This window comes from Macrotis lagotis, chromosome X (assembly GCF_037893015.1).
Source record: "Macrotis lagotis isolate mMagLag1 chromosome X, bilby.v1.9.chrom.fasta, whole genome shotgun sequence".
Classification (NCBI taxonomy): Eukaryota; Metazoa; Chordata; class Mammalia; order Peramelemorphia; family Peramelidae; genus Macrotis; species Macrotis lagotis.
In genome coordinates, this window is record NC_133666.1 from 566,882,125 (window position 1) to 567,125,887 (window position 243,763).

General features: G+C 34.4%; 1 protein-coding gene and 1 pseudogene across 1 annotated transcript; both read left to right on the forward strand.

Moving 5' to 3' along the window:
- Positions 1–9,710: 9,710 nt before the first annotated feature.
- Positions 9,711–204,661, forward strand: PKHD1L1 (PKHD1 like 1). The gene is made up of 78 exons (XM_074201203.1): positions 9,711–9,928; positions 12,497–12,586; positions 29,126–29,270; positions 30,862–30,970; positions 34,974–35,031; positions 35,349–35,442; positions 39,238–39,291; positions 39,955–40,028; positions 40,593–40,635; positions 42,677–42,747; positions 43,519–43,629; positions 45,965–46,054; positions 51,105–51,373; positions 53,748–53,839; positions 55,078–55,237; positions 55,773–55,908; positions 58,570–58,713; positions 59,390–59,547; positions 63,336–63,449; positions 66,641–66,790; positions 68,144–68,271; positions 70,215–70,378; positions 72,403–72,575; positions 74,043–74,190; positions 75,635–75,789; positions 78,241–78,363; positions 78,645–78,750; positions 80,625–80,735; positions 82,886–83,050; positions 84,710–84,831; positions 87,168–87,300; positions 87,857–88,049; positions 88,758–88,900; positions 94,589–94,693; positions 96,842–97,030; positions 106,715–106,885; positions 108,995–109,221; positions 109,584–110,571; positions 113,851–114,099; positions 115,039–115,188; positions 118,019–118,193; positions 119,327–119,483; positions 119,946–120,102; positions 121,568–121,647; positions 122,262–122,391; positions 124,175–124,304; positions 125,904–126,145; positions 127,241–127,377; positions 129,574–130,603; positions 133,207–133,398; positions 137,937–138,088; positions 138,935–139,094; positions 140,028–140,199; positions 143,909–143,997; positions 145,712–145,863; positions 148,146–148,275; positions 149,969–150,087; positions 151,601–151,730; positions 154,808–154,981; positions 160,549–160,652; positions 161,662–161,791; positions 162,520–162,641; positions 164,993–165,083; positions 166,682–166,830; positions 166,913–167,035; positions 167,257–167,368; positions 167,453–167,569; positions 168,706–168,871; positions 176,459–176,691; positions 176,994–177,161; positions 180,824–180,981; positions 186,597–186,732; positions 189,417–189,761; positions 193,743–193,894; positions 195,270–195,416; positions 195,499–195,652; positions 199,898–200,116; positions 202,211–204,661. The coding sequence occupies exons 1-78, from the start codon at positions 9,856–9,858 to the stop codon at positions 202,234–202,236; spliced, it is 12,738 nt and encodes a 4,245-aa protein (XP_074057304.1). The 5' UTR covers positions 9,711–9,855; the 3' UTR covers positions 202,237–204,661.
- Positions 97,039–105,301, forward strand: LOC141498203 (large ribosomal subunit protein eL43-like; annotated as a pseudogene).
- Positions 204,662–243,763: the final 39,102 nt, after the last annotated feature.

A 243,763-nucleotide genomic window follows, 5' to 3' on the forward strand; every position in this document is an offset into this window, starting at 1 on the left:
TTATTCCTTCAGCCCCAGGAATTGAATAGTCATCCAAACTTCAACAGATAAGACAGGGTCAGTTGACTCTTCAATATCCCAGAAGTTGCTTGTCAAGGGAGGAGGGGCACATAGTTCAACTATTTTCTTTTTTTTTTTTAATTTAGGGTTTTTTTGTTCGTTTGTTTTTCAAGGCAATGTGGTTAAGTGGCTTACCCAAGGCCACACAGCTAGGTAATTATTAAGTGTCTGAGGCTGGATTTGAACTCAGGTACTCCTGATTCCAGTGCCAGTATTCTATCCACTGTGCCACCTAGCCGCCCTTCAACTATTTTCTAATCTATAATATTCTACTGAAGAAATCTCAGACTTTATCCCACTCATCAGAGTGTTCTCTCTTTCTCTTGCTAATTCACAAATTCTTCTAAACATGTCCTTTAGGTAATATACTCCCTGGTTTCTAATTTTCTTATGCAGTCTCCTTTTATAGCTAGGTCCTTTATCCATTTGATCTTATCTTGATAAATGGTGTAAGATATTGGTTCATATCTACTTGCTAACAAATGTTGGAGAAGAGGTGGAAAAATTGGGACATTAATACACTGCTGGCAGAACTGTGAACTTATCCATTTTGGAAACATTCTGGAATTATACCCAGAGTTATAAAATTGAATATACCCTTTCAACCAGCAATACCACTATTAGGCCTGCTTCCCAAGGTGATCAGGAAAAAAGGAAAAGAACCTATATGTTCTAAAACATATATAACAGCTTTCTTTGTGATGGCAAAGAACTGGAAATTGGAAGAATACCCATCAATTGAGGAATGACTAAGCAAAGTGTGGTATATGATTGTGAAGGAATACTTCTATGCTGTAAAAAATAATGAGCTGGTTGATTTTAGAATAATATGGAAAGACTTACATAAATTAATCAAGACTGAAGTAAGCAGAACCAAGAAAATACTGGCTACAATAATGGCAATACTATTTAAGGAATAACTGTGAATGACTAAGGTATTATGGGTATTTTAAATATTCAAATCAACTACAAAGGACCTATGAAGAAAGATGCTATCCAACTCCTGAAAAAGAACTGCTAAATAGAAGTATGCAAATTTGTTTTTTTTTCTCAAAGAAGATCAAAATGACATCATTATGGAGTCAAGTTACAGTATGTCTGACTAGAACTAATCAAACCAATATGTGTTCAAAATGCTCTGCCACCTTTTAGGCACAAAGAGTCCCATGAATATATGATATGTGGTAGAACTGTCTCTAAATTTGTATCTTTCATATTGCTTTTAAGCAACTGCAATTCTGCTTTGGTCATAGTGATGCAGAGAAAACTGGGCATGGGAGTGATGAGATCAGTTGGAGATAAACTTTGTAAATCTTTTGTTCGAATTGTAAAGGGAATCTTCCTCTGACCTTCCACACCTGAGGGCCTGACCTTCAACCTGACTTTATTTTTGGTGGGGCAGCCAGGGAGCACAAGTCCCCGAAGACCACCAGAAAGAGACCCCTCCCCCCAAAAGCAAAATCTCCAATGAGGGACTTGGTTCATTCCCAGGTCACCAGCCCCCTACCAGCGAGTCTGGGAGAGAATTTAAGGAGGAGAGAGGGGCTTGAGCTTTTGGAGCTTCCAGTCTCCTGCTGAACACCCCACCACCACCCTTGGCCTGGCCAATTCAATTAGTAATCTATGTGGTCTTCTCTTAAAACTCTTTCTAATTTTTCTATCCCTTTCTTGATATGCTGTAACTTCCCTTAATAAATCTCTATTTTCTTTCCAAAACCTGCAGTCTGAGTTGTGGCTTCATGGGGCAGAATGGAATCCAAGAAACAAATCAGCAGCTACAATAGAATGCAACTTTTTTTTGATGCAGATATGCCATGCTCAAAAGCATAAGCTGTATCTTCTAGGAGTCTGAGCTACTCAGCAGTCACTTTCAGTATTCTCTTGGAGAAATAAAGGCTAATAGATCCAAGATCTTAAAAAAACCCACATACAAACACAAGTACTATTACAAGAATTTAGACTCAGGAATAAAGAATTGGAAAAAGTGCCAGCAGCTGGGGGGGGAGGGGACACCTCTCTGGATTTAGAGGTTCTTTAGGAATCCACTCACCCTATTATTATTCAGAGTAATGCTCTGATAAGAATTTCCCTGTAAAATGAAAACAGCATTTGAAATAACAAAGCTAGTCTTGTATTATTTATGGAATTTTTGTACCAGTGAAAAGGGTTTATCAGAAGGACAACACTGCCTAGCAACATTTCAGAATTATAGCTAGCACCTGAGGCTTCTACCAGCTCCTTAAGTTTTAATAAATCAATAAAATGGGCAGCATCAGTGCTATGAGAAACACTTCTTTAAAAAAAATTGTTAATCATAGAATTCACATCTCTTAGCTTGTGACATCTAACATAAACATGGGAAACATAAAATCTGGAAAACCATCAAATTGGTTCTTGACAGCTGATATATCATTCAGTGTGAAACCTTAGAATCAGAGGGTACCTTGCAGTTCATCTAATCCAGGTGCTACTACAAGCATGCATCCCCCCTGTAGAATACTTGACAAGCTATCATCAAACCTCAAAGGCTTCTAGAAGAAATTTTTAAATCATTACTACTAATAAACACTGTTTCATTTTCAGTCAGCATGTTTAAATTTCCCTAGGCCTAGGATGATTCATATTCGAAGCAGAGTGTACAAATTCTGACATTCTATGGTGGGGAATTCTCTCTTCACCAACTATAGCTCTATCAATCCCTTTGTCATAAGAGCATGGTTGGAGCCAGAGCCATGACACCAGATTGAGGGAAGTTGTCTGTGTTTTCTGTGGCTTTTTTTTTCTTTCTATTCTGATTTCCAGAGGTGACATGGCTGTACTTCCCACTGAGAGTCCAGCATCTGTGACCAGAGCAATGTGTGTAGTATGAGGCACTGAAGCAGAGAGATCTAATTTGGGATGCAGGGAGAATTTATCCACCTTAAATCAGCAAGCTATATAAACTGGTGAGCCAAAGGAAGAGGCAAGCCCATCTTTTTCATTCATTCATGTTCTCCAGCATTTCTTTATCATTAAGTAAAGGAAATGAAAGTGCTCTTCTTTCTGTTCCTATATTGTTGTGTCTTCATTCTTGAAGAAGACCATAACATCAGGGAAGTGATGCCAGGACAAGAATGTGAATTGGATTTAAATGAGGGGGAAATTGTGCTAAGTCACCAGCCTCACTTTTTCCTCCAGAGCCATCTGGGTCCAGTGGCCAGATATGAATCAGGATGACTGGAGATGGCCCTAGATGCGAGGCAACCAGGGTTAAGTGACTTGCCCAAGGTCACAGAGCTAGTAAATATCAAATGTCTGAGGCTGGCTTTGAATCCAGATTCTCCAGACTCAGGGCTCATGCTCTATCCATTGCACTATCAATATGATTCTTTGGTATATATGCTAGGGAACTTCAATCTTTCTGAACTGAATATCTGAAAGGAAGGAAGACTGGGAGGAAATAGTGATACTTATCTCTACAAAAAGTTGAAAGTTTAAAGTCTCTTTTGAATTTTAATTCTATATTATTGAAGTTATAGGAATTTTTACTGTGTCTAAGTCTATGGGTGCTGAGGAAATAGAATGTAGAAAACAAACTGTCATTATGAGGATGGGGCAAAGAATAAATTATTACATCACATATTGTAATATTTTATCAACATTTCTTCTCCTAGACAAGATTGGGATCTGAAGAAAGGAGAAATGATCATTCATTAAAAGCCAAAATTTGAGGTGTGAACAGTGAGATAATGTCACCAGACTTATTCAGGTTACAAGACTGACTGAAGTTTTAAACTCTAGAAGACATGGGAAAATAGCACAAGTAGAGCACTGTCATGACTCTTAAATGATGAAGAGTTCATGAAAACAAAAATAAAAGTTTGCACTATAATTTTATTATATATTTAAAAGAAATAGCAAGTTGTACATAATAGATATGTAGCTCCATGTACAGTCATCTTTTTTTAGTTATAAAAATGCTTATATTATTTAATAAATTAAAAATCAAATAAATAAATGAATGAAATCAAGCAAACAACAGAATTCCAAAGAAACACTATACAAGGGGCAGTTTGGTGGCACAGTGGATAAAGCACCAGCCCTGGAGTCAGGAGTACCTGGGTTCAAATCAGGTCTCAGACACTTAATAATTACCTAGGTGTGTGGCCTTGGGCAAGCCACTTAACCCCATTTGCCTTGCAAAAAAAAAAACCTAAAAAAGAAAAGAAAAGAAACACCATATAAGTGATTGCTATATGTGTTATAGTCAAATGTAGGAATTTACTATTACATGTAATAGGTGAGTCAATCAAAAGGCATTTATTAAATATATACTAAATACCATCAGAAGTATTTGATATGATCAGATCTCACCTTAAACCTACTGGGAAAGATTATAACTTGCCAAGTTCTCCTTGGTTTTCAAGACAAGATAAGGAAATTGCAAAATTGATGAAAATTATAGGGAAATACTGAAGCAGCTAAATGAAAAAAACAAGAACTCCACAAGATTTATCAGCAGAATAGTTTGTCCATTTTTAAGAAGGAAACATTTAATTCTATCAAAAGTAAAGTAAAAGTGAAACAGATAGATGCAGGACTCTTGACTCAGTAAGAAGGCAGATGAAATTCAGTTTTATGCAGATAGTACAGATCAAAATGCTTTTATGACTTGCTGAAGGCTACTTATGGGTCAAAAAAAATATAAGGTGTAATTCCAGCTACTGTGCTAGTGGAGCCACATTGGTTAGTGATAGGGACACAATCCTAGAGAGATGGGCTGAACACTTCCATAGTATTTGTAAAGACCATCATCCACCAGTGCAGAAGCAGTTGACTGTTTAATTCAAGTTGGAGTCATGATATTCCTACCTGAAGTTCCAATTGAAGAAGTTTTGAATGCCATTAGGCATCTTTCGAGTGGCAAAGCACCTGGTGCTGATTCTATTCCAGTAGAGATTTACAAGGTCGGGGGTCCATTGCTCATCCAAGAGTTGACTGAAATTTTCCAGGTTATATGGCAGGAAGACATCATCCCCCAAGAATTCAAGGATGCCCCCATCTCTATAAAGGAAATAGATTGTCCTATGACAATCTCAGAGGTGTTTCTATCTTTGTCATTGCTGGCAAGCTTTTTGGTTTTTGTAAGGCAAAAAGGGGTTAAGTGATTTTCCCAAGGTAAGTAGTAGTAAGTGTCTGAGATCTGAACTGAACTCAGGTCCTCCCGATTCCAGGGCTGTGCTCTATCTATTGTGCCACCTAGGTGCTACTGCTGGTAAGATTATTGCCAGAATACTTCTCAATAGGCCAGTCCTTCACCTGGGAGATGGTCACCTCCCTGAGAGCCAGTGTGGCTTCAGAAAGGGTTGAGGAGCAATGGACATGGTTTTTGTGGACTGTCAACTCTAGAAAAAATACCAGGAACAGAACAAAGGTCTATATACAACATTTGTAGATATGACCAGGGCCTTTGATACTGTCAGTCATGAGGGTTTATGAAAAATTATGTCAAAATTTGGTTGACAGAAGATCATCAGTATTGTACATCAGTTTCATGAAGGCATGCACACCTGGGTTCTGAATAAGGGATGATGCTCTTGAGATTTCCCAGTCACTAATGGCATGAAACAAGGCTGTGTCCTTGCTCTCATGTTTTTTCGCATGATGTTTTCAGGCATGTTATCAAATGCCTTCAATGAGGATGAACACAGCATCAAGGTCAGCTGCTACACTGCCAATAAATTCTTCAACTTGAAAAGGCCACAAGCCAAGACCAGATGATTGAGTACTCATTGCAGTCTCTGAAGCTGAGATGCAACAAAGTATGGATCAATTCTCTCTGCTGCTTGTGCTAATTTAGGAGTTCCATCAGCTAACCCCACATCATCCATATGTGGAACCATCAATTACAGCAAACTCAGGTTTGAATATTGCTGATAAGCTCACTTACCTAGGCAGTATATTTTCTAGGGAAGTACACATTGGTAATGAGGTTGACACGCACATTGACAGAGGTATTTGGGAGACTCCAAAAGAAAGCGTAGGAAAGAAATATTAGACTGAACCTCATTGTTATATTTCCGTGAAACCTAGATAGTATCCCAGTGCCCAGGAAACTGAATTGCTTCAATTTAAATTTTCTTAGGAAAAGTTCTGAAGATCACCCGATAGGATAAGATACTACACCCTGAGTTCCTTTCTCTAGCCAAACTGCCAAGCATTCAAACATTACCTCAGAGAGTGCAACTTCAATGGGCTGGTCAAATTGTTTGAATACCAAATTTATGCTTTCCAAAAAAGACTATTTTATGGAGAACTTACCCAGGGCAAACACTCACAATGGGTCAGAAGATAGACACATGGACATCTGAAGGTCTTTTTTAAGAATTTTGGAATAGATAGTGCAGCATAGGAGACACTGGCATAGACCTCCCATCATAGTGTGCCCTCATTATAAAGGGTGCTGTGGTCTATGAGCAAGGCAGAATTGAAGCAGCTCAAAGGAAAGGTGAGATACTTAAGTTTAGAGGAACCAATCCAGGTGTTCCCATGGGCTATTTGTGCCTGACCCATGGATACCTGTGGCATTCCAAGCTCATAATGATCTCATCAGTCACAGTGAGAAATGCTGTAACGTGTCTGTAACATAGTGATGTCATTTTGACCTTCTTCAATAACTAAGGACAAGAGCCAACCAACCAGCCAACCAAGAAGTAAGTCAGTATAAGAGGAAGGCTAATATCAAATTAAAAGAAAATATAAAGATACAAAAAGAATGTTGTGTATCCAATGACCTTAAGCTATTTCCTGATGCAGAAACCCATTTTAAAAACAATATTCCTCAGCGCCTCCCTAAAGTGCTGCTCTGGTGCCTCATTGTACCATAGTGATGACCCTTCATTCATGAATAGAATGCCAGCAGAGCATAAATTCTAGCAGATACTTAACAGATAAAAAGAAAATTCAAAATGGTCCTCACTTATAAATAGCCATTTACTGTTTCTATAATAGTGACAAAGTGCCAGGAAGGGATAGTGGATCTTGGATTAGAACAGAAAAGGTTTATTGAGTCCAATCCCTTCATTTTGCAGAAGAGGAATTTGAGATCTAGGAAGATTAAGGGATGGACCCAAGAGCAAACAGGAAGGAGACAGAGTCCGGATTTATTTCCAAATTCTTAATCTTTTCTCACTGTAACACTTTTTAGGTGAAAGTTGCAGAGTCGTCATATAAGAAAAATGATTGGGCTGCCATGGAGGAAAAAACTTGCTTATTTCCCCAAGGTCTTTGAAAAGAGGCTCCATCAGCCCTTTAGGGATATAATGGAAAGAATTCCTGTTCATTTATACAGGTTCAATTGAAGGGACCATAAGGTCCCTTCAAAATGGGAGTCTGCAGTTTTTACCATAGAGGGATTAGAGCGGACCATTATCTAATCCATGTCAGGATAAATTGTGAATTTTCAGAATTTCATTATTGAAAAGTCTTCTTCACTTATGAGCCTATTTCCCCTTAAGATTCTTAAGTCAAGAAATGATACCAGTTACCACAATGAAGAGCATGAGGCAGTTGATCTGTGGACAGGAAGGTTGGAGTTCTAAAGAGGGAACCACCCCCTTCCTCCCTTTAAAAACAAACATGTAATAGCAGGGAGAGCCAGGATCTCTGTGGTAGTGTTTTGTTGTTTTTAGGATGGACTTGCAGAGGAGTAGGTAGCCAAGTCATATAGTTCCTTTCATTTCCTTTCATATTCTTTTATTTATCTCCTTTCATTTCCTTTATTCAGTTGTAAATATCCCATTCTTTTTGTGGACCTCCCCACATTTATATATATTATAGGATAATTAAAACACCACTAATATAAAGACAAAATGTATTAATTCATCCTTTTTAAGACCTGTTAATTCATTGGTATATCTGAAACTCCCTCAACAAATTCGATCTCTACCTCCTCTGAAGATTCTAGTATGAAAAAGTTACCTGGAGCAATGCTATCAAACTCAAATAGAAAGAAGGATTCCTGCAAGCTGCATATCAACTTGGAAAACCATATACATATGTTTTTGTATGACTTCACATGAATAAGGATGTCATACTGCTTGTATTCTCAAGGCAGGAAGAAGAGAATTTAGAACTCAAAAAAATTTAATGAATATTAATTTTTTCACATAATTGGGAAATATTTAATGAAATAAAAACATTTAAAAATAAAACCTCATATTAACAGCATCTATGTTTTATTGTATTTTTATTTATTTGATTAAATATTTCCCAATTATATTTTTATTTTGTTCAGTTTGTCCTCTGATGTGTTGGGGACGATGTCTGAGCCCTTTGTCATAGATATATTTAAGGTTTAAGATACTTGTCCATATTTTTAAAAGGATAGCAAAAAAAATTTTTAAGAAGAGGCATAGCATGTTGTACATAATGTACAGTTTCATGTACAATCATCTTTTTTAAAAAATACTATGTTATGGAAATGTGTGTTTTATTTATTTCATAAATAAAAATAATAATGATGTCCTCCATTTTCGGAGAAGATCAGGACATCAAAGAGATGATGCTATGGCAAGCATGTGAATTGGATTTAAGTGAAGGAGTGCTGTGCTAAGTCACTAGTCTCACTTTCTCCTCCAGAGCCATTTGGGTCCAGTGGCCAGATATGAATTAGTACAATTGGAGAGCCATCTGGCTCCCTAAAGTGTTGCTCTGGTGCCTCATTGTACCATAGTGATGACCCTTCATTCATGAATAGAATGCCAGCAGAGCATAAATTCTAGCAGATACTTAACAGATAAAAAGAAAATTCAAAATGGTCCTCACTTATAAATAGCCACTTACTGTTTCTATAATAGTGACAAAAAATTAAGATATATATATATATATATACATACATATATATGTATATATGTATGAGAGAGAGAAACAGAGAGAGAGAGACAGAGACAGAGAGAGAGAGAGACAGAGACAGAGACAGAGACAGAGAAAGAGACAGAGAGACAGAGAGTTGCCCAGGACCACATAAGCACTATAATGTGAGAGGAAGAGTCAAAAGTCAGGTCAGCTCTACACATCGCGGCCATCTCCAGCTGAGCTGATCTATACTTTGCAGAGGACCCAGATGACTCAGGAGGAAAGCGTGAGGCTGGTGACTTTGCACAGCTCTTCCTCACTTTATCCAACTCACTCGCACGTCCTGGCATCACCTTCTTGTCATGGTCCTCTTTGAGAACGAAGAACAAACAACCACATAGTTCTCTAATCACTACACTACAGATTCTATCAGTCTCTTACATTGCTACCAAAAAACCAAACAGTTATCTGAGCCAAATAGGTGCAGACAGTGTCTTTGATGTGTCCGGGAAGATTACTAACAGTTTGTTTAATCAGCAGAGGTAAAAATTAAAGCTTGCGGTCCCGGGACCTTAAAACAAAATGACCAGAGAACTGCACAGAAATGAAGAGCACCAGTTGATTCACCGCTGGGTAGGCCAGGACTAGCCTGATAGTGGGTTGCGGGCTGGGCTCGGTTTCCCCGGGGACCTGCAACGCTTTGTTATCAGCTTTGCAAGCTGTTTGCTGGTGGTTGGGTTAGCGGATGGACCGGGAGCCTAAATGGGGCGGGGCGGGCGGTTTGCGAGGGTGCCAGTGCCTGGGAGGGTGTGAGAACATCCCAGTTGGTCCTTTAGGTCCCGGGTGTGGAACTCGTTCCAGAACCGCTACTCCGGCTGCCAGAGGGTGTCGGGTGTCAGGGCCCGGGGCCCGGGGCCCGGGGTGCAGACCCGGCCAGCGGCTCGTGTCTGCGCACAGATCATGGGGCGCCAGAGCGTGGGCATCACACTGCACCTGTGGGCGCTGCTCCTCAGCGCCCCGAAGCACGGCACAGGTAACTCCGAGAGCGTGGGGGTGGGAGCTGCCGCGCGGACCTGCTATGGGCACGACTCCTCCTCACCTTCTCCCCCTCCCCAACCCTGCCCCCCAAAGCTCCAGCGCCCCATACCCCAACGAGCAGTGGAAACTCAAGCACCCACACTGTCAGGAAGATAGCGCAGAATCCTAAGAAAACTCCGGGAGAAGCCGGGAAAGGATAGGAGAGAAAGATTTGGCTGGCTAACACCTTTGTAGGCGTTGGAGGGTTGTCAGGAAATGTGGGGATAAAGCACAAAGAGGGGCTTACAGATGTTGAACTGGAAAAGACTTGTACAGATGAACTCAGACTTGCCCGAGGTCACACAGAGAGGCAGAATTTAAACCCATGCCCCCTGACTCCACAGTCAATGCTTTTCCCAATAGACTTCAAGCTCAAGACATAGTTTATGTTAGGTTTTTAATTATTTCATTTTAATAATTGATTTATTTATATTTTCCCCTCATGTTTCACCAGAGAAGAGAGTAACCAGGGGAATGTAGGTTTCGGCTGAAATATTTTACCCTTCACACTTCTACATCCCCAATAAAGGTAAACTGATAAAAAGCACTGGAATGTGTCAGTTTACCTCCAGGGCAGATTGCCTAGTGTCCTTAGACTGTTACCAGGGAGAAGTCTGGGAAGAGACTGATGAGATAAGAAACTGGAGTGAAGAGCAGCGCCAGATAACTGTAAAAGAATGAACTTGAGATACATTATGGGACTCGATAAGGTTTAGGAACAAGTACTCGGTTTCCTATCCTTGACTGTACATTGTCTGGAGATAGAAATATATTTTAAGCAGCTTTAGAGTTCTAAAGCCAAGGAGGTATAAGTTTAGGGCTCGAAAAAGGAACTGGGGAGAGGGCTTTCTGAAAGGAATAAAGACCTTGGGCTATTTTTATTGAATACTTGAATATTATATATTAAATTATATATAAATATATATTATATATACATATGTATTTGTAGTCAACATAACTTTCTCCTAATCTTAAACTTAATTATGATTCCTTCACTCTTAAGTCCCATTTTCCAACTATTTAACAATTTAATACATTTTCTTTCAGCCTTTTGTAAAATTATCCCTATCTCTAAACTATGAGTATGGCATAGTATTACAATAAGGACATAGTAGTGGTGACATTTTCACCTGATTCTCATGTATTATCTTCCTATCTGCAATTCAAAAAAAAGTATCCTGCTTACTTTCCGGAGACTAAGCTTTAAAAAAGCTGCTTTAAAAAATGACGTTTCTTCTAGATTTCTAATTCCTGTGACAATGTCCTTTATGTTTTTCAGATCTGCTACCTATCACTAATCTAGTATTAGCAAAACTTGGTGGATATACAGCTTTATATTCAGACAGATCTGTATTCAAATCCTACTTCTGAAGCATATTGTAAATGTGATACTATACATGTCACTTAAATTCTCAATGAACTCTGCAACAATGAAGGACCAGAAATTTTCAATACACATGATGACCTATAATGGTAGAAGTGATTCTTCCCATACCATTGAAATTTCAGATCCAATACCAAAAACAAATTTAAAATTAAAGTATATTCTTCTCCTATGAACACCTCAGCTAAGATTTTTAACTAGAAAAAGTTTCACAGAGGCTAGATGATTATTTATTTTTTGAAGCTCTGATTTTATATGTATATGTATATGTATAGATATTAAACCTGTTTGTGTCTTTCTTCTACAGTGGACAAACACTTTACAGATGTTTGTCCAGATTTATCTTCATTGTACTATAAATTTTGTGAGGGTGAGATTGATCTTTAATTCTACCCTGACTTGACTTTGAAATTTCATAGTTACTCTTTCCCTATTGCCCACTCCAATACATAGTCATCCTTTTTTTTTTTTTTTTTTTGCTAGGCAATGGGGTTAAATGGCTTGCCCAAGGCCACACAGCTAGGTAATTATTAAGTGTCTGAGGCCGGATTTGAACCTAGGTACTCCTAACTCCAGGGCTGGTGCTCTATCCACTATGCCACCTAGCTGTCCTAATTACATAGTTATCCTCAAACTTTTCATTATTTCTGTATTATGTCACAAGGTTGTAAAACACTTTAACAATATCATATGAAATTAAATATTATTTAATAATTGTTTTTATTGGTTAAGAATAATGATGAAGAATTGTGTACAATAAAATGTGAGAGCAAGGACTATTTTGTTTGTCCTTACATTCTCAATGTCTATCACAGTGCCTGGCATTCAGAAGAAACAATAATTTCTTGCTTGCTTCACTATCCCTCATTGTAGCTATTAAAAATGCTTCATGTGTAGTGTTAACTGAGTGAGTAATTCTGAGCCAAAAAACATATTTTTCCGTGATCATTAGGTGCTATTATTTATTAAGTCACAATAAATGTCTCTCAGATGCACAATAAATGCTAATAAAACTGGAAATAATATTTAGGTGTCTTTCCTGCTAGTTCTATAATCTCAACACAAGTACCTGACTTTTTGATTAATGATATGAATTAATGCTTGATAGTTTTACATTCTTATCATCTGACTACTTTTCAGATGGCCATAAGACTATTTCTAAAGTCACAGAAATATTACCTAAATATGGAAGCATAAATGGAGCAACACGACTGACTATCAAAGGAGAAGGTATGTTTCTTTCTTGTTTGTTAGTTTCTAATTTTATGGTAGCATATTTATGAATGTAATCCTTAAACATGGTTATTGCCACGAATGCAAATGAACATATAAATATACATATATATTCATGCAGACATGCCTTTTTCTGGATTCATCTGCATGATATGTATTTCTATATATTTAAAGTATTTAAGATTTATCCAGTGTATCATTTTTTTGGTTTATTAAGAATGTAAAATCCTTGAGGGCTAGGAGTGTTTATATCCCTAGTGCCTATTATAGCATGTGGCCATGGTAACCACTTAATTAATACTTCTTGATTAATTGATTGATTGATTGTTCTCTCTCTACCTGGCTAGCAAAGTAAAATTCCGTTCCTTATCTTGCTGGTCAGCCCCACCTTCCAAGAATTCCTGGGAACCTGCCCAACTAAGTTCTTGTTTTTTAATTACTTTGCTTGTATCTTAGGCCTGGATATGGATAAGTAAAGGGTCATGCTTGTCAATTTATTTATTAAGTGGGATTTTTTTTCATGCCAAATAAAAGCAGTAGACTGTGAGCTGAGAGAGGTAAAAGGAAAAGAAAGTTTCTGAAACTGCTCATCCTTTCTCTGTCACATCACCTTCACTATCTAACCTCTTGAACACTATTTTTTGTTGTTGTTTTTGCAAGGTAATGGGGTTAAGTAACTTGCCTGAGGTCACATAGTTAGGTAATTATTAGGTGTCTGAGGTCGAATTTGAATTCAGGTCCTCCTGACTCCAGGACTGGTACTCTTTCCACTGACCACCTAGCTGCCCCTTGAACATTATTTTTAACAAGAATAAAACCTTTTTGGCCTTTTTTTGGTATCCATATTGTTCTATACATTACAAGCACAAAGTAGGCTTCTAGTAAAAATTTGTTGAATAAATTAATGTTTCTAAAAGTAGGTAGAAATGTGCTTTATTTTTCTAATCTTCCTCCTCATTCTTTCAATACTGTACTCTCTGAAAGCTAAAAGTTAGTATTGTTGTGATCTGTAAAGGTGTTTTAGATGATGGAAAAGAAACAATTAAAAATTCAATAAAATATCCTACTTTTTCTTTCTTTAAAGAATTGTGAGAAGTATTGTAAATTTTATCTCCACTTGCAAGATATTGTTAGTTATTCAGTTACAAACACCACATATCAAAAACGAAATTCCTTGTCTGTCCCTGAAAACTCTCCTCTTTCTAACTTTTCTAGTACTATCACCACACTACCAGTCTCTCAATTTAGATTTTGTCCTTTCCTGTCCCTGTATTTAATCAATTGCCAAGTTGAATCTATGTTCCTAACATCTCTTATATTTTCCCCCGTCTCTTTTCTGAAAATGTCATCATTCTGTAGTCTCTCATCACTTCAATCTCTGCCTTATTTTCCCCATTCCATTCCTCTACTCAGTTATCATAAATGATCTTAATTCCCTAGACTGACTATGGCATTCTCCTAGTCAATAAACTCCAGTCACTACTTATTACCTCCAGGACTAAATGTAACATGCTTAATTTTAAGGGTCTTCATAACCTAGTTCACTCCTACCTTATGGAGTCTTCTTACATCTTACTCCTTTCTACACACTACATGATTCAGTAAAACGGGCCTCTGCTCTTCCTCAAACAAGATGTTGATCTCCTAATTCAGTAAATTTTGCTGGCAGTTCCCTCTTAGAATTTTCTCCCTCCTCTTCCCTGACATGCTTCAGAACTCAAATAAACCATTTTGCAAGAAGTCTTTCTATATTCCCCTTAATACTAGTACCTACCCTTCCTTGTTTATCTCCAATTTATTTTGTATAAATCTTGTTTGTATGTAGTTATTTACATGTTGTCTCTATTATACTGTGAGCTCCTTGAGAGTAGGAATTTTTTAAATTTTTTGTCTTTGTGTCCTTATAGAGACAGAGACAAAAAGAGAATGATTGAGGGAATCTCAGGAGCTCTTTTTCAACTTCTTTCACACACTTTCTTGCACACTTAACACTGTGCCTGATACATGGTAGTCACTTAATAAATTCCTTTTATGAATTGATAACAAACATACTTCAGTGGATTCACTGACTCATGGGTGTAAGTGATCCTCCCCCAAAATATATTACAACCTATCCATGACTTTTTAACTTCGTAATTTTGTTTCAGTCCTCCACAGAGGATCTTTCTCAATGCCAGAGGGTTTACTCCAGTATTTAATATTTCATGAATATAAATGTAATAGAGCCTGTCCATCTACAATCCCTCACTCTCACCAAGAAATAAATGTAGACTAGGTTATAATGATTTTCAATGATTTAAGTTAGTGATTCTGGAAAGGTCTAAAGCAGTATGAGAATATTTCCAGTTTCTTTGCTCCAATTCTTGTTTAGTTTTCCCTTCCCCATTCATTGACCACTGTAAATTATTACTTTCCTTTTATTTGTAGTTTGTAACTGGAGAAAGTCATATTTGTTAAAGATAAATTTTTAAACTTTACCAGCCCTTAAATTCTTTTAGAATTTCTTTTAGCTACTCCAAAGCTTTTCTTTTCTCCTCAAGTCTTAAAGACTTTCCTCTCCCCGATTTGCTTTCAGCTCAAGACCTCATCTCTACTGAGAAAATTAAGATCATTTAACTTGAGCTCTCCTTCCTTTCATCTCAAAATACATTGGCAATACTCCCTACTACCTTGTCCTTTCTCCCAGTCTCTGACAATGAGGTGGCTCTTTTCATCAAATCAAATCTTTCTTTTTGTGCCCTTGATCCTACCATCTCCAACAACAGCAGCAGCTACAATATGCATTTATTGACTATTTTACATCCAGCAGTTAGTCTCTCTTCTCTCTCTGACTCTCTGTGTCTTTGTCTGTTTGTCTGTCTGTCTCTCCTCTCCCTCCCCACCCCACCCCACCCCCACCTGTGTCTGTCTCTATCTTTCTACTTCTAAATCTCTCTGTATATCTGTCTGTCTGTCTCTCTCTCTCTCTTTGAATGTCTGGCTCTATTTCTTAGTCACTATCTCTGACTCTATTTCTCTTTCTTATTTGCTGGTTTTTACCCTTCTGTCTTCAAACATGCCTGAGTCTCCCTCATCCTTAAAAATCAAACAAACAAAAACCCACTAACTCTACTCTTCTCTCCAATTGCCCTTTGCAATCTGACTTTTGACCTCATTACTAAACTGAAATCTCCAAAGTTATCAATAATCTCTTTGTTTTAATAGTAATTTGTCATTTAACAAAGTATTGAACATTATGAAACTAATGACCTGGCAAAAATTACTCAATCAATCCTTGGCTCTAAATGTCAAACTATCTCTGGCCTACCCCAAGAGTCTGGGAGCAAGATATATCTAAATTGAACTATTCTACCTTTGGGAAAATACTTTTTAAAATAGCTGTAATGGATGTCACTGTCATCTTTGCTCCCACTAACATTTTGCCATGATAAAAGCATAGGAATGAAACACCAATCATACAACTATCAAAAAGTTGTGATTTTCGGTATCTGGTTCCAAAGCACCTTATACCTCAGAAGCCTCAAAATAAAACTTCATCTGTTTTTGTCCCTGGAGAGCAATATAATTCTTCCTCTAATCCTTGACTTTTGATCTTGATCTTTAGCCACTTTAATTTTTAAAAATTAAATTTAAATTAATTTTAATTCCATTTTTAGAATTTTAAATCTTAATTAAAATTATTTTTGAAGAGTAGAGCCTTCTATATTTCAATCAATGCTTTGAGATAAGCTATGTGAATAAAACAACTTGAAGAGTTGTTTTTAATTATCATCATCAACAACATCATCAACAATAGCAGTAGCTAATATTTATATGTGTGGGGCATTGTGCTAAAGGCTTTATATTTATTATAATCATTAAATCCTGGTCACTGCTAATATGAGTGAAAAGATTTAAATGCAGAATAAGAGAAGAGAGAGTCCAGAAAATCTGAACTTTTTCTCTTCCAGTCCTGGGAGAGCGATATTACCATTATCCCTATTTTACAATTAAGGAAAGTGCAGCAGATAGAGATATTAAGTGACTTGCCTAGGGTCACAGAGTTGTCTCTGTATGTCTAAGGCTAGATTTAAACTCTGATCTTCTTAACTCCAGGTCTAGGACTATCCAATGTTCCACCTTATTACACTAAATTAGTGACTAAATTAACAAAAGACATTAAACATTTTATTGATTGTGATGCTAGCTCTACCTAATGGGCTTTCTTCATTTTTTTCTATATGATATAGGCAAATTCATCTTTGACTTTATGAAAAACTTCAAGTCATTGCTATTATGACAAAATCCAAAGCATTAACTGTTTCCTATGAAATTTAGAGTTTTTACGGTTTGGAATAATTCCATTCATTGAAGGTTAGATTCCATGTTACTAAGTCATTGTTGAGATGGGCATTCTCATAGGAAAATAAATGAAAAAGTGTTTCCTTAGTAACAGCAGAAATAAAAGTTTCCATGCCCTAGTGAATTACCAGAAATCTTTTCACTTTTTTTCAAACCCATTGTGAATGTTAAAGATAAGCAAAAATTGGCAAAAAGACAGCATTAGTCTGTATAAGGCTTTTAAAAATTGTTTTATTATGAAGTCAAATAATTTCACTGCAGAGATATCTATGTTCAAAATTATCAACTGAAACTGAATATAATGAATCAAATAGACTTTTTAAGTATTAAGATTTAGACAAAAGACATAATATAGCATAAAAATTCCTCTTTAGTAGATCAAATTATTCTTCTCTTCAGGGAAGAGAAAAAGTTCAGATTTTCTGTACTCTCTCTTCTCTTATTCTGCATTTAAATCTTTTCACTCATATTAGCAGTGACCAGGAGCACTCAGGAGTTACATTGAGTTACAAAATAAAAAGAAAACAGTCGTAGAATATGGATGAACAAATCCTGAGCTCCAAGATTCCTATGCTTGAAATAGACATCAGTTTCTTACTGTAGGAATTTTGCAGTAAGCAAATAATTTCAATTCTATTTAACAAGCATTAATTACATCCCATCTCTATTCTGTCTGAGGTTTGATGGACAGAACAATGGAATATAATGGAAACAGCAGTGAAATTAGATATAAACAATATCAGGTTAAAATCCCCACCTCCAACACTTAGTGTGATTCCTCAAAAAGAATGCTGAGTGGAGTCAAAATACTTGGAATCAAATCCTCCCTCTGATATTTACTATTTGGGTGTCCTTGGGCAAGTCACTTAGCCTCTTAGTTTCCTTTTATGTAAGATGAGGGGCTAGGACTAGAGGGTCTCTGAGGTCCAGTCTGTCCTAGATCTATTATTAACTTCCCCTGTATGATCTTAACATAAAAGTTCACAACTTCAGTTTCTTCATATCGCAAGCAAGAAAAATAGTATTTATGAAAACTATCCCTCACAGGATTGCTTCGATCAAGTGAGATCCTGCAACTAAGGTCTTTTTAAAGCATAAAGTTCTATACAAACATCAGTTGTTCTTACCTTAGTTACAACATTTGAATATAAAATGGGAATACAACATTAACTAAGTGTCTATCATATGCCAGGAATTCTGAAAAGCAATGGGGATAGAAAGTCAGAAACAAATATAGTCCCTGTTCTTAAAGAGCATACATTCTAATAATGTGTACTGTGGTTCCTATGGAGCCATCAGGATTATTTTATTCAGATTTTCCAGAATCTAGAATCAGGGACATTATAAACATTAGGAAGAACCACTGTTTGATGACTTAGTAAAATGAGATGTTTATGTATCCTTGGGCAACTGGATATATGTGTGTATAGAGAGGAATGCTCACATGTGTAAAATATTGACCAACCTCAATTAAGCATTATCAAAGCTTTCAACACTTTTACAATAATAGTGATTTGCTTTATTCAAATATTTTAAAAGCTATCATTTATATAAACCATATTTAACGTATGTAATAAAAAATAGATCAGAACTTAAGAGTCAAAAGACCCATATCTTATACCAAGTCTTACTCAATTTACTTACTCTTTGAATTTGGATAAGACAATTCAGTTTTAGTCCTCATATGTAAAATGAAAATAGCAAGATTTGCATAAAATGCAATGCAGAGTGATGAGAAACAAATGAGAGATTATATATATATGTATACATGCAAATATATATAAAGTGCTTTCTGTGATATATAAATGAGAAGTTATTATAGTTCTTTGTTATATTTCCTTATCATAACACTATAAATAAGAATAAATAAGAATATGAATAGTAACACTATGATAGTAATAGTAATAATATGCTATTATCAGCTCAGTTGCAAGCATGACATAGCAACTATCCCCAATTTTTTATGCTATTCTTTTCCTATGTTCCCTTTGATGGTTACTGATTGCTGGCTCTTATTTAGTGCATTTCTCTAAGCTGCTTACCCCTTGATGGTGGTAGCTGTGGTGGCTGTGGTTGCTGCTGCTGCTGATCAACCAACTGTTCTAACCTTCTCTCTTAGCTATATCTATATTACTGTTTAGCATCTTTACCTCATTACTTTAGAGAGAATAAATCTTTACTTCAATACTACTCCTTTATTGTTAAAAAAAAAAAAACAAATCTGAAACAATTAGCTCTTTTCTTCCATGTAGTTTCCCTTATAATTTCTTGAAATAGAGCTCTCAAAAACCAGTCCATTGGTATTCTAAAAGAATTATTTGACCATGCCTTTAACTCAAATCACTCTGGCTCTCACTGATTGGCCAATAATAGGTCTCAGCCAGAGCCTCACTTGGTCATTATTTGGATTTTGATGGTTCAAAGTGAGTATAAATAGCAATTGTTTCTATTCTGACCAGAAACCCAGAGAGTCTTTACCTCCCAGATCTAGGCGGGTTATTATTATCTTTTTTAAGTTGGTAGCCTAGACCATCTTTTACCTCATTTCTTACCTAGCCTTAAATCACTTAAATCACTGGATAGGCATTGTCTCAGTCAGACTGAGGCCTGGGAATGCCCTTAGGCAAGGTCTCCAATGCATTTGGGATACTCTCCAGTTGTCCCAAGCTAAGGTTTGCTACTGGATTCAGATGATTCTAGAGAAGAATGAGGCTGATGATTTTGCATAGCCTACCTCACTTAAATCCAGTTCACTTGCTAGACAATATAGCACCTTCCTAAAGTCATAGGTCCTCTGAAAATGAAGGTGGAACAATACTAACAGTCTATTCCCAGTGATTTAGAATTATCTGGGCAAATTGCTGTCTTCTTCTAGCTACCTTTCCTTGTTCTAATAATCCCTCTCTAGCTTTGCCTGTCCCCTCCAAAATCCTCTTCTTTCCCAGTTTGTTCCTTTCACTGTGTGACATTGAATCCCTAGAGAGTGGGCAGGAAGATTAAAAAGCTTACCACATACTCAAACATTTCCTCTTACACTATCTCCATGTCCTAACTAAAACTTGAGAGTTCGGTAGTTATATACTCACTGAAGTCAGATTCCAGAGGTAGGCTGGGGTGGGGAGATCCTAGAGACAACTGTGATTCTTTTAAGTGAGGAAATCACAAAACTCTGACTCAGAGTGGGGAAGAAAAATAAAGAAATTTTTTTTACAAAGGTTACCACAAGTAAATAAGCAAAACTGAGAATTGGCTAGCTAAATTTTTCTATGGAGATTAAGAGAATAAGAAAAGTAACCAGGCAAAGGAAGTATGACAGTTGCTATAGCAATTGGGCTGAAACAGCCAGGGTTAAAAGCTTTCCAGTTGATCAGTGCCTATAGAAAGGGAAAGGAGGCTTTTTCAAAGAACCCTTGGGATCAAGTGGAGTTAGGGGCAGGACTGGGAGATACAGGGAAAGACTAAGGAGAGTCTATATGCATGCATGACATCTGAAGGAACTAAAATTATAGATTATCTTAAATTCTTAAATTAAGGTTAAGAATTTATAATATCTTAGTTAATTTCTTTAACTGGAAGTTAGGGTCTTAAATTTATATTATGTAATTAGGAGAGTCTGATAAGACAACTTGTAGACATTAGTGTAGTCAGGATTATAAAGCAGATTAATATAAAGTCAATATAGAAATAGGATAGACAACAGTTTTAAAAGATGAACTATTTTGAGTGTCTATTTACTTAGGTACTTTGCTTTTAAGGGGTTTGTAAGGAATAATACAGAAAAAGGAAAAGATTATATTTGCCTCTTAATACAATTTTTTTTTTCTAATTACAGTATTTCTTTCTGCTTAAAGTTCCCTGCTTCATTACTGTCTTCTGAAATAGTGGCTACTTCTGTTAGGGGTAAGGAAAGGAATAGTTGTCATCCTTCCATGCTGATGCTTTTAAGCTGTAACCCCTTCAATATCCTTCTAATACCCTGCCCAACCAATTCATCAAACTTCTCTATCTCCAATTTATCTTGGCTACTCCCAGAGTGTTTACACCTTAGATCTCACAAGTATCCCTAACACTGCTATCACTAAGATCTCAAACTCTGGAATGTTCTTTTGTGTTCACTATATCCATTCTTTCAAATTTCCCAGTTTCATTCTTTGAAGCATATTGATACTTTTCTAAATATATCCTTCTCTCTTCCTTGTCTGGTGAAAAATCTCCTGTCACAATGATTTAAAAATAAAGGAAAAATGGTTCAGCCAGATAAACATTAATTCGAACAGTATGTGCAATATTCTACACCCATAGTTTGCCACTTCTCTGTTGCAGTTTTTTCTGAATCTTTGCTTCAGCCTTACTGTGGCTCCAAGTCCCTTGATCATTCAATTCTCCCCATTTCATCCATGCTAGAATCTCATTTCCTTCCCTTCACAGTCATGATCCCATAGTTAGCCAGTTTAATAAGGAGCTGCCATATCTTTTGAGTTCTTTTTCCTTTCTTGTCATTTTGCTATTTCTGCTTTTGTCATTCAATTTCAGTTAAATATTGATTTATTAAACTTTTATATTTACATTAATTTATTAATATTTTATATTTATATTGATTTTTTAAACTTTTATTAAATTATTAGTTTATGCCCAGGACTATGCTAAGTTTGGGGATACAAAGAAATGTTAAAAGATAGTTTCTATCTTCAAGGATCTCACATTCTAATGGATGATACTACAAGAAAATAACCCAAGATTACATACAAGATGTATGCAGATTAGTTAGAAGGTAATCTCAGAGGGAAGGCACTGGGAGCAGTGAAGGAACTAGGAAAAGCCTCCAGAGAAAATGGGATAAGACCTGAGACTTAAAGAAAGCAAGGGCAACTAAGAAGCAGCAGCAACATGGAAGCCCATTTCAAGTATGGAATACAGTTTTCAAAGGTCAATCAAAGGGAGATGGAACATCATCTGCAAGAAACAATAAGTAGGCTGATAAAGCTGGTTTATAATAGGGAGAAGACTAAAGAAAGAACAAAAAGCTTGTCAAGATAGGAAGGGACCAGGTGATAGTTTTATATTTGATTCTGGAAATAATAGGGAATTTATTCAGTAAGGGGGAGAGGAGTAAAATGGTCAGACCTGCACTTTAGGAAAATCATTTTGGCAGCTGGAAGATGGATTGGAGTGGGGAGAGACTTGAGGCAGGGAGACTAATATGAAGTGTATGTTATTCTTTTGCAATAGAATAAGAGAAATGATGAGTACCTTTCCTAGGGCAATAGCTATGTGAGTGTAAACAAGGGGTTATATATGAGAGAGGTTGTAAAAGTAGAAATGACTCTATTTGGTAATATTTTGGGTCTGGAATGAGTGAAAATAGAAATTCAAGGTTGATTAAGGTTGAGATTCTGAGTAACTGAGAGGATAATAAGAAGAATGCAAAGAAGAAAAGATTTCATTGGAGGAGATATGGGAAAACTGAGACACTGATGCACTATTGGTGGAGTTGTGAATTGATCCAACCATTCTGGAGAGCAATTTAGAACTCTACCCAAAGGGCCATAATACTGTTCATTCTTTTGGATCCAGAAATATTGAAGCAGGGAAACTCTGGGCAGAGAGAGTTATTATAATCTCTTTTCTTTGATGTATTAGAAACAAAGATTATAATTCAAACAAATGTTATAATCCTTTTCTTTTTTCTGTATTGTTATAATAGTGTCCTTATAAAGTAAACTCCTATAAGCAAGGAATATATCTAGCAAACACTGTATTAAAATAGTTAATCTTTAAACACTGTTAAACTTTATTATTTATATTGACTCTGTATTGGACTGGCAGGTAATTCTTTGTAAACTAGAATCTCCAAGTTATTTCACCAGGCTCTCCTGGTTATACATCACTAATTCCTTGAGGCTACCTTGTGTTAACAAAAACTCTAACACCCAGACAAGTTGACACCTTCAGCTAAGATTCTATAAATTCTTATCTTTAATTTAAGAATTTAAGGTTAATCTAAAACTCTGAACCCTTCCAGAAATGTACAGGAACACAAATTTAAGTAATGTATTAAGCTACTCCTTAGTCCTTTTCTAGTACCATCCTGACATCACCCTTACCTCCTCCAAGTTCTGCTCATAACTCCAACTTGACTGTTCTCTGACTCCTTCCTGCATAGGTGGTAGACTAGGCTCTCTATAAAGGTTCTGCTTACCTCTCCTCCATGCTGGATCGATCTTGATCTTAGCTTAGCCATCCATCTTGTGGATGTTCCCCTTCCCTTTTCCCCATTTAACTGTCTTTGATGTTCTCACCAGCCCATTTTGGTAACTATTTCTTCTTTCTTTTATTTCACTATTTGTATCAAACTCATTTTCTTTACCTTGCTGCCTTCATAGAAAACTTTTTGAATTGAATTTTAATTTTTTTTACAGTAACCTTTGAATGAAAAATTTTGACTTTTCTTACCCTCCTGAATCAGAGAGCCTTGTGATAAATGAACCCCTACTGGTCCTTGAAAGGCCCTTTCTCTGGACAATTCTGTCTGCTACAATGCCACTATTAGGTTTATATCCCAAAGATAAAAAAGGAAAAAGGACCCACATACACAAAAATATTTATAGTATCTCTTTGTGGTGGCAAAGAATTAGAAATTGAGGGGATGCCCATCAATTAGAGAATGGTTGAATGAGTTGTGGTGTATGAAGGTAATGCAATATTATTGTTCTAGAAGAAATGATTTCAAGAACAGATTTCCCAAGCAGATTTCAGAACAAACCTAAAAGCACTTATGTAAACTAAATGCTATGAAATGAACAGAACCAGGAGAACATTGTACCTAGTAGCAGTAACATTGTGTGATAATCAGTTACGATACAGCACCTTTTCTCTGCCATATAGGGATCAAAGACAATTCTAAAAGACTTGTGAAAGAAAATGACATCTTCATCCAGAGAAAGAACTATAAAGTCTGAATGCAATTTAAAACATACTATTTTCACATTTTTAAAATTTGGTTTTTGTTTTTTATTTCTTGTGATTTTTCCCTTTTGTTCTGATTCTTCTTTCATAACATGACTAGTTTGGTAAGATGTTTGATATGATCATGCATTTATAACCTATATTAGATTCCTTTGTCTCTTAGGGAAGAGAGAGAAGGAATAAATTTGGAACTCAAAATTTTGCAAAACTGAATACTGAAAATTATCTTTACATGAAGGAGGAAAGACTTTGGAAAAAGATGTGTTCTGTTTTGAATTTATTGAATTTGAGATGCCTTGGGATATCTACGACCATATGTCAAAAAGCAACTGAATATGTGGAACTGCAAAGAATAAAGCAAAGGGCTGATTACATAGATCTGAGAATCTTGGCACAAATAAAATAACTGAACACATAGGAGTTGATAAAATCACTAAGTGAAATAATGTAGAGGGCCCAGGACAGAGACTTAGAAGATACTCATGCTCAGTGGGCATGACATGAATGAAGATCCGATAAAGGAGATGGAGTAGAAACATTAGACAGGTGGGAGGAGAACTAGGAGAGAGCAGCATCATGAAACTATCAAGAAGACAGCATTTAGAAGAAAAAGGTTATTAGTGATCTCAACTGCTACTGAGAGATCAAGAAGAATGAGAATTGAGAAAAGGGAATACAGTCTAGTAATTAACATATCCTTAGAATATGGAAGAGTGGAGTTTTCTTTTGAAAGACAAAGTTTGAAGCCATACTGTAAACATGGCTTAAGAATAGAGTAAAAGGAAAGGAAGTTATGGCACTTAGGTTAAATGACTTTCTCTAATATTTTAACTAAAAAGAATGGAAGAGATGCAGAAAAATAACTAGCAGCAATGACTAGATTAACTGAGAGAGTTTTTGTGTTTTTTAAAAAATGGGAGAGACATTGGTATGTTTATAGGCAACTGGGAAGGATCCATTTAATAGGAGAGAGATACGATAGTGGGGGCAATCTGCTGAAAAAGATAGAAGGAATTGGAATCAAAGTTATATGTGTAGGAGTGGATTTTGGCAAGAAGAAACACCATCTCTTCATCAGAAATTGGACTAAAAGAGGAGAGAATGGGAGAAGATGCCTGAGTGATGTCTCAATGTGAGATAAGGGGGAGTTAATAGGGAGTTCTTGGCAAATAGCTTCAATTTTTTCAAAAAAGTGGAAGGTTCATTTTAATGCAGTTAGACACTGAAATAACTTGTGGAGAAATGAGAAGTTGCTGTAGAGTGTGGCATAGTGAATTATTTAAGGAGAAATAGAATTATTTCCTTGGATGGGTGGAGCAACTACATGACTCATGGATAAAGCATTGGGCCTAGTATCAGGAAGACTTAAGTTCAAATCCAGCCTCAGACATTTACTAGCTTTGTGATTCTGGGCAAGTCATTTATATCCACTTAACTCCTGTTTGCCTTGGGGGGCAGCTAGGTGGCTCAGTTGATAGAGCTATGGACCTGGAGTCAGGAAGATTTGAATTCAGATTCAGCCTAAAACACTTACTAGCTTAGTGACCCTAGTCAAAACACTTAACTTCTGTTTGCCTTAATCCACTGGAGGAAAATCTGCCAAGAAAACTTCATGGATGATATTGGCATGCTATGGTCCATGGCATTGAACACACCTGAACAACAGAATTATTTCTTTACTGAAATAAAAACCCAGTTGAGATTAGATAACAAATTTTTAGTGGATCTAATCAGCAGTTTCATGATTTTCCCAGTATCATCCAACAGCATATGAATGGGTATGGCAGAGACAGATGGTAAGAGCAAGGGTTCAGTAAGATGTAATCATTGATAGTCCAAGGAGCAAAGAATTTGAGAGTGGCAAAAGGTTTAGAACTGAAGGCATTCACCAAAATGTTCATTCAGAGAATGGAAGAGAGTTTGAAGGTGATGACCTTGGAAAGAACTATGGAATGGAAGTTACATTGGAGATGAAGAACAGGATTAGGCATAGATAAAGATAAAATAAAGATAATGACAAATTCAAGGGTATGACTATCTCTCTGTGTAGCTGAGATAGAGTGGAAGAGTAGTCAGTGGCAAAATACAATCTGGATGTGGCAATGGGGGAAAAAAGAGTATTCCAATAACCCTTCACCCCTTTTTTCTAGCAGTTAGTTGGGAATATGAAAGAAGGTAGAGATAGTTTTAATAATAATTTTTAAGAAAGTAGGTCATCAGAAAGGATCCTTTTCTCAGTCAGTACCAGTGAGTGGAAAAGGGTAGAAAAGGAAAAAGATTAAGATGAAATGAAATTTAATATGGAACAGGGGAAGGCAGAGCTGTAGTGGAATCAACTCCTACACATATAACTTTGATTCCAATTCTTTCTATCTTTTTCAGTGAGACTAAAGTAAAAGGCTTTTGGGGATGAAAAGAGGGTTTGGCAGCTCCAGATTCAGAATCTTTGGGCTAGGGATTGGGTGAGGGATATAGCAATCAGTGAGAAATTTGTACAGATAGGGTGTTAGTGATTAAATGGAAGAGATAAATGATTAGACTATTAAATATTGGCAATCCCTACATTATACCTTCTTCATTCTTACTTCCCAAGTAACCAAATAATGCTTAAGGTGGTCATTGAACCATGATAAAGGGATCCATTGCAAACTTATGCAAGAGAGACTCAACTGGGGCTTTACTGATGATACCTATCAATCCTTTTATTAATTTGTGATGGGATTCTTCCCACACTGCTCATAGTAGTTTTTCTCTGCATTTCCCCCTTTTCTCCACCTATATTCCCTAATCTTTCAGTAGATATTTTTTCTCTTACTTTATTGAGATTAAGGATATATCAAGAGTTATCCTCCATACTTCAAAGCTTTTCTCTACCTTCTATTTTCTTCTTGTTCTAATTGAAAGGATAAAGTAACATTAGTTTCTAACAAGTTCAAGACCTTAGAGTAAGCTCTTGAACTCCAACCCTGGAAGTTCACATTTCTTTGATTTGTGTACCTTTTATGGCTAGATGGCCTCATGGCTTATTTATATATCCATCAATCTTTTTTGCCATCTTCCTTACCATTGACCCTCCTGAACCAAAGACCATGCCCTGGGGGACTTGATCCCAGTTCTGGAACACTCACCTTGGAGCACACATTGTCCTAACTGCTGAGTGTCTCACATGACCTGCCATCCTCTCAGAATTTACCCTGTATACTAACTGTTTCCTGAGCTTTACATTCTATCCTTCCTGCATTTGCACAAGCTGACCCCCATGCCTGGAATTCATTCCTTTCTAATGTCTTCCTTTCAGAAAGAATTTCACCTTCCCCTCTCCTTTTTTGGGAATATCTCTTGTAACAGACTGCTTCAGTTCCAAATCTGCCCTTTCCTCTTGCCTAACATGTCTTTTTCTTTCCTTTTTCTAGCAAATGTTCATGTTCCATATTTATATAAGTATTTCCCCTACTAATCCCTAGTATGTCTCTCTCAGTCTGTGACAAAACTGGGGAAAAGCAATTAGAATCAACTGTGAAATTCACTGTCCTTGTCTACATCATAAGTTGCTATGGTAGAAGCAAAGTGGCAACTACTCTAGTGTAGAGAAGATGGAATCTTAACCATGAGTGATGGAAGGATTAACAAAACTGGGTATTTCAAGCCTATTTGATTACTGCTGAACATCCCACCTCCCTCATTCCTAACATGGTTGCAATGCTCATCCCTGAGGTTTTGACAATCTTGGTAGTTATATCTTTAATTCATCATGGACTCCCATGTTAGACTTTAAGCTTTCTGTTTATGCTGAATTAAGCAATGAGGCATCACAAAGTTTTATGGACCTAAGTTCCAATCTAACCTCAAATACTACCTGTGTGAAGTAACTATCTGAGATTATATTTGTAAAGTACTTTGCAAACTTTAAAGTGTTTTATAAATTCTATCATTATAGTTAGAATGAAAATCATGTACCCATGACCCACCTGATCATTTTATGAAAACTTTAATTTCTCAAAATGTTGAAAGAGACAAGGATAATGTCCTTATAATGCACAAATGCAACCATATCATTCCCCTAATTAAAATCTTTAGGATTGTTCATAAGATAAAATATAAATGTATCCAATGTCTTCTATAATCTCTTCTCCACCTTACCTGGGCTACTGAAGTTAAATAACTTAACTGCAACATTTTAGGCATTTCTCAAAGACTACAAGTAGGAGTTCTTCACCTTGGGATTCCATATGCCAATAAAATCACAGTTCCTATCCTTTCCAGCTTTATATCATATTATTCCTCTACCTGAGCTCTTGGCTTCGACCAAACTGGTCTACTAGCTGTTCTGTATCTTACAAAATCATAGGATTCGGGGTTAAAAGAGAACAAACTCAGTGACTATCTAGTCCAACTCACATTCCAGACCAATTCCCACCATAGCATCCAGATTTTGCTTGAAGAACCTCTAATGAGAGAAAACTAATAAGACAACCCACTCCATTTTGGTATAGCTAAAAGCAAAAAATTTTCTGTCATCGTCTAAATTTTTCTCTTTGCAACTTCCACCTATTACTTCTGGTTTCTCCTTATGAGGTCAAAAGAATAGGTCTAATCCACTTTTGCTAGAAAACTTTTCAGATACTTGAAGATAACTGCCATATTGCCCCTATTCTTCCCTCCTCCAGGCTAAGCAATTCCATGATAATCTATTACTTACAGACAGTCACCAATTTGGTTTCCCTCTTCTGAATGTCCTCCAATTTATAAATCTCATTTTACTTTTTCCATGTATTGGTGCAGATTGTTCTCCATTCTTGAAATGCACTTATTGACATTCTTCTTTCCTTTGAAGACATGTCAGGAATCACCTCCTCCAGAATTCTTTCTGATGACCCCAATAAGAAATTTCTCCTTCCTTCTTCCAGTTTTCTTAGAAAACTTTATTTATATTTCTTTATTTCCTCTATCTCATTCTGCTTGGTATTAATTATACTTATTTGTGTCCATGTTTGTTCCCACCTTCTACACTAGATTGTAGGCAACTTAAAGTCAACTGATAACTATGTTTATTACATTTTTGTGTCTCTAATAGCTAATACACATCCTTGTACATGGTTAAGTGTTTAATAAATGTTTATTGAATAAAATGAAATTTAGTATAAAAGATTTGAAATAGTTCAGTACTGATGAAAACTATTAAATTTATAGCAATTTTTTTTATTAATCAATTCCCTTTCTCTTTCACAGGCTTTGCTCAAGCAAACCAGTTCAATTATGGAGTTGATAATGAACTATTGGGGAATAGTATTCATTTTGTTTCTGCTACCCGGTCAATTCCTTGTGATGTGGAAAAGGATGCAAGTCATTCAACTCACATAACCTGCTACACTAGGTATCTTTTTTAAAAAAGGATTTTTAAAAAATGACTTTTAAAATAACAATACACAAAATTCACATATATTATCATTTATGTCAGTCTAAACTTCAAAGTGATAACATCATTTTTCTAACATTATTGTGATTATTTTTCAATAATGTAAGCTTGTAGAACAGGAATTTTTAACCTGGGGTCTATGATTTTATTTTTTAAAATGTTTTATTAAGTATTTTAATTGTTTTATATTCTCTCTCTGTGTGTGTATGTATGTATATACATTTTATGCATTTAAAAAACCCTATTGTGAGAGAGAGGGTCCATAGGCTTTACCAGACTGTCAAAGGAGAAGGTCTATGACTCAAAAAAAAAAGGTCAGGAATCTCCTGATGAAAACATTGTTAGATCTCAGAATAATAAATTATAGTTATTATTAATTACATTTAGAATAATGGTTGGAATAGGGAAAGGTGATGGTAGAAGAAAGATTTGAGGGCAGAACATGGCAAAATGAATTAGTGAAAAAAATTGATCTGGGGACCAGAGGACTGGGATCTTAATCCTATCTGTGCTAATTATTGAATCATCTTGGGAAAGTTACTTACCTAGGCAATGACTCTAGATCATGGGATTAAGAAGGCAGGAACTGAACATTTTCCCTTAATAGCATGCAGAATGACAGGGTAATCCTGCAATGCCTGAGACACCTAGTCTATGACCTTATATTTGTGGCTTATAGAGACTGGGAAGAGGAAAAGAGGCAAAGAGTTAAGATTTAGCTTAGCTTCCTTATGTGAGTAGCTGCTTTAGGAGTTTAAGAGAGAAAGATGTCCCTTGCTCCTTCCTCTTTCCTAACACATATACAGAAGAAATCTCAAAAAGAGAATTTCATTTGACACATTCTAGAGAGAAGAATAAAGAAGTGAAAGCAGAAGTTGTCTTTCCCTTTAAAGTCTACTAAATTGGTGGCTCTCTCAAACAAACAAGCATATTCTTCTACTCCCACTGCCATCATCATTGACTAGGGAATTGCTGTGTCCTACCAAGGTGCCAAATCTTTCAGCTTTGGGGTCAGAGCCTATGTGGTCCCCCAGGAGGGGCCCATCAATCTTTAGAATAGTACAATGTAAACCTTTAAATGATATATAAACACAATTGCTATAGCATTCTGTGTATATTAGTTTCAATATGATATACATAATCAATGATCATTTTGACTTTTGTTGAGTCATTTAGTACAACTAAATAATAGATAAAAATGATAAGAGTATGAGACTGGTCTTTGTTTGAACTTGCAGAGGACTGTATCTGTTATTCAAATGTTATTGAGGGCTGGCTAGGTGGCACAGTGGATAGAGCACTGGCCCTGGAGTCAGGAGTCCCTGAATTCAAATCCAGCCTCAGATGCTTAATAATTACCTAGCTGTGTGGCCTTGGGCAAGCCACTTAACCCCATTTGCCTTGCAGAAACCTAAAAAAAAAAAGTTATTGAACTTCAAAGGATTGGAAATTCACTGATAATTTTAGGAAATTTTTGGACTGTGAAGTCCGAATCAATATTGGATGTTAAATTTAAACTCTCACATATGATTTCAATTCATTTTTCTAGAGCAATGCCTGAAGATACTTATACAGTTAAAGTCAGTGTGGATGGAGTTCCTATCACAAATGACAATATCTGCAGAGGCCGTATCAATAGTTGGGCGTGTAGCTTCCAGGTGTGTAGATATCTTCTTTTTTTTTTTTAAACTTGGTAGGAAATACAATGAGTATATCAAGTTTAAAATACTAACAAATTAAGAACTCATTTTCATAGAAAGTGATATTATAGAGAATTATTCCTTATCATTGCAGCTATGTGAGCTAATAAATAGGGTGCTGACCCTGCAATCAGGAAGACCTGAGTTCAAATCTGCCCTCACAAGCTAGCTGTGTGACCCTGGGCAAATCACTCAACTTCAGTTTGGCTCAGTTTCTTCTAATGTAAAATTAGGATGACAGTCCCTATTTTACAGGTTGTTATGAGAACCAATTAATATTTATAAATTTATATTATATTATATTCATTTACTTATAGATATATGTAAAAATATAATTTATAAAGCACAGTAGCACATAGTAGTATTTAAAAATTAAATATTTATTGCTTTATTTTCTCCTTTTCTACTGTAACTGTCGGCTGAACCAAAAATGAATCAGAAAACCTGGGCTAGTCTTGACTCCATTTGATGCTATGTTTTCTCTGACACTATTTGAGGCATTTACCTTCTTTTGACCTTAGTTTTTTTTGCCTGGAAAAATGAGAATAATAGTGCTTTTATTCCTTACCTCACAGAGTGTTCTTAGGAAAAATACTTTGCAAAATGTAAAGACCTATATAAATATGAACCGTCATTGTCTTCTTCACTTTACACAAAAATTAAAGGTGCCTATTGGATTACCTACTTTTAATCATTGCTTTTATGAGAAGCTATATATATATTTTAAGTTTAATAAAGGAATGTTTATTTAATAGGAGCACAAATGGTTATTCCTAAAGAGTATAGCAATGATTTAGGTAGACATAACCCTTCTCAATTCCAAATGGAGAAGGGTATATATAAACTCATAAAGCAGTAAGATTTTCCCTCATATCTGAAGGTCTCTGATTCCTCACAGGGTAAGCTTTTTACATCCCAAGTGATTAAAAAGCTGTGGTAATTGTTGGACCAATCAAGATAGCTTTAGGTCCCTTTAAGGAAAAATAACTTTACTTATGTAAATACCCATGTAAAAAAATTAACTTTATCCATGTGACGAGACCCTCATAAGTGTTGATCCTACCCCATCCTAAAATTTAAGTTATAATTTTGTGATTAACTCAACATTTTAAAGATCTTCACTTTTTTATTTTATTCATCTTTCTAGGAAATGCAAATGAAAAGAATATTAAACATAAGCATTTTTTCCTACTACCAATTCTTTTCTAACTTTTGCTTATATAATGTTTCCATAGTTTAATTAATCATATCATATATTTCCCTTTGAAATTTAGAATTTTTGTAAATATTTCCCAAGATGCATTGTGGCATAGTAGCCAACTTTAGAACTGGGAAAACATGGATTTAGAGCTTATCTCTCACACTTACAGTCTCTATGACTCTGGATCAGTCACTTTAACTCTGAGTATCTTGGGCATATCTCTGAGACTTGGGGCCAGCTAGGTGGTACAGTGGATAGAGCACTAGACTTGAAGTCAGGAGGACCTGAGTTCAAATCTTATCTCAGACACTTAACAATTACCTAGCTATGTGAACTTGGGCAAGTCACTTAATCCCATTGCCTTAAAAAAATAAAATTAAAAAAATTTCTAGCTTGCAAAATAATTGAGGATCTGAATTTGATAAATATACTGTTTTCTCATGAGGAATTCCTTTGCTGTACTAAATAATGATAGTTGTAGACTTGGAAAGTATCTCTGAGACCATCTATTGCAATATCCCTTATTGTACCAATGAGGAAACTGAGATCCAGTGAACTGGCATATTGGCATCTTGACTTTTAACAAATGCCGTTGATTAATTGATTAGTTGCTGAAAACTTCTTTCTGTTCTTAGTTAATTAATTCATCTTGTCTCCTAGATTTATGATTATTCTCTTTCTAAATGCTCAAAGACAATTTGCCTCAGATTTGGTGGGAAATTGACATCAATTCACACACACACACACACACACACACACACACACACACACACACACACATATATATATATCATGGTTCCATCTTTCTCCCTTTTAAAAAACTGAAACATTTGTCCATATCCTATCTTCCTATCTGGCACAGTTTCTTAAAGTTTATTGACAACAGTATCTCCAGATCAATCACAAGATGTTCACAGCAAATATACATGAAGATGAAATAGCAATAAAACAACATCAAAAAAGGAATAGTTCATAAAAGGGTATATGCAGAGAGAGATATGATATATTTAGTGGGAAAGGAGTCATATTTATCTGGGCAACCAGAAAGGATTATAATGCATCTGAGCCGGTCTCTGAAAGGAAGAAAGCAATTTCATTAGAAAGACAGGAGATATAGTCTGTTCTAAATCAGAGGGATTGCCTGTGGAAAAGCCTAGAACCAGTAGAGGGCAGTATAAGATCAGAGAATGATTACTAGTCCAATTTGAAATTTCAAGATATAAAGAGAAATGAGAAGACATTAGAATGAAGAAGATTAGTCACAGTCAAAATATGGCTAGTTTTGAATACCTGAATAAAGAGGTTTTTTTAAATTGTTGACCTTTTAGCAATGAGGGTGTACTAAAGGTTTTTGCATGGTGGAAGGATAAGGTCTTATGTATATGTTAGAAAGATTACTTTAGCAGCCACATGGAAGTTGAATTGCAGAGGAAGGAACTTGGAAGCAAGAAGATTAATTAGGAAGCTAAGTAAGAGGTAAAAGTGTTGCTCTCTTTAGATAAGTTAGAAAGACCAAAGATAATAGGAATGGTAGGTAAAAAGGAAGACACAGATGTGAGACAGATTGATTGAATGTAAAAGATGAAGGTTATAGATAAGTCAAAGATGAATCCAAAATTTGTAATGTGGGAGTCTTGAAGGACCATAGTACCATCAATAGAAATAGTAAATTTAGAAGGAGAGTCAGGGTTTTGAGGAAGAAGATGCAGTAAAATTAGAATCTGTTGAATTTCTTTAGAAATAGAGCATTAGAGCATTAAGTTGGTGCTGCTCAAGAAGTAATGGAAATTTGAGTCCAGGGCTCTGAGGAAAAATTGGGGTAGGATGTGCAGCTCTGAAAATTGTATAAAATTGAACACTTAAGTCATTGAAATTGATAAGATCATTGAGAGAGCATAGAAAAACAAGGAAGAAAGACCAAGGAGAGAGCCACCCTTAAGGACAAGAGGAAACAGATATCAGGGAAGGAGATCATAGAGGAGTTGTCCAAGAGATAGGAAGAAAATTAGGAGAGGGAAGTATCACAGAATGAAAGGGAGGAGAAAGTATCAAGAAGTGGGAAATCCTCACCAGAGTCAGATGGTATACAGAAGTCAGTGGAGATTGGTTGAACATTTATTATATGGAATAAGAAAGGTACTAAAGCATTAACATAGATGGGGAGAGTATCTTACAAATAAATAACAGCAAGAATTGGGAGATCACATGAATACTCAGATCTCTAGTAATAATCAAGGTCATCTAGCATTTAATCTATCTAGTCCAAAACACTCATTTTATAGCTAAGGAAACTGAAGACTAGGGAAGTTAGTGACTTGTCTAAGACTACACAGGTAACAGACATCAGAAGTGGGATTTGAACCTAATGATCTTACTCCTTAGCCAGTGCTTTTTCCATTGTGTCAAATTGAATGAAATGAATTTAAATGGAGGTGAGGCTATTGAATGAAACTGGCAGAATGGATATTCTCAGACCTTGCACTTCAGGGAAATTATGGTGCTATACAGAAACAACAAGCAGAGAATCCAAATTTAAAATTCAAATCACATGTAATCTTTAATAAATGATATGAAAATGCATTCAAAAGGTTAGAATTATCAGGTTAATTACTTCAACTCAACATTTTAAATTATGTGCATAGTCAATTAAAATAAAAATATCTGGACAATTTGCATAGTAGAGATTAGTTTTATATACAAATTGGCATTTATAATGTTTAGGAGTGCTCATTCTTCATATGTATTTTTGTTTCTTTACAGACCAAAAGTTTCAGAACTCCAACAATAAGAAACATCACACCTTTGACTGGATTACCAGGTCAGTTTTTTTTTTGTTGTTGTTTTGGTTTTGTTTTAGGTTTTTGCAAGGCAGATGGGGTTAAGTGGCTTGCCCAAGGCCACACAGATAGGTAATTATTAAGTGTCTGAAACTGGATTTGAACCCAGGTACTCCTGACTCCAGAGCCGGTGCTTTATCCACTGTGACCACCTAGCCACCCCACCAGGTCAGTTTTAAAACAGTTAAAATGTATTCAATTCATCTATAATTTTGTGATATTCTATTTTGTATTATAGCCTAACATACATTTAAAATACGTAATTTTAGTTAACCAATATCACTTTATTTATTTTTAGGCTCAATAATAACAATCCAAGGCAGAATCTTCACAGATGTCTATGGAAGTAACACTGCTTTGAGCTCTAATGGAAAAAATGTTAGAATTTTGAGGTACTCATTTTATGTAGCAACATTCATTTAACTAACAGACAAGATGTAACATTCCATCAATAATGTGTATGACACTAAATTATGTCTACAAAATGAAGAGACTGAATGAAATTATTTCTAAGGAATATTGTGGTCCTAACTTGCTCGGGCATCAAAATGCTTCTATGTATAGCGTAACATGACCATGAGCCCCAGAAATACTACAAAAATGAAAATATAGAGATTGTAAAATGAATGCAATCAACTTGGAGCTTCTGGCCAGTTGTCCTCAATTTCCATCTGAGTCAACTCTATCTGTTTCTACTGGGAAAATAAAAGTCATGAGAATTAATATAATTACATTTGAGAGCTGGGAGAGAATTTAGGAATTATTTAACTCACACATTTTACAGATGTAGAAACTCTACCCAGAGAAGCTGACTATTCGCAGGGTCATGTGGCTAGTTAGTGTTTGTTTCAGAGTTTGAGCTCCATTCCTATAATTTTTAGTCCCCCTATTCTTTCTACTATAGTATTTTGCCTCTAAGAATCCTTATATTATCATATATGTTCTTACATATATATACATTATCATATATGATATGGCATGTATAATATTATATATTTAAAAGCGAATGGGAATTTTAAGAGTTTTTGTTTTAAACAAAACCGATTTTTATAGTTTTGGGCTGGATTCCTTTTGTTTTTAACCATCATGTATCCATTGTGAATTGTGAAGAGATTTATTTTGCTTTTCTTCTCACTTCACTCTGTTTTGTTACTTTTATTTTTTTTTATGGATATCCTTTTCATTGCCTCCTGTACTTAACAGACATATCAGACAACAGTGAGTAGAAAGTAATAATGGTAGGAAATTATACTATCATAGTTAAGGAAAAACTCTTAGTGATCATTTAGTCCAATCTTTTTTATTTTACAGATGAGAAAGTCAATAATCAAAGAAGTTAACTATCTTGTTCAAGATCACAATGGTAGTTAATGATTGAACTATAACTTGATTCAGTGCTCTTTACATTAAACTGCAGTAATCAGAATCATATTTGTAATCATAGAAATATTATTAATGATGACATTTAAGAACACCCAAAGGAGGATTTGTTTGTCTTTATATAGGTAGTCAAAAGAAGTCCAATAACATAGCAATTCAAGAAACCAAAAGTTTGTGCACTATTACTATATTAATGACAGAATAGTTTCATTAAAGGAATCACTACAAAACTTGAAAGCAAAAGGACTGGCTAATTATCAGCTATTATTGTTATATAATTATTATATATTTTTAGTAGGCCAATTTCATAATTAATAGCTCGAATACATCACTGTGTGGATTAACTGGCAATAAAACTTATCAGCTTCCTCTCTGACACAAGTCTGACAGAAAGTATCACATATATACATATATATCAAAAAATAAGAGTGTCAGCAAGTCATCCAAATATAGACCAAATTCATGTTTATGTATTTTATCCTGATAATTCACTGCTAATATCATTTTTAAAAGCATAGAGAGAAATTTTGAATACATATGGATAACATAGAAGGATAGTCATTTGTTCAAGGACTGTTTCTATTTTGAATCTCAACCAAAACGATGAGAAAAATGAAGTGATAATGATGTGATAATTCATGTTCTAAAAAATTTCTAATGTCTTTCCTAGCTCTTAAATGAAGTTATGCCAACTGAGATTATTGTTATGATATTAACATGATTTCAATTGACTGGGTTGATAACTGATAATTACTTAAGCTATATCTCTTGGATCTGACTATGGAAGTTCAAGAATTAGAAAAGAGATTTGTTAGGTTGATTAGTTGTAGTTTTATTTAATATGAGCAAAGAGAACAAAAGTAAGAAGGGTGTTTGATAGTTCTTTAAATTAAGAAAAGGAGGTGGAAATTGTAGAGAGGATGAGGAATTCAATTAACTTTTAAAATAGAAGAGATATTGAGAGGAAAATGATATAAATAGCAAAGAAATTACCTTTAAACTTGCTTATTTATTTCAAATTTATCTCTAAGTAGTTAAGAGCAAGACACTGAAATATCCTTTTGATTTTTAGATGGGTCTTTAGAACTATAAGAGGAGAAATTTATGATTAGACAAGTGATGGAGCTGAGTAGAGATTGAAGGAGTCAATTTGGGAATTTTTGAGAAATGTAAGAATTTGTAAAAACAAGGTTGTGTTGTTATTTTAAAGTTTTCATTAAGAGAAAAAGAAAGAACAAAAGGAGGAATGAGAACTTTGTATGGGGTGAATGGAATGATAGTAATGATAAAAAGAGAACAAGAAGAGTTGCTTAGTTTTTGCTTTGCTTCTACTTTCTCTGACAGAGATAATGATCTTTATATTGGAAAAAGAGAAAAAATGACTATCTGATACTCTGGACAAAATAGGAGATAGAGGGCACATGGTGATTTCAAGTCATCTGACTTTGATGAACTATATGTGTGTATGTGTATGTATATGTATATGTATATGTGTATGTATGTATATGTATATGTGTGTATGTGTATAGGTATGTATGTATATATGTGTGTATACACATATATTTCCTTGGGTTTTCCTTGGGATTTCAAGTCATCTGACTTTGATAAACTATAGATATAGATATTTCCTTGGGTTTTTGAATTAGCAAATGTGATTGCCGAGCCATTGATAGATGATGTTAGAAAGAACCTGAAAAATATCCTAGGTATCAAAATATTGGAGAAGGTCAAATGTTATCCCAATTTTCACAAATGAAAAGAAAACTACATAGATCAGTAACCCTGAAATACCTAGAATATTTTAGAGGAGATCATTAAATAAACTGTCCACAAATAGCATAGATAGGGAAGCAATGGCTACATGGAGTCAGATGGTTTCATCATCAACAAATCAATCATACTAACAATTTCCTTAAAAAACAAAAAATGCTATGAATATAAGTTGTCCATATTTTAGCATATTTCCTAATAAAGTTTCTCTTGTAGAAAATGTGGAGAGCGATGTAACATATGGAAACTATCAGATTCAAACTAGTAGAATGATGAGACTCAAAGAATTATTATAAATGGTTCAATGTGAGCATGGGAGTTCTTCAGTGGAGTACACTAAGGATATAGTTTCCATTTAGGCACTGAAAATAAGAGAATGAGAGAATAATTGTGGCAGTAATCTGCCAGAAAACTCAAAAGAGATTAGAATCTAAGGTAGATGTGGATGTTGAATTGGTGAGAAGAACTATCTGTCTTCATCAGAGTCTGGAATAAAGGAGGAAAGAATGATTTATTTATTTATTTTAGCATTAGTTAGATTTACAAGGCAGATGAGGGAACTTGTAACTAATTTTCTTTGTAAGGTATGAGATTCTTTACCACCTCTTCTTCCCTTCTTTGGCATCTTTTCAATTCTATCTGCATATAGTTTGTCTTTTTTTTCTATGTCTTTTATTGTTATAATTGGACTTCTATATAATTTGAACTTTACTGAAAGAAAGGGAAGAAAATTAGAGGAGAATCGAGGAGAAAAGAGATGCTTTGAACAATGTCAACAAAGAGCACAGGAGGGAATTTAATGAAGATGAACAGGATTGTCTTGCATCATTGTGTACCAGATAGGGATTATATAACAAATTTGTAATGAACTCAATCAGCATATATGTGAAGCTAGGGCAAACTGATCATAGTCGATGATATAGAATATAATAAGAGAAGGTTTTACAAAGGTGGGTTAGGTGGATGAAAGCAGAATTATCAATTGGTATAATTTATCAGATTAAATTTGTTCTTTTTTCTCATTTAAAAATGTTTAGGGTTTATGTTGGTGGAATGCCCTGTGAGCTTCTCATACCTCAATCAGATAATTTGTAAGTAATATAAAAATGGCTTTTTAAAAAGAATAATAGCTTTAATAAGTCTTAATGAAGAAAATGTTTTTAATTAAAGTAATTTCTAATATTTCACAGAACTCTCTTAGTATTTTATATATGGTATTTATAAATAGATGAGTTGTAGTTTTGTACAATTAAAAGTATGGAGATCATGTGAGCATGAAGTATTACCCAGGAAATTTCTACATTTGAAATTAGATAATGAATTATTTTTCTTTTGGAAAGAGTTTTTTTTATGTTACATATATCTATATAATTTCATTTTTCAAAAATAAGACAATATTTTTCATGTGATATGAAAATATTTTTCAAAAATAAATCAGTATTTTTCACATAAGTAATATGAAATATATTTCTTCAAAATTAAACTTCTATGAGGGTTATATGTATTTAAATTAATTTAATTAGAATTAACATTTGGGAACATTCATGTTGATTCATTATACTTTAGTTATTTCATTATATTAAATACTACTTGAATATGTTGACTAGCTGGGGCCAGGAAATATCTTGATTTCCCATAAAATTTATTTTTAATATAATTTGGCCTGTGATAAACTTGTATATAATTTGAAATTAATGATTAATTTTAGGTGATGCTATTTGAGTTAATATTTACTTACATATGAATTTTATTAGGTATGGACTAAAATTAGACCATGAAAATGGTGACATGGGCACCATGATTTGTAAAATGACTGGAACCTATATTGGTAAGTATTAAATTACTTTTCATCATCTTTTCCTTAAGTGCCTCCAAGTATTTGCATCATTTCAATCTGTCTCTTCAATTTTCTTCTAACTATATATATATATATATATATATATACATATATATATATATATATATTATTCTCACTTCTTTGCTACCTTTTCTTCCATTAAGCATCCTTTCAATTCTATCTATATATAATTTGTCTTTTTTCTACAGCTTTTATTATTATAATTATACTTCTACATTTTCTTCATTTTTTCCTATTCCATTGTAATTTCTGTATTATTTTGACTATATTTTTCTGAAAGTCTTTTTAAAAAATGGCTTTTGTTTTAATTCTTCCTTTACTCCTCATTCTTATTCTGCCTTTATACTTCACATGCTTTTATGTACATGTTTCTTCAACTTTGTCCTTTGATAAAGTTTTGTTTTCAGATTTGCTTTTTCTCCATATTATCTTTTCTTCAATTTTATAATATACATAGTTATTTTTCTTCTATCAGCAAAGGTGGGTGAAACAATGATGGTGAATTTGATTAAGCATTTCATTTTTAATTGACAGGCCATCACAATGTCAGCTTCATCTTAGATAGTGATTATGGGAGGTGAGTCATTTCATTATACTACAGCTTTAATAATGAATTTTATTTGTGGAATGCAAACTTAATAATGATTTATATTTATATCATGATTTACAAAAATGAAGAACATGTACCATTCCAAAGAAATTTTAGAAGTTTTAAAGGACCGATTTAATATAAAACTTGGGCACAGCAAAATTATCTGAGTAACTAGACTTTCCTGGAAAAAATTTTGGTTCATTTAGACATTGGGTACAATGTAATATTTTTGTAATTCTTATAATTTAATATTGCACCTGCTTACATATATATATATATATATATATGTACCTACTATGTTCAATGCATTCAATAATTTTAAGAACAAAATATTATCCTTATAGTCAATTATCACTCAATATTAATTTTAACTATTTTAAAATGTTAAGAAATGCTAAATATATTTTAGGACTGTGAAATTTTATAGAAAATAACCTAGCCATTCCTCTAAATTATCAATTACTATAAGACAATGGCTTTATTAATTTTGATTTTTAAGAATTAAGGCTAGTTTCCTGTTGCTTGCTGCTCTAAGAAGTATAATAATTTAAAATTATTATAAACTCAGAAATATATCTATATGCTAAACTCAATATACTTTTCAGACATGGAATTATTAAACATCATGGAGCTGGTGATCTCAGAACATATTGGGGGGGGATATAATTCTCATGTTCACTTATGATAATATCTAGGAATTCCAGCACCTGGTACCACAAAGTAAAGCTATGTGTCAAAAGAGTTTTGACCATTCCTTTGTATGATTATAATAGATTGGAGACAGAGGTCATGGGAGTTGTTGAGTTTGAGGAATAGAGAGGCCAAAGTATTAAAAGAAACAGAAGCTGAAATAGAGAAAAAAAGACTATAAACCAAATACTGAACCAATTTGTAAGGAAAGATGGTGATTTGGAGACTGACAGAATATACCAATTAGATGAACAGTTATGTTTTAGTCCTGTTCAACTCTTCATGATTCTATTTGGGGTTTTCTTGGCAAAGATAATGGAGTAGTTTGTAATTTCCTTCTCCAGCTTATTTTATAGATGAGAAAACTGAGGCCAACAGGATTAAGTGACTTACTCAGGATCACACAAGTGTCCAAGTTTGGATTTGAACTTAGCAGTATGAGTCTTCCTGACTCCATTCTTGGTATTCTATCCATTCATTGGGATAGAGATAGTTCCCAGTAAAGAGAAGTGATAGTTTCATGTAACCTGCCCTTGTCAGGTATCTTCTGGTAAATTATGTCCAGACCAGGACTGGCCTGAAATCAAAAAGACTCTAAGATATCTTACTGAGTTCAAATCTGTTTTCAGACTTACTAGCTCCCAGTTATTTGACCTTGTAGTCTCAGTTTCCTCATCTGTAAAATGAGCTGGAGAAGAAAATGGTAAAACCATTCCATTATCTTTAACAAGAAAACATCAGATAGAGTCACAAAAAGTCAGACACAACTGTAAAACAACTGAACAATAAGAAGATTTGAGAAAGGGATGTAAATCTACTAGATGGAAGGGAATGGAAGCATAAAGATGATAACCCTGGCAAGAAAACAATCACCTCATCTTCAAACCAGAGGAATGATGTCAAGTTTTCAGATGTAGAGAAGATGGATGGTAAATGACCTCAATTTTCTCAGTAAAATATGAGATAAGGTTCTAAGAATGGGGGAAAGGAGGTAAGGGAGGATTGAAGAGAAAAGAAATGGATTGAAATAGTTTATGAAATTAAAAGACTCAATTAGAAAGGAGCAAAAGACAAGGCAAGCAAAATGACACCTTGATGTCATTTGCTTGGATCATCAATAGAAGGAAATTCTATTGTCTGAAAAATCATGATGATTGCTCTAATTTTTGTGTTTTTCCAGGTGCTGAAAAAAATTATAATTTGTCATAATATTTTTCTCAGTATTGAAATTAACCCAGAAATTAACATAAATCATTATTTCTCTTCCTTTCAAGTGAAAGCCTACATTTACCCAAATGAAGCTAAATTTTAAAGGAATTTATTCTTTCTTTTACAGGAGCATTCCACAGTTATCAGCATATTTTGTCTCCTCTCTTAATAAAATTGCAATGTTTCAGACATATGCAGGTATGTAACTTTTTTTCTTTCTAGGTTAATATATACATACAAATAGTACTGTGACAGAATCAAGGAAAATGAAAATCAGTGGCATTTATGAAAAAACAATCAAAATTTAGTGTGTGAAGTAATGTGAAACCTGCTTGCAGGAAGCTTATTGTTGATCACTGGAAAAAGATAACATCAGGAAGCTCAAATTCATTCTCTAACAGCAAGCAGGAAGAGAATTTCTTGCTTAAATCCCATCAATCAATCAATCAGCCAGTATGTATTAAGTATCTACAATGTGGCAGGCACTCTCCTCCCTCCTTCTCCTCTTCCTCTTCGTCCTGGCCCCTCTTCCTTCTTCTCCTTTCTTTTTTGCCCAAGTTTGTAGTAGAGGGACCTATTCATAGGTCTTATTCCATTACTGATGGTTGCAAAAGTTGTGACCAGCTTTATTTCCAACCTGAGCTGATTTGTCCCTCTTTAAGCAATATTATTTCATCCTTCTCCAATCTCCTCCATATACTCTTAATGAAACTCACCATATTGATATTGGACTTAGTGCAAATGCCTAAATATTTGATGGACTTGCCTACTGAACTTAAGAACTCCTAAGTTCAAGAGATCTATCAGCCCCAGCCTCTTTGGTAACCAGGATTACAAGTTGTGCCACCACACTTAGCAAGATCTTACATTCTAATGAGGGGTCTTTTCAGAGTCAATGGGAGCAAAGTGGTTCTAAGGAATCCTTGAGTAGAAATGTATTCCATTCAATTAACTTTTTTCCCCCCATAGAGGTCACTAAAATTTCACCAACGCAAGGGAGCATTCAAGGTGACACCTTATTGAGCATAACTGGACATTTCTTTGACCAGACTGACTCTCCAGTTCGTGTTAATATTGGAGGTATTTTTCATATTTTCTAGTACTGTTGCTAAACACAATTTCATGGATATCACAGAGAAGTATAGTTTTCTTTTTGAAAAAGTAATATTTCTCTCAAAAACTGACATCACTGCATTCTAAATATCATGCAATGGATGAACAAGGGTGATCTATGTCTGGTGTCTGTCACCAAGGAAATTTGGAGAAAAGTGTGGACAGGCATGAAACAAATCAGTTTCTGAAAAAATGAAAACAAATATCACATAGAAAGCAATGGAGAAGTGTTTGCTGTAGGTGAGCAGGCCATAACATATCATCATGAGGAAACATGAAAAAGAATAGGAATAAAAGAGGTCATCAAGGAAATTTAAAAAGATGATAGGCTTATCATATAGCAAGGATGAAGGACAAGTGGATAACTTGAGTATGCTGCTGTTTTCTAATGATGTCACAAGACAAGAAAGGCTTTGAAGGGATCCCCTGAAGTAATCATAAAAGTTTTCTTTAAGTCTTTATAGGCCAATAGTGAATTACACCTAAAGGTGGGAGACAATATTGCTTTTTCTAAAATAAGTTCTATCCTGGAACTTGTGGACCACTTTCAGGGCACCAAACCCTTTTAAAAGAAAGGGCAATTTTGAACCAAGAGGTTTCAACTTCATTAACAATGAAAAGTCTCTACCTCAATCCAATCATATGGTCCTTTATTGCCCATTTTAAAAAAGATCTTCTAAGGGGAAACAGCAGAAGAAGGGGAAAACATTATTTTTTGGCAACAATATCATTCCAAATATTATTGTAAGGCAGCTGTCTCATAGTTAAGGTCACATTCAAAAGCATGATAGAATTTGTTTTCTTTTAGGATCATATTTATTTTTGTCTAGTTGTTTTAGTTTGCTTCTGAAATATCTAATTTTTAAAAACTTTAAAAATTTTTTTATTTATTTAAGACAATGGGGTTAAGAGGGACTTGCCCAAGGTCACACAGCTAGGCAATCATTAAGTGTCTGAAGTTATATTTGAACTCAGGTCCTCCTGACTCCAGGGCTGGTGCTCTATCCACTGTGCCACCTAGAATTATCTAATTTTTATTCTAAATCCTTTCCAGAAAGGAAAATTTATTCTTAAACATAAGGTCTTCTGTCTCTCTGTCTCTCTGTCTCTCTCTCTCTCTCTCTCTCTCCTGTCTCTCATTCTCTCTCTCTTTTATTCTGTCTCTGTCTGTTTCTATCTCTGTCTCTTTCTGACTATCTCTATTTCTCTGTCTCTCTCTGTATTTGTCTCTATCTCTCTCTCCCCTTCCTACCTCCCTCTCTTTCTCCGTGTGTGTGTGTGTGTGTGTGTGTGTGTGTGTGTGTGTGTGTGTGTGTTGTTTTATTCTCCCAAGGAAGAACTCAGGCTAAATTCATCTCTGGGAAAAATTTGTGCCTTATTTTTTCCCTAGTCAAACATGTTTAGGATCAAATTCACAGTCAGACCTTAGAGAATACTTAGTACACCTCCTTTGGTTTTACAGATGTCACTGAGGTTGTTTCCCCAGAGTTGCATTGTTAAGAAGTGGGAAGAGGCAGGAACTGAACCCTAGATCTCTGATTTCTCAGCTACCACTATTTCTCTGTCTCATGATGTTTTCTTATTCATCAGTTTCTTCCTGAAGAACAAACTCTTAGGCCTACATTTATTTTCTTTAAAATATTCTTTCATTTTTTATGTTAGGTAAAATTTCTTTCTTATATTAGGTAAAATTAAAAAAATTATTTTCTTTCAAAAATGAAAAACATAGTTCTGCTAAGTTATAATTAGTTGTATTGTAGCTTGTTTCCTAGAAGTTGTGAAAATATCAGCTTCAGACTAATATTAATAAGTTAAGAAAAGGAGATAAATATGGATGATTTTTTGAAGGGAATATATAAATTAATTTATTTGCTCAATATAAAATAAACATTAAATGTCTCATTTCTGTAATGATCTGTACTAATACCAAGGGAGCAAATTTAGCCTTCAAGGACTTCAGAATCTAGAAATGTAACACAAATATGATACAAATTAGAATATATATATATAAGATGAGTACAAAATACTGTAAGATTAGATAGGAAGAATGCTAGCTTTCTTTAGAAGTCTATTTAAATACTCTGATACTTAGATTCTAAAAAATAAAGAGAATAAGTTATTCACTATGCCCAAAATCTACTCCTTTCTCATCTCAGATAATTTGGATGAAGAGTTTCTTCATTTATTCTTGGCCTTATCTCAGAATTATGCAACTTTAGGAAATGTATTTGATCCTTTTTCAGTGAAATAATCAAAAAACTCACCAGTAACTTTGTGTTTTCTGCTCTTTGAATTTCTACAGGCCAGAGCTGCAAGGTTGTGAGAGTCATGGAAAATAACATATTTTGTAGGACACCACCCAAACCTAATTTCCTTAGAACTAAATATCCAGGTAAGTGGTCAGAAGAAAGAGTAGCTGTTTCTGTGTTGACAGGGAAGAGTGTTATACTAACAAGAAAAGCTGGCAAAATATTGTAAAATTTCCCACAAATCTTCATTAGAACCTTCTGCAGTGACTACATTGACTATTATAAATGATGTAGTTGAATCAAAGAGATCATTCTATTCTTGGCTAATATGAACCAAAAAGTTCATAAACACAAAGGATTAGTCTTTCAAAAACCCTACTATCTACAACTGCCTATGATGAAAACAGAGAAGAGAAAAAGTGTTTGCAGTGTCTTCATATTTCTCAGTCTTACTTTCTTCATCTGTCAAATAAAGCAAATAGGGCTTATACTGCCTACCACATGGTTTATTTGCATGTGTTTGTTGAACAAACAACTCAATTGACTGCCCTGCAAAATTAAAGAGATGGACACTGAGGTCACTTTTGTTCCCCACTCTCTGATATACTAACTTTTAGAGGAAGTTTTTGTCTCAGGAACCTAGATATAAAATTCAGAAGTTTCCAAATAAGAAGAAACAACTTCACTTGAAGAGCACAACCATAACACATAAATTAGAAGAAAGTATAAATTATTTGGGCAGAATAGCCTTTTCATTTTGGAAAGGGGTAAATTAATAGGTAGTTAAATGACTCCATGGATAAAACCCTGGGCCTGAGTCAGGAAGATATGATTTCAAATCCAGGTTCAGGTATCACCAACTTAAGACTCTGGGCAAGTCACTTAAACTCTATTTGCATTAATACACTGGAGAAAGAAATGGCAAACCACAATAGTATCTTTCCCAAGAAAATTCCATGAACAGTATGGTTATGGGGACAAAGAGTTGAACAATTTCATTAAGGCAAATTATTTGTGTGTGTATTTTAAACTTCAGTTAAAAGAAATGAAGCATTGCAAAAGAAATTTCTTATTAGATCTATAAATAAAATTAAGGTAGGAATAGAAATCAAAAGAGTTAAGCATTTGTGACAAAGGTACCAAAGACATACACAGTGTGTATAATTATACATATACACAAATATATACATACACACATGTGTACATATGTATTCTTATACATACACACACATATATATATTTACATACACATATATACATTCGTACTGATTACCTCCATGAGTTTGAACTTAAAAAATAATTAGATGAAACATGTATTAGCCTTCAGAGTTTGTCCTAATAAAAGACAAACATTAGCCTCCAAAGTTTGGCCTCAAGAAAGAGAAAGACAGAATTAGGTTAACATATACATTTATTGCTGTTTCTTGCAGGTAGCTCAGTCCTGCATGGGGACTGGGCTAGAAAACTAGACCCCTAAAATAGAGTTTTGGGGAAGTATTCTTATACCTTTTTCACTATCAGAAAACTACTTCTGACTTTGTCCATTAAGGGAGCAGCCCTCCAATGGAACAACTCTCAATTTAAAATGCGAATGGGGGACTCAGGATGGTAGGGGGTGAGGGGGAGCTTTATATCAGACATTCCAGAAGAACATATCAGTTAGGCTAAAGACTTCCACAAAACAATATGAATCTACCCCTTCAGGATGGCAGTGTCACCCAGTGACCACTGATACAATCGGATTTATTTATTATACAAACATCTATATCTAGAAGTCTATCTATATCCAAATCTAAATCTATATCTATATCTATGAATATATTTGGTAGAAGATTTGATAGGGGATGGTTGTGAAGGTGAAACCAAGTACCTGAGAGAATGCACTGCATGCTACTGGAGTTTTCTCCAGGCTCCCCCACCCTAGATGGCAAGTTCACTACTCCCAGTCCTGTTCCATTTTCAGTCTCTGATGGAACCTGTCTTTCATTATGAGGAATGCTCCAAGGTCTCTTTCTTGACTCTGGTAAAGTCTTTTTCCCACCTCTATGCAATGATGATTGGCATTTTCTGTTTACTCTATTTTTAAACTTTATTTATTTATTCACCTACCTATTTATTTATTTATATCACAAGCCTCAGTAAATTTGCATATTGCTTAATCTTATGATCTATTTAATCTTTATGCCTCAGATCTGTGTGTCTCTGGGATCAGTTGAAATCAGCATTTTTAATTGTGCACTTGTTAGAGTTCTGTTGTGGAATGCTTGCTTTTGTAATTCAAATAGATTACTAGCAAGGTGTGAATAGTTTGTATTTATTAACTGTTTATACTTGTTAATTAAGTGGAATCATTATTTTTGAATCCTCCCCTATAAAATGGGGCAGACTTGATAATTGGGCAAAGGGGAGGTATCAAGTTCTCATCAATTCACCCCCAGAATAAACATATGCTTTTCAGCTGTATAAGAAATATGACCCTGTCCCTCATATTGCCAGGATTGGATGAATTTGACTAGTGATGAACCCAAACTTCATGGACCCAGTTGGGGCAGCTTTGATTAGACAAAATTAGAATATTTATTTTTAATATTAATATTTTGTTTTCCAATTATATACAATGGTAGCTTCTCCCAATCATTTTTACAAGGTTTTTTTAATTTTATAATTTTTCCCTTCCTTCCCTCCCTTCCCCCCCTCTCCCCAACAGAAGGCAGTCTGATAGTCTTTACATTTGTTCCCATGATCAAATTAGAATAAGTAAGGCAAACACTATGAATAAGTTAACAATCCTCTAAATGGGACTCTGAGACAAAGTAGAGATAACTTAGATTTGAATTAGAATCAATGAAAGGATGGATTAAACCATTTGAAAATGTTCTCCTTTAGTAACCCATGAAGTATTAAACTATCTAAACTATACCTACCTTTACCTAAAGACTCCACCAGCATCCAGGTTTTTATCTTCCCTTTCAAGTTACAAGTCAAAATTCTCCCAGGGGAAAAATAAATCAAGGATAGTGACTTGATCACAACCTATAGTTTCAAGTCCTAGCAATGTGGAAAACTCCATGCTGTTTGTTGCCTGGCAATAGAAGTGGGGGAGTCATGGGCTTTGTTGAGCAGGTCTAATTCACCCTGAATTCATACAGACCCAGGTATGTGCATTTGTTATCAAGTCATGGTTGCCTTGGTCTGGAAAGGGGAAGCTAAATTTTAGTGTCAAAAAGCTAATTGGAAGAGCCTGAGGAAAATCTTAAGAAAGACCGGGACCAGGAAGGTCAAGGTAAAGATCATTATCAACTTGCCTAAATTTTGAGTGAGAAAGGTTCCTCAAAGGCCATCCTACTTGTTATCACTCAGTCCATTCATTTAACAAAGGTCCAAGATAATAAACAGAACCCTGAGGAATCTCTTAGTTTTATGACAGACTTGCCCAGATTTTTATGCCAGCTCTCGTCTCCAGCAAGATGATGCATGCAGTAGATGAATTCAGTTTCTAAACTACTTTTTAAATAATCTTTACCCACCCATCTCTAAACAAATTAAACTATTTCTGATTGGCAACATTCTGACATTGGGTTCTTCCCTGACACTGTAGCAGGGCTGGCAGTCTGACCTGACTGAAAGACTGAACAATAACAACAATCATGACTCTCAACACTACCCCAACCTTAACTAAGTCTTCTTTTCAAAGGGTTAAAACATCCTCAGTTCTTCCACCGATCTTCATCTGATATGGACCCAAAGTTCTTTACCATCCTGGTTGCCCTCCTCTAGATAGTTTATAACCTTAACCCTTAGTCTTTAAATTCTGTCACTCAGAACTAATTCAACCCAACAGATATGGTATTTAACCTAGGCAAAGGGTAACTTAGAGCCTATCACCTCCTTATTCCTAGAAACTGAAAACCTTGCATAGCCCAAGATCCTGATCAGTTTGTTTTTGGTTAACATATCACACTGCTGATCCATATCTAATGTATAGCTCTCTAAAAGCCCCAAATCTTTTTCAGATAAACTGATGCCTCACCAAGACTCCCCTGTTCTGTTCATAAGTAGCTGATTTTTTTTATAACTAGTGTGTAAGACTTTTACATTCATCTTTATTAAATTTTATTCCCTCGAATTTATTCTAGTTCTATTATTTGTTTTGTTAGATATTACTTTTAGATTTGTGTCATCTGTAAATCTAATATAATAGTGAACTATGTCATAGAAATAGTCTTCTCTATATATGGATTAGCAGAATGTACTGAAAAACTTGGTGTAGTTTTAAACAATTAAAGTTTCTGGAACCTCCTGTCTGTGTGTGTGTGTGTGTGTGTGTGTGTGTGTATATACATGTATATATATATATATACATTAGATGTAGCTATAGATATAAATTTGCATATATACTATATATGTGCATGAATATGTAGATTATACACACATGTAGATAGACAAGATGTTTCAAAAGTCTTAAAGCAGTTTTAATCTACTAAAGCTAAAAATTGTACTAAGACTTTTGGTACACCCTGTATATGCTTATACATTAGAGTAGAACATTTCTATGACATGGTTCAATATCATATATACAACTGTAAATAGAATTGTTGGTGCTTCCACAAACCAGAATTAGAACCAAACCTTAGTTGACCAGGAAGAGAGCTTCATCTATATGGACAGAGACTCTCCAAAGGAAAAAAAAAGACAAAGATAATATGGGTTTCAATGTAGGCAGAAGGTGAATTGATACCTGGTACTTAGAACTGGGCAAGTTCTATTGCTGAAGGCTAGTAGGAAAGGAATAGGGGATGTGATATCCCATGATTGATCAGACCTATTGCTTGGAGCTCTTTTTTCAGGTTAGCTATCTCTTGTAACCCTACACTATTGGAGAAAACGGTTCTTGCTATTTCATCAGTAAGAAAGGTCAAACATAGGATGTGGACAAGATAGAGGAATTACAGACAATATGGAGTTGTTTTAGTTTTCTCTGCTACAATACTATATATGTGCAATCTAATACACATACACATATGTTACCTACTATATATGTATATATACATATATTCAAAGCATATGTATGCTAATATATTCAGAAATACTATATAAATGTGGACTATACATCTATAACTTCTTCAAGACTAGATGAGACCTAGTATACATGATACTTTCAATAAAGATTTGTTTTTATTTTATTCTATATAGGTGGCAGAGGTCTAAAGCTTGAAGTATGGAATAATAGCCGACCAACTCATCTTGAAGAAATACTAGAGTATAATGAAAACACACAAGGATATGTGGGGGTCACTTGGGTAGATACAGCCTCCTATGTTTGGCCTGTGGAACAAGACATGTTTGTTGCCCGATTCAGTGGTTTTCTAGTAGCCCCAAGTTCTGATGGCTACAGATTTTATATTAAAGGTGATGACCGATATGCTATTTATTTCAGTCCAACTGGAAATCCAGAAGACAAGGTAGGAAAGCCATAACATGTGTCATCCATTGACCATGCCAAAGGCAATGTATTAGTCTTCATCCTCCACTAAGCTTCAGTTCTGAATTCTTCCTTTGGTATGGAGGTGATCATGGGTTCCTGAACGCTATGAAAGGAGAGTTCCAGCTTTGGCGAGTCCTCACAACCCAGAGAGGTTTCTATGATAGGCCTAGATTATGTCTGTCATATATAGACCAGAATGGGGATTGTTATAAGATGATGAAATTTTAGGTCACATCAACCCATGAAACTGGCACAGTTGATAAAGAGATGATCCTGAGACAAGAAGACCTGAGTTTAAATTCTGCCTCATATGCTTACTATGTGACCCCTAGACAAGTTGCTTAACTCAGTTTCCTCATCTGTAAAATTGAAGTAATAAACCTTTCAAGGTTATTGTGAGGATAGAATATAGTAGAGCTAGGTGACATGGTAGACAGAGCACCGACTCTGGAGTCAGGAGGACCTGAGTTTAAAATCAGTCTCAGACACTAATTACCTAGCTGTGTGATCTTGGGAAAGTAACTTTGCCTTGCAAAAACCAAAAAATCGAAACCTTTGAAAATCTCAAAGTGCAATGTATTATTATTTATCATCATCATCATCATCATCATTATTATTGTTATTATTAGGCATAGGAAGGATGCACTCATTTGAATGCAATCAGGAATCCTTGAAATATAAAGAAATAACATTCAAATTCATCCCACTTCCTCTCATGGATACTCACACACGTTGACCCATGGCAAGAAAGTATTACTTTCTGATATCTAATTATCAGAATCCTCATCTTCCTTCTAGACCTAAGTCCTAGTATCCCCTTCTTTGAGAAGCTTTCCTTGATCTCCAATGCTGCAAGTGTTAGTCTTCTCTCTTGCCTTGCACTATACTTTTTTTGGTGTGCCTACTCTGTCTTCTCAATGAAATGTAAACTCCATGAGGCCAGGTATGTCATTTATGTCTTTATATTTTCAATACTGTGCCCTGTACATTGCCTTGAACCCAAGTGAAATGTCTTTGCATTACTTTGTACTACATTGTAGTATAGCATTCTTTAGGACTATATCAGCCTAATGTGAATTATGTCAGCATATACTATGCTAGAAATGACAAATTCTATATGAATCATTCAAATCCCAGATTCACTAGTTTAAAGAGACTCATAACCTGAAGGTTGGCTCACTGCTTAACTTTTTATTTTTTAGTCATAGCAATTTATGAAGTTGATTGATCAATAATTCATTAGTAAATATAAGGGACAAGTTTCACAACTTATATACACTAAGATCTTGATGAAGGAAGTTCTGTCCAATAAAATCATAAATACTTGAAACACTAAAATATCATGAATAGATTTGTACATTATAAGGTTTACGAGAAAAAAAAATCTCAAGTTTGGTTCTCTTCTGTGAATAGGAAAATTAGGTGACTCAGTGCATAGAGTGCTAATCTTGGAGTCAGAAAGACAAATTCAAATTTGGCTTCAGTCACTAACTGTGTGACCTGGCAAATCACTTAACCTTGTTTGCCTCAAATTCCTCATTTGAAAAACTGAGACAGAGATTACTTCTTAGAGTAGTTGTGAGGAATAAATGTGATTATAATTGTAAAGCACCTGAAGATCTTATTGCCCTAGAACTAGAGTTTATCATTCTGAATTTCTTCTGGTCCATAAGAAGTCTGTTTTATAAATACAGCTCTATAACTATAGTGCTTTAATTTTTTAAAATAGTGTTTTAAAGTATATTCTAGTCTATTACCATTAATTATTCAAATATATTGCTTGTGGGATTAGTAATAAAGCAATATTTATATTAGTATGATAGCCATAACAAATTTTCTAATATAATTAGTCATAATACTTGTGACTGAGCTATAAAAGCACATGAGTAATTTTTCCTAAACTGGGTCAATTTGTCTGTGACAGAAAAAAAAAATACTTTCTCTAAGCAACAGAAGCTATTTTTACTGAAATTCTCATGAAGTTAAAATATTGTCTTTTTCTAGAGCCAAGAATTTTGGTACTTAACTTTCATTATAGTCACTGGTGCCTAAACATTATTTCTATGTAAATATTTTTCATATGATCTCAGTAAAAAATTGAAACACTACCATATTAGTTGGTTTTGGGTTGAGGTTGTGGGAAGGAGGCAGGAGCTGAAAAATATTTGTAAAATGAAATATTCATTATAGAGGAAAGAACCCAGAAGCAAGACATGGATTTGTTCCTAATCTGTCCTTTTATCAGAAATATATCTAGAAGTTAAAAGGAAGAAATTGTTATCCTTGGGTTTTAAATTTTAATGCTGAAAATGTATATTTATAAATTTCTTCTTTTGTGGTTTATGGTTCAGGTAAAGATTGCATATCACTCTTCATATGCAAGCAGTTATTTTTCCAGTTCAACACAAAGATCAGATATTTTTTACCTTCAGAAAGGAAAAGAGTAAGTTTCATTCCATTATTAAATTGCTTAAATGTGTTTTTAAAATTGCAAATATATAGAGATTATGTTTGAATTTTTGCATCAAGAACCTATGCAGAATAGCACTAAAATGCAAGCATTTTAAAATTGAGTGTTTATAAGTGAGATATTAGTGGATTTCCATCACAAGGAATAGTCAGAAATCATAGATTTCAACCTTCTCATACTGACTCAGAGACATGTTAATAAAATTTATTTATCAGAAAGTAATTAGCATTGTCAATCAAACAAACAATTTATAATTGGCTACTCCGAATTCTAAGGAACTGATAAGAGAAGTTGACTTATCATTATTCTTTAGATCAGTGGTTCTCAATCTTTTTGACTCAGGGCCATGTTATCCTTTTAAAAATTACTGAAGATCCTCCTCCCCTCCCCACCAAAGAGCTTATATTTATATGAATACAACTTTTGATGTTTACTGTATTTTAAATTACAGCATCTTAGAATTATGATGAAAATAGTTTTGTTCTCTTGAGCCCTCAGGGACTGTAGAAGTTTGAGAAACTTGTCTTTAGATTCTCATATTGTTGAGTATAGATGAAAAATTCATTCACACTAATCGATTGAATCAATTATCATTATTCTTAGCACCATCACCCTCAGCATCATGATTATTGTTAAATACTTGAAGTATTTGGAATCATTTCCTATTCAAATCATATCTTATTTTAAATAATCTGAATCTTGAAGTAGTTAAAAGTTTGGGGCGGCTAGGTGGCGCAGTGGATAAAGCACTGGCCCTGGAGTCAGGAGTACCTGGGTTCAAATCTGGTCTCAGACACTTAATAATGACCTAGCTGTGTGGCCTTGGGCAAGCCACTTAACCCTATTTGCCTTGCAAAAACCTAAAAAAAAAGTTTTTACATATTTCTGACATAGTGAAAAACATTCAATATATATATTATCCTATGATGACATAGTCTTAAAAACAAAATGGAAAGTCAATCAATAGTATGAACTTTTGTGGTGCTGATTATAGAAACCATACTAAATTTATTTTGATGTCAGTAAAATGTTGTGACTTATTTAGCAGATCAACATTTTAAAATGAAAACACAATAGTGGAAGTCACCATTTCCAGTACAGACAGAATTTTATTTATTTGATGTTGATCTTTTTTTTTTGCTTTGACTTGAACAGATGAATGTTTCTTAAGACATCACAACAATTAGATTCACTAATTATTCCTTTTTTAGATATTACATCGAAATATTACTTCAAGAATATGGACAAAGTGCTTTTGTTGATGTTGGATTGTACCAATATAGAAATTTCTATACTGAACAACAAACAAGAGATGCTATAAATGAAGAGCAAGTTATTCAAACCCAGTCTATAATTGTGCAGGAGATACAGGTTTGTTATTTTTAAAGTTAACTATTAGATAAGAAGCTACTTTTGAGGAAAATAGCAGAATAGAATTAAAATATTTTAGAGACAGATTCTAGCCTGTGACTTTCCCAAGTCACTTAATAATTCAGGGTTCTTGGCAATTCTCTAAGACTACAAGTTATAGAGGAGGTGCTGAGTTACCCCAGTCCATGAAATTTCATCATTCAAGAGTTCCTGATACCAATGAAATTGTATATACAAATCCTATCAAATTATTAATCTAGCTAACTACATATCTTTATATTACATATACATATATATATGATATATACATATATATATATATATATATATACATACTTATACATACACACTCATAATCTACTTATGGATACCATGAAGTTAATGACCAAAGGCTTGAAAGGAAAATGTACAAGTTTAAAAATATATTTAAAGTAGTATTTTACAGTTAGCTTAAAATAGAATATAGAATTATACACCTCATTTTTTATATTCCTAAAAGTAGACTTATCTATATTTTGTTTTTTTAAAATAATAGGTCATAACTTTGAAAAACTGGAAAACAACTAGCCCAAACAATGAAATTCAGAAGATCATAGTATCCAGCCCATGTATGAAATCTAATACATGTTCATTTTACCAATATAGCTTAATCTACAACAATGAAAAAACAGGTGATTATTTTAACTTTAAAATATTATATTTGGATCCATGTATGGATGTGTTTGAAAGTGTAACTAAATCATATGATCCAGAGAACATAATGTCCAATGATGTACAAACAAAATAGAGAAAGTGAAACTAAGATCACCATGACTTTCAGAAGGTTCAGAAAAATGTCACATGGATAACCATTTTGTCAAAGTTGTCTATTTTCAGATTAGCAAAATATGTACATGTATTTTTGTACATAGTGCTTATATAATATGATATATGGTTATGGATGTGCATAAAGACTATTTGATCAGAAGGAAGAAAATTATTGTATAAATTTCATTGCTACTTTCCTACCCATCAATGGGTCACCCAAGATCCCATTGGTGGGGGTTAGAGGTGCCTTGGAGGGTCCCAGTCTGAACTGATGCCTGATTAAGACCTCATTTTCCCTTCCACTTTGCCAGAAGGCTCTTCCAACCTTCCTTCCAATGATGCCTTCCCTGTTTCTCCACTTGGTCTAATGTTGAAACTTCATCCCCAGTACCAACAGAAAGAATGCAAAATGCCATCTTGACTCTTATTCATCGATCCATTAATCCTTTAGCAAAAAGGGTTGGCTACATCAATAGGAAAATATAGGTCAATACAGCCTAAGAACTTCTGGGCCTTACAATTAACCCTGAAGTTTCACCCGTAGGATCTCTGGTCTTTTCTATTTTACTTGTTTTTTTGTTCTGTTTTTGCTAGACAATGGGGTTAAGTGACTTGCCCAAGGTCACACTGCTAGGCAATTATTAAATGTCTGAGACCGACTTTGAACTCAGGTCTTCCTGACCCCAGGGCTAGTGCTCTATCCACTGTGCCATCTGGTCTTTTCTATAAGTCCTGCAGCAGATCTTTCCTCCAAATGGAATAGAGTATGTCATGTGGTGATATGCTTTTCTTCCTTTATCTTCAAGAAAACATTGGATGTAATTTTAACAACATTTTAGTGAAGATTATTTTTATGAAGAGGTAGAACTAGATGACTTCTGAGGTCAATTCAAACTTTCAAATTCCATGAAAATGTAAAACTTTTACAATATCAAAATCAATACAACTAGTAAAAGAAAGAAAGGTATTGAATAGTGAAAAATCTTTGCTTCATCTATTTCTGATTATTGTCTGAAATGCAAAACATATAGGGAACTAAGATCAAGAGACATTTACCCAAAAGACCAAGTGCTAAAAGAACAAATTGTTCTCAAATGAAGAATAGTAAATGATTTGTAATGATGTGAAAGAGTGTCCAAGGAACTGATAAGATAATTGCAATCTATTCCGAGATTTTAACTCATTCTCAACAAGTTGGCAGAGATCACCAAAGTCAATGTTGGAGGAACTTTGGCAGAACTATGAATTTGTCTATCATATTGGAAAGTAATTTGAAATTATACTAAAACAATTGTGACTAAAATTTCTTTACTCTTTGACTGAGAAGATCCCATTGTCAGGTATATATTTCAAGGAGGTCAAAGAAAGAAAGATTTAATATACATCAACATATTCATAGTAGCATCTTTTATATTAACAAAGAAATAGAAAATAGCAAATGCTCATCAACTGGAAAATGAAAAAAATACTGCTGTAGTGAAGATACAAAATTATGAGTCATTCTAAGAACCAAAGGAAAGCGAAATAATGAAAATAGAACCAGTAAGACAATGTAAACAAGAAATGAATGAATGAAAAGTATTTGTTTGCTGTGTTCTAAATACTATTTTTCAATCCCCGTGATATGTATGTAAGACTTTTTGTATTTTACACACACACACATGTATATGTTCTCAATATGTGCTTTAGCTCACAATGACTGCTATGATGCAATTGGAAAGAAAAGTAAAAGAAAACTGAACTCTATAATCTCTAAGCTTGGCCTCAGATAATATATGAGATAATTTTCTTTTTCCTTTGTCACAGTGAGGAACTGTAGGTCTGAAGTGTTGCATACTCTACTGATAGGTTGGTTTGTTTTGTTGAACTATATTTTTTCCTTTTTTTGTTTTGTTTTTGTTTTTTTAGGTTTTTGCAAGGCAAATGGGGTTAAGTGGCTTGCCCAAGGCCACACAGCTAAGTAATTATTAAGTGTCTGAGACTGGATTTTGAACCCAGGTACTCCTGACTCCAGGGCTTGTGCTTTATCTACTGTGCCACCTAGCCGCCCATATTTTTCCTTTTTTTTTTTAAATAAAGGAATCTCTAGTTAAGAGAGGAAAGAGGATATATTTAGAAATGAAGATGACATAAAAATAGATTTTAGCAAAAGACAAATTAGGAAATGGAAAATAGGCTCTCACAAGGCTCTAACAACTTCATTAATGAGACCAAAACAATTACGGGGGCAGCTAGGTGATGCAGTAATTAGAGCACTGGCCCCTGGAGTCAGGAGGAACTGAGTTCAAATCCAGCCTCATACACTTAATAATTACCTGTGTGGCCTTGGGCAAATCACTTAATCCCATTGCCTTGGAAAAACAAAGGGAAAAAACCAAGCAAACAAAACAATTACAGACCTCACTTTGAGGAGATGGTAAATTATAAGGTACAGTCAACTTCTGCTTGAGAACAGATAAAGATCTGTGAGCTACAATACTTGAGAAAAGTGTCATCTTTAAATATTCTTTTATCTCCTTCTGCAGTTTTGCTACCTGCTGATGCTTCAGACACTGCCATGGAGTCAGCTTTAAATGCTCTGTTGTCTATTCAACCTGATATGGTTCATGTGGTAAGAACAGAAGGCAACCAGAGCTATGTTTACACTATAACCTTTAAATCGACCAGAGGTGAGTATAGGGATTATTTTGGCCCTGCTCTAAATTCTAATTATAAAGCACTGAATTCATGTCACATTTAGTCCTGGTAATAGCTATAGAAACATGGAGTAAAATAATTTGATCCATAACCTGGACTATAAAAACATGTGTCTACCTTCTCAGGGAGAAAAACTGCATAAGTCATCAATTATTTGGGGGTTTATGGTTTTTCTTTTCCCTGTGGTTTGTATTTTAATGATTTTTCAAGGAATTTATAACCCACCCTAAATGAATAAAAATGAGATGAATTCCAAAAGTGTGTAACATTAGTTTTGACATTCAAACTTGTAGCCAAATCTGATTTTACCAGATAATATGGGTGACTGATTTATGAACTATTTATTGTTGGTTTTTAATAATGTTATCTTCATGTTTTATTTTTGTTTAATGATTCTTTTAAGATCTAGGAGTAAAAGAAAAAGCTGCTCTCTTCAACTTTTATATTAAATTCTTTGGAGTGGTTTTCTTAAAATATAATTCTAATTATTATTTTTCTTCTGTTATCATCAATAACAATAATAAATCCTTACATTTATATATGCTTTAGGGTTTACATTGTGCTTTTTTTATATCATTTTGTTTTGATATATCATGTAACTTCCAATAAATAAAACAATTCTTTTAATAATTCAGCACTTTCTTATAGGTGACTTTGATCTGATCACTTATGAGGTAATTGAAGGGAGTAACATCACAGTGGATATTGCTGAACAAACCAAAGGGATACCCAGTTTGGATACTTTCACATTGACTTGGGATGGCATTTCTTCTAAGCCCCTTACTCCTTGGTCATCAGAAAATGAGGTTTGTTGTGAAAACTTGAGATGTAGAATATTATTACTTTTACCAGTAGAAACTGACCATGACCTACAATTTGATGCTTTAGTTCTGTTAGGATAATGGGAATTATAGCTGTTTAGAGGTCATCTTGTCCAACTCCCTCATTTTGCCAGTAAGAAAACTGAGGCCTAGAGAACTGAAAGTTTTTTTTTTCTGTTTTGAACTGCTCTTTAATAAAAATTGTTCCATGTTCATAATCCATTTTGCCATCATTCTGGTTAATTTAATTTTCATCTTGTTATTTAATAGAAAACCTTTTTAGTGTTAATTTATCTTACTGGAATTATTTTAAAATCTCATTTGTGAGTCAATTATTGATAATACATTTTCTCAGAGTCAATGTTTAAAATGGTGTTTATGTCCATTCAAGCCTATTTAACCCATGATATAGCTGGGTTAATGTAAACATCAAAAAGATCTAATGGAAAGAACAGCAAAAGCTGGAAGGAACATGAGGCTCCTCTAAGTTAACTATTCATGTTAGGAAATTCATACTTTCAACATTCCTAAATCAATGACTTCCTACTTATTACTAGAATTTAAATTTTTTAATGATTCTTAAATACTTCAGAAAGCTATACATGATTTAAAGGCTTTTTTGAATGCAAAACGACTTCCAGCCATAAACTGGGAATTATTTTAATAAATCCTGGACATGAGTTTGTTGTATTCTCTATTTCTCCTTAAAAGGAGTTGCAGATTATTTTCTCCCAATCATTTGTGGGATTTTGTGGAGTTTAGATTGATTGAAGCTTTGTACATGAATATTTATGCTTTTTCTCAGAGAAAACATGAATGAAACTCTTTAGGTTCTATAATGACACTTGTTTTAAACAAACTGATTAATCAGTTTGACTAGGGAATGATATGGCAGTATAATTTTTTGGTTAATAGGGGTTACTGCTTTTTAAGCATCATACATCACACATTTTATTTATGCATCCAACATATCAAAAAATATTTGACTGTGATCTCCAGAACACTCCCTTAGAAGATGTTTCCCTGAATCCTCCATAGTTTTGGCTTTTTTTTTCCTAGTTGAAAACAAGAAAAAGTCAGTATTTATCTAATGACTGCATTTTACAATCAACCCTAATCTTTTTTTGTTATATTATAAAATTAATTTTTTCCATATTTATACATTAAAAAACCAGAATTTTCAGTATTAAAAAATTCCAGCAGACTTAGCAAATTACTAGTTTTACAAAAAAAAGATATTTTTGTGGAGAAGGATGTCTACAATTCCAGAATGGACTTTTATGACTCTAATGGACATATGAATAGTTTTTCTAATTGACTTCTTAAACATTTTTATTTCATTTGAACTATCAGGTACCCAGCTTTTGAGTGTAAAATTTTTGCCCTCCAAAATTATTTAATACCTTAAAATAATGCTAACCTCAGAGTTCCAAGAATTTGTGTCAACTAAATGATGTTATATTATATATTGAAGCATATGCCATTTAATAAGTAAAACTGAATTTTAGTGTCACTGAAAAAAACTTGAAAAAAGTGTTAGTATATTAGATTTCTTGTCACTGAAGCTTACCATTTTGTGACTTTATGTCAAAGTTACTAAATATTTTCTATGTTTTGATTTAGTCTGGGGATCATATTGAATTTTTCATAGAATTTCTCTCATTCATTCACTACCATGAATATATTCACTCACACTATTTAACTACTATCTACTATTGATCTACTATTATTTATCTATATGATAGTCAGTTTACTTTTGCTCATGACTGAGAATTTCTGGGCAAGATTTGTTTCATATATGGCATATTTGATTGCCTATATGCTAAAAACCATCTTTCTTTTTTAAAAAATAATTTTCTTTTATTTTAGGCCATGGGTTAAATGACTTGCCCAAGGTCACATAGCTAGGCAATTATTAAGTATCTGAGGTCAGATTTGAACTCAGGTCCTCCTGACTTCAGGGTCAGTTCTCTATCCACTACACTACCTAACTACCTCCAAAACCATCTTTCTTAACTTGTTCATTTGTCTCTGGGGAAAATTGGATTCTACCTTCCACAGAAAGTCATTCCAAGCCCCTCCCTCTGAGATTGAATCTTTTCTACTCTGCATTTCTTTTTTTTTAAATTAAAGATTTTATTTTGAGTTTTACAGTTCCCCCCCATCTTACTTCCCCCCAAGAAAGCAATTTGTCAGTCTCATTTATTTATTTATTTATTTGTTTGTTTGTTTATTTATTTTTAGATTTTTCAAGGCAATGGGGTTAAATGGCTTGCCCAAGGCCACATAGCTAGGTAATTAAGTGTCTGAGGTTGGATTTGAACTCAGGTATTCCTGACTCCAAGGCCAGTGCTCTATCCACTGCTCCACCTAGTGGCCCCAATTTGTCAGTCTTTACATTGTTTCCATGTTGTACGTTGATCCAAATTGAGTGTGATGAGAGAGAAATCATATCCTTAAAGAAGAAACATAAAATATAAGAGATAACAAGATCAGACAATAAGATAGCAGTTTTTTCCCAAATTAAAGGGAATAGTCCTTGAACTTTGTTCATACTCCACGGTTCTTTATCTGGATACAGATGGTATTCTCCATTGCAGACAGCCCAAAATTGTCCCTGATAGTTGCGCTGATGGAATAAGCATGTCCATCAACGTTGATCATCACCCCCGTGTTGCTGTTAGGTTATACAATGTTTTTCTGGCTCTGTTCATGCAAATCCTTCCAGGCTTCCCTGAATTCCCATCCCTCCTGGTTTCTAATAGAACAATAGTGTTCCATGACACACAGTTTGCTAAGCCATTCCTCAATTGAAGGACATTTACTTGATTTCCAATTCTTTGCCACCACAAACAGGGATGCTATGAATGTTTTTGTACAAGTAATGTTTTTACCCTTTTTCATTATCTCTTCAGGGTATAGACCCAGTAGTGGTATTGCTGGATCAAAGGGCATGCACATTTTTGTTACCCTTTGGGCGTTCTACTCTGCATTTCTTGTATGTATCAAGTTATTGACATGCAGCCTCCACAGAAAAATGCAAATTGCCTGAGAAAAGGGACAGGTTTTTTTTTTGCTTTCTTCATATCTTTATCACTTAAAACCATGTAAGTCCTTAATAAATGTTTATTTCCTGCATGACCTCCATTTGCTGAAATTTATGTTCTCTGGTTTCATCTAAAACAAGAATGTCAATGTGAATGGGATTCTATTCCCCTGGTAAATATTTCAAGATATGGACTATTTGAATATGTGTACACAGAGAACTCATATGATTCTTGCATCTTCTGCTCCTCTACACCTATTATTGTAGAAACAGGAAGGTTAAGTTATACTTTCTAATTGACTTCTTAAACATTTTTTATTTCATTTGAACTGTCAAGATAACCAACTTTTGATTTTTTGTTAATTTGTATTTTTGTTATATTCACTGATGAATCAGGTCCAAAAAGAGACTCAAAACTATGACCAGTCTCCTGGATTTGAGCCTTTCTATGAGCTTTGGTTTTAATACTTTGGCTGGTTCCTGGATAAATAGACAAATAGTATAAGTCTACATTCCAAGTCTTTTATCTTTAAAGAACTCTGCATTGCAATGAAAATTAAAGTAAGACTTTGATAGAAACTGAATATGATATTTAATAATTAATAAAAATGAAACAAGTACCTGAAAAATAACTTGGAACTGTACCTTACAGTAGCATTAACATAGGAAATCACTCCATGTCTTACACAGCCTTTATGATATATTTTGTGTGCTTATATTGTTTTAGGTTCAAGCAGCAATGGAAGAAATGGTTAGTGCCAAATGTCCAAAAGAAATTGCCCACCTTAAGGAAGATTTTGCTGTAAAGTACTTCAAAGATTATGAAAGTGATTTCAAGATGGTAGGGAATTCTCTATGAATTCTGAGACAAACAAATGACATAGCATTCATATGAGGAATTTATTGATTTAATTGTTAACATTTTATTTTATTTTCATTTCTTAATTGGGAAAAATTATGGTTTGCAAGTTCAAAATTTTTGAACTTATTCCAACATATTTTGGCCTTGAAATTTGTTATATATGATAGAGTTAATACAAATTATAGGCCAATAAGAAAACATTTAGAATGGACAAAAATGACCACAATATTTTTCAGCAGGAAATTTTCACATATCTTCATAGGCTTTCTTTTTCATAGTTTTTTCTTTTTTTTATATTATAATGTTCTTTTTGATATTTGAGGTAAGCCTGAAGGTGATGATTCTCATCTTTATGATGGAGTAAGGATAGAAAGGCCAATGTGTAACAGTTACACCATAGAGTGACCCTATAGTATGAATGAATTGAGGATGTTTTGTCTGGAGAAGAAAAGATTTAAAGAACTGAATATGATATTTAAAAATTAATAAAAATGAAATGTATACCTGAAAAATAACTTGAAAATGTAACCCCATTGTAACCATTTTATTTTCATTTTTATATTTATTTATTTGTTTGTTTGTTTGTTTGTTCATTTATTTATTTATTACTGGCAAATTCAGAACTCAGGTTATTGCTGTCTTTTCTAGATTTCATGATACCACCATTTCTCCTTAGTTATCTCCATACCACAGGCCCTGGCAGGAGGAAGACCACAAATTTTTCAACTCCAGATTTTATAATCATCATAGTTATAAAGGTGAAAGATACCTAAGATACTAAATAATCTAATAATCTTTCTCATTTTATAAATCAGGAAACTGAGATCTAGGAAACTGTGACTTTTCCAAATGTCAAGACAGGATGTGATTCCAGAGTCAGTTCTCTTCCTAGTTTGCCACCTCTTCTGATATTTCTTCATGAAAGTAGCCCAAACTTAAATTATTTAGATATTTGCTATGTAGCATGACAAGGCAATATACAGTTTTAGGAGAAAGGAATAGTTTGCACAGATTATCCAGAAGAAAGTATGAACTGTCTATAGTTATTAGTTATACTTTAATTCTGCTCCCCCATTGGCTATTGACCAATAGTTCACAATTATGTAGTACTTCAAGGTTTGCAAGATACTTTATAGATATTTTCTCATTTGGTCTTTGCAGCATCCCTGTGAAGTTGGTGTTATTTTTATACCCACTTTGCAAATGAGGAAACAGAAGCTTACTGGCCCTAACTCTTATCTGTCAGAGGCAGGATTAAAATTATGTCTTCCTGATCCCAGCTTCCCTCTAGTTCTACCCCTTGGAGCCAAACAGAAAAAGTTGTGTTCTTTTCCCACACAACAGCTCTACAAATACTTGAAGATAACAATTATGAGCTACCTAAATCTTTTCTTCTCCAGACTAAACATCTTCAATTCATTCAACCAATCTTCATTTATTATAGCCTCAAGGAATCTCTCAATTTTGACTGTACTTTTCTGGTTATTTTTCAGCCTATTAATGTCCTTCCTAAAATGTGGCAGCCAGAAATAGAAATAATGCTTTGGAAATGGCCTGTTCAGGAAAACTATAGTAAGAGTTATCAATTCCCAAGTTCCAAATGCTCTGGGTTTTTTATTGTTGCAAAGATTGAATTTGTTGTTGTTGTTTAGTCATTTCTGCCTGGACTCTTTAGTGACCACATTTGAGTTTTCTTGGCAAAATTACTGTTGTGGTTTGCCATTTTCTTCTCCAGCTCATTTTAAAGATGAGGCAAACAGGATTAAGTGACTTGCCCAGGTCACACAACTAAAAAGTGTCTAAGGCCAGTAAATGAATCTTCCTAACATCATGTCTGGCACTCTATTCATTGAACTACCTAGCATTAGCCTTGTTGACTTCCATGTCACACTTTATCTTATTGTGATTACAATTTATTAAAATCCTAGATCATAATATCATGAATTAGTGCTAGAAGAGAACTTTGAGATCATTGAGTTCAGCCCTCTCATTTTACAGAGGAGAAAGATTAAATTATTTGCCCAAGGTCATACAGTTTCTAAAAAACAGAGGTAGGATTTGCATCTAGTTCCTATAATTCTAAATCCAATACTCTACTAGTATTCCATGAGATCTTTTCCAGATGAACTACAGTCTAGCTATTTTTAAGTTTATAAAGGCTTTTTAAACAAAATTATGCAATGTATTTCCCATCATTCCTAGATTTGGGTCATCTAAAAACCTGTCAGTTACATCATCTATATCTTTACTCTCATTATTACTGCAAATTCCAAACAACACAGGCCTAGGGGCATGCCATGTGAGATTTCTCTGCAAATTGACACAGAGTCAGTCTCAACCAGTTAAAGATAGGATATATGTATATATGTATATGCATATATATATGCACATAAAGATAGTAATATTTTTACTCAGGAAGGAAGAATTAAATGTTTAAAAGTAAATCTATTAGAGTCCATCTTTTTCAGTACAGGAGGTATATATACTATTGAGTCCTTGTTATGTTTTCATGACTGCTATAGGTATTGTAAGGAGATTAAAGCAACATGTGACAGGGTATCAGTCATCAAGAACCCTATATGCTAGTTGGGGAGAAAATAATGCACATACTCCAAATGTATATATAAATTCTCTGTTATATCAGGATATTAAAGAGGCACCAACTAAATTCTAGAGAAAGAAAAAAGAGGCAAAAAACTAGCTCTGCTGTCAAGAAACACAATAAAATTGTGGAGATAACAGGGAAATAACTATGTGAAAAAAAGATATTGATAAGATAAACTAGGAGGGTGGTATTCCAAGAAGGAAGGTACTAGCATTAAGAGGATCCAGGAAAGATTTCTTGTAAAAGTTGTGCCTTTAGCTGATGACTGAACTTCAAAGCCAAGGAAGTTCAAAGATAAATATAAGTAAGAAGAGTTGTAGGCATGGTGAACAGCCTTTTAAATTCTAATAGTTAAATTACAATACAAAGTACCAAAATAAATGACATAAACAATAATGGTTTTAAGATTTTATAGAAGGGAAGAGATCAATGTAGTTTGGTATAATTAAGTAATTTCTTGGAGAATGGATGGCATTTGAACTGGACCTTGAGACACACAGGCTTTTGTTTGGGTGGCAAGTACTTTTATATTTGTATTTACAATATAACTCTATTGTTTCCACAGAAGCACATTGATCGAGGTCAGGTGACATCTGAAACTGAAGCTTACTGTGGTCGTTTTTCTCTGAAAAATCCAGCTGTTCTCTTTGATTCAGAAGATGTTAAGACAAATGGACTGCCTTATGGAAATATCTCATTATTTCCTTATAATCAGGTAGGTCATGAGAAAATCACATGCTAAGTATATAAGAGAAACATCACAAAATAAAAATGAAAATTCTTGACAAATTGGTAACAGGAAAAGTGTTCTCTTCTTTTGTGGTATTTCCACTTAATGGTTATAATTCCCAGTTATAATAGCTATCAAAAAAAGGGAAACAAGACTAAAGAAGCATTCTAAAAAGTTGCATTCTCAGTAAGTCATTAGTTATCAGAAAAAGAACATTAGAGTGATTTCATTTAAAATCATGGAATAAAGAAAATTTTTGTAAATTCTTTTTTCTCACACTACTAATTAAAAAGAGATAATTATGTACCTAGCATGAAAGATACATATTTTCATTCATTCATTCATTCATTCATTCAAAACAACAAACTTTATGTAGCTAATACATACAAATTACTAAGTGCTAGGAAATACAAAATAAATAGGATACAAATCTACTGATTAGAGATTAATGAAAGAAAATGATAGGCACAGATAAGAATTTTTTTTTACTTTTTTCACTTTATTTTTCTTGAGGTTTCTCTTTCTTTGTGGGGAGAGGAATTATAATACATATAATCTATATCTCCCAGGGTTGTTGCAAAGAAAGTGTTTTTTTAACTTTAAATTTCTATAGAAATAATAGTTAATAGTTACATATTATTAATAATTAATATTTCTACATAACAGTCATGTCAACAGAGTTTCAAAGCCAAGGTGTTGGAAAGAGTTTAAGTTTAGGGGTCCCTTCAAACTCAGGTTCTATGAAATCATCTAATAAAACCTTTTCATTTTATATATTAGAGGATGTCCCCAAAAAGCTTAGTTTTGCCATTTTCACATAGAAGAATATGAATAGTACCAAAAAATGAAAATTTTAAGACCAGTTTTTATAAGAACAGATTTCTTTTCTTCCTTAAGGATGTAATGCTACACTGTAATTATGACCCCAGTGTGAAAATGTGTATTGGATTTTTCTGAAGAATTCCGAAATGTTGAAAAATATGGTAATATCCTCACATCATGATATTATTATATAATATCATATCAAACTTTCTAGTGATTAATTCCATCTGCACAAATTGAAGCCAATTTGCATGCAAATTAATCTCCTAAAATATGCTCCTACATTTAACTAAATCACTAAAATGTTTAGTGGTTTTGAAAAATATTTTTGAATAATTCAATAAAAATTGTCCCAAATTTTCAGATAACTTTGAAGTGAATTTAGGAGGTAAAACTTCTCGTATTTATTATGCCAAGTATCAAATATTTCAGAAGACAATATAAAATGAGCAGGATTAGTGATATGATTTTATTGAGATTTTTATAATAGCTTTTCTTTACTGTTTTTTGGTATAGTTTTGTTTTGCCTACAAAGGATTCCTGGCAAATCATATTGGCCTCAAATTTCAATACCAAGACAATAAAAACAAGGAAACTAAAAGCACCACTATGCAGTTCTCCTTTCCCTTTGTTCAAGGGAGCAGGTAAGTGCATTCCCTTTGAACTTACATGCTTCACAAATATATCAAATTCTTCTTACAGATTTTATTATAGATCAGATTCACTATGGGCTTGATTCTTCAATCAAGAATCCAGGGTCTTTGCAGAAGCTTTCTGAGAAATCCATAAAAGTTCTGTCAAAAAAAATATAAAGGTCACAAAAGAAAATAAGTATTAGTTCAGTATCACTAACACAAATAAATCTGAGAAGAGCCATAATGTGCTGGTAGACAAAGGAATTCAAATTAGGCCACTAAAGTAGTTGATTTGCTTCCTTATTTAAAGGGGGGGGAAAACTATGCTACCAAAGCATCACTTTTTAAAAAAATTCGAACATTCAAAACTGACCATATTGGCTAAGAATAGGAAATATAGCACATGATTTTAGGAATAAATAAAAGGACATATATATATATATATATATATATATATATATATATATATAGTAAATGCTAGAAATTATACTTTATAAAAAATAAGTTGCAAGTAAAGAAATGAAAGACAGAGATATAGATAGGCAATTCCTATGGAATGAACAGATTAGTTCCATTCACATCAACAACTCAGAATGCTATTCAATCATGGTTAATATATTTTATAATAATTCCTAATTGTTCTCAAAAGCATATTTTTATTAATTTGAATCATATGTAACATGCTAGTTGTCACATTGTAATCAGGCAGTTTTATGCTCATGATGATTTTTAAAAAACAAATTACTTTTTTAAAGTATTTTGGGGCAGCTAGGTGGAGTAGTGGATAAAGCACCAGCCCTGGAGTCAGGAGTACCTGGGTTCAAATCCAGTCTCAGACACTTAATAACTACCCAGCTGTGTGGCCTTGGGCAAGCCACTTAACCCTGTTTACCTTACAAAAACCTAAAAAAAAATGGTATTTTTCTCTCAAGCTGCTAGATCTCCTACTAGATCATTATTTTAAAAGCATGTAATGATTTCTAGTTTAAGGAGCGTAGTTGAATCATTATAGATGTTATATTATGTCATATTATAATAATATGTCAAATTTTATTTTAATTATATGAATAAAGTTTGTACGAATCTATTAAGTTTAGGTATTCACTTTCTAACTGACCTTCCTGGCTTGTGATACCAATGATAGTTGTGTATCTTTCCATTACATAACACTTCATTAAGACTTCTGGAATAACTTGTGTATATATATATATATATTCTGATATGCATGAATATATATAATATCTATAAATGTGCACATATATATGTATACACATTTGCCTTTTGGTTTGCATCTTTAAATCTATTTATGTAGGGAATTTTTCATGAGGAATCTCCCTCTTCCAATATAGATTGGTACCTTCTCTGCAACTTATAATTTTAAAGAATTGCTTTGGGTACTAAAAAAGTCTAGAGATAACTTGTTTTGTTGAATAAAGCTCTGACCTTGCAAACAGGAAAACCCAGGTTCAGGTTCTACCTCTGACCCACTGGTTCTGTGTCCTCTTGGCATCTTATATAATTTTCTGGTTTTCTAGGCAATTCCACAATAGAGCTATCTTCCTTATGGTGTATATATAACATGTACAAGTATGTACACACATGTACATATGGGAGCATGTATGTGATATCTATTGTATTTAAACAGACCTATAATTTTATTGGTCTAGGAAACTCTTGGTATGAAAATTCTCTCCACCAGTGCAGATCAGTAGTTTTTCTGTAATTTAAAATCTAAAAGAGTTTCCTGGGACACTGAGAAGTTAATTGACTTGCCATGGTCACACAGCTGGTGCATGTCAGAGGCTAGCCAAATAAACTTTTAGGTGGAGGGGAAAAAAATACAGCAAACATCCCACTGATCTTTGATTCCCTTTGAGATATTACTGTCTTTGTTGATATACTATTTGTTCTTATGGGACAATATCACTGACTTCATATGGGATTCATTTCAGCTGGACATACACTTGCATAGATCTCCTGTATCTCATACAAGGAAAATACTCTGGGAAAAACTTCTTCCTTCAAAGAATCAGTTTGCAAAAAGCATCTGAAGTACAGTCTTTCTATGTGGATGTTGTATACCTTGGACAGACAGCTACGATCCCAACTACAGATGGTATGTTATGTGATTTGCCATTTGCAATGTTTTATTGAGCCAAAAAATTCTTTTTTAAAATATTTATGCAGATCAGTGGTATTATAAATACATTCTAGTGTCATTGATAGTATTTTGTTTATTTTAGGTCTCAGAAAATTACTGCTAGTACTAGATATTCAGCTTAATTTTAGTAGATGGTAATATTACTAATATTACTAGATGGTAGAGTAGAGAAGGTAGGGTGACAGAAAGGAAAGATCATTGGGCAATGAGTCAAGAATTCCCAAATTCAAATTCATTCTCAAACATTTATTAGCCATAGGACCGTCGAGCTAGTCACTTAGTCTCTCAGTCTCATGAAATAATATCCTCAAAGGGTCTCATGAAAATCAAATGAAATAGTATGGGTAAATTGTTTTATAAACCTTAAAGCATTATCTAATGTTAGCTATTGTTTCTAAAGAGATGCTTTGTGGCACTGTGAATAGAGAGCTGACCTCAAACTCAGGAAGACCTGAGTTTAAGTTCCACTTCTGACCCAGACTGGTTGTGTGACCCTGGGCATCACTTAGCCTCATGAAGTTCTAAGCAATTCTTTAAGACTCTACGTTGTGGAGAAAAATACCTACCTGCCTTGGTGAAGCAAGGTTTCCCACCCCCCCCCCAGAAATTCTCTATAACAGTGAAATCAGGGTCGGCTAGGTGGTGCAGTGGATAGAGCACAGGCCCTGTAGTCAGGAGTACCTGGGTTCAAATCTGGTCTCAGACACTTAATAATTAGCTGTGTGGCCTTGGGCAAGCCACTTAACCCCGTTTGCCTTACAAAAAAAAATAAATAGTGAAATCACAGGTCCAGTCTCTGTCCCTATTATTTTTAGAAAACATTCATTTAAAAAGAGAAAATGGATGTTTTTATTATGGCACGCAATAGTTATTGAAATTCTGCCCATGCATAAATGCAACCTGAATTCTTTAAAAAAAATTTTTTTTAAGACAATGGAGTTAAGTGACTTGCTCAAGGTCACACAGCTAGGCAATTAATTATTCAGTGCCTGAGGCCTGATTTGAACTCAGGTACTCCTGATTCCAGGACCAGTGCTCTATCCACTGAACCACCTAGCTGCCCCTGTAACCTGAATTCTTATACCTCCCTAACTAAATGTTTCACGCATGAAGGAACCGATTCTCCAAGTGCTGGTCTGATTTTGTGCAACAAGTAACTGAACTGAAAAATCTCAACTCATATTGCTCTTGTTCCGTTTAAGAAAATGACACTTCAGGGGCGGCTAGGTGGTGTAGTGAATAAAGCACTGGCCCTGAAGTAAGGAGTACCTGGGTTCAAATCCAGTTGCAGACACTTAATAATTACCTAGCTGTGTGGCCTTGGGCAAGCCACTTAACCTCGTTTGCCTTGAAAAAACCTAAAAAAAAAAAGAAAATGACACTTCTGCTAATATTCATTAACAAATCTCCTAAACATGTACACTCAATGAAATATTTTTCACAGGGGTTACAAACAAGAATAAGTGGAAACCATATTTATGCAAATATTGCTGGTCTCAATCAGACATCTTTCACTACTTCTCTGTGAGTTGTCTTTAGACTAGTTGACAAGTCCTATAAAAAAAATCCCTTTCACTACCTTGAATCTCAACACCACCCTCCTGCCATCTTCTCCTCGGTCCCTCTTTGTGATAGATGGCATATATTCACAAAACAACTGGCACAATGAAGTGTTATCCATGGTGGTCAAATAAAGATAAATCAACCAGTACCCATGGAGATGGAAGTGATAGCACCAGCCCCCTTTTAAGCTTCTTTTAATTCTCTCAGTAAATTACTAATAGACTTTAGAGATTTTGCTACCAGAACTGTGATTGGTCTTTTTTAAAGTAAAAAATCATTTGAATTTAAGTCTTTTGAATTGCTTTTCTGAAGGTTATTTTACAGATTTTTACTTTTAACCACTCAACATATGACCTGTGAATGCAGTCTAATGGACTGGGCTCCCTAATAGCTTTTGTTCATTTGTATTTTTTTAGAAGTACCAAAGAGAAGACTTCCAGCATTGGCCAGTAGAGGAATATTTTTAAAGCACTTTCAAGTGAAGCAAACGAAAATAGTTGGATCATCTGTGACCATCCAGTACACTGTGACAATGACTTCATGTAATTGTAGTTACAGAATACCTTTACTGGCTGTAGGGTTTGCACAGGTAAATCTCCAAATAGCTATAATTCTTACTGTTTCTAAGTAATTGGCCATTAGTTTGATGACTGGGTTTTGTTGTTGTTGTTAGATTTTTCTTTTTTCCTTTTTTTTGCCTTTGTATCTCCAGCCCAAATGACTGAACTAAAAATCTCAACTTATGTAGGTTATTAATAATGCTCTTATTCCCTTTAAAGAAGATGCGACTTCTAAATATTAACAAGCCTCCTAAACATATACACCCAATTGAATATTTTTCATAATGGTTTACAACAGGATGCATATAGTACATATTTACTATATTCTAATAGACTTATAGATGTGCCAAGTACTTTCCTGACATTTATGCCTTTGCTCAGACTCCTCCTGTCAGTTCTGGGTCAGAGTTGGCAACAGGACAGGGAAATCCAGAGGATTCAAGCCATAGAAGTGAGGTAGGCCACTAGAGCAGAGTGGATGTTTGGAACTGAGTGATAAAATGTGGTGTTAGCATTATGTATGGCCATTGTCCATAAATCAAGACAGAAGGACACAGTCAGAAAATTACTCTGATCATTCAGGAGAATTTTCTGCATAGAGACCCAGACTAGACAGAAGGGTAGAAGCAGTGTCTGTGTTTGCAATTGAGATCCATGGTCTGGGTTTCAATTTGGCCTGAGAACTAGTTAGAGAATGGAATCTTGACAAGGAGCCTGGAGGAGAGACACTTCAGAGTTTGGCAGAGATGGAAGCTTACAAAACAGTACCATACAAAAGAGCTCTGAATCAAACCATTTTTCATGATGTGTACCATCAGGCCCAAGAACTGTATCCTGCTCTCCCAAATAATGAAACAGGTTTCAAGACTGATGATTAAAGCATTGGTATGATTGATGATTAAAGCATAAGCAGCAAGTTGGGTACTCTGGGGAGTCCTTGTAATTTCAAAAGTAGGTGCTCTCCTAAATAAATCGTTTTTCTCCTAAATAAGTCTTAACCTTCTTTCAAAGTCAACTTAGCTCCCACCCACTCCATAAAATTATCTTTGACACTTCATTCCATAGTGACTTTGCTTTGTTGCTTACTTTTTAATATGAACATTTATTATAACTTAACTCACTCTCAAATCAATTTAATCTCCTTGGCAGCAGGATTACTCATGTTGTATTTCTTTGTAGTCCATAAAATGTCCTACTTGCTGTAGTTGCTCAATAAATATTTTCCAATTAATTGATTGATAGTGGGCTTAAATCCGTGAGGTTTTGATAAAGTAACTGATTGCCATTCAGATGACTGGATTTGTTTTGGTCTGGTAAACTTCAGTCACAGTGGTACAATTTTTTCATCTATGAGACTTCTCTGAATGTTTTGAATATTCCTAAACTTGTTAGACTCATCTCTAATGTTATCATTGTGTTATGCTAGGTTGGAAAGAAAATTATGTTAGCATTGTCAAAATTAATCATTATTACAAATATTCACCTTGGAATCTTAGGTTATCGCTAACAGCACAGAAAATGAATTTGTGTACAGAGGAATGAATTGGCCTGGAGAATCACAGATTCGTATTCAAAGAATTCAAGCAGCGTCTCCACCAATACAGGGCAACTTCGATATTCAGGCTTATGGTCATGTACTTACAGGTATAAGACAAATACTTGAGTACTTTTTTGGTATTTTGGATAAAATATTCCTAATGATGACTATAAATTTATAGTTACAAAGGAGCAAATATCACATATGTGTTTGAAATATATAATGCTCTCTGTATATGGATGTGTGTACACACACACACACACATTAATATATATATATATACAGACCCATGTGCCTTTATGCAGCTCATTATGCATTGGAAAGAGCACTAGTCACAGGATCAAGACCTGAATTCAAATCCAGCCTTTGATACTTACTAATTGTGTGATCCTAGGTAAGTAACCTGATCTCTGTTTACCTCAAATATAAAATGGGGATAATAACCCCCAACTCACATGGTTATTGTGAGGATCAAATGAAATATTTATATGTGTTAATATTTGCACACATGCATGCACACATATATATATATAAACACACATATATACACAAAACACACACACATATATATATATATATATATATATATATATACACACTTGTATACACAAATATATATACAATTATGTATTACAAACCCATAGTGGCCTAATCATAAACAATTATCAAGCCAATCATGTCTTGAAAATTCCCTTCAGGGTAATAGTAAAAAAAATCAAATGTATTTGAGGCTTAACTTTTAATGAAACATTTATAAAACAGAAAAAAATTTCATCTTAAGACATCAATTACCCTTTCCCTTCATTCCTTCTCCACTTATCTCATCTTAAACTATATCAGTGATTATTACCCACAATGCTTATTTATGTTATCAACAAAAGTTAACTAATATCTTAATTAAAGGTGTATGAGCCAAGACTCAAGTTTGAGTGAGACACTGATCACATATCTTATTGAGACCAAAAAGAAAATGCTGAACTCTAAGGGAAAAAAATGACCTGTTGTTTATTTTTAGCATACTGAAAGAGAGAGACAAATGGATGGATGGATGAAAAAATAAGACAGAAAGAGAATATTTGTTAAGAATTTACTATGGTCAGTCATTGTGTTGATTAGTGGGAAAAGATATGCAAGCAGAAAAAAAGACAGTTTTTGCTCTCAAGATGCTTGCATTCTATTTGGGAAAGTCAATGTATAAAAGGAAGTGAAGGTGGTGAGAGGAAAGGAGAAGTAATGGAGTCATGAACTGAACTTTGTATAAAGAGAATATGACTGATGTGGATGCTTCCTCAAATAGAGGTTTCTGGAAGAAACTCACCAATTAGAGGAGGAGACCCTGAGGGTGGAGTTGTTGCTTGTATAAGAAGGCAGCTGGGATGGAGGTGGAGAAGTGCCTGGGTTGAGCGAGGTTTGAAGGGAGGATGACTGGTGTGGGTGGAACTGGAAAAGGACATTTGAATTGACAGTAATTTATAATGCAAACTTCACACATTTTGAAAATGTTTTGTGAATTTATAACATCTGCTGTTTGCCTTCCTTGTGTATATACAGGTCTATCTACTGACATTTCAGCTGTGGATTTACAGTATGCACTCCAAAGTATTCCACAAATGGGCCAAGTCTCAGTGACGAGAGAAGGAACCTGTGCTGGGTATTCATGGAAAATCAAGTGGAGAAGTTCATGTGGGAAACAAAATCTTCTGCAGGTTCTGTCCTTTGGATTGACTTCAGGATTCTTTAGACTATATCAAGCAGGACCATTGGGATTTTGCACAGTTTGTCCTGTATAGCCAGTTGTCCTAGAGTTCACCAGTTTAACAAACATTTTTGGAACACCTATTCTATAGAGGGTTTCATTATTTCTAGGGGAATATGAAGTCAGAAACAAAACAGCCCCTGCCTTAAAGAAGTTGATAATCTAAAGATGCAATACACAATGAGTGTTAGTCATAACAGACATAAAGAGCAGACAAATAACTCAAGGATAATTTGAGGAGGAACAAAGCAATAATAACTGGGGAGGGGGGAGTCAGGATGATGATGAAACTGAACCTTCACAGCTCAGCTTTTCAGGGAATAACAGGATGTCAACAAGTGGAGATTGGGAGAAAGTACATTCCAGGGATGCTAACACACAGAAGTAGGAAAGGAAAGGATATAATAATACTCACTGGCATGAATGTAGTGCTTAAGGTCTGCAAAACATTTTATGTATGTAATCTCTTTTAATTTCTATAACAATCCTGTGAAAGATGGGGAAACTAAGACAGAGAGCTTCCATGAATTTTCCCAGGTTTTACAGCTAGAATCAGGAATTTAAATCAAGTCTTCATGACTCTGGCATTCTATTCACTGAGCTAACTACTTGTTCCAAAGTCACTGTTCAAAGAATAGATAATAGTTATGTTTGACTAAAACATAAAGGGGAATAATGTGAATTAAAAATAGAAAAGAAAGTTGAAGCCAGAGTGTAGATAGTATTGAATACCAAGCTATGGTGTTCATTGTTTGATGTGGGTGATAGTGGTTTGGTTATTGCTCTGAACAAAGGAAAGATATAGTTAGATCAATGTTATTATGAGGGCAGTTAGGTTATAGTTTTGGAACTGGATTCAAGAAGACCTGTTTCTTCATCTGTAAAATGAGGGTAAAGCATTATCTTCCAGGGATTTTATGAGATAAAATGAAATAATATTTGAAAAGTGCTTTACAAGTCTTAAAATGCTTGATCAGTGCTAGCTAATATTATTATTAATTACTATTTTGTCAACTGCAATGAAAGAATGGAAAAGGAAGAGACTAGTGGCAGGGAGACAAATCAGGAAGTTAGCAGAACTGTCTGGCAGAGAGATAATGATAGCCCAGACTAGACTGGTAGAGAGTAGAGAGAGAGAAAAGGGGAAAGATCCTGTAAGATAGTATTAAGACTTTTCAGTTGATTGGATTTGAAAGAAGGGGCAGGGGAAGGAGAGAGGGAAAAGGAGAAAAATCAAAGATGTCACCATGGTTACAAACCTAGAGGATGAGGATGACAGTGCCCTCAGAGATGAAACTTAGGAGAGATGGGTTTGGAGGGTAACATAAGTCCATTTTAGGAAATAAAGATCTTGAGGTGCTAGTAGAATATTTAGATGATAATCCTATGCTAGAGTTTAGGATGCAAATCAGGTATGAATCTATAGTGGGAATCACTGATATTGAGAATCATAGACTCATCATAGAATCTCAGAGAAGAGAGCAAAGAAATAAAAGAGTAAGGTGCCAGAAACAGTGATTGGAATAGAGAGGATTGCAAAGTAGTAGATAATGATTCAGAAGAGCCACTGAGGAGAAATCATATTGTTAAGATGAGAATCAGGAGACTATCATGGAATTCAAAGGAGGAGACAGTTTCTAGGAAGGGTTGCTGAGCAACAGTGCTATAAGTGAAGTCAAAAAGAATGGAAACTGAGAAAGAAACATAGAAATTTGCAACTTTTGAGAAAGCAATTTCAATAGAATGGTGGAATAGATGCCACATAGTAAGGAATTGGTAAGCAAATATATGGTACAGCTACCAAGGCTGTAGACCATCTTCCTAAGAAGTTTTGCTATTAAAAGAGTGACAGGTGGAGTGAGATAACTAGAAGAGATATTGCATAGTTATGTGAAGATGAGGGATAACTGGGTATGTTTGTGGGTAATAATAAAGGGACCAATAGATAGAAAGATATTGAAGACATGGGAGAGAGAGAAAATAAATGAATAAAAAATTAATCAAAAACTTACTATGTACCAAACATTTGCTAAATGTTGGAAATAAATATTTGAAGACAGTCCCTATTCTCAAGGAACTTTTATTCTTTTTAAATATATTTTTATTTATGTCATTGAGTATTTCTCAACTACTTGTAAAAACAATTTCACACTATTACCATAATATTACAGTCCTGCTCTGCTTTTCTTAGTAGGCTAGAAAGTGATAATTTCTAAAATTCATATATTATCAAAGAATATTAATGAAATAGTGAAAACCATTTAATACTTATTTTCTTATTTGATTTGTTCTTCCCATGTTTGAAACTATTTACTTGGGGAAAAAACCCCAAAGCCAAGGAATGTAATATATTAGCATTTATTATGTGGTCTTTCTTATCAAGTAATTGTATATAAAACAGATTAAAGATTTCAACATCACTGGAGAAGAGGCTAATATAACAGCTACAAGAATAACTGAAGGTGGCCTATTCAGACAACACATACTAGGAGACCTACTTCGTACATCCAACCAATTGCCACAGGTATTTGTGAAACTTTCTTCTTGTTGTGTTTATCTTCCATAGTCAGTGGAGGAGGGAGAGGGGAGAGAAATTTAAGATCCTCTTAAGATGTACTATATCATAAAATATTACACACACATGCTTACACATTTACAAATATATGTTTATGTTTGTGTATATATATATGTATACATGCATGTATACATTCATACATACCATATATTGATTGGGTTAGCTCAACAATTTTTTGAGATTTTTGGATGTTAGATATGATTTATAATCCTATGATTTTTTATTTGAAGGTTGAAGTTTACATCAATGGACTTCCAGCTAAATGTTCTGGTAACTGTGAATATAAATGGGATACAATGAACACTCCCATAATTTTGGCCACAAGTCCTTCTCAAGGTAACTTTTTTTGTTTTGTATGTGGAGTGGGAGGAACACTATCACTGAAATGTTAATTCAGTTGAAAATTGTGTAAAACAATATCATTCCAAAGTGTCAAATAGTTCACATATGCCTGAAAGCATGAAGTTCTTGAGCAAAGAAAGCAAAGGAAGTGGAATTAATTACCTGTCATTGAAAAGAGACCTCCTCTTTGAAGCTAAACCCACTGCTTTGTATATCTCTACCTTCAAGCAGGCAAAATTTATCTCCTTTAAATTTCATTCCACACGCCAAAGCATCTTTCTTCATCCATATGGGTTACTGCATTAATTAGCATCTCTTCATATACTCAAGCATTTTTCTTTGTGCATTTATTACTAAAGGGATGATAGCATAACAGTTGTTTTCTCATAAAAGGCAATGATCAGGTCTGGAGAATTGATGAATGAGTGAGTCCAGAACTATTGCTGAGAGCTGTAGAGTACATAATTTGTCTTTTCATCAAAGAAATGTCTTGATAGTACTTAGAAAAAATGATGAAGTGTAATTTATGTCTGCCTAATGTTCCCCAGAATTAAAATAAGCTAGCATCAGTATCGTAAGGAGGAAAACGCCTTTTTAATAATAAATGACAATAAATAAGCTTGATTGTATAAAAATAATTTCTGATTTTCTTTGGATGACATGCCTTATCCTGGTTATATTACTTTGTGCTATTTTTACATTAGTTATGAGAAATATTTGGCATTTTTACAAGTAATGCATCTTTCTGGGGAAAATCATGTATTCTTCAGGGCTTTTGAAAATAATTCAGTTCACTTCAAAATAATTCATGTTATACAACTTCCCAGTAGAATTGAGCTGATGTGCCCTGAGTTCATTATTGCCTTTTATCTCCTGCTTGTGCTTATTTTTGCATTTGTTCCTCTTATTTGGTAATATTTTTTGTTTTGGTTTAGACATGATTATGTTCATCTAGGGGAATGAGTATGAAAACTTCCTGTTAGAAGAGAGTTCCTGGGGGAACTGAGAGAATAAATGACTTGCTCATAGTCTGTGGAACACTGAGTATGTATTACAGGAAGAACTTGAACCCTGATCTTTCCTGGTTCTAAGGTTCTAAGATCTCCCAACACCAAGCAAGCTATAGCTCTATTTCAATGATATTGGTATAAGTTGATAGATAACTGACCCAGGAAGATCTGAATTGAAGTCCCTCCTCCAACACATATTGATTGGATGACCATAGGAATATCATTTAAACTCTCAGTGTTCTAGTCAAATCTACAGGAATGTATATTGCAGAATATTTGCTGACCTATATCACAGGGAGGAATTTCTTCATTTGGGAATCCACTGTACCAATAAACCCGTAAATTCAATCCCTGTGCCTAAACCTATATTCAAAATGGGGAAACAGTGTCTTACACTAATAATTGTAACTTGTTTAACCAATCTCCTAAAGAAATAATCTGGGGCGGTTAGGTGGTGCAGTGGATAGAGCACTGGCCCTGGAGTCAGGAGTACCTGAGTTCAAATCCAACCTCAGATAATTATAATTACCTAGCTGTGTGGCCTTGGGCAAGCCACTTAACCCCATTGCCTTGCAAAAAAAACCCTAAAAAAAAAGAATAATCTTACTTATCTTACTTTATTAAATATTCAGTTCATATGTTTTGCGGTCATGTTTTCTCTAGTGGTCATATATAGAAAATTGTGCTATGAGTGATGTAGAGTAATCAACATTTTCATTGCTCAAAATCTATTATAATTCTTGATGAGATTTACTTTTTGTTTTATTGTTTACATTTCATTACAATTTTCCTCTGCATTAAAATATAGTTTAATAATACTAGGCTATATTTTTTACTATCTTAATTTAATCTTTCTAGGATCATATGAAGAAAAAACAATTCTAACAATATCAGGCTCTGGCTTCTCTTCAAATCCAGCAACATCAGTTACTGTTGGTTCAGTAAATTGCCCTATTTTTTCTGCTTATGGTAAGTCTCATGTTTTTAACATATAAATTTTAAGATTATATTAAATTGTAATATTAAAATAATAATTCTTCTATAGATTAAGGTGAAATTTGAGATTCTTTGGATTATGCTTTTCCTCTTTCAATTTAATTTATTTCATCAAAGTGGTCTCTGTAGTGTAGTATGTGGAAATGTTGACCACCATGTTTTGCTGATTCCTACCTCATAAAATCAATCAATTAAAATCTTATTTTTGTCCTAGTTGTGTCTTAAAAACACCAAAGTGGAAGAATAGTTGCCCTGGATCTACTCTATTGTTATTCTTGTTGTGTCTAGTATCTTTCTTTAACAATGTCATAAAGGACAGATAATAAGGACATAGCTAAGTTGTCTGTCCTAAAATAATAGCGTTTATACAGCATTTTATGACTTGTAAGGTGCTGTGCATATGCTTAATCATTTGATTCTCATAACTTTATGAAATTGATGCTATTGTTATTGCCATTTTATAGAAGTTAAATGACTTACACAGGGTCACACAATGAAATAAATATCTCAGACAAGATTCAAATTTAGGTCTTCCAGATTCCCAAGTCCAGCACTCTAGTTCCAATGGACCACCTAACTGCCTCATCTAACTTTATTCCCCCTTCACTCCTCCCAAAACTTTCTCATTTAACAGCTCATTATGAAGCTCTAATTCATTTTTATTTTTAGTACTCTTATGGCCATATCCCAGAATGCCACCATTGTGGCAGGTGCAAATTGAGAGAAATTTCAAGAGGGAGGGTCTAAACTGAAAAATTTGGTCACGAAGGGGAGGAGAATGATAACTTAAGGGGCTAATAAGGTCAAGGATAGGTTTAGAGGTATCCCTCTTCAGAGTAAAATAATGTAAGACATGGTAGGCCACAATAAGAAGAAAGTTGAATGAATATTTCTGTAATTTTAGCTTGCAAAAATTGTTGATTTGCTTTATTCTTAAGTACAAAAAGTTTCATATCCTTTAAGGAAGTGTGAGAAACTTTTCAATTTTTTTGTTTTGTTTTGTATTTGAGGATAAGAAAGATAAAAAGTACTTAGTATACTTACTTTAGGTAAATACTATAATAACAAAACAGCAGTATAATTTTATATGAGTTTGTTTGGAGACAGAAGGGAAAGAATTATAGGCTTAAAAAAATCTATTTGTATTTCAAATCTATACTGTCTTTGTGGGGTAAATGTTTATTTCTCTGGAAAATTTTTTAACAGAAAAATTTTTGGAAAATATTCATTTTTAATATCACCTCTTTCATCAGTTTAGGTGTGATCCCTAAATTTAACATTCAAAAATTTGATAAACAAGTGAATATTTACCATCTGCTACATGTGGGCTTCATAATTTTTATGACTGACCATGTCTCAGGTCCTATGAGTCTGGGGTTTTAGTCTACTCTCAGAGGCAACATAAGCTTGATCATTTTGATTGCCTTTCTTGAATTTGTAGATACAACAATCAGAACTGTTTACTTTATTTCAGGCATGGATTCACCATAATTTTATACAGAAAGATACCTATATTAGCTGTTTGGTTCTTAGTTAATTTCCTGATAATCCCCCACATTATTTTATCCCTCTGCCTAAAATAGCATGATGCATTGCTATGTCAGGGGTCACTAAGGCCAATGTACCTTATGGAATATATTATTTCTTTTCAATAAATTATTTTTTTTCCTTTTGGCTTTCAAAGTTTACATGCATGTCTATTGCTTGAAATTATCTTCATGGAAAATAGTAAGAGTTGGTGGAGATCACTCTGTTTACTAAATGTGTTCTGTATGCAGTTTTTTCAAAAAAGTAATGGCTGATTGATCATGAAACATCGGATACATCATATCTCACAAGTCTTAGTGCAGTTTTAAACTTTAATAACTATTTAATAGCTATTTTTAATAACACTTGCTTTCAGGATTGTTGTTTTTAAAATAACTGTTAAAGTTTAAAACTGTTCATTGGCAGTAAATGTTTGCAAAGATTTTATATCTTTAAAAGGAAGATATGAATATATAATCTCCTTATATAAGTTAACATAGTGAAAGGCATGTAAGAGTATAATATGAAAGTATTGAATGCACATTTCTATAATTTTATCTGGCAAAAAATAATTAATCTCTTTTTTTTAACTCAAGAAAATGAGATTAAGTGTCACATCCTTAACGGAAAAGCAGGAAACTTCCCAATTGTTGTCTCCGTAGCTGAAATGGGACTGGCACACCATGTAGGGGAAGAAATGTTTAGCTTCACCTATAATACACAGATCTTGCATATCTGGCCAACTTCAGGGAGCCTTGCAGGTAATTGTGCTGAACCAAAAGATTGTTTGTATATTTTCCTTCATTTTGTCTAGAACAGTGCAAACCAAAAGTTCACAGTAACAGAATAAATTGAAGCATCTCTTTTAAAAACTCAATATTATCTTCTTGGTTTTTCTAATGAAAGGTAACATGAACTGAATATGACTGGCTGATTTTCCTTCTTTTTTAAAACACAAGTCATATTAATTACTTATTGTTTATATTCTCATTTAGGAATACTAGTTGATATATATATATGTATATAGATAGATAGATAGATAATATTTAAAGGTTTCCAGATTTCACATCTATTGTCTTCTTTTAGCCTAACAACAACCACTTGAGGTAAAGTATTATTAAATATGTATCTTTAATAAATTTGTTTTATTTATCCTCATTTTAAAGATGAGAATTTAAGACTTAGCTCAAACAACTTGTTCATGTTCATAAAGTAAATAAGCTTCAGAAATATAACCAACTCTAGTGCTCTTTCCATATTTTTACTTTGTCTTTCAATTTACATAGAATATTATTATTGCATATTTCTATATTAGTATTATCAGTTGTATTGAAAGAGTTTATTCATTATCAGTCTATTTATCAACAACTCCACTTTTCATAGCAAACAATATTGTGCCTGAGTGTATAGTACCAACTAAAGTCTTAGGATCAAGATACTACTATTATTAATAATAATAATTTGCAATGGCAGAAACTGGTATTTATATAACACCTACTTTGTTAAGTGCTTTACAAATATCCCATTTGATCCTCCACAATCTGGCTAAGTAGGTACTATTAGTAACTCATTTTGTAGTTGAGAAAATTGAGCAAACATTAAGTGACTTGCTCAAAATCACACAGCTAGGAAAATCTAAGGTCATATAGAACTCAGGTCTTTCTGACTTTTCGATCAGTGTTCTATATCCAGTTTGCCACCCAATTAACAAGAAAAAGGAAGACAAGAAAAACAGAAAATTTTTTCTTTTGTCTTCCTTTGTTCCTTTTCTTCTTTCCTTCCTTCTCTCTCTCTCTCTCTCTCTCTCTCTCTCTCTCTCTCTCTCTCTCTCTCTCTCTCTCTCTCTCTCTCTCTTTCTTTCTTTCCCCTTTCCTTCCTTCTTTAACTCCTTCCTTCTTTCCATTATTTTTTCCTTCTCCATACCTCTCTCCCTCCTCTTTGCTCTCTTCAGTTCTAAGTTTCTATCAAATTTACAGAATTTTAGGTTGATAGTAGCAAGTCTTAATTTAGTCTTACCTCTTCCCATATATGGTATGATAATAAGGAAAATGGGACCAATAAGAGAGTACTGTCCTGTCTTCCCTCAAATAGTGATGAAAAATCTTGGTAGTTCATTGGAGTTTCTTCCCAGATTGCTATAATCTATAAATTCATCTCTTCCAAGATTGCTTTAATCTATAAATTCATCTCTAGACTTCTCCCCAGCCCCAACTCTGTATTTCCAGATTTCAGTGCATAAGCCTGATAGTGATTCCATGACAGCAAACTGTGTGCCCTAAGCACAATATCAAGATAATGCTTTAGACATGTATTATTATTTCTCTGTAATGAATATCAAGATGATGCCTTAGATGTGTATTATATTGCATTTCCTTACTTTTAACCTGGATCTGTCCCACCTTTCTCCCTTCCTTTTGTAGGAGGCACTCTTCTGACTTTGTCTGGATTTGGTTTTGCTGAAGATTCCAAGATATTAGTGGGAAATAAAAGCTGTCCTGTAATTGAGGGAAATTTTAATGAGATTAAATGCAGAACTCCAAAGGTAAATAAATAGTTCTTCAACTTTTTTTCTAATGCCTTTGTAAGCGATCTCTTGATTTTAAGAGATGGGGGAAAAGCTCTGCTTTCAATGCTAGCTACAGGACTTGACATGAAATAACACAATCCTGGGTATTACCCTGGACATGTTCATGAAATTCTTACTGTAAACAGAGTGTTTCTATGTGTATTAAAAACTTGCACAAACACACTGGAGATCTTCTTGACCCAATAGAATTTGACATTTTAGGGGGAAAATTGTTTGACTTAAACCAAATACATGAGACATAAGAGCCACAGGTGCCAGGTGAATGTCAAGCTTTAGTCAGTATAACGGAAACTTACTATGTGGGTCTTTTTGATGAAGGATAAGAATAAGAATAATTCAAATTAATTGTGTTCTTAGAAACACAGAATACTTTCTTCAGAACAATTCTGTGAAAATGAGATGCAAAGATTATTCCCATTATATGGATGTGGGAACTGAGAATCAGAAAGATGAAAAGACTTCCTAATAGGCACACAAATATTACAGACATATCTTCTTTTAACAGCTACTGAGGAAGTTTTTTCAAAAATCAAAATTGGTCCACTATTTTACACATGGATACCTGAGTGGTGGGGAAATAAACTGCTTTTTAAAAAAAATTCATATCAGTTTATCAACCAGAATTTATTCAACATATGCTTTATGTAGAATACTGGGCCAGGAGGTATAAAGAGCACTTTTCCTGACAGGAAACTGAGTCAACACCATCAAATTTTTGCATTTGTCTCAAATGGTGATCTCAATACATTAGAATGGGATTGGTTGGTTCTTGTCCTTCATTATTGAAGAAGACCAAAATGACATCACTATGTTTGAGGAAAAATTACAGCATATCCAACTGTGACTGATCAGATCAATACGAGCTTGGAATGCTCTACCACAGGTTGGGCATAAATAGTCCATGTGATCACTTGGGTTGGGTATTCTAAACTTAGGAATGTCATGTTTCCTTTGAACTGTGTTAATTCTACCCTTCTCATAGAGTACAACACCTTCACTGATGAGGGCATGCCATGTTGGGCAGTCCAGTGCCAGTGTCTCCCATGCTGTACAATCAATTCTAAAGTTCTTCAATGAGACCTACAGAGTGTCTCAGTATCACTTCTTCTGACCACAGTGCTTGCCCTGTGTGAGTTCTCCATAAAAATAGTGTCTTTTTGGCAAGTGGACATCTGGCATTCTAACAACATGTCCAGTCCATCATAGTTGCACTTGCTGTAGTAATGGGCAGTAATGTTGGAATCCTGGGCAGTTCAACTTGAGAAAGGATTTCAGGGTCTGGTATCTTTCCTGCCAGGGATAACTAAAAAAATGAAAGCAGTTGGTCAGTATAGGAAATTCATAAATCACATATAGGTATATTGACATTTGGAAGAAAAGTCAAAACATTTTAGTCTTATTTTTAGTTACTACTTACATATTAAAATAATGTCTAGAACATTTATTTAGATTACACTAGATATTTAAGATCCTTGTAGGTAGAGAACCTGTCATGATCATTTTTGCAAATTCTTGCAACCTATCTCTGAATAGAGTTGATATTTAATAAATGATAGATAAATGAATGAATGAATATCCATATTTTTGCATTGTGAAATCTCTGATTCACAACTGACAAATTGAAATTTAATTATAGTTTTTAAAAAATCATTTCACAGAACTAGCTCTCCTTACCTTGATTGTGAATTAAATTTTAAAAAACAATTCCTTAAGAGTATTTAAGTGTATCAATGTTAGAAGAGAAAATTCTGAGTTTTGTCTGTTGTCTATGTAAATTAGGGAGAACAAACAGAAAAGAAAGCTAGGTGTGGGGCACTTTTTACACCTACAAATTTTAAATGCATTTTAAACAGATTACCCTACTTTTACTTTCTGACACAGCAATACATTCCTTTTCAGTATTGTATACCATCCTCAGAATGCTCTCTCCTCACCTCTGCTTCTTGGCCATCCCTAGGTTCATTCTTTATTCATTCATTACCACTTACATAAGATCTTTCCCTTCCAGTTGTCCCACCACCATAACTTTATATTTACTTTGCATATGTATATTATTATTTATCTATATATACCTTATTTATTCTCCCCTCTAAAAACAGTTGTTAAGATTCATTAGGGCAAAGTTTCTTTTGTTTTTCAACTTTCTATCACTAATGTTTATGGTGCAATGGAAGAAGGCACTTAATAAATGTGTTTTGAAGAAAACAGCTGAACTTGGGTATTTCTAGTTGATTTCATTTAAAGAATTTACATTTTCTGGTTATTTATGGTATGTTTCTTTTGAATTTTAGGGCACTGAGGGAATTTTTGATGTTACTGTTATGACCAATGGATTACATGCAAGTTCTAATTCTGCTTTTAGTTACAACATTTCACAGACTCCTATTATAACATACTTTAGTCCTAAAACACGAATACTGTTGGGTAAGGAACTGTTTCATAATATCCAAAGAAATCTTGCTTATAGGTTACTTTAAAAGGATACTTCCTCCTTTGTATATAACTTGAAATTGCATCCCAGATGCTGTACCAGTTCTTCACTTTAAGCTATGGCATTAGGATGGAAATATTTAAGTAAAATAGCTTGGAATTCTTTTTTTGTTATGAGTGAAATAGCAAAGGAAAGAGCTGTGTGGCAACCTTTATCAGGATGTTCTATCAAGTGGTAAAACCTCTTGATTGATTCTTCAATTGCCTCCAAATGATTGAGAATTTTCCAAATGCTATAGAAATATGACTCTGTCCAATGACTTTGAACTTGATATTTTTTTTAAAAAATTTATTTTAAGGCAATGGGGTTAAATGATTTGCCCAAGGTCACACAGCTAAGCAATTATCTAGTGTCTGAGGTTGGACCTGAACTCAGGTACTCCTGACTCCAGGGCCAGTACTCTATGCACTACACCATCTAGCTGCCCTAAACTTGATATTCTTAATGATACTTCATTTTAAACTTTTTCCCCTTCATTTTCAATCACAGGAGAAATAAATTTAACTATTAAGGGCTATAATTTTGGAAATGAACACTCAGAGAACATGATACATGTTGGAGGAGAAAACTGTACCATTCTTCATTGGAACTTTACAGATATTACATGTCTTCTGCCCAGATTGGCTCCTGGGGACTATGACATTTGTGTAGAGGTTGGAAACTGGGGATTTGCATCACCAAGGTACAAATTCTGAATTTGAGTTCCTCAAAGAATATGAATTTGTTTTGTACCTGAACAAAATGAAACTCTGGGAATTTGAGTGAGTCAGTGTTGTAATTCAAATAAAAGTTTAAGCTTCCATTTTCCCAAATCCATAATTCTTTCCATTTAATATTATGGGACTAAAGAACTCATATTGATATGTTTTTTATTCATAGTCTGTTATTTATTGGTAGATTTCCAACTAAATGAGCAATATAAGGATTTATAGATTTCTGCATATCTCTAGGATAGAGTAATCTATAATAGTAACATTGGTGCTGGTATAAACTTGAGAAGAATGATAATGGTTTTAATTTTACATATGCATGTATAAATTTTATAATTTTAGTTATATGCCCCAATTTTCATTATGGAAGACCCAAAATATGTCTCAAAAGCAATAACATGGCTCTAGATTTTGAGGTGAGCTGTTCTATCTAAGCAAATATAAATAGATATTTATTCATACACACATATATACATATATATGCATTGTATACATATATGTATACATAAATATATAAATTCATGTGTGAGTATAAAATTAAGTAACCTTTTAGCCTATTATAATGAATAATTACATATTCACATCTTTCCCTTTCAGACCTAAAGAATTTATTTCATGCCAAAAATTTACTATGAGCTCATGGAATATTCATGGAAAATATCTTTATTTTTCTTTTATAGTGAAGAATTAAATGTTTCTATATCATACATTTTGCAAGTGACCAACATATTTCCACAGAAAGGCTCATTATATGGTGGTTCTGAAATCACTTTAATGGGCTTTGGATTCAGCACAACACCAGATGAAAACAATGTGTTCTTTGGTAAGATTTTTCATTATTCCTTGGAAGAATAATTTTAATTATACCTTTTTTATCAAGCTATATGGATCATGTGAGCAAAGTCAGTGTATAATTTTTCAAAATAATATAAATACTGTGAAGTCATGGGATTCAATTTTCTTTGATTGTATGTAATCATTTATTTTTGGTATGTGGGCTTGCCTTAGTTCATTCATTTACTTGGCAATAATTTTCTGAATATGTAGAACATCAGATCAAAGAGGAGAATATTTCCCTATCTTGCAAGAAAACAAAATAATCACTAACTTGAAGTAGGTGGAAACATCATTGGATTTGAATTCATGGAACCTAGGTACAAATTCTGGCTCTATATGTGATATTGGGTAAATCATTTCACTTGTCAGCTTCAGTTAAGCTAGATAATTAATTACACAATTATGAAACCTCAGAGTTATAACAGACCTCAGAAACATCTAGTCTAATCTGTATTCCTTCCATAGCAGAGGTGTCAATACAGAATGCTACCAAAACCTCATTAAAATGTAATTTGGGGGGTAGCTAGGTGGTACAGTGGATAGAGCACTGGCCCTTGAGTCAGGATACCTGAGTTCAAATCCAGCTTCAGACACTTAATCACCTAGCTGTGTGGCCTTGGGCAAGCCACTTAATCCCATTGCCTTGCAAAAACCTAAAAAAAAATGTAATTTGGAAATATTCCAAAAAATGAATAAAAATACAATAAAATGTAGTTAATGTTAATTTGAGGTTTTCTAAGTCAATATGAAGCTGTCAGGGATACTTATTTATGGCTTATTCTCACTCCCTGCCTTATATTTGAGTTTGACACCACTTCTGTATTCCCAGAAAGCATTTTTTCAGCATTTCCTAGAAAACTTCAAATAAGGAGAAGCACATACCTTCCCAATCATGGTAATCTCTCCCCTACTTTAGATGTCTCTAGTTATTAAGAAGGTTTCTGTTATATCAAACGATATAGGTCCCCTGATTATAAATCCAGGACTCTTTGCACTCTATTGTATTTAATTATCTTTTACAAATGAAAAAGACCCACTTGATCTCAAAGTTAATATGAATCCCAAATGGGAAAAACAGACCATTGACTGAGCATCAATATGAGCAAAATGAAATTTTAATTGGAATGTGGGATAATTTGTCAACAGAACCATTGACTAAGATGAGGTTGAACATACTGAAGAGTCACAGAATCTGAATTTCAGAATTGAACAAGAGCTTAGAAGCCATCTAACCCAACTCATATCTGAAAAAGAGTCCCCTCCAATATCTACTCCAAAATATTTACATCTAACCTTTGCTCAAAAACGTCTAGAAATGGGGATACCCACTGTATCCTAAAACAGCTCATTCTACTTTGGGGCAGTTCAAATTGTTGAGAAATTTTTTCCTAACATCAGTCTTAAATTTTCTTTTTATACATTCTATTCTCTTTTTCCTACTTTTCTTTTCTTAATCACCCATTCACTTGTCAATCCTTCAGGTATTTGAACCCAGCTATTATGTCCCTCACTGAGAGATCCCTCTTAATTCTAGAGTCTTGCCTCTGTTATTTCCAATTGATCTTTTTTTTCCAGAGTGATTAAAAATGGTTTTTATTAAGATATATTAACAAAATGGCACACCTCTCTCATGGTGGGAGAGAGGGGTGGGGAAATCCCCCAAATACAAGCTTTGTTCCTGCCCCCTCATACCAATTATAGGCTGGGAATATAAATCTAATTGATATGTTGGTTCCTATACATTTCCCCAGTCCTGCTCATTATATTAATGAGCAAGAACAGTTAGATCTTCTTGAGCATGCACAAAGGTCAAGACCCACCTTAGAAAAGTAGGGCACACCCACCTAATCTTAAATTTCTGATCAGCTTTAGGCTACCTGCCCATAAGGCAACAATATAAGAGCCCAGTCTTTGTAATATAAACTAACAATCCTCCCTTCACATTCTTGTGAAACCCAAACACCCAGGTATTCCTCACAATTTCCTCCCTCTTCTTTTTTAATAAGAATTTGGGTTCCACACCTTAGTGATTTCTTTCTTAAATCACAGCCCTTGTTACTGACATAACTACTGACTTTTTCTCCTATCAAGATTTTTACTTACTTCCTCATTATCAGAGACATGAACCTGTCCTATTTTCCAGATTTGTGTGGGAGCACATGTCAACTTTCTGATATCTTTTATTATTTGCCTATTGTCATCTTTCTTTAGGCACCAACTTGTCATCTATCTTTAGGCAGCAACTTGATTCAATTTACCACTCTTTCTCCAAACAACAGATTTGTTTGCATGGCTTAGCCAGCCAGGAAGTTGAGGGCCCTGTCTAATTGGAATTTTTTTCCACTTACAACTTATAATCTAATCAGGATATAAATTGAGGTTCCATAGCCCTAACTCCCATCCTGCGCCCAGGCCCTTAAGTCTAGATAACAGCTCCCTGACCAACCCTTTGGACAAATGGGTGTAGAAGTAGTCCCACCAATCCAATAATGTCCCTTTAGTGCTGGTTGGTCTTCTAGGAATACTTTCCAACAAATGGATAATACTATTCATCCTTACTTCTAAGGGGCTTTCCCAAACAAGTCATATAATCATCATTCTATAGGTACATTTCCAAAGGTGCTGTACCTCCTTCCAATGGCAAGTTTTTATACCAATGTCTTTAGAAAAATCTTCCTGGCTCCAAAATTGAACAAAATAAATACTTGATTTTGTGCCATTGGACCAACCCCAAGGATAGCTAACATATCTAGTGATGTTCCTTAAATGACCATTTCTTCACTTTACTTGAAAGTCCATACTAACTCATAATCACAGTTTCCTTTAATAAGTCCCCCAGTTTGTGTATCTTTACAAGAGGATCCATCATTACATCATTATATCATTACATTTCACATGAATCTCAGTCCACCTATCTCTTTAAGTTATACAGTCCAGAATATTATATACCCTCTTCTGAACATGTCCAGACATTTGCTACTCCCCAGGAAAATATCCTGGTCAGACCGGTATAAGCAATAGTCACCCTGAATCGACTCAGTCATATGTCACTGGTGTTTCTCTCCTCTGGATCAGAATCCTGTGCCTCAGTGTATTTCTGACCAGGGACTGAGTATCTAGGCTGGATCCAGGGGGACTGGCACCCATGGCCAATTCTCACACTGCTATGGACCACCACAAGTTCAACAGTTAGACACACCAAAAGACTGGGCATTGACTTCTGTCAGCCAGATTCTCCTCCCACCATTACTAATACCCTATTGTCTAAATCAGAGATAGGACTCTCCCTAGATAGGATATGCAGACTTGTGTAAGATATAATCATGCCACCCAATATTCTCCCTCCTTTTCTCTCAATGGAGAACATTTTCGCCTTGCCTCTCCTCCTCCTTTCTATAAGAAGAAGGGCATAAGTAGGGGTGTCACACTTACAGAATCTAGGGGAAGTTATAGATGCAGATCCCCTGACTAAACAAGGTGCACATATGTGAAAGATGGTGGAGATGAACTGATTTCTCCTTTCTTTTCTTCTCCCCTAAAGACATCTGATGTCCTGCATTTTCTGAATCTGTTCCAAAAAGATCCTCTCAAGCTCAGGTGACTTATTAAACACTTGTCTTCTTACAGCCCCCATATCAGCTGTCTGCAGTTATCAAGAGAGAAGTCCACATTCTTGACCTTCATACACCAGACTGGATCCAATTAGCTTCCTTGACTTTTGGTTGCTGGTCATGTGGCTCCTTATCCCCTATGTCTGGAGGCAACTTTCCCCATTTATGATTTTGGGGAAATTTCTAGAGAGGAAACTTAAATCCCCTCCCTTCGGGGCACCCTATCATCCTCTTACCTCTCCTTCCGGGCAGATCTCCCACCTGGAGTACTTCTCAATCTGTCCAGGGTGGTTCTGGACACCAATGCCACCCTGGAAATTGTCCCTTACTATGGATCTACTTCCAAACATTTTAATCACTCTCAGTTCCAAACCCAGGCCAATCTTCCCAGGAATCTCTTGAGATATTTCCCCAGCAAAGAACACCAAGAAAGTGGGCCTGAAATGAAGCCATTTGTGTACATTATTTTATTGTGTTCTTCCTGGAAAATACCAGGAAAAGAGATTTACATTAATATCTCAAGACAAGCCCCTAAGGTTTTATAAATGGCTCAAGAATATTTAGTCCAGAGTGATTAAAATGGTTTTTATTAGGATATCCTAACAAAATGGCACACCTCTCTCATGGTGGGAGAGAGGGGCCTCCAATTGATCTTTTACATAGCTTGTTTGCACATAGTAATTTGCTTTCATTAAATTGTGAGATTCTTAAGGGCAGAGATTTATTTATCTTTCTTTGAATCAGGTCATATAGTAACTGCTACATAGTAAGGATTTATTATGGACTGCCTGACCTTTTGGCTAAGTATCTCCAATTCTTTCAATTTATCTTTATATGCTATAAACTTGATGGTCTTCACCATTCATTCTGGTTTTGTTCATCTTGATGCTCTCCAGATTCTCAAAAGGCCAGACTAACAGCAGGATGATCATATCCTTATCCTTGGAATTTATGTTTCCTTTTAAATCTTTCCTGATTTACCTTAATGCTACCACCTTTCTGAAATTATCTCTACTTTATCCTTTCTGTATCTTCATTTGCACATAATTGTTTTCCTGTCGTCTCTTCCATTGCACTGTGAACTTTTTTGTCTTTCTACATTTCTCCAAAACTTAGCATAATTCTTAGCACTTAATAGTAGGCACTATTAATAAATGCTGATAAACTTCTAATAAATTGTGAGTGACTTTTAGTTAATTTAGAAACAATATAATCTCTGATCATCTCTGATAGGTAGAATATGAAAAGACATTGCCCAAATCCATTCACCTCCCCTTCTAGGAGAAAGACAAGACTTCATTCTGAACATAGATAGCAGTCTCTTGATTGTGGCAAAAACATAAATATTAGCTCTCAAAACAAGTCTCGAAAAGATTGCCTATACTCTACATACAATCGAGTTCCTTAGTACTGTTGTTCGGACTGCTTAAGGATACCTAGAATTCATCTTCAAATCTTGTTAAAGCTTTACAGACTTTAATACTTCTTGACCACCAAATCCAAATTCCTTCAGTTTTTCTTACTTTGTCTAACTTGTGTTTTCTTTTTTCTCTTCTTTCTTTTCCTCCTCCTTCTCCTTGACTCCTTCAACTACTTGTGCTGCTCTTAGGTCTTTCTCCTTAATCCTGTACTTCAGTCTGAATCCTCCTGAAAAATAAATCTCTTTGTCCTCCTTTTTAATTCAATATTTCATGAAGTTCTCCCAGATTTCTTTTCCCTAAATTTAGTCTTTAATGTTCTTCTGAAACCCTGAAATCTCATACTCAGTTTCCTTGTTATTTACTTCAAGTTCTTCTCCATGTCTTTTTTGGAAGTCAGAAGGAGAATGATTTCTAAGGTCCTTAAGATCTCTTTTGGCTCTAGATTCCATATTAAAAGCTACCTACCCGATGCTTTGGGTGAAAACATTTGGAAGACCTTTTGTTTCTAAGTAATTAAACTCCAGCCAATTTTTCTGCCTAATATTTATAAGATTTAAAAAGCTCTTTATAACCTAAACAGTGATATCTCTCCTTTAAATAGTTAACTGAGAAAATAATTTTTATTTGTTTGGCCCTTTCTAGGATCAATTCCTTGTAATGTGACATCCTCTTCAGAGAATAATATAACATGTATTCTTCAGTCAACAAGGAATACATTCAGAGTTACCAATCAAGGAAAAGATTCAGGTATGAATCCATATCAATAAATTCTAAAATTCATGTAGTTTCTCGCTGTTGTCTACCATCTGTGCTTTGCCATGCCTGGAACTAACTTCAGGTATTCACAGAATCTGTTCTTTCATTGGTGTGGACTTGTTCTCCTGGCAAAAAACTCAACTTCTTTGCACTTTGGTATAGATGTGTCCAATATGCAGTCCATAACACTTTTTTGTACATCCCCAACCATATTGAAATAGAATGGGAAATATTTAACAAAATAAATAAAAACCACAGACAATATGAATTTGGGGTTTTCTAAGTCAATATTCAGTCCAAAGAGATACACTGTTTTTGTATGGCTTAGTAGCTCCCATTTCTATTTGAGTTTGAGAGATATTGTCATGAGTTGCTATGGCCAAGAAATTCATAACCTTATCACTAGGTTTGCAGTGATGAGCCTCTCAGAGATTAGTTAAACTGGTCCTTGGGTAATAGTATCATGGTCTTTGATTAGCTGGTTCTCAAAGCCTTATTTTTTATTGGTGAAACAGAGATGATTCCATTGCTCTAGACCTGTGCTCTGATTCATATTGGCCTCTTATTGAAAAAAAATTCAGTTACTCCATCATCTAGCAAGAACTTAATAAATGTTTATTAATTAAACTGCTTATTGGTCCTAGTAACTGAGAATTATATCAAGTAGGAAAAAATTCTCACAAAAGGATTTCTCCACATCTCCTCCCAACACTTCCTTAATTGACTGTAAGAGAAGAGAGAGAATCTTTCTCTTTTGGTACACTTCCAGCATCAACTCTACCTAGAACTTTGAACAAGAAAAAATCCATTATTATCTGTTAGGAACTCATCTTACACAGACTATTCAGAGTAGGATTTTAATGAAGTTCTCAGGAACCAAATAAGATCATTTTTATTTCATATTATCTTACAACTTTATGACAAAACTTTAAAAACAAATGTTATCTCCATTTTTTTACCCAAGCAATCTGAGATATAGAAAGTGAATTAATGATAAAGCTAATTCTAGAACCAGTTTTCCAACACTCAAATCTAGAACTTTTCCCAGAAATATGACACCCTTGCCATCATACTCTAATTTGTTACTGGTGATATAAATTTGTGTATACATATATATGTGTGTGTGTATATATATATATATATATATATATATATATATATGGTTTAAGTATTTAAAGTATAAGAAGGCATAAATATATAGAAAGTATAATAATATGTAACATATAGGAAGCCTAAAAGTAGCGGATTGATATAAATATCAGAGGATTTTATATTTGATCAAAGAGGAGAAAGGGAACCACTGAATCTTATTGAATGATGGTGGGTACAGCTAGTGTGTAATAGTGACATGATCTTACCTGTGCCTGTGCTTTAAGAATATTACTGAGTAGTAGAAGAGGCCTGAAGCAAGCAGAACAACTAGAAGATTATTTCAAGGATTTCATATGGAGATGATATGGGACAGGACCAGAATGGTGTGTATCAAGGTAGACAAAAAAGACATTAAAAAATGTGTTATAGGGAGCAGCTAGATGGCGCAGTGAATAGAGCACTGGCCCTGGAGTCAGGGGGACCTGAGTTCAAATCCAGCCTCAAACACTTAATAATTATCTAGCTGTGTAACCCTGGGAAAGTCACTTATCCCCATTGCCTTGCAATAAAAAAGCCAAAAAATGCAAGTAAAAGTCAACAAAATTTGACAACAGATTGGATATGAGGAATAAGAAAGACTGAGTATCAACCTAGGTTGTGAACCTGAGTTACTGGGAAGATGACTGTATCCTTGACTGCAACAAGGAAGTTAGAAAATAGGAGATTTGAGGGAAAATATAATGGGTTCAATTTTGGAAATGTAGAAAATGTTCTAATTTTGTTTCTATTTATGACTAAATCTTTCAGTGACTTCTTATTTTCCATATGAAGTCTCTTGATCATTCAGGCTTAATCTTTTTAGTTCACCTTAGTTTCTCACCATCTTGACTCCTCTGATTTCAGCTTATTTTACTAAATAATTAAATTCTGTATGTGAGAAAGAATGTTAATTAGATATTTTAAGCTCAGGAAAAATTTATATTCAATAAAACTTTATTTCTTTTTCTTCTTTCCCTTTTAAATGACCTCTCCCTTTTTTTGTCCTAGTTTATGGTGAAGGATATGCATGGAATCCATCAGTTTTAAATATATCTGTGGGTGACATGGTGATATGGCAATGGCAAGCTCAGCCTTTCATCAAAGGAATAGGCTATCGTATTTTCTCTGTTTCTAGTCCTGGAAATGTGACTTATGATGGAAAAGGATTTACTAGTGGAAACAAAAAAACCACATCAGGTATGTTTCTTTTCTGTTCAATTTGTATTTGTATCTTTTCTTCGAATGAAATTCAATTTGGTACAGTAACAGAAATTTTGGATTTGGAGCCAGAGGAACTGAGTTCAAATTTTAATTCTGCCACTCTACCCACAGGGCAACTAATTTCTTTGGATTTGCCTTTTTATCAGTAAAATGAGTGGGGGGGGTGAGTTAGGAAGTATCTTTGTCTACAATCCTATTATTGATCCAAAGGCCTAAGTACATTTTCATAGTTCCTACAATCTTAATTAGAAGGGACTTCAGAGGTTATTCTTAAAATTAATTTAGGGACTAAACCTAATGACATCTTGGGAGGTGATCATTCTTTAGCATATCCACCACTGCTAGAAGAGGTCACCCATACTTTACCATTCCTCAAAATCCTGTGACAACAGGCAAGTGCTAGAAGCTGTAGTCACAACCCTGCATACAGGTGACCCAGTCATAGGGCCATTTCCCCACTGAAAGCAGCAGTGAGATTCAGCAGCCCCCTGGATGACTGAGCAACTTTTTATGAATCACACTACTTATGTTCTGATGTGAGGAGGGGTCTAGAAAGGGTGCCCTTACAAACTGTCTGCTTATCCACCCTGGTCTGACTATGGAGTCAAGTTACAAAAATTTCTACAAAAACTTCTTCAAAGAAGATTTCACTCTCCATTGGTGCATGCAAGGTGTACACATTCATAGACAACACATGATTCAATAGATCTGAAAGACAAACAGTTCTTGTTGCAAGATAATTCAGCAGATATCATATACAAATAGCAGACCTGAGTGAAATAAGGCTGGCAAATGAAGGCCAGCTCACCGAAGTCAGAGTTGTATACACATTTTTCTGGAATGTCTGCAGTGAAGGGGAGTGCTATGAAGCTGGGGTAGGTTTTGCAATCAAAACTAATCTAGTCAATAATTTTGAATGCCTATCAAAAGGAGCAAATACCATTTCCAGTAAATGCCATAACATCCTCATCAGTACCTATACTCCCACCATGATGAACCCTGATGAAATCAAAGAAAAATTTTATCAAGACCTTGGAGAAATTTTTCATCTAGAGGATAAGCTTATAATTCTGGATGACTTTAATGCTAGAGTAGATAGATTACCAGACATGGCATAGAATCTTAGGGAGGAATAGAATTGGAAATAGTAACAGCATGGTCACCTACTACTGAAGATTTGCATATCTAATGACCTCATCACAAATATTATCTTTCATTTACCTAAACACAATAAAACTTCCTGGATGCACCCCCACCCCCAGCAAATGTTGGCATCTTATAGACTGTGAGGAGAAGAGACAGATAGGATGTGAGAGTAACAAAGGCAACGTATGATGCAGAGTGCTGGACTGATCACAGACAAACAAGCTAAATATTCACCTTCAACCAAAATAGTGGTCCCAAAGCAAAATGACTACTGAAAGAATTAGTGTCAAGAGATTAGAGTATCGCCTCTCCGAGCCGCGGCCCTGCGACTAGTGACATGGCTAAACATACAAAGAAGGTTGGGATTGTTGGTAAATATGGAACAAGTTATGGTGCATCCCTCAGAAAAATGGTGAAAAATTTGAAGTTAGCTAGCATGCCAAGTATACCTGCTCCTTCTGTGGCAAGACAAAAATGAAGAGACGGGCCATGGGTATCTGGTATTGTGGATCCTGTATGAAAACAGTAGCTGGTGGTGCATGGACATACAATACCACCTCTGCAGTCACAGTCAAATCTGCCATCAGAAGACTGAAGGAATTGAAAGACCAGTAAAACCTTCTTATCTATTATCTGTAGCCTATAGTCCAACAATAAATGGATTAATTTGTGGAATAAAAAAAAGAGAGATTAGAGTATCTCTGAGTACAGTTTGTTGCTAACTTGGAGGAAAAACTGAACCAACACACAGTAACAGTGGAGCAGAAAAAGAGTGGGCAACTTTCAGAGATCTGGCATACAGCACTGCATTTGCTTCTCTGGGTTGGAGCAGTCACAAATATCAAAACAAGTTTGGTGAAAATAATGGAGAAATATAGAAGCTGCTAAATGAAAAACACGAACACCACAGGATTTAACAGTAGAATAGTTTATCCATCTCTAAGAAGGCAGCATTTAACTCCATCAAAAGTGAAATACGGGGTGGCTAGGTGGTACCATGGATAAAGCACCAGCCCTGGAGTCAGAAGTACCTGGGTTCAAATCCGGTCTCAGACACTTAATAATTAACTAGCTGTGTGGCCTTGGGCAAGCCACTTAACCCCATTCAACCTGCAAAAAAAAAAAAAACATTTGCCTTGCAAAAACCTAAAAAAAAAGTGAAATACAAGCAAAGCAGGACTCTTGGCTCAGTAAGAAGGCAGATGAATTCAGTTTTATGCAGATAGTAACAAACCAAAATGCTTTTATGATGTCCTGAAGGCATTTATGGTCCAAAGAAAATACATCTCAATTACTCAGTGCTGATGGATCCACATTTGATCAACCATAGGAACATGATCCTATGATAGTGTTCTTAACAGACCATCATCCATCAATAGAAGTTATTAACCATTTACCTTAAATTTAAGTCAATCAGGCCCTAGTTGAAGTTTCAACTAAAGAATAAGTTTTGAATGCTATTAAGCTCCTTTCAAGTGGCAAAGCACATGGTGCTGATTCTATTAAGACTGAGATCTACAAGGGGGGGGGGGTCATTGCTAATCCAAAAATTGACTACAATTTTCCAGTTTATATAGCATGAAGAGGTTATCCCCCAAGAATTCAAGGATGCCTCTATTATCCATCTCTATAAAGATAAATGGAATAAATTATTCTGTGACAATCACAGGGATATTGCTCCTTTAAGATTCTTGCCAGAGTGCTTCTCAATAGGCTGATCCTTCACCTGGAAGATGGTCACCTCCCTGAGAACCAGTGTGGTTTTGGAAAGGGTCAAGGAGCAGTTGATAAGGTGCTTGCTACCTGAAAACTCCAGGGAAAATTCCAGGCACAGAAGAGAAGGCTGTATACAATATTTGTAGATACCATCAGATGTGAGGGCTTGTGGAAAATTATTTCAAAATTTGGTTGCCGGAGAAATTCACTAGTACTGTATGTCAGTTTCATGACAGTGTGCTTGCCTGGGTTCTGGATAGTGGATGATGTTTTTGAGATTTCTCAGTCACCAATGGAGTGAAACAAGGATGAATCCTTGCTCCTATGTTTTTTAGCATGATATTTTTCAACCATGTTATCAAACGCCTTCACTGAGGATGAATGGCATCAAGGTCAGCTACCTTGATTTATTACATGATGGCAAATTCTTCAACTTGAAAAGGTTTCAAGCTAAGACTAAAGTGGAGGGAGTACTGGTGTTTGATCTTCTGTTTGCAGATAATTTTGCACTCAAGTGCAAAATACGGATCAATTCTCTGTTGCTTGTACTAATTTTGGTCTAACAATTAACACAGAGAAGACATCTCTATCAACCAGCACCATACCATACATATGTGGAACTATCTACAATCAAAACTAATCTAGGCAACAATTTTGAATGCCTATCAAAAGGAGCAAATACCATTTCCAGGAAATGCCATAACATCCTCATCAGTGCCTATACTCTCACCATGATGAACCCTGATGAAATCAAAGGAAAAAATTTATCAAGACCTGGAGAACCTTAACATCAAGAAGATAAGCTTAGGTGGTGCAGTGGATAAAGTACCGGCCCTGGAATCAGGAGTACCTGGGTTCAAATCTGGTCTCAGACACTTCATAATGACCTAGCTGTGTGGCCTTGGGCAAGGCACTTAACCCCATTTGCCTTGCCAAAAACTAGAAAAAAAAAGAAGATAAGCTTACAATTCTGATTACCAGACATGGCAGTGCCCTCTCCAGGGAGGTACACATTGACAATGTGGTTGACACCCACATTATTAGAGTTAGCTCACTATTTGGGAGGCTCTGAAAGAAAATGTGGAAGAGTGGAGGTATTAGACTAACTACCAAAGTGAAAGTCTACAGAGCCATTGTGCTAATCTCATTGCTATTTGTCTGTGAAACCTGGACAATCCACTAATACCATGTCAGGAAACTGAATCACTTCCATTTAAATTGTCTTAGGAAGATTGTGAAGATCACCTGACAGGAGAAGATACCAGACACTGAGTTCCTTTCTTGAGCTTAACTTCTCAGAATTCCAACATTACTACAGAGAGTGGCTGGACAGATTGTTAGGATGCTAGAACACTTGTCAAAAATACTGTTTTATGGGGAATACACAGAGCAAGCACTCACAAGGAGGTTAGAAGAAGTGATACTGGTTCACCCTGAAAGTCTCTCTTAAGTAATTTAAAATTGATTGTACGGCATGGGCATAGGACCTCCCAGCATGGTGTGCTCTCATCAATGAGGGTGCTGCACTATATGAGGAAGGCAAAATTGAAGAATTCAAAGGAAAGTGACATATATAAGTTTAGAGTACCCATCCCATGGGTTCACATGGACTATTTGTGCTTGATCTATGGTAGCACATTCCAAGCTCATATGGGTCTGATCAGCCACAGTTGGACACATTATAATTTGTCCCAAACATAGTGATGTCATTTTGGTCTTTTTCTATAATGAAGGAGAAGAACCAGAAGCCGTCCAGAGTTCAGGTGACAAAAACCAAAAACCAAAAAGGGGCGGCTAGGTGGTGCAGTGAATAGAGCACTGGCCTTGGAGTCAGGAGTACCTGGGTTCAAATCCTGTCTCAGACACTTAATAATTACCTAGCTGTGTGGCCTTGGGCAAGCCACTTAACCCCAGTGCCTTGAAAAATCTAAAAAAAAAACAACAACAACGGAGTTCAGGTGAACTTACAACCTCATAAATCTGCCTATTTCATTTAGACTGTTTCATTGTTTAAAATATTTTCATTATATGAAACTAAAGTCTGCATTGCTAAAATACTACTCAACAGCCCCAGTTATGCTCTTTAGTTATGCACACAATTGGTCTGACTGCTTTTCCTCATGAAAGCCCTTTCTGTGTCTCTCAAACACTTCCTAATAAGGATAGGGCAGCTTTGAAACTATTTCAAAGTTATATAGCTTATGCTATGTGTGAAGTACTGTATATTCATACACTAGATCATGATGATAATGATGTTTGTCCTCCATTCTTGAAGAAGACCATGACATCTGTGAAATGATGTAAGTGAATTCGATTTGAGAGAGGAGCTACTCACTTTCTCCTCTAGAACTATCTAGGTTCAGTGGTAAGATATGGATCATAAAGACTGGAGATGTCCCAAGATGTGAGGTAATCAAGGTTAAATGACTTGTCCAAGGTCACACAGCTAGAAAATGTCAAGTGACTGAGACCAAATTGGAACTCAGGTCCTCCTGACTCCAGGGCCAGTACTCTATCCATTGCATCACCTATCATTTAGTTGTAATCACATACTTCTTATTCTAGCAAATGACTGCCTCTACCTCCAGGAAGCTATAAAATTCAATCCTAAAGTCAGGAAACTAGCACCCAGTCATTTATGCTTTGGGTCTGGTTACTTATTCTTAATGCTTCTGGAAGAATATTGATCCACTTTTTATCTTCTCCATACTTCATTTTGGTCACTAGAAACTTTTCCTTCTCAGCTTCTCAGATTTTGGAAGGTCATCATAGGCCAACTAGTTCAATCTGTTCATCAATAGTGTCAAACTCAAATAGAAACAGATCCCTAATGGCCACATATTAACTTAGAAAAACCAAAAATCAACATTATGCTTATTTTTGTGAAATATTTCCCAATTCATTCCTACTCAGTAGTGCCATAGGCTGTATGAAGTAGCAGGTTGTATGTTTAATACTTCTGCTGTATATGACCAAGACTTTCCATTACCAGGAAATATCCAGACTTTGATTCCTTGAGGGCAGATAACACATTTTTGCCTTTCTTTGTATCTCTAGGGCTTAGTACAGTACTTACACAAAATAAAGGCTTACTAAATGTTGCTTACTGATGTCTTCAATGAATGGGCTAAACTTCTTGATCTTTGAATTCCCTTCTAGTTCTATATCCATATTTCAATATTCATTCCAAAAGACAAGGGAGCCTCTTTCATAGAAAGGCTGGTGTTGTGGTCACACATATCATTCTGTTACCCATGCTTTGAGTCTTATATTACCCCTTTCCTTCTCTTTCCCTCTCTACCCCAATCTCTTTCCAAAATAGTTTGGGGAGCTAAGGAAAAATATGATACAGACAGATATGCCTTGAAACTAAATCTGATGTTACAGCATTCTCTGTTCTAATATTGCCTCTATGTTTATAAGTTAGAGCTGGAGGACTGGTAGCAAGACTCAAGTTACCACATTTTCTTTTTGTGTCCAATTGATGTTTGACATCTTTGCCAAGCTGTGGAATTCACTGACATACAGACCCTTAATCCTCTCCCAAATCTTTCTAAATTCTCCCCAGTTGAGGCAGCTAGGTGGTGTAGTAGATAAAGCACCGGCCTTAGAGTCAGGAGTACCTGGGTTCAAATCTGGTCTCAGACACTTAATAATTACCTAGCTGTGTGGCCTTGGGCAAGCCACTTAACCCCATTTGCCTTGCAAAAACCTTAAAAAAAGATAAATTCTCCCCAGTTGAATCTCTCTCTCCTTTTTTTTCCCCTCAACTAAAAACTAAATTTGTTCTCAATATAAACCCTAGCTCCACACTTCTCTGGGTTAATGCTCCTTCTTTCCCCAGGCCAGTCACTAACCTTCCAACAAGTGTCAGTCCTGAAGCTACTTTATAAAGTTCAGTGAATAAATAAGAAAGCCCAATTTCATACCTTGTAGAGTCTTCTTTCCTTTTTTTAGTCTTCTCCATCCTCAGTGTCTCACTCATGCTAAACTGTCCATGACTGGGAGAGTTAGGGCATGTACAGAGAAACCATGTTCTCCCCCTTTTCACTAAAGCTACTAAATGTGAAAGGTGTACTTTAAAAGGAAATGAAACTAATTTTTATTAAAAGACATTTTAGTGTTCAGAAAGAGTTAATTCCTCTCAAATGTCTAAGATATAACCATCATCATCATCAAGCACTTATTATGTACCTACTAGGTAACAGAAACTGAGCTAAATGACAGAGATACAAAAAAATGGTAAAAACAGTTCCCTTTCAGTTCACATTTTTAGGTGAAGATAATATATACACAGAGCAAAAAGTAGATAATCTCAGAAGAAAGTGATTAGCAGTCTTGGTGAGATGGGGTACCCTGATAAAACCTTCTTGCAAAAGAAGGTGAGATTCAATCTGAGTTTAGAAAGAAGCCAGAAAAGTCAGAAAATGGAGATGAAGATGGAGAACATTCCAGGCACGGGGAACAGCCATTGAAAAGGCATGGCCTGGGCAGATACAGTGTAGTTTGTAAAGAATAGCAAGCCCACTGCACTGCAGATATAGGAAGGAGTAAAGTGCTAAGAAGACTAGAAAGGTAGGAAAGGGCTAGCCTATGAAGAGTTTTAGAAGTCAAACAGAAGATTTATTTATATTTAACATGAGATAATAGGGAGTCATTCAAGTTTGCTGAGTAGTGGAGGATGTAGAGGGGAAGAAGAATGCTTATATGGCCTGTCTTGTGTTTAAGAAGTTTACTTTGACAATTTAATAAAGGATGGAATGGAATTGGAAAGATGAGGTGGAAAGACGAGGCAGAGAGACCAACCAGAAGGCTATTCCAGATGTGAAATGATAACTAATCAATCAATAATCATTCATTTGACATTTGCTATGCTAAGGGTTAATGACACAAATACAGAGAATAAAATCTGTTTTCCCAATGTCCTTAGGTTCTAATAAAGTAGACAAGATATGCATATACAAATACATGCAGAATAATTCACATAAAGAAACAAAGAACAAAGTACAAAGAAATCAAACGCAAGGCAGTTTGAGAGAAATCGCTAAGCTGATTTTGTAAGACTTTGCCCATCTAGCTACAGTTGCTAAATTATATTTTTTAGTCATTATTATTAAGCACCTACTATATGTAGTGTACTATATCAGATGCAAAGATGACTTTTTTTTTTAGGTTTTCTTTTGGCAAGGCAATGGGGTTAAGGGGCTTGCCTAAGGCCACATAGCTAGGTAATTATTAAGTGTCTGAGGCCAGCTTTGAACTCAGGTACTCCTGACTCCAGGGCCAGTACTCTATCCATTGTGCCACCTAGCCACCCCACAAAGATGACTTAAAAAAATTGCAAGTTGTTGATAGTCACTATCTCAAATTTAAGATGGATTAGAAAATACAACTTATTTATATATATATGTATATATATATATATATATATATACATATATATATAAATAAGTTGTTTATTTATAGAGCTGAATCATTATATATTACAAAGTAAAGATGTAGTAACTAGAAACATGAAAACAAATGTAATCAATCATGGAAGACAATCAAGATATTGTCCAAAAATAATAAAATTGAAGATTGCAAAAATAGCAAAGGTTTAGAATGTGAACATTAGCCTTTCTGGATAAGGAAATATTAAACAACAGAGGAAATCAGAGCAGAAAGTTTGTGATGGGAAATAATAATAATAATAATAATAATAATAATAATAATAATAATAATGCTAAATTTAAAATTCATTCAAAGACAGGTAAATGAGATAGGAGGGAAGATACATGGTATGAGGCCTTGACTAAGGAGAAAATTATTTTAGTCTAATGAAGTCTAGTAAATTTAACATCATTTTTACTTTATATGCAGATAACTGAGATATGACCTTGATTAAAGAATAGAAGTAATAAATACATTTTATTTCAAAACTCCATATTCTCTTACAAAACATGAGCTAAATGCTAGAACCTAAAGTTTTATGTCTTTATATAAATTTTATCCAAAATTATTTTGCTTCTTATGTGGCAGCTTAACTGCTTTGGATCTAGCAGTTTGAATTTTTCATTCATGGAAAATCATTTAGATTTTTGTTTTCCTTTAAAGTCTGAAAGTTATAACACATTCTGGGATGATTTTGGTTTTGGCTTTTGGCCTAAAAAAAAGTGGCAGCTAGATATCTCAGAGGATAGAGTCCTGGGTCTGGAGTCAGGAACATCTGACTTCTAATGCAGCTTCAGGCACTTATTAGCTGTGATAAAACTGGGCAAATCACTTAACCTCTGTCAATCATAATTTCTTCATCTATAAAATAGCCTTGACTTCTTATAATAAAGAGAATGTTATGAGCATAAAACAAATTTTTTTTAAAATGCTTTACAGAATTTGAAGTTAATTATTTTTTAAAAATCTGTAACTTGTTCATAGAGGGGCATAATTTTACTATAAATTTATTTAGAGGCAGCTAGGTGGGCCCTGAAGTCAGAAGGACCTGAGTTCAAATGCAGCCTTAGACACTTAATAATTACCTAGCTGTGTAACCTTAGGTAAGTCACTTAACCCCATTGCCTTGCAAAAACAAAAAAAAATTGAAATTAAAAATTAACCTCAAAAAAAAGCTTATTTAGGCAGAAAATGGGTCATTTATTTTCTACATTCTATGTAAAGTATGAAAATATTGATGAAAAATTAAGAAACCTATGATTTAAGCATTTGAATCTATATTACAGTATAGTTTTCCTGGTACATCATTTCCAAGTATTTTTTGGATAATTTGTGATAATAATTATATATCTTCTTATATGGCAGGTTCTTTTTCTTACCAATTTACTTCACCTGGTATTTACTATTATAGCAGTGGCTTCATCAATGAAGCACAGTCTATATTTCTGCAAGGAGTAATTAATGTTTTGCCAACTGAAAATAAATTCATTCCATTACACCTGTTCGTTGGTGGAATTGAGGCTACATATATTCAAGGTAAGAGAAGATTAAATAGTTTATTCTTATGTTTGATAAAAATTTTGGTACTGAAAGATCCTTTGGAACTTTGGATTAGGAGTTAGAAGACTTGGGTTCTAATTTTGGATACACTACTTATCTGAGTTTGAGCAAGTTATTTATATTCTCAATACTTCAATTTTCTTATGCTATTAAATAGGGATAATAATTTACCCTGCAACCTATCTCTTCCATTTGATTAAGAATTCCTTGAGAGTAGAGGTTATTGTTTGCCTTTCTTTATATCTCCAGTGATTAACACAGTGTATGTAGTAGGTGCTGGAGAAATGCTTATAGACTGATGAGTTATAATCTATTTATGTTGTCAGGAAGAATAGGAAGTATAATATGAAAACATTTAAAAATTCTGTAAAGCCCTACACAAATCTAAATTATTGTTATAGCTGTAACATTTTTCCCCCATGGATAGGACTGACTCAGAGTGAAACTGGAACTTTAAATTAGGATAATTTTCCTTCATTGCCCATATTTCCTATTACTTTTCCTCTCCAGAAGGGACTCATTTAAAATACTAATGAGAGAACTCAAGTAGAATGTAAATTACCCAAGCAAAGTTATGACTATGTAATGAATAATTTGTGTCATATCTCTTAAAATTTTGCCTTAGATTAATGAAAAAGATAATTGCATTTAAGATCTCTATATATAAATGCAGAATACCTCAATAATCTAGGCATGGTTATAAGCTTTAACTGCTTTTAGTTTTTATACCTTAAGATACGGAAGCTAAGAGATTAGACAACTAATTTGTGGATAATGTAGGATTTGAAATCAGGTCTTCCTTTTTTTCCTTTTTTTTAGAATTTTATTTATTTAAGGCAATGGGTTAAGAGTGATTTGCCCAAGATCACACAGCTAGGCAAATATTAAGTACCTGAGGCCAGATTTGAACTCAGGTACTCCTGACTCCAGGGCCAGTGCTCTATCCACTGCACCACCTAGCTGCCCCAAGGTCTTCCTGATCCCTAAATCCAGGACTTAAAATTTTAACAGCTTAAAACTGCACTAAATTTTTTCAAACACCTTATATTTTATTTTATTTTATTTTTAAATGTTATTTTATTTTTCCACTTACATGTTATGGAAGTTTTTCAACATTTATCCACTTGCATATTTATAAGTTATACATTTTTCAACCACCCTCCCTTTCCACTTTCCTTTCCTCAGCGGCAAATAGTCTGGTAAAAGTTATACATGTATTTTTGTGTTTAATATATGTACATATCAGTAATTTTGTGCATAAGGAATTAGGACTAAAGGAAAAGAAAGAAAAACCATGGGATAGGAAGGCCATTCAGATTCTGTAGTCTCCCCCCCCCCCCCCGGATGTGAATGGCATTGTTCAAAACAGGTTTCTCAGAACACCCTGTATTATAAAACATCTTTATAATAGGTTTTTGATTTTTAAGAAAATCAAATTAGTCATGTCGTTTCATCTGCTAGAAGTGAACCTAGTACAAGCAACTATTTTCTTAATTTTTCAAAGCCTTTTTTGATTAGTTGACACTTCATAGTCACAATAATATTTTTGAAGATATAGAAACATGACTAATTTTTACCATGCACAGTAGGCTACAAACAATTCAAAGAATTCTGGAGTATGCTTATGCATTAGTGAAAACTTATGACTCAAAAGTTTTTCATATTTGTTCAGCTAAATTTACAAAAGAACTTATCCAGTAATATGTAAAGCATCTAAGTAGTATATAAAGTGCTAGACTCTGGGATGAGAAAGATCTAAGTTCAAATCTTTCCTTACTCACTAACTCCTACCCAATTTCTCTTAACTTCATTTTCTTCATCTGTAAAACTGGGTAATATTTTTTGAGATGACACACTTTTTCACTTTTTTTCACCCTCAGTTTTTCCATCAAAATAAAATCTATCTTATAGGGCTTTTGTGAGAACTAAAAATGCTAATAAATGCAAAGAACTTTTCAGACCACAAAATATTATGTAAATGCCATTGCTATTGATAGATTAGGTATTAAGAAGATTATGCATCTTTGCCAAAATATTATTTCCATAATTGTCTGTAACTCACATGCAACTCTTTTTTGTAACAAGGAGTACCTAATGAATCAAGCATAAGAATATCTCCAGCAGACTGTATGGCAGAGGAGCCCTCATATAATCAGAATAATACTAGAGTTAAAAATCCTAATGAAATTTCCTTTGAGCTTTCAAGCTGTTACTCACCATCCATAAATAACATTAGCCCATCCTATGGCACAGTAAATGAAGTGATAACAATAACTGGACATCGTTTTAGCAATCTTAGATATGCTAATGAGGTAAGAACTACTTTTTGCATGTAAAATATGAAGTCTTCAATGTAATAATATATATGTATATATATGTGTGTGTATGTGTATATATATATGTATGTATATATATATATATACATACATATATATATATATATATATAGTTTTTGGTTCCAAGTCTTGTAGCTTTGTGTCTCAGTTTTTAAAATGTTAATATTAATAATAAACAGCAATAATATTACTATTGTAAAATAATTATACTTCCTGAATGTGTGTTTGAAAATAATTAGATATATTTTTTCCAATTTAATTTACCATTGATCAAGAGACTTAATTTTATATCCATGGAAATTGTTGCTGATTTCATTTTACAATTAAAATACTTTCAGGTTACCATTGGTGGCTATCCCTGTGTAATAGAAGACAGTTCTGAAAATGTCATTATGTGTCGTATTGACCCTCAAAACTCAATGGCTATTGGGATTGCAGAATATGTCACATTAACTGTACACAATTTGGGTACAGCCATAAACACCTTGACCAAAGAATTGGAAAGACGATTTATTCTTTTGCCCCATGTTGACTTGGTGTCTCCAAATGTTGGATCTACCGAAGGGATGACAAAAGTGATCATTAAAGGGTCAGGATTTGCTGCTTCTTCTGCTCATATCAAAGCTTCCTTTGGAGGTTTTCCATGCACCATTTTGTCAGTCAATTATACTGTGATTGAGTGTGAGACATCCCCTGCTCCTGAGCAGCATACGGTCATAGAACTTCGAATACATGATATCCCTGCTCAGTGCGAAGGAAACTGTAGCTTTTCTTACTTGGACTATATCACACCCTTTGTAACAGGAATCTTCCCAAGCATTTTACAGAATGTGTCTACAATGTTTCTGATAGAAGGACAAGGATTTGGGGAATGTGTGGAGAACATTCTCGTTTACATTGGAGACAGACAATTCAGAGCAGTAGATGTTAATGACACAAGCATTGCTGTGGCCGTGCATGCAATCCCAGTTGGCTATTATCCACTTAAAGTAGTGGTGACAAGTAAAGGCCTGGCTTCCGGAAATTTCACTGTGAATAGTCACTTAGTAGCATCTTTATTGCCAACTTCTGGAAGCATTGCGGGAGGTACTGCTTTGATCATTACAGGAAATGGGTTCTCTCCGGGCAATACAACAGTAATCATTGGAGATGATTCATGTGAAATTGTATCAATCACCCCCAGTGAAATACACTGCAACACTCCAGCCAGATCAACTGCAGTTGTCCACGTGAGGATCCTCATAAACTCATTTATCTCCCTGCCATTGTCGTTCACATACTCACTGGATGATACGCCATTTCTCAAGGATGTTGCCCCAGACAGAGGTACTTTCTTATTTTCAGTTTTACTGTCTTGGTATTATCTCATCAATGCAACTCAATAATAATGAGTTAGTATGTGATTTTTTTATTATTTTAGATTAAAAGGTGATTTAAATATGTTTTTGCAAATAATTCCTCTGAACAATAATTACTAAAATGCACACTCTGGAAATTCTGAATTCCTTCTTTGTATTTCATGGTGTTTTGTAAAATATTTTTTGATATAATTTGTGGAATCAAAGAATTTGAGAATTAGAATGGACCAAAATCTCCAATTAGGCTCACCCATTCCCAAAAAGTAATATCCTCTATAACAATATGCAACAAGGACATCACCTAGTTTCAACACTTTCCAGTGAGGAGGAACTCACTACCTCAAAAGGCAACCCATTCTATTTTTTGGATAGCTTCAATTGTTGGGCAGTTATTCTTGATATCATCTCTACATTTTCCTCAGTTTTTTTTTTGATTGTTACTCCTCATTCTGCTTCTAGGACTGAATAAATAAAATTTAATGCCTCTATCATTTTGATTATTTTGATACCATTTTGAATATTTAAAGTCAGCTTTTATATCTCCTCTGATTTTTCTTCTCTCCAGTCTCAAAAATCTCTTGTTTCTTTGACCCATGTTCATTTAGTTTGGAGTCAAGAATCTTTACCATTCTGATTATCCTTCTTGGGACATTCTTCAAGTTATCAATGTCTTTCTTAAACTGTAGTAGCCAGAACTGAACACAATATTCCAGGTGTGGTTTGATCAGGAAAGAATATAATGTGACGTCTTATTATTCCTGGAAACTACCTCTCAATTCTGTGACTGCTGTATTACAATGTTAACTCATATTAAGCTTGTAGTGCTCTAAAACTCTCAGATAATTTTTTTCAATCAAACTGCTTTTTAATCTTTCCTTTCCCATCTCTTAGTGGTGAAGTAGATTTTTGAACTCAAAGAGAAGACTTTCCTTAGGACTACCTAGTAGAATTGGTCAGAAAACTATTCATTAAAAACTCCACTTAGGACTTCCATGTAATTAAGAAACCTATGGATATGATAACAAAAAATAAAACTATGAATAGAATACATAAATTGTATTTATTCCTTAATGTCACATTTTAGAAAGGACATTAATTAGTTTGAAGAGTTTCTAGGGATGATGAAAGATCTTGTGATGTATGACAATTCATTAAAGGGACTAGGAATATTTAGCCTGAAGAAAATAAAGAGGGATACATGAAAAATATTTTCAGGTATTTAAAGGATTTTTTTGCATTTTTTTTATTAAAGATATTATTTGAGTTTTACAATTTTCTCCCTATCTTGCTTCCCTCCCCCCACCCCCACCCCACAGATAGCACTCCGTCAGTCTTTACTTTGTTTCTATGTTGTACCTTGCTCCAGATGGGGTGTGATGAGAGAGAAATCATATCCTTAAAGAGAACAGAATTCTCAGAGGTAACCAGATCAGACAATAAGATATCTGTTTTTTTCCAAATTAAAAGGAATAGTCCTTGTACTTTGTTCAAACTCCACAGCTCCTTATCTGGATACAGATGGCACCCTCCTCTGCAGACAGCCCAAACTTGTTCGCAATTGTTGCACTGATGGAATGAGCAAGTCCTTCAAAGTTGAACATCACTCCCATGTTGCTGTTAGGGTGTACAGTGTTTTTCTGGTTCTGCTCATCTCACTCAGCATCAGTTCATGCAAATCCCTCCAGGTTTCCCTGAAATCCTGTCCCTCCTGGTTTCTAATAGAACAATAGTGTTCCATGACATACATATACCACAGTTTGCTAAGCCATTCCCCAATTGAAGGACATTTACTGTATTTCCAATTCTTTGCCACCACAAACAGGGCTGCTATAAATATTTTTGTACAAGTAATGTTTTTACCCTTTTTCCTCATTTCTTCAGGGTATAGACCCAGTAGTGGTATTGCTGGGTATTTAAAGGATTTTAATGGAGAAGTGGTTATAAATCTGCTTGTCTTCAGAAAGAAGAAAAACATTTAGTTGACTGTTGGAGAGAATTTAAATTAGATTTTATGTGAAGAAAAACTTTCTAAAAATTAGAATTTATTTATTCATATTTTGTAATTGCATGTACTTGCAAAGGAAGGAATATTCATCAGTATATCACTCTGATTCTTCTGACCATCTCTATTTAAATCTCTTCCTTTTGATATCATTCTTATATATTTGCATGTTTTTGTGTATTATATATATTCTTGGAGCATTGAGATCCAATGACTTGTCGAGTCACAAGGTAGAAGTAACACTGTAACCCAATTCTTTCTCATTCTGAGACCTGTTCACTCTCCATTACAATGAGTTGCCTTTAGAATTATCCATCATTAATCTAAAAATCACAAAAATTGGTGAACAATTTCTTATGATCAGAAGTTATAATAATTAAACTGAAAGAAAATATAGTGTAAAGAACTTATTTCAACTCTTACTTTTTACTATGTTCATCTTTGGAGTGAAGTATTTTATCAACCATCTCTGTCTCTGCAGTAAATAAATTTCTGATTTTTTTCTTCCAAAAATTCCTTGTAATTTCAGATTTGTATATATACATATATATATATATATACACACACATAATCTGTCATATTTATGTTACATGCGTGTATGCATATATAAATGTTTATATATCCTCAGGTAATATGAATTGACCAAATTCCCCAAGGTGGTAGGCACTAGGGGTAGGATTTGAATCCATATTCTCTCTCTCCAGAGCCAGATGCTCTTCATTGTACAACAGTCACAAAGAGCTTCAAATAGCAAGTGAATGTGTATACTTATACTACTTATTGAAATAGATTTTTGATACAAATAATGATAAATGTGCATTAATTTAAATATAATTACTCTTAAATAGAACTACTAATAGTAAGTATGTTGAGGTAAATAATATGTAAGATAATTCCTCATCATTTGTGTTTAGTTTTGATATGAATATTTACATGCCTATATACCAAATAGTCATGTTCCCTTTGAATCTAATCTTGAACCTCCCCATTAATTTCTACTATTGCAATGAATCCAAGTCAGTGATCTAGAACCTGGTAGAATAATTAGAAGAGCCTTGATAGTTAAATTGTTTGCAGATAATTTGCTCCTAGGTTTAGTAAACCATGTAGCATTTGGAATTTTTATAGATTGCACTGGCATGCATGTATTTTTCCTGAAGTTAATGCTATTTTTGAATATTACAATTAGGTAAGTGAAAAAGTGAATATAAGTAAATACAAAAACGCTTATGAATTTTTTTAAAGGATCACCTGGTACTGAAATTGAAATCACTGGATCTTCTTTTGGTTTTGATGTCTCCAAGATTGTTGTAATGATTGATGATACTCAATGTAACATCACAATGGTCAATGACAGTGTATTGCGATGCAAAGTTGGAAACCATGCTGGTGGCATTTTCCCTGTTATGCTAAGACATCTGACAAGAGGCTATGCAATTTCCACTATTGCTTTTGAGTATTCACTCACAATTCAAAATCTTTTTCCAAGACAAGGTAACTAATGGTTTAAAAATTTAGAAGGTCATTTTAACAAGTCTTTACAGTAAAAAAAAGTGTGATTTATATCATACATATTATGCAAAATTTATCACTGTATTAATTTTTTAGTTTCTGTAAAATACTAAAGAATATTTGTATTGCTCCAAATAAGTGAATATATCAGAATCCCCTTAAATAACTAAAAAACATTAATTGAATGGACAATACTTATTATACCAGATGCCATATGAACCAATATGTTATCCTCAAAGTGTTCAGACCTTTTATAAAAAACAAATTAAAACACACACAGTACGGGGGGGGGAAACTACCAAATAATAGATAATCAAGTTCCATAAATGTAATAAATGTAATAGTCTTTTCTGTTTAAGTTAAATATTTTTTCTATCGAAAAAAATTTTAGACAATTTTTTTATATTTAATTACAAGCAGCAAGTATTTGAATAGAAGAATAATTTAGTTTGGTGACTGATATTTTATTATTTTTTTTAGATTTTTTTCAAGGCAGTGGGGTTAAGTAGCTTGCCCAAGGCCACATGGCTAGGTAATTATTAAGTGTCTGAGGTCAAATTTGAGCTCAGGTCCTCCTGACACCAAGACTGGTGCTCTATCTACTGTGCCACCTAGCCACCCCAACTGATATTTTAAACAAGTAAATTATCAAGGTTTTTTTTTAAACTGAAACCATTTAAATGCTTTTCCCCTTTACTTTTCTCTCAAAAAATAGTGGGAACATTTAATTATTGCTCTATAAATAAATTCTATTAAGCAACTATACTATTTATAAGATTTCAGATGATACAACTTGTTTATCATAATTTAATGGCATTTTAAGGCTACAAGTCATATTAATTAAGAATAATCTTGGTGGATTTCTCCTAACTAGATAATTTTCTCATTTTTTTCTCCTTTCCTTTTTATTTCTATGCCCAGGGAGCTTTGGTGGTGGGCTAACAATGACAGTGATTGGTTCCGGGTTTAATGCACAAAGTTCAATGGTCTCAGTGTGCAACACTGAATGTGAAGTAGATAGACTTCGATCTGACTGTGATACCTTATTTTGTAAAGTTCCATCTAATAATGGTAAGTGATGATTAAAGATACTGGTGCTATGAGAAATTAGAAACACCATTTGTCCCAGTATGAGATTCTATGTTGGGATCATTTAACTTGATAATAATTATTTGAAGAAGTTATGAATTTCTTTCTTTCCTTCTTTCTTCTTTCCTTCCTTCTTTTTTCTCCCTCTTCCCCAGACATTGGGTTTTTTTATTCATATATCTTTCAAGATATATGATATATATATATATATATGTCTGTGGTTTAATTATTATTGCAATAAAATGTTATTATTTTTATTTAACTCATAAATTATCCATATCCCAGCAGGCAAAATGGATAACTCCTCACTACTACTTCCATACTAATTTTCACTCCATCTTCAATAACATCACTTATCTGACATCATTGAGAAGATCATTAGATCTGAAGACCTTAGTTCTCATACCTATTCAGTTGCACAGCAGTACTTCTGTCACCCCCCAACTCCCTACACACATATGCCCAATAGTCTATTTATTCTTGATTGTAGGGTCTGAACATTTCAACTTCTGGATAGTTTCAGTTTCTGATCTGGTGAACATTAGGACTACTGGACATGTAATGGATTTTATTCTTAGTAGGAAAAATCAAAGTTTCCTTACAAAAACATATACTGTCAAGTTGCAGGCAAAATTATCTATAGGCATCCTCTTTCTTCAGTATAATGATGATAATAATGTTTGTCCTTCATTTTCAAAGAAGACCATGACATCAGGGGAGGTGATGCCATAACAAGCACATGAATTGGATTTGACTAAGGGAGTGTTGTGCTAAGTCACCACTTTCTTCTCCAGAGTCATGTGGATCCAGTGATCAGATATGAATAAGAACAACTGGAGATGACCCTGGATGCAGGCAATCAAGATTAAGTAACTAGCCCAACATCATACAACTACTGTCAGAGGCTGGATTTAAACTCCTGTCCTCCTAATTCCAAGGCTAATACTCTATCCACTGCGTTGAAACCAAGTCCCTAAGAATTATTTCAAAGTTCTCAGCCTAGATGGACCCCCAGTTCTTTCCCAGAATTTGAAATCTAGAAACACATTCAGCAAAATTGCAGCACAAGCAATGGCCACCAATTTCTTGCACTTATTCCTCAAGCATGAAATTATTGCTTTGAATTTCTAGAGGAGAAAATCACCAGAACATCTGGCTCTTCACCTTACTCACAGGAGAACCAGTACTACTTATGAAGAAAGGTGAGGAGTTATCACTCTAGCAAACTGATCAAGTTTTTTAACTTGATGACCATTTGAAGCAGAAACCTCTTTTCCTATTGATAAACCAATTAAACCATTTGCCTGGGCCAGTGATAGTCACCAAAATTAACATAAGTTGGGGGTTCAAGATTGGGATGCAAGGTGGACCTGGATATAGAAAGATAAAAAACAGAAAATAGAATTCCAGACCCTAAGCTTATGTTATTCTACTTATGCAGTGACCTCAATATGTAATAAATCATAAGTCCAGGCTTTGCTAGACTATGTAATGGTAGTTTATTTCAATAATATTCTCATTTATTTTCAGAAATCCACTCAGCATCCAAAATTATTTTGGGTTACTTTCTACTTCCTATATAAGTACTGACTGTTTGCTTAATGGATTCAAAAAGGAAGAGAGGGAAGCTAAGTGGCACAGTGGATAGAACACCAGCTCTGGAGTCAGGAATACCTGAGTTCAAATACGATCTCAGACACTTAATAATTGCCTAGCTATATGACCTTGGGCAAGTCACTTAATCCCATTGCCTTAAATAATAAAAAAAATATAAAGAAAAAGGCAAAATGGAAGAAACAGAATTTCTGGGGCATTTAATAGGTCAAAGGGGAATACAAATGACTCCATGAAAACTGTACAGGTCAAGGACTTTGGAATTAGCAAATGACTTAGACCAATTTCTGAGGATTTGGGGGTACTAGTGCTGTCTCATCCCCAGGATAAATATACAAAGGCACTGCCCCTTACCTATGTGTCTCTGAGTAAGTCATTTATCCACTTCAACCCTCAGTGTCCTTATCTGTAAAATGATAATAATAAAAGCAACTACTTTATAGGGCATGGAGGGAAAAGTTAAATGAGATAACATATGCTTTAATTATTGTGCAAAACTTCAAGCATTGCTTTAATGTTGCCTCTTAGCTTTGTTGTCATCATTATTTTCATCATCAAGAATTCTTAACTTGGAATCAATGACTTTGTTTTATTAATATTTTATTATCATCACATTTGACTCCTTTTGTCAATGTTTTTTGTCCTATATATTTAACATTTTATTTGCAAGGCAATGGGGTTAAGTGGCTTGCCCAAGGCCACACAGCTAGGTAATTATTAAGTGTCTGAGGCCAGATTTGAACTCAGGTACTCCTGACTTCAGGGGCGGTGTTGTCTACTGCACCACCTAGCTGCCCCTGTCCTATATATTTAAAAACTAATTCTGAGAAGGGGTTCTTAGGCTTTACAAACTACAGGGATCCAAATATTCAAAAAATATTGAGAGTCCCTGATATAAGGGGCATGACAGAACCATAAGATCTGACTTGATGACTTGAAAGGTTCTTTGAGAAGTAAAATGGCCAAGTTTTAGCTCATGGACTTTGTAACAATTCCTTTATAATCTGTGGTTCACATAGTCAAGAATTACAACTAAGGGTCTGCCTTAACTTTTAATATCATATATATATATATATATATTGTATATATATATACAATATATATATATATATATTCTCTAACTGTGGGAATATATGGCATTGATGTAAAAAAAAAGTGAAACAGTAAACCTCTTTTCATTGTGAACTTATTCCCACAGGCAGTGGAACTCAACAAGAATGTGAAGTGAGGGTTGCTAATGGGGAATACTCCTTTCAGTCAAACATTACTTTTACATATATGACCTCATTAACTCCAGTCATCACTGACGTAGCACCAAGAAGAGGAGGCACAGCAGGAGGTACAAGACTTACAATCAAAGGATCAGGATTTAGGTACTAGTTTTTATAATTTCTTTTCCTCCACGTACAGATCTTTTCTTATTTCAAGGTAGTACTTGCTTGAAAAGTGGTGAAAAAAAATTCCACATTTATTTCCTGGAGAGATTATCCATAAATACTATCTTTTAGAATGAAGCAGAAAATAAAAATAAAAAAACTGAAGAATCTTTTAGCCTAATCTCAAACAGGATTTCACTTCATACAAATCTTCAGAAAAATGTATTAAGTAGCATCCTTTAGTGACCTTTTATAGTTAGGAAAGTCTTCCAAAAACATCTTGAATTTAAACTAACTTTCTCTTGTAGTCTCCTCAATTTAAGCAGAATAGGTCACCACTATTGATTCAAAATCCCTCAAAACTACAGAAAATAGCTATTAATCCTACCCTTAATTCCCTTCTATTAGTCAAATAAAAATCATTCTTTCTTCATATGTCAAATTCTTCTTAATTTATTCATATTAAAGGATATGGCAAGGATATATCTGAAACCCACTGACAATCTATAAAATTCATTTTAGCAAATAGTTCCATAAGTCTCTCCAATTAAGTCTTTTAACCCTACTGATAAAAAATGAAAGTAGCTCAATTTATTAATTTGTGGTTTTGGACCATTTATTTTATATATTCTGTGCTAATGAGTACTGAAGAAAACCACTAGGGGAAAAGAAGAAACAGTTATGAGACTATATTTCTTGGCCTTTTCATCATTTAATTTACATTCTTCTGGACATTTATTTCATATATTTCCATAAAAATATGATCTGGCATCTTCATAACTGACAGCTGATAGTGCTAAGAATTTAAAGTAATTCATGAGAAAAAGTGAATTCATATGGATCAAAAGATAAGAAATTAGCTTAGGGGGCGGCTAGGTGGTGCAGTGAATAGAGCACCAGCCTTGGAGTCAGGAGTACCTGGGTTCAAATCTGACCTCAGACACTTAATAATTACCTAGCTGTGTGGCCTTGGACAAGCCACCTAACCCCATTGCCTTGAAAAAATCTTTAAAAAAAAAGAAATTAGCTTAGTATCTGAAAAATATAAACAAAAGAATTTGAGACAGTCAAGAAAAGTCTGGGGTGAACAAACATAAATATCTTGGTATGTTTGTTTTTCTTCTTTGTAGTTCAAATATGGAAGATGTGCATGTCATAATTGGACAAGCTGCATGCAAAGTGGAATCTACCAATGAGACATATATTATCTGTGTTACAAATGCTCATTCTCCTTCCCAGAGGGTTAAAATTTATGTCAGCATTGGAAGCAATGGCATTGCCAAACTGGTAAAAGTACTATTGGGCACAATGACTATGGTTATGAAGTCTAGCACACTTCAGTATTAGGGAAGGAGGGGCAAATGGCTAAGTATTATGTATTCAATCACTCCTAATATAAATAATTGTGAAATGACTTTAATACAGATATGTATAATGTTGCATTTTTAGAGGAAACATGATATTGTAGAAAGTGTGCCAATTTTGCTGTCAGAAGACCTAGATTTGAATGCTGACTCTTTCCTTCTTAGATGTATTGTCATGGGCAGGTCACTTGAATCCTCTAAATCTCCATTTCTGCATCTATAATATGAAAATATTAATATTTCACTAAGTCTTAAAGAGATTAAATCTGAAAGTACTTTAAACTGTAAAATGTGGCAAAAATGGAAGTTGTTAATTTTTTTAAATTTATCTAAAATGAAGTAAAGAAAGGTCTTGTAATTGAAATACAATTATTTTCTATTACAGGATAAAGCTGATTTTCTCTATATTGACGTCTGGTCCTCCAATTTTTCATGGGGAGGTCAGTCTCCCCCAGAAGAAGGGTCACTTGTTGTAATTCCAAAAGGACAAATAATTTTGTTGGATCAAAGTACCCCTGTTCTTAAAATGCTGCTTATTCAAGGTAAACTAACACTCTCTCTCTGTCTTTCTGTCTCTCTGTCTCTCTCTGTCTCTGTCTCATCTCTGTCTCTGTCTCTCTGACTCTGTTTATTTGTCTGTCTCTGCCTCTGTCTCCGTCTCTCTGACTCTCTCTCTCTCTCTCTCTCTCTCTCTCTCTCTCTCTCTCTCTCTCTCTCTCTCTCTCTCTCTCTCTCTCTCTCTGTCTCTCACCTATATATGTAGTTGTTTCTTATGAAAATAGTTTAACTTATTTTTGATGATTCAAGGTCTTTATGGACATTGCAGAGAATTCCCAAGGGCCTGTAGGCCCTTTTAAACCAAATGACCACCTGCCATTTCTTTCATACTATGCATTACTCTTGCTATCAGTGTGCCTGGTTCTAACCATGCTCCTTTATATCCTCTTCAAATTAAAATTTGAAAAATTTAAATTCAATAAAATTTGATTCTTCAAATCTGCTGATAATCGAACTTGTTAGTGCATGTAAAATGAGTAGGTAGTATAAGAACAGAAAATAGAGTGTCAGACCTGGAATCAAGAACACCAATTAAAATCCAACCTCAGATACTTCTTGGCTATGGGACCCTGGGCAAGTCATTTAACTGCTGATTACTTCAGTTTTCTGATCTGTAAAAATGGAACTAATATAGCACCTACTTCCCAGGACTGTTGTAAGGATTAAATTAGATAAATGTGAATGTGAAACATTTACCATGGTACCTGCCCCTTAATAAAAACTTGTTTCCTTTCATAGTGATGATCTATGAACTCAATTTATAAAGTGCTTTGGTCCATGGTTTTGAGACTGCAGTTTCCACTACTCATATAGTTGTGCTTTATTTTAAACAAATACTTTTCAGGGGCCTTTGGATGTGCTCTTTGTGGGAGTGGTTGTCTAAAATCTGACTTTAAGGTAAAAAGAAATTTAACATAAAATTTTTTATTTAGAAAATGGTACCTTTGTTTTAATCTGGACAATAGGTAAAAAAAATTTACTCTACAAAAATGTTTACTTATAATGTTATTATAGATTCAAGAGATGTCAATGAAAATTATCAGACTAAAGTTGCAGATTAGAGTTTCATTCCTCATGGAAGTGTTTTTTTTTCCTACTTACATGTTTATGCCCATATTGATATTTTTATAACCTTGGATTTATGATATTATAATAATTTATATAGCTAATTTAAATTGTTTACATTTAAAAGGCAATTCAGGAGAATTCTTACCTACGAATTGTGTGGGCCTGACTATTTTCTAACACCATCAGTATTATTCTACTAAAAACTTTAAAAGTTCAATTCCATTCATAGCTCTAGCATGAGGTGAGAAGAAAAATTAAAATTTACTGTAGTATAAGTTGTGAATTCATTTACACATTCTTTAAATGCTATAAACTACTCATTTTGATTTCTAACTTTTAACTATATTTTTGATTGTAATGAATTTTTAAATGGTTTGATAGGGGGAAGTCTAATATTTGATGAGGCAGATATCGAGCTTCAGGCAGAGAACATTTTGATTACTGATGGAGGCATTCTCCAGGTATGTACAAGGACTTCATATACTTATTGATTCACCTCTGCCTTTCCACTGTTTCCTTAAATGTAGCATATTCTTTAAAAGAGCCTAGTTCATCTGATGTTAGTAGGATCTGTAATATCACCTTCATTTGTCCAGGGTGGCGGGGGGGGGGAAGAAGAATTGAGAATATTCTCTAGGGGTGTACTGATGTCAAGTTGAGCATTGAACAGTAGTGAAATTCAGTTGAAAGGACTATTGGAACTATTTATTCCTCCAAAAGGAGGGGCATACAAAAGATGGCTAAAAGTTAAGGCTAAATGTTTTGGAAAATAGAAACTAAGATGATCACAGAGTTCAAACGTACTTCAAAAGTTATATAAAACCACAATGTAACTATGAAACCCTTCTATGATATACCAAGAGATCACACTGCCTCTTCTTGAAAGCTCTAGAAATAAGACCTAAGATCTCATGATTTTTGGTACAATCTTTTGGATGGAATATATCAGAGGACAATATGAGTCTGACCCATCCATCACCTCTATATACACAAAATAAAAAAACAAGATATGCATTATTTCACATGACAGAAATGAAAACATTTCAATTTATTATATGAATTTTATCTCATCTAGATTGGAACTGAAGCATCTCCCTTCCAACACAAAGCAATTATTACACTACATGGACACCTGCGTTCTCCTGAGCTCCCAGTCTATGGAGCAAAAACTCTGGCTGTACGAGAGGGGATACTTGATCTTCATGGTATTTCAGTCAATATTTAAGGGACTTTATTATAAAAGTGTGGTATTGGAGGCTAGAGACAAGCCTGCTATACTGTACTACAGAGCTGATCCATCAATTACAAGTAGAAGTACTTGGTGAATGGAATTCTTTAGGTGGTTTTATAAAAATGACATTTAAGGATTCTATAAACATCTGGAAGTAGAGAATAGTAATTCATTTGGAAAACAGGTTATTCTTGAGCTGTGGTTTTAAATATCTGGTGTGGCTTCTCACATCCTAAATGTAGGAAATTGTAAGATTTTTCAGGTTGGGTGGTACCTTACAGATTATCTAGTCCAAATCTTTCAGTTTGCAGTGAAAATCTAGAAAGGGAAAGCTATTTTTCCTGGGTCACATGTAGCATATTGTATATTTACCATAGGTCCAAGTCCAGATTTTTTTTTCAGAATCCAAAAATATTTTTAAAAGTTAGACATAAGTAGAATTTTTACAAACTTAATCATTTTTAAAAGTGCCCAAAGAATTCATTATTTAAAATAATTTCAGTATATTATAAAATATTGAATTCTATAATACCAATAAACACCCATTCATTTCTCTCTTTTAAAAACCTGTATTTTTATACATGACTTTACATATTGTGCTTCTAAATATCAAATAAGATACTGGATTTGTTTGCATGAATGCAGTTTCTTAGAAGAGAAACAGTTTCATTTTCTATCTACAATCAGTTAATAATTTAACTGCTATTAGTATAAAAATAAATATCATTCTATCTATAAGATCATGTCATATTTAGATTATTACTCTGTAAAAAATATGAACTATATTTCATAAGGAAATTATGGTTTGGGGATGCTCTAAAAACCATAAAGAAAATTGTAATACATTGTATCAAAAGCTTCTTTTATTAGAATAATATCTGGCATTTACATAGTGCTTTAAGGTTTTCAAAGTGTTTTACAAATATTATCTCATTTTAGTCTCATAACAACCCTGAGAGGTAGGTTCTAGTATTTCCTGATTATACAGATGAGGAAACTGAGACAGAGGCTAAATGACTTGCCTAGGGTCACACAGCTAAGGAAATACTTGAGACAGGTTTTTAACTCATCTTCCTGACTATGGATCAGCACTCTATTCATTATACCACCCAGCTGCCAATAATTGTAAGTCTTTTTAAAGGTGAGTAAGCTATGACCCAGAGAGATCAAGCAATTTGTCCAATGTCACACCTACAGTAAGTGGCAGATAGAGGTTCTAAGTCTTCTGGCTTGAAATCCAGTGAACTTCCCCTTACCCACATTGAACAAGTTACTTTATTTAGAGTTAGATTCCTGAGTTTTAATCTTGGCTCTGCTTTTTTATTAACCTATGTGACCTTAGAAAAATCATTTAACCTCTCCTGGTCTCAGTTTCCTCATATATAAAAGGAAGGAATTGGTTAAGATGGTCTCAAAGGGTCTTCCCAGTCGTCAATCCTATGATAGTGGATGTATAACAATATAGAAAGCACTTTACTTATATTTTTTCCAAATATGAAGACAGAAAACCAAAGTAAAAACTTACTACAGATTAGTCTGTAATACAGGAGAATGTGCTATATATCTATATTTATATCTACGTGTTCATATATGTATATATATACACTCATTCACATATAGATAGATAGATAGATAGATATAGATATCAATGTAAACTCTAGCATTGGTACTTTTCTTATAAAGATATGAATGCACAAGAAAATATTTTCAAATTAGGGATTTATATGCTTGCTTGTTTGAAATTTGTTTGGTCCTAGGTCTGCCTATTCCTGTGACCTGGACTCGGTTGGCTCAGACCGCAGAAGCAGGGGAGAGCAGTCTGATTTTACAAGAAGCTGTAACATGGAATGTGGGAGATGAAATTGTCATTGCAACTACTGGACACAGGTATAACAAGAGAAGACCATAAAAACAAGATGAAACATAGGGGATGATTTTCATTTACTATGATACTTCAAGTGAATCAATTGACACTAGCCAAAATACTAAGCTATAACCAAGTTTCTTAATTAGAGGACACTAAAGAAATGGAGGACATCTGTTTAGGGTCTCTATCTTGCCCTTTATGGCACTGGTCCCTCCTGATTTCTATGTTTGTAATGATTGGGGAAAAAAAGAATAGGAGATGTAAATGATTTAAAAAAAAAAAAAACTAAAATTATCTCTAATTCTTCCTTCTGTTTAATTATATAGTTTAGTTAGTAGACAGGAAATAAAATAACTAAGACCATCAGTCTAGCAATATTACTATACTACATTTCTAAAGAAAAGAATTAATTTCACTTTATTGTTTAAATCTTAGGCAACAGTAAGATTAGAAATGCCTACATTTATCAAGGATTAAATGGTAAACTACTCAATAATGTTAACTCTGTGACACACATTTAATTTTGGACTTTTTTTAAAAAGGAAATTAAGACTCAAGCTGGCATTTTTTGTCACTTTGCCATTTTACAAGTTAAAAATAGACACGCAGATGCTAAAGTGAGTTAAGTATACACTTAACTTCTTAGTGCTTATGTTCTGACATCTGAAAAAACTTTAATAATGTATTAGCAAAAGAATCACTTTAGCAAGAATGTCTCAAGTAGAATATTTTAAAAATCTATTTTATAGAAATGTCTTTCAATGTGAAATCATTGAGAATTGTACAGTTTAGATGATGGTCTAAGCATATTGCATTCTCTCTTTTTGTTTCATCCTCTTCAACCATTTCTTTCTCAGTATCAATGTAGCAAACACTAAGAGTATGCTTAGTTGTTATATAAAACATGGAAAAAATACAGTTCTTACATTCTGGTACTTTATATTCAATTCAATTCAATTTTATTAAGAGCCCTCAATGTGCAGAGCACCAGACTAGGTGCTTAGGAAGATGAGAAGTTCAAACAAAATGTGCTAGTAGCGGTATATAACATACACAAACAGCTATATTTAAAAATAATAGATAAATTGCCAAAAAGAAGTAAAAAAAAACAAATATTTTGGGAGAGAAAGGGAGGCCAGAACATTATTTAAGAATAGGGGAAAAATCAGAGAAAACTTACTAGAGAATGCTTTAAAACAGCATCTCAAACTGGGAGCCCCAGAGGCCTCTTTTAACCTGCCCATGGAGGCCAATAAGAGATTCCAGGGAGTCTGTGAACTTGAAACTTTTAATATTTTGAGAATTGGTTTATTTGAATCAGCCCAGAAACAACAACCAGATATAAAGACAAAGATCTTGAAATCTGGGTTCTCAATCAGGATACAATACTATTAAAAACCAAAGCCACTATTCATTTGTAAATCCAAGGGGACCTTGACACTTGCATGCTAATGAGTAATAAAGAACCTGCCCATGATCCTTTGAGCACTTATATTTCTTCTCATTTCCTCAATGATACTAAGTTTAACCTAAAAACTAATAAACATAGGCTACTAATAAACACATGAAAAACTCATGCTTTTCATGTTAATCTTATGTTTTTATTTTGCTTGTTTCAGACACAGTCAAAGAGAGAATGAAAAGAAGACAATTGCATTCATTTCTGAGGATGGCATGTCTGTGAATCTAACCAGTCCCTTGGAGTACACACATTTAGGAAAGACCATCACACTCCCTGATGGAACATTGTTTGAAGCAAGGGCAGAAGTTGGTGTTCTAACAAGAAATATCATAGTGAGAGGCTCCAATAATGTAGTGTGGAATGATAAAATACCAGCATGTCCTGATGGATTTGATACAGGTATTTTAACAGTATTGCTGTAACTTCTTTAATCATGCTACCCTTGCTCAGAATTTTCTTGGATTATTTGAAGATGCATGAATTTAATTTTAAAATGCAAGTCAAAATCTTTGTTGACCATATTATTGTATGTTGAAATTTAGAAGTGCAGTTAAGGTTCTTAAAAGTGAAACATTTCAGTAAGATACTTTAAATAATGAAATTTAGAAAATGTGTTAGTTTGAAGGCTACACAAAAAGTTAAATACCATTGGGACAAAACCTTAAGAAAACCAGTAGTTTCTATAGCAACATTAAACTCTGCCAATTTGATATAAAATCATATGTTCCTTTACTTTTAAGTTTATAGACTTCTTTATTCTGCAATGTTTGAATTTCTTTTTATTTTGATCTAGTGTTTTATATAATTTACTTTCAACTTATGAATCTCCCTAAGCACCTAGTCTGGGCTCTCCTTAAATATCCAAAATGCTGGAAAAAGACTGAGCTACTTATCTTTCATTCATTTAGCCTCTTTATTATTCTCAAAAAGTTATACATCCCTATCTTCTGGGATGTCATCTGTAAAAATAGATCTATTGTATATATAAAATTACAGAATGCAACCCAATATATCTCATGTTTCTCTTGAATATTTCACTCAATCATGATTGCTACTGCAGTGAACACTATTAAACAACTAATAACAAAAGTTTTTGCACTATATAGAAAAAAGATCAATTCAATTCACTTTTTAATACAGCATTTAGTTAATTTCTGCAATATGGATACAAATGGGATGCTGGGAATTTAAAGATAAAATAAAGTTCCTTACATTACTTAAACTCTGCAAATTCCATTATCTGACATAATAAAAAGTCGCTCAGGAGAATGATAATAATAACTGGCCTATCTACCTCAAAGAAAGCAAGGATGAAAGATTATGGATCTGAGTGCTTTGAAAAGTGCTATGCAATGAACTGGGCTCATTTACCTAAATTTCTCTAGGAAAAACCCTGATGAAATGAATCAAAAATCCCTTTTTTGATATGATTAAACATATACATGGTCTATATAATCACTGCTGAAATTATGCATTAACATTTTATTTTTAAAGGGGAATTTGCCACTCAGACATGTCTACAAGGGAAGTTTGGTGAAGAAATAGGAAGTGACCAGTTTGGAGCCTGTATTATGTTTCATGCTCCTGAACCTAGTGCAGATCTAGTTACAGGAAGAATAGAATATGTTGAGGTAAGTAGTCCATTTTGAATAGGTTCACATTCTTCTCATATTGCAAATGAATGTATAGCTAGCTTAATAATTATAATAGTAATAATAATAATAATTACTAGCTAGCATTTTAAAAGTGCTTTTAAGGATGGTTAAATGCTTTAAAAATATTATTTTAGGTTCAGAATCAAGATGCCAGAATGAAGTGAACATCTTTTTTCTGAGTGTTTCCTAAACACCACTTAAAGAATTTTTAAAAGTATGTTTTAAGTTGAATTCTGGGTGGAATGAACAACAAAAAGTAATGTCATTTTATCTTATCCTAGATAGCACAGGTAGAAAGGAAGAATGGTTTATAGACACTGGGATGGGGGCTAACTAGGAGTGAGATGGAAATGGCACCAGTTGTAGGCCTTCAAAGTAAAGGGGTAGCAACAGCAGCAGCACCCACAAAGCCACAAGAATAGTGATGATAAGGGAGCAAAACACCTTGTCAAGGTCTCTAGGGAGATCTTGTTGTCAGCACTGGGAGCAGTACCAAGTGCCTGCTTTGCCCATTTCTCATTTCTGGGTCATAGTTGCAAGGCATAGGAGAGCAATGCTTGCTATCATGAAGGTACAGGGTCCCTACTTGGGTATAACTAAAATTTGTTAGATTCATCAAAACTTGATTTGCTGTTTTGTTGATAAAAATCATAGAAAATATTAATAATTCAGATTGCACTTAAAAATGATCATATATACATTTTTTCCCTGAAAAGTCAGATGTTAAACATTTACTAGCTCATCACTAGGTGTATATTCCTTACAGTTTTAGTTCTACAAATGAATGAAAAGACATTTGTTTGGGATTTGCTAGTTTCACAGCACCATACTGGAGATACAAAAACAGTTGTCAGGAGTGGATTCCCTGGACAGTGACTGCAAAGGCTGGGCAGGAAAACAGGAGTGGTGGGTGGAAGAACATGGCTAATTCTAGGGCTCTGGTGCACTGGTTCCCAGGCTTTAAGTTTGGGAAAGTTTCCTGAGTTTCTCTACACCTCTGAGAAGAGGTGACGGTGGAAGTAATAATGGCAGTGGCAGTTTGCTTCACCTGGAACATGCTGCCTTCTGCCTCTCCTTCAGAGTAATCTGGTGCTCCTTGAGACCATGGATTGTACTCTAACTTCCTTTGTCTCCCCTTTTTTAGCACAGTGGCTAGTGCATAGTCAGCATTTAATAACTGCTAGTTGATTGACTGACTCCTTCAACTGTATTTGTTTGCCTGCTTGTCATTGGGAGCTTTATTGGCAGTTGATACTGTGATTCTATCAACAACATCTCCTCCTTTCTGTCTCTGGTCACCATCCTCTTATATTGAGTCCCGAGAAGCAGAATTCCACTGTGCATAGATCACTGAACTTAGTAACCTAGGTTTTAATACCCCCAAATTTATTAAAACTGTGACTAGGGACAATTCACTTAACATGTTAGATAGAGAACTCCAGTTTCCTCATTTTTGAAATAGGACTTTCTTTCCTTCCTTCCTTCCTTCCTTCCTTCCTTCCTTCCTTCCTTCCTTCCTTCCTTCCTTCCTTCCTTCCTTCCTTCCTTCCTTCCTTCTTTCCTTCCTTTTCTTTCTTTTTTTCAGGCAGTAGGGATTAAGTGACTTGCCCAAGGTCACACAGCTAGTAAAGTGTCTGAGGCTGGATTTAGACACTGGTTCTCCTCATTTCAAGGTTGTTGCTCTATCCACTGCACCATCTAACTGCTCTTAAAATGTGATTATTAATCCTTAAATGTCAGGAGGGACCTTCATGATCACATAGTTTAACCCCCTTATTTTGCAACAAAGAACTTGAGAAATTAGATGACTTGACTGTGGTCCTATAGGTAGCAACTAACAGAAATTAGATTTGAATTCAAGTACTCTGATCACAAATTCAAAGACCTTTCTACTAAGACATACTAGAGAAAAAAAATATTTAAGAGACATCTAAAAATGCTCATACATTTAAAGCTGAAATGAACTTCAGAGCCCATTGGATCCAAATTGCCTTACTTTTATAGATGAGAAAATTGTAATAGGGAGCATTTCAGTGACTTACCTGGGTCACACAACCAATAAGTGTCTGAGATAAGATGTTCAAACCCAGGTCTTCCTGACTATAACTCTATCCACTACTATCCCCTACTATACCATGTTGACTTATTTAACTGTGATTTTGTATCTAATAGGTATTCCATGCTGGCCAGGCTTTCCGGTTAGGCCGATATCCTATACACTGGCATCTACTGGGAGATTTGAAGTTCAGATCTTATGTAAAGGGCTGTGCCATTCACCAGACCTATAATAGAGCAGTTACTATTCACAACACACACCACCTTCTTGTTGAGAGGAACATCATTTATGACATCAAAGGAGGAGCATTTTTCATAGAAGATGGAATTGAACAAGGCAATATTCTTCAATATAACCTGGCAATATTCGTACAGCAAAGTACTAGCCTGCTAAATGATGATGTCACTCCAGCTGCATTTTGGGTGACTAACCCAAATAATACCATAAGGCACAATGTCGCTGCTGGTGGCACTCATTTTGGTTTCTGGTACCGAATGAACAACCACCCTGATGGACCATCTTATGATCCAAATATTTGCCAAAAAAGAGTCCCCCTGGGAGAATTCTTTAACAATACTGTTCATTCACAAGGTTGGTTTGGTTTGTGGATTTTTGAAGAATATTTCCCCATGCAAACAGGGTCTTGTACTTCCACCATTCCTTTGCCTGCAGTGTTTAATTCATTGACTACTTGGAATTGCCAAAAAGGAGCTGAATGGGTCAATGGGGGAGCCCTTCAGTTCCATAACTTTGTGATGATCAATAATGATGATGTTGGAATAGAAACCAAGAGGATTCTGGCTACATATGTGGGAGGGTGGGGTGAAATTAATGGAGCATTGATAAAAAATGCTAAGATAGTTGGTCACCTTGATGAACTTGGACTGGGCCCTTCATATTGTACTTCAAAGGGTCTACTTCTTCCATTTAATGAAGGATTAATGGTATCTTCTGTACATTTCATGAACTTTGACCGTCCAAATTGTGTTGCTTTGGGAGTAACATCCATCCTTGGAGTTTGCAATGATGCATGTGGAGGCTGGAGTGCCAAATTTATAGATATTCAATACTTTAATGCACCAAACAAAGCTGGATTTCGATGGGAACATGAAGCTGTACTTATAGATGCTGATGGTTCACTTACAGGTATTGTTATTTCCATTATAAAAAATGATATTTGTATTAGGCTTTAAGTTTGGCAGAGCACTTTATGGATATTATCTCTGGGAGAGTCTGAGAGACAGATGCTATTATTATATTCATTTTATAGATTAGGAAACTGAATCATAGAGAAGTTAAGTGACTTGCCCAGAGTCACATAGACATTCAAAACTGTTTGAGACTGGGTTTGAATTCAGATCTAATGACACCAGGACTGCTAGCCTATCCACTATGCTACCTATCTCCTTCTAGGTTATTGCATAATATTCCACAAATAATGGAATATAATAACAATTATTATCTCACTTGATCCTCATAATAACCTTAGGAGATAGATGCTATTATTATTATCCACATTAAAAATAATAAAACTGAGACAAATAAAGGTTGAGTGACTTTCCCAGGGGTCTCAAAACTAGCCTGTGTTTGATAGAGGACTGAATTCAGGTCTTTCTGAATTCAGATCTGCTGCACTCTTTTCTGCACCACATAACTTTTCCCGCATATATGATATTTCCACATTTAAGATAACATGTAGCATGTACATAAATCTAAATTATATTTTATCTAGTATGTAAAGGATGATTTTTAACATTTACAGAGATTTTTCAGGCACTAGACAAATTGTATTTCTCATATTACTACTAAATTGGTTTATGTTGAATTCTAAAATTGTCTTTTCAAATTTAATTATAAGAATTATGATAACAATGCATTAAAATTTATAAAAGTTTCTCTGGGTATATCATATTATTCAGTCTTCATGATAACCTTACAAAGTAGGCACTGTTATCTCCTTTCTATATAGATAAGGAAACTGGGGCACAGTGAGGATAAGGAACTTGCCCATGATCCCACAGCTAAAAAGTTTCAAAAGTAGGTTAGGAACCCAGGAGTAAGGGGAAGATCCTGTTTTGCCTTGATAATGGTAATTGCAGGTATATCCTCCTAAAGGATACTGAAGAAAGAAGGGCCCATACCACCTTGCCAACTTAGTAGGGTTTATTGGGAGACCTCACTCACAAGTCCTGGCTGGCATCAGAACAGAGTAAAATTAATTCTCTCCCCAAACCCATAGTGTCAGGGTAGCCCATGATCCCATGGGATTGTTGGAGTTTCCTTTGTTGTTTACAATCTCTGTGGAGTCATAGGTCACATTCCTAAACTCTGGCTAGTACCATCCACCAGGTCTTTTTTTAATTATAAATCCAACACTTTAGCCACTGTGGTTTGCTGTCATTTAAGGGGAGAGGCATGTCATCTAAGCAAATGTTCACAGTTCATTGCCTGAGAAAATTGAAACAAAACTGACTGTTCAGTACTCACTTAACTAGAATTAGAGACAGAAAGAGTAATAGGATTTTCCTTTACAAATTGCACCCTCTTGCTTGATCAGAAAAAAGACCAGTGATAAATAAACAAGTTGACAACAAACATTTATTTTATAATGTATTACAATATGGAATTAGAACTGATTCAGCTCATTTTATCACCATAAGAGCTTATAATGATGCCTAATGTTCTTGGCAAAAGCCCCTAGACAACATATCAGGACCCTGATGTGCCTGGTGAGTCTTCAAAGAAAACATTATATTAAGTAGAATTTTAGTGTTGAGTATTTTGTTATATTCTGATTCTTTGAAAACTAGAATGTTCAACTAACCAGATCCCAACGTTCTCATAAAATGAAAATTTATTGAAAGTCTATACAGTCTATTATGCCAATAACAAATTATAGCAAATTCTCTTTCTTTGACATACATGATTCTTAAATTGATAGATGCATTTTTGAAACATGATCCATGACATGGACAAGTCATTTAGATTCATTTAACTTCAGTTTCCTTATTTGTAAAATAGAGTTAATAAGTCTACCTCGTAAGTCTGTTATATGTTAAATGCTTTGCAACTCTAAAGTAATTATATAAAATGGAAATTATCACTCTTTTAAAAATCATTTTAAAAATCCAAGTACTTGTGTTTTGTTCTGCTGACCAGCCCAGGTTGGAGGGAGGAGAGAGAGAGGGATAGAATTTGAAATTCAAAACTTTGAAAAAATACTTTAAAATCATTTTAATATGTAAATGGGGGAATAAAATATTATTTATAAGAGCCAGGTACTTTAAATCAATGAATTCAGAAAAAAATGAGATACATAATTAAATGAGTCACAAGTCCTGTATGGAAGAACTGTAACTGGAATAAAGTGGTCAAGGCTTTTGCTTAAGGGTTCTAACCTTAAAGCACACCAAATTTAAAAGACTTAAAGTCTGCTATCAAGTAGACTTATTAGGGCTTAGCATTTAGTTAGTAAAAATTAAATGGTTTAAAAAGGAGTGAACAGAGGTTAGACTGAGATGAATTATTCTTCCTCCCACCTCCTTTTCCCTCATTCAATTCCCTTTCTGCCAGTAGTGTTTTGCTGGTCTTTTAGGGTCCCTGTCCCCTCTTGACTCAACTGAGGTTTTGTATCATGTCATTTATCAAGGAAGAGAAAATCATGACTCTACTATATATGATAAGCAATTCATCATTTCTTAATTTTCTACAATGAAGTGAGAGCAATAAAATATATGTTTATTCCACAGGACACAAGGGACACTCAGTTGTTCCACACAGCTCATTGTTAGACCTTGCACATTGCAAACAAGAAGCCGAATGGAGCTTTGGTTTTCCTGGATCAGTTTGTGACTCCTCTGTCAGCTTCCACCGCTTAGCATTCAACAAGCCTTCCCCAGTCTCTCTGTTGGAAAAAGATGTGATTCTTTCAGACTCTTTTGGCAAGTTTAATTTAATTGTCTGACTTCTTGTAGATATTATGTAAATGTGTTTGAGGGGACTAGATTGACTTAAACTGTCATTATTACCAACAATAGTTTTGATAATTATTTTATTTTATCATTGTCAGTGGGAAAATATTTATAGGAGTTTGAGATTATGAATAAATTCACTTAAAGATCAACGCTTGACCCAGAGGTTTTAGGGACAAAAAAGTTTATTTACCTATTCCTGTGGATATTAAAGTAATGAGAAAATTGAATAGTAATACAAGCTAGATTTCTTAAGGAAATTTTAGCAAAAGGTGAGAGAGAGAGAGACAGAGAGAGATGGGGGGGGAGACAGAGAGACAGAGACAGAGAGAGAGAGAGAGAGAGAGAGAGAGAGAGAGAGAGAGAGAACAGTTCAAGGTTATTTCATCTAGACTGATTCCCTTGATTCCCTTAGGGGATAAACATTAGTTAAGAAAACTTAGCAAAATTAAAGAAAGAACGCAAGAGTATATCACTTGTAAAAAAATAAATAAAAATTAAAAATTTTAAAAAAGAGGATATCACTTGGACTGATAAGCAGCATCCAGCAGGAGATAAACAGCATAAAAAGATAAGGAAATTCGCAAGGTGTTGCAGCTGGGCTGATCAGCAGCAGTCAATAGAGGATAAGGCCAAGTTTTATATAGAGGAGCAGAGCATGAGTACATGCTGGGAAAGAGGAAACAGAGGGATTAGAGTGACACTTGGGCAGGGGGAACTAAGGAATGACTAACACATAGACCCAGACTAAGTCTATCATGCATGTCTTGAGGGGTCAAGAGTGTTTAGAGTCTAGATAGTGTCCTTCATCTCAGTGGATTTATGTATAATTTTTGAGGCACCAGAAATACAGATTGGGAGTGACACCACCAGCTGCCTCATTCTTGGTAAGATAACTTTGATATCCCATGTCCAGTTGATTTGCAATAACAATGGGAATTATTTATCTAGATAGCAATGTGATAGGATTTAAACACCAGCACAGAAAAAAAAAATTAGTTAACTATTTAATATGGTCATCACAGAATGTTTGTCTCTGCCTCATATTTCCTCTGCTACATTATCCTCACTATTATTATCCTTATCTATAAAGTGGAGAAAATAACCATAGCACACTTCTCATGGCAGGGTTGCTTTGACAATAAAGAGAACTAAAGTTTTTAAAGCACATTGCAAAACTGAAAATACTATATGAATTATGGTTTGGGTAATTATTGTATTATTTTATTATTAAATGAGATAAACATTATTAACTATTATTATTAATAATAATAAATGCTAACACAAATAGCACTTTAAGATTGCAAAAGCACTACATATTTTATCTCATTTTATTCTCCCACTAGTCCTCTGTGAGATAGAATTTTGCATTTTACAGATGAGGAACTAAAGTTATAAGAATGTCACTAACAAAATGTCTCCTTAGTTGCCTCTGGACTGGTCATGGTCTTTTAATAAGTCACTTTACTCTCTATGAAGGTAGTTTCTTCCTAGTCCAACCTAAAATCAAAACCTTCCTTGGGGCTGTGGCTTTATGGATTCCAGGGTGCTGTGTGATACCTTCCAGCTTTGGAAGAACAAGAGTGGAGTCGGGAAATAGTTAGTGATCTGAACTTTTGGGCAAACAAGTTGAGATATGGTACTCATCATGGAACTGGAAGATCAGAGTTGGGAAAGTATGTCTGGAAGAGAAACAGTCAAAAATCAAGATCCCTGAAGTGATCACTGAAGGGGAGGGGGATTAAGGGAGGAGTTTGACCCTGAGATAGACATTAGAAAGTCCTTTTAATTAGGTGTACTCAAAGTTTTGTGAGTGTATTTACTAGCCAAGAGTTTTTTGCATATATATTTTTTTCATAGTGTGTGTGTTTGTGTGTGTGTGTGTGTGTGTGTGTGTGTGTGTGTGTGTGTGTGCCTACCTGGCTGTGCCTCTAGTTTCCTCTTTGCTTTAGCTGGATAACAATCACTGCTGCCACCTTCAGTATTCTCATGGCAACAACGGTGTCTTAGTAGTGTGACTAATAATTAACTACTCATTTCTTCATTTTTGTCATATAATGGAAAAATGTTGGATTTGGAGTGAGAAGAATGGGGTATAGATCCCACCTCTGTAGCTTTCCTTGGATGACTGATAGATCATTCAACTTCTATCAGCCTCAATTTGCCCATTATAAAATTAGGGAGTTGGTCTATATTTCTCCACTGTCCTTTCCTGTTCTAATTTTTCTTAGTTTTGAGGTCCTGTGCTTGCTATTTGCTTGAGTCATCAATAGATGGCAAAGTTGTGTCCTTGTAAAAAATTCAATGGTACTTGTTTTTCTTCTGAGATATATATATATATATATATATATATATATATATATATATATATCCAGAATACAATTTATGCCAGTAAGTTAAATTATGGAAAAAATGTTTGTCATATGCAAAATTACCTTATAAAAATAGGCAACTTGATGAAAAGCTATACAAACAAGAGTGTGATGTTGTAGGCAAAAATAAACCTAAAAGATTCTTCCCTTAGAGAACATAATTTTGAGGAATAAGAAGGCAATATTCTCAGGGTTCAGTTTCCCTGGTCAGATATATCTGGAGTTTTCTAGCAGAATTGTCATCTTTTAGACTTTTTGATGTAATAATCAAAAACTCAAATAGATCTATGAACTCAATTTGAGAGTCTCGATTTGAGAGTCCCTCCACTGAAGCAGATTATAACCCATTCTTAACCAGCCCATCCTGTGGGACTCTTACCACTTAACAATGTCCTTGCAAAAAGTCACTACAGAGAATCCATTCAAAATTCCAGGGACATTGTTTGACATTGAAAGGGTGCCAGTGGGGCAGCTAGGTGGTGCAGTGAGTTCAAATTTGACCTCAGACTCTTAACAATTACCTAGCTGTGTGACCTTGGATTGAGAGCTTAAACAAATAAAGAAATTTCGACTTTAGTTTGAGGTTGAAAAGTTTTAGTTCCAAGGTTGAAGTTCTGGGCAAATGACTTAATCCCATTGCCCTGAAACCCCCCCCCCACACACACACACATACATCAGGCCTCAGATACTTAATAATTGCCTGGTTGTGTGTCCTTGAGCATCACTCTTAACCCCATAGACTTAAATAAATAAAATTTTTATTTAACAAAGGTACAGTGGAGCTCGTGAAGATTGGAAATCCAAGTCAAATGAATATTGTTTGAAGAACAGGAAGTGTTTAGTTTCAAGAAAAGAAATCTCCAGGGTAACATAACTATTAGAGTTGTTTTCAAGTACAACTTGGATACTAGTAGAAGAATTTTCAGATAGAAGGGTTAGACTTCTTCTCTTTGGTCCCAGAGGCTAAATTAAGTACAATGGATAGAAGTTGCAAAAAAAAAAAAAGGCAAATTAAGGCTTGAAAGAGGAAAACTTCCTTCCAGAACTATTTAAAAATAGATGGAAGATGACCCTCCCCTCTCTCCAAAAACACCATCAGAGCCCTTCAAAGAATGACTGATGATATCTTGCTGGCTGGATTATAACAGTAATTCTTGTTTTTAGTTACGGATTGGTATAAATGACCAACTGAAGTCCCTTCCAAATCTAAAATTCTGTGAAATTACTTAAAAATCTGGGTACCTTCTGTATCAATTTATGCAATCTCTACTTTAAGTATACTCCCTGCTTCCTGCCATCTAACTCATTCTCTCTCCCTTCCCAGGATGGAATCTTATATTGTATTCATTTCCCTGTTGCCACCTCTCCCAGCAACCAAATTTAAACCTTCTCTAAAAGTTTTGGGAATTAGTGGCTTCTGCTCTCATTCATTTTAGGATTTAAATTTAGCATATTATCTTTGGTATTGCATAGCACCTCTTCAAACTTTTATTAATTCCAAAAACTTACTCTTCCCTTTGGTACCTTGAAGTTTCTGTCCTATATACACCATGACTGGCATGTGATAATAGGGCCCTACTCTTATTTTCTCTTTCCTGTCTCTTGGGTAGGGTGGTTTAACTTATGATACAAGTGAGAAGATGAACTATTGACATGCTTTAAGCCAAAACTTCAGATACTTTTAAAAAATTCTTATTCCCAAACTATAAATAGACAACCAATTATATTTTGAACAGAAAATAAAAAGTTTTAGTATTTTATAAAAGAAAGCAATTAGAACTCTAAGTAAAGGAAATAAATTCTAGAGAAGAGGTTGTTTACCTAGATCCTATGAACTTGAGTTTAAAAAATATTTTTATAACTAGTTCAATATAATTGCTTTCCTTTGTAATCATATTTATTTTATTTAATTCATTTAAAATATTATTCTGAGAAGGGGATCAATAGAAGCCACCAGTCTGCCAAAGGTATTTATGATACATTAAAAAACATTAAGAACCCCTATAAAGTAGATATAGATATTCTAAACTTTCTGGATAATGCTAAAAGCCAAGAAGGGATTTTTTCATTATGAAAATAGAAATCTTTCAGAGTTACTGATAGATAGTCATTAATTTTTTCCATGCTTTTCTACAGGAACAAGCATCATTCCATTTCAAAAGAAACGACTGACTCATATGTCTGGATGGATGGCATTGATCCCAAATGCAGATCATATTAACTGGTATTTTAAAGGTGCAGAACACATCACTAATATATCCTATGCTTCCACATTCTATGGATTTAAGGTAAGAAAAAAATTTAGTATGCTAGTAGCTCCTATTTCTATAGCCCTTTATAGTTCAAGAATATTTTTCCTGGGGCAGCTAGGTAGTGCAGTGGATAGAATGCTGGCTCCAGAGTCAGGAGTACCTGAGTTCAAATCTGATCTTAGACACTTAATAATTACTTAGCTGTGTGGCCTTGGGCAAGCCAAATCCCATTGCCTTGCAAAAAATTTTTAGAAAAGAATACATGGCTACTCTGAGTGGTGTCTGGTACTAATATTATTGTTCCTATTTGAAAAGTGAGGAATCTGAGATTCAAGAGAGAAAAAATGAAATACTAGAGTTTACACAGATGGTGTTTATCAGAGCTGGGGTCCTCTGATTACAGGGATAAAACTCCTTCCACTGACTGTCTCTATAATCTTTGGACAATTGTTATTTGACTGCTTTTGAAGATCCTTTGTCTAAATATTGAAACTTTTACAAAATCTTGGTCATATGTTACATTTATGTAAGCTTTCCCTGAAGTCTAAGTTAAACACTTTAGAAATGGAATTCTTATAGATAACTGGAGTATTCAAAGGACATATCTTCCTTATAAGATCAAACTCAGAAATTTGTTCATTTGTTCATCATCATCATAGTGTTGTTATGAGAAAAAATACAAGAACGAGCATATTTTTATGTATATAAACACATATTTATGTATATATATCCAATCAAAGGGGAAAGCAAACCAAAACTTTTAAAGCCCTAAAAAGTCATGGAGCAACTAATTAGTTATATAGTCATAAAAATTCACTTTATTTTCTAATTTTCACACTAAAATACAAAGAAAATCACATTGTAGGATTCTTTTAAACACAGGATGAAGACTATGTCATAATATCCCATAATTTTACTCAAGAAGCTGATATGTTCAATATTATTGATATGAGGAATGGCTCCTCAAATCCTCTTGACTTGAACACTAGTAGGAATGGAGACTGGCATCTTGAGAAGAACACTAGTACTTTATACTACTTAGGTGGGTATTCATTCACCTACTGCAGTATTCTATTCCAGCATCTCATTGTGTCATGTAAGTAATACTGAGTTCTCAGAGACTAGATGAATCAAGAATTTCTGACCATCTCTACCAAACAGGAAAAGTTTCAGTATGGAATTTGCTGTGGATTGTATTTCTGCCCTCTGAAAATCAATCTAGCTAAATTGGGCAAGGCTCATCACTGAGTGACTTTGTGCTAATAAAATAAAAAGTTAACATTTTTACCAGCATAGCAATAAATCAAATAGTCTAATTAGTCAAGAGGGGAGTCTCATTTTGCAAAGGTGAAGGATGTCTGCATATGAAGGAAATCACAGGTCCTTGGAGTGTTGAAGTCTGCTTTTATCAAGAAGGGGTTATGATATTAATTAATGCATTATATAACTCATACTTCACATATATTAATTAAAGACAAAGGTTTGACTTCCTGAGACTAGTTTAAGTACTACTACACAAAGTCTTAATTTTTTTTCTTTCATAAAAAGGACAAATATATTTGAAAGAGGCACCAGACTTTATCATTTTTCACATTATTATACAACCTTTGTGCTTCATTACTTTGAAGAGATTGAAAATGTTTATGAAAAAAATCTCTTCAATCAGGTTTCTAAAATTTCTCTAAGTTTTTGCCAGCAATTTTTGACTGTGCCAGATAATCTGTCAACATTTGCCCCAAAATGAATCACTAGAAATACATTTTCATGATTTACAGTCACTTTAAATGTATTTTCCTCAAAATATCCATGCTCATTATATATCAACTTTAGGATGTGTCATGGTTGTAATCTAAAAATAATTTTCAAAGTTACATAATATTTTTTCTAAATTATTGGGGTTTTTTAAGTATAAAATATCTATTTTAGGTAGTCTTTGATAACAATATAGTAAAGCTCTTTTTGTTCTTGCTTACAGTGACAGGAAGAAATTATCTACCTTCAAACCAAGCTATTTCAAGGACGTTGGATCCTGATGTGAGAGATGTTATTGTGAATTTCCAAGCTTATTGTTGCTTCTTTCAGGATTGTACTCCCATAGATTCTCCAATACATGTTCCTCTTCCTAGAAAACGTCCAGAAATATACACGTATGTGATTTCTCTTTAATAGTCTTCCATTATTTTTCTTTAATAATCCTTTTCCTATCTTATGTCATTTATGATGGTGTTCTTTCATATATATATATATATATATATACATATATATATATATATATATTAGTATCTCTTTAGTCCCATTAGATTCATGCACATTTATAGGATATAAAATTTAATCTTAAAAATTATTTTATCTTAGGGCTATTTTTTCTAACACTGTGCTAATAATAATTACTACTGAGTTCTTGATCACAATAGCAACATTGTTCCTATAGGAAAATATAATCCACTTTGTGATATTTTGCTTTACAGTAATCTATTTTATAATGCAAGTAAGGAAGCAAACATTGAGTAAGTACCTATTATGTTCCAAGGACTATGTTAGGTGCTAGAGATATATAAAAGCAAAGGCAAAATAGCCTCTGTCTTCAGAAGCTTACATCCTAATGGGAAAGAAGCCATGTATGTTTGTTTACATATATATGTATGCATCCTATTTGTGTGTATGTGTATGTATCCACACAGAATATATAAAGAAGATACAAGGTAACTGAGGAGTAGAGGGCTGAAGGGTTGCACTTGATCTGAATATTGAAGAAAGTCAGTTAATTCCAAAAAGAGTGGAAGAGAGAGAGAGAGAGTTCAAGTGGGCGAACAGTACAAAGACATGGAGATGGGAAGTAAGAGTATCTAGCTCACAGAATTTATGGAGTGTTGTTTAAGAAAGCAGTAAAGTGGACCGACTGATCTACAAAAGACCACAATGGCCATCTGGTCCAACCTCCTATTTTACAGATGAGGAGACTGAGGTCCAAGTAGTTTAAGTGACTTTTTCAAAGCCATACAAGTAAGAAGTGTAAGAAAAGGAATTTGAATTCAGGTTCAAAGACTGCTTTTTCTTCAGTACTTCCCTCCTCTATCAAGACAAAGTAAAATTTTGAAAATGTCTAAATGTCAAATGGAGTTTATATTTTATCCTTTGTCAGAGCTGAAGTCCCATTAGGTAGAAGCTAATGGGAATCTTGGGAGTTCAATAAGTAGAGAGATGCAGTTTCTAGGAATTCATCATGTAAAAAATAAGGATGTACTTATGCTTCATTTCACTTTGTATTTTTGTCTACCTTGCACTATTTCTATCTGTATTTATTTTAACATAGGCTTTAGAGGCAGCTAGGTAATACAGTAAATTGAGTACCAGGTGTGGAGAAAAGATTCTAATCAAGTTCAGTTTCAGGCACTTATTGGTTGTGTTACCTTGACAAAGTCACTTAACTTTGATCAGCCTCCATTTCCTTATCTGCTGTGAGGATAATGTGAGATGTTTATAGAGTGATTTAAAAACATTATAGTGCTATAGAGGGGACAGCTAGGTGGTACAGTGGATAAACTACCATTCCTGGAGTCAGGAGGACCTGAATTAAAATTCAGACTCAGACACTTAATAATTGCCTAATTGTGTGACCTTGGGCAAGTCATTTAACCCAATTGCCTGAAATAAATCTTTTAAAGAATTTTTGAACATCACAAATTTTTGAGAGAATGAATAGAAATATTAGCTGTTATTGTTATATGATTATTATTAAGCCTAGAATGAATTCTCTTATCACTTCAAGCTCTTAGAATCCAGACTTTCCTCAAGGGTCAGTTCAAATGTCATGAGGACTTTCCTAATCTCCCCCACTGCTCATGCTTCCACGTGCAAACTACTTTATATTTATTTCTCATATACTTAATACTTATATATTACATATATTGTCTATTCTGTTAAAATGCAAATTTTTGAAGCCAAGAACTTTTCCATTTCTGGCTTTATATTGCAGCATCAGTCAGAATGCTTGTCATATTAGACATTTAATGAATTTTTATCAATTAATTAATAAGTTATAACAATAACTTGAAGTCCAGAAGACCTGATTCAAATTCATCATTAATACATTTATTAGTTGCATTATCATAAGAAGTTACTTAACTTCTCTGAGTGGCAAATTTCTCTCAAAGATCTAAGTCATAGGTGGGTTGGAATAACAGGCTCTTGATGTATTAATGTGCATCTCTATCATTAACCCATCTATGCTTTTTGCTTCAATTTGCTGCAAATTCCTATTAATCTAAATAACTCAATAATATGTTCTTTCTGATTAAACACCTCCAATCCAGAGATATTTCCTCTCATATTATCTACCCATTTCTTGATAGAATATAGCAAATCCATCTCCCACAAAATGGCAGCAGCCCATTTTGCAGCATGAAAGACAGCAACATATAACACCCTTTGAAATTTAGACAAGTCAGTTTTTAACCACATGATATATTCATGCAAATATGATAGTAGATATGGTGACGATGATGAAGTACAGGAGTTTCCAATCATTTTTAGTTCTAGTACCCCTTGGCTTTCAGTAACATTTTCCTGTTCTCCCCATTTAACATGAGAGAAAGGAAGGAGGGAGGGAGGGAGGAAGGGAGGGAAGAAAGGAGAGAGGGAGAAAGGAAGGAAGGGAAACATTTATTAAACCCTTACTGTGAACCAAGTATTTCATTTTATGTGTGTCATATGCATACTGTGCTAAGTACTGGAGTTACATATACAAGCTACAAAGAAAGACAACCCTTGTCTTCAAGGAGCTTACATTCTAAGAGGGGAAGATACCACAGCAAAAAGAACCTTACAAGTAGGTGTAATGAGTGGGAAGGTATAGGACATATCCAGAAAGTCAGGAATAGGACTGGAAGGGGAATAAAAGCAGAGCAGCCTGAACCTCTTCCCAATATGGAGACTATAGGAAGAACTTAAAGATGGGAGAAGGGGGGTGTGCTTGAAAAGAGACATATGTAGGTGACCAGACTTCATAGGTGGTGAGTTGTTCTAGAATAAGGCAGCAGCAGACATTGAAGGAAGTTCCATGATATTTCAGCATTAAACGTATGCTTTTGAAATCCAGAAAGTCAGGTACAAAATTGGGAGGGAATGAAGGCAGGTCAGCGTGGGTCACCTCAAAAAAATAGAGGCTCCAGGAGGAAATCAATAATAAAGTTTGTTATATATATCTCTAATATTATCCATGGATATCTATATCATATGTGTACATAATATATATTATATATCCTATATATGTATATGTGCACACAGTATAGTTCTATATATGTATGTGTGTACATATTATATATCACATCTATATATTTCCATATATTTACATGTGTACATAATGTGTATATATATGCTTACATAATATATATGCATAAGAAATAAAATAATTTTTCATAGAGAAAATATTATTCCATATTTAACTTCTTGAGTATCATAAAGACATTAAATATTTATCAATGTATTCAATTTGTATTTCCCCCACTAAAACACTACTTTGGGAATATTACAATACTTTAATATATTTAACAAATATTTCCCATAACGCCTGAACACAAACCTCATTATCCCTGTCCTAATGAGAGAAGAGTTGTGTAATATGGAAAAAACAACAAAAAAACAAACTTGTGCATATTATTTTATTCACTGTACATGTCTGATCTTGCTCATGATATTGTAAACTCAAAAACAAAGAAATGAGCAATCACTTAGCTCAATTGGGTTACTCCATTATCCCAAAAATCCTGGGGACTGTGGTTTTACAAATATTTTTGGCAGTGTTGATGGTGACAGTCTCAGTGAGAATGAATTGAAATTTTTTTTTCCTTTTTTCAGCTTATGGTCTAATGATTCTTTTTGGCAATCATCACCAGAAAATAATTATAGTATCCCTCAAGAAGGAGCAAATGTGGTGATTCCTGAAGGTAACACCTAAACCGAATATCCCTGTGCTTATGCTACATTCAGAAGACTCAGGGCCAAGGTGGCTATGATTGTTAGATTATGCTTCAAAATCAGGGGGATGGAACTTTGACAGTGTGTTAGTGAGACAGTTGGGGATCTAAAAGCACTAATTCCTGAAATCAATAAGAAATAAAAGTTAGGGAAACTAGCTGGGAACAGAAAATAGACAGGGGAAAATATCTGCCTTGTCTCTTCTCCAATACCACTTTCTTGGTTTTCCTTATGTTTTTCCTTCCTCTAGTAGAGAGTGACTGGCATTTCCACTTGCCCCTCTGATTTTGTCCCCAGATACTAGATAGATGAGAATAGTCCAGGACATTTATGTCTCAACTAGGAACATCTATAAATTGATTACTCTTTATGTTGTTCAATATTTGTTTTACTCTCTTTCCCTTAAGTGCTAGTGAGATAATTTTGAAAAGTCCAGTGTGCTTTGAAAAATGAAGAAAAGAGACAACCAAACTGATACTAGGTAGGGATTTCTGATAGTGGTAAAGATAAAAATGATTGACTACTCAGCACCTTTTGCATGCTGGCTAATAGAAGATGAAAACTGAAAATTAAGAAGAAAAAAACAAAACAGAGAAGCAGCTGATGGTACAATGGCTAGAGCACTGGATTCCATTGGGAAGACTGGATTTCAATTGTGATCGCAGACACTATATATTATACACTGAGGAGAGAAGTAAATTTCTGCCCTCAAGAAGTTATTTTCTATTGAGAAAAATTAACAAATACACAAAAATAAATACAAAGTAGTTTGAGGGAATAAAAAAAAATAAATTGGGGAAATCAAGGAAGGATTTACTTAGAAGGTGGTACCTGAATTATTCTTCAAAGGAAGCTAAAGATTATAAGACATGGGAAGTAAGGATAGAAAACTTTTCAGATATGAAAGACAGACTGTTTGGAGGCATAGAGACTTAAGATGGAATGGTGAAGGTAAGGGACTTAAGAGTCTAGTTTTGCAGAAATATGTTGTATGTGAAAGGTGAATTTTGAACTAAATATGAAAAGTTAAGTTGGAGGAGCATTGTAGAGGATTTTAATTGCAGGTCTGAAGTTGATTTTGTAGTTGATTGTAGAAGCAATAGGAAGCCATCAGAGATTTTTTTAAGCAAGTTAGTACCATAAGAAGATCTATATATATTTATACATATACATATATATGTGTGTATACATATATGTGTATGTGTGTGATATTTATATATCTATAGCTATGTGAAGAAAACTGGAAGACACTTTACAGTCAGAAAGCTATTGCAATAACTAACCTAGATGACAAGTGATGGGAGCATAAACTAGAGTAGTGACTTACAAATGGCAAGGAAGGGATAGATATGAGAAAAGTTATACATAGAGGTAGAACTGAGGGAACTTTGGAATTAATTGTATATGGGAAGTAAGGAGAGTAAAGATAACTATAAAGTGTAAATTGAAGTGACTCAAAACATCATAGTATCTTTAATAGAAACAGGAATTTGGAAGAAGATAATGGATCTATTTGGGACTTAGGGAAAGAGGATGGCTTGCCTTTGGAATTTAAATGGGAATATGGTTGGAAGACAAGGCTAATTGATGGGGTTTATATGATGAATACATAACATTTATGTAGGATAGAGTCTGTAAATTATTATGTCACTTGAATGCTGTAATGAAAGTATTCTTTTCTAGGCACATGGATGGTAGTGGATGTTGATATTCCATCAGTGGAAAGGCTTATTATTTTAGGAGTACTAGAACTGGAAGATTATAAAAATAATGTAAGCACTGGAAAACCCATTTACAGAAAGGTTGTGTTGAATGCTACCTACATATCAGTGCAGGTAAGAATGAAGGGGCATTTTAGAAATGTAATTCATTATAATGAAGTGGCAGATTATGATATATATTATACTAATATATTCATGAGACAGTCAATTCAATAAATACATATCAAATTTCTACAGTATGCAAGGTACCATGTTAGGTAATAGATTTATAAAACAAGATAAATAATATTCATTACTCTCAAAGAGCTTAAATGCTACCTGATAAATACCTAACCAATCAATAGGTAATCATTAAATATGAACTATATATTCCAGCTGAGGATACAGATACAAAGAATAAAGCAATTCATATTTCCAACAAATTTGCATTCTAATGAAGCAAACAAGTATGTTTAAAAATACATATAGCAGTAATCTAAATTGAATAAACTCAAATATATGTGTTTACCCATACATATGTACACTATATGCATGTATATATGTGTGTGAATGTAATGAATACAAGGTAGCTTAGGAAGGAAGACACTCACATTTAGGAGGATTAGAAAAGGCTTAATGCTGAAGATGATGCCTGAACTGCAAATCCTAGAGAAAGACTCTATAAGGTAAGGAGGAAGTGTGTGCCAGTCATGAAATATGCTCAGTACATTGACACAGAAATGGGAAATAGAATTCTGTGAGTAGAGAACAAAGAAAAGACCAGTTGACTGAATCACAAAGTGAGAGGAAGAACAATTTTTAGTGAGTCTAGGAAGATAATAACAAAGAATCAGACATACTTTTATAGCTTAAAAGCCCAAATTGTTTTTAGATTAGAAATAGATGAGAGCTTCCTACTGTTCTATTTCACCATTAACCTGATTCCTTAGGCTTGATTTTCCTAAGGAAGTGGTTGTCATGTTACTATTAAGTGTGACCTGTGATTGCCCCATTACCTGGACCTTTTTGGTCTCAATTCAAGTTTGGTGTAGATTAGTCACATGAATGGTTAGGCAAGATAGGGCTAAACCCTGAAACAGGCTTGGCAAGATTCTCTAGGAGATCCTGCGCAGTTCAAGGAGTGAGGACAGTCTTTAAGTGTCATTCCTTAAAACCAGTGAATGTTAAATTGAACGATAGAAATGGGATTAAAGGTGAAAATCTGATAAAAAAATTCTTCAGTATTGTATTCCCATTCAATCCTGTGCATCTTGTTCTTGATTTTGTTATATTTTTATTATTCTGTCAATCACTAGTTATTTTCCCATTAAGGGAATGCAACATATAGAGCTTTGAATATTGTACAATAAAGTTATGTCTTAACCCATCCATGATGGAGCTTAGAATTGAGAAAATATTTTTTGATGGAATTGTTAGTGCTATAAAAATGTATGCAAGTTGGAATTTATGGCATTGGATGCAAGGGGCAGTCTTCAGTATGAGAGGAACTAGCTGATCTGAGGTCTCTTCAATCTCTTAAGATTTTAAGTCTCTTACACAGGTGAAGAGTCTCTTGAGGATATGATGTTCACTTAATATGCAAGAATCATACCTATCTCCACAAACTTTACAAATAATGTTTTGTATTGTGTTTACCCATTATAGATAACATGGTAGTCTTTTCACAGTGGGCATAACAAATATTGTTGCCTGACTGAAAGAGAGACTCCTTGATTGACAACACACACACACACACACACAGAGGAGAAGAGAGAATGAAAACTCAGAGGAATCTTGCTCAATATGAGACACTTTCCAAAATTCAAAGAAATAGTCAAGCGATTTCAGCACTGCCTTTAGAGTCCAAGAATCTGGTTTCAAATCTGAGTCTCAATTTTCATACATCTAAAATAAGGGTGCTGAATGTGGTGACCACTGAGGTCCTTTCCAACTCCTATGAACCCCCACGCAGCCTCTTTGTTCCCTTTGCTGTATAAGCCAGTCTGATTAGATATTCATTTAGTTAGTAAACTAAATTTACTGAGTCCATAAGATGTTTCTAGAATGAAAACCAACCATATATAATAATATAATTTTAGTATAGATAGAAATACTAATTATTTCTTAATCTGTAGGTGTTGGGAGGGGGGTTTAAATAAGGACTTTTTTTCCTAGAAAAGACTTACTGCTGAAGACCTATCTCTGACACATTGACTACTACTACATAAATCACTGAACTTTTCATTTTACTCTGGAAATTTTCTAAGACTTTAAATTGCAAAATATAATGATGTGCATTGGTAGGGGGAGTGTCCCCATTGAGAATTCTCTATGTTAATAAAATCATGATCAGACTTCTCCCCTCAAAAAATTTGTGGTGAATTGTCAAGCTCTAATAATTTTCTGATTCATGACAGGGTGGTCGATTAATTGGGGGCTGGGAAGATAATCCCTTTAAAGGAGAATTACAGATTATATTGAGAGGAAGTCATTCTACTGCTGAGTGGGCTCTTCCAAATGGACCAAATCAAGGGTCAAAAGTCTTGGGTATGTATCTCCAAATACTAAAAAAATCTAGCTCTTGATATGTGTTTAAAAATATATGCAAAATAGAAAGATCATTTATTTTTGAAGTTTCATGGTTCTGTAGTAATGCAAATATTATGGGAAAACATCTTTCTCTTGACTGGATGAACTAGAAAAGTTACCAGAACATTTTTAGACAAGAAATGTGATTTTTTACAAAATCTCAGAATTTAGATCTACAAGGGTGTTCAACAGCATTGCACAAGTGTTCCAATTACCTACTGTTTTCCATTGAATATAAATAGACCAAAGGTATTGGGAGAATGAAATGACATAAATGTAAAGCATATTGCAAACCTTATAGTACCAAGTAAGGTCCAGTTATCATCATTACAGTCATGATCATCTTTATTAGACCCTAGTCACCAGAATTCCAGTCTGGTGATTACTTCATTCCTTCAGTCTTCTATTGCACTCCTACTGACCTCAAGCAATGTTTATAGAACAATACAGGTTTGTGCTCAAACATGTTTAATAACTAGGCTCTCTAAGGAAAAAAGATATATAGATGCACATATATATATATATATATATATATGTATATCCACATACTCAAAAATTTAATCTGCATCATTAATACTTTAAGTCTATATGATCAAGAGAAAAATTTGTAGTAATTGCTAATTTCTGAAGTGTGAATGTTTGTAGCAATTGCTAATTTCTGAGGTGTAAATGTTCACTATGAAAATTTACTAACCAGATTATGAGAACTAGTTAGAAATGTTCTATTCCACTGGTTGGAGTCTTAACTTTAATATAATGGTTATGTGTCCTTAGACAAGTCTCTAAACTTCTCAGTGCTCTAGTCAAGACCATTAAACTGAAGAGCAGATTTTGATATTGCATTGATACAGAAGATACTGCATTGATACAAGAAGTTTCCTCACCTGGGAGTTCCCTAGACCCATGAAATCAAACTCAAACCCTACCTCCCTAAGTTCCAATAGCCATTAAGAATTCTTCCCACTTATAAAAGTTAACTATTATATTATTATTTCACCTAGCTGATTTTCTCCATTGTCCTATGTATTCAGTCACAGAATTATATATGCCCACCTTATGGGTCCTCTGGGAGTGCTCACCCCGATCACTTTCCTCCTCTTTTCTCTTCCTCTTCACTGATTTCTGAGATGATCCCTTCCCCTACCCTCATCTTACTCCCATTTCTCTCCTTGGCATCCATAGTAGTCTGAAGGAGGAATACAAGATCATGATGAACTCAAACATCTGCTCTTTTCAGTACAACACACACATACATATATACACAGTATACAATAGAAGGTGGGGAAGAAGGGGTAGTCTATTATAGTATAGTTTGCTATATACTGAATGTTAAGGCATTTTTCTAAGGGTAAATCTTGATTCTACTAAAGATTTATGAAAGAAAGGATTCTAAGTTCTCTGAAACAACCTTAAAGCAAAGGAGGTAGTGATAGTCAACAGCTAGGTCAAGTATAGGTGTGTATGGAGTGTGAATAATGTTTAAAATGTGTCTCTACTTTTAATTCTGCCACAAAGATAGCATCTAGGAAAACTCTTCCAGCAGGTGCTAAGAACTGTGATAGCTGTATAAATAGGGAAGTATTCAGGCCGCATAAATAAGGAAATATTCAGGCTGATGAAGTTGCCTTATATATATGATTCCTTCTCCCAGGAATATTTGGTGAATTGGATCTTCATGGAATCACACGTACAGTATATAAAACAAAACTCTCAGAAACAACCCTGGCGGGTTCCAAAGTCATATCACTGATGGATGCTGTCGATTGGAAGGTAAAGATAATATTTAGTCATAGAAACATAGAAGACCATTTGTAAAGATTTCCTCTTTCTACCATAGACTATTCTCTTTACAGTAGGAAAAAATTATTTTTATATTTAATTATTATGCTAAACAGATTGATTAATCATAGAGCTGTTCTCTGGTTTGAGTCCCAAGTCATCTTAGACAATGGAATGATGTCTACCAAAGTAAGTTTTTGTTCATTGTGCCTTAAATGAAAGCATGCAGATTTTCTAGGATGAGCAAAGACTTGTTTATTGAATTGCTACATTAAAAATGTTCTACTATGAATAGTTTATATATTCATTGTAAAGCTTAAAAGACCAAACATTCAAACTCATTTTGCTCCCAGCTTGGTTATTTCTCTTCTACCATTTTGTCCTTTAACATTTCAAAGCTTTAGGGAAAAGACAGACAAAGTTCAATTTCTTTTAAATATTCATGAGAGTTTTAAGTTAAATATAATGGAGAAAAATTCCTACATCAAATGCTCACCTGTAATTCTTGCAGGCTTAACACCTGAGTTCATAAAACACATTCATTTGATTCACTAGTATTCTAGTTTAGAAGGGAAAAAAAACAGTCTTTTAATAAGAGACAGTTTTCAATGAAATGGAACATTTGAGTACATATAGAGTATAATAGAATCAACTCTTATCATTTTGTTATGTTTTATAAGTGAAACCCAGAAAATAATGCCTTTTCAGTAAAAAATTTAAAAATATTTTAGAGTAGATTTCTCTTTGTAGTATTGTAGATGCAATCAGTGATATGTTAACAAATGTTGACCAAATAAAATGCATGCATGACACACTTTTTAATGTAATGTACATTACTAACATTTTTCTATCATCCTCTTAATTATAGATAATCAATAAATCATACCCTGATTTGTGGAGTTTGATGATTTTTGAAATGTAAATGCTTAAACTAAGAATTTCTCTTGGATGAGAACTGGCTCCAGCATACTCCTGAAAAATCTTGCTCCCAAAAAAGGGATGAATTTGATCACTTTCTAGATTCTTTATGAAACTCAGTTTATGGTCCTTGCCAAATTTGAATTCCCTTTAGATCTAACAACTTTCAACAGGATGAAATTAATTTGAAGAAATAGTTCTTAACAATTAGGAAAATATTGTTGAAGCCCAACCTGAATACAACCTGGCCAGTTTTTAATATAAATATTGATAAATTTATTTTTATCTGTTTTATTGCACAATAGTATAGCATTATGATCTCTTAAAAATGCTGAAATGAGATTTAGAGAAAGGTCAGAGAGGATTCAAAAGACCAAGTAACTCAAATCATACTTTGTTACAGGTTAGAGAACTAAATTTCTTTTTTTTCTGGTGCTAAGCTGTGCTAATTACTACAATAACTAAATAAATGCCATGATTTCTCTTATGATTATGAAATCATGATAATTCATTATATATTATACATTAAATTCTAAACCTGCTGCTTGAAAGTGATTCTTGAAATTTTGCCTTGAATTTTTATAAGGTGGGAGAAGATATTGTGATAACAACCACAAGTTATGATGCCAGACAGACAGAAACCAGAAGGATTACCCAAATCTTGGCTGATCAAAGAAGTTTCATCCTAAATGATTCTCTTTCCTATACTCACATTGGTAAGAGGTTATTTTATATAAAAAACCAAAAATGTTATTAAATATTCACACTTCAAGAGGAGGGGGTAACAAAAGATGATTAATTCATAGAGTCATAAAATTTACAATTATAAAAGAGTTGTTATTTGTTCATATCTGTCTCTTCATGATTCCATTTGGGGTTTTCTTGGCAAAGATACTTGAGTGGTTTGCCATTTCCTTCTTCAGTTCATTTTTACAAATAAGGAAACTGAGGCAAATGGGATTAAGTGACTTAGGCATGATAAGAGTCTGAGGCTATATTGGAACTCAGAAAGCTGAGTCTTCCTGTCTCCAGAGTCAGAATTCTATCTACTGTGCCACCTAGCTGTCCATAAAAACTTTAGAGATTATCTAATTCAAATTCCTAGTTTTATAAATGACTAAAGCAAGACCCAAAGAAGTAGGTGTTTTATCTGAGGTTATACAATAGTCGATAGATATCAAGATTTGAACTTAGAGCTTCTGATTTAAATACAATACTGCCTTAATGTTTAAAACACTTGAAGTTGGGGCAGCTGGGTGGTGCAGTGGATAGAGCATCGGCCTTGGAGTCAGGAGTGCCTGGGTTCAAATCCAGCCTCAGACACTTAGTAATTGCCTAGCTGTGTGGCCTTGGGCAAGCCACTTAACTTCAGTGTCTCCCCAAAACCTAAAAAACAAACAAACAAACAAAAACACTTGAAGTTATATCTAAAGGGATGGTATTAGAAGAATTAAATGAAGTAACAATTTTGACAGAGTGCAATAGAGAAGTATTTCTTTTATTTTCCTTTCCCATTTATTTTGATTTTGATGTACAGGCTATGCTTAGCCTGGCTTTTTTAATCTCTCAAAATGGTAATTTCAAGGCCAAAAAAAATTCAGCAGATTTTATCATTTGCATTTTAATTAGAATTAGATTTGCATAGAAATTGTTGTGTACCTTTTTTTGATGATGAAATTGAGGTAAATCTTTCAAGAATGTCTATTTCTTGATAAAAAAAAACCCATAGGATCATAATATCATAAATGTAGAGTGGAGGGGACATCAGAGATCATCTAGCCCCACTTCCTCATGTTACATATGAATAAACCGAAGCTAAGAAAGTGACATGATTTGCCAAGCTCATACAAATAGTAAATGTTAGAAGTGTGATTTGAAGCTAGGTTCTCAAATTCTAGAATGAACATCCTTTTCATAAACTATGTATTCTAGGCTTCAAGTTCTATAGATCAAAGCAACTTGCCAAAGATTCCTACTCCTTAAAGTTAATCTAGGATGCTCTACTTTTCACCTTTGACTACTTCCTGAATTATTGAACTTTCAATTCAATGCACCTTAGTTTCCTGAATTTAGACTTAATTACTTCCCCCATCAATTCTCTACTTTTTAACCATCTCTACATCACTAGAAAACTGAGACTCCTCATCTAGCAAACTTTTTGCCCAAATTAGCTGGAAACCAGACCTCCATGCCAATTCCTGCAGCTTCACTGCCATGCTTCTTTTATCCAATTTTATATACCCCCATTCACTTACCATGTTGCCTTTCCCCATTAGAATGAATAATTCTTGACAGTATTCCCAGTACATTGTTCAATTTATATCACATAGCAATCATTTAATAAATGTCCCATCCGTCTATCATCTTTTCTTTCTGCCTTTTATCATAAACAATATGCCTGGATACTCTAACTTGGTAACTTTCATTTTTCCTCTTATCCCTAGACCAAAAAGATAAATCTTTCAAAATTCTATCAATTGACAAGCTTACTATATAACAATGTATTAAGTTCCACCCCCCCATGGAGAAAGTGATACAAATTCATAAATCCCCTAGGTAAGATAATTAAAATATATATATCAAAGAACCTTCTTACTTAAAATATATATATATATATATATATATATTTATATATATACCTATTTACCCATGCTAGACACTTACCACTGTATCTGGTTTTTTCATGGTCCCAAAAGATAATGATACAATTTCAGATAGGTTTATCTGAATACACTGAACTCAATGTTCTCAGATTCACTCTCAGCCAATCAGGAAGCTTTCTGGTCATACAGAAGATTTGTGAGTATTATGTCCACATACCTGCTGAATTCTTGACTAGCTGACTTCCTTTACAGTTTCATCCCATGCCCACCCCTGACCAAGAGGGGGGAAAAAAGCAAATACAAAAATAGCTAAAGACAAAGTTCACATCGAATAGAATATAATCAATTTTCACAAATAAGTTTTGCTAGCAAACATATAACTTTAAATAAACTTAACTATTTCTTATTACTTGCACTGAATATCAGAAATGAAATTGAATTTCCAGTGGATAGCAACAATTTTTATTTGAAAAGAGGATTGAACATAGAGTTTGAGATCCTGGGTTCAAGTTATGGCTCTATTAATAGCAAGTGGGTCTTTAACTTTGAATTCATCAGTAAATTTAGCAAGATGGACTATCTAGTTGGTCTGTAATATTGCTTCAAGTTGTAAATTCTAGGATTTTCCATGACATCTATAATATAACCTAATCAGTCACAATGGGGGGGGGGGGAGCCATTATAAGTGTAATTTTTTTTCAAATATATAGCAAGTGAAATCTTTTCCAACCCCCAAATTCTGTAATTCCATGATTCTCTGGATATATACTATGCTATAAAATATATGAGGCAAACTAATACATTGACCTTAGGCAAGCTAAAACAGTTTGTCATTTTGGCAAATCATTTAACCATCCCTCTTAATTTCCTCATCTATCAAAATGATGATAAGCTTAATTTGCTATACATCCATGTTTTAGTGAATAATTTGAGGGTATTGCAGCTACCTCCAGGAATTAATAAGTAATAATTAAAATTGTTGATTATATTCATAGTATTGGAATAATTTTGAAGAGATCTCTTAATAAAAATGTGATGGTTTCAATATTCAATATATTCACATATGGTTAAGTTTTAATTCACTGGACATTTATGTTGACATTTTGCAAATAGAAAGATCATATTACTTTGAAAAGAAAAAATAACTTTTTCTTAGTATTAATAATTGGATAACTAAATTTTTGTTGCAGCTGAAAGATATCAGATACCAGGTACAGGCCAAAACTATACATTGGCAGCTGATGTTGGTATACTGAGCAGGAATATTAAAATAATTGGTGAAGATTATCCAGGTCTATTCAAAGAATCCTTTGGAGCACGAGTGGTGGTCAGTTCATTCTCTGAAAACATGGTGACTTACAAAGGTATTGTTTACTTAATGCAAATTTGATTTTTTAATTTTTTAATGTGGTTTATTTTAGGGTTTATTTTATTTTGCAAGGCAATAGAGTTAAGTGACTTGCCCAAGGTCACACAGCTAAGTATTAAGTGTCTGAAGGCAGATTTGAACTCCTGACTCCAAGATCAGTGCTCTACTCATTGTGATGACAGAGAGAGAGAGAGAGAGAGAGAGAGAGAGAGAGAGAGAGAGAGAGAGAATCATGGACAAGAAACAAAGAGAAGGCCAATTTGATTGAATGGCAGAGTGCAACTTGGGGTGTAAACCCAGTGAGGCTAGAAAGGTAGATTAAGATCAGATTGTGAAGAGTTTTAAAAGCTTAATATAAACATTTCTATGTAACAGAGGGCTGACTAATGTAAAAGCCCAGTCCTTGAGAACATGGGCATTGTCTAGATACAATTCCTAGGAACAGAGCCCCAAAGCAGACTCACTCTACTTCCACCTGGAGAACTGAACTGTACAAGTTCCTAAGTTTGGATTCTCATTGACTAATCCCCACTCCATTTATCTAAATGTAAAAGCAATAGGAAATTATTGAAATTTATTGAATTTCTTTCAAATATTGTAAGTTTTAATAAATTTCCTTTTTTTCAAAATTAGTTCAAAAACTTAAGATATCACATGCTATATCCTTCTGTCTTCAAATAAGAATATGTATCATCATAATCATCTATTTCTTCATTTATTTATCCATTGGACACACATTTAATACCTTTATTTAGCACAAAACATTATGTTAAGTTCTGTGAGTGGATACAAAGAATAGGCTATAGTATATAACTACAGCCCAGCAGGGTGATATAAAACATGCATTGATAACTCCAATTAAAGACAAAAAAATAAGATTCAAAATGCTGTCACTCCTTAGGGGTTGGAGAAGTACCTTCCAGTGATGGGGTTAGATAAAATTTGATGGAAGAGATAACAGAGATTGAGCCTTGTAAAGGTGGGAAAGAGGCAAATGAGCAGAGTTGATGAGGAAGAACATTCCAAATATAAAAGAGTATTAGCAAAAGCACAGATTTAGGAAAATGCAGAGTATGGAAATAGAGAAAAGTCAGGTTTGACTGAAGCTCAGGGTACAAATGCAGGAGAATATCAAATTATGAGACTGGGAAGGTGGTTTTTCATGTATTCAAAGAGGGTTTTGAATGCCAGATGAAGGAATTCAGACAATTCTAGCTTTAGGAAGATTAATCTGGCAACACTGGTGGGGTGGGGGTGGGAGGGACAGGAGTAGAAGGTTTACACCTGACATTTTTTAAGTTTCTAAGAGGTGAGTACTGTGGAAGAGAGGGAAGAGCCTCAAGACAAGATTAGTTAGAGGCCGACATAAAAGACTGAATGAGAAGTAAATGCAGTCCAAAATATTCTTATGTTAATAGGAATGATGAAAAGTGGTTTTAGACATTCCAGAAAAAAAGAACCAATAGGTCTATAGTTATTTGTGTCATGTTATCTACTAGAAATAACATCAGCTTTTGTATCATTTTTCCCTTCAATGGTTATTAAGAGAATTTAAAAAAGACATGACCTAATCCTATGTTACATTCATTTCCAAGGTGATAGCACTCTAATTAATTCTTTTGAGGATAAAATAACTATAAGCCCAATAACACGCAGCCCACCTTCTATTTTGTTCACATAAATATTTGGGAAAATGATCAAAAAATCTATACTGAGATTGGTGAATCCTGGGTCAAAAAACAGGAAAATATAATTTTGTGAAACTACAGACTCCCTTTTTAAATGCGCATTTATTCAAATCTTCTGTCATCTTGCTGTTCTCCATGACATCCTACAGAATACTGACATTTATTCAACTGTCACATCAGTCAGTTTTTTAGCACATTAGAATGTTTTTTACGTCTGATAACTTGAATATGTTCAACATAGCTAGATAAAATCACCTCGATTTTCTTGAATTTCAGTTTCTTAATATCATGTTTCTTCTACCCTATCAAACTACAAAGTAGAAGAAAAATAGAAGTTTTTTCAGTATCATATCTTAATATCACACCATCATTACTAAGCAATGGTCTATTCCTTTCCTGTACTTGAACCAAACCCCCTTTTTAACTGTTAATGGTGGTTGCCTCTCTCTCTCTCTCTCTCTCTCCATATATATATATATATATATATATATATATATATATATATATATATATATATATATACACATATATGTAAGTGCATATGTATATTTTTAAACCTGAATTCAGTAGTTATATTAATTTATCTGCCCTTTCCTCTGCTCCAGGATACTTTGTGATTTTATTGTCACAATTTTAATTTTAAGAGCTTCCCATTTCTCTTTGACTATTTCAAAGAACTATATAAATGCTAGCTATTATTATTTTATTGGCAATTATAATAATAGATGCTCCTATAATACTCTAAGGTTTGAAAAGTATTTTACATACATGATTTCATTTTATCCTTACAACAAAATGTGATGTAGCAATTATTTGTACAATTATCTCCCAGCTACAGATCCAGCATTTGTTCAAAAGTGGATAGGTGGTGCAAAGGATAGAATACTGGACTTTACGTTCAGCTCTAGCCTCACACAATAATTTCCTGACCCAGGGCAAATCATTTCACCTATGTCTCCTCAGTTTCCTGATCCTTAAAATGGGTAAAACAAGACCATTTTTCTTCCAGTGTTATTGAAAGGACAAAATCAAGGCTACCTAATCCTAAGTCTAATGTCTGTTCTACAATCTCTTACTTTCAGAATCTTTGGTCCTGGAATTTTTTTCTCTGAATCTGTTTGAAATCTTCTTTCCCAAAGTTTAGACTACATGTCTGAATACACCAAATCTTCCTGACTGTTAAGTTACCACACTTTTTTTAGGTTTTTTTCAAGGCAATGGGGTTAAGTGACTTGCCCAAGGTCACACAGCTAGGTAATTAAGTGTCTGAGGCTGGATTTGAACTCAGGTACTCCTGACTCCAGGGCTGGTGCTCTATCCACTGCGCCACCTAGCTGCCCCAAGTTACCACATTTTTAAAGTAACAACATTGATTTCTCCCAAGGTTTCTATTACTACTACTTCATCAACCAATTCTTTATTATTAAATCAGAATTAATACTAGAGTAACAATTGCCCTCTTTTCTTCCACTACCCTTATGGAAATGAAATTGTAAGCAAGACATAACTTTCAGGTACTCTCTTTTTGTAAACCAGAATACAATTTTCAGTTTTAGGTATAGATAGAGTGTGTGTTGAGTGTGCAGATATGTCTGGGTCAGTCACAATGTATTCCTATACTTCCAGCCAAGTCAAATCAAGAAACATTTATTAACTGCTTGCCATATGACAGGCACTGTGCTAAGTGCTGGGAATAAAAGGAAACTTAGGAAAGTGGGGAATTGAAGGTATCTGACATAGGAACATGGCATATAAACATATAGTCGAGGTGCCCCATCATTATCTGCCACTGCGACTTGAAAAATTGACAGAGAACATCATCTTTAAATGCAATTAGGTCAGACTTGTGGTGGGTTTTCCCCCCCAATCTTCTTTTGCATGAAATCATTAATACACAAGAAATAAAACTTCAGTTGTGCTAGAAAAGGGCTGTCTTCATTTCTCATTCAGAGTCCCATGCAAAAAAAAGTTGACTGTTAAGCCTTGAGTTAGAAAAGAAACAAGAACTAAAAAATAGATTCTGAGAGAACAGAAGCAATAGGGGCTATGAAACTGCTTCAAATCCCAATTCTATCAAGTATATAATTCCCTGCTCTGTTTTCAGTCAGTTTCAACTCTAAAGAAAAGCAGAGGGGCGGCTAGGTGGCGCAGTAGATAGAGCACCGGCCCTGGAGTCAGGAGTACCTGAGTTCAAATCCAGCCTCAGACACTTAATAATCACCTAGCTGTGTGGCCTTGGGCAAGCCACTTAACCTCATTTGCCTTGCTAACCCCCCCCCCCCACTAAAATAGAATTTTAAAAAAGAAATTAAAAAAGAAAAGCTGGAATTATGATAAACCAGCAGGGACTGTTCAAAAGTAGATATAGTTTTTTGAGGAGGAGCAGGGAATATTGACCCCCTAGATTTAAGGCAGTCATTTTACAAAGTCTCTCCCAGGTATTCTGGATAAGAGGATGATAATAGGATAATGGATTTAAAGATGGTGGGGCCTCTGAATTTATCCAATTCTATGCCTTCATTTTACTAATGAGGTTCAGAAAAGTCAAATGACTCCCCAAAATTTCACAGGTAGCAAATAGAACTGAAATTTGAATCCAGATCTTGATTCCAAACCCATCCCTGTTTACTTTTTGTCCCATAATTGTCTTTCTAGAAAAAATAGTAACTAAATGATAATAGAATCAGGTAGATTAAAAAGTAACAATATAATTGGAACCAAAGTATCAAACTGGTTATGTCTCTACTGGAATGACACTCTATCCTTGGCCATGTTCTATAAAACATTTTCAATGTGCTTATCACATTTTCAGATGATATCAAGCTGACAGGAATCTGTGTGTGTGTGTGTGTGTGTGTGTGTGTGTGTGTGAATGTATACATATATATATATATAGATATATAAATATATTTGTTCTATGAAAAGATTCTGATTGGCCAGATAGTAAGTTAAATTATATTTCTTTAATGTCATATTTCCCAAGGAACAAGTCTTTCTTTGAGATAGATAAATGATAGAAGATAAAAATATAGAGAAGCTAATAGAGAATGAAATATCCTAGAATCTTACCACTTTCTCTCTAGATACTTTCTAATAAATTTAATTAGTCCAACTACATGCAAAGCTAGTTTTCAACTTCTTTTTTTTATAAGATTTTGAGTTTCACATGTTTTCCCTTTCCCTCCCCATTTCACTTAACAATGAGTAATCAGATCTCTCTTAATACTTTCTTTCCCCCTTGACCATTCATTTAGAAATTTCTTACATATGCTACCTACTCTACTAGAGACAAATCTGCTTGGAGAAAGATGACCAAAAATACCACTTCAAAATGGATTCCTTATGAGGGCAGTGTTGGACCTATTCATTGCCTCTCCTTCTTCACTTATAGTTACTTCTTCATCCCTTAAAATTTAGCTTTTGTTATCATCTTTCTGTGGTAGTCTACTTCACCAAAGTTTACTGTCACCTCTTTTGGCTAACTCCAAAAGTGTCATCCCTTCTCTATAATATTCTGTAACATTCTTTCTTTTTCCCTACTTCTTATCTGACTTCTGGAAAATCAGACAGTCACTAAGCATTTATTAAGTGCCTACTATGTACCAGTCATTTGGAAACTGCCTCTTATTATATTCCTACCATTTCTTATATACATAGCTTATAACTAAAATAATAAAAAACAATCCAAAGCTTCAGAATTCAAATTTAAGGTAAACTAATAACTTCTGGTTGGTTTGATCATAGAAGAACAAAGTAAAAATAGTCAATTTAAGTTTCTCAAGTATCTTTAAAGAATTTTAACCAGTCTTTTTATGCCATTTTAGTGTTCCTACTTCATAGGAAAATCACATAACTCAATATGTGTTTCCCTTAGGAAATGCAAGAATCAGTAATGTTGAATTTTATCACAGTGGTCAGGAAGGCTACAGAGACAATACGGATCCAAGATATTCACTGGCTTTTCTTAACCTTGGACAGGTTTGTACTTTTACATATATATAATTATATATATATATATACATGTATGTAAAAATATGTATATTATACATACAAATATGTATGTGCATTTATAAAGCTATAGAAACCTTTTTAATTAATTTTAATTGATCCTATTTTAAATAACCACCTTTTAGATTTTAACAGTTTAACAAATCCTCAGATATCATAATACATTTTCAATTAATTTTTCTTTAAAAAAAGCAATTACAATTCCATTTCATTTATGTACTTTGCTTTAAGTCAGTAGGAAAAACAAAGATTTTTAAAAATAAAAAGGTTAAGACAGTTTTTTATTCCATAGTTCTTTATTTACTTCGTATTGCCACAAAATATTTTTTCCAAATGAAATGTTAAGTGAAATTAAAATTGTATAAATTGTTGTCTTTTGGAATGAAAAGGAATTTCGGTTTTCTAAATAATGAAGGAGGGAAATGTTTCTAACCTACAAAATGTAGAGGTAAAAGTTTGGTTTGTTTGTGTTTTTCTTTAAAAATTTAAGCAAAGGAAGTCTAAAGAGAAAAAGCATGATATCTTTTAAAAAAATACTCTATACTGAGTCAGGAGACCTTGTTCTAGTCCTGGAGCTGCCATTAGTAAATTATATCATATTGTACAAGTATCTGACTTCTCTGCGTCTTTCCTCATCTGTAAAATAAGATGTTAGACTAAAAGATATTGAGCTGTTTTTAGTTCTAAAAGTTCTAACTAAGCAGATTTTGAAGACATATGTAGACTATATATGCATATTTATATATGTATGTATAGGAATATACATGTATTCAGAAATAGCTATACATACATATTCAGGATTCAATTAATAAGACTATTAGAAGATCACCTCATTTGAAGGAAAACAAATTATGTGCTTTTTTTCACAGGAGGTTTCTTCTGAAAACAATATTTACTGAAATAATTTTTTCCTTAAAATGCATTTCATCTTCACTTCAAATACATAAGCTGAGTCCAAGTGTTTTGCTTTTTTATATAGGTTCAAGAGTTTGGCTCATCTTATGTCCGTGGTTGTGCTTTTCACAATGGTTTTTCTCCAGCAATTGGTGTGTTTGGTACTGATGGATTGGACATTGAGGATAACATCATTCATTTAACAGTGGGGGAAGGTAAAAAAACCCTATAAAATAAACAGTGGTCTGAATCTTACATCTAGATATAATAGCTCACAAAAAAGAAAGAAATTATTACTTATCATAACTGATGATTTGACTGTAGATTAAAGTGTTCTGATAATGAATTATAAATATTAATAATTAATAGATTTTAGTTTAAAAATATAAAATTATTTCTTACTAATGAGGCATATTCTGTACCCAGACTGACTCAGATCACTTCAGTGATCTACCTAAAGATCTGAATTCAATGAGGTATTTGTGGCTTATGAAAATCAATAAAACAAATTTGCTCAAATTAAAAGGATATATTCCTAAAATATAAAACAGTTACTAAGATGAAATGGTTAATCTCCTCCATCTCTGCAATCACATTGGCAATCTGCCATAGGAGGTAAATAATACCATTCTCTACATGGTTGTAGAGCAAGGGACATCAGCAACCTATAAGCTGGCCCCTTTATGCTTTAGAAGGCAAGAAAGCCCAACCACCTCTCTACCACCTTAAAAACTATCTCAGCTCTCATAATAGTTGGCATTCTTTCCTCAAGGCAAGATTATTATTCTTTATGCATTTATTTATCTATTTTTTTCTCCATCCTTAGTCAAGGTAAACCAAATAATATAAGTTCTCTGAAGTACTATAAAGTACTCAAGACCCTAGATTGGCAAAAATAATTTCATTGGTAATTTCATTTCTTTACCTTTTCTTTAATTTTCAGGCTTAAAGATATGGGGAAATGGCAACCGAGTACGAAGGAATTTGGTTACTTTCACTGTTTGGCCAGGAAGATATCAAAACAGAAAAGAACTAACTTCCACACTATGGCATGCAGCAATAGAGGTACTAAGAAGGAATTTATAATTTTATAAGGTTAGAAGGGACCTTAGAAGTTATTAATTTTAACTCTCTATACAATGTATGAGTTATTGAATATCTTAACTGACAAAAATTTTATCACACAAGGTAGCCAGCTCAATATCATAAGAAAAACATTTCTTGCCTACATGGTAACTGATGCAATGATATGATAGGTCAAATTAAATTATGCTTTTCTTATAGACATAGTGATAGATCATGGCATGGTAAACTTGCATTTAGGGTAGAATTGGATTCAAAACCCTTATTTGACACTTGTGAATTGTATGATTTTGAATGGAGTATTTATACCAAAAGCCTCATTGAAAATTGAATTGAAGTTCTATACAAATGAGAATGATAAGAAGGACTATGATGATGAGGAGGAGGATGTCACTAGATTTTGAGTCTACTTTTTCATATTGCTTTCAAATTCTAAATATTTGAGTTATGATCTAAGATTTAATGCTGAAATGATAAAATCCTAAACCTCTTTATATCTTTCTCATAATTTTCTTAGCTGTAAAATGAGTCCCTAAAATCTCTAAGATCCCTTATGAGTATAAATACTCTATGATCTTCTAAATGAAGTTTCCAATATTTTCCTGCTTTTATTACATTTGATCTCTCCTGAATACCTTGAAGTTTTTGAAATGTGTTGTCAAAGTTCTTTGGCTAGAAAAGGAATGAAATTAAGAGAGAAGTATGAAGAAGAAAAGAGTTTGGAGAGGGGGTACTACTACCAATTTTCTCTCCTTTATATTTACCCTATTCTACCATTATAGGGAGAGAGAGAGAGAGAGAGAGAGAGAGAGAGAGAGAGAGAGAGAGAGAGAGAGAGAGAGAGAGAGAGAGAGAGAGAGAAAGATTGCCTTTAAACTAGAAATACCTGGATTCGAGTCCTGTCTCTGACATATTAACTGTGGTGCCACTATAGCAAGTGATCTAACTTCTTGTTGCTGTAGGCAATTCTCTAAGATTCTAAGTTGCAGAGAAAGTGGTAGTCTGAATTGATGGATGGAATTTCCTTCTTTGAGAGTTTCCAATATCAATGAAATCATATGTCCAAGTGCCTAACTTTTTCCCACCACTAAGAATGTAAATGGAAAAAATAGCTTCAGCGGCTTAAGAAGTCCATAGTGTCCTTTAAAAGAATAAGAAGAGGGGAAGCTAGGTGGCACAGTGAATAGAGCACCAGCCCTGGAGTCAGGAGGACCTGGGTTCAAATGCGGCCTCAGACACTTAATAATTACCTAGCTGTGTGGTCTTGGGCAAGTCATTTAACCCCACTGCCTTGCAACCCCCCCCCAAAATAAATAAATAAACGAATGAATAAATAAAAGAATAAGAATAAAGTACTAGTTTTGTATTTGCTCAGTTTTAAATGTAGTATCTTTAAGTTGATTGATTAAAACTTTATTTTACTTGTCTCATTTAGCTTTAGTGTATTGTCTTTTTTTTTTAGGTTTTTGCAAGGCAAATGGGGTTAAGTGGCTTGCCCAAGGCCACACAGCTAGGTAATTATTAAGTGTCTGAGACTGCATTTGAACCCAGGTACTCCTGACTCCAGGGTCAGTGCTCTATCCACTGTGCCACCTAGCCACCCCTGTAGTGTATTGTCTTAATGTTCTTGTTTTTGAAATAATGTAACTTAGCATTACTTGGTCTAAGTATATTTTTCTTTCATGTTAGATTGATCATTTGATCATTTCCCCATGTTTCAGAAATGATGAGAATTATGTGTTTTTATTTTATCCTCATATCTTTATTTTATCCTTATGTCTTTTACTTGGCTTATGAAAATATCTGCTTTAGTAATTATATTCAATAGAAAAACTAGCTTTTTTATTCTAACCTATTTAATTTAAAAGAATTAATTTCTAATGACTGAGGCTTAATAATCCTTTATAATTATGTCCATAGTCTTCTTTAGGAAATAAGTCAAATGGATAACAAAAATAGAAGCCTAAACATTAAGAAATAATCATGAATATAACACTACTTTTAACAGAGTGGAATTGGACATAACACAGATTAATCATAGAATGTAGCAGAAAGAGTTTAGTTACTAAAATAGCAAAAGTCATTTATAAGGTAGTTTGAACCTATGTTCTAAGGATCTCAAGAATAGCATTATGCCAGGATTCTGGTGAAATTTAAAAATATAACTTAAGCCCAAATTGGATGAGTAACAATTACTTGTTTTATCTTTTACAATGGAGATAACAAAATATATTTTATTATGTACACATGGAACATTACAGAAGAATCTTCATAATGTATAATTTCTGTTATATTGTTATCTAACCCAAAGTATTTCCTTTATTTTTTACTAGATAAATATGGGTACCAATACAATATTACAGGATAATGTTGTTGCAGGATTTGAAAGAATTGGTTACCATATTGATGGTGAACCATGTCAAGGTAAATTATTTGTAATACAGCATATCTATAGCATAGATTGCCATTTGAATGAAAGAAAAGTAATGCCAGTTTAATTCAGTAGGTGGCATCTCTTCTTCCTATTATAGCATTGAGCAAATTGAGTGAAATTGTTCTGAGATAATGTGAAGAAAATTAGGTACTTTTAATGTGAATTTTATAAAAATTTCTGTTCCAAATACCTCACACAATCAATGTGTTTCACCTAAATACTATTTGGACCTATGCTGAATTCACTCTTTTCAACTGGAAAATAATCAATAGATAGAGAGATAGATCTTTACTAGTTCTAAGTTCCAGAGATTCTTGGAAAAAAATCAAGTAAAAGGCAACAGGACTAATCACTGGGAAAAATAATAATTCCAAAGTTGTACTATTCTTTTAAAAAATATTTTTGGGGATATACCAATAATTTGAACTAACATTTCTCTAGACAATTCTTAAGTTCTTGAGTCCAAAAAGATAATCATTATTTTTATATTCTCTTTTAAAGTATTCTTGAAAGCAAAAATTTAAACTTTTTTAACATTAGAAAGAATTGATATCATGATATGTTCTAATTATAGTTTTAAATTGCCTTAATACCTAACTCATCAAGTTAATATTTCTTTAATATTTTAAAATCTGTAATTTTTCTACAACTTCTTCATAACATAGTTTAGCTTCTCAACTTATTGAATGTCAATATATGATTCCTAAGTCTAGCTATTTGCTTACATATATTAAATATATTGGTCCAAAGCTATGATTGATAAACTTTGAAACTCAAAGATTTAAGAAATTGCCTGGGGCAAACAAAAGGGATCAGATTCAAGACTTGAACTCTGAACTTCCTGAATTCAGATCATATCTTTTATATACTGTGCCATGTTTTCTCTCACTAAATATATCATCATCCATCATTATCAGTATTACTCATACACAGCAGGTTCTTTTTATCTATCTCAAATTTCACATAAGGAATTTTTTGCTTCATGACATGATTGATTAGTATAGGAAACTCCTAGGTGAAGAAATCCCTTCTATGCAAGCAGGTCAGTACCCACTCACCAATCAATAGCTTTAGGAAGAGATTACACATGGTGATTTCCTCTTTCATTTTCAAATTCTATCAGACAAGCTAATTAAGATTGCACAGAAAGGATATATTAGAGGTGAAACTTGAACTTGGGTTTTTCTAGTTCTATTAACTATAGTGCTTCCTTTCTTCTTTACTTCTCTTTAAATGTGTGAAGGGTCAAAATCATTTCAATATAGAAGTAACTAGAACCAATCTTTCACAAGTCTTACAATGAAAATTTTTTAGAGAATTTTGTTTTAATCATGTGGTATATTTTAGAATACTTTATATCTTTTATATCTTTGATACAAATATCAAATATCTTTGATATTCAACATATCCAAAATGAATCAATTGTGAATATATCATCTCAAACAATAATTTGAGTTAATGTTCAGTTGCATAAGTCAGAAATATGTCAATTTTTAAAGTTTTGTTAAACCAAGCAATGAGGATATATCATAAAGATAGAAATCATGCTTTGCTAATTTAATAATTCAGTTTTGTATTTTCTTTCTAGATAAAGCTAATTCTTTAGAAAAATGGCATAATAATGAAGCCCATGGTGGTTTATATGGTGTTTATATGAACCAAGATGGCTTCCCTGGGTGCTCTCATATTCAGGGATTTACAATTTGGAAATGTTGGGATTATGGCATTTATTTTCAGGTAAAGAAACTTTTTACTTCTAGTGTTTTGTTTTCATTATTAGTTGTCCTTGGAACTATGATACAAAAAAATTATTTTGCAGACCACAGAGAGTGTGCAAATCTCTAATGTGACACTTGTTGACAATGGAATGGGAATTCTTCCCATTATATATCTGCCAGCTGCAACATCTCACAAAATTTCCAGCAAAACAGTTCAAATTAAGGTAAGAAATGAAAACTCTCTTACAGACTACTGTTAGAAAAAAAATAGCAATCAGGATACCCCTTCCCCCTTCCAAAGAATAATGAACCTTTTTGAAAGGTTCATTTTAGCTTAAAATGTAGCATTTTAAATTTCTTTATTTTAATTTATTTCAGATAAATTCAGTACTATTATTCCTAGGAATATTCAGTATCATAATTTTCATAAATGACTATTTTCTAGAGCTTACTAGTAATAGGAAGCAGTCCCCAATTTAACTGTTCCGATGTCCTCACCAATGATGATCCCAATATTGAACTTACTGCTGCCCATCGGAGCGCCAGACCTCCCTCAGGTAGAATATTTTGCAAAGTTGAGATTTGTCCATACAAAAATACATTTAGCTAAATTTCATTATTTTTCCCTCCTTTGGGACAAGGAGGAAGAAGTGGAATCTGCTGGCCCACCTTTGCCTCTGCTCACAACATGGCTCCAAGGAAACCCCATGCAGGGCTTATGAGTTACAATGCTATAAGTGGACTCTTGGAAGTTTCTGGTAGGTTCAAAAATCTTAATTAACAGATTGATAAAATTTGAAAAATTCTATTTGAATTTCAAAGAGGAAATCGCCATGTAAATATTTCATAATTACATCTAAAAAAATTTAAAAATTAATATTTTTATGAATCACTGAGATAAAAAAGATTAATCAAGGATCACAGGGTAAAATTTCAAAAATTATTTCCTAGTATATTACCTAGAGAAGTGAAGAAATAAGATTGTTTGACTTTTGAAAAGGGAGACGAAAAATAGTTATAATCATAATAGCAGTGGAAGATGAAGCCCGTTTTCATATCCAACTCATTAGACATACAATGAAAGATTTTGACCACTTCAATCTAGTTTTTATATAGTAAATTTCTTTAGGATTTCATTTTAGGGACTTATTCCTATAAAGGGATTTTCATGAGAGAAATTTGGCCTCATATTCCCTTAAACTACATTTTTTTCTTTCATTTTACTCTTGTTGACTTAAGGCTACTGTCTCAGTATTTCTTTGATGACAAGGAACCAATTTAAAATTTTGCTTGGAGTTTGAATGGAACATTTCATATTGATTTTAATGAAGTTCCTTATCTGTAAAATGAGGGGATTAAGTCAGGTGATCTCCAAGGTTTCCTCCAGCCCTAAATCCTATGACAAATGTGTTCTAGAAAATTAAAGGAAGTATATTGGCATAAAAATACCTTTGCAAAGCAAAGTCATATTTCATTAAGGAGCATAGAGAGCTACATTTCTTTTAAAATTCAGAACACAGAGCTGTAAAAGACAGGATGATAAGGATGGAAGTATTTTATTAAAACTTATCCTCCAGTTGAACTCCCCTGCTTTTGGAATAAAAAGAGATAGCAAGGACTTGAAAAATGAACACAGCTGAGTTTGTCTGCTTGTGTGGCTGTTTCTTTTTGAGTCCATATTTCTGAATAAATGTAATACATTAGGACCTGTGAATAACAGGGCTAACAAAAGAATAACAAATTCCCCAAATAAACAAACAAAAAAAATTATACAAAAAATACTAAGGGACTGGTACATAAATGTATGAGATTAGAATGCATTAATTTTTTTTATTTCATTATTATTTTTAGATAACAAGTGTAATGGGTGATTTTATATTGTTTTTTGTTTTAGATTCCACATTTGTTGGATTTAAAAATGTTTGTGCAGATGAAACAGCTGTGATGTTCATGACAAACCCTTTAAATGAAGATTTACAACATCCAATCCATGTGAAAAACATACAGACAGTTAACACAATTGAACAGTCAAAAATATTTATACATAGACCTGATTTAAGGTAATGCTCAGTAACTATAGTCAAACTTTTATCATTTCATTGTTGTTCATTTTCCTTGTATCTAAAGATATTAGTATACCAAAACTACAACTACATAGCTGAAACTCAAAATATTACTCATGTGAAAAACCATGCAAAACTAATATAACTGTGCAGAATTAAGTTTGGAGTTTATTTATGATTTAAGCAGAGCACCTCAAAAGACAGACTTGGATTATGAGTACATGGATATGAATCAACAGTCACAGATACCATCTATTTTTACTATCATTTTCTTATACTCAACTTGGAGAAAAGGAATATATAAGAAAAGAAAGACTTTCATAGACATCCTACTCTTTTCCCTGTATATACTCTCTCCTGATGACCTCATAAGTTCCCGTGAGTTTAATTTTCATTTGTATACCTGATGACTCCCAGCTTTATATTTCAAGCCTAGTCTCCATTTTTCTGGGCTTCAATCACCCATAAATAACCCCATATGGGATTTCTGAAGACATCTCAAATGCAACATATCAAGAAGAGAACTCATTTTCATTCCACCTAAAACAATCCAACCATTCCTCCAAATTCCCCATTCTTCCAGTATTCTGGTTCATAATTTCAACATTATTCTCAACTTACTCTAACTTACGACACATATCTAAGCAATTGCAAATATGTCATTTTTTCCCTCATTTGTCATATTTGATATGCAATCCCTCCTTTCTACTCATACAGTACAAATATACTTCAGGCCCTAATCACCTGTTATCTAGAGTATTACAATAACCTCTTAATCAGTCTCCCCACCTCGAATCTTTACCCATTTCTAAGCTTGTCCAAAGTGATTTTTTCTTGTGTGTAGCTATACCATGGTCTTCTCCTATTCAATCAATTTCAGTGGCTTCTTATTGGTTGTATAATCAAATTTAAAACTCCTTTGTTTAGTTTCTAAAACCCTTTTTGACCTGGTCCATTGTCTTTTCAGCCTCACTAAACATTGCTTCCAGTCCTGTACTCTGGGAGCAAACCAAACTGACCTATTCTCTGTTCCTTACATACAATGTTCCATCTCTCACCTCTGGGTCATTATACTGGCTATCTCCCAATCCTGAACTCATTCTCTTCTCACCTCCTCATGGAATGTCTCTCTCTTTCTTCAAGATACAATTCAAGCACCACCTTCTGCCGAAACCTTTCCTGATCTCCCCAGCTGCTAGTGCCCTCCCTCTCTAATTATCATGTATTAAACTACTTTGTATTTATTTACATTTTCTTTTTATTTGTTCTACATGGATCTTTATTGTTATTACTGTATATATATATGTGTGTGTGTGTGTGAGTGTGTGTGTGTGTGTGTGTACATATAAAACAAATATATAGATAGATACCCTTATTATCTTCCTTATAGACTATAAGCTTCTTACATGTAAGGATTATTTCATTCGTTCTATGTGTATCCCCAGAACCCAAGATCATACTGGCACACAACAGACAATTAATAAATGCTAGTTGATTCATTGATATAGGATGAATTAGATTGGGTATCTGAACTTCCATGATTACTGTTGTTACCATACAGTTCCCAGAATTGCTCAGACAGTTATTATCTATTAAACCACATTCGACTCTTCCTACCTCACAATGTTTTGTCTGTGAAATTTCCTTGGAATGTTCATTTGTTTCTTATTACAAATAAGAAAATATAACAGACTAATGAAAATTGTTATAGGCACAAAGGAGAGTAAGTTGAACAGGTTATATTTGGAGCTGTTGGCTTCTTGGAAGAATCTATGCTAGATAGGAAGAGCTGCAAAAAATGTTATTTTTGTTAGTGATTCTCTCTTGTCTATTGGATTCTGTAACAACTCAGAATTGGATAAAAGGCCTAAATAGTAGAATAGATAAGAAGATGCCAAGTAAATGCAATATGCCACTTACATTACCCTTCACAAGTTTCTGATGTAGGAAAATCTAAGATTTCTACCATTTCACCAAATTGTGATCTATGTTAAGAAATACTAAGTTTTTTTCAGTAGAATATCAAATGATTACTTTTTATGATTGGATGAAATGAAATGTGTTTGACATGATACAAAACATATAATGTTAATCCCACTCCCTTGGATTCTACTTTAAAAATCATTTTTAAAAACTTCTATGGTTATCTGATTTCATCCCAGTAAATATCTCCCCTGGCAAATAACATCAATGCCTTCTCTTCACTTGCTGCTCTGTTTCTGTAAATCTTTCTTTGTGAATGTGTTGGAAGCTCATTTTTTTATTTTTATTTTTTGATATTTTGTTGATATCAGTACAAGTGGATTGTATATCTCTGTTTACCTAACTTGTATCATGACAAGTATGCTTACTTTTTCCTGTCATATATCTCCTTAGTATGCTAACATGTAACATAATGTAGCATGTTACAGTCTGCTTAAACTACATTTTATATTTTTCCATTGTCTTTTAGGTCCCTAATCAATTCTGATTCTTTATGTATATTGTCAATTCATTATTATCAAATTCCACAATTCTCAAATTCAAAGTTTAAATTAATATCCAGGTGATAAGGAAAAGGGTCAAAATGATATTTGGTTTGTTTAATAAAATGCAATAAGAATAATTTATATAACACATTTCACATTCCTCACATGACAAAGCCATTCCTTCACAACACTAGAAGATAGATAATAAAAATATTATTATCCCCTTAACATATAAGTCTAAACTGATGTGGCAATAGTAACTGTGGTGAAAAAAACATTGAACAAGTTTTTCTTATAAGGTCTCATTTATCAAACATAGAGAACCAAGTCAAATTTATATATAAAAAAGAACCATTCCCCAATTGATAAATGATCAAAAGATAGGAACAGTTTTCTTATGATGCCATCTTTGGCCATATGAAAGAAATTCTAACTCCCTATTGCTTGTAGAAATGCAAATTAGAATAATTCTGAGGTATTACCTTAAACCTCCTGAGTTGGCTAATCCAACAGAAAGGGAAAATAACAAAGGTTGGAAAGGACATAAGGAAAATGAGACATTAAAGCATTGTTGGAGAAGTTGTGAAATAGTTCAACCATTTTGTAGAGTAATTTGAAACTATGCTCAAAGGGTATAAAACCATGCATACCCTTTGACCTGGCAACGCCACTACTAGGTCTATTTTCCAGAAGAGATTAAAAATGAGAATGAAAAGGACCTATATGTATTAGCATATTTAAAGAGGCTCTTTTCTGGTGGCAAGGAATTGAAAAGTGAGGGTATAGGCATCAGTTGAGGATTGATTGAACAAATTGTGATATATGATTATAATGGAATGCTATTCTGCTATAAGAAATAATGTGCAAGATGTTCTCAGTAAAACCATGAAAGACTTACATAAGGTGATGCAGTGTGAAATACACTCTATAAAAAGTAAAAACAATATTGTAGGGTGATCAGTTGTGAAATGACTTAGTTTTTCTCAGTAGTCTTGTGACCCAAGACCCAACTCTGAAGGACTTGTGATAAAGAATGCTATCCATGCCCAGAGAAAGAGCTGATGCTATCTGAATATAGAATGACATGTACCTTTTTACTTTATTTTATTTGAGGCTTTTTAAAAAGTGGGATGTTTATGTTTTCTTTCATATCATGACTATTATAGAAATGTTTTGCATGATTACACATTTTAACTATATCAAATTACTTGCTTTTTCAATGAATGCTGTGGGATGGGAAGACCTCAACAATTTTTGAATAAATGTTAAAATTTGTTTTTACATGAAACCAGGGGAAAATAATATAAAATAAAGAGGAAAGTGATGTTCTCAGAAGTCTAGTGAGTGACTCACTCATACTGATCACATCACTAATAAATGTCTGAGGCACTATAAACCAGGTCTCCTCATTCCAAGATTAATACTGAATCTCTTAATCAACAAAATTTACTTCCAGCATAACTTCAATTATCATTTGATCATGACACTAATCAACTCTAGTTGGAGCCTAAACAATAGCTACCTTAACAGATACTAAAAGTATAGAGAAATTCACAGGATATTACAATTAGTCATTTCATTATTCAGGGTTTCACAAATTATCATTTTGCTCTATAGAAATACTCTATTACTATTTGATTAAATAGATCACTAATACCATAAATATAATCCTTCTTCTTTATCCTTCTTTGATGACTTTTTTCATACTATACTATCACCCTTTTTTAAGGTTATATATAAACTTTCATCTCTTCTATAGATTAATCCTCCAAATATCTGCTTTAGAACGTCTACCCTTCTAGGGTAAAACAGTGACATTTGAGGCAAGTAGGTGATACAGTACTGGAGTTGGAAGACCTGACTCAAATATGTGACCCTAGACAAATCACTTAACCTCTGTCTGCCTTAATTTTTCTACTGCAAAATGGGGACAATGAAATACAAAATGTAAAACTTAGAATAGTGCTTAGAACATAGTAGATACTTATTCTCATTTCCCTTGCTTTAAAGCAGCAAGCTTAAATCTTTTCATCTTCATCTTAGGACCCCTTTATATCTTAAAATCATCGACCTCCAAGAGCTTTTGTTTATGCTGGGTTATATCTATCATTATTTATCATATTAGAAATCAAAGCTGATAATTTAAAAATATTTTATTATATGTTATTTTAAATAATATATTATGTATTATATGTTAATTATATATTATTTTTAAATAATTAAAATAATAATATTTAAACAATAATTTGAAATAAATTATTTAAAAATTATTTAAAAATAATAAAAATGAAATTTAATTATATATTAACACAAATAATATATTTTGTGAAAATTTTCCAAAACCAAAAAGGAAGTATTTCCTTTGTTTTTCAAATCTCCTTTTAATGTTTGACAGTATAAGATGACTGAGTTCTCATATTTGATCTTCATTCAGTCTATTTTTATTTCTTTTATTTTTAATTTTTATAATAAAACAAAGCATGTCTATAACATAGTATAATGATAAAAAAAGATGATTGCACATGAAACTGTAAATCTGTTGTGTACAACTTACTATCTATCCCTTTTAAATATATAATGTTATCATAAAAATTTCTTTTTTCTTCTCCCCTCACCATAGAAATCCTTTCAGTATATATAATATGTGTATATATATGTATATATATATATATATATATATATATTATATGTGTGTATGTCTGTGTGTGTGTCTGTGTAAAATTATTCTATACATACTTTTAGTTATCAGTTCTTTCTCTGGATGCAGAGAGCATCTTCATTCATATGTCCTTTGTGTTAATTGGGGTATTTATAAAGTCAAAATGATTTATTTGCTCAAAATTGTTTTTAAAACAATGTTACTATTATGTATACAATAATCTCTTGGTTCTATCATTTTATCCTTCATAATTTCATACAAGTCTATCCATGTTTTTCCTAAGATCATTAAACTCATCATGTCTTATAGTACTATAGCATTGTCTATTTTTAGGTTGTTCTAGTTGAAGTATAAAAAGAAAATCAAACCTTGGATTTGATTTGTAGTTAGAAAAGGGACATTAAAATATTAAGTATTCATTTTAATATTTTTCAGATAATTGGACATATTTTTCTTTGATATTACACCAATGTTCAACAAGTGGCAGTTTCTTAAAATTTAATTGCAATGAATAATATGAATTGACATGGCTATTAATGAACTTTTGATATGTTCTTATACTAAAATTATATAAGTCTTGTGCTTTAAATGTTTTTTTTTAGACATGATTGGGTCAAATAATAGTTATGTAAGAAATATTGGTTCAGTGAGTCTGCAGATCTTCCAAATGTTAACATGTTTCATTATACCAAGTTTAAAATCACAATCATAAATATCACCACCAATCTCATCAGGAAAGTTTGAAGTATTTGAATGCGATCAAGCACATCATGACAGACACACATTTTCCAGAATTTTTAATTTTCACTGCAAGCTTGAATTTTATCATTGGTAACAATGTTTTCAGTTATCTTCTTTGAAGTGACAAGTTCACTTCCTTTGTTTCTGAGAAAATATCTGTTAGTTGTTCTTTCAGGTAAAAATAATATTCAATTAAAAAAGGGCAATAAGTTAAACTTGAAACTCAATCATAAGTGCTTCTCCTTGAGATAACCATTGGATTTTGATAGGCAGCGGAATACTTAATGTTTATTTCTCATTTAATCACACAGACAATTAAAAAGACATGTACTCAAAAGTTGAGATTTAGTAAAATTAATAATTTTATTGCTTCATCAAGGATGCTCTTAGGTGAAATAGCATTTTTTTTAAAACTGCAAATGTGTGGCAGTAAGAATATAATGACCACTGGTATGGTTTGTTTGTGATTGACTTGGTTCTTGCTATGGCGCCAGCAGTTTTATCTACTATTCTTTTGCTCCATCAATGCAAATATTATACAGTTGTTCAGGACAAAAAAATAAGAATCAAAAATGAAATTAACAGTTTTCAGCACTACTTGGGTTTGTAGCCATATATTCACTCAAAAGAAGATCCTTGAAAATAAGAGTGCTGATACTGGATGAATAAAAGTAGAACTGCAAATTCAGCTACTTTTATAGATTAATCAATCAGCAAACTTTTATTAAGTGCCTTCTATGTATCATGTACTATGCCAACAAATGGGAATACAAATTGGAGAGACAACATGAAAATAAATATACCAAAACAAGCTATATTCAGGATAAATGCAATTTAATTAACAGAGTGAAGGCTCTAGAATTGAGAGGTTGGGGAAGGTTTCTGGCAAAAGAAGGATTTTTAGTTGGGACTTGAAGATTTATCCATTTGTAGGGCAAAAATTCTTCAGTCAAGATATTCATTCAATCTTCACATTTGTAGCAAAAACTTTAATTCATTGGTCACATGACCTTTGAAAAAATGTACTGTACATTTGTGAGAATGATAATTTTAAAAAGGGAGAAAATTCTTAGTATGAATATGAAGATCTTTTATGGTTTTGATTTCATGGACCCTTCATGAAACTCACTCCTTACACATACCCAAAAGCATCTTGAGGACCATCACAGGTCCTCATATTTCTCTATGAAAAAAAAAACTGCTTTAAAGCAATGGTGAATAATATTAATTACTATCAGTCCTATTTCAATCTCCTTATTCCTAATTAAAAAAATAAGAATGCCATCAGTGGAAGGGTTATTTTTATATCCTACCAGTTAGTCAACAAATATTAAGAAATTCCTGCCAGGCAATGTGATAAGCACAGGGAATATAAAGAAAGGTAAATCTGCCCTATTCTGCACATAATACCATTTACATGCTTGGTAAATAAGTGAATGGAATATTGCAAACATTCAATAAACACGAAACTCAATTATATTTGACATATAAGAATCATTTTTATTATATTCCAGAAACATAGTTTGCCTTATTGAAATTTTAACAAAATTCACAAGTTAACCAAAAATAACCTAATTGAATACAGAATTCAGCAAAATGTTAGTTATGTATTCTAATTAGTTATAGAGAATATTTAGAAATGTTCAATGGAATAATGAACAAGTGAGTAAATAATGGTATTACTAAGTAATGATTAATTTCATCATCTTTATCTAGTAAAGTGAATCCATCAGATTGTATAGACATGGTCTGTGATGCCAAAAAGAAAGCTCTTCTAAAAGACATTGATGGCTCTTTCCTGGGGAGACCTGGTTCAGTGATACCTCAAGCTGAATATGAATGGAATGGAAATGATCGACTTGGAGTGGGAGACTATAGAATTCCTAAAGTGATGCTCACATACTTGAATGGCAGCAAAATACCTGTTTCAGAAAAGGCACCATATAAAGGTTTGAGATTTTCTTGTATTTAAAGCAAATATGTTCCTTGCAATGGAAACACACTAGGCCAATAACTGGGGATAGCATATGTATATGTATATGTATATGTATATGTATATGTATATGTATATGTATATGTATATGTATATGTATATGTATATGTATATGTATATGTATGTGTATGTGTATGTGTATGTGTATGTGCATGTGTGTGTATGTATGCCTGCATGTATGTATTATGGAAAGACTAATTCATGTATCTGAAGAGATTTTGTTTTCATTGATAAAATTGTATATGCATTTTATTCCAGGAATTATTAGAGATTCTACCTGTAAATATATAGCTGAGTGGCAGAGCTATCAATGCTTTGGGATGGAATACGCCATGATGGTCATTGAAAGTCTGGATTCTGACACAGAATTACGAAGACTATCCCCAGTGGCTATATTTGGAGATGGTTATGTTGATCTTATTAATGGTAAGCATTCAATCAAAATGGGCTACAATTATATGAGACATTTAACAACAGCACCCAAATTTTAAACTACAATTATTCAGTGCACATTCTTAAATCAAATATTTTCCTTCCATATTTTCCACTTGAAAGTTAAAGCAAAAACAAAAACCTATATTCAAGAAAATTAATTGACTTCTTATATGTCCAGACTTATTAGTGAAGTGGAGCAACTATTTCAAATTGATCACCTTAAAACAAAAAAAAAACACATTTAATGATTTTTTTTATTTGTATTTGGAAAGTTGATGAAAAATAGGAGAAAATATCTCTGACTCTTTAAATATCAATTGCCCTGTATGAATTAAAAGATCTGCAACCTGGAAATCTTTCATTCTGGTAAAAAATACTTTTAGATATATCTTGAAAATTAAAGTAAAATCAGTCTTGCAAACTCCATAAAGCTATGGAATTAATGACTTACATTCACCAAGGTTATTCTTAACTAGTCCTGGTATAATTGAAACCTGATAAGGTCCATTTAATGCAATTTGAGTCAGAAAACTACTATTATTTATAAAACTGTTAGGTATAGGTGCTATGGTTCATTCACCACCCACACCCACACCTCTTCCTAACTATATGGATTTGGATTCACTTAAGTGGTTGCCTAATATACATTATAGAAATATATGTGGTTGATTCATTTATTGAACTTATCAATATAAATAATATAATCGAATATTCATTTATATTGAACTTAAAGGTTTTTAAAGAGCTTTAAATAATTTATTTCATTTGATCCTCACAACAATCCTGTTAGATATTACTATTTTCATTTTATAGATGAGGAAATTTGAGATTGACTAGTCACAAATGCAGGATGTGAATTCAGTTCTTTCTGATTCTTAAGTCTAGCTCTGTATTCACTACAACACCTATATAAACCAGGTTTTGGATGTTTTATAGAAGGATTTTTTTATTTCTCTTTCTAAGCCACATCTACATAATTAATAGTTTTGCTCAATTCCATTTCTTCCCCTCCCACCAGAATACACAAACACACACCACAGACACAAAAGGGATATTACCAAAGTAGGATATGTTCCTGTATATTGATAGTAAAAGGCTCACTTGGGGAAATGCATTACCTTTATATTCTAAATTTGGCTTGATATATAATTCTGACTGAAGTTCAGCTCTGAATATTGATAATTCTTCATGAAGACAGGAAATTCAATAAAAGCTTATTAATAAATATATCAAGATCCATTATTCAGTATTTCAGTCAGTGTTTCATACATTAATTATCCCAGACAGTTAAAATTTAAATAATTGGGAAATATTTTTATTTGTGAAAGTTGGACATTAAAATGGCACACCTATAACTGAAAAAAAAGCCTTGGTCTAAATGAAAAGACATCTATTGTCCAAGGACTGAAGAACAGGAGCTGCTAAATTGGTTGCTCTTTTCAAATGAATAGAATTCCCTTGAAGCAAATTAGTTGCTGAAACTTATTCCATTTGCTTCAAATTGCTGTAGCTATATTCATATTTCACAAGGATTCCATTTTTATAGAATGAATGAAAAAAAACTGAGATCATTCTTGACCTTGAGACTCCCAGATATTCTATCTTCTAAAATATTTGTAAGGTTCTTCTAAAAAGACCTTGGGACTTAAAATAACTGAGTCAAATGAAACCTGGGTTTGAATTGTTCCTGGAATACTCCAGTCAAGTCATTGAATCACTCAGAGTTTCATTTATATTAATCAATCACTCAACAAGAGAGAGCACATGAAATTTCTCATGGCACAGAATAACATCAAAGAATCAACTCCATAAAAAGATTAAATTAAGAATTTCAAAGTTTAAAATTTTTAAAGGAATTCAAATTAAATAAAAGTAAATGTGAATATCTAAGAAGAATTATGCCAAGGGTAATAAGATTAATATGAAACTGAGGTCATGAAAATGTTTTTTAAAATATAATAGGAGTTTCCTTTGAAAATATAAAAGTGCTCCCTACTTCACTCTTGTATATCACAAGTTTATCACATCTGAAAATTTCCTTTAAACTTGGAATCTTTGTTAAGGATTCTTCATTTAACCTTGCATTAACAAATTTGCATCTCACTTAAAATCCATGTAGTTCTCTAAAACAGTGTTTTGCTTCTCATAAAAGTTGCTTTTTTACAGCATCTAACAAAAATAGTCTATGAAAGGGAAAACTGATAGGTAAGCTCTAAAGTCAAAGTGGAAAGAACTTAGAGCCTTAACAATGTATTAAACAGCCACCATGTACCTGGTACTTTCCTAGGAACTAAGGAGACAAAGACCAAAATGAAATATTCTCTGCCCCTAAGGAACTTATATTCTATAGGAGTATTATATTTACTCTATAGGAGTAAACCACATATGCTCATAAAACTACACATAAAATGCAAATAAAATAAATACAAGAAAATTTTTAGCAGGATCAAACACCAGTGGGTATCAGAAAAAAAACTTTATGTGGAAAGTAGCACTTGAAATAGGCTTTGAAGAAAATGAAAGATTCTAAGAAACAGAGAGGTGAGAATGCATTCTAAGAATGAAGGCAAATCTATTCAAAGGTGTGAAGACTAGAAATGGAATGTCATATGTAAGGAACAGCAAAAAGGCCAGTTTGGTTAGATTCTAAGTAGATTAAAAAGATTATGACATAATAAACCTGGATAGGTAGATTGGAGTCAGATTGGAAAGGGATTTAAATGCCAAACAGAGAAATTTCTGTTTCATCCCAGATATAATAGGCAGTCATTGAAATTTATTAAAATTGGACACATAGGTGTTAACAGTGAGTTTCAATCTGGATTCAGACCATTGACACTTATAAAGCTGTGTGACTCGGGCTGGTGTGTGTGTGTGTGTGTGTGTGTGTGTGTGTGTGTGTGTGTGTGTGTGTTTGTGTGTGACTTGTGCAAGTTACTTAAGCCTGATTCCCTTGAATCCAGGGCCATCTCTAGTTCTCCTGATTCATATCTGGTCACTGGACCCAGATAACTCTGGAGGAAAAAGTGAGGCTGGTGACTTAACACAGCTCCCATCCTTCAAATCCAATCCATGAGCTTGTCATGATATCATCTCCCTGATGTCATGGTCTTCTTCAAGAACAAAAGACAAACATTTCCATCATTGAACAGGGGAGTGAAATGGTTAGACCTGTGCTTTAGGGCAGCTATGTGAAAGATGAACTGAAGAAGAGATCGCATTTAATAGGGACGAATAAAGAGGCAGTTTTACTGGCAAGAAGTGATGAGGGCCTGAACTTGAAAGTTTGTAGTGTATCAACAAAACTTGCATGCAATTAGATACGTGGATTATGGGAAACTGAACAGTTGAAGGTGACTCTGAGATTTCTATTCTTTTGACTAGACAGACAAATGATAGTTACTTGAAGAGGGCTGCACTTTGGGGGAAGGATAATAAGTTCCATTGTTAAATACCTCACTGATAATTTTATACAAATGTTGAGCTTCATTATGGCTATTTTTCTTTTTATTAGGTTAATTACCATACAGAGTTTTGGGGGCTTTTTTGCAAGAACTTAATTGTGTAATTCTGGCAAATTTTCCTAAATTTTCTTAGAGAGGTTTATAATATATTTTCAATATTGAAGAAAGATGACCTTTCATTGTTTTTAGGTCCACAGGATCATGGTTGGTGTGCTGGATATACATGTCAGAGGAGGTTGTCACTATTTCACAGCATTGTTGCTCTAAACAAATCTTATGAAGTTTATTTTACCGGTACCAGTCCTCAGAATCTCCGACTAATGTTGCTTAATGTTGAGCAAAGCAAGGTAAGGCAGAATGCTAATAAACCTTTCCTAAATATAGGTACACAATTTTGTCCCGCCTACTTTCCCCCCCTAGAACTACTTATTTAATCCAGCTGCACATTTAAGAAAAGACACTGATGAGCTAAAGAAGAGTAAAAGAAAGCAATGGGTGACAAAGGGCCTTGAAGAGGACCAGTGACATCACAATAACGATATCTTGACTTGCAAATGAATGGGATTTAAGTAAAGTAAGGTCATCAAGCCTTTCTTTCTCCTTCAGAGTCATCGAAGTCCAGTGGCAAGACAAAAGTCAAGATGACTAATGTTGGCCTGGCAGGGAGTTTGTTTGAAAGAACTTGAGCCCTGACTAGCAGAGGCAGGACCTCTACCTCCTTCTTTTCCCCTTCTCTCTCCACCCCTTTCTCATCCATCCACAAATAGGTTCTACTTAACTACAGAAAGGCACAGTTTGGGCTTCTACTCCCACCTGCGACCCAATATTTCACTACTCTAGAGATTTCTAATCCCTAAATCATTTAATTAAAAGGATATATGTGTGTGTGTGTGTTATATACATGTGTGTATGTGTGTGTATATATATACAAATATGCATGCATATCTACAGAAGCATTTTTACATATATATCACATGTATATGTTTGCATACACACTTGCACATATCTTAGAATGGAATTGTCTCTAGAGCATAATTGCTCAGGCTGGAGCTACCAATGTCATCTTCAAAGGTCCTTCGATCATTGACAAACCAAAAGAGAACACCAGCAAATCTATAGCCATTAGGACAACCTCCAGTAACTCCCCAATCACTCTAAGACTCGGGGTCCCTACTAGCAGTGTGGTTCCTTTATTGGGAAAGATAATGTAAAATCAAGTGTCTATGAATAAATAGGCTCAGATGCAGTTTGCAAGGATCATGCTTATCAAACTCAAGCAAGTAAACAACCACTCCCTCTAACTTACCAAACTCCTTTATTTAGTGTGTCAAAAGATTGCATGGTAGAACTATGAGACTTTCTCCCAGTCTTCCCTGAGACATTTGGCCTAAACTGTCCAGAACTTTGGCCATCTTTGAAGGCACAACACAAGTGGTGAGTATCTGGGGGGTCATATTTGACCCCAGTAGTCCATACCCGGGGGGCAGCCCCATGTGGGTGGTGAGCTGAATCCTTTTCTCCAAGTCCTCATCAAGTTTCCCTTTGCTGGACTTGCCTATAGGGGACCAGCCTTGAGGGTCAGTTCAAACTGTTGAGTCCACAGCCAGAATTTCTCTTTCCCCACTAGGGAGTCACATTCCCTGAAGCTGTTGTCTTCTTCTGTCTTGTGATTCTCCAGAGGTAGTCTGTTGCCTCAGTTTACCAGTGAGATCTCTGATATTCTTTCTCACATCCTGAATTTGCAGCTATTGACTGGACATATCCAGCTCAGCATATTTGTTTGCCTAAGACCAGGAAAGAATTAGCACACTGATACACAGGCACACACAAAGACACAACACACACACACACACACACACACACCAAAATGGAAACAATCATGTGCTCTTAGCCAACTGAATAGGACACGACTGATCCTCTAGACCTTCCTGGAGGCGTCCAAGGAAAGAGACTACCTGACTGTTAAGTAAACCTTAATTCAGTGAGTAGTGCAGATATGTGCAGACCCTGCATTTGAGCAATGCAATCTGGAGATGCTATTTAGCTTTTGTCAGGGCCTTGGTGAAGTCTAAGGAACAGTAGAGGGAAGAAATGTGACCCTACAGGAAAACCAGCTAGAACCTGGTGAAAAACTGCAACTCTCTGGAATAGAAGAGGACATGACTGCAAAGTTAGGAGGCTGAACTGATTTTCACCAACAAAAAGCTCCCCTCCCCAGTGAATAGAGGAAGCTCTTAGTTTAAAACTAACCTCAAAGAATTCATTATTGTGAGGCCCTGGACAAGTCCCTTAACCTCTATCTGCCTCAGTTTTCTATTCTCTCTCTCTCTCTTTTTTTGCAAGTCAATGACGTAAGGTCACTTAAGGGCTCAAGGTCACACAGCTAGGCAATTATGTTTCTGAGACCGGATTTGAACTCAGGTCCTCCTGACTCCAGGGCCTGTGCTCTATCCACTGCACCACCTAGCTGCCCCATTGCCTCAGTTTTCTTATCTATACAATGGAGGTGACAATAGCACCTATCTCCTAGTTGTAGTGAGGATAAAATGAGATAATTTTTATAAAGCATTTAAGCTTGAAATATAATAGGCACTTAATAAATACTTGCTAATAAAATATAAGTAGAATGAACTGGAATAGGATATGTAGACATAAACTGAAATAGAGCTGTGACCTCATTTATATTAATATTCCTCCTAATAAGTGGATCATAATCATCTTCATGTACCCATCCTATGCTTCTCATCCCCTTGCTCCCATGTATACCACAGAATTTCCACTCAATATGTTTAGTGACCTTCCTTAGTTTCTTCTGATATATAAGAATACCAGTGGAGCATTTAGGCTTATCTTACTATCCCTCTCACACCAAAAGACCAGCCCATCATTTTTTTCATCATATATTTCCTTGATGTCATTCTCTATTCTGTTTCTCCATTTTTCCTTATTTGTCAAATAGTATGATCATATCCATTAAAGACCTACCCAATGTCTTCTGTGTGTTACTCATTTTTAATTCTTCATAGACAACAATGTTCCATGAATTGAAATATACAGCAACACTAATAGAGTATTACTATTAAAAAGATGGACCCTGTATCTGGGAGAAGTTTGGGATTATTAAAGGAGGAAATTTTGTAGTTTCTCAAAGACAATCCAACCTACTTTCTTGCTTTTTAATCCTGGGCCTAACCTATTACCCATGGATTGTCACAGAAAAAGAATTCATTATTAAATGACCAGCATAGTGGTGACTGTCTTCTCCATATTTTGCTAGACTTGTTCTTATAAAGTAGATTCTTTCAAAGGGATTGCAAAGTCCTTTCCTGTATGATTATAATGGCTATTGCTTATAATCTACTCGTATAGTCTTTAAAAATGTAGGGTCACATTCACTGCAGAAATTTATGGGAAAAAGTCACCATAAATTAATGAATATTAGTGCAAAAATACCAAATAGATAGTGGAAGAAAAGAATAATATATTTTTGGGGGGTTTTTGCAAGGCAATGGGGTTAAAAGGCTTGCCCAAAGTCACACAACTAGGTAATTATTAAGTGCCTGAGTCTGGATTTGAATTCAGGTCCTTCTGACTCCAAGGCTGGTACTCTATCAACTGTACCACCTAGTTGCCCCCTCCATGACGGAATTTTTAAGAAGCTGATTCACTGTGTTCAAGTAAGACTCAATGGGTATATATGCATAGTTCAATTTAGGAAAACAACCAACATTATATGTCACATTGATAAGAAAATACATAAAAATAGTAGCAAGATCATGTCAATAATTGCAGAAAAGCTTTTGATGAAACAGAAAATATCATTTTAAACACATTAAAATGATAACAATGGAAGAATTTTTAATAATATGAGAATAATTATTTGGAAATAATGATTTGCTTGTTAGAAATAACTTAGAAGACATCAAAGCTATATAGAGATAGCAAAGGAGGGGCTAGTCATGTCCAACTCTGTGATCTCATTTGGGATTTTCTTGTCAGAGATACTAGAGTGATTTGTTATTTCCTTCTCCAGCTCATTTTACAGTTGAGGAAACTGAGATAAACAGGGTTAAATGATTACAAACAGGTAGGTCACACTGCTAATAAGTGTCTGAGGTCAGTGTTGAACTCTAAAATATGAGTTTTGCTCTCTCCAGGTCCAGAACTTTTTATTCTATAGTATTTGCTGCCCCTGAAATAAGGATGAGACAGAACAAATAGCCTAGTAGTACAATAGTGCCCAAAAGATATTAAAAGAACCAAAATAAATGTACTATGGGTTAAATGAAAAGTCTCTTTATGGAAGATTTAAGAAAATATGGAAAATAAGATGATGAAATAAGATATTCAAATTTGCATCAGGAAAAAAATGAAATCTATGTTATGTCAAAATGTCTAGTTACCATGATATTAACTCTCTCACTGATTCATAAAGTAATCAAATAGTTTTCATGCATCATTAAAATTTATTTAAGTAAAACATTACATATTATGTTTAATGACACTGTACTGGGGCAGCTAGGTAGTGCAGTAGATTGAGCACTGGCCCTAGAGTCAGGAGGACCTGAGTTCAAATTTGACTTCAGACACATAATTGCCTAGCTGTGTGACCTTGGGCAAGTCACGTAACCCCATTGACTTAAATTGTTTTAAAAAGCCTAAAAAAGATAACACTGAACAAATCCAACAATATGTAATATTTTTATCCTCTTTCTATACTTCTTTCTTCAGCCATGTACCTGTAATGTGAGTATGAAAAGCTAATATTCCCATGGCGTTTCATAAATGATTTACAAAGAACTTTTGTCACAACCCAATACTATGGATATTGCCATCTTACAGATAAGGAAACTGAGTAATCAAGTTACTTTTCTAAGATCATATTGTTAGCAATTAATAGAGGCTAGAATTGTCTTAATATGCTACATCATGAGATATTTTTAAAGAATCACATCAAAATTAATTCAAATAGTGAAATACATTTTAAAATAGACACAGACTTTAGGGTCTATTATGTCCCTCCTTCCTTTTCTATCCAGTGTGCTGCTTTTTGTAACAAAGAATAGAAAATAAAAATGGAAAAATATCAATTCCAAACTAACCAACTCATTATTAAGTCAGATAATAAATATATCATATGCCATATCCATAGGTTCTCACTTCTGCAAAGCAAAGAGATTATATTTCCTAAACTCTCCTTTTAAATAAAGTTTTTAAATTTTTTATTTTATTTCCATAACTGTAGTCAGTGTAATACTATATTCCTGGTTCTATTTATTTTATTATACATTAGTTCCTATGTCTTCCTATACTTCTTTTAATTCTCATTATTTGTCATTTCCAAGTAGAGTGAAACATTTCAGGACATTCATGTTTGACAGTGGACATTTCATTTCTTTTCAGTTCTTTGCTACCACACACAGAAAAAGCACTGTTTTATTTTTGAAGATATAGAATCTGTCTTTGACTTCTTTGAGTATATGGCTTAAAGGAAAAAGCTTGAGTCAAATTGTGTGAACATTTAGTCATTTTTAATGGATGATTCAAAATTAGAAAGCAGTTTAATTTAGAATTACATCTTATTATATTAAGAGAACATGAGCATGCTGATGAAACAAAAATGAAATCAAAAGATGAGGCAGAACATAACTACTTTTCTTAGGTTTACTGGCTGACTTTCAGTACATGTTCTGCCAAATTTTCTGTAGGTAAATTTCATTTTTATTAGTCAACATTAAACATGTACTTATTTTCAAAACCAAAATTCATTAGAGAGCTAAATATTTTTTAAAGAATTAAGTACTTAATTATATGTGGTGCTGTTCTTTGTGAGGTACTATATTAGGTAGATAATTATACAAAAGAACCACACAAAACTTGACTTTTAGAAATTTATAATTGTATTTTATATTCTAGGTTTTAATGGAAGTAAGAACTATATATTTATATTTATTTTTAACAGACTGTTCGAGTTGCAATTTTTTTTTCCACTCTTCAGCGTCTGGATGTCTATGTGAATAATTCTTTAGTTTGTCCTAAAAATACAGTATGGAACCATCAACAGAAGGACTGTGAATTTAACATTCATCTACAGAGAGGTAATCCCCCTGGGATTATACATTAAAACATTAATACACTAAATAGAACTTTTTATATAAAATACATTAATAATACATTAAAAATAAGAGGTAATGGTGTCATTGTGACTGATTTTATGTAATTCAGAAGCCTGCCAGTAGGGCCTTAGGAGCTAGAGTGACCAATATCTTTCCACACTCCAGTATCATCCCAAGGGAAAGCTTAGTGAGGTGTAGCCAGTTGACTATGAATGTGACTCTCCTTCTATTCTGACCTTCTGTATCCCCAAGACCTGCCAATGTGAGTACAGATTAGAGCTGAATAAATCAGCCCAAAGAGAGGAAAGGAGGATAGGATGCCTTGACAAACACCATGCCCATGGGGTATACTCTCACATAGATAAAACCATGCCATGGCTACACATACCCTTTTTTTAAAATTTGCATGTTTTCTCTTCCCACACCCTATGGCATCACTTCCATTCTCCATAATCTTTCAAAGATTTCTAAAAGTATCTCATGAATAATATTTTTCAGTCCCTGTTATATAGTTCATCTGGGTCTTTCCACTGAAATCACCCTTCATCATAGAATTTGTGAGATAAGAAACATAGAGAAAAGAGGCATATGAGCTGAGAAAGAGGATTTCAATAGAAAGATCATAGAATTTAAAGTCAGAGAAGCTGGAATTGAATCCTAGCTCTGCTACTTCATTGTCATTGTAATTGCAAGTTACTGAACCTCGCTTCTTCAAATATAAAATAAATGAGTTATAAAAGCTTAATTCTAAGATCCTTTTTAACTATAAACCTATGATCTTATGGTCATTTGTTCCACATTCCCATTTTATTTTTGTTTAGTAGTGATTTCTTGTTGCTCAGAATCAGGTACAGGACTGGAGTTTCCTTTGTTGCTAAAATATTTTATTTTATTTTTTGCCCAACTTATAACACAGTGCATAGTATTAATTTAATAAATGTTAGTTAATCAATTGATCAGTGATTGCTTCCTCTTTTTAAAAAAATGAAATTAATTCCAATTAGTGATAATCATTAATTGCAAAGGTCAATATATTTTGAAGGGCAAAGAATTTGTTCTTTCACCCACAAATAGCCAACCCTATTTCAATGCGTAGTGAACAGTGATCAAAGAATCTAATAATTTCAGATTTGAAAGAGGATTTTAGATACATGTCAGACCAAGAGACTGTCCTTTACCATGACCACTTATTGGTGATTCTGTCTAAATTACTACCTCCCAAGCTCATTCTGCTTTTGGATAGATCTAATTGCTATTTTTTTTTTTTTACTAATCTAAATTTTACCTTGGTAGCTTCCAAATTAGTGTTCTTCTGAGGTCAAATCATGCTTTTCCCATTGATCACCTTATGAAAGTGATTTTTTTTAATCCTAAAAAAGGATCAGCTAATCCATTTCTCTTACTTTAAAAATCAGGAAATGAGCCCAGAAATGTTAATTGAGTTAACAAGGGATCACAAAGCTACTAACTTGAAGAGTCAATATGTGAACTAAAGTTCTCTATCTCAAAATCTGATACTCACCACTGGACTACAATGGATATTCCCCTTAAAATAACTAAGTGCCTGATTTTCCCAAATTTAATTCCCAAAATTAATTCCCTTTTCATACTAGTCTTACACAAGTATACTTTTTAAAAATATATTGGGGGTAGCTAGGTGGTGCAGTGGAGAGAGAACCAGCCCTGGAGCCAAGAGGACCTAAGTTCAAATATGACCTCAGACACTTAATAATTACCTAGCTGTGTGACCTTGGGCAAGTCACTTAACCCGCTTGCACCCCCCCCAAATACACACACACACACACACACACACACACACACACACACACACACATACATATACATATTGGTTGGGGCAGCTAGTTGGTGCAGTGGGTACAGTTCCAGCTCTGGAGTCAGAAGGATCTGAGCTTAAATTTGGCCTCAGACACTTGACATACATACATACATACATACATACATACATATATGTGTGTGAAAAAATGTTTATTTGGAATTTGCCAAAATGAACAATAAATCAGTGTGATTATAGTAAAAACGTACCTTTGAGATTTTTAATACATTGTTTTATTACTTTTGTTCTTAGTGAAAATAACAAACTTTGTAATACAGTTTTCTTTGTAATAGTTGATAAGAGGTATAAGAGAAACATAGGGTAGTGAAAGTCAAATTGATTTTGGGGACACAGATGGTTTAATTTTTTGTCTTTGTATCTCCAATGCCTGTGAATGTCTGGTACATGGTAATTACTTAATAAATGTTTGGTGAATTAAGTTGAATTTTTAATCAGGTCTCTGAAATATTTAATGTCCTAATAGAAGTGCATGAACAAATGCTTTTTCATGTACTTTATCACCATTCTAAGTGCTGGAAATAAAAAGAAAATAGGGTAAATTTATAATGGGTTCAATACCTACTTATAAAATGATTTATAATATATTTAATTCATTAAAATATTATTGCTATTGCCATTCTTAATACACTGCTAAGGTAATGTATTTTCTTTGTCCATATTAGCAGAGTGTTCTTGTCTTTAAGAAGCAAAGTAATAGAATCTAATAAGAGCATATTCTGAATTCTATAAATACAAAGTACTAAATGCTACATTTTAAATGGAAGAGATAAGATAAGATGAATTTCACTTTTCTGGCTCTTTTCCTAAATAGGGGAATACCTTCCTACCTTGAAATCTGCCATCTCAGGTGAAAACTATTTTGATAGAACCTACCAGATGCTTTACCTTTTACTTAAAGGACCTACACCTATTGAAATCCATACCACTGCAGTCCTATTTGTTTCCTTTAAATTGCCTGCAATTACTGAAGATAATTTTTATAGTTCTCATAATCTGGTTAGAAATCTTGCTTCATTCCTGAAGATACCTGTCAACAAAATTCGCATCGCCAAAATAATTAGAGAAAATGGACGACGGAAGAAGAGAATGGCATTGATCAACATTGAACTAGAAATTGGAGAACCACCCACCCAGATACTAAGCAATTACACTACAGGCACGTATAATGGAAGGATATATGATATGATGTGATATGATATGATATATATTTTGTGTATATTATTTGATAGATAGGAATTCCTAATTCAGACTGAAACATGTTACTAGAGACCCCAGTTTGACTCCCCACAGATGAGAGTGAACCTGAATATAAGATATAGGATGCTGTATTGTAGAAGGACCACTTATTTTATTATCTGAAAATCTGAGGTCAAATCTTTACTTTGCTACCTTGGACAAGTCAGCTAACTTTATTTGGCCTTAGTTTCCTCATCTGTCAAATCAAAGGGTTGGATTAGATAACTGCTAAGGTACCTCACTACCTTAGTGGAGCCTTTGATCCAAATTTAATCAGATGCTCTACTGAATATGATAGTTTGAGTCTCACCTCTGCCCTTGCAATTATTAGGCACAGCAGAGTAATCTTGTTTTCTTCTTTGATATTGTAGCAACAGTGCCAGCTCCATAAGGGCTGAACATGAGTATTATGATTCCTTGCTATTGTAATAGGGTTTTTGAGGATACTAAACTTTTCCCTCTGCCTCATTTTCTCATCTATGCATATGCATATGCAAAACAAGGTGAATCTTCCTTTGAAGGAAGGATTAAATACAGTGATCATCCCAAAAGCCATTTGTGGCTACCCATCAGAAATAGCAGTTGAAAGTATATGTGGTAAGGATGTATTATGGAACAAGAAGCTCTCTTTTCTTCCTTTTCATTTTTCTTCTTCCACTTATTACTTCATTTCCTGGAAAGCCTATAGTTATATGTCAATTATTATCATAATAATGGAATTTTTAGAATTTAATCAGACATTAACTGATGGAATCCCTACCATATGGAAAATTACAATGTAAGATAAACAATCTTGACATAGCACCAAAGAAATATATCAATTAAATTACACTTGGAAAAATCATTTTGTTGAAATTTATAGATTGATTCATCAACATTTTATTTCTAAAACTTTGCTTTATTATCAATTGAATCATTCATAAACTGATAATCTGTTTTTCCATGTGAATTTTTAGGTTTATTTTCGACCTTAAAAGATGGATAGGGTTTTATAGGTAGAAAATAGGGAAGAAATTTCAAGTGAGCAACAACAAAAAAAAAACAGGGGAAGCACAAGACATTTTCAAGGACAAATGAGTAGACCATTTTAACTAGAGCAGAGGTGATGGTGGGGTAGTGGGGGGGGGGCTAAAGAATATGTTATCAGGCTCAGGAAGGCTTTAAATGCTACTAGTTTATGGACTTGGAACTATTTTAGTTGGCAATAGGGAGCTATTGTCAATTTTTCAACTAGAAAAGGAATATGATCCAAGGTAAGTTATAGTCAGCTTTCCTAGGTCATAATGAGTTGGGTGAATTATGTTAATGAAAATGAGATTAACTTAGAGGCTATTTCAACACTCAAAACATGAAGTATTAAAGTCTTTTATAGGTTTATTGCTGATGGGGAATGCAGCAGTAGAGACCCACAGAGTAAGAAAGGGTTATGGCTTTAATCTGATGCTCTCTTGGATGAAGAAATTGTATAAGAGGACCCAGCACTGACCTTCATGCTATATCCTCCCTGACTATATGCTGATTTCCAGACCATAAATCTTTCTTTTTTCTGCCTCCCACAAAGTTCTTGGATTTGCTATTTCACTATGTGTTTTGTAACCCTTTTTTAAATTCCTGGATTTACCTACTGATCTATTTTATTCTTAACCCAGAAAATACTGACAAAACCCCTGAGTGATTGCTTACCTATTTACTGTAAACATTATAGATAACATTCTTTAAAGTTTAATGATTGGTTTAGGAAAAGCATAAAATTATGAATCAAGAATTTCAGACCAAAGACAATGTTAATAACTTTGTTGTTTTTCTTGTTGCTACCACCTCTGGGAATACCCAAATAAGAAAAGTTGAATGGAACCCAATTCAAGGTGCTGAGAGAAGGCCTCATCTCTATGGATGAATAATAAATTTGCAAAATCAACCATGGGGGAAACCGACTTCTAAATGCCCTCTTTTCTTTTCTCCCTATTTTTGCCTTTTAGTAAAGTGCTGAGATCCCAAAGCATAGATTTGGGAGTAGAGGCAAAAGATAACAGCTTGCTCTGATAATAACATTGCTCTGGTATCCTTGGGAAGTAAGGAAACTGGTAAAAAAAAAAAAAAAAAACATTAGTTGAGTTAGGACATAAGGGGAAAATTTAAGAAGTCATTTTACTACCTCTGTGTATTAGATAATGCATAGAAATTTTACCAGAAATTATGGGAATTAAAAGCTCCACAGGTCAGATATAGACACTTTACAAAAAGAAGCAATCATGGTCTTAGTTTTACTCCTCCTTTACAAAAATATGGTCATCTTTTTATTCCAAAAATGCATCAATAAGTTTTTACTAAGTTTAGTGCATTAAGTTATCTTTAATTTCCCTGATATGTCTGTTGATTGACTACAAAATCATTCATATGAAAAACATTTATTGCTAAACAGACAGGAAAGTATGAAATCCTTTATGCCTCCAAAAGCTCTTCTGAACCCTTCAAACTAAATTAATGTGATATCCTTTTTATTCTCTCAGAATACAACCTGGATCATGTTCTTTTTTCCTAAAAAGATTCTTTTACATGAGCTATTTTCTAGAGCCAGCTAGGTGGCACAATGAACAAAGTACTGAGCTCTAGAGACAGAAAGACCTGAGTTCAAATTTAGCTTCAGACCTGGGACAAGTCATTAAACTTGTTTACCTAAGTTTCCTCTACTATAAAATGGGAATACTGATAGGACCCAACTTTCAGGGTTGTTGTGAGGATAAATGACATATTTGAAAAGTATTTAGCACACTGCAAATGCTCAATAAATGTTTATCTCTCCTCCCCTTCAATTGCCTCACTTCTTGGCCAAGGAGTAAGGTTTTGACATTAGCAAGCAAAAATGGAAAGGAAGGAATAGATAGATGATTTGATGACTTCTTTGGATGCAGAAATAAATGGACAAGAAAAAAATCACTGATGATGCCAATGATTTGGATTTTTAAAGAAATAGAAACATGAGGGAAATGCTACTTTGAAGAGTGATTGGAATGGATTTAGTTTTAGACCTATTCAGCTTAAAATAATGACAGAGCATTCAGGTAAAAATACTTCAGCTTAGAAAAGAATTAAGGGCTTGGAGATATTTGGGGAATCATTACTATAGAGGTAATAGTTCAGCCTATTGGAGAAAATGAAATAGATCTTTGAGAGAGCTGGTATAAAAAGGTATTTAAAAACAGAATTAAAAATAATCATTAAGGATAAGCAACAAAATATGTGAGACTGCTCATTTTGTCAAGATACATTCTTTTTTGAGAGCTAATAAAACTATTATTTCACTATTATTTTGCCTTCTCCCTTAGAAAATAAACTCTTTGAAAGTAGAGATTGTATAATTTTATTTATATTCCTGGCACTTAGACAACAATGCCTGGCATATAGGAAACAATACTTGCTTCCTTCCTTTTCCCCTTCCTTTCCTTCTTTCATTTCTTCTTTCTTTGCTTTTATCTTCTCTTTCTTCATTCCTATTAGCAGGCTAATAAAATTCTCTTGGGCAGATAAAGTTTTGATGCTATCTTTCAAGGTTATTTTAAATGGTATATCAGTAGTAGTGGGGAGGGTTAATTTTAACAGAAATTTCAGAGTTAAGAAACACATCACTCAATTCAAATGTTATCTTCATTTCTCTTTTGATTTCGCCCTTCACTTTGCCCCCTCCATTTGGATTAACTTTGTGATCCTTAGACTCAGAAATTTGTATCTCTCCTATATTTATAATGGTCAGTTTTGTAATGACATTTGTGTATTTCAACAAAATCATACTTTTGATGCCTCCTTTTGGTAGGGAAAAGTAAAAACTTCACCCACACTAATCATTTTGTCCTCTTAAATCCAAAATTTACAAAATTGTATTACAAAAAAATATTTTCAATAGGTCAGATGCAATTATCTGAACTCCAGGAAATTGCCAGTTGTCTTGGACAAGCCATAATCTTAGGAAAAATCAATAATGTCCTTGGATTTAATATCTCTTCAATATCAATTTCTAATCCTCTCCCATCTCCAAGTGATTCTGGTTGGATTCAGGTAAGTGGCACTGCTTTAATTGTCATTGTCTCCTCTACCACTTTGGACTTTAATATTTTCATGGGCTCATAGACATTTTTGTACCTGTATTTTGTAAAATGCAACATTAATAACAGAAACAAGGGAAGATGCTGGAGTAAAGACCATATCTTTTCACAAAAATATGTATTAATGAGAAATTTTTAAATGACAAAGGTTTGATTTTTCATATTTATAAGAAATATAGTAGAAATGATGCCACTAGAGCTGTGAACTCATCCAACCTTTGTGGAGAACAATTTGGAATTATACCCAAAGGGCAATAAAAATGTGCATACCCTTTGATTCAGAAATACCACTACTGAGTTTATACCCTGAAGAGATCATGGAAAAGGGTAAAAACATCACTTGTACAAAAACATTCATAGCGGCCCTGTTTGTGGTGGCAAAGAATTGGAAATCGAGTGAATGTCCTTCAATTGGGGAATGGCTTAACAAACTGTGGTATATGTATGTCATGGAACACTATTGTTCTATTAGAAACCAGGAGGGATGGAAATTCAGGGAAGTCTGGAAGGATTTCCAAGAACTGATGCTGAGTGAAATGAGCAGAGCCAAGAACATTGTACACCCTAACAGCAACATGGGGGTGATGATCAACCTTGTTGCACCTCCATCAGTACAACAATCAGGCACAATTTGGGGATATCTGTGATGGAGAATACCATCTGTATCCAAAGAAAGAACTGTGGAGTTTAAACAAAGATCAAAGACTATTATCTTTAACTTAAGTAAAAACCTGTTATCTCTCATACTTTATTTTTTTTTCCTTAAGGATATGATTTCTCTCTCTTCACATTCAACTTAGATCAATGTATACCATGGAAACAATGTAAAGGCTAACAGACTGCCTTCTGTGGGGGGAGTAAAGTGAGATTGGGGGGAAATTACAAAATTCAAATTAAATAAATTTTTTTAAAATGTAGAAAGAGGAAAAAGGAACTTGAAGGTTAACAATTCACCATTCCTTTTTAAGCACCTTCCAAAACCCTGACATAAAGAAGACTTTGTTTGATGCAAGAATTTATTTGGGCAGAGGGGGGATTAGACAATTAGTCTTCCACACAAAGGAATTCATTGAATTTGAGAAAAAGGAAAAAAAAAAAAAAGATTAACACTGTCTTCTGTGGGGATGGGGGGGGAGGAAATAGAGATTGGGGGGAAAATTGTAAAATTCAAAATAAATAAATTAAATTAAAAAAAGAAGAAATGATGCCACTACATTGAGCACATATTCTTATTAACAATCTGTAAATATTAGAATTGCTAGGGTAAGAAGTTTACTGTCACATGTTGTAAATACACTTTAAATGTAACTATTCATACCTATTTTCAGGTGACTGCACAGCCTGTAGAAAGGTTTGCATTTCCAATCAATCACTTGGCCTTCGTGTCATCCCTTTCTGTGATTACTCAGCCAGTAGCAGGGCTACCTGGACATTTATTTTCTCAGCAGCCTTCAATTAAGGCAATGGATTCTGATGTAAGTGATCTCTCAAAGTTATGTTTCAGCAATAAGTTACTAAGTCATATATAGATGTTGTTGGATTTTTCCCCATCTTTAGGGTAACTGTGTATCTGTTGGAATTACCTCATTGACCCTCAAGGCCATTCTCAAGGATGCCAACAATAACCAAGTCAGTGGCCTTGGTGGAAATACAACAATTCCATTTCAGAGTTGTTGGGCCAACTACACAGACCTGACTCTTATTAAAACTGGTAAGTATAAATGTTTTGGATCTACAAAGATAGATACAAAAATTCCATGTATACTTCTGTTTTGATGAATTATACATCCAACTAAGCTTGGAACCACAACTTCTAGAAAGCTGAACTTGTAACTGTAGTCTCAAATTATACTTCCTCTAGTCTCAAATAATGTTGATACTTCTAGCTAACAACTCTCACAATAAATGTGAAGAAACAAGCTCAAGCATTTCATTTTGCTAACAAAATTATATTACTCCATAAATGTGAAGTTTTTTATATTAATTTCCTTTTTAAAAAAGTTTTCCCTTTTTTTCTTTTCTTTCCTTCCTTTTGCTTTTTTTTAAATTTTGGCCTGAGTTTTCAACCATGAAATGACTTAAATGGACATAAATTTTTTCATGTTTATACATTTTTTAACCCATTTCAGATTGTCAGGAAGGGGAGACAGAAGGGAGGAAGGGATATTATTTGGAACTCAAAACCTAAAGAAAACCCCACATGTAATTGAGGAAAAAATAAAATAGTATTTTTTAAAAGTTTTTCATCAAATATATTTTCATGATTCTTTTTGACCACATGGTACTTGCAACATTCTTTATCATGCTCAAACTACAGGTAGTAAGGAAGCTTACCTTTCTTTTACAGACTGACAAGAGAATCAAAATCTTCTATAAAATTTCCTGAATAATTTACATCACTTCCTCTAAAAGTTCTGGTCCAAATGCTCAATTATTATAAAGGGGACCAATTCAATAATACAGAAAGGTTTTGAATATCAGGCTTATGACACCCTCTATATATTGCTATCTAATACCCAACTTAACTGAATATTCATCACCAGAAGACTGATTTATGATCAGATATTTTGATATTCTTTCAAAGTTTTCATGACACTACTATCTTCTGGTTCTGATCACTTCTTCTGTGTTTCTTTATTGAATCTTTCTCTAAGTCATGCCCCTTGCTCTCCTAATCTTCCCTCTGGACTTTACCCAGTAAGGGTCCTGGTTCCACTATGATCACAGGTGTTAGTGCTCCTCTCAATCCTGTGACTGTGACCAATGTCCCTGCTCTGTTTTGACCAAACACAAGCCCTGAAACTGTGACCCAGAACTGCAAATGGGCAAAGAAGCTACCAAACAGCTCTCAGTTCTGCACCAGTGCCAGCAAAGGGCTCCTGTGATCCCTTTCTGACCAGTGGTCTGACATCCCCCTCCCCATATCTCCATCATTTCTGGGCTGAGATCTCCAGAAGCTGTTGCTACCCCTAATGAAGTTGCCTCCAAGGCCCCCTTGCTGATATTACTGCAGCTATGTGGACTTCTGGCAGATCCCTACTCTGGTGTCATAGACTTTCTCGATTATCTAAATTGTCTTAGGCTGGAAAAACGTCTCACTCTGACCTTTTGTTGGGTGTGCCCCTCTAGAATTAGAATGGAAATGTTATTTTAAAGTTGTTTAGAAGAGAATGTTGAAAGTAAGAGAAATGGGTCAAACATCAACATTTTTATAATGATACATTTTCTATAGTAATGTCAGCAAAGTTTTCACATTTGAATGCTAATCTCAGGTTGCAATGTACTATATGAGGAAATGGCCATAGCACTTAAGTCTTTACTGGGAGACCACAGATTTAAAGGACTTTACAAATCATAATTCAAAGAATAGAGTGAAAATGATCACTGATTATATTTTTAGGGAAAAAGGTAACCAAAAAGACAACTGTGACTACTAAATGCTCTACCTACAGTCTCTTCTTTATAGAATTTTTATGAAAATACTTTAATAAGGCACCAAGCATATCTTTTATAAAAATTTAAAAGGAACAGTCAAGAAGAACTTGCAGTTATTTTTCTTTGTATATAATTAGAAGCAAACAACTAGATGAAAGACAATATCCAATCTGGCTATATCAACTGCATAAATCCTTTTCAAAAAAGCATTCTATTTCAAAAAAAAACAAAAAGGAATACATAGACTTACCTCAAAAAAATGTCTCTCAGTATTTCCATCAAATAGAGATAGAGTCAGATAATCACCTAATACCTTTGCCAGTGTCATGGAAGGTGTCCTTCAGGGAGTTGAATTGAAGGACATTCCTTAATGATGACAATATTTTCCAAATGGTTTATTCTAAAAAAGCATTGTACTAATTTCATCAAACTCTTGCATGCTGTAAATTTTCATTAGTGCAATCTACAGCAAATCAAAAGAGAAGGATCTAGCCATCAACTCTAGTCCTTTAAGATTTATAAAGTACTCCTCATACATTATCTCATTTTATCTTCGCAGTAGTGAAAAATGTTATTCATTTTACAAAGGAGGAAACGGACTCAGTGACATTAAATGATTTGGTCCAAGTTTTATAGCAATGTATCAGAGGCATAGACCTTGCTAATTCTAAGACCAACATTCTTCACATTGTCACAGGTCTTTTATACAAAGTTTGCCTATACCATGCACAGGCAAAAAAAGGAATGCAACATGTATGTATAGAAGCAAATTATATAGTTTATATATTTAGCATAAATATACACATATGCAGCTTACAAAAATTTACAATTATCTTTTACCTTTCCTTTTCCTCCTTTTTTTCTGAAGTAATTCTACTGTTAAAATAAGAATTGTGAAGAGAAGTTATCAATTTCACAACAGTGAATCTTAGAAGGATATTTATTGCAAAAGCTAAGATGGTATAGTGGAAAGAACACTCAACTTTTTGGATCAGGAAACCTGAGTTTAAAACCTAACACTGCCACTTATTAGATGTATGACCTTGAGCAAGTGACCTCTCTAGATTTGTTTTCTCCCCTCAAAAATGAAGTAGACTAGATGATTAGCTATATCCCTTCCAGTTCACAGTCAATAAATATTTAACAAACATTAAGTAAATTCTGTATTCTGGACTCTATGCTAAGCTTTGAGGTTACAAAAAATAAAATTATATTAAAGCCAATCTCTGCCCTGGAAGAACACATAATTTAATGAGGAGACAGCAAGCAAACATATGTGCACCAATATGTTATATATATATATATATATATATATATGTATATATATATATATATATATGATAAACAGGAAGTAACAAGAAGAGAAAAGCACTAGAATTAAGAGGGATTGGGAAAAGTCTTCTTGTACAAGATGAGATTTCAGTTGGGACTTAAAGGAAGCCAAAGAAATCTTCAGGTAGGGACAAAGTAGGAAAAGATTCCAGACTTGGAGGACATTCTATGATGCTGTGAATTTCTCAGGAGGATGTTGGTTATTAGAAAAAGTAGTTTCCTGACTAATTAGAACTTTAAATATTACTGACATTTAAATTTAATAGGATGATCATCATTAAAACTACTACCTCTATGATTACACTATTTTACTACATCAGTATCTAGTCTGGAAATGTTAAGAGATAAATTGGTGGAGTTATTTTTTTTTTGTATATGAAAGAAAAAAATTCCAAATTAAAAACGTGAAAGAATATTTTACCTGAACCTTATCATAATCTGGTCTCCCAAAAAAAAAACCCCATAAACAACTTCAAGTGAATTTTTGCTTTGAATCACATTAGTGCATCAAAAGTCATCAGAACAGTACTACTTCAAACTAATTGTTGTGAAAATACTTTAGCATTATTTGCCAAAACTCAAAGAGATCAAGATCTAATCTTGTTTTCCTCTAAAATAGCAAGAACAGTAAATAAGAGCTCAATATAAAATGAAAATGGCTAAACACTAGCTCTGTAAAAATTCAACCTTGAGATACCTTTGATTGAAAACCTTCCCCATACCCTCTTAATTCCAATGCTTTCCCTCTATTATTCCTATATATAGTTTGATAAATTTGTTTGCATGATGTAGATTGTAAACGACTTGAGGACTACAACATCTTTTGCAATCCTGGCACTTAACACATTGCCTGTCACTTAGCAGAGACCTTTAAATGTCAATTGGTTGGTTGATTTATAATAGTGAAGTTCATCAATGTTTTATACCTTAGATTAGTTGTTTTTGGTCAAAGGATATTATGGGAAAAAACAGGACATTTGGATTCTATGAAGAAAAAAATTATTTTATCTCCTTATAATTGAAGAGAGAGGAGCATGTATTTATAAGAATTTAAAAGTATTCTTTCATCATTCAGATGACTGTTCCAAGAACCTTTCCATGTACCAAAATATATGTCAATGGAAATGACTAAATGGGGGAGGAGGGGAAGGAGAGAAATTATTTTTATAGTCATGATTTTGTCTTGCAGGGAAAAATTATAAAATTGAGTTTGTATTAAATGATGTACGTGTGGAATCAAGATCTTTCAGCTTGCCGGTACAGTCCAGCTCTAGCAGCAGTGACAGCATATCATTAAATATGGGTTCAGCTGCTCAAAAAGTCACTATCATATTTGGAAGTCTATTAGGAGGAAGACTACTCTTAGAAATATTTATGACTGCTATTTTTGTTCTGAAGGTAACTGTAGGTAAGGTTTTTGTGGGGTTTTTTTACAAATTATTTCACATATTATAGAATTTGAATATCCTTTATAAAATGATTAAAGAAAAAAAACAGTGAATATTTACTATGTACCTATGCCTGGGACCCTGTTAAGCCCTAGGAATGAAGTTGGGGATAGGGCATCAGAAACGGAAGGAGGGGGCAAGTACAGAGAATAAGAAAATATGTTCCCTATTCTTGAAGAATTAATGGTTTCATTGGAAGAACAAAACATGCATATGAAATTTTAAATAACAATTGAAGACAGTGACAATATCATATTATATACACTGAAATGCTATAGGAGTTCAGCATAGGATGTCATTATGAGGTGGAATATTCAGTGACAATTAGCAGAGGACTTAGCATTTCAGGGATAGAATATAATAGCATGATTAAAGGTATAGAAATGGGAATTAACTTATACATGCTCATAATATAGTAAATAGAAGTCAAAAGTCATTTTAGTTAAGGAGTAATAGGAATTGAAGTTGGCAATGTACTAAGAATATGGAAGTCCTTGAATGCCTAGGATTTTGGACTTGAACCTTTAAATATCAGAGAGTCTTTAGAATTTTTCAGGATGAGGAGAGTGAGCATTAGACAAAAGGAAAGTAAAGATTAATGGAAATTAATCTGATAGTAGTGTGTATAATTAGTGAACTAGGAAAAGACTAGACAAGGAAGCTAGCAACATATCTATGACAGTAATTTTCATATATTGGGCATAACAGGGGGACAGAAGAGAATGAGTCAAGGATGATTTCAAGTTTTCAATATACTTAGGAAAATAATTCTTCTTTTGGCAGAAATATAAAAATCAGGAGACTTTGAGGACAATTCATTTTTGAAAGGTTGATTTTGTTTGTTTCCAGAGGAGCATGAGATAAAGACAGATTACAATTTGAATCAGGATAGCAACTAGCACACTGAAGCATTAAAATATATAGTGCATAAACTGACATAGTGATAAGTATTATCCCCATTTCACACATGAAAAATTGAGGCAGATAGAGATTATGTAAACTTGCTCAGATTCAGCTATCTGAGGTTACATTTGAATTCAAGTCTTCTGACTCCAAGTCTAGCACTCTATCCTCACCTAGCTGCCTAATATGATCTTTTTTTTAATAGAGACTTTTTAAAAATTTATTTAAAGCAATGGGGCTAAGTGACTTACCCAAGGTCACAGCTACATAATTATTAAGTATCTGAATCCAAATTTGAACTCAGGTCCTCCTGACTCCAGGGCCAGTACTCTATCACGTAGATGCCCCCAAGTATGATCTTAATACCACATTTTCAATTTGTTGACCAACGTTCTGAGCTTTTGCAAAAATAGGTTACACACTTATTTCCTCCACTACTCATTTTGTCCATTACTTTATTATTGAAGGGACTTCAATATTTGTTTTTTCTAAAGACATGATGGTTATTATAACTAAACATGGCCAATATACCATTGACTATAGCTCTTCAATCAGAAGTAAACCTTTTTGAAATTTGCTGAAAGATTCCATATAAATTGTTATTTTAAAACATGTGTGGCTCTCTCAGTGTATGCTGATTTCAGACTGCTTCCATTCTGATCCATAGAGTTAAACTGAAAAGGATTGACCCTTGGTATAAAATAGTTCAAATGAATATTTGAATATTTGTCTGTTAACTAAATATTGGTGATTAATTTCATTTTCAGCCTAGAAGTAACTGCTATTCATTCTGTGGTGACCTAAGTGATTTAGTAGTAGTCATTGTTGTAAAAATTGCAAATTGTAAAAAAATTATTGTCCTTATTCTCCAGGATTTTGTATTTTGAATTTATAAGACTTTAGTTTTGAGAATCTTTAATTCTAGTTAAATGAACCATCACGAAAAATTGATTGACAAATGAAATTCCTAACACCTCCTACAAAAACAAAGCTAGCATGATGGTTTCTAACTATACATTTTTATTCATTCTTATAGTTATATCTCATGATAAACTATAGCTATTTTGCTAGCATAACTATGAAATTGTTACAGACTAAAATTAAAGCAGGTGTTAAATCACATTTAAATTAATATTATTTTTATATTACAGATGGAATCAGCGAAGTATTACAATGAAGAGCATGCTGAAAACCTGAGATATGGAAGAAGCTACATATTAATAAAGTATTTAGGCAACAGATTTTTTTAAATGTCCAAGTCATTTACCTGTGTAAGATTGAAAAGATGAAAAATCATTTATCTTCAAAATAATCATAGTATCATAGGGTTTAGAGTTGGAAACGATATTAAAAATCATCCAACTTCCTTAAAGTACCAAATCAAGGGTGAAATGCAAAAGTTTCTTTTTTTGTTTTGTAGATTATTTTGTATTATAATTTTAAAATTTGAGGAAATCTCTGATTTGGACATGGATGTGCCAGTTTCAAATTCAAATTATAAAAAGTCTTGAAATCATCCTAAATAAATTTAGTAGGTCATCAAATATTCATTTGAACCATTTTATACCAAGGGTCATTCCTTTTCCAGTTTAACTCCTATGGATCAGATTGGAAGCAGTCTGAAATGAGCATACATTGGGGGAGCCGCACATGTTTTAAGAAAAATAACAATTTATGTGGAATCTCTTTCAGTAAATTTCAAAAATGTTTACTTTTGATTGAAGCACTATAGTCAATGATATATTGGTTATGGCCAATGGGGGTGAAACTCATATGACTTACCTTGCTCAAATAAAACTAGTTGAATATTTTCAGTATCTTCTATTATTGCCTCTTAATTTTCCAGAAAGTGTCACTCTGGAGTCATTTAAGACAGTAGGGTAATAAAAGTGGCAAGCAGCTACTGTCTCACTCAACTTCTGTTCCCAGGATGATACCTTTCTTTCTCCCACAATTATCTCCCAGTTTTACTCTAGATCAGGGCTGTCCAACTTTAGGTTATCTTAAGGCTGCATTAAAATAAAATAATTATTCGAGTGTCACACCCAGAATAAAAAAATACAGTACACTAATATAATAGTTAATTTGTAGTTTACTTTAGTTAGGTTTAGCAAGTGCTACAAAAAGCACAGTACTTTTAACTTCTTAGGAAGTGGGGAAACAAAAGGCACAAATCACAAAAGCAAACACAAAACAAAGCGACAACACAACAGTATAAAGGTAGTTGCTTACTAAATAGACTGCATTGTACAGATGGAATGCACCCCAGAGATCAATTGAAAATTCCATGCAATATGGTCTGTCCATAATACTGAAAAACACCAAAGAAAATCAACATCACCCAGATTATTTATTAGTGATGGTATTAAAAAATCTAATACACATTCCATGCAAATTATTATTTTATTTTTTCACTTGTGAAAATTAAAACCCACAGGTGGGTCATATAAAATCACACTTGAGGGACACATGCATCTGCCTGCTGTATTTTGGACAGCCCTGCTCTAGATATCATTAGCATACTTTGGTAGAGTATGTAATTTGAATATTTAGCAAAGAAAATGCTTTTCTGATTTCAAGGAGGCCAGAATCATGTTAGAGATGCACCTGAAAATTTTGATGAAAAATAATAAGACATGGAACACAGATGACAATCTCTAATAGCTGTTATCAACTGAATCTCTCTAATCTGGTGGCTCAATATTTTCAAATTTTATATAATACATGAATACTGGAGATTCTCTCCAACATCTGATTTAAAAACCACTGCTATCTATAGGTAGAAGGAATCTCTTGGGCAGGAAAGGAAGTTGACATTTAGGTAACAACTTTAAGGACCTCAAGGAGCTTCATTTGCAAAAAATATTTCTCCCATTCTGTATACTGCCTGGTATTCCATCATTAAAGAGACATTCCTCTGAACTAAAGTATTAATAGCCTTCTCCAAAGATCTTCTTTGAAAATGTAAATAATATTAGGAGGTGTAATACATTGTCATTTATCAGACTTCTTTCTTGTTGACAATACAAGGTAATCAAAATTTTAATGATCATGAAGAGATGGATGATATTGCAAGTACTTTGCAAGGGAGTCTTCAAAAAAAACATTTAGGATTTGGGGTAAGGGCATTTGACAAAAGGCAAGAAATGGGCAGAAAAAAAGAAAAGTAAGAGGATAAACTTCACCTACTTGTAAAAAATGTTTAAGGATCATATGATTTAAAATTAGAAGGGAATTTGAAGAACATCTAACCAACCCCTGTTATTTTACAGATGGGGAAACTGAGGAGAGTGAATGATATTGGGTTGTAATAGCAAAGATAAGAAAATAAAGTGGAATCAGTGGAAGAACCTACAATGAATGGATTGTGTGTCATGTTTGATTTCAATATTACTTTGTAAATTCTGACCCTGTGGAGGTAAAGCATAAAATATTAAACTATAACATCAGCATTTCCTACTTTGTTCAGCTACCATTTCCCTACTCTGATATTGTATAAAGTAATAGTTTTACTTGTTATAGCTTTTAAAATTTGTTTATTTTATAAAATAATATATATAATCTTTATAATTAATGTTAATAAGTCCAAGAATAAATAAATAATAAACATCTATGTTAGATATCTGTTTTATCTGGATTATTTATTACAATATTAAGTAAAGAAATTATTTATAATTACAGTCAACTTAAATCAAAGAAGGAAAATATACAGGACATACCAAAAATCTTGATGTAATTTTAAACTCTTAAAGCTTAAAACTGCACTAAAACTTTTGGAACACTTTGTAAAAACTTTCAAATAGTTATCAAGAAGTGAGTCACAATTGCAATGTATTTACCAATTGCTAGCAGGAATAATTGCAGAATTTTAAAGTTGAAAGGGACTACATGGCCTTCTAATCCAATTCATTATTGAAATGTGAATCATGTCTACAACATCCTCAAAATCATCTATTCTTAGCTCAAGACCTGAAGTGAAATAGCCTTTCCAATTTGGGATGGCTCTAGTAGATAGTAAGGTGTTTTGTTTTGTTTTTGCCTTTACTGAGGTACATTTACTGAGGTACATTTTTCTCTGCATTGGTCCCATTCCTCCTTTTGGGGCCAAGTAGAATAAGTCTGATCTCTTTCTTCCATATTACAACTTTTCAGATATTTGAATACAGAGATCATATTACCCTTACATGGGATCAAATGAGATTAATATTTATAAAACTCTTAACACAGTTCTGGTTATACATATAATAAATGACTTTTCCCTTTCCTACCTTAATTCTCTTTTTTTTCAGATTTTGATAGAGTCTCACAATGCCTGGTTTTCATACCTTTCACCATCCTGATCACCTTTTATTAATGTCCTTCCTAAATTGTGGGGCTCAGACTTCAATACAGCATCTTCAGAGGTTGTCTGACGAAGGCAAAATATCACTTTCCTCATTTTGATAAATGATTTCTACTGAGGCAGCCTAAATTCAAATTAGGTTATTTTATAGTTTGTCATCAAGGAAATTTCAGAATTAATAGATTAAAAATAAATTGGTTACAACATAACAAATAAGGAAATGAAAAGGATTAGAATAAAGGATGTCATCAGGAAAAAGTATGAGTAATAAAGAGAACAGATTGGTTGCATGTAGCAAAGGGTAATAAGTCTTAAACCTAAATTATTCCAGGGATATCCTTGCAAATGACAAGAGAAAAATGAGGCAGTTCCCAAAACAAGGTAATGAATTTATGGGGGGAAAAATGGATACAAGACCTTTAGGATGGGCAAATGTGGACAATTTGTGATCTACAGCAATAGGGAGAACATCCAAATCAAAAGGAATCTAGACCCATTTGAGTAGGTGAGGTGAACTCTTTGAATAACAGCTGCTTTGAAATAAAAGAAATCAGCTGAGAAGTAGATGGCAACATAAAGGTAGTAACTCAGTAGAACTCTCCCAAGATTCCCCTCTGAATAGTATCTCAAATCCAATTCTGGAGTTGTAGACCCAAAAACAGATCAAAGTGAGGCATTTTTCCAGCCTAAGTCAACTTGGGAGATCATCAGGTGAGTATATGACACCAGGAGGCTACATAGCTGCAGCACAAGCAGTGGACCTCAATAAGGTCAACCCAGAAATCATAAGGGGATTGGACAATTGGGTCAGAAAGAGATCAGAGGGAACCCTTTGCAGGCTGAGAGCTGTTTAACTCTATTGTTCATATGTATTTCTGGATCACAGTTTCAGGGTAGAGTTTGGTCAGAGTGGAACAGGGTCCTGCTCACAGTTCCAGGACAGAAGAGCAATAGTACTCGCAACTGCAGGAAACAGGAGCTCTTACAGGGTCAAGGTCAGAGAGCAGACCAAGAGAGCAGTGTGATCTCACTGGATCACACCACTCTGGAAGCACTAAAAACTTGCAGTATAACCACGGAGTTGTCTCAAGATTGCCCGGCCACTGACAAGAGAATGGTTATTATTCTGTTCTTTCATTAGAGGTTCAAAGACCCTCTAATTGAAGTACTGATGACTTTTCTTCTTAGGATTCCACTTCTGAGTTCTAATTCAGATTTCATAGGACTGAGGAGAATAATCTTCCAAAATATAAAGGAGAAATCGGTCTCAGATAGTAAGTTGTGGTACAACTAGCCCTGAAAACAATAGCATTAAAAAAGCCTGAAGTTTGGGGCAGTGCCTCACCTCCAAGAGAGAGCAGAACTCAGTTTTACCATAAAGTCCAAAGTTAAGGAAAAGGCTGGAAAAATGAGCAAGCAACCAGGAAAAAAAAAAGGAACTTGACAATAAAACTGCTATAGTAGCAGGAAAGACAAAGACATAAACTTAGAAGGCAACAAGGTGAAAAACCTCAGAGAAATGCAAATTGGACACAAATATAATAAGAATTCCTAGAAGAGTTAAAGAATACATTAATGCCTCTATTGATGGAGTTGTGAATGGTTCAATCATTCTAGAGGAAAGAAAAAGGACAAGAACCTATTTATATAGGAAAATATAGAAGCTTTTCTTTTGTCGGGTAAAATAATTGGAAATAGAAGGGATGTCCATTAATTGGGGAATGACTGAACAAAAAGTTTGATACATGATTGTGATGGATTACTATCACACTATAAGAAATGATAAGGGGAGTGGCGTCAGAAAAACCTTAGAAGGGGCAACTAGGTGGCACAGTAGATAGAGCACCCACCCAGGAGTCAGGAGGACCTGAGTTCAAATCTGGCTTCAGACACTTAATTACCTTGCTATGTGACTTTGGGCAAGTCATTTAACCCATTGCCTTGCAAAAAAAAGAAAAACCTTAAAATATCTATATTAATTGATAAAGAGTGAAGTAAGCAGAATCAGGAGATCATTGTACATAATAACAGCAATGCTATAATAATGATCAACTATGAAAGACTTAACTACTCTGTCAAGAAAATTATCTGAGACAATTCCAAAGAACCCAAGATAAAAAAAACAAACCATGTCCACCTCCAAAGAGATAACTGATGAACTCTTGAGTGCAGACTGAAGAATCTTCTTTAAACTTGCATTATGGCTAATATGGAAATATGTTTTTCATGATTTCACAAGTATAATTATCATATTACTTGCCTTTTCAGGGAATGGGAAGAGGAGAGGATTTGGAACTCAAAAAAAATGTTTTTTAATCAACTGAGAAGTCCTACAGGAAAGCGAAGTTCCCAAAATTACAAATATAGATGAAATAGTTTCTATTCTAGTTCTATAAGCTAATGACCTACATGCTCTGAAAATACTATAAAATTACTCCCAAAATGAAAACACCAAAATGTCAGATGACCAATTTTTTAACTCCTCTCTTCAGCCCTTCCCCATCCACTGAAAAGGCAATGTTAAAAGCATATTAAAATGTGCTTTGAATCCAAAATTTAATGGATTTCTAGTTTCAAAGTTCCCAGGTTTCTTGATGATGAAAAATCCTGTACACCTCCAAAGAGATAAATGAATACAGACCAAAGAATGCATTTTTAACTTTATTTGTGCCTTTACTTTTTTAGGGAAAGTTTAATTGGTGTTATGAGTTTTTCATTAATATTTTAAATAAGTTAATGTTTTATGTTATGTTATAGCAAGGTTTTTTGGTGTGTGGTGGCAGAGAATCAGAACTTGAAGGGATTCCCATCAATTGGGACATGACTGAAAAGTTGTGGTACATGATTAGGATGGAAAACTATGTGTTTTAATAATATCTATAGAAATGAAATCATACCTAATATTTAAGAAGTTTCTCCTGGAACTCCAAGAATGTAACAATGAGCCAGAGAAGGTGAGAAAAAGACTGACTCCTTGCTTTTACAATTCATGTAACCCAGCAAGTCCAGAGCTGGAGCCCTGTTCTAGAAGGGTGAGAATTCTGTATTAAAGAAATATCAATTCACCTCCTGACTTTTGGTGCTTGTTTTTCAGGACACCAGAGATATTTCTTTATTCTTTTTATATATAGATATACTATCTTTTCTAGTAATACATGTCTTCAATAGGGTCTTTTACATCTGTAACACTGACTGCCATGGATCCCACTGCCTAAAGGCAAGGTATACTACTTTTCAAAGTGTTTTGATACCCTTAATGGAGATTGTAGAAGCCACCCTTAATTTGAGGCAATTGGATGGCTTAGGGGATAGAACTCTGAGCTTAGTGTCAGAAAGACTTCAGTTTAAATCCCATCTCAGACATTTACTAGTTGTGTCACCCTGAGAACTTAACCTCTGTTTGCTCTAATCCACTATAATAGAAAATGGAATGGAAAATGGAAAACTACTCCAGTAACATTGCCCCCAAAAAATGATCCATGGACAACACTGACATGCTATAGTCCACAGAGTCATGAATTAGTCATAACTGAAAAACCTTAATTCCACTTTTCTCATTTTTTCATTTTTTTCTATTTTTTTGCTATTTTCACATTACTTCAATAGTCTTGTTATAAAAGTAAGCATAATCCACCCTCCCCCCATAAATATAGAGAAACTCCAAGAAAAAAATTGATCTTCAGTCTGTGTTCAGATACTATCAACTCTGTATCTGGGATGGACAGCATTATTTATCATAAGTCCATCAGAGAAGTTGATGCAATATTTTTTCCCCACAGTTGCTATTGCTAACCATATTTCTTTCCATTCTATTCCTCCCCACTCCCATTATTCTATTTTCTCTCTCTCCTTTCACTTTGTAACTCCTCAAAAGTGTGCTGTATCTGATTACTCTTTCCTGCTATCTTCCCTCTTCTATCACCTACCCCTCCTCTCCTTTTTCCTCTAGGGTGAGAAGTTTCTATATCCTATTAAGTATGTATATTGTTTCCTCTCTGAGTCATTTTGAAGAGAATGGACCACTCATTCCCCCTCACCTTCCACCCTTTCATACCATTGCAAAAGTTTTACCTTGACTCTTACATGAAATATCCTAGCCCATTCTACCTCTCTTTTCCCCTTTCCCCCAGTACTTTCCTTTTTCACCCATTAACTCCATCTTAATATTATACATTCATATTCAGCTCTCTCCTCACCTTGTCTATATATATGCTGTTCTAACTGCTCTAATAAATGAGAAGATTCATATGAGTTATCAGTAGCATCTTCCCATGCAGGAATACATGTGTTCAACATCATTAAATCCTTCATCATTTACCCTTCCCATCCACCCTCTCTATGTTTCACCTGAATCCTGTACTTGGAGATCAAACTTTCTGTTCAGCTTTGGTCATTAAGTTTGAAAGTCCTCTATTTCATTGAATATTCATCTTTTCTCCTGAAAGAGATTATTCAGTTTTGCTGGGTAGTTGATTCTCTTGTGAACCAAGCTGTAATATCATATTTCAAGCCCTACGAGTCCTTAATATAGATACTACTAAATCCTGTGTAATCCTGACTATAGTGCCACAATATTTGAATTTTTTTCTTTCTGGCTGCTTGTTATATTTTTCTCTTTGATTTGGGAGCTCTGGAATTTAGCTACAATATACCCAGGAAGTTTTTTTTTGGGGGGGGGGAATCTTTCAGGAGGTAGTTGATGAATTTCCCTTTGCTTCTGATAGCAGAGCAAATTCCTGGAGAATTTATCTATAATGAAATCTAAGCTCTTTTCCTGGTCATGACTTTCAGGTAGTTGAATAATTTTAAAATTATCTCTCCTGGATCAGTTTTCCAGGTCAGCTGTTTTTCCAATGAGATATTTCATATTTTCTCCTGGTTTTTCATTCTTTTGGTTTTGTTTTATTGTTTCTTGATTTCTCACAAAGTCAACAGCTTCCCTTAGCCCTTATCTCCATTTTATATTTTAGTTATTTTCTTCAGAGTGCTTTCTTATCTCCTTTTCCATATGGCTTGTTTTGCTTTTTAAGGTGATATTCTCCATTTTGACCTTTTGGATTGCTTTTTTTTATTTGACTTACTAAACTGGTTTTTAACATGTTATTTTCTTTGGCTTTTTTTGTATCTTCTTCACCAAGTGACTGACTTGGTTTTCATGATTTTCCTGCATCACTCTCATTTCTCTTCCCAATTTTTCCTCTGTCTCCCTTACTTGATTTTCAAAATCTTTTTTTGAGCTCTTCCATAGTCTGAGACCAATTCCTATTTTTCTCAGAGGCTTTAAATATAGAAACTTTGACTTTGTCGTCTGAGTGTGTGTTTTGATCCTCCATGGAACCAAAGTAATTATCTATGATCAGATTCTTTTTCTTCCATTGTTTACTCATTTCCCCAGTCTATGACCTGGTTTTAATGCACTAAATTTTTGAGTGTTTTGGGAGCCTCCCCCTGCTCCAGGGACCTCAATTCCTTGAAGATCTGTGAATGACAACAAGCTCTCCCCCTGCCCTGGAACTGTGAGGAAGAACCCTGCCCCACTAGGGCAGGATAGAGGCCCAGACTATGACCTGGAGCTTAGTATGGACAAAGCAACAATGTCCTGCCTCAGGGAGATCAGAGAGATCTCAACAGTCTCCTCCTATCCCCTTACTGTCTGGGCTGAGTGCTCTTGAGGCAGGTTCCTGGGGAGGGGTTGCACTGACTTAAGCTCCATGCTCACTCTGGTACAGCAGAGTTCTCCCACTGACCTTCCAAGTTGTCCTTGGCAATCCTTGGGCTGAGAGGTCTGTAAACTGTTCCTGTTGCCATGGACCCAGGTACCCTGCAGGCTGTTCCTGGAAGACTGGAGCTCGTTCACTCTGGTACAGCATGACCTGGGCTAAGCCACAGCCTCTCCCAACCCCATGGAACAAACCCTGCCTGCAGAGCTTCCAAGTTGTCCTGGGTCAAAAAAGTTGTTTACCTCAGTCTTTCTGTGGGTTCTGCCAATCTTGAATTTTGTTAGAGTAATAATTTAAGGCATTTGGAGTGTTCTGGAGGAGAGCTTCTGGAACTTCCTGTTTCCATGCCACTATCTTGGCTCTGCCTCACTTTAAATCAATTTTGATAGAAAATCTCCCATTTTATCATTTTAATATATTTAATGATTTAATTTTTAGTTTAATAGGAAATTCAAGTGAGCCCCCTCTGTTCTCATGGAGCAATTCTCATGGACTTGAAAATGCATGGTGATCCTTCTAGTAAAGAAATTCTGTGGTTCTTTGTTAATGCACTTGCAAGACTAGAGGCTCCCAGAGGCTCCCATATAAAGTCTTTGTGTGTTCCTGTGATTAGGGATTGGGGTTAAGGGCAATTGATAACTGGCAAAGGAAATGTTACTACTTTATATGCTCCATCCCTATCAAGAACTGTAGAAAAGCTTTGCTTCTTTCTCCTTTAGCCTTTCTCTGACTTGAATTACCTCTACCTTGAACTACCTAACAACAAAAAAGGAATTCTTCTCACTCCTTCTACCTAGCATCTTGCAGTTTGTGTATATGGCAATAGTGATAAACATACTTGACTAGGTAAGTATGAGGAGGAAAAAACCTCAAGACCCTGACTTCCTCTTCTGTGTTTCTCTTTAAATATTAATAGCTAACTGAACAGCAATCTTGAAGATGTATATTTATAAACCTTTAAGACTACTTCTAGTTACAGAGGTCCAGGGTATCTGCATGCTTTTGCTTCCTGTATCAATATAATTTCTCATAGAAGATGTAACATTGCCAAGAGCAACTGTCAGAAGGACTATACTCTGGTTGGCCTGAAGTTCTGGATCTTGTAAATTTCTCAAGCAGATAAAACCCAGGTGAATTAAGACCCCTACCCAGGTAGGGAAGCCCTTGTGCTCTACTCAAGTTTGAATGGGGATAAATTCTTTGAATAGATTGTCCAAGGTGGGGGCGGTGACTTAAGAAGCAAATGACAAAGTTCAGGCCCAACCCCTCATTTTAACATTCAATATCTCACTGTTAACCAATCAGTTGATTGCCACCCTTAGAAATACACCCCTTTCTTTTTTTCTTTTTTTGATTTTTTTTAGTTATACATTACTAAAATATTCTTGTTGTAAGAGTAAGCATAATCCCCCTACCCCTACAAAAATAAAAAAACCTCATGAGAAATAAAGAGAAAGAAAGAAAAAAAGTGTGCTTTAGTCTGTGTTCCATTACCATCAACTTTCTCTCTGGGGTGTGTTAGGGACTGTATGTATGGGAGCATTGTAAACTATCTGGTTTCCTTGAGCACCAGAGTCTTATCTTACTAAGTGCCATGGGAGTGGGAGTGGATTAGAGACTGGAAAGCACTGGTGTTTTGGTAAATAAATGGAGCACTTGGAGATCTTGATGGAGTATTTGTCTCCCTTTTCATCCTTGTCTCCTGCCCCTACAACACTCTCCTGGGGATGACTGAGGGAGTCCAGAAGTGGGACTCAACATAAGAGTCCAGAACAGGGATTAAACATATTGGCGTCAAACAGGGACTCAACATATGGCACCTGTACAGTGTCAAGAAGGCAGAGTTATCTGAGTAAAGTTTGGAATAAGGACATAGCAGATACAAGCAAGAGAACTAGGCAGAGGACTCTGGAGAAGGTAACAGATTGATGTTACCAGGGGCTTATTTTAAGCCATAACAAAGAGGTGTAAAGCAAAAATGAGAAGATAAACAAGTATTCAGCATTAAGGAACTAGCAAAGAGTAAGTTAGCATTAAGTAAAGGGAAAATGAAAAAACAATTAAGGATTTAACATTGAGGAGTCAGTGGGAAGTGGAGTCTTGGAGGCAGTGCCACAGGGGATGGAGCTTCTTCCACAGCAGGAGTCAGTACCAGCCTCAAGAATTGGATGTGGAAAACCTGCTTGCTGTCCCTTTTTGTGGCCTGACTGTGCTATGCACAGTTAAGTTCGATCCAAATCCCTAAACCCAAGGGCAACTTTAGAGACTTCTGGTTGCAGCAGCCCCTGATGCCGACAACAAGTACAGCTAGTTCCACTTTTTCAGTCTACAGCTGGGGGCATGGAGACTGTTGCTCCAGCAGCAGAGGGCTGTGAATTGTGCTTCCTATGTTGAGAGCAAAAGTGTCACATGCTGTTGGACAGTTTGTTGTGGTGATGGTTACTGTTCACAAGGTGCAGCAACTCCAGGTTGTCCTGGTGTTAACCGCTCAGGTGATTTCAAATGCTCTCTCTCTCATTCTCTACCCTTCCCGCCCTCTGCAGAGGGAGGGGGGAGAGGAAGGAGGGGGAATCTTTCTTTTTGGAACTTCAAAACTCAAACCCATGTCTCAAAAAGCTTATTTTAGAAATCAAGGGACCCCCATGCCTTCTTCCTGGTTTAGGGAGGAGGGGGGAGGTTGGGCAATGACTATGTTTTTCAATAGGTTATTGATTGGGAAGCTTCATAGTTAATGAGTTAAGAAAAACAGGGGAGAAGATTTTTTTTCTGGGATTGGGAAATTTAGATTTTTTTGTCTTTTGAAGGAAGCCTAATATTTTGTTCTGTGTATATATGTGTATTTAATCATCAGTAGGACATTTTTACATCTCTCCATTGGCCTGGAGAGGTGAGGAAATGTTTCTATATTATGAGATTTTTGTGCCAGCCAGTGTATCTAATAATCTTACTTTGATAAATTTGAAATACAGAAGAGTTGTTTTCTGTGTTTGTGTTAGTGTATAAACTTGTGTGTGTGTGTGTAATTCAGATCTGACATAGTTAAATGTTACCTGAGTTAAAAGTTACTTTTAGTTTGAGTTTGAATTTGATTGCTTTGAAAGGTTTTTTGTTGGCAAAAGTAAAAACTTTGTAATCTTTGTTTTTTAAATTGGGGATAAAATGCATTTCAAGGAATTCGGAAATATTGTTTTTTACTATTTTTAATTGACATTTGTGTATACTATTTTTGAACTTTTGTTTACAATTTATGTGGCATTCATTATGTAATAATTTTGTTTAAAAAAGAAGACAAGAAGGGGGATATGTTAGGGTCCATTGTGTACGGGAACATTGTAAACTATCACCTGGTGTCTTTGAGCACCAGAGTCTTATCTTATTAAGTGCCACAGGAGTATTGGTAAATAAATGGAGCACTTGGAGATCTTGATGGAGTACTTGTCTCCCTTGTCATTCTTGTCTCCCACCCCTCCGATGCTGGCCTGGTGAAGATTGAGGGTGTCCAGAAGTAGGTCTCAACATAAGAGTCTGGAATAGGGACTCAACAGGGGTGGATCACATTCTTTATCATAAGTCCATCAGAGAAATTACTTCCATATTTTTCCACAACTGCTGTTGCTGATTGTAATTCCCTCCATCTATTCCTCCCCATTACCATTTATTATATTTTCTCTCTCCTTTCACTCTGTCCCTCATCAAAAATGTGCTGTGGGGCAGCCAAGTAGCACAGTGGACAGAGCACCAGCCCTGGGGCCAGGAGGCCCCAAGCCTACATCCCACCCCAGAGACCCAACAACCACCCAGCCCCTTAGTCCCAGACCCAATCCCACAATCTTACAAAAAAAGTAAAAAAAGAAAATGTGTTATATCTGACTATTCTCTCCCATGATTTACCCTCTCCTCTATCACCTACATTGCACCCCCCCTCCACTCCCTCTGTTCCTTTTCTTTTTCTTCTAGATTTCCATACCCTATTGAGGATGTATACTCTTTCTTCTCTGATCCATTTCCACTGAAAATGAAGGCTCACTCTTCCCCCTCCCCTTCTCCCTTCTTCCATACCCCTGCAAAAGCTATTTCTTGACTCTTTTACATGAAATACCTTAGCCTATTCTACCTCTCCTTTCTCTTTCTCCTTGTAAATTTCCCTTTCACTCATTAACTCCATTTTTACAATATATTATGCCTTCAAATTCAGCTCTCTCATGAACCTTCTCCTTTATTAGAGCAGTTAGGAACATAAATATACTGCTTTCAATGAGTATATAAGCCTGGGAGCCCACACAGTCATGCTTATCTTTTCTCTAAGAGAGATGACAAAATGATAATCTTTTTTATTAATAATAATACTGGCATTATTAATAAAATGATTGCATTACTAAGAAATTATGTCTCAAACCTTTTTAAACACCACAAGAGATGGAACTTTATTGATTAGCCTATAAAGGAAAAGCTATTTCATTTTAGCTTTTAAATTGAAGTCACATTCATAATCACATATGTCATACTACCATGTAATTTCAATGAACACATTGACGAAATTGAGAGGAAAGCCTTCAAAGTTATTTTTCTTCCACTGAGTCAAATATTTAAAAAAATATACACATTGGTCACATGAATTTGAAAATCTTTTGAATGAACACAGCAAACACGACTAAAGGAAAAAAGAAAAATGGCTAACATATATTTCTGATAAGAGTTTCAGGTGGTGGCTAGGTGATGCAGTGGATAAAGCACCAGCCCTGGAGTCAGGAGTACCTGGGTTCAAATCTGGTCTCAAACACTTAATAATTACCTAGCTGTGTGGCCTTGGGCAAGCCACTTAACCCCATTTGCCTTGCAAAAACCTAAAAAAAAAAGAGTTTCAGATCCAAGTTCTATAGACTACTAATAGAAATACATATAAAACCAAAAGTTAGTCACAAAGGTAAGCTTTTTTTTTAAAGAAAATGAGGAAAGTTCTCAAAAAAATTGAAAATTATGTCTCAAATCATTGATAGAAATTCAAATCAAAACAACTAGAAATTTTTATCTCATATCCAGAAAATTAGCAATAATAGTATGTAGGAGTAGTAAAGGTTGAAGAAAACAAACACATTTTTGTATTGTTGGTAAATCTGTGAATTGGTCCAACTATCCCAAAAAGTAATTTTGAATTATGCAAAAGGAGTGACTAAAATACTTTTATCCTTTGATCCAGAGCTTGTATTGTTGGCAAATATCCCAAGGAGATCAAAAAGAAATGTCATATATTCCATGATATTTATAGCAGCATTCTAGAAGCAAAAATATAGAAACAAAGCAGATGTCCATCAAATAGAAAATGACTAAATAATTTATAATACATGAATGTAATGGAATATTATTGTGAGAAAGAAAAGTGTATATTGAGTATAAGAAGATATGAACTGGATACTACATGAAGTAAATAGGGAAATGAAGAACATGTTTATTTTTGTTGTTGATGAGGAATTGGGGGTCACCAAATAAAGATTGTGAGTTGATGAAAGTCAATGAATTCACATACTTCCCTGGGATTTGAAACTACTCAGGATTTACTGTAGATGACTGCAAAGTATATGGATTAAAAACTTTTCTTCTCTTAGAAAGGCAATATGCACTTAGAGGACAGGCTAAGTGAGGTTTGAGAGAGAGAGAGAGTGAGAGAGAGAGAGAGAGAGAGAGAGAGATAGAGAGAGAATGAGAGAGAGAGAGAGAGAGAGAAAGGATAGTCATTAGGGCTGGCTTAGTCAGGCCACATGGCATAGGGGCCCATGTTTCTCTAGTAAGCCTAGGTCAGAAGCACATGACCTAAGAAAGAGAGAGAGAAATAGTCATTCTTGCAAGAGGATAGGGTCAAGAAGAGAGAGAAGAGGGGGGGCCCATACTTCTCTTCCAGATTTAAATGCATTTCTAGAGTGGGTTGGACAAAGGTGATGCTTGGGGAATAATCTATCACCTGGCTCCAGGTGTTCTCCAATAAGCAAGCTACAACTGATCCTTTCTGTTCCAAGGTATGTGACTTCTAAATCTAACATGTCATTTCAAGGTCATGTAGCTGGAAACCGGAAGCTGGGGGTTGGGAATGAGGAGATGGTACAAATTTTACATTTAACAATAGAACAATAAGAACAATATAAAGGATTACAATGTTTGTTTCTAATTATAAATCTGTATTTATCCATAATAACAAGTTTGACATTTTAAAAGCCCAAGAATATTGCTTCTGGATTTATTAATTGTAACATTAAAAAAAGATGTCAGTACCAAAGAAAAATCATGGGGTAGGCTTCACAGGTTACATGCCCTTGGAAGAATGGGTATTCCCGAAAATGGCAATGAACTCTGATTGGTTAATAATTGAGAAGAATAAATAGTATGAGAGGTGGAACCATTCTAATGAAGACCTGGAGCATAATAAATTTGTGTCATTTATTTCTAAGTTTCCCAGTCTTGAACAATCTAATAATCAAAGCATTTATTCCCACTCAAATCTAAGAACTACCCAATGGGCAGGAATTCACTTAGATAAGATGGTCTAGGCTGGTCTTTGCACAAGAAAACAGGCCAGATTAAAAGCCTGGATCTCATCCAAAACTGGCATCAATTATCCTTTCTCCTAAAATAACAAAATAAATGCAATGATATAAATTACAAACTAGGGCCCAAATATCCCTGAATCAGAAAGAGTCTGTGTGGATCCATAGATATATTATCAAACTGTTTTGATAATTTAGTTAGTATTGTTGAACTGTTTTTCTTTTTATTTTGGTAATATGGCTCTCTGGGACTGGGTGTGTTACTGATGGAAGATTTTAACACTGAAAAGGTGAAAGAATTTGAGCTCTCTTGGATGTTAAAACTGCTCAAGATTATAGCAATAGGCTAAGTAAAGTTTGAGTGAGAGAGAGAGTGACAGAGACATTGAGAAAAAGCCCCAACCATGTGGCATGGGGGCCCATGGTGAACCACCAGGAATCAGCATAGGAGCACATGGTCTTGGAGAGAAAGAGAGATGTAGACATCCCATAGGAACAGAAGACAGAATCAAGAAGAAGAGAAAGGGTGAGATAGAGTCCAGAAGGGCCAGTGCTTCCTGTTAAATACCTATTCTACAGTAGGAGTGGTTTTGCACCTTGGAGCAGATATTCTCCTATGGAAGGCTACATCCTGGTCCTTCCTGTCCCAAGGTTAAGTGGAAATGAAAATAGGAGATAAGATACAAACAACTGGGATCAAAGGAAGACAGGATACAATCAACCGGAGTCAGTTTATATCTCAAGAACAAACAGCCTTCCATAATTACAAGATTTTAACAGCATTAAAAGATTACAGATTTTGTTTCTGCTACATTCATAATTCTCTACATCAGGAGGAAGGAATAATTGGGAAATAGAAATGTGAAAAGATCAAGATTTTATTTTCTTAATTGAAGCAATCCAATCTGACTTATTTCAATAAAGAGAAGTAGATGGAAAGTTCATTGATACAATTTCATTCAGAAATTCATATAAACTAATATTGGGGAAGTTTCTATGTTCTCACAAATGAAGTGAAAAATTTAGACAAGATCTTGTGTGCTTTTATTTTTATGGTTAAGCTTTATATGTGTTATGTATATGTGAGTATATATATATATTTATACATATACATACACATATGTTAGTCATTTCTGAATATATTTTTACCTCCTTCCATAACTAAAATAACTTATAAAAAACAGCAAAATCATTGGGCAAGTTGATTTCATCATCTAATATCGTACATCATGAAACTAACCTGTAACTTTCTTGCCAACAAAATGAGAAAAGGTCCATTTCCCTATTTTCCTAACTTGTTCTTTGTAATTAGAATCCTACTTGTTCCTTTCATTTACATTTCTGGTGTGATTTGAACAGTTTATGTTGCACCCCACCCACTGATACTAGAATGATATAGAGATAAATAGCCTAACAGCAATGTGCATAGATAGAATTTAAATAGACTGAAGCTGTAAATAAGGCTATAGTGGGAGGAAAAAAGAAAAGGTTGTAAAATATACAATTAGGAAGAATATTAGTTGAAATTTGTTCTATAATTAATCTGTTCCCTCTGCATTGACCAGGTGAAGTAGTTAACTTCTGAGCTGACCTTACTTCAACACATCCTCAATCAAAGTATCTGGCCCCTACCTACTTAGCTAGCACTTTCTCTTGTGCCTGGAAGGTGGGGATTTATCCCCAAAACAATGTATCACTGCCAGAACCTCAAAGGATTAAGTCTTTGAGCTATAGTTCCTTATCTACCTGTTCTTCCTTAATTACTTTCTTTGGGGCCTTGTAAAAACTCACCTCTCCTCAGTTGGGTTGCTTCCTTTAGGTCAGCCTGCCCTTGGGGAAGACAATCCCCGCCCCCCCCCCCCAAATACTCTCTCATGTCCCATCTCCTTCTTTACTATTTATCCCTTGATGGTCTCCTTCTGGGCAGCCAGGCCACTCTTGGGATGATCTTCAAATAAACCCTATATCTTTTCCTAATTCCTTATTTCCTGTTGGTGGTACCTGCGCCTGTTGCTGCTACTAATCTCCCTTAGCTTTTGCTAATCACAGAAATATGTAAATAAACCTTTTTTGTCCCTAAATATTTCTGGAACCCTTGAAACATTTAGCTAGCCACATTTTCTGGCAGAATTAGGTCAAATAATTCATTTGATAATAGACAATGTCAAACTAAGTTGGTTTCAGATAGATACTGCTTATTATTCTAAGGAACAGTCCATTTATTCCTACACTCTCTAATGTTTTTAATAGGAATAGGTGCTGTATTTTGTCAAAAGCTTTTTCAGCATCTATTGATATAATCATATAATTTCTGATAGTATAATTCATTATATCAAAAACAAACCTAACAGTTTTCCTAATATTGAATCAGCCCTGCATTCCTGGGATAAATCCTATTTGGTCATAATGTATTATCCTAGTGATAATTTGTAATCATTTTGCTGAGATTTTATTTAAGATTTTTGCATCTATATTCATCAGGGAGATAGGTCTATAATTTTCTTTCTCTGTTTTAACTCTTTCTGATTTCGGTATCAGCACCATAGAGTACCATTTTCACTTATTTTTCCAAAGAATTTATATAGAATTGGAACCAATTGTTCTTTAAATGTTTGATAGAATTCACTTGTGAATCCATCAGGCCCTGGAGATTTTTTTCTTAGGGAGTTCAATGATAGCTTGTTGGATTTCTTTTTCTGAGATAGGGTTGTTTATGTATTTAATCTCTTCTTCAGTTAACTTGGGCAACTTATATTTTTGTAAATATTCATTCATTTCACTTAGATTGACAAATTTATTGGCATAGAGTTAGGCAAAATAATTCCAAATTGTTACTTTAATTTCTTCCTCATTGGTGGTGAGTTCATCTTCTTCATTTATGACTCTTGTCAATTGGTTTTTTCTTTCTTTTTTTAATCAAATTGACCAGAGGTTTATCAATTTTATTCTTTTTTTTCATAAAATCAATTCTTGGTTTTATTTATTAATTCAGTAGTTTTTTTGCTTTTGATTTTTTAAATTTCTCCCTTAATTTTTACTAATTTGGTATTTAATTGGGAGTTTTTAATTTGTTCTTTCTCTAATTTTTTTAGTTGCATATTTAGTTCATTGATTTCCTCTTTCTCTAATTTATTCATGTAAGCATTTAAAGATATAATATATCCTCTGACAGCCACTTTGAGTGAATCCCATAGGTTTTGGTATGTTGTTTCATTATTGTCATTATCTAGGATGAACTATTTAATTCTTTTTATAATTTTTGTTTGATCCACTCATTTTTAAAAATGATGTTATTTAGTTTCCAAATAGTTTTGTGTCTATATCTCCCTGGCCCAATATTGCATATGATTTTTATTGCATCATGATCTGAGAAAGATGTATTCACTATTTCTGCCTTTCTGCAATTGATCATTACATTTTTATGTCCTAGTACATGGTCAATTTTTGTGTAAGTGCCATGAACTTCAGAAAAAAAAGTATATTACTTTCCATCCCTGTTCAATTTCCTCCATAAGTCTATCATATCTCATTTTTCTAACAATCTATTTATCTCCCTAACTTCTTTCTTGTTTATTTTATGATTAGATTTATCTAAATATGATAGCAGGAGATTGAGGTCTCCCAGCAATAGAGTTCTGCTGTCTATGTCTTCCTGTAGTTCTTTCAGCTTCTCCTCTAAGAATCTGGATGCTATCCCACTGGGTGCATACAAATTCAGTATTGAAATCATTTTATTGTCTATGAATAAAATGATTTCAATAGTTTTAGGTGGATAAAGTTTCCTTTTAGGAGGATATATAGTTTCCTTCCTTATCTCTTCTAATGCCATCTATTTTTTGCAGCTCCTTTGTCTGAGATAAAGATTGCTACCCCTGCTTTTTTCACTTCAGCTGAAGTAAAATATATTTTGCTCCAACCTTTTACCTTTATGTATCTCTCTTCTTCAAGTGAGTTTCTTGTAAGCAGCATATTGTAGGATTTTGGTTTTTAATCCACTCTACTATTCGCTTATGTTTTAAGGGAGAGTTCATCCCATTCACATTCAAAGTTATAATTATTCTTTGTTGCCCTCCCTGCTATCTTCCTTCTGTTTGTATTTTCCTCTTTTTCTCCTTCATCCAGATTCTCCAGTATTTTGTTTCTGAATACTGCCATCTTCAGTGTGTTTGCCTTCCTATATCCACCCCCTTCCCTTTATTTCCCCTTTCCTATTTTACCTTTTTCTTTCCCTTCCTTCTGTTAATTCCTCTTTTTCTTCCCCTCCCTGTCTCCATCCTCCCTCCCCTTTTACCCTTTTAATACTTGAAAGGTAAGATGTTTCTTAAGTTAATTGAGTGTGTGTGTGTGTGTGTGTGTGTGTGTGTGTGTGTGTGTAAGTTAACTTTAAGCTAAGTCTGATGAGAGGAAGATTCAGGTTTTTCCTCATCTCCTCCCTCCTTCCCCTCTATTACCATAGGTATTTTGTAGCTCTTAATGTAATGAGATTTACCCCATTCATTCCCCTCCATCCTCCTGTCTCCTTCCTGTCCCCTTTTTTGAGGAGGTAGTGTTTTTAAATCATTCTATCTGAGTCACAGAAAATCATGAGTATCCATCACTGCTGGTAAAGTATATACTCTCTAATAGAGTTACAATTCTCGATAGTTATTAGTCTTTCTCCCAAGTAGGGATATAGCTAGTTTCATCCCATTGGATAGCAGTCTCATGGATAAGTCATGAGTTTCCATCATTTCTGGCTAAGTATATTGTCTCTGATAGAGTTACAATTCTCAAGAGTTATGAGAATCTTTTTCCCATGCTGGGATATAGACAGTTTCATCTTACTGGATAGCAGTTTTTTTTCCTTTACCCCCCCCCCCCCCCCATTTTAACCTTTTCATATGTCTCTTGAACTCCCTGGTTGATGTCCAAATTTTCTATTTAGCTCTGGTCTTTTCATCAGGAATTGTTGAAAGGCTCCCATTTTGTTAAATGGCTATCTTTACCCCTGGAAGAAAAGGCTCAGTTTTGCCGTATAGTGGATTCTTGGCTGCATTCTAAGCTCCCTTGATCTTTGGAATATCTCATTCCAGGCTCTTTTATCCCTTATTGTTGATGCAGCCAGGTCCTGCTAATCCTTCCTGTGTCTCCTTGGTATTTAAATTGTTTCTTTTCTGGCTACTTGCAGGATTTTTTCTTTTATCTGATAGTTTCCTTGATGTTTTCATTTTAGTATCTCTTTCCAGAGGGGATCAATGTATTCTTTCAATAACTATTTTGCCCTCTGGTACCATGATATCAGGGCAATTTTCCATCACTAGATGCTGTAATATTAAATCCAGGTTTTTTTTTTCTCTTCAATGTTTTCAGGAAGACCTATAATTCTCAGGTTGCCCCTTCTTGATCTATTCTTACAGTGTGGTTTTGCTGATGAGATATTTTACATTTTCTTCTAATTTTTCAATTTTTGGTTTTGTTTAACAGATGCTTGCTGTCTTGTGAAGTCATTAGTTTCCACAGACTCTGTTCTTTTTATTAAGAGAAGAATTTTCTTCATTTACCTTTTGCAACTCCTTTTCCAATTGGTCAATTCTATTTTTGAAAGAGTTTTCCATTTGACCAATTGAGGTTTTGTGAGAATTGTTTTCTTGTTGCAAGGTGTTAATTTTCTCTTCCAAATTTTCCAATTGATATTTAAACTCCTTCCTTATTTCTTCAAGGAAGTCTTTCTGTGCTGGAGACCTAGGCATATTCTCCTCAGAGGTTCTAGGTCTCTCTGAGTTAGTGTCTTTTCCATCTAAGAATTTTTATATGGACCCTCCTTTTTACTGGCTTTTCTTCATTATCCTAAGACCTTGTATTGGGGAGAGGCTGGTTCCCAGAGGTTTGTGTTGGGATCCCTTAGAGGTTTTGCTCACTGACTGTAATATCTCCAGACAGCCAATAGGGGGTGATTGTTGCTTTCTCTGGAGTGTCTGTGACCTTGATTGAGGCCCTCTCCCTTGGCCTGGAGGGAGTGGTTGAGGCTGTTGAATACTTTTATCTTTGATCAAAGGTGGGCTATACCCTGGGGTGAAGTAGTCAATCTCCCTGTTCACAGTTGAGGTGGTTCTGCTGCTCACACCTTAACCTGGGGTAGAAGGTGGGTTGTAATTGTGTTTGTTCTAGGAAGAGCCTTCAGCAGAAATGAAGAGTTCCTCTGGACCAGAGGGGCGCAGGGATTGTTGTCTGCAGCTTTCCTGCACCAGAACTCTCCCTCCATCCCTGCCCACAAGCTCCAGACAGTCATCACCATAACCAGTGCCTCTGCTCCCTAGTTGACCCAATCCCCCATGGTGGACCAGGCTATAACCACCATTGATAAAACCAGTCAGGTTCTCAGGCCCTCAGACTTCCAGGCTCCAGCCCATTGCTAATCAGGCTAATCCGAGGCTAATCCAGGCTCCCACCAGTCGCGTGCTCCCAGCAGAGTCCACCCTCTGCACCTGGACTTACCCAGAATCTCAGAAAACAAATCCTGAGGTAGATGTTCTTCTCCTACCTTTTCCTTCTGGGTTTTGTAGATTGGATTTCTGTTAAGAAGTTTGTTTCATATTATATATGAGGGGAAGATCAGGAGACTTTAGGACTGTGCCTGTCTTCTCTCCACCCACCATCTTGGCTTGAAGTCTCGAAGCTGTTTCTTCTTTGCTTAAATTTACTATTTTCTTTAAAATTTACCTTCTTGGCAATTAACTCATACAGGAGATAGAGCACCAGCCCTAGAGTCAGGAGGACCTGAGTTCAAATTTGAACTTTGATACTTACAAACTGTGTGACTTTGGGCAAGTCACTTAATCCCATACTCTTTTAAAACCGAAAAAACAAACAAACAAAAAAGCCATCTTGCCTTCTTTGCTTTGCTAAGAAACTTAATTTGTGAATTTTTTGCAATCTGTGAACCTTGTACAATATTCTTTAACTCAAAATTTAAGACTTCTCACCCTCCTGAGTCAGAAAGCCTGGTGAATTTGTCACGTAAAAGAACAACAATGTTTCTAGGATGTCCCTACCCCTCCAGCCTGATGTCAGCTGCAGAACAATTCATTACATCACTAGAAGTACATCAATGTGTCTCATTTCCTATAATCCCTTAGATATTTTTTCATTCATTTTAAAAAATTTTAATAATTTGCTAGTTTTGAATTCAATCCTCAGAAGTTTTTTTGTGTTTAAATTTTACTTATTAGTCATTTAGAACAATCCTAATTACAGTTGTTAATTATTTATAATTGTTTTGAGAACTGTTCATCTCTTTTATTCATTGGGAAGTGACTCAGTCTTACATATTTGTGTTTATTTGTCATATCAAACCTTTACTGAAGAAATCTAACAGTTCTTTAACACATTTTTTTAGGTTTGTTTTTTTTTTTGGCAAGGCAGATGGGGTTAAGTGGCTTGCCCAAGGCCACACAGCTAGGTGATTATTAAGTGTCTGAGAATGGATTTGAACCCAGGTACTCCTGACTCCAGGGCCGGTGCTTTATCCACTGCGCCACCTAGCCGCCCACCCCTACTATCTCTTTTGCAGTTAGAAACTCCCCTCTACAATCCCTCTCCCAAGTGGTGTGCTGTTAGAAACATTAGCTAAAAACACTCCAAACATGAAATGTGATTAGCAACACCCTGTCCCCTCATTGTCTGGAGATGAAGTTTAATCACTCTCCCATCTTTTGTGGGTTTTTTTTTTTTTAGTTTTTGCAAGGCAATGGGGTTAAGTGGCTTGCCCAAGGCCACATAGCTAAGTAATTAAGCAGGATATGAATTCAAGTATTCTTGACTCCAGACCTGTATCCACTTCACAACCTAGCTGCCCTCTCCCATAGTTTTTGAAGTAAGGGACTTTCTCTTGACAGAACAAGTATGGTTGCACTCCTACCTAATTGGTAGCTACCTTTGTGATGTTCCTCCCCCCTTAATAAATGCAAACCCATGCTTCCCCCATCATGCAGTTGCTGTTCAGTAACTAGAGCAGGACACTCCCCATCCAAGTCTCCAGCTCCTCCCCAGAACTTCTATCCCCAACTTCCTCTTTCAAATCCATAAAATTCTATTACTCCTAAACTCAGTCAACCAACTAGAACATCACTGGGGTCCACCTTTTGCTTTTTCAGATCAATAAAAACATCCCTCACTGAGACTTGGACTCTCAGGTAATTCTTACCACTGAACAAACTCTCCTAAAGTATAGTCATATGAAAAAATGCTTCAAATCATTATTGATTAGAAAAATGAAAATTACAACAACTCGGAGGTTCTACCTCACACTTATCAGATTGGCTAAGATGACAAAAGAAAATAAGGATGTGGGAAAATTAGTGCACTAATGCACTATTGGTGGAGTTATGAACCCATCCAACCATCCTGGAGAGCAATTTGGAACTTTGCCCAAACAGCAATAAAACTGCATATCCTTTGATCCAGAGCAGTATCACTACTAGGTCTATGTCCCAAAGAGATCATAAAAAATGGGAAAAGACCCCACATTTAAGGTAGCTCCTTTTGTAGAGGCAAAGTAATTGCAAACTGAGGGAATGCTAATCAGTTGGGGAATACCTGAACAAATCATGGTAATGAATTTTCTCTAAGTAATCCTGAGAGTAGCAGAATTTTTAAAAGCCTGGAAAGATTTGCATGAACTGATTCTGAGTGAAGTAAGTAGAACCAGAAAGCACTGAACACATTGTGAGATGATCAACTATGATAGATGTAGCCATTCTCAGCAGTTCAACAATCAAGGACAATTCTGAGAGACCTGTTATGGAAAATGTCATCCACATCCAGAGGGAAAAAACTATGAAGTCTGAATGGAGAGCAAAGTGTACTATGCTTACTTTTTAAAGCTTCTTTTGTTTTTCTTTCTTTCTCATTATATTTTCCCCTCTTCATTCTAATTCTGCTTTCACACATGACAAATATGGAACTATATTAAACAGGATTGTACATGTGCAACTTTTGCCAGATTGTTTGCTGCCATGGGGAGGCTGGAAGGAAAGTAAGGGTGGCAGTAAAATTTCAGAACTTAAACTTGCAAATGGATAAATACTGAAAACTACATTTACCTGTAATAGAAAAAAGTGATAAAAATAGAAGTAAAGGAGTTATCTTCTTGTATCTCTTCTTTGGAGATTAGCTTGGTTTTAAGATCTTGCATAGTATTGTAGTTTTGAATGTTTTCTTGTTTTCATTGGTGAAGTCAATCAAAACAGCAACATTAAGAGCCTACTGTGTGTATTAAGTGGATACTAAGCACTAAAGATAAGACAAAAATTAAACCAAATATAAAAATCTCTGCTGTAGGAGAGAATTTGCATATAACTATGTGCAAATAAATAGTCCTGATTCCATTATTCTGATACAAGTTTGCATTGTTAATGCAGTTACTGGAATGACTTCTCAAGCCCCGAGGCCAAAAATATTTCCCCTTCAACACCTAGGGGTTTCTTCCATAATTGGTCTTCTCTCCCTGACTTCCTGGGATGAATCTCTCTCAGCTGACAGAATTCCTTATCTTTATTGACTCCTTAAACTCTTAAGTGTACATCTCCCAATTGAAGAGCTGCCTAACTTTTAAAAGGCTAGCAGCAGGCATTGCTGATCCTTCTGCCAGCAAATGGTTAGACACCCTGTAATTTAATTAGATGGAGGAACTTAATGTGTCCTAAAAGAGAAATTAAATTAAATACTGCTGTACACTTCCTTTATAATGGGTAAATGAGCCACCCCAGTTTCACACTTTGAAATTGGTGAATAAAAAGGTGAACTACTTAAGGAATCACACCCTTTCCAAGGTACAAATTCAACTACTTAGAAACTTCATTTTTCTCTTTTATTTGCCTCATATTCTCAATCTCATCAAGAGAAATGGTGAATTCATCAAGACACTCCAATTAACTTGTCCATGGCTATTAATGTTATACTGTGAAACAGGAGGCTGAGATTGGCCACCCCTAGGTGGCAGTCCTTATGACCACACTCAAACATTTGCTCAGCCTGATATAATCCCTATGTGAGGTATGTGCAGTTGTTACTAATTGATTTACCCCGGGAATGTTTGCTGAGCTAGAATTAAGAATGCTAAAAAAAGGCACTAATCAGTGATTCAATCTCTTTTTGCCATCTTAAATTAGACATCCAATAGATATCTTAATTTCACTAAACCCAAAACTGAAATCATCTCCCAAACCCCTCCCTCTTCTTAATTTTCCCATTACTGGTAAGTGTACTGCCATCCTTCTAATCAGCCAACTTGAAAACCTAGGTATTATTCTTAACATCTCTTCTCTAAACTCCCTGAACTCCCAGATCCAAATAATTCTTAGTCCTTCATATTTGTGCCCTTCTCTCTTTCACTATCACCTGCTCCTTGGTCTCCCTATCTCATGTCTCCTCCTCTAACCAACTCTCAAAGTGATCTTTTGAAAAGCATGAATCTGACCATGACACCCCTCCATTCAATAATCCCCCTGATTTCCCTAGAATCAAATATAAAATTTTCTAGCTTTTAAAGCCTTTTATAACCTCTAACACCTTACTTTTCCTCACATATTCTCTGATATGGGCTCTTTGCTACTTCTTGGAGTGATCTTTCATCTCCTAACTTCTCAGAGCTTTTCCATTAGCTGTCCTCCATTCTTGGAATTTTCTATCTTCTGTGTTCCTTGAAATCTCAATTATAGTCTTACTTTCTGTTAAAAAAAAAAAGCCTTTTTCCAGTCTGACACTGGTGTCTGACCATTTTTGAAGAAGACCATAGCATTAGAGAGATGATGCCATGAGTTTCTTGAATTGCATTTGAGTGAGGGGATACTTTGCTAAGTCACCAGTCCCACTTTCTCCTTTGGAACTATCTAGGTCCAGTAGCCAGATATGAATTAGGATGACTGGAGATGGCCTTAGATGCAGGGCAGTCAGGATTAAATGACTTGCACAAGATCACACAACTAGTAGGCAATCAGAAGTGGAGGCAGGATATGAACCCCCCTTCTCCTGACTTCAAGATCAGAGCTCTATCCACTGCACCATCCAGCTACCCTTATAACATATACTACATATTGCAACCAAGTAAAGCAAGGCTGGATGAAGATGAATTCCTTTTTCCTAGGGCCCGACTTTTCCCATCCCATTTCAGAATTCATTTCTTCTGCAGGCATCTATTTTGTCTATACACGATTGTGTGTTGTATTTCTCACACCTCCACCACCAAATACACTGTAAGCTCTTAAAGAACACAAACTGTTTTGGGTCTTGATTTGAATCTCCAGTTCACACTATCTGACACATACTAAACAATAAATATTAAACACTGAATGACTGGCTATAACTATATTCAAGTATAGAGGAAAGGGATGCTATAAGCCTTCAAGTGGGGAAGAAGGCCTCAGGCCTTTATCTCCTCACCAGGATTGCTAATATGTAGCTGTGAACACATATCCTACTAGATATTTTTGCTGCATTTATCCTTTTTCTGCTCTTAATAATATTGGAGACAGAATAGATAGACTGTGACTGTGAGATTTAAAAAGTTAGAGGACCAGAGATCCCATGAGAACACTATCAAAGCCTTAAAAAAACACCTTGTTCTAGATCCTAATGGGTTTTTTTTTTTTAGGTTTTGGCAAGGCAATGGGGTTAAGTGGCTTGCCCAAGACCACACAGCTAGGTAATTATTAAGTGTCTGAGGTCACATTTGAACTCAGGTCCTCCTGACTCCAGGGCTGGTGTTCTATCCACTGCACCACCTAGCTGCCCCCTCTAGATCCTAATGGGCAGGATATTAGATAACAGCCAAAATAGTTTTCTAGAGAGAAGCTCTCTAATAGCTATACTAGATTTTGAAGTAGACCTAGTGGAACAAATGTTTACAGTACCTGCCATGATTTAAGCCCATTCTCCCTAGAGAGGAAAGTGTTTGGAGGAATGACTTGTACCACTGTTCTTGTTATAATTTCTTTAGTAAATATTACTTTGTAAAGGCTAACTAATATTATTATTGATTAAATGAAAATTGAGCACTATCAGTGGGGGATATTGATGATATAAGGGATATAGTAACTGGAGATTAGTATTGGGCAGAACATTAGAGGCTTGTTGATGTCCAGCCATGGATAATCAAGGGTGCCCCTAGAAATCTGATGGGGAGCTATAGTTTTATCTTTGTTGATATCTTAGGGTTACGAATTTCCATGAGATTATATAAAGTTACACTTGTATTAAGTTTTCCCTTTCTCTGAGTCTTTTGGAGTACCTACACTGGAATGGTCAACAAGAGCCTGTCTCTCTTTGGAAATATTTGAAGAAGCCATTCAAAATAATTTGGATAATTTAGACCAATGCCCAAGAGGAAACTGGGACAAAGACTTGCAAATAGTAAGAGAGCACAGATTTCTGAAAGACCCAGTAGGTAAGTCAAATGAAAAAGGGCAAACCATTCAGTCTGAGGAAGGGAAGAGGTAGAAAGGAATCTTCATGAGCCAATTAGAGATCTGATTAACCAAAAATGATTTTTTCTTCCTCAGAATCCTTTAAAGAGGCCTTAGGAGAATAAAGTAGAGTTTGTGTATAACTGCATATTTAAATAGTACAAAGGCATTTATGAGCCTTAGAGGTGGGAAAGAGCTATAATCCTATCTGGTAAGGATCCAGTCTGACCCCTTCTGCTGCTCTTCTATCTTTTTCCCATTTTTAACACAATGTTCTTTTTTCCTTTTATTTTTGGACATTATTTTCCCCCAGTTACAAATTAAAAACAAATAAAAACCTCTTTCCTTTCTTTAAAAAATATTTAACATTTTTCTTTTCATATTTTGAGTTTTAAATTTTCTTCTCTCTCCTTCCTCTACTCACTGAAAAAGCAAGCAAAATGATATCAAATATACACATTAAGTCTTGTAAAACATATTTTCATATTAGTCATAGCACTCAAAAAAAGAGAGAAAAGTATACTTCAATTTCCACTCATAGTTTATCAATTCTTTCTTTAAGGAGTGGATAGCATTTTTTTTCATCATGAGTCCTTTGGAATTGTTTTCAATCATTGTACTGATGAAGGCAGTCAAGTCTTTCAGAGTTGAGTCAACATTACAACATTGTTGTTACTATGCACAATGATCTGGTCATCATTTCATTTTGTAACAGTTCATATCAATCTTGCAATGATTTTCTGAAAACATCCTTGTCATTTCTAATACAATAGTATTCCATCTAGAGTAGGTGCCACATCTTGATCATCCATTTCCCAAGTGATGAGCACCCCTCAATTTTCAATTCTTTGCAACAAAAAGAGTTGCTATAAATATACAGCTTTTTCCTTTTACTTTGATCTCTTTGGGGTACAGATTTAGTAGTGTTATTGCTGGGTCAGTAGATTTGCACAGTTTTATGGCCTTTGGGCATAATTCCAAACTGTTCTCTAGAATATCATCAACAATTTATTAATGTACTAATTTCCCTCATTCCTTCCAGCATTTGTCATTTCTGATGAAGTGCGAGGTGATACTGCAGAGTTGCTTAAATTTGTACTTCTCCAATCAACAGTGATTTAGAGCATTGTCATATGAATAAAGATAATTGCTTTCTTCTGAAAACTGCTTGGTCATATCATTTGCCCATTTATCAATTGGAATAACTTTTATTTGATTCAGTTCCATATATATTTGAGAAATAAGGCCTTTATCAGAGAAATTTGCTGCAAGATATTTTTGATATTAATTCATTGTCTATGGTACCTTTTAGTAAAAGATTTCTTCAATTATCTCTTAATTAGTTCTATTTTTACTTTTGCTCCAAGATCGATTACTGCCCCCTGCCTTTTGTTTTAAAGTTCCAGCTGATGTATAACAGATACTACTCTAGCATTTCATTTTAACTCATTCTGTTTCAAGTATGTCTCTTATGACATATTGTTGGATTCTGGTTTCTAAACTATTCTATTTTATAGGTGAACTTTTCTCATTCGCAATCACAGTTCTGATTACTACTTGGTTCTCTTCAACCTTTTTTCTTCTGTCTTTCCCTCCACTTTTATATCCTGTCCTTCCTTTCTTCTTCAAAAATCTGTTTTGTTTCTGACCACTACTCTTTTAACCTGTCCACCTTTTACACCACTCTCCCTCGCCTCATATCTCATATCCCTTTCTTCTATTCCCTATGGGATAAGAAAGATTTTATAACCATCCAAGTGTGTGTGTTAAATTATTCCCTCTTTGAAGGGACTAACTTCTTTGATGAGAGTGAGATGCAAGCAGTACCTACCCTACCACCCATTTTCCCCTCCATTGTGAAAACTTTTCCTTTTGTGTCTCTTTTATGTGAGAAAATTCCCCACTCTACCTCTTTTCCTCCTCCCTATACATTCTTCTTTCTCAATTTCATTTTTTAAGATCACCCCCCCAAAATCAACTGATACCCATGCCCTCTATCTATGTACACATCTTCTAACTGCCCTAACAGTTATAAAGTTCTTTGAAGATATATCGTTTTCCCATTTCAAAATGTAGACAAGGTTAACTTATTTAATCCTTTATGATTTCTCTTTCCTTTTTACCTTCTTATGCTACTTTTGCATCTTGTATTTGAAAGTCAAATTTTCTATTCAGCTCTGGACTTTTATGAGGAATACTTGAAACCCCTCTATTTCATTAAATATCCATCCACCCTCCCCTTCCCCACCAAGGATAATTCTAAGTTTTATTGAATAAATGATTCTTTGTTGCAATTCTTTATCTTCTGGGATATCAGGAGTCTTTAAACATGGAAGCTGTTGAATCTTGTGTGATCCTGACTGTACCTCCATAGTATGTGAATTGTTTCTTCCTGACCGTTTCATCTATTTTCTCTTTAACATGGGAGTTCTACAATTTGGCTATAATATTTCTGGGAGTTTTCATTTGGGGATTTCTTTCAGGAGGCAATTGTGGATTCTTCCATTTTCTCTTATACTCTCTAGTTCTAGTCAGGGCAGTTTTCCTCAGTTTCTCAAAAGATGATGTCTAGGCTGTTTTTTATCATTAACTTTCATGTAGTACTTTGAAAGGAAAAGTTTTCACAATCTCAATCAATTTTCAGGTCATTTTTCCAATGAGAGTTGTTGTGCTTGCTTCCTTGGGGCCCACAGTGGTGACCTCCCTCCCTCCCTCCCAGAGGGGAGCTGAGAATAAGAAGTCAAACCACTACTGCCTTATGCCTCCAGCTCAATTTTATTACTGCTTAGCTATTACATATATACTGTTAGGTCTTCTGGGGTAGAACAAAGAATAATGAGGTAATTGGGGGGGATGAAAGTGGGGTGTGAGTGCAACGTCTTGCATTACAGGATGGGGGGGTATGTTGGGGAGGAGGTGGTAAAACACAGCTGTGTCTAGTGCCCTTGGTCTGTGGGACAGAATGTCCAGCTCCCAAGGATTCTGGCACATCTTATCTCCAGGGCAGCGTGCCAGCTCCTGAGACTGTCTAGGTGGCGGTTTACTTGTAAGTGATTTGTGTCATGGCTGTTAGAATAGCCTGTGTACCCACAGAGAGTTATATTTTCTTCAATTTTTCTTCCATTCTTTTGACTTTGTTTCTTGAAGTCTCATGGAGTCACTAGCTTCTACTTGCCCAATTCTAATGTTTAAACAATTATTTTCTCCAGTGAGCTTTTGTGCATCTTTTTCTCCCATTTGGCCAATTCCATTTTTTAAAGGAATTCTTCAATGAATATATTTGTGTTTCTTTTAACATTAGGCCAATTAGTTTTTTAAGAAAAGGCACAAATATTTTTAAGAAATTTTCTTCATTACTTTTCTATGTCTCTTTTATTAATTTTTTTTTGAGAGGCAATTGAGGTTGAGTGACCTGTCCAAAATCATAAAGCTAGTATCAAATGTCTGAGGCCACATTTGAACTCATGTCCTTTTCACTTCAGGGCTGGTGCTCCACTGCACCACTTAGCAGTCCATGATGCTTCTTTTACCAAACTGTTAATTCTCTTTTCATAATTTTCTTCCATCATTCTCATCTCTCTTTCCAATTTTTCCTTGCCTTTTTTATTACTTTAACTCTTCCAGGAATTCTTTTTTTTTTTTTAGGGTTTTGCAAGGCAAATGGGGTTAAGTGGTTTGCCCAAGGCCACACAGCTAGGCAATTATTAAGTGTCTGAGGCTGGATTTGAACCCATGTGCTCCTGACTCCAGGGCCAGTGCTCTATCCACTGTGCCCCCTAGCTGCCAGGAATTCTTGTTGGATTTGGGTTCAATTAACACTTTTCTTTCAGTCTTTGGTCTTAACTGTTCTCACATTGTTCTCTTCTTTTTTTGATTTATGTCTTGTTCTTTCCTGCCACCATAGTGGAACCACCTTTTTTGTGGCCAAGTTCTTTTTGTTGTTATTTCTCATTTTTCCAGTCTACTTCTTGCCTTTGAACTTTATGGTAAAGTTAGGCTCAGCTCTCTTGCAAGTGAGGAGATACTGTCTAAGATTCAGCCATTTTTGTGCTGCTGTTTTCAGTTAGTTCTGAGGATCTCCAAGATTTCAGTGCTGTCAAGTGGTGTGATCCTGGGATAAATATGGTCACTGCTCTCCTCTTTTGCTCTCTCTCTCTCTCTCTTTTTTTAGATTTTTTTTTGCTAGGCAATGGGGTTAAGTGGCTTGCCCAAGGCCACACAGCTAGGTCATTATTGTCTGAGACCGAATTTGAACCCAGGTACTCCTGACTCCAGAGCCAGTGCTTTATCCACTGCGCCACCTAGCTGCCCCATGCGCCACCTTTTAATGATGTTTTAAGGATCCCTATTCCCTTGTGACCATAAGTGCAAATTCTCCTCTTGACCCTGAAACTGAAAACAGGTCCCCTGCTCTCCTGTTGACCACAAGCACCAACACTTCTCTCTATTCTGGATCTGGGGCTCAGAACTGCTTATGAGAAACAGAGTTGCCAATCACAACCAGCTATATGTACTCTGTACTAGCTTAGGGGCCCTTGTAATCTTCCTATCCATTTATCTTGCCCTTTTTCCATCTCTGGGATGACAGTGCCTGAAGCAACTTGCTGCTGTGGCTTTGACAGCCATCTCTGAAGCCTACCTATGGTGCTGTACTATGCGTTCTCTGGGTCAACACCCACCCTAGTGGCACAGACCTCTCATGATGACCTCCTACATTGACTTAGGTTGGAAAAATGTCCCACTCTGACCTTTTATTGGCTCTGTTGCTCCAAAATTTGATTTGAAGAGTTATTTTTAAGTTATTTGGAAGGGAAGACTTCTGCTTCATTGCTGCTGATAAGTTTGTTAACTTGACTGTGCCTCCTCTTTTCTTATCCCAAATACTATAATGTGATGGAAAAATAACTCATCTAACCATTATAGGCTCTTCCCCCTAGGCTAATCATCAACCATATACACACCCATCAGGACTACTCCTCTCCAAAAGGAGTGAGTCTGGCCTTACAAGGATATGACTATTCCTACACCCTCAAAGAGCACAGGAACTAATCAGCTATAATGATTTTAGGATGATGACCTTGCTGCTGAACTCAAAGGTCAGTCAGGTCTTTTCATGTCCTCTGCAGCTGACCTCTGCTATATATGTAGTCTCTCCCAATCAGAAATGTAAGTTCTTTTGAGATCGGGGCTATCTCCCTTTTCTATTTTTACTCTCAGAGTTTAGGAGAGCTGTTGGCACATAGTGGGTACTTTATATGCTTTTCATCCTATTTCATAGTAGGTATTTAGTTAATGCCTGTGCAATGATAATTAAATGAAAGGGTGTTTGGTATACTTTTTTTTTTTGGAAGACAATGGGGTTAAGTGACTTGCCCAGGTCACACAGGTAATTTTTAAATGTCTGAGGTCAGATCTGAACTCAGGTCCTTCTAATCTATGGCCAGTGCTCTGTCTATTTCCCCTAGCAAGGAAGGTCCCAAATTGTGACAAGGACTAGTCTCATATGCAGTTTGATAGGCTTTTTCCTCCCCTTGGAGATAATCATTGATCTGAATCATCATGGTTACGGTCTAATCAATAGCCAATCCCATATCATTCTCTAATAATTTATTATACTGAAGAGCATAGGGTAATGTGTAGTAATATGTATGAACTTCATTGAGTAGGAGCATTTGCAGAGGACAAGGACCCTAGGGTCAACCTTAGTCAACTCATCACTAGCTGGAGCTAGTTTTTGACCTCCCCCATACACACACACACACACACACACACACACACACACACACACACACACACATATATATATAAAACCATCTCTTATATTCTGAGGAAGCCAAATGGCATATATATATATATATATATATATATATATGTATATATAAAACCATCTCATATTCTGAGGAAGCCAAATGGCCTACATTCCTCACAATAGCTTTAGGAAATCAATAGAACTCTGACCTAAGTGGGACCCTCTACATTTTAAAGGAAATAATATATAAAATTCATTTCCTATTATATCCTGACTAGTTCCACTCAAGTATGGTTGCTATAGTAATAAGCTCAATACTATGTGAACAACAAATGTTTTCCATTTTCAACCTGAAAAAACCTTAAAAGATTATCTAGTATAGTACCCTTATTTTACAGATGAGGAAATTGAGACCCAAAGAGGTTAAAAAGCTTACCCAAGACCAAAGATTCATCAATGTTAATAAGTTACACAGTCAAAAAAGTATTTCTTAAAATTAGAATATGGAGTAGTTAAATAGCCAGTCTTTTTCAGATGCAAATGTGAATCTTTATTTTAGAAAATACCATATTTCCTCATGTATATGACACACCCTTTTTAAAAAAAATTTGGGTCTAAAAACTGGGAGTGTCTTATACAATAGTTGTAGATTTTTTACTTGCATTTCCTACTTTTTTTGTGCTTGTTGTCTTTGCACTCGTTTCGCATTTGTTATAGATATATTAGGTTATGTTTCTCCATGATCTGTCCAGAAATGTCTCAGAAAAGATTTTCATACAGTGCTGAATTCAAGTTCAAAGTGATCCAGTTTGCAAAAGTTAATGGAAATGTACTGCTGAATGTAAGTTTGATCCTTATCCGACTGAGAAAACAATCTGAGACTGGAAAGAAGAAACCCTACTGAAAAGTCCATGGCAGAAGGTCATGAGAGGCAAGTCAGAAAAATGGCCTAAGGTAGAGAGGGAATGAAAGGGATGGATTGAAGAGCAAAGGGTCATTGGAATTCCTATTTCCACAAAGATGGTTTAGCATGAAACCAAGAAGAATTGCTGATGGAAAAGAAGTGAATGATTCCAAAGGACAAAATTAGTGCTTCAAGTTCATGAAACTGAATGGACTAAGCATTTGTCCACACACCAGACTTGCCCAAAAGATGCCTGAAAGCTATGAATAGAAGATGCTTGAATTTCATTATGATAAAAAGAGTTCAATAACTTTATGTAATACATTTTTTTTCAAATTTCAGGCCCCCAAATTAAGGTGCATTATCATGTATGGAAGCATCTTGTACATGGAGCAGTCCATTCAGGTTTGAGAGGTAAGGTTAACTGAAACTTTCTAGAATGATTATAGAAGAGATTTTTTTTCCTCTCAATTTTTTTTAGGGTTTTTTTTTTTTTTTGCAAGGCAATGGGGTTAAGTGGCTTGTCCAAGGCCACACAGCTAGGTAATTATTAAGTGTCTGAGGCCAGATTTGAACTCCTGTACTCCTGACTCCAGGGCCAGTACTCTATCCACTGTGCCACCTAACTGCCCCTCCTCTCAATTTTTTTAGGCTATATAATTAAGAATTATATAAAGGGATATTTAACCAAAGATGAATTTATATGACTGACCACATAAAAGGTAATATATGAACAAGTGGTTGTGTTCTTTTATTAAGAAACACTGGTATACCTGGTTTTTAAATGTAGGTAAGAGGGAAATAAAAATTTCCTCAAATGCTCACAATTTAATACATTATTATTAATATCTGCATTATCATAACATATAATTGACATCAAATAGAAAAGTTTTAAAAATATTTTCACATATTCAAAAGAAAATAATCAGGCCAAGTTTTTACACTATGCCATTATAAACATGGAAGAAAATTCTTCTCTCCAACTGATTAGAATTTTCCCTTGTGTTATGGCCAAATAAATCTTCAAGGTCAGTTTCTCTTAATAAGGTTTACTTGGGTGAAGCATAAATAGCTGTGAAAAAGTCTAGTAGGAAATCAATGAATACTTACTGAGAATGAATTAATGATTACATTTTAAGCTGCCTTATACTTATATAATAAGGGAAACTAAAAGTTTAAGATGTAGTCTTTGACCTTAATAAACTTAATAAAGCACTGGTCTAGTGTTTAGTACAGTGCCAGGAACTTAGTAGGTGCTTAGTTTAATCAGTCATTCAGTCAATAAATATCTACAAAGTTACAAACAATAAGGAAAAAAACCAAGCTTTAACTCTAGAAAGAAAAAGGCCTGAGTTCTTGTTTCCCCTTCAAAACTTATTGCAAGGTGGACAAGTCAAGGACTCTGTGCTGGTAATGAATTCAAGCTGATCCTCCTGATGAATATTCACTAATCAAACCAGCCTATCTTTTTGTTGTGGTAAGGTGCAAAACTAAAGAGTCAAGTTCAATAATTGAAGATTTCTTACTATATCTTTTTGTTTTGTTTTGTTTTGCCTTGGCTGCTGAACTTCGGAGGATGACAGTTTGATCTTTGAAAAACATGTCAGTTTTCCTCTGGTGTCTGCAAGTCAAATAGAATCTTAGAATGTCTGAGCTAGATAATACTTTAGAGATCTAAACTAATACCTTTTTTTATAGCTGAAAAAACTGGGAGTCAAGGAGATCAAGTGATTTCTCCAAGATGACTTAACAGCTGTCAGAATGGAATGTAAGTCTCCCAACTTTCCTGTCCAGGAAGATTTCACTGCAAAAATTACTCATTTGTTTTGAAATTAACTCTTTACCTGGTTGTTGTTAGCTTTCTCTTTTGAATACAATAGGAAGAGCAAGCAAGATAAGCCTAAGGATAACAAATTTCTCTTTCTTCCTACAATTGAACCATTCTTGGAACTAGAAGCCCTAAAAAAAGTTGTGAATAAGTTGTTAATTGATTTGAGTTTAAGAAGCTTGAGAGTCAGTTTGTGAGAAAGAAAGAAACCCTAAGTCCAGAAAACCAAGGTTATGAAATAACACAACTCTATGTAATAGGCTGGAAAAAAGAATCCATTATGACTTCTCAAAAACGTTGCTTGTTCTAAAAGGCATTAATACTCTCCAAGCCTAAATAATTAAATTCAAGAATTCCATAAATTCAATAAATATTTGTGGAATTTAAAAAAGTTCAAGAGGCAATTTTGGGGCAATTTAATTATTTTATTAATTAGATTTTTATAATAACATGGCCTTAGACCAAAGACAATCATGACAGGTTCATATTTATATGTCCATTGGAAGAGGGGTGTGTTCCTGAGGGTAGCAATCAACTACAATTGGTTAAAAATTAATGAGTGAATGATTATTACAGCAAGGGTTTTCTTCTGAACTTTGAATTAGCCCCAGCCTTAGGCAAACCTAAGTAGAGCACTACCCACCCCTACACCTGGGTGTGGTCTGAACAAAAAAAGTTAATACAATCTCATTTTCAGTAATGTCCTTCAAGAGACTGAATGTTTTTTTAAAATCAAGACTTTAGAAAAAAGGGGGAAACTCTGGATCTCCCCAAAGCATTGATTATTAATCATTTTTTTCTCATTAGAAATCTATTATATACAGTTCGCTTTGTTAAGCACCAAGGGAAATAAAAAGATAAGACATGGGTCCCTCTCATTTTCATGGAGCTTGTAGTACAAAGAATGGAAGCAATAATATTTGGGCTTTTTTCATGTTTTTCATGCTTTTATGCTTCCCCCTTGTATCTTCCTCCCTCCAAATCCAATTAAATACATTTGATGTAAACCTTGGTAATATCCAAAATCTCTCTCTCTCTCTCTCTCTCTCTCTCTCTCTCTCCATCTATAGATAAGTATACACACACACACACACACACACACACACACACACACACAAACAGACTTACAGGCATACACATTGAGGCAGCTAGGTGGAAACAGTGGTCAGAGGACAGGACCTGAAGTCAGGAAGACATCTTTCTGAGTTTAAATCTGGCCTCATATCCTCATTGTGTGACCCTGGGCAACTGTTTAACTTTTTAACTTAACACTTAACAGTGTTTGCCTCAGTTTTCCCCATCTATAAACTAATCTGGAGAAGGAAATGGTATCTTTTCCAAGAAAACCCCAAATGGGGTCACTAAGAGTTGGTTATGACTAAAAATGACTGAACAAAACACACATACACAAATATACACACATATGTATACACAACAAATATCAAACACGTAATGTCATTTATGTTTAATCACATATGATTTTAAAAACCCACATCAGGACTTCAATTCCCTTGATTCCTTGATTCTCTCCTCCCCTGAACTAGTCACTCTTTTCAGTGAGTTACTTCAATTCTGTACTGTCCTCTCTTGAATCCTTAATACCCTCATTTTATCAATTATAATTTGCCAAACTTCAGTCTTGTATTGATTCTACCATTTATCATCTATGCTCCTACACATATACTGCTTTTATGAAAGTAGAGAAAATGACAAAACTATTCTGACTGGATTCACTATAAATTTATGTTATACAAGCCCAACTGGGACTTTACTGTTGCTAGGTAATCCTATACCTGTCTAATCAACTCACTAACCCACTCTTCACAACTGCTTTTCCAAATCTTTCAATTTTTCCTCAAATATATTTTTTTCCTCCCTTCTGCCTCACCTAAGAACCTTACCTCATTTTTTACCAAAAAAAAAAACAATCAAATGATGCAATTTGCTATTAAGTTCTCTCTTCCTCATTTCTCACTTAGATTCCACCAACTTCTTTATTCCTGTACCACATGATGGTGTTTTTTTTTGTTTTTTTTTAGTTTTTGCAAGGCAATGGGGTTAAGTGGCTTGCCCAAGGTCACACAGCTAGGTAATTATCTGTCTGAGGTCGGATTTGAACTCAGGTACTCCTGACTCCAGGGTCAGTGCTCTACCCACTGTGCCACCTAGCTGCCCCATGATGAAGTGTTCTTACTCCTAAACCAAAGCTCCTCTACTTGGTTCAAGAATTTCATTCCATCCCATCTTCAGTAGATTTTCTTCTCTATCATTCCCAAACTTTCATTTATTTTCAATCTTTCCCTATCTACTGGTTCATATTTTACTTCCTACAAACATTCCTACTTTCTAAAAAATTCTCAATTGATTCTAATATTGTCCTCTGTCTCTTTGATCCTCTGCAACTAAACTTCTCAAAAAAAACCCCTTTTTACAATGCCCTATACTTTCCTTCCTCTCTTTTTAACTTGTTGTAATCCAACTTCTGACCACATCATTCCAACAAAACTGTTCTCTCCAACATTAACTGTGATCTCTTAGCTGCGAAATCTAATGACCTTTTCTCTATTCTCATTCTTCTCCATCTTTCTTCTGCAGCATTTGTCACTGTTGATCACTCTTTCCTTCTTCATAGTCTCTTCTCTAGGTTTTCAGGACAACTTTCTCCTGATTTTCCTATTTATCTGATTGTTCTTTTTCATTTTCCTATGGTTGATCATCTAGATCAGGTGTGACCAATTTGAGACTCATAGGTTGTAAGCAGTCCTCAAAGCCCATTCATGTGACATTATATTTTGCTATATTAATTGACAATATGGATTACATCGTAGTCATAAATGTTAAATTCTACATGCAGTCCTTGACAAGTTTTATTGGATAATGTGGCCCAGAAGAGCTTAAAAGGTTGGGTACCCATGATCTAGATCATGACTTCTAACCATAATTGTCTCTTATAGATCTGCTATAGGCCCTCTTCTCTTTTTCATCAACACTTCTTCATTTAGTATTCTAAGTTTCTATGGATGAAATTACTATCTCCATGATGATGATTCTCAAATCTCTATATACTGCTCAAATTCTCTGCTGACATCCAATCTAGCATTTCCAGTTGTCTGTCCAGGAGCCATCTTAAAGTCCAGAATTGAACTTAGGTTCTCTACTGAATCATCCCCTTCCTGCCTTCTCTATAACATGTTGAGGGCAAGACCATCCTTCCCCAAATCTTCCCCCATATTTCCTTTCTCTCCTCTGACACTACCATTCTTTGTCAGGCCCTTATGTCTGCTGGTAGGTTACTTGCCTCAAGTCTTTCCCCACTTCAATCCATCCTTCATTTAGCAACTAAAGTGATTTTCCTAAATTGAAGATCCTCCCATGTTACCTAAACTCCAGTGGTCTCTACTATCAAATACAAAATCCTTTTATTTGGTATTCAAAGCTTTTCATGAGTGTGCCTCCTGCTATCTTAACCAATTTTTACCTTATTCCCAGTCACATACTATTCCTGGCTGTTCTGCAAATAAGATACCCCTTCTCTTGCCCCTGGGCATTTTCTCTGGTTGTCCCTCAATTCTGGAATGCTTTCCTTCCTCAACTCTGCCTACTTTAAGTACCAAATAAAAATCTCATTTTTATAGAAAATCTTTCTCAACTCAATTCTAGTATCTTCTGTTCTTTCCAAGCACATGCACAGACACAGAGACACAGAGACACACACATATACTTTTTATATATGTTTACATTTATCTCTCTTGTTGATTGTAAGCTCTTTGAGGGTAGGGACTGTCCTTTGCCTGCTTTTGTAACCTCAGCACTTAGCACACTTAGCACAGTGTCTGGTACATAGTAGGTGTTTAATAAATTTTGATATGCTTTATATCATGTGTGATATGAAATGCTGCATATGATACAATTCATCATATCTTATACATTAGTTTTATATGATAAATATGCATATATATATAAATGTGGTTAGTATATGTATGCATATATATATATATATATATATATATATATATATATCACCACATTCTTATCATGCATAATATAGCCAAAGGAAGGGAAGGAATGTGAGTTGTGATGACAAGCCATCCAGATTTGACTTGAGAAATATGTGCAAGTTCCTCTGTAATTGGTCACATAAGGATTAGTGAATAAGCATTTATTACCAGACACTGTTTATTTCTGGGTGTATAATGTACTGGTAATAGAAACACATAATCTTATATACAAAAAGCAAGATAGTCTTTGGAAGAATTAGCATTCCAACAGAGAAATACAAGGCAAATAGAACCAATGAGGATTATTTTAATTAAGTTGGTTAAATAGAATCACAGGATAATTGTGTCCTTTGTAGGAACAGGAGTGGCCATTTGGTAATTGTTCCTAGAGCAAGAGGTAGAGTTCAATCAAAAGTTCTGTCTTCCAGGGTGGTGTAGAATTGCCAAGCTGGGGACCAAAGATTTAGCATAGTAAAATGGTAGGTAGTTAGAAGGGCAGTTATGTTGTATCTAGGACTTAGTAAACACAAGGAATGATGTTGCACAAAATAAGTATTGTTGGTTCAATTTTTTAATTTCAAGCTTGCTTTAAAAAGGAAAAAAGTTCTACAATCAAGAGGAGAAATTATTTCATTTTTAAAGTGATGCTTCATAAAGACAGCTGCCATCTTGCTAAGAGAATTTTGCTCCAAAAACCTGTCAGTTATTAGGAATCTGAAATATATATATATATATGTATATATATATTCCTGATATATTAAAATATATTAGGAAATTTTTTTTCTAGGCATCTCCCAAATACCCTATAATTATATGTAGGCCACATCATCTGTGCTTGAAATAACTACTTAGGCATATTCATTTTAGGTGAGGCAGAAGAAGCTAATCTGAAAAATCCTATCCTAAGGCTGGAGATGGGTAGTAATAATATTGATGTTCTGAGGGATGTCCAGTCTAGATGGGAAGGATAGGAATTTTAGGGTTGGAGTTTTTCCTCCATTTGAAAGATGGTTTTGTGAAAATGCCTATAAGTGTGAAAAGGACATAAAGAAATCTGTTTTGCAGAGAGGGACACAAAATGCAGCTTTGGAAGGGGGTCGAATTAGGCAGAAACTTTTTTTTTTAAAAGAGCAATCTCTGGTCTAGAACTTTTAGAGCTATATGGAAAACTATGGATTGTTTTGTCC

Bases quoted from the DNA above. Each gene is read 5' to 3' on its own strand.
- PKHD1L1 (XM_074201203.1), top strand. From the start codon at position 9,856: ATGGGGCGCCAGAGCGTGGGCATCACACTGCACCTGTGGGCGCTGCTC. The intron at 46,055-51,104 runs GTAAGTGGTCAG...TATTCTATATAG, and splicing joins CCTTAGAACTAAATATCCAG to GTGGCAGAGGTCTAAAGCTT. The intron at 110,572-113,850 runs GTACTTTCTTAT...ATTTTTTTAAAG, and splicing joins GGATGTTGCCCCAGACAGAG to GATCACCTGGTACTGAAATT.